A 211,120-nucleotide genomic window follows, 5' to 3' on the forward strand; every position below is an offset into this window, starting at 1 on the left:
CTCTGTATGGCTGTACCAAAACCTCACAGAGGGAAATGTATGTTATTTTATTGTAAATTACTTTCAATTATTTCTCTTTTATATTTACTGTAACATAATATTATAGTACTGAGATATTTTTAAAGTCAGCTTTATTGAGGTATAATTTACACACAGTAATAGTCACCCTTAAAAGTGTACAGTTCTGACAAATGTAATCAACATCACAACCAAGAGAACAGTTCCTTCACTCCCCTAAATTCCCTCCTATCCCTTTTTAATCAATCTCTCTATACACTTCCATCCCCTCGAAATCACTGATCCGTTTCCTGTTTCTATAGTTTTGCCTTTTTCACATGTCATATAAATGTGTGTGTATCCATATATATGTAAAAATGTGTCTCCTTTGGAGTCTGACTTCTTTCATTTAGTGTATTTGAGATTCATCCATATGGTTGTATGAGATACAAATGGAAATATGCTGATGAAAAGACATTCAACATCATTAGTCATCAGGAAAATGCAAATTAAAACCATAATGGCATACCACTACACACTTATCAGAATGGCAATAAGTAACAGTACAAAAGTTGGCAAGGATGTAAAGCAATAGACACTTGCATGCATTGCTGATGGGAATGATATACAATGGTATCTCCACTCTGGACAAAAGTTTCACAAGTTCTTATAAAGTTAACTATATACTTATCCTATGACCCAGCAATTCCACTCCTAGGTATTTATCCTAGAGAAATGAGAAATTATGTACTCGAATGTTCACAGAAACTGCATTCATAATCACCAAAAAATTAGAAACAACCCAAATGTCCATCAGTAGGTGAAAAAACACAATGTAGTATATCTGTACAATGGAATACTACTCAGCCATAAAAAGGCTGATTTATGACACCAGAGAAAGGAATGATTCATTGACACAAGTTACAACGTGGATGAATCTCAAAAGTATTGTGTTTTACCGTGTGATAATTTAAATTATGTTTGATAAAAGACTTCTTATTAGAAATTAGATTATAAATATCTATACATAATTAGATTTGTACATTAGTTATAATTTTATACTGCATATCATTATATACTATAATAATGTATATTTGTAATATAGTACACTGTAATACCATTTATTATTGTATATTCCTTATTACAATAAAAATGTTTATTTTATATGAATGTAATATGTACTGTATGATTATATATTGGAGTATGTAATTTTTTTCTATTTTGTATATCAATCTTTCACATAAAGTTTCAGTTATTTGTATTTTTACATGTTTACATTTAATGTTTATAGTGTAAAGTTATAACTATAATAAAAGAGGCCATAGGGTCTGAAGAACCTGCAGTTGTAGCTGGTCAACGTTTTTACTATCTGTCAACACGCCCATTCTGGCTGTTCTTAACATGGCTGAAGCTTGTTTCTCTTTGGGCCTTTGCCTGGCTGTGTTCTCTGAGAGTACTCTGCTTCCCCAGTGTTCATACAGTTTGCTGTCCTCTCCTGTTTGGAGAGTTCACACATACACACACCATTGTATATGAAGTAACACACTTCTTGGGGTCACTTCCTATTTTGTACTATCTTTGTGCTGCAAGTACCACCGTCTGACCTAATATTAAATGTTTCTTTTTTTTGATTTATCATTCCTCCCTCCCCACTGGACCATCACCCTCATTATGTCAGGACTTTGTCTTTCTCCTGCTGTGTCCAAGGCAGCCAGCATGGTTCCAGCACAAAGTAGAAACTCAGTACAAATTTGTTAAATGGATGAATGAATGATAACAATAGCAGTGAGGTTGACCAAGTGCTCCACACAGTGAGCTAAATTTGTGGGGAGGATGGAGGGGGTAGGAGGGTGGGTTGGTTATAGGTCCTCTAATTTGAGATTTAATTCCCCTTCTCATGCCCCGGCACAGCCACACCCTTTCTCCCCTGGCCATCCCGTCCTTCCCCTCCCCAGCGTATCTGACCTGCATCCTCCCCCAGCATCCACAAGTTAGCGCTGTGTCTCCTTACTAAGCCTCCTCCAGGTTGTGGTGGGTAGGCTATGTAGAGCAGGGAGGACAATAGTGGGGGACACACAGGCAGGGGGCCATCCTGGCAGCATCCACCCCAGCACTTTCAATCTCGTAACCCATCATTCAGTCCAGTCTGCCCTGCCTGCTCTATCAGAGGAGCCACCAGTGGATATGAAACCCAGGGGACCAGGGGAAGGTGGCAGGGCGGAGGATTCCAGGCCTAGTATGGCAGGTGTGGACCCTGTGGCTAAGGTCTGGTTAAAGCCAATGTTGTCATGGGCACTTGCCCTAATGTCAGGGTGAGCTGAGACCTGCATCCTCAGCATTCAATAGGGCTACTTGTGCTGGAGTGACTGTTATCTATATTATATCCTACCCCACCTGAGCTCACCCCACTTTCCATACCATATGCCATACCATACCATACACCATACCATACCACTTATTAACTATTTTACTTAATTCTACAATTATATTCTTATTGAAGTATAATTAATAGTTATAATTTATAACTAATATCAGAATCCTTGTCATTATTTATTGTATGCCTCTAATTATTAAGATACCATGAATAACATCAGCTCTGATACTAAGAAATCCCATGTCCCTTCTGCTTTCTGCTACCTTCTGGTTGTTGTCTGCATTATATTAACACAACAATAGCCCCACCCCTAGGGGCAATGTTTTTTCTCCTTTGTGAAATAGGCACAATTAGTTTACTCCTTTATTGATATTATTGTGCTATTTTAATATTATAATATTGGACATTGCTACTAAAACAAAAGCTGGTGTTCTCTGTTCCCATCTAAGAAAGAGGACAATGTAAGCACAACATTAATACTATCATTTGAATTATATTAAGGTTATGATTATTATTAATGCCAATTCTGAGAACCCTTGGTGGGTTCCATTGCACTCTGGAAAGTGGCACATTTATAATGCATTGCTGAGTAGGTTAGCTAACTATTTATTGCTATGTAACAAAGTACCCAAAACTTAATGGCTTAAAACAACAGTAAACATTTATTCTCTTACAGTTTCTGAGAGCCAGGAATCTGGGAACAGCTTAGCTTTTGGTGGTTCTGGCTCAGGAACTGTCCTGAGGTTGTAGTCAAGATGTTGGCCAGATGTTGCAGTAATCTGAAGGCTTACTGGGGTTTGTGGGCTCTGATTCCAAGCTAGCTTACATGACTATTGGCAGAAGGCTTTAATACCTCACCACATGGACCCCACAAGTCTTCTTGAATGTATTCACAATATGGTGGTTGGATTGGTTACATTGGTCAACCTTATTCATTGTAGAAGAGGACTACACAGAAGTTTGAATACCAGGAGGCAAGATTCATTAAGGGAAATCTTGCAGGCTGGCTACCATGCTGGCAGTGTGATTATTTGCATTTATGTTAATACTATCATAATAATTGATACCACTATTAAGAATGATGACAATCTTGTAAACCAAAGGGAGATGGTCCACACTACAAGGTCTCTGTGAGGTTTAAATGACATGGAACTCAGTACACAGTGCTAATGATGATGATGATGATGATGATGGCAGCAGATTTTACTATTTGAGTGCACTTGTCCCTGTTCCAGGCAATTTAAATCTATAAGCTCAATCCAGTCCACACAACAGTGCTTAAGATAGGCTCAATTATTATTCCTATTTCACAGATGAGGTATCCGACTCCTTAAGAGTTGAGGAGCTTGCTCAAGGTCACAAAGCTAGTAAATAGCACAGGGGGAATTCAAACCCAGGCCAGCTGGCTACAAGGTCCATTGTATTAACCCCCATGCAATGTGACTCTGAAAGGTCATTGTTAGTATGGTCACTCATAGTGTTGTATACAATTATACTCTAGTTATAATGGAGTAGTTATAGTGTGGTTGTAATACTTCTATCTGAAAAGGCTGGTTATTCCTCTACCCCTGTCCCTCACTCGCCCTATAGAAACAGTAAATTACTAACATCATTATTATAACTATGCCTATTACAAGAATGATTAACATTTCAATCTTTGTATGATTTGGCTTCATTTTAAAATTTATTTTTACCTGGGAGTCTTTTCCTACCTGAGCTTTATATCAGCATTTAGTGGTGCATGAAGCCAATAAAGAGTAGCTCCATGGAGTCCTATCTAATCCAAGTCCCACCTGTCTTAGCTTGGGCTGCCTAGATGAATACCATAGACTGGGTGGCTTACACAACAGAAATTAATTTTCTTACAGTCTGGGGCCTGGCAAGTTCAAGATCAAGGTGCCAGCCTGGGTGGGTTCTGACGAGGACTTGCTTCCTACCTGGCCACTTCTTACTGTGTTTTCACATGGCCTTTCCTAGGTGTACATGCCTGGAGAGAGCACGATCTTCCTCTGTCCTCTTCTTATAAGGCTACCAATTCTATTGGATTAGGACCCCACCCTTATGACCTCATTTAACCATAATTACTTCCTAAAAAATCCTTATGTCCAAATATAGTCACATTGAAGCATCAGAGCTTCAACTTGTGAATTTTGGGATGACACAGTTCAGTCCATAGCACCCTCCAAAGGACATTATTCTTTGAAATCTGTGGTGTTAACTACAGTCATCAAGGGATGGGCAGTGTCTCTGACTGTACAGCTTCAGCATCAGAGAGTTTGGAGTTTTCCTTTGTTCAGAGAGCCCCATGGTTCTCATGGGTGCAAGCCCCACTGGCTTTCAGAGCTAGAGGTTTTGGGACCTCATCTTTCATGTACAGGTCTTAAAAGTTGGGGTGCTAGATGTGGGGTTCAAACCCTTTGCACCTCAGGGAGAAGCTCAGGTTTGTGAGTTCCCTCCTCATTGTGGGTCACTGTGGCAGAGGTGGTCTTTATGGCAAGACTGTGTCTCAGCCTCTCCTACCTGTTTCAACGTGGGTTTTTACTCATTCACCCAATGTGTAGGAGCCAGTCAGCTAGTTATGGGGATTCTTTCATTGGAAATTGTTCTGTATGTAGCTGTAGGCTTGATGTGTCCATGGGAGGAGGTGGGTTCATGATCCTCCTAAGTGGCCATCTTGAACCCTACTACTCTAGTTATCTTTTCCTGTGATGTCTTTGTCTGACTTTGGTATCAGGGTAATGCTGGCCACATAAAATGAGTTTGGAAGTTTACCCTCCTCTTCAAATTTTGGAATAATTTGAGAATTATTGGCATTAATTCTTCTGTAAATGTTTGATAGAATTCACCAGTGGAGCCATCTGTTACTTGGCATTTTCCTTCTTGGGAGGATTCGGATTATTAATTCAAACTCCTTAGTACTTATAACTCCATTCAAACTTTCTATTTCTTGCTTCTGTCTTGGTAGGTTGTATATTTTTAGGAATTCATTCATTTCTTGTAGTTTAACCAGTTTGTTGGTATGTAATTGTTTATAGTAATCTCTTGATGAGATTACTTGATGATCCCTTTTATTTCTATGGCATCAGTTATGTCTCCTCTTTCCTTTGTAATTTTATTTAGTTTCATTATTAATCTGCCAAAAGTTTTGTCAACTTTATCTTTTGAAAAAGACAACTTTTAATTTCTTTGATTTTTCTATTTCTATTTCCAGTAAAAAATATCTCTGCTCTAATCTTTATTATATCCATCCTTCTTCTAGCTTTGGGTTTTGTTCTTCATTGTCTCGTTCCTTGAAGTATAAATCTAGGTTGGGTTTTGTGGGGTTTTTTTTGAGATATTTCCTCTTTTTTAGGCATTTATTGCTATAAACCTCCCTCTTAGTACTGCTTTCGGTATTTGGTATTTTTGTTTTGTGTTTGTCTTGAGATCGCTTCTAATTTCCATTGTGATTTCTTCTTTGAATCTCTGGTTTTTCAAAAGTGTGTTTTAAAATTTCTACATAGTGAATTTTCCATTTTCCTTCTGTTATTGATTTCTTTTAATCTATTGTCAGAAAGAAAAAACTTACCAAACCATAGTGCAAACATCATGTACAGGAAAGTAACTGAGACAACCTTTTTAACTAAACTGCAGACCTTACGGCAAATTCACCATTTTTTCACTAATGTCCTGTTCTCTGCTCCTGGATTGGCATACAAGTAGGAAGCAATATCTCCTCAGCTGCCTCCAGCCTCTAAAATTTCCTCAGTATTTCCTTGTCCTTCATGACCTAAAATTGTGTTGATTTGGTGTTAAGAAGAAAGGCTTCCTAATGAAAGAATGCCAAAATTCTATGGTATCAGTTACATCAGTTTTCCTTATCAGCATATATTTCTGAATGACTAGCCAGATGTCCCAGTTGATATTCTTACCTCATATAAAGGAACTCGGCTTCCATACCAAATCAAATGTCTATATATAAATCATGAGATGTATATGCTACACCTAAACTGTCCTTCACCTTCTACTTCATCATTTCTTTTTTTTTTTGGCTGCATCAGGTCTTAGTTGCGGCACACAGGATCTTCATTGAGGCATGTGGGATCTTTCATTGAAGGGCACAGGCTTCTCTCTAGTTGTGGTGTGCGTATTTTCTCTCTCTCGTTGTGGTGCACAGGCTCCAGGGTGCATGGGTTCTGTAGTTGTGGCGCATAGGCTTAGCTGCCCCACAGCATGTGGGATCTTAGTTCCTTGACTAGGGATCGAACCCGTGTCCCCTGCATTGTAAGGTGGATTCTTTACCACTGGACCACCAGGGAAGTGCCCTGAGTATTTCATTTGCAATTTCCTTTCCGTTCCTCAGTGGTAGAGTTACAATTCCACTTTACCTGTGTGTTCTTGTTCATGAACACTTAATCTTCTGGCTTCAGCTGATCTCACTGAGAAGTTAAAATTCATAGATCCTTGAGATGAGGTTTGCTCCTTTGAAATCACTTTTATTGCTTTTTCTCCTCACACACATCCCCTCCCCAAGCCACTCACATATTGGGTTGGCCTTCAGAGCATTTCCTCTGTGGTCCTGGTTATGGTTTTCATTCATGACAATTGTTGGGGTCTTAGGGGGATTCAAAGCATGGCTTGAGGTCATGGTTGGTCCAAGGATCCTCAAAGCTGTGTCTGAAGCACACTTTTTCCTCTCCATTGTCCATTCCTTCTAGGATCCCAGTTGGGCATGTAAGGCTTACATTTCTGTACCTCTTGCATGTATTCCTCTTCACTGTGTTCCCATTGCCCCGGTCCAAGGAGGAAGGTGCTAGAAAACTGGTGTGCCTGACCGGCAGGAAGTAATGCCCTCCATGGCCAGATCCCCCACAATCATGCCCAGGTGGTGGTAGTGGTGGGGGGTGGGGTGTGTTGGGGACAGGCGAGGAGGGGGAACTTTGAACATTCTCTTGGAAGGCATTGAGAGAGGCAGGGAACCGTCCCCTGGGGTATGGCGCTAAGTCAGGGGCCTTCTCAGCCCACAACTAGGGGAGGTACTGGTATCAGGGAAAACGGATTTTCGGTGGATACCATCACTTTCAGTGGGGACTCAGGGAACTTAATTGCCCCCATCTCACCATATTCCAGCCCTCCGCATTCCACTATCTGACAGTATTCCCACCCACCCCCACCCGAAAGTGCATCCACAGAGGTGCCTGGTGTGTCCTTGTCTAGCCACTGAGGCCAGCCGCCACCACGGTGGCTGTGGTGGTGGCAGCAGCGATTCAGATATGTGAGATCTTGGTAACCTGAGTAGAGGAAGGTGAGCACACCCTCCCTATCTACCCGCCATCCGCCGCCCCTCCCCCGCACCACTCCACCCAGCCTCCCAGAGTTGCACCCGACCCTTGAACTGCACATGTGTGAGCAAGGAGTGCTGTGAGCATCGCAATGACCACCAAGGTTACTAAGCTAGAGTCCTCCAGGCTGTGTGGGAGCAGGATTGCCCTCTGGCAGAGGCCAGGTGCAGGCGCAGGCTGTGAAAGTTTCTCCAGTGGGTGCCAGTGGCCTATGTCCTCCAGTGGGTCCAGCGAATGAATGGAGGGAAGGACAGATATATGGATGGAGGTATAGAAGGATGGATGGATATTTAGGACTCTTGAGAGCGGAGGAAGGCAAGGCCAGGTTGACCAAGGGGATCAGAGGCCTAGCAATGGTAGCGTTTCCTCATGATGGTGTTGAGGGTGTACCTGGGACTGTCTTAGAGAGGTACCGCTCTCACAGTCAATGGATTTGGGGTTGACACTACCATCACATTAGTGGGGAATCAGGGATCTTCGTTTCCCCCACCTCACCAGATTTCATCACCCCCTCCCCCATTAGACTCCATTCCCACCCACCCCAATCTGGCTTTGGCCATACCCCATTTCCATTTCTTTGGTTTGCTCCATTTTGTCTTTAACCTCATCAAAGAGACTCCATTCCCTGTCCAGACTGAGCATTTCCCTTCTGTGTCTTACCTATGATGAATGTATGTTCTTACCTCCCTGCACCTATCAATGAACTGTCTTTCATCATGATCCACATCAAATGAAAGGCACTGCTTTTCCCTTTGGTGTGTGATGAATTTTAGCAGATGTACCGGGGGGTGGTGTGCTGCCACCACCAGAACTTTGAACATGGGAGGGGATAGAGCCCAGAAAGCCTTTGAAAGAGCTGATGGTGAAAATCACTGGGGCCTGGAAGAAACTGCTTATTCCTCACTGTGGTTCCTTCAGGAACCATTAGCGGCCTTTTCTTATGATCACCATTGTGGAGGTGACGATGGCCTGACACAGAATTTCAGTCAGTGACCCAAGTACCCACCAGTGTACATGTCTGAGCCAGGATTCAGAAACAGCTGTCTTCAAAGTCTGGAGTCCTGGCACATCACCACCAAGCTCTTCTGTCCATCTTAAGACACACCTAAGACTAAGATGCCTTGCCCTGAAATAAACACAGCAGGTCAACCTCCAAACACACTTAGTTCTTACTACAGTGTTGGACTCATATCTTCCCTCCAGATACCCCTGCCCATCTCCCTTAACACTGGGCCCCCAGACACAGCCAGTTACCATGTGTGCCCACCTCTCCAAATGATGCCCAGGTCACTTCCTGACAGAAATAAGTGGCTGCAACAAGGCCCTGTTTGCCAACTCTGGTCTGGGGAGGAGGACCAAGGGTATCTCTCTGCTGGCTGGTTAAAGCCAGGTCACCCTTCTTCCTTGGCAAAACACAGCCTCACATCACAGCTTGGAGTTTTCCCTCCAGGAGGAGAAATATCCTTGCCAGGACAGAAGGCCAAGAAAGGCTTGCCCAGGGACTTCTCTGGTGGTCCAGTGGTTAAGAGTCTGGGCTCCCAATTCAGGGGGCACGGGTTCAATCCCCAGTCAGGGAACTAAGATCCCGCATGCCGCAGGGCACAGACATAAAACAAACAAACAAAAAAATTGAGAATAGTATAATAAGCCTGCCCATGTACCTATTTCTCAGCTTTAGCAATTATCAATCTTGTTTCGTCTATTCCCCCACTGACATTTTTCCTGGAATAGTTTAAAGCAAATCCCAGATAACATTTTTAAGATAAATTCTTCCATGTATCTATCTAATATGTAAAAACTTAAAAATACGTAACTAAGAAACCTTAATACACCTAATAAAATGACTTTTTAAATGTTGTATAATCCCTTCCTTTCCTCCCATTTGACACTATTCCCATTCACCATGATTCAGATTTAGGTCCACAGAGGTACCTGGCGTGACTGCGTCTGGCCACCATGTCTAGTCACTGATGCGGTAGAGATCTGGGTAACCTGAGGAGAGGAAGACTGGCGCACCCTCTCTACCTCCCACCATCTCCCTTAAGTCCTCTCTCTCCTCTCCTCCGACAACCCAGCTTGTCAGAATTGAAGCCCACCCTCCAACAGCCCATATGTGGGATGTAAGCCAGATTGCAGCTGGCTTCACAATGATAAGCACTATTGTTGCTATGCACCCAGTCCCCTGTGCTCTGGGCGTGTGCTAGGTGCAGACAAAGGCTGTGTCCTGTGCTCTATTAAGGGCCTGTGACCTGTGTCTTCCAATGGTCCAGCGGATAGATGGAAGGATAAATGATGGATAAATGGAAAGATAGATGAATCGATGGATGTCCTGGGATGTCAGTAACCTGAGGAGAAGGCCAGCACACCTTCCCTACTTCCCACCATATCTTCCTTCTGTCCTCTCTCTCCTCCCTACTGACAACCCACCTTGCCACAGTTGAACCCTCCCTCCAACTGCGCAAAAGGGACCAAGCGCCGCTGGCTTCACAATGACAATCGCCACTGCAATGCGAAGCTCCGATAAGCTCCGATGGAGCGAGAGCGCCGTTTGACGGTTGGCAGGGTTAGTGTTCCGTGCTCTTTTTTTTTTTTTCCCGTGCTCTTTTAAAGGGCCTGCGGCCTGCGTCTGCCAGTTGTCCAGTGCATAGATGGAGGGATAAATGGATGGAGTGATGGATCGTTGGGCTCCCGAGAGTGGAGGAAAGCCCTGCTTTCCAAGGCTTTCCAGGCTTACCAAGTAGGATTAAAGGGGGTGGAAGAGGTTGGGGCTGGAGAGGAAGAATGGCACTGCGAGAGGCAGGGACCCTTGCCCCGTGTGGCGCCAAGACGTGGGCCTTTTCTGTCCATGTCTAGGAGAGATGCAGCTCTTGAGGGTCAATGAATTTTCGGGCGACAAGGACCAACACTTCAAGCGGGGACTAGGGATCCTCATCGCTTTCTGCCGCAACAGATTTCATTCGCCCCACCCCCCGCGCCCCGTTCCTTCCATTTGACACCATAACCGCCCACTCCAGTCCGGATCTGGGTCCACAGAGCGTCTCACCACCAAGTCCAGCCACCACCCTACCTCCCACCACCTCCCCTCTGTCCTCTCCCTGCTACCCTCTGCAAATGAGTTGTTGAAACTCAAGGGTCTTCATCTCTGTCTGCCGATGAGATTGCATCTCCCCTTCTTTTTTCATTTGACTCCATTACCACCCACTTAGATTCAGATTTGGGTCCACAGAGCCTCTCATCACAAGGTCCAGCCGTCACCGTGGCATCGGCTTCGGAAGATGACGGCACAGACTCAGAGATCTGAGATGTCGGTAACCTAAGGAGAGGAAGGCTGGCACACCCTCCCTACTTCCCACCACGTCCCCTCTGTCCTCTCACCCTTACCCTCTGACAAACCAGCTTGCAAGTGTTGAAGCCCGTTCTCCCACTGCGCATGCGCGGGACATGAACGTGGCTGGCTTCGCAGTGACAAGCAGTTGCTATTGAACTGGTCCACTAGGCTCTGGGGGAGCGTGAGCGCCTTTTGGCTGTTGGCAGGTGCAGGGGAAGGTTGTGTCCGTGCTCTGTTAAGAGCCTGTGGCCTATGTCTTCTAATGGTCCAGCAGATAGATGGAAGGATAAATGGATGGATGGATAAATGGAAAGATGGATGGATGAATAGATGGATAGATTGTTGAGGCTCCCGCCCAGGCCAGGCTTACCAAGCAGGATGAAAGGGGGTGGGGGAGAGATGTTGAGGGGTGGGGGAGGAAGAACGGCTGGGAGGAGGGGCTTTCAACAGATTCCTGGAAGGTACTGGGAAAGGCAGGGACTCCTGCCCCGTGTGGTACAAAGGCATAGGCCTCCTCTGCGTATGTCTAGGGGAGGTACCGCTCTCAGGGTCAATAGATTTTTGGGCGACAGGGGCCATCACTTCGAGCGGGGACATGGGGATCTTTTTTTGCCGTCCTCAGTACTAGATTTCATGACAACTCCCCCCCCACACACACTTCCGCCCATCTGACAGCATTCCCACCAACCTGGATCTGGATTTGGGTCTACACAGCATCTCGCCACCAGGTGCTGCTGCCATTGTGGCGGTGGCAATGCCAGCGCAGGCAGCGTCAAAGATGGCGACATAGATATAGAGATCTGGGATGTCGGTAACGTGGGAAGAGGAAGGCTGGCATACATTCCCTACCTCCCACCAACTCCCCTAATTTCTCCTGTCTCCTCTCGCCTCAGACTACCCAGATTGCTAGAGTTGAAGACCGCCTTCCAACCGCTGGTGCCGGGGACAGAAACACAACAAGGCCGGTTGCTATGCAACAGGTTGGCTAGGCTCTGGGAGAGCGCCACCGTGGCTTCGTGGAACAGACTCAGAGATCTGGCAGGCCTAGGCGAAGGCTGTGTCTGGTGCTCTATGAAGGGCCTGTGGCCTATGTCTTCCAGTGGTCCAGGGCACGGATAGATGGATAAATGGAAAGGTGGATGGATCGACGGATGGATGAATAGATGGATGGATTGTTGGGCCTCCTGAGAGTGGAGGAAAGCCAGGTCAGGCTTATCAAGCAGGATTAAAAGAGTGGGGCAATGAAGTTGGGGGACTGGGGAAGAAGAATGGCGGGAGAAGGGGCTTTCAACAGATTCCTAGAAGGCACTGGGAGAGGCAGAGTCCCGCGCCCCATTTGGTGCTAGGGCATGGGCATCCTCTGCCCACGTCTAGTGGAGGGAACCACTCTCGAGGTCAACGGATTTTCAGGCGACACGACCATAATTTTGAGCAGGGACTTGGGGATCTTTATCGCCGCCCGCCACACCAGATTTCATCCTCCCTCTCTCCAACACCAACTGACTTCATTATCATTCATCTAGATCCGGAATTAGGTAGACTTTGCGTCTCGCCACCAGGTCCAGCAGCTACCGCGGTGGCGGCGGCGTCAAAGATGGCAGCACATACTCAGAGATCCGGGATATTGGTAACCCAAGGAGAGAAAGGCTGGCACACCCTCCCTACCTCCTATCATCTCCCTTATGTCCTCTCCCTCTTACTCTCTGACAACCCGGCTTGCCAAGGTTGAAGCCCGCCCTCCCACTGCGCATGCGCGGGACACGATGACAGCTAGCTTCGGAAGGACAGGCACAGTTGTCATTGGAAAGGTAAGCCAGGCTGTCGGGAAGCCGGCGCGCCGTTAGGCTGTTGACAGGGCCAGCTGAAGGCTGTGGCCTGTGCTTTCTCAAGGGCCTGTGGCCTGTGTCTTCTAGTGGTCCAGCGGATAGATGGAAGGATATGGATGGATAGAAAAATGGATGGATAAACGGAAAGTTGGATGGATGAATAGATTTTATGGATTGTTGAGACCCCGGAGAGCGGAGGAAAGCCCGGCCAGGCTAGGCTTACCAAGCAGGATTAAAGGGGGTGGGAGAGAGAGGTTGGGGGAGGGGCTGGGGAGGAAGAATGGCGGGGAGAAGGGGCTTTTAACAGATTCCTAGAAGGCACTGCGAAAGGCAGGACATGGGCTTCCTCTGCCCATGGGGACGTGCTGCCTTTGAGGTCGATGGATTTTCGCCTTACAAGACTTTTGCACTAATGTCTTTTTTAATTTCTGATCCAGGATCCACTTTGCATTCAGCTGTTATTTCTCCTTAGCCTTTTGCCATCTTCCACATTTCCTCAATCTCTCCTTATCTTTCATGACCTTTATGCATGTTTATTTTGTGTAAGTTGTAGAAAAAATAAAATGTAATTATAATAGAATTCTTTATTGTCATTTAAATCATTTTTTCTCACCAACATATATTTGTTTCTTCTGGGACATGCTATTGTCATATACGTCTCTGTTGACATGCTGTCTTTGTACAGAATTACTTTCTGTTTCGATGCAAAATCCTATTTCAGCTTGCTTCACATATCAATACAATGGGATGAAGCCATGAATTCATGGTTCTTCTTGGCCTTTTTATTCCTGTTGTCCAGTGATTTCATTTTCAATACGACCATTTTTCATTCTTAGATATATCCAATTGTGTTTAACTCTTTGCTTTTTCTTATTAGCACTTTATCTCATGGCTTCTACTATTTTTCATTAAGCCCATCCTAGGGAATTCCCTGGCAGTCCAGTGGTTAAGACTCGGTGCTTTCACTGCCGGGTTCAATACCTGGTAGGGGAACTAAGACGTGGCAAGGCAAAAAAAAAAAGTCCAATGCAATGGATTTGGTGCAATGTTTGCTCCTTTGAAGGCCATTCTTATTTTTCTGGAAGCTTCTAAGATCTTTTTTGCCTTCAGCAAATTTCCTTTTTACGATCCTAGTTAGGAGTTTTGTTGTTGTTAGTCCTCTTGGGGTTCTAAGTGCATCTTAAAATTGTGCCGTGGTGTCATCTGTCAATTTTAGAATCTCCAAAAGTCTGAGCTTTCTCTGTCTTGTTACCTTCTAGTATCCCAATTTCAAAAATGTGAGACTTTTACAAGGTACTGTATACCTTGTGCTTGTATTAGGTCTTAATTCTCTATCATTTTCTCCTCATACTCTATTCTGGAATTCATGTCATCTCTTCCACTTGGCTAACATTTTCCTCCCCCATGTCTAATCTCTGCTCAACCTATCTGTTGAGTCCTTTCTTTCAGTTATTTGAATGTCATAAAAATCCTCATTTGGATAATTTTTCTTCTATAACAGCTTCCTTTGCCAAAACTCAAATCGTCTATATCTTTTTATATACTAGGTGTAGTTACTTTTGTATCCAGGCTGTATGCTTTAAATTAGCTTTATTGTGGTATGACTTGCATAAAATAAAAAAAAAATACACTCATTTTAAGTATGAAGTGTGATGATTTGGGATAAACATAACTGGAAGTGGGGTATGGCCATAATGAAAACTTAAAATGTGGGAGTGGGCAGTCTTTAAGGATCTTTCTTTTTCATTTTGTTAACATACTTAATAACTATGTCAATTTAATTATTATAACCATTTTAAAGATGCAGAAACTGTGGCACAGAAAATTTAAGATGATTCCCATGTGCTCAAATAGTTTTTTAAAAAATATTTATTTATTTATTTTGGCTGCGCCGGATTTTAGTTGCAGCACACGGGGTCTTCATGCGGCATGTGGGATCTTTAGTTACGGCACGTGGGATCTTTATTTGCAGCACGCAGACTTCTTAGTTGCGGCATGCACACGGGATCTAGTTCCCTAACCAGGGATCGAACCCACGCCCACTGCATTGGGAGCGCAGAGTCTTACCCACTGGACCACGAGGGAAGTCCCTCAAATACTTTCTTATTTACTCTTTCCTGGGCCCTTGGCCATATGGATGGAACCTGAGAGTGGCCTCTAGCTGCTGAGAGTGGCTGCTGGCTGACAGCCAGCAAGGAAACAGAGATCTCTGTCCTGCAACCATAAGGACTAAATTCTGTCTACAACAAGAATGAGTTTGGAAGTGGGTTTTCCCTCAGACCCTTCAAAATGGGAACTCAGCCTGGCCACCACCTTGATTTCAGCCTTTTTTTTTGCAGTCCGTACACGGGCCTCTCACTGTTGCGGTCTCTGCTGTTGCGGAGCACAGGCTCCGGACGCGCAGGCTCAGCGGCCATGGCTCACGGGCCCAGCCGCTCCGCGGCATGTGGAATCTTCCCGGACCGGGGCACGAACCCGTGTCCCCTGCATCGGCAGGCGGACTCTCAACCACTGTGCCACCAGGGAAGCCCCTGATTTCAGCCTTTTGATACCCAGAGCAGAGAACCAAGCATGCATGCCATGCCAGACTTCTGACCTACAGAATTGTGAGCTAATATATGGATATGCTCTTGAGCTGTTAAGTTTGTGGTCGGTTATGCAGCAATAAAAAGCAAATACAGCTTTTGGTGGTGGCTTGCCTTCCAGTTAATTAATTATGCCTTGGCTCCCATTTGATCAAAGAGATGCCATTTTTCATTGGTTTGGTCCAATCAGTTATCATCTAATTGTTCCCTAAGATAATTTTGTTTCAGAATCATGTAATTTCATTTTAAAAATTTTTATTTTTTTATTTAAGTATAGTTGATTTACAATGTATCCGTTTCAGGCATACATCAATGTAATTCAGTTTTTCATATATATATATATATGTATACACACACACATACATACATATACACTCATACATATAGATAGATAGATGTTCTTTTTCAGATTCCTTTCCCATATAGGTTATTACAAGATATTGAATATATTTCCCTGTGCTATACAGTAGATCCTTGTTTATTTTATATATCGTAGTGTATATCTGTTAACCCCAAACTTCTAATTTATCCCTCCCCCTCTTCCCCTTTGGTAACCATAAGATTGTTTTCTATGTCTGTGAGTTGTTTCTGTTTTATAAATACGTTTATTTGTATCATTTTTTTAGATTCCACATATAAGTGATATCATATGATATTTGTCTTTCTCTATCTGACTTACTTCATTTAGCATTGTAATAGGGGCAGGGCGGGCGCACAGCCTAGAGTAGATGGAACTGTTTATACTGACTATTTCTGCAGGGTCTCACTCATGTGGTTCTGTTCCCTTGCATGACTGATTATCTGTGACAGCTGACTGGTCACTGTCCCTGAAAACATTATGTGTGGAGGCATAGGCGTAATATAGGTATGCCCTCCCTCAGAGTGTATTCTCATTTGCCCTGCAAGATACTACCCATCAAGCCCACCTCAAACCAAGTTCATAGTGTGAAGTTCCTGAATTGACTGATTCGGGTTGTGAGTCCATAATGTCCCATATCTGATAAACTTCACAAAGGAAAAAAAAAAGAATAAAGAAAAAAAGAAACTTACCCTAGGAAAAGCACACCAGAATTGCTGAGAGTGGATCCCAATCATTAGAATTTTAAAAATCTGGGTGAATTTAAGATGTAGCTAGAATTGACAGCCCCTGGACTTGGGAGATGCGCAGGGTAAAGGAACCAAGTCGTAAAAGAGAAACATATTTAAACTTAAATATTATGTCTAAACATGAGCTTTAGCTGTGGTCACTGGTACATGGCACTGACCATAAGCAAAAGACCAGAATCTACTGTTTTTTTCTTTTTACCTTTTAATATAGAAAAGAAAAATGAAAAGCAAACATACACAAAAATAGAGAGAAAAGATTAATCACCATGTATTCATTACTCAGATCCAACAATTATCAACATTTCCCCAATTTTGTGTTAAGAAAAATTATCAAAGGAAAATATCCTGTGTGCCTTTTCAAAGTCATGCTAGAGCATGGTCTAACAAACCCACCCAAAGTCTAACAAATCATTTTAGAGAAAAGTTCCCTAAACTCAGCACTGTTCACATTTTGGGCCAGATAACTATTTTTGTGCAAGGTTGTCCTCTGTATGGTGGAAAACATCCCTGGCCTCTATCCACCACATGACAGTAGCACCTCCCCTCCCCTTAAGTCATCTCCAGAGATTGCCTAATGTGCCCTGGGGATTAAAACTGCAACAGTTTGAGAACCACTGCTCTAGCAGAATGTAACTTTGTTTGATGGGCTTTTTACTACTAATTAGGATGCAGACTATATAGATAAATGTTAACTTGGAGACAATTGGTACATTTCATATATTTGTCTGTTATAGATGCAAACTGATTCTGTGAAGAGAAGATAACCTCAAAGGTTATGGTTTTACTGTCGTGTAGGACATTAGTTTTGTATCTAACATTGCAATCTTATTCCAAGATTCTTTACTCCACTGACTAAATACCTATTTACTTTGAACCAAATTTCCAATCCTGCTAGTTCCCTCATTAGTAAGTTAAGTGTATCTCTGAATATCTGTAAGAACTCTAATTTTCAACTTTTTGAAAATTATACTTTGAGACTTGTATCGCCAGTTACCACCAGCACCACCATCCCTGGCTCCAGACAGGACAGGATGGGGTGCAGCCTCAGCTCATGCCAGGCTACTCTCAAGATCTATCTTGATCCAGGGGACAGTCACATCCGTCACATCCTATCTAGATCCGAAACAGTCTTCACTCATGCAAGGGCAAAGCCCTATTCCTACTCAGGTCAGGGCACAGTCCTTTCTGCTCCAGAACAGGGAAGAGCTATGCCTCCTTTTAGGCCACATTTGGGGCCCGGTATCCCTTTAAATGATGACAGTGTAGAGGGCCACCACATCTGGTTCAACAGGCTGAGACCTATCAGCTGAGGGAATAAATAAGAGCTCATGGTCAGTGCAGGCTGGGTTAGCCCAGAGCCTTTAATTTGCCAAACCACAAATCCTTGGAGCCTCCCTTCTCTAATTCCTCTGCCTAGAGGGGGCACTGCCAAAAGCCATAAGTGTTCATGATGGCCTTGCCAGGGTCTCATCTTTCCACAGACTATAGTAAAGTGCTGTCAGTTCTTCTTCCATTCCTCTCTCTTTTCCCTAGACCACACGATCACTCGATACCCTGAACACTCTTTTTCTTCAAAAATTTAAGGAACAATTTACATATAATAAATGCACAAATCATTAAGTGTTTAATTTGATGAGTCTTGACAACTCTTGAAACCACCACCCAAAACAACATATAGAACACTTTCTTCACCCCAGGAAATTCTCTTCAGAGAATTCAACAGTCACTAGAATCAACTGCGTTCTGATTTATAACTCAACAGATTTGTTTTGCCTGTTCTTGACCTTCACATAAATTGAATCCTACAGTGTATACTCTTTTGTAAACACTCTTCTTTTTCCCATTTTCTCTTTCCTTGTGTACTCCGCCCCCCACCAGACCTCAACATCTTGAGTATCCTTTATTTTTATTGGAGACCTCAGTCTTCTCTTTGTTCCCTAATTCAGTGTCTTAAATATACTGAAGTAAAAAATTTAACAATAATGGTAATGATCCTTTACCTTCGTATAAAATAGACATACCTGGCTCAGAGTCCTTCTTTTTTACTTACTAGCTGAGTGATTATGGATTGGACACCTCACCTCTATAGTGCATTTTCTTTAGGATGGTGATGATAACATTGTTCTCATAGTGTTTGTGGACATCTTTAAGGTTGTTCCTTAAATATTTCTAGCTCTCCCCATTCCAAGCTTATGGTAAGATTGTATTTCTATCATGTGGTTGGGTGACTACTCAGTGAGCAGTGAGAGGAAATGATATGTGTCATTTCTGAAACAGAGCATTTAATTCCCAGCATAAGACATTCCAAGGCTCTTTTTCCTTCTGCCTTTATGACTGGTGCTAGAATGAGGGTAGCCCTTGAAGTGAAAAGGCCAGCAACAGGCCAGGCATGTAACGGGCACTCTCTAAATGGTCATTTTTGTTAATTACTATAATCACTTCAAAGCACTGTCACATAAACCACTTGTATTAATTCAAGTGAAGCAAGACTCTTAAACTCTTTGCTAAATTTTAAGTATGTAGCAGAGCCATAGGCCTTTAATTTCTCTATCATGCAGGAGAAGAGGAAATTGCTAATAATCCCCTCTGATTTGATAGAACAATCTCACAAGTTTAGGAACTTGTTTAAGGAATCCAGAGATGTCAATTATAGCATTTTTACCACAGCATCCAAGTTACCGATTGCTGCATAACAAGTTACTCCCAAACTCAGCAGCTAAAAACAAATATTTAATAGCTTACACATTATATGAAGGTCAAGGATCTGCTAGCTGGGTGGTTCTGAGTCCCTCATGTGGTTGCAGTCATCTTAAGGTTTAACTAGGGTACAGGATCTGCTTTCAAGATGACCCCTTGATACAAGAATGCATCAGTTCCTCCCTGGCTGTTGGCAGGAGATCTCAGTTCCTTGCTACATGGGCCTCTTCATAGGCTATCTCAGTGTCCTCAATGACATGGCAACTAACTTTTCCAGAGTAAGTTATTTGAGAGAAAGAGCATGAGCACCTCCAAGACAGAAGCTGAGGTGTCATTTTAATCTCAGCAGTTATAAGACATCACTTCTACTGTATACTATTAGTCTCACAAATCTGCCTTGGTACAAAGTGGAAGGGGACTACACAAGGGTGTGACTACCAGGAGGTAGGAATTGTTTTTTTTTTTGTTGTTGTTGTTTTTTGTGGGCCTCTCACTGTTGTGGCCTCTCCCGTTGCGGAGCACAGGCTCCGGATGCGCAGGCTCAGCAGCCATGGCTCACGAGCCCAGCCGCTCCGCGGCATGTGGGATCTTCCCGGACCGGGGCACGAACCCGTGTCCCCTGCATCGGCAGGCGGACTCTCAACCACTGCGCCACCAGGGAAGCCCAGGAGGTAGGAATTGTTGAGAGTTATTTTACAGGTCAGCTATTATACCACTTGGTAAGACCACCAAATAGAATTTTTTTTTTAAAGCTATTTTCATAGGACAAGGCAATCATTTCCAGAGATGTTCCAAAACAATGCCTGTGATGTGCAGAGCACTGCTTTGGATGCATTAAAAACAGGACTCTGGTGAATGCTGTCTCTACCCCACCACTTTGCCTGGGCACTCACCATGCCCATATGCTGATGGCTGGCTTCTTCCCAACTACAGACTCTGCCTCAGATCTGCCCATGAGGCAGGCTGAAAACGCTACAGCTTTAAGGCCCTTACAATAGCCCTCAACACTGAGGAACCAGAGATGACATATAACTATCTCAGCTTCATCAGCCCTTGAGTGGGACAGTTTGGAGGTGATTTCTACACAATCTCCCAGAGTTCCCCACAGGACTGAGCCACCATTGCTCACAGGGGTACTCTGGCTCATGGATGCACTCTGTGTTGGTTTCCATCCCTCCCCTGTCTCACTTACCCATCCTCTACCTGTCAAATAAACTGCTTGCACTCACACCAATATTTCAGGTCGTCTTCTGGAGCGTGAAAATAAAGGAAAACCTCACTCAAATGGAGTAGGGCGGCCTGAAAGGGGAGCTCTCAGGCAGTACCACTCCATGTCAATTACAGGAAAAACTGACCCCAACAGAAGAATCGACAGGAAAGAATCATCAATCACAGGCCTCAACAAGAAGAGATGTGCATTGCATCTCCTACAAGAAATCCACTACCCCAGCAACTCAGCCAATGAGAAACTCTCATCGCTCTGAGCTTTCACTTTTCTCCAAAGGACTTTTCTTCAAAACAATCCCTCCCAACTACCTCCTTTTCCTCTATAAAATAACTGTTCCTCTCCTTTGTTTGGTGGACTTGCCTATGATTTTTGCTGTAGCTTGCCCGTCCGGAATTGCAATTCTCTGCTATTCCAGAATAAACCCATTTTCTGGTATTTCATTTTTAATGTCAAAAAGCGTCAATCCACCTAAGATAAAGACTCGGCTTTCGACGTATTCTTTCAGTAGCCGGCTAAGAACCTCCTACTTGCCCTCTCTTGCAGCTCCGCCCCCTCCGTAAAGTATCGCGGGGGCCTCAGCCTCCCCAACAGAAGAGCCTCTCTTCTTCGCTGTTCTCCAAATCCTAGAGCTAGCCCAGAAAAAGGTGTCACCTAGCTTTACAGACGTTCCTCCTGAGAGATGGCCGCGCCCATTGCACGTAAAAAGCGGTATAAACGGACGCGGCCATCTTACCTCACTGCCTGCGCAGCTGGACACAAAGAAAACTCAATTTCCAGGTCAGGGAGCCTCTATATTGGTCTCAGGAGGTTTGGGCTTCTGAGACGCTAAAAGCAGAAGTGACGTCTGTGTTTAGGGACCCCGGAACACTTGCCTCTCCCCGCCCTAAAATAGCCTAATCGTCTAACAAATGGCCTAGTCATTCGCCGTACGGCACAGATTTAAACATGGCCGGCCCCAGCAAGAGGTTGTCAAGCAGGCGCGGCCATCATACCTGCCATTAAAATTCGGAAACCCAGAATCCTGTTCTCTGGAAGGTTGCCAGGTGGCGGCCGACAGCCTCAAAGTTGCGACTGAGTCTGCGCACGGCCACTCCGGATGGGAAATGCTCATACCGCGGAGAGGCGGCGTGGTGCGGCAGTTTCAGGTTATGGGCGCGGATGCGGGGAAAATGGGAAAGGTCAGTGTGAGAAACAGTCCAAATTCAGGACCTGTGTAGGAGGGCGACCAGACGGCTACGGTGGCCCAACTGGGTCAGTCATGGGAACCCGTAAGGCTCAGAGACTGAGGGTACTGAAGGGTTAAGTGATTGGGCGTCCGAGCCTCTTGGGGGAGGGAGTCTGGGGTGGCGGGTTTGTGTGAGTCAGTGTCAGAGTCTGTGAAGAAGATGGATTGGGAGTATATGGGAATCAATAAACGAGGGTTCTTGATTGAGAGAGTGCGTGGGGGTCAGTTTATGGTGGTCTTCAAGGGTCTGAGGCCAAGTGGGTTTCTTCGAAAACACTGATTTGAACGGCGTTAGGGCTCAGTGATCAGAAGCCTGAGGGGTCAGTGATTGGAGGTTCTAAGTTCTGTTTGGGTACCTGGAACTGGTGATTGTGGAAACTTCGGGGTTCAGTTCTGAGGGTGGTCAGTGAGGATCAGTGTTTGGAGAAATCTTTAGGCCATCAGTGATGAAGATTTCCTTTAGATCATCCATGGGGGTATCTGAGGGCATCAGTGACTGGACTTTTGTATATCAGGGAATGGGGAATAGAGGGATCACTGTGGGGGGGAGGTGTCAGTGATTGGGACTGTTAGTAATTGTGGGGGGAGGTAGGACAGTGGGAGTCCGCGATTGATCCCCAGTCTTTGGGATAGCATTGGAGATCAGTGTGGGTTCGCCATCAGGGATCTGTGTAATTCACTGTTTCACTGTTCGGCAATCAGAATGGATCAGTGAGTTTTGTAGTCACTGACTAAGTGGCCTTTGATGGTCAAGTTTGGCATTCCGGGATATCTGTGACTACAAGGACCTCTGGGAGTTAATAGATTGGAGACACCGCGTGTGTCTGTGATTAGGAGGCTTAATAAGGGTTGGTGTTGAGGCTTGCAAAATGCAGACGTTGGGGATGAGAGAGTCAAGGATTTGAGACTGCAACCCTGCACAGTGGGAACACACTTCACCCATGTGACATGCCCCAGCTGATGAGCAACCAGTTCCGTTCAGTTCGTTAGAGTGAAAGCCCACTTCAAAACTCTTTTTGAAACCTCCCTCTCTGGGAATTCCCTGACGGTCCAGTGGTTAGGACTGTGTGCTTTCACTACTGAGGGCCCAGGTTCAATCCCTGGTCGGAGAACTAAGATCCTGCAAGACACGGGGAGCAACCAAAAAAAAAAAAGAAACCTTCTCCCTTTTTTACTGTTCCCCACGTGAATGAAAGTGCTTTGAAAGGATCAAGTGTTAGAATTCTCTAAAGTAACATCTTGTTAAAAATGCATATTTCTCCTAATATTTCCTTTAAGGTTCTTTCTGGAAAATGCAATGACATGTCCATCTGTGACAGCATCCCAAGAGTCAGCCTGGTTTCTGGAAATCTATTCTGACTCCATGGCAGCTAGGATGGATGTAACTTTGCCTGTGGTTAGAAAACGAAGGGTTTACTGAGTAAGTATCTAAACTGATGTAAAAGATTTTGCTGAAGGAGCAAACCTTGAGAGCATTCGGAAAATACTTTTATCTAGGCCTAACTTAAAAATAATGTTCCCACCACACACACACACACACACACACACACAGAGACACACACACAGAGACACACACACAGACACACACACACAAAGAAAGAAAAAAAGTTATTATGTGAGATGATGGAGATGTTAACTAACCCTGTTGTGGTAATCATTTTGCAATGTATACATGTATCATATCAGGGCATTGTACACCTTAAACTTACAGAGTGTTATATGTCAATTATATCTCTATAAGGCTGGGGAAAAAAAGATGAATTATGGAAGGAAAAGAAACTGGATCTAGAAGTTACTGTGTTCTAAGAATTTTTTTGCTTCGTTCTGTGTTTTTTAGGCATGGTACGTTTGACCTCCGTGAATCTGTGCCATATAAAATCCTGGTAGAACAATTCAATAAACGTAAAACCACAATAACAAGCGCAAAAACAAAAGTTAAAGCTACTTTTAGAAACTGTTCTTCACTGAAATTAAAGTCAAACTAATGGTGATTAAGATGGACTGAGACAAAATTACAGATGAAATGCAAATATGATTTTGACCATTAGCTTAATAAAAGGGTGAAATGCTGAAACAGTATTTTAATTGTTTTTATAAATATTACGTTCAATCCTTATGTAGTCTTTAGACAAAACACAATGAGTATATCACCTTAAGGAGCAAAGGAAGTTGAGAGTAAGGCAGGTAACATCTTTCAGAAGCCATACATGTCAAGCTTTCATTTTTAGAGCAGACAGTCTGTGAGTTTTCCTTCCACAGAATCAAAGATACAGACCACATATGCAAGGGTAAGGAGTTAGGGCATTTTCTTTTTCTTGTAGCTCTTTTCCTTCATCACCTACACTGTGCTCAATGCCAGGTGTGGGAGCAAATACTTTTTCTTTTTTAAGTTTTTAACATAAATCTTTTATTGAGATATAAAATGCATAGAAAAATATACATACAGCTCAATGAATTGTCACAAAGAGAACACCCCTGGGTGTTCAGATCACAAAACAATGTTCTAGCACCCTGAAATTCCCATGATACCCCCTCCCAGTTACAACCCTGCCACGGGGAACCATTCTCCTAATTCTAACATTACAGATTAATTTTGTCTGTTCTTGAACTCTAATTAAATGGAATATCTATACCTGATGGGGTGGCAGTATGTGGCTCTATGTGAAACATTTTTTTAAGTTTGAATACAGATTGTTTCATTTTATTTATGCAAGAAACATTTTTCCAGATCGTTTCCAGATCTGGACACAGATACACAGACAGTCAAATGTTCTTATGTTAAGGCTACAGCTCAGTGAATTTTTACATTGCAGAGAACTGTGTAAACACAACGTAGATCACGATATACATCATTTCTAGCATGCCAAAGCCTTCCTTATCAGTCAATACCCACTGCTGCCCCTGAGTCTAATTCAATGGATTAATTTTGCCTGTTTTTGAACTTGACTTAAATGGAATCATAGAAATAATCTGAAGCCAAAACATTCATACAATGTGGAAGTTTTGTCTGAAATTCTGAAACCAGACACACACCAGGACAAAATTCTGTTCTATAGCCCTGGCTTGGCCATTTGAGATTGCCTGTTTTCTGTTATTCCCTCTGGAATCCAAAAACATTTAAGTGAACCCTGCAGTTTGGGGTGAATTTGGAGTCAGGATCCTATTAATGAAGTTAACAAGTTAAGGCTGATTCTTCTTTGTAGGTAATTTGGAGGGGGACCTCAGAGACCCCTGGTCAAAATCTCTTAGCCTTTGGAGACTGACCATTGGCTGCAGAGACTGAATAAGGCAGCTTGAAAAAGAGCCTGCAGGGAATTCCCTGGCGGTTCAGTGGATAGGACTCGGCACTTTCACTGCCATGGCCCGGGTTTGATCCCTGGTCAGGAAACTAAGATACTGCAAGCAGCGGGGCATGGCCAAAAAAAAAAAAAGCCTTCATGTGGTTGCCTGCCTCCATTTGACAGTAAGTTGTAGACATGATAGCCCTTTTTACCCCTAATGTGAATTTCCTGAGTACAAGAACATTTTCTTATGTGACCACAATATAATTATCAAAAGCAGGGATGTTAACATTGCAACACTATTATTATTTAAAAATTTTTTTTCACATCTTTATTGGAGTATAAATTCTTTACAATGTTGTGTTAGTTTCTGCTGTACAACAAAGTGAACCAGGTATATTTATACAAATATCCCCATATCCCCTCCCTCTCAAACCTCCCTCCCACCCTCCCTATCCCACCCCTCTAGGTGGTCACAAAGCACCAAGCTGATCTCCCTGTGCTATGCAGCAGCTTCCCACTAGCCATCCATTTTACATTTGATTGTGTATATACATCAATGCTACCCTCTTACTTCATCCCAACTTCCCCTTCCCTCTCTGTGCCCTCAAGTCTGTTCTCTACGTCTGCGTCTTTATTCCTGCCCTGCCACTAGGTTCATCAGTCCTGCTTTTTTAAATTCCATATATATGCGTTAGCATATGGTATTTGTTTCTGACTTACTTCACTCTGTATGACAGATTCTAGGTCCATCCACCTCACTCCAAATACCTTGATTTCGTTCCTTTTTATGGCTGAGTAATATTCCATTGTATATATGTACCACATCATCTTTATCCAGTCATCTGTTGACGGACATTTAGGTTGCTTCCATGTCCTGGCTATTATAAATAGTGCTGCAGTGAACATTGTGGTACATGTCTCTTTTTGAATTATGGTTTTCTCAGGGTATATGCCCAGTAGTGGGATTGCTGGGTCATATGGTCGTTCTGTTTTTAGTTTTTTAAGGAACCTCCATACTGTTCTCCATTGTGGCTGTACCAGTTTACATTCCCACCAACAGTACAGGAGGGTCCCCTTTTCTCCACACCCTCTCCAGCATTTATTGTTTGTAGATTTTTTGCTGATGGCCATTCTGATACCTTGTTGTGGTTTTGATTTGCATTTCTCTAATGATTAGTGATATTGAACATCTTTTCATGCATTTGTTGGCCATCTGTATGTCTTCTTTGGAGAAATGTCTATTTAGGTCTTCTGCCCATTTTTGGATTGGGTGGGTTGTTTTTGTGATATGGAGCTGCATGAGCTGCTTGTACATTTTGGAGATTAATCCTTTGTCAGTTGCTTCATTTGCAAATATTTTCTCCCTTTCTGAGGGTTGTCTTTTCTTCTTTTTTTTTTATATTTTTATATTTTTGTGGTACGCGGGCCTCTCACTGCTGTGGTTTCTCCTGTTGCAGAGCACAGGCTCCAGATGCGCAGGCTCAGCGGCCATGGCTCACGGGCCTAGCCGCTCTGTGGCATGTGGGATCTTCCCGGACCGGGGCATGAACCCGTGTCCCCTGCATCGGCAGGCAGACTCCCAACCACTGTGCTACCAGGGAAGCCCCCTGTCTTTTCTTCTTGTGTATGGTTTCCCTTGCTGTGCAAAAGCTTTTAAGTTTCATTAGGTCCCATTTGAAACAGTATTATTATTGTTATCATAGTAGCATCAAGTGAAAAAAAAATCAAAAACAAAACACACAACATAAGAGCTGTGAGTTGAGTTTTATTCAGTGTCTTACTGAGAACTATAGCCCAGGAGACAACCTCTCAGCTCTGAGGAATTGCTACGAAGAGGCAGGGGAGAAACCAGTATGTATATGATTTTTCTTGACTGGGAAATACATGTAGTCAAGCATAAAAAGATTATTGCTAGTCACAAAGAATAGACATCTCAAGTTAATGATTTTAGTGCTTTTCTGTGTATGAAAGAATTTGGGGTGATTGCAATTCTTCCTTAGATATGCATCTTAACTATCTAGGTGCCCTTCTATCCAAAGCACAGAGTGCCTCCTGTCTTTTCCATTCTCAATTTCCCTCAGGGCACACTGTCAGTAGGCACCCACAGTGGCTAATGACTTGATACTTGTAGAACTGGAATGGTGAGCAACATTTTTTGTTTACAGCTGTCTCATCCACAGACCTTATTTAGATTTCTTTAACTGTCCCAATAATGTCCTTTATAACAATTATGTTTTTCTGGTCCAGGAATATAATCCAGGATTACATGTTGCATTTAGTTGTCATGTCTCTTTAGAGTCCTTTAATTGGGAATATTTTCTCAGTCACTTTTTGCCTCTTTTGACCTTGATGTTTTGAGGAGTACAAGCTAGTTATTTTTATAGGATGTCCTTCAATCGAGTTTTTCTGATTTTCCTTGTGAAATATGTACATTTCTGATTGCTAGTTGGAGTTGTGGTGTGTCCTCAATGTCCCATATCAGGAGATGCATGATGTTGGTTTGTCATATTGCTGGTAATGTTAACTTTGATCATTTGGTTAAGGTTATCCACTGTAACCTTAATAGTGGGTTGTCTACCATAAAGTTATGTTAATAAGTATCTTATGGGGGCATTTTTTGAGACCATGTAAATAACCTCAAACTTTCATTCACTAGTGTTAATATTATCCTTTAATGATTGTTGCCTGAGTCAATCACTACTGTTATGGTTGCCAAACGATGATTTTCTAATTGTATCATTCCCTTATATTGATTAGTTGGAGCTTTCCCTTATCCCCCATGTATTTATCAGTATAAATATAATAGTGCATCCTAGTTACATACAAAACAGGAGCTACACATTAGAAACTTACAAGCTGTTTACACTGTTGAGTTAGATCATGAGCCAGAGCTCAAACCTTCTAAATCTCAAAGAAAGCATCTTGGGAGATTGACTAGTTTACAGAGAAAGAGTTGTCAGATCATGTGACAAATAACCCACATAGACAGGAAACCTCTAGGGTCCCACTCTGGCCAGATAGATTTCTAAAGTGCTGTCACAATGAGGGATTTGGGAGCTAGAGAAGGAAAGAAACGGACTGTCAGAAATGTAGCAGAACTGTCAAAACCTGATGAAATGATCCATACATATTGTAAAACCCAAGTCATGGTTTTGTTGATTCTGTGACAGTATATCATATTGTATTTTTAAAAACTCATGGTGGAAAAGGTCAGATGAGATTATGTGGGATAGTTTCTTCAATTGAGTTATACCAAACTGTGGGTAGTTTTCTGTGGTTTTATTTTCTGTCTTGATTAAATGTTTAATCAAAGAAGTTAGAAGATATATATGAAAAGTGGAAGGAATCATATCATCTCACACCGATCAGAATGGCCATCATCAAAAAATCTAGAAACTCCTGGGTTTGGTTTTGTTTTTTTTCTCAGTTCCCTGGCCAGGGATTGAATCCGCACCCTCAGCTGTGAAAGCCCGGAATCCTAACCACTAGGCCACCAGGGAACTCCCATGGGTTTTGTTAAAGGAGGTAACTTTTGGAAAGCCCCTAAGGATGGGCTTTTTAAAATTACCATTTATCATTACTGTTTTCACAGATGAGGAAAATGAGGCCCAGTGAAGTGAATTGTCTGGACTAGATTCCTTCAGTCAGTTAAAGGAATCACTGGCTTCAGACTTCTGTCTGAGTAACTCTCAGGCTCAAGTTCTTTCCAGAAGTTCCCCCTGCCCCAAACCCGGAGCACAGCCATCATTCAGATATGTCTACTGCCCAGTCTTCTGCAGGCTTCTTCCTCTTAGGCCTCAGAAAGTATTTGGGGAGGGTCTGTTTGATGACTCTCACCATGGGCTCTGCTTATCTTCAGGTTTCCTGAGTGCCCTGTACACCTTTGGGTCCCACCACCTCACTGGACAGCAGGGCTCTCCGTGGGGCCCACAGGACCTTGGACACGTCTACAGAAAGCCCTGTCAGCAGCTGCAGCTGAGGGTGAGTTACTGTTTTTTAAAAATATTTATTTATTATTTGCCACGCCACAGACATGCAGGATCTTAATTCCCTGGCCAGGGATTGAACCTCGCCCCCTGCATTGGAAGTATGGAGTCTTAACCACTGGAACCCCAGGGAAGTCCCAAAGGATGAGTTACTGTTGAGAAATAGAGCTGTGAGAGCCTAGCAGACCAGGTAAAAGACTCTCTGGTCCAGGAGATGGGAATTTGGGACAAAAATCCCCTTCTGAAGGAGTCACCTAGGATCCAGACCTCTTGCGAGAGCAAAGATTCCTACATAACAGGAAATATCATCATCCCTGAGCCAGAAGTTTAGCAAGACTCAAACTGTTGTCTCTCCTTCCGGGGACCCTCCATGGCTACATGGTGGGAGAAGGGTTGGCCCAAAGATTCAGAGAGACAGGCAGAAGTGAAAGGAGAGGCAGGGAAGGCCATGTTCTCTCATGTGATAGGCATGTTCTCTCAGGGGAAGGGGACATTTGTCCAGCCCAGTGCATTCTGCCATCTTGTAGTGTGGCATGTGGCCAACCCACTCCCTTATTTTTTTCTGGCCCTGTCTGGACTCTTAGCTGCATAGCCATGGAGACCAGGCTGAGGCTGAGTAGCCAAGTCCAGGCAGGTGAGGGAGGGAGCGTAGTGGCCCAAAGCTGGATTAACTGCCCCAGGCCTTTCCTGCCAGCTCAATTCCTAATGGACAGTTCAGTTCTCTCAGAGAACCCCGTCCCCTTTTCAAACCCTCCTGTGACTTCCCTCATAATGCAAAAAGGCAGTGGGAAAATGAATGAAATATGTAAACAATGAAATGCATATGTGTTACAGTTACAGATTAGAGTAAGAAACATCTGCCACCCAAATCGAGCCACTGATAATATTTTATTGTATTTCATACCAAAAGTTTTTCTACATATATATTTCTTAAATAATGGGATTGTGGGGTTTTTTTGTTTTTTAAAACTTGAGATGTAACTCACATAGAGAATAACATGTAGCTTTATGAATTTTTCCATATATGCACCTTCATGTACTCACAGCCCAGATCATGATAGAGAATATTTCCAGCTCCTCAAAGGCTTCCCCACTTCTCCCAAGCAGTGCCTGCCCAAAGCCATCACTTAGGTCAGGGTTGCCTGTTTCTGAACTTCATATAAATGAAATTGAAACAAGTTGATCATACCTTGTTTTTTAACTGCTTTTTTGACTTACAGGTATAACTTGATTAATATATTATTTAAGCAAAGAAGTATCTGTATTTAACATTCAAGAAAATCACTTTTTATTTTTTCTGTAGAAGAGACAGGAATCTAAGTAGTTCATTTTAATACCATTGAGGCAAATTTGTTATATCTTGTGAACAGGATGCTCCTTAACAAAAGACACATAAGGGAGCTTTCTGGGTGATGGAAATGTTCCATATCCTGATTGTGTGGTGATTACATGAGTGAATAATTTGTCAAAACTTATTGAACTGTACAGTTAGAATGGGTTCATTTATTATGTGTAAATTATACCTCAGTAAAGAAAAAACATTTTTTAAGACACAGTAAGCTCATTGCTCAGTCTCTTCCGCTGCTGATACGATAGTTAAATGACACTTTCACACTCACCATGCTTTATGACTTATGCTTTATGACCTGTACAGTATTTCAGTGCATTTAATGGATATTTATTGTCCATTAAATAAATGATATTTATTGTCCATGAAGAGAAAAGTAAAACATTAACTCACTTAGCACTGTAGTGTTAGGAATTTTTCCATATATGTACCCTCATGTACCCACCACCCAGATCATGATAGAGAATATTTCCTGCACTTTAAAATTACTCTCTTTTTCAAAAGATGATATGTCAGTAGTTCATGAGAAAGAACTTCTGTAAAACAAAGCAAGGAAAATGTATTCATTTGGAAACAATTTTTTCCCTTAAAACTAGTGTCTTCTGCCAATCACTAAACTAATTGGAAGCTGTTCACTTTCCTTAAAAGGAGAAACTCATAATTTTATTCACATTCTTTCAGAGGTTCAGAAGGGCTTCTAGAATTTCCTCTCAGAGAATCTTTATTTTTTCTTAGTAACAACTTGAACAGTTCCTCATCAGCACTATTGGAATATATAAGTAACACAAACAACAATTTTTACCAACATTATTAAGATATTGTATAAAATTCTTCCTAGCTTTTGAATAATTTAGTAGGTCTGGACCTTAGGTGACCTTGAGGCCTCAGTCTTCATCCTGAGGTAGTTTGACCCAATGAACCCTCTGTATTATTAACATTTGGCATGCCTAGGCTATTTTACCAAGAAAGTTTACCTTCACTTGTCCAATTAGGATGAGTATTATCTCAGTTCGAGGATGATAATATTATAGGAATTTCACCTTCAGTGCTAAGCTCACCATGTGGGCAAGCTTAATATTTAGGGACACTGAAGTCCTTTTATACTTATATGACATTTGGAATAAATCATTTTTAAATTCTCAGGCTTACTTGACACATAAAAGTATAAAATTAAATAAAGTCTGTTCTTCCAGCCGTGGCCAGTTCTTCTCAGTCTCCTCTGGTTAATTTTCTTTGATCTCAGAATTAACCAACTGTAAGACTAGGGCAGTCACTGATTAGTGTTGGAGGGATTATTCATGATTATGTAAAGAACCCTCAGGACAGTAATTTGCTAGACGTGTTTTTACAGGAGAGAACATCAGGATAGTCAAATGGTGTGAATGTCACTATACTCAGGAAAAGCTCTTCTCTGTCCTGTAGGAAAATTAGTCTCTTCTTTCTGCAAAGGAGAGATACTAGTTGCTCTGTTTTCAAGGTTGTCCTCCTAGACTGTTTCTCAGTGGGCAAAGCCTGGACCTGGGGGGAGTCAGCTGTGGGGCTGACAAAGTTGGAGTTGTCATCCATCAGGGCCACAACTCAAGAATGCCAATCAGGAGACAAACTCTTGTAGCCCCACAATGGTGGGATGGTTTTCCTGCCCTCAAAGGCGTGAATCAGTTCTGGTGGATGTAAGACTTATTTCGTCTGAGCCTTGCCTTTTGCTTTTTGCCTTTCTTTTCCTTTTCTCTTTTACTGAGGTATAAAATACATAGAGCAAAATGTACAAATCATAAATATACAACTTGATGAATTTTTAAAATACATATACACACTCATTTAACCACCACTTAGATCAACATTTCCATCACCTTAGAGCTGGGGTTGGCAAACTCTAACCCACTAGCCAAATAGGGCCTGCCATCTGTGTTTGTAATTAGTTTTATTGGAATACAGCCACACTCATTCATTTACATATTATTGTCTACGGCTGCTTTCGTGCTACAACAGCAGAATTGAGTAGTTGTGGAAAACTCCATATGACCCCCAAAGCCTAAAATATTTACTGTCTGGTCCTTTAAATGAAAAGTTTGCTGACCTACCTTAGAAGGCTCCTTTCTGCCCCATCTCAGTGACTCATTCCCTTCCCCCATTCTGACTCTGTCACCATATTATTCGTCTTACCCATTCTGGAACTTTCCAGAAATGGAATTATACAGTATATTCTCTCCTATGTTTGACATCTTTCATTTGGCATAATGCCTGTGAGATTTATCCATGTTGTTGCATGGATGTCAGCAGTTTATTCCTTTTTATTATTGAATAGTATTTCATTGTATGGATGAATCACAATTTATCTCATTCTCCTGGGCAGTTTCTAGTTTTGACTCACTATGATCAAAGCTGCTATGAACATTCTCACATTAATACAAGTCTTAGTTGAACAGTATTCATGTATTTCTCTAGTATATATCCAGGAATGGAACTGTGTTCAGCTTCAGTAGATATGGCCAAATGGTTTTCCAAAATGGGTGAACCAAATTACAGTCCCCTCAGTCATGTGTGAGAGCTCTTGTTGCTTCTGGATGTGGATTTTCAATTCCAGGCTGTAGATTATTGGCAAAGTATATTCAGGCCTATTTATAAGGTTTCTCACTACTGTGAGTGAAAAACTTAAAACATTCTTAATCAATGTTTGGTACAAATTTAGTTCCATATTTCCTAATACGGTGGATGTTTGTTCTCATCTGTTAAAAATTATTTTTTAGGAAATTCCCTGGGGTCCAGTGGTTAGGACTCAGCCCTTTCACTGCAGTGGCCCAGGTTCAATCCCTGGTCAGAGAACTAAGGTCCGGTAAGCTGCACAATGCGACCAAAAAAAAAATTATTTTTTAATGACAATACTTAATAAACTGCTGGGTGAATAACAAGGTTTAGCCTTTCAGTAATTATTTGTACCATATTTTAAGTAACCATTAGTTTTATTAATGTTACACAGTTATTTTACTTCGCTTTGAGTTTTTTTGTAATATTTTCATTACAGATATAGAAGCCCCTTTTCCAGAATATACTTGGGGCCAGTTATTTAAGTTTTAAGGATTTTGTTTTTTAATAACTTTCAGTTCTTACTTGGTAGCAACTTTCGTTTCCTGGTAAGTCTCCTCTGTGCATCCACATTCTGAATTGAATGGCAACATTTTTTTCTTCTACCCCAGTGATCTAAAGCATGGGTTTTTGTCCAAGATTTACAGGGAATTTGCAAGTTCTAAAACAAGCCTGGTCCCTCACAGCTCTGTTCTCTTTCTCCATCCTCCTCCCCACCCCCCCATCTCTGTCTTCACAGGCCGCAGATCTTTTTCCAAGAACAACAGAAAATGATCGAGTACCAGGTAAGTGTGACATTAACGAGCCAACTTTCGGGACTTCCTTGGTGGTCCAGTGGTTAAGACTCCATGCTTCCAATGCAGGGGGTGCGGGTTCGATCCCTGGTCGGGGAACTAAGATCCCACATGCCGCATGGTGTGGCCAAAAAACAAACAAAATGAACCTACTTTCCCTTCTTGGGGAAACTGTTCCAGAAAAAAATATATGCATTTCAACCACATATGCCTTGTCATAGGCTGGGTTCTCAGGAAAACAAACTTGGGGATGGAAATTTGCACACAGAAGGTTTACTAGGGAGGCTCTTGGAACACCTGTAAGTCAGTGAAGGAAGCAAGGTGGACAGAGGGAGTTGTTGAACAGAGGCATCAGCTGATCTTATAAGATGCTCTGGAGCTGGGATGGTCCTCAATGTTGTCCTGAATGGAGGCAAGGAGGCCTTTGTATTCTGAAATCAACCAGTCATTGGTTGTAGGCTGCCCCAGGGAGGGGACATAAACTTGGGTGGGGTCGCTCCCTTTGGCCAAGGGAAATTCTCTAAAGGTTTCACGTCGGCAACAGCCAGCCATCTCCTAGCAGCTGGGAGAAGTACCTCGGTACTGCAGGGAGATTTGGGTGGAATACCACAGCCTCTCTATACACTTACACACAATGGCCAGATACTTATTACACATACTACTCTACCCTTTTTTCCCAATTAAAATATCCTAGAGATTGTACCATATTAGTACTAAGAACCATGCCTTTTTTTTAAAATAATGTACACAATGCTCCATCATATGCATGGAATACTTAACCCATCCCCCATATTATGGACATTCCGGTAGTTTCCAAATTTGATATTTTAAGCAATGATGCAAGGAACATTCTTTGTTGGAATACAGATGTACAAGGGGAGAGTCCAGTGAGAGTCAACTGTGGACTTCCTGGTAGCCCAGCAAAAAGGCAAACACAGCCCATGACTTGCATTGGCCATAAGGAAGAAGTGCATTGTTATTTCCAAGAGAAAACTAGCTTTCCAGGGCACTTCTTTTTTAAGAAGTGTCTTAGACATTGATGTTCCTGTGGGTTTGAACCTTCTCTGGGGCCTCTGGGGGTGGTCTCGTCCACTCTTAGGTTGATGCTGGTGCGTCTGCAAGTGACTCCCACATCCATACCTAAGCTGAGGCCTCCTCTGAGAGCTTCAGACCCCTTTGCCCAACATCTGCACCTGGCTGCCCAGAGCGCTTCAGATTTAATGTGTACAAAGTTGAACTCTTGATTTCTGTCTCCTCTTCCCTGTTTCTCATCTCAGGAGATGGTACCATCCCACCAGTCAAGCCAAGACCCTGAGATTTTCCCTTGGCCTTTCCCCACCTTCCACCTCTCACACTCAGTCCCCAAGTCTTGCTGATTTTACAGCCTCAGTGTTTCTTCCATCTCTCTCCTCTTCATCCCTGTGTTTGGTGAAAAAGACATGGCCTTTTAGGTGCAGGATTACGTCTTTTCTGCTTTGCTCTGTTCTATTCCCTCCCATTCTGTTTCATCCTATCCTATCCCACTCCACCCCATCCCATCCCATTCCAGTTAGCTCTTTTTGGGAAATACTGCCCAGAACCTGTCGCTGAGCCAGGTCCTGTGCTCTGTGATGAAGCCTGACTGCTGCTCACGCACTATCACAGTACGTTGTTCTGGCATCAGAGAGGGAGTCTAGTTGGTACCTCCTTTGCGTGGGTCTTAGGGTCTCACGTGCCAGCTTCCATGGCCTCCACCCTGGTTTTGGTCCTGCCTTCAGATCCATCTGCCTGGGCCACTACTCAAGTGCTACTGTTGCAGGAAAAAAGAGTGGGGTACGAGAGGGTGGTCACATCCCAGGTCTCAGGTGAGTCCCTGGGACGGCCGCCAAGTGTGGGTTCTTGGCTTCGCGCAGGAAAGAATTCAAGAGCAAGCCACAGTAAAGTGAAAGGAGGTTTATTCAGGGAGAAACACACTCCACAGACAGAGTGTGGGCCATCTCAGAAGGCGAGAAACACCAGGGTATGTACGGGGACTGTTAGTTTTTATAGGGGTGAGTAATCTCATAGGCTAGTAAGTGGGCAGATTATTCCAACTATTTTAGGGGAGGGGCAGAGATTACCAGGAATTGGGCCACCACCCACTTTTTGGCCTTTTATGGTCCACCTTGGAACTGTTATGGCACCTATGGGTGTGTCATTTAGCTTGCTGATGTATTACAATAAGGTATACTGAGGCTCAAGGTCTAGTGGAAGTCAGTCATCCACCATCTTGGACCTAGTTGGTTCTAACCAGTTTATGTCGTGTCCTCAATAGCTGTCATTCTTTTAAAGGTTGTGCCCTGCCCCCTTCCTGTCTCGCCACCTTAGGACCCAGCATTCTTCAAGGAAACCTACAGCCTCCTGAGAGTGGAGAGTGGCTGCTCTCAGCCCTTTCACCTCTGTGGGGCCCTATCAATGCTTCTTCTCTCCGGCCACTCCCAGAGATAGTGGGCCAGTGCCACTGGCACTGTGCGGTGCACTAGGGCTCTCCACCCCACTGACCAGGCACAGGTCCTGGGTGCCCCTCCCCACCTTTTTTTCTGTCCTTTAGAATTGTTTTCCCATTCTTAACAGATTTTTAAATAATGATTTACAATCTTTTTCTACTTAAAATAGGTACTTTTATATTGTGCTGTCATATGCCAGGCAAAGTTTATAAAGGCTTTACACATGTTAACTCATTTAAACCTCATAATATAATAACTAAGAGACACACACTATTATTATCTCCATTTAACAGATGAGAAAACTGAGGCACAGAGAGGTTAAAGAGCTTTCCCAGGGTCGCTCATTTAGTGGCTGATCCTGTATTTGAACTCGAGCAGTCCTGCCCCAAAGTTCATACTTTTAACTGATCTGCTCCATTGCCTCTTGCGTCTGTCAGTGACTGTAAAGCAGTGGACAGCAGTCCACAAAACCACCCTCACCTCTGACAGCAACTGTAAGTTTAGAGGTTCCCAAGACCCTCGGGTTTGATAATTCGCTAGGAAGACTCACAGAATGTTATATTCACAGTTAGGGTTCATTACAGCAGACGTATATGGATTAGAATCAGCCGAGAAAAGAGACACTTGGGGCAGAGTCCAGGAGAGTTCCACACACAGGACTTCCATGTGTCCTCTCCCAGTGAGTGTGGACAGTGCAAAATTCTCTCAGCAACCATGTGTGACAATACAGAGTTTTGCCAACCAGGGAAGCTCACCTAAGCCTTGGTGTCCAGAGTTTCCTTTGGGGGTTGGTAAACTAGACATGACTGACTGCTGACTTCAGTTTCCAGCCCCTCTGGAGGTTGAGCTGATTGATGTCTGTGAGCCATAGCTTCCCCCCAAAATCATGTTGTTAGACTATCTGGTGTGGCCCAAGGCCCCCAGGTAAACAGAGACACTCTTACCTAGGAGGATGTTACAGGGGCTTAAAGATTAACTTCTAGGAACTGAGGGCAAAGGTCAGACCTCTCCTTGGGCAAGGTTAAATTCTCTACTATACAGTCACTTGAAGATAATATCTTAGGTACTAAAGAAAAAAGTGTTTACTTACAGGAGTAGAAGTTTTTTCCCCACACCAAACAATTCTCCAATTCTATGCAGACCATACAAGTTAGGGGGTCAGTCTTACAAGACTGCCTCCCACTTCAGATGCCTATTTGATAACCCAGGTGGTCACCTGAACTTCTGAGTAGCCAGCTATAAATTGGGGGTTCCCATGACCCCCTCCTCAGTTTTGGTAATTTGCTATAACTCACAGAACTCAGGGAAACACTTTACTTACTATTACAGGTTTATTATAAAGGATATTATAGAGGATACAAATGAACAACCAGAAAAAGAGGTACGTAGGGTAAGGTACAGAGGGGGCCTGAACACAGGAGCTTCGGTCCCCATGGAGTTTGGGGTGCACACCCTCCTGGCTGTGTTCACGAACCTGGAAGCTCTCCAGGGTTTTTATGGAGATTCCATTATTTAGGCAAAATTGATTAAATTATTGGCCTTTGGTGATTAGCTCAATCTCAAATCCCTCTCCCCTCCCCAGAGATTGGGCGGTGTATGGCTACAGGTTCCAACCATCTAATACCTGGGTGGTTCCTCTGGCAACCAGCCCCCATCCTCAAAGAGTTATATCATTAGTATAAACTCTGAGATGATTGACACGGGCTTGTTACTACTAATAAAAGACACTCCTATTATTCTGTCGCTCTGGAAGTTACAAAGGTTTAAGAAGCTCTGCGCCAGGAATCAGGCAAGAAGATCAAATATATATATATATATATATCTTTATTTATTTATTATTTTTGGCTGAGTTGGGTCTTCATTGCTGCGCACGGGCTTTTCTCTAGTTGCGGCCAGCGGGGGCTACTCTTCGTTGCGGTGCACAGGCTTCTCATTGTGGTGGCTTCTCTTGTGGAGCACGGGCTCTAGAGCATGGGGGCTTCAGTAGTTGTGCCACGTAGGCTCAGTTGTTGTGGCTCATGGGCTGTAGATCACAGGCGCAGTAGTTGTGGTGCATAGGCTTAGTTGCTCCGCGACATGTGGGATCTTCCCGGACCAGGGCTCAAACCTGTGTCCCCTGCATTGTTGGCAGGTGGATTCTTAACTACTGCGCCACCAGGGAAGCCCTAATATAGATATATATATATATATATATATAAATATATATATATAAAAATATATGTATTAATATATATATTTCTTAATATATCACAATATCACAGATGCCTTCTTAGGTTAGTACCTGTGGGTCTTTCAGCAGCTATCTGGTTCCGGGGCACTGGGCTCTTTGAAGAATTTGTTCTCTGTGCCCTAAACCAGAGGACTGACTGCCCAGACAGTGTAATCTGAGGCTTGCCAGGCTGTGGAGCCTCCTTTCCAAACTTCCTCCTCTGGGTCTCCAGCTGGACTCTTCTGCCATTGGCCTCTTGTGTTTTAGTGTCCCTTGGGGCTCTGGCCTGAGTACTCTGCTCATCCTGTCTCCTTGCTGAGAGAGACCACACTGTGTGACAACTTTAGCTACCACTTCTGTGCTGATGGCTCACACAGCTTTAGCTCCGTTCCTGTTCTTGTTCCTGACATGACTCATGTCCATCCTGCTGCCTGCCGAGTGTCTCCCCCTTTGTGTCCCCAACACACCATGTCCTCTTTACTTTTGCAGTTTTTCTCAGCTGCAATTGAGATTGGTGACCAGTGTCACCCAGTTGCCTTTGAGATACCACAAAGGTAAGGGTGTTACCCTTACGCCTTCTTCACACTCCACAACCAGTTAAGGTACAGGTTCTGCTCTTCTTTACGTTGGTCCTTCTCTATCTCACTGTTTCCGTCTTACTTGTGAGCATCATCTTCCACCTAGGTTAGTACAGAGTCTTTCCTTTCTTCTCGCTCCAGGTCACCCACCACATTTCTCTTTCCATCCATTCACTTTCAAACTATCTGTGAGTTCTGTATCTCTTGTAGGCAGTATTACTTTTTTTTGTTTTGCAGTACGTGGGCCTCTCACTGCTGTGGCCTCTCCCGTTGCGGAGCACAGGCTCCGGACGTGCAGGCTCAGCGGCCATGGCTCACGGGCCCAGCCGCTCCACAGTATGTGGTATCTTCCCGGACCGGGACACGAACCCGTGTCCCCTGCACTGGCAGGCGGACTCTCAACCACTGCGCCACCAGGGAAGCCCGGCAGTATTACTTTTTTATCCAGTCTAACAATCTCTGCCTTTTTGGAGTGTTTAATCATGTATTAAATAACCTTATAATTTAATATAGTTTAATGTAATTATTGGTAGGATTGGATCTATATCTTTTTAGCATTTAGTTTTCTATTTGTCCCATCTGCTTTTGCTTTGTTTCTTTTCTCTTGTGTGTGTATTTTTGTGCGGATTAACTGAATAGTTTTTAGAATTTTATTTACTGCAGTACACCTCTTTGCACTGAGTTTAGTGATTACTCTAGGGAGCAATGTCCCTCCTTAACTTTTCACAGTCTGCTTAGAGTTACCATTGTACAGCTTGACACGGAATGTAAGAAGCTCACCACATGCCTTCTAGAGTGTGCTTTCTACACACCCCACTCCCTTGATAGATTTCTCATTGTCTTAAAGTCCATCATTTCATCACTCACAGGCCTCTGTACTCTCTCCTGTAACTAGTGATTTGCCATCCTTAAAATCACTGTTTGGCCCCCGTGCCTTTGTTCGTGCTGCTCCCTCTGCAAGGAAGGCAGTTTTTCCATCTCTGCAGAGAAGATTCAGCTGTACATATCCCTTAGCTCTGAAGCCTAACTAGACCCTGATAATTTTAGTGGACCATTCACTTCTCTGTGTGCCATAGCCCAGATGTCCTGCTGTCACAGCTCTTGCCCTTTCACCCTGAGGGCCTTACATATTGCTCTCCCTGCCAGGCTGTGAGCTCCTTGAGGTCAGGTGCCACCCATGACTGTGTCCCCAGCAACCAGGACTGGGTCAGACACAGTCTTCAGTCAATATGTGTTGACCCAAATATAAATGACGGTGGCTTCCAATCCCATCATATATAGTCCAAAGCCAGGAATATAAAAGGCATCCTAGATATATGATCATAATAAGCTCTGACCTATGAACATTATAAAAAGTCAGAACCATCCACCTCTGCCTACACTTTCCCCACATGACTCAACGTCATTTCATCTTCAGCAGAGACCTGTGTCATTCAAGGATGTGGTCGTGGGCTTCACTCAAGAGGAGTGGCATAGGCTGAATCCTGCTCAGAGGGCCCTATACCGGGATGTGATGCTGGAGACCTACAGCAACCTCGTCTCAGTGGGTAAGAACAGCTCTGCCACACAATCTAGATTATGCTTGAATGACCACCTTTCCTTTTTCAGTTGCTAAAAGTAACTGAAGTACCTAGAACCTCTGAAGTACCAAATACTTTCTATGTCTCAGACACTGTTTTAGCCACTTTTAAAATATTAGCTCATGTAATCCTCATAAGAGCCTTATGAGGTAGGTACTGTTAGTACCACTATTTTACACATTTGGGAACTGAGGCAGAGAAGGTGAAGTAACTTGCCCAGTGTCACCCATGAAGTACATAGCAGAGCCAGAGCAGGATTTGAACCCCAGCAGTCTGGCTGCACAGTGTGTATTCCTAACCCTTATACTGTGTGCTTCAGTGAGCTTGGCTTGAGTTTCAGTGGTCCTGGATTACTGCTTCCTTTTGAGTTCTGGACAAAGTGTGTGTACAGTCTCCTCCCAAGTACAGTGTCTGTTGTGTAGCCTTTAATGCTGCCTGAGAAGACCAAGGAGCTCAGTCTAAGGCCTGGATCATTTCCCTGGAACAGGTTATGAAGGCACCAAACCATATGTGATCCTCAGGCTGGAGCAGGAAGAAGCACCATGGATTTGTGAGGCATCATGCTCGGGCTGCCACTGTCGGGGTAAATATGATAAATCCAGCAAAAGACATACTAAGGGAGGCTGGCACCTTTGGGATTTTGTTCAGGGTCCAGCTTTTAAAAGCCTTAGAGCTTTGAAAGCCGCTGGAGACATTTCTCTGAGAGCTTCAGCCTTCTTGGTGACCCTTCAGCCTCCATACATCCCACCTCCCTGTGTGCTTGCTCCATCTCCTTTTCTCCAGAATCCTTGGCCTCTCTCTTGAAGTTATCAGTACACTTTCTCTTTCACATTCAGGCATTCTTACAAATAAGCTTCTGTGATTCTCTTGTTCTTGCCGATTCCTTCCTATTCTCTATTCTAACAGTTTTTGGGTAAAATGCCCCAGACCTGCCTGCCATACTCAGAGTCTCACTTCCTATCCTTTCCTTAATCCCTTAAGTTATCCCTGAGTCCCTTAATTTCCTAAGTCACAGACGAGGAAGCAGTGAATTCCAGGAAGTGAACAGGGACAGTTGGGTAGTGAAGGAGACGCCTGAGTTTGGTCTGTCTTAACCACTTCTATTTAATTTTCAGAATAACTGCCCCTCTCCCGTCAGCTCTATAAAATATCTCAACAATACTCCGTGGTATCCTGAGTGTTGGTAACCTACTCTTTAGAATGCCTCTGGACTTCTGCTTCTCCAATAGAGTTATGAGTTTAGCAAGAAGAGTCAGTGCCATCTGTTTCTGGATCTCTTTATGCCATTTGTACTTAGTGTTATAATCACATGATTGAATTAAATATTATATAAACCCCAAAAACATTCAAGTCATTTCATGCTTCTCCCCAAAATAATGTCTTTGAGATTACCACCATCCAGCTTTCACTGGTTGTAGTAGTAGCAGCAATAGAATTAGAATTTCTGGCCAACACTCAGTGTGTGCTCACTTTGTGCCAGGTCTGTTCTCAGTCCTTTACATGTATCAACTCATTCAACTCTTACAATACCTGTGAGGTGTCTATTACCAGCCTTTATTCCCCCATTTACAAATGAGCAAACAATCACAGAAAGGTTAAGAAACTTGTCTAAGAACATATAACAAAGTAAGGGACCAAATGGGGATTTGAACCCAGGTGGTCAGGCTCTAGAACCAGTATTCTTTTTTTGTAATTTTTTAGCCATGCCGCGTGGCATGTGGGATCTTAGTTCCCCGACCAGGGATCGAACCCGCTCCCCCTGCAGTGGAAGTGCAGAGTCTTAACCACCGGACTGCCAGGGAAGTCCCTAGAACCAGTATTCTTAACCATCACACTCTGATGCCCTCTGAGGTGAATTTTGCTTCATGAAACTGCTTGTCAACCTTCCTGAAACCATTGTAACCTGGCTATCAACTGCTTTTCTTTTCCCTCTTTCAAGAATTTTATATAATAACTGCCAAAAAATAGTATCCAGTCAGCCCTCCTTTCTAAGTTCTCTGTATCCTCTATTTCCCTGGCTGCAGCCCAGCCTTTTCCTTCCAAGGGACTACTGCATTTTCTGTTTTCCAAACTTGATTCTCTTCTCAATGGTGTAACTCCCTAAAGAAGTCATCCGTCTGAGACCATATGATGCTCACAACCGGCCTCTTTGACATTTGGCCACCTTTTGTCCGCCTTGTACCACCTAGGATCCCCTACCCCCCATTTTACCAGTCTGGATCATCTCCACAGTTATGTCCACTTATCCCTGTTTTTTGTTGAGCAAGAACTGAAGTCATCCTCTTTTTTACTTGCTACCTCCCCTCCACCCCACATGCACACAAGTGCATGCATATATATACCTCACCTTACTTCTCATTCCAGAGTTTTGCTACCATGAGCTCATTTTGAAGCTTCTGTCTCTGTCACCCTAATTGTTCTATGCTTATGTGCTAGTTTTGTTGGTTTTCCTTTGAGAAATTACTTTAAATCTTCCTGTCTACTTTTCATTTCCCACTGACATCTCCTAAAATTGGACCCAAATTACCTCATGCCTGAATGTCTTTAAGTTAGGGGTTCTTAATCATTTTTGTGCCATGGAACTCTTAACCATTCTGGTGAAGCCTAATAGACCCCTTTTTTACGTATTAAAAAATAATAAAACCCATAAGATTACATGAGATACAAATTACTAAAATACAGTAATTACTAAAATAAAGTTAGAAAATGCAATATCAAAACACTAATGATGTTAATGACATTAATGATAATAGTAGATATACTTCCTTATTTATATATTAAATTATGAGATCTCCCATCAGGTCAAATAATTGTCATGATCTCAAAGTAGAGATGATTGTAAACATATTTTGAGAAATCTGTGACAACTATAGTGTGACATGAAGATACCTTATTCACAAACTAGGACAGTTACAGGAGCTAATACTACTGTTTTGTTGTTCACATTCATAATCAAAGGAAATGCTCAGTTGTAGTTAGAACAGATTTCTATATACCAAGTTAAGAGCTCCTGCTTTAAATTCTAGTTAGCTTCATTGATTCCTTCTTTTATCTAGTTCATCTTAGAGCCCTTGCCATTTATATTATTACTAACTAGCTCAACATAAACTCTCTGACTGCTGTAACAGTGCTTGTCAAACTCTTAATATGATAACGAAGCATCTGGGCAACTTGTTAAAATACAGATTCTGATTCTGTAGGTTTAGGGGTGGGGCCCAAGATTCTGCATATCTGCCTACATATCAGTTCCCAGATGAGGCTGATGCTGACCATTGAGAACCATGCATTGGGTAACAAGGTGCTTTATGACATTTAAACCCCTTTCCTCTGTAACAGGGATCAGCAAACTTTGGCCTATAGGTCAGCCACCTAATTTTGTGCATAAATTTTATTGGAACACAGATGCACCATCCTTACATTTACATACTGGCTGTGTTCTCACCATACAATGGGAGAGTTAAGTAATTGTGACCGAGACCATATATCCCACAAAGCCTAAACTAGTCGCTGGTCCTTTAAGAACATGTTTGCCAACCACTGCTCTATAATATCTTCTCATCTTCAAAATTATTTCCCTCTATCATCTATGACATGTTTCATTACATTTGTGCCAGTTTCTGAATCTTCTATACTTGTATTGGTGCCTTTAGTTATGATTCATGCTCTCTATTCATATACTGTGCACCCTTTAAATTTTTAGGGCATTTCTCAAATAGTTTTATTCCAGGTCATAATAACAGATTCATAAGGAAAGGTTTGCTGTACCTTCTCCAGAAAACATTTGGCAAGGTAACATCCAGAAGAAAAGACGGCAAGACATGCTTTTGAGGCAAGGTACATTCATCAGCAAGAAAACGTTGCCCAAGGAAAGAAGCCATGAATGTAATAAGTTTGGGAAAATATCACATCTGAGCACTGATCTTTTTCCTTCAATTCAAAACCCTAATAACTGGGACTCTTGTGGAAAGAGTGTGAACCATAATTTAGACTTGAATGGTTTTAAGAGAAACTATTCAAAAAAGCAAGATGAGTGCTATGGATATGGGAAATTATTACAACATACAAAGCATGATAGAAGACCTAATGGAGAAAAATTCTGGGAATGCAGTCACTGTGAGAAAGCTTTCAGCCATAACCCAGCACTTATGTATAAACCAGCAGTAACCAATTCTCTTGTGTACAAACGGAAGAGGGTTCCACCTACAGAGAAACCCCATGTCTGTACTGAGTGTGGGAAAGCCTTCTGCTACAAGTCTGAATTCATTAGGCATCAAAGAAGTCACACTGGGGAGAAGCCGTATGGATGCACTGACTGTGGAAAAGCCTTTTCACATAAGTCAACCCTCATTAAACACCAGAGAATACACACTGGGATAAGACCCTTTGAGTGTTTTTTTTGTGGGAAAGCCTTCACCCAGAAGTCACACCGCAGAGAACATCAGAGGACACATACAGGAGAGAGACCCTTTGTGTGCAATGAATGTGGGAAGTCATTTGGTGAGAAGTCATACCTCAATGTACATCAAAAAATACACACAGGAGAAAGACCCTATCGTTGCAGAGAATGTGGAAAATCCTTCAGTCAAAAGTCATGCCTCAATAAACATTGGAGAACTCATACTGGAGAAAAACCCTATGGATGCAACGAATGTGGCAAAGCTTTCTACCAGAAGCCAAACCTCAGCAGACATCAGAAAGTTCATGCTAGGAAGAATGCTTATAGGAATGAAAACCTAAAAATTGTAGAAAAACCTTGAGCAAGATATCCTATTTCATTATATGTGGAGGAATTCATCCTTAGGAGAAATCTCATTGACCTAATGACCATTTATCATAAGGCAAGTCATACTCCAATTGTGACAGAAAATTTTATACTAAAGATTATAGAAAATATTTTATAAAACATAAACCTGTTCATTCTGGCTTATGAAAGTTTAAATGATAACAGAATACAAAATATATGTGAAGAAAATTAGAGGTATATTATGGTATGTCCCACAGTGAGCCACATAATAAGCACTATTTATATTTTAGAATTATAAATGTGAACTTAATAAATTATGAATATCAAGCACATATGTAGAATGCCATTCACCAAACTTTTTCACTCTAAATATCACCATTGTCTTTTGGTGTCTAACAATGCAAAAAACAATAATGATAATAATAATATGGCCAACTGTTTTTTTAAAAAGCTTTAACATATTAAACCAGCACATTTTCTCCACCTTTTCTAGCACAACTGGCTTTTTAATCAGGAAGAAAGTAAAGTTGAACCAACAGCACAAACCATACAAAAAAAAAAAATTGGAGGCGGACTTAAGATTTAAAATTTTAAAATAACAATAAATTCTTGAAAGAAAATGAAAGGAGACTACATGTACAATCTAGGAATTGGGGGAGATTAACTTTACCAACCCAGGACACTCAAAAGCTGTTAAAAAATAAATATTTGACTGCATAAAAAGTGCAATCTTCTGCATGGCAAAAGATGCCATCAACAGTCAATAAACAACGATTTGGGGGGAAATATTTGCAGAGCCAGTCAGAGAAAGAGTGGTCTTCATACAGGAAAAAAATAACCCGATAGCAAAACATGGCAAAGAATGAATAGACAGTTGAGAGAAGAGCAGATCCAAGTGGCTGATGGGCTTATCAAAAAAATGGTTAGCCTCAGTAGTTGTTGGAGAATGCAGATTAAAGTTATAATGAGATAACAGTATGCAATCAAGCTGACGAAAAAGAGCAGGAATGCTTTTTGCTGTCAGGACAAAAGGTGTTCTTAAGACACTGCTGGTAGAAACATAAATTGTTACAGCTCTTTTGAAAAGCAATCTGACATCTATTATAACTTAAAATACTTATGCCACTTTGTGCAATCTTCTCTTAGAAGTAAAACCCCAATACATAAGGGACATGTACATTTATTGTGAATTGTTCCTAGTGGCAAAAAACACTAGAATCAAAATAGATGTCCATCAGCAGGGAAATTGGAAGAGGGAAGGAACTATAGTATATCCATTCCATAGGATGTTTATATAGCCATTAAGGTGAACAAGTTAAAACTATGCTAGTGGACCTGAATGGAATTCCACAATGTTTCCTTGAGAGAAAAAAGCAAGGTAGAAGTGTGTAAAATGACTCTGTTTTTGTAAATCAGTTACAAAATGCTTCTAGGTGCTTATGAGTGATAAACATGTATCATATATGTTTGTGTAAGATTTTATATGCATGGAGAAAAATATAGAAGGGTATACATTGGGTTCGGGGAAGGTGGGTGATGCAGGTGGATAATGGGGTAGTCAAGAGAAGGAAAATGAAAGCCCCAAAGAAAAATTATGTAAATAACTGAACCAAGTATGATATGTCAAATATGTGATTAAGAAATTTGAGGGGGAAGCTAGAACTCTACTAATTTGTGGAGATATTTGTGGTATATTGTTAAGTGAAAAGAGAAAATTTCAGAATAATGTATATGAATCTATTTTTTTAATTAAAACACGTATATGTGTATTTATGCATGTGTGTGTTTATATGAACAAAGAGAAAAGTGTGGAGGGACAGATATAAAACAAGATATTAACATTGGTTACCCTGGTGGGGAATGGAAATGTAAGTAGTTTTTAAATTTATGTATCTTTGTATTGTTTTACTTGTTAACAAACATATATTACTTTTGTAATTTGAAAAACAAAATAAAGGGGGGAAGAATGTTTTGAAATACATGGCCTTGCAAATGTTTTTATTTTCTGACAAGATGGCACTCTGGCCTGGTCTATTGCCTCTCCCCTAGCTCAGTCCTTGGGATATCACCAGAGTAAAAGAAAATGTGTAGATCTAAAGAGCAAAAGGCAATACTTTGAGAACCCCTCAAGTAGAGATTTTTTTGATTTTATTTTGAAATAATTTTTGACTTATAAAAAAGTTGCAAAACAGTTCCCAAATATTCTTCACACAGCTTCCCCGAATGTTAACATCTAATATAACCATAATATAATTATCAAAACCAGGAAATTAACATTGATATAATACTGGTAATTAAACTATAGCTCTTCCCACTGATGTCTTCATCTAGCCCAAGATCCAGTCCAGATCCCACATTGCATTTACCTGTTATTTCTCTTTAGTCTCCTCCAGACTATGATAGCTCCCCAGTCTTTTCTTGTCTTTCATGACTTAGACACTTCTGAACAATACTGGCCAGTTATTTTGTAAAATATCCCTCAATTGGGGTTTGATTAACTGGGTTATGCATTAATATTACAGAAGTGATGCATCTTCAGTGCATCATATCAGAGGGTACATGATGGTGATAAATCTTATTGGTGATGTCAACCTTGATCATTTGGTCAAGGTGCTCAATGTCAGATTTCCCCACTCTAAATCTGCCATTTCTGCCTTTGTAGTTAATAAATATCTTGGGCAAGACACTTTGCAGAGAATTTTTTTAAAAACATATTGGCCCCAGAGATTCTGTTTGATTAGCTCTGGCAGAGGGTTCAAGCATCCTCAGTAATTCTGATGGTCAGACAAGGGTGGAGCTGTGGTATGGATCACACACCTAATCATTAGCCCTGAAACAGCATCCCCCTCACAGAACAGATAGTAATGAGAAAAAATTATGACATCTGTTAACACTGGTCTCTAGCTTTGGTAACCTAAGTGTGTTCGTTACCTAGTGCTACCTAACAAATTATCACAAATTTAGTAGCTTAAGCCAACCCACATTTGTTATCTCACAGTTTCTGTCAGTCCAGACACAGCTTAGCTGGGTCCTCTGGTTCAAGTCTCACAAGGCTACAGTCATGGTGTTGCCAAGAACAGTGGTTTCATCTGATCCTCAGCAAGAGAAGGAGCTGCTTCCAAGATCACATGGTTGTTGGCAGAATTCAATTCCTTGTGAATTGTTGGACTGAGGGCCGCCATTTCATGCTGGCTGTGGGCCAGAGGCTACCCTCAGTACCTTGTCACATGGGCATCTCCAAAGTCCAGCTCACAACACAGCAGCTTCCTTCAAATAAGGAGTCTGCTACCAATACAGAAGTTACACTCTTATGTAATATTATCATGCAAGTGACATCCTGTCACGTTTGCTGTATTCTGTTGGTTAGATGCAAGTCACAGTTCCCAGCCACATTCAAGGGGGAGAAATTACACAAGGGGGATTCCTCTTTCCAGACTTCCAGGAGGTAGAAGTCATTGCAGGCCATCTTAGAACCTACCCACCTCACCAGGGAAATAGATTTGAAAAGTAGGAAGGAGTCAGGAAGGCTAGTGCTGGAGCAGAGATCTGAGTGAGCCACAGATTCTGGATGTGCTTGTTGGGAGTTCTTGAACTCTAAATAGAAGTGCATCCTTTACCCACAAGTGCATTCTAAGTGCTTACCGTGAACCAGGTCCTGTTCTTGGCATTGGGGATACATCAAACAGAAAGGGAAACTGATAACTGTCAATGAGCAAAAAGTAAATAGGGAAAGGATATATAAAATAGTAGGAGTGTTGGGACTTCCCTGGTGGTCGAGTGGTTAAGACTCCGCACTTCCACTGCACGGGGCGCAGGTTTGATACCTGGTCAGGGAACTAAGATCCCACATGCCATGTGGCACAGCCAGAAAACCCAAAAACTAACTAACTAAATTAATTAATTAAATAGTAGGAGTGTTACAGAGCCCAAGCTCACTCTGCTCACTGCAGGACAGGCCAGTAAATCAGGAGATGAATTGTTCTGGCAAGGAATAACGACTTTAATTGGAAAGCTAGCAGACCAAGAAGATGCAGACTAGAGTCTCAAAAAACCATCTTCCCTCAGTCCAAATTCGGGCTCCTTTTATACAGAGGAGGGGGAGGGAGAGAGGCCCACTGCCGTGCTGACCAGTGGCTGAGCGGAACTGCTATAGGTCGTGCCTGTGCCTCCCCTATTACAGGAGGGGAGTGAAATTTTAGATACAGTAGCTAAGAAAGGCCTCCAAAGTGACCTCTGCATAGAGACCAGAAAGAAATGAGGGACCTAATAATGCACGTGTCCAAAAATAAAAAAACTATTCCGGGCAGAGGGAACAGCAAATGCAAAGACCCTAAAATAGGCAGTGTGCCTGGAATGTTGGAGACCAGCAAGGAAGGTGTACTCTCTATTGCCGAAAAACAAACTACCCCCAAAATTTACTGACTTAAACCAACAATAAACACTGTCTCACATAGTGACTATGGGTCAGGTTGGAAGCGCCATTGGAGCTGCACTCCCCCTTACTGCGGCTTCTTTCCCCTTGCCCTGCCCTTTCCCAAACCTTTGTCCACCCAGTGCCTCTTTCCCAACCCCATCAAGCCAGAGCCCAAGTGCCTTTTGCACTTATTGGAAGGTACCCCCTTGCCATGGCCTCTTCTGTGTAGGGACCCAGAAGCAGAATGTAAGATGCCTGGCACCTCCTCCAAAATGGTGGCGCCCAGGATGCCCTACCTTAACGCTAATAAAAACTGGTTGCAGGGCGCTGCCATCTTTTTATGAGCGACAACAGGTTGATTAAGAGGAGACGCTGGCTGTTGTATTGATGCAGAAGTGGCAGCGCCAGAGCTGGAGTCCCTGAAGAAAGGATGGGAGCAGGTCGGTATCAGTCGCCTATCCTCCCTACAAGCAAAAACTGGACCAGAAAAAGATTGGGGAATTGCCAGAAATATCCTTGATAATGGTTGCCCCCAGGGAGCCAATGGGCGCAGCTACCTGCTTCACCACCATAGACCCACCTGCAAAGACTGTACACAAATGTCTATAGCAGCTTTATTTGTTATAGCCCAAAACAGGAAATAATCCAGTGTCCATCAATAGATGAATGAATAAACAAAGTATGGTATACAATGGAATGCTACTCAGCAATAAAAAGGAATAACTATTCATACAACAATATGGATGTCTCAAACTAATTATGCTGAGTGAAAGAAGCCAGATTTTTTTTTTTTCCTCCGCAGGGCGCAGCTTGCAGGATCTTAGTTCCCTGACCAGGGATCGAACCTTTGCCCCCAGCAGTGGAAGTGATGAGTCTTAACCACTGGACGGCCAGGGAAGTCCCAAAAAGCGTACATTCTGTATGATTCCGTTTATATGAAACTCTATATAGAAAGCAGATCAGTGGTTGTTTGGGGGATGGAGTTTTGCCCGGTGTGGGAGGGAGAGTTACAAAGTAGCACAGGTAACCTTTTGGGGTGATGGGTATGATCAAATATTGGTTGTGATGGTTATACGTGTGTATGTATATGTTGAAACTTATTACACTGTACACTTTAAATATGTGCAGTTTATTGTATGTCAATAACATCTCAGTAAGTAACAGGGTAAGAAATAAATCTTTAAAACAATTATTTTACAATGAAATAAACAATTGTTATTTTAATATTTTATTTTAATTTTTAATATCTATATATTTGAATATTCGAAAGTATCCATGCATTTTACATACCTTAATTTGTGTAAAAAACCTGATCTTCAAAAAAAGTCCTATCACACATGTGAAGGATTAATGTGAAAATCGTCCCCCTGAATTTATTTAAAAACCATGTCTGCTTTCAAACTCTAAGTATAACCTATTACTGGCATATTTTAATAGTCTGAGAGGCTTTTTCATCAGGAGCCATCCTGATGTGGGACTTCAGATGCACTGTGTTTTCAGATATGTCTGGTAGGTGGGAAGGAGAGAGTTGGGGCAGGACCAGTTACATAATTTGTGGACCTAGGGCAAAATGAAAACGTGGGGCTTCTTGTTCAAAAATTACCACAAATTTCAAGACAGCAACAGCAGAGTGTTAAACCAAGTGTGGGACCTTCTGAGTGTGGGGCTGTCTGCAGCTATACAGGTTGCATGCCCATGAAGCCAGCCCTGGGTAGAGGGGAGTGTCCTGGGTAATCTGTTAAGACCTGAGTGAGTTGCCTTGCCATGGCAGTCACTGTGCGTGTTGATGCTTAAAATTCCCTGGGTCTCTTAGTGCAGGAGCAATGGAAGTGGAGGTCCTCCATTGGAAGTCAGTAAAAATGTCTTACACAAGAGTCAGTTCCTCAGAAGTTACCCCAAGATCATCCCGTTTGTAACCTCCTTCACGTTCTCTTCCCCTGTTACCCCTCTAACTTTGTATTATGAAAACTTTCAAATATACAGAAAAGTTGGAAGAATTGTCGAGTGAACACTCATATACCACCATTAACATTTTACCCTATTTGCTTTTTTATCTTTCCATCTATCCATTCATCAGTCCCTCTCAATTTTTCATTCATTTCCAAGTAAGCTGAAGAAATCGGAATATTTTATAAGTGTACATTTGCTGAATTTAAACAAATGCATGCACTTGTATAACCCAAACCCTTCTGTAAAGCCCTTTTAATCTCAAGAAACTTTTACCTCCTGGTTCTTTATTCACCTTCTCTGTCCTTTCTCCTCAAAACCTTGTTTCCTCTTCTTTCTAACAGACTGCAAATCTGTTAAACACAGAACCAGAAGGAACTCAACAGCTAATCCCCCTTTCTCCCTAGGAAGTGTTAATCATCTCTGAAACAGCAGATTTAGTGCTTTAGAGCTTGGTGAAGAGCCAGACAGTATTTTCAGCTTTGCAGGCCTGGCCTTACAGTCTGTCACAACTACTCAACTCTGCCCTTGTAGTGTAAAACCAACCACAGACATTACATAAACAAATGAGCATGGCTGTGTTCTAATAACCTTATTTACAGACACTGAAATTTGTGTTTCATGTAATTTTCACATATCACAAAATATTTATTCTTTTTGATTTTATCTTAACTACTTAAAATTATGAAATCTTGGGCTTCTCTGGCTGTGCAGTGGTTAAGACTCTGCACTTCCACTGCAGGGGGCATGGGTTCAGTCTCTGGTCAGGGAACTAAGATTCCACATGCCGCCAGTGCAGCCAAAAAAGTAAATAAATAAAATAGAATTATGAAATCTATTCTTAGCCATAAAAAACAAAGGGATTTCCCTGGTGGTCCAGTGGTTAAGACCCCATGCTCCCAATGCCGGGGGCCCAGGGTTGATCCCTGGTCAGGGAACTAGATCCTGCGTGCCACAACTAAAGATCCCGTGTACCACAACTAAAGATCCCGTGTGCCACAACTAAGAACTGGCACAGCCAAGTAAATAAATAATATTAAAACAAAACAAAACCAAGCAGCAGGCTGATTTAGCCTGTGGGCTGTAATTTATTAATTCCTGCTTTAGAACCTCACTTCTCCTAAGGTGTCCTCAGACTAGCCCTATGGCAGCTTATTTGAAAGAGATTCTCTGGTCCCACCCCAGACCTCCTAAATCAGAACCTGTATTTTCACTGATTCCTGGATGATTCTTGTTCACATGAAAATTTGAGAAGCACTACCCCATAGCTTGGGTTTGGAGACCAGAATGCCAGAGGTTGAATTCATCCACTCTTACTGGATGAGTGACTGATGGTAAGTTACCATAATTGCAGGTTTAAAAATAGAATTCTACTTATTAGTAATTATGAGACAAATTAACAATTACTGATACAGATTGTGCACCTAAAAAATTGTGAAGGAAAAACCCTAGCACAATATGGGAAAATGAAAGAGTTTTGAAATGAATGTTATATCTGATTGTTCACTTTATGTGTGGAATAAACTCTTAGAAGATATAACTGGCAAAAACTCCTAAATATTTATATACTTTAAAGAGACAAACAAACCTGATCTTACTAACAATTTAAAATATTATAGTGGTACAATTTGTTTTTAATGTGATATTGAATAGAGATAAAGTATAGTGAATACTGAGGTGTGCCACCCATCTCTCTCCCTTTCAGGGCCAAAGCACCCATCCCCCTAGCTGCTGGGATTGTTGGCTGCTGACAACTCACAGCTGAGTCCCTCTTCAGCAATTGCAAAGGTACAAACAACCCACCTCCTTGCCATTTTTCGGGAAATCACTGGCAGCCATCTTAGTTTTACACCACACCTGAATATCCATTTGGTGTCAAGGAACCCAGGATCCAACACAGATCAACAGGATATAGAAAGGACATCAGCAAAAACAATACTACTGCAGTAGTGAAGACGCTCTTGTCTGAAAGCTAAAGAAACCAACTCTGGCTACCTTCAGCAGAAAAGGCATTTAACCAGAATACTAGGGTAAGGAGTGGGTTGAAGAAAACCCTGGACAACAAGAATTATCTAATAATCAGCTAGGGCTGTTTGGGGAATGCTTGAACCTTCTATATTGTGGCAGCTCCCAGGCTAGGCATGTCTCCCTTCCAGATTCCAGACTGCCAGGAGAGGGAAGGTGACTGGCTGAGCTTGGGGTGAGGGCAGCTCTGGCAGGGTCGGGAAGTAGGGGAAAGGGGAGGTGGTGGACAAGACGTAGTCAAGACTACTTATAGGGTGACCAACTGTGCTGGTTTCCCCAGGACTATCCCGGTTTTAGCACTGAAACACCTGCTTCCCGGGAAACCCCTCCTCAGGACATGCAAAGGTCCCAGTTTTTGCAATGGGTGCAAAGGTTGTGGGTAAAGTAGAAAACTGATATGGTGGCCCCCAAAATAGGAACTGCTGAAAGCAACAGATTTTAGTGTCAAATGATACAGCAGAGATTTTTTTGCCTTCCATACTGCCCCTGACTGCTGATGTTGATAACCATGATTGGTAGTTCACAATAAGGAATCATTCATTGATGCATCGCTCTGAGTAACGCAACTTAAGTGTATTGTAATTAGGAGCCGTAACTGTCTTTGCCTGTGCCTGTGGATTAACTCATGCTTTGTGTCAAGTAGTGCTAGTTTTAACTTCTGACATTGTGAATACTGTGATAATGTTTTCTAAGATTTTAGATAATGAAAAGAATGGTTACGATACCAACACCAGCATAACCCAGACCAAAAAAAGCCTAAGTGAATGTGTTCTTTTTTTTTTTTTTTTTCGGTACGTGGGTCTCTCACTGCCGTGGCCTCTCCCATTGCGGAGCACAGGCTCCGGACGCGCAGACTCAGCAGCCACGGCTCACGGGCCCAGCCGCTCTGCGGCACGCGGGATCCTCCTGGACCGGGGCACGAACCCGCGTCCCTTGCATCGGCAGGCAGACTCTCAACCACTGCGCCACCAGGGAAGCCTGAATGTGTTCTTTTAATGACAAATGGAAGGACACATGGATTAGGGAGATAAATAACCAAAACAGAGAATATTGAACAATATGGAGAAAATTCAGGATTGAGTATTCGGGAGAAAGGTATGTAAAAGTACACACGGTGGCAATCTCACAAGTCTGGGAAAAGACAGGTAAGTACTTTTAACTTTGTCAAGGTTTTTCAGCTCCCCCAAAGACACCAATAAAAATAGTGGTGGTGAATTGGCTTAGGTATACCAAACACACATCATCATCATTCCTTTGACTGCTCTGTGAAACCAGGTACAGTTCAGGTACAGTTAATTTTCCGAACTCAGAGCTTGCAGCTAAAACGTCCTGTGGGCAAGCTAAAGGGGAAATTTTGACAAGATATGTTGGTCCCTTACAGTCTAAAGCCTATTTTGTCAGATCTTGCCAGCCATCATGATCAGCTTTCTACAGTTTATCAAGTGGTGTGTGGAGTCATGGTAACAAAAATTTCCCCCTAGTTCTTAGGTATTCGAAAAATGGAGTTTCAAATCATCTTCTTGATTTCTATGAAGATTTTAATGAAACCACACCCACACAAACATAAAACGAAAGGGTGTTGATATCTTGTTCAATTAATAACTAGATTTTTTTCATCTATCTGCACATTTGGCAGACAATGTAGATGTAATTTTCGTAAATTCCATTCAGTCCCTAAACTTTTCACCGAAGAAAATAAAAAGATATTAGGGACTTCCCTGGCGGTCCAGTGGTTAAGACTTCACCTTCCAATGCAGGTGGTGTGGGTTTGATCCCTGGTCGGGGAGCTAAGATCCCACATGCCTCGTGGCCAAAAAACCAAAATGGAAAATAGAAGCAATATTGTAACAAAGTCAATAAAGGCTTTAAAAATGGTCCACATCAAAAAATCTTTATAAAAAAAGAAAATTAAAAGATTTTATCTGCAACACTGCAAAAAAAGGGGATGTGATTTGCTTATCTGAATACTGAAGCTTTCATAATGAAAGGTTTTGGTTATTTCTCGATTTCTTCAAAACATGCAGAAGCACTTGGTAAGATTTTAAGCTTTCAAGAAATGGATGGAGATGGCCTCCTTAGACATATGTGTACCAGATTGCTATTGATGCTAGCCATAGAAAAGATGTTAAAATGTCTTACTGTAAAATTATATTTTCCAAGTGTGGAACAAGCATGTCCTTCTCTAATTTGGAGAATGAGGATGAGAATGGAGAAAATGATTATAGTAAAACAAAAGTTAAATGCTGTTTCTCCAGAATTGTTTGATGATCTGGTTACATAGAACTTTCTCAATTTCTTGGCTGAAACTGTTAACTTCAACTTCACAAGTTCAAATTACCTTTCTCATTTTCCCAGAGAGGGGTTAACTTAAAGTGACATTCAAACACTGAAGTGCTTAAAAATTGTGGACATTTTAGACATGGATAGCCTCTGATGAATTTATAGATCCAAGACCCAGCAAACAGCTGCTTTACTAACATAAGCCTTTTAGATACAAAGTGGATAGACATTTTTAGAGAGCTGGAAATGAATTCATCCAAATCTAAAAACTTGCTGTTGCTAGTAGATAAAATCATTAAGTATCCCACGCTCATATGCTTTTGTTTAGAAGATATTTGGCTTGCTGTCATCAAATTGGGGTGACACTAGGAACTAGCATAACGTGGGCTTGATAGGAGCAGAGCTCCAAGTCAAAGTGAATTTTGTATGTAGTCAGTTTTACCACTACTGTTCATACAAGAAAAGAAGTATGTCTTGAAGGCCACAGGCAGTTCAGAGAAATATTGACAAAGAAAACAGAGTAAAAACATCCCACTATATCATGAGACAGAAATATTTCCTTTTTAAAATTAAATATAAGTATTATCTTTTCCATTAGGTCTATTGCATTTAAGTTCTCCTTTTAAAGCCTTAAACTTGGGGCTTCCCTGGTGGCGCAGTGGTTGAGAGTCTGCCTGCCGATGCAGGGGACATGGGTTCGTGCCCTGCTCTGCCGTGGAGGCGCTGGGCGCGTAAGCCATGGTCGCTTAGCCTGCACGTCCGGAGCCTGTGCTCCGCAACGGGATTATATACTGTAGATTATACATTAACATAGCCCACAGATTTTAAATATCCAATGGAGAGTTTTTAAAAAGTTAAACTGTTGTATCAGAGGAAAAAAAGAAACATAAAATATTGGGGTTTCTTCCTTGCATAAAGTATGTTTAATTTGTTCTACTATTAATTACTACTAATTATCACAATTAACTGATTCTATTGTTTTACTCAGACCATTGCATGATTTGCCCCTGCATCCCTCACCCTATCTCTCTCCATCCCTTTATACTGTCTTTTCATTAGAGCACTCACCTGTGTTTTAAATGTTTAACGTTGTCTATTGCTCAACTAGAACATAAGCTATTGAGACCCATCTGTCCTGTTCACTGCTGTGTGCCCCGCTTCTAGAAGTGTCCAGCACTCAGCAGGAACTCAGGCAGTATTTCCTGAATGAATTAAGTGATGTGCACAAGGCCACATTCTGAGCCACAGGAGAAGCCAAGAGTTAACAAGCTCAAGCTCTAGTCCTTTTTCTTGGTATAAATAGGTGTCATGAATCATGCACTCATTTTGTACTCAGAGGAGGTAAGATTTAGTTGTAAAGGGTAGAGTAAAATGAGATACAGTTGGGATTTAAAAAGAGCTGCTTACAAGCTCTGGGATCCCAGGGCAGGCCTCAGTTTTTTTTTTTTTTGCGGTACGCGGGCCTCTCACTGTTGTGGTCTCTCCCATTGCGGAGCACAGGCTTTGGACGCGCAGGCTCAGCAGCCATGGCTCACGGGCCCAGCCGCTCCGCGGCATGTGGGATCTTCCCGGACCGGGACACGAACCCGTGTCCCCTGCATCGGCAGGCGGACTCTCAACCACTGCGCCACCAGGGAAGCCCAGGCCTCAGTTTTATGGCATGTAAAATGGGGACAATAGACGCCTCCAGAACTGGAGCCCCAGGATGTAACATGGAAGCCTCAACCCCTGTCTTATTTATTTTTATTTTTATTTTTATTTTTTGGCTGCGTTGGGTCTTCGTTGCTGCACATGGGCTTCCTCTAGTTGCTGCGAGCGGGGACTACTCTTCATTGCGTTGCAGGGGCTTCTCATTGTGGTGGCTTTTCTTGTTGCAAAGCACAGGCTTTAGGTGCACGGGCCTCAGGAGTTGTGGCATGTGGGCTCAGTGGTTGTGGCTCGCGGGCTCCCGGGCTTAGTTGCTCTGTGGTATGTGGGATCTTCCTGGACCAGGGCTCGAACAAGTGTCCCCTGCATTGGCAGGTGGATTCTTAGCCACTGCGCCACCAGGGAAGCCCTCTTCTTTACTAATATGTATATTCAATGCTATAAATTTCCTTCTAAGATCTGCTTTCACTGTATCCCACAAATTTTGATAAGCTGTATTTTTATTTATTTTAAGATATTTTAATATTTCTGAGATTTCTTGGACTTGTGTGATATTTAGAAGTGTGTTGTTTAATCTCCAGGTATTTTGGGGTTTTTCAGCTATCTTTCTGTTGTTAATTTCTAGTTCAGTTCCACTGCAGTGTGAGAGCATACATTTTATTGTTTCTGTTTTTTTAAGTTTGTTAAGGTATGTTTTAAGGCCACAGATGCTTGCTGTGTTTATCTTGGTGAGTGTTCCTTGTAAAATTGAGAAGAATGTGTATTCTACTGTTGTTGGAAGAAGTAGTCTGTAGGTGTCAATTATATCCAGTTGATTGATGGGGCTAGAAGTCAACTGTGTCCTTACCGATTTTCCATTATTAAAAAAAGGGTGTTGAAGGAATCCAATTATAATAGTGGATTTATTTATTTCTCCTTGTAGTTCTAAAAGTTTTTCCCTCACATATTTGGATGGTCCATTGTTAGGTACATATAAAGATTACTACTGTTTTGTTACACACCTGTATCATTATGTAATGGCCCTCTTTATCCTTGATAATTTTCCCTGATCTGAAGTCAGCTTCCTCTAAAATTACTACGGCTGCTCCAGCTTTTTTTTTTTTTTTTAATAAGACATGGTCTTCTCAGTCCCTCCCCTCCCCCGACTCAATTTTGAATGAAGACGTGCATTTTGAAAGCTAACACCTTGTACTCTTACTTGGCGTCACTTTGACATTGTTTTGTTTTTGTTTATTTTGCGGTACGCAGGCCTCTCACTGCTGTGGCCTCTCCCGTTGCGGAGCACAGGCTCCGGACACGCAGGCTCAGCGGCCATGGCTCACGGGCCCAGCCACTCCGCAGCATGTGGGATCCCCCCGGACCGGGGCACGGACCTGCGTCCCCTGCATTGGCAGGTGGACTCTCAACCACTGCGCCAACAGGGAAGCCCCCAGCTTTCTTTTGATTAGTGTTAGCATGCTATACTTTTCTCTATTTTTTTTTAAAATCAGGGTTGAAACCTTGCTTCCTTCCTGTTAGGAGGTGCCATGTCATTTATTGAAACAAAACAAAAACAAAACAAGACAAACACATTTCTTAATAAGTGCAGTTTGTTAAAGTCCTGTTAAAACATATGGGTCAAGGGGAAGTAAAAATAATCAGAGGATCACTGTAGGAAAAACCTTTAGGTCTGGCACCTGGGAGACCTCTGGAGAGGAGGCAGTGAGAAACTTCATGTTCTGAAAGGAAGGAGCCCCCCAACTCCCTTCTTCCCTCTCATCCGATTAGTCCCACCAGAAACCACCAAGGTGCCCGGAATAAAAGGTTTCAAGTTCAATAGTCACACTCTTTCCAAATACAAAAGGCAGGTACAATTCAACTCAACACAGAAGGTTTTGTGCAAAGTTACGGGAAACTGAGACATTGTATAAAAAGTTAGGTTAAAGATGATTCTCTGGTTTTGTTTTGTGTGTGTTTTGTTTTGAGGGTGTGGCTCTTCCTCCATCACCTGAACTCAGCAAAGAAATGGTTATCCTGATGAAATATCAACAGCTCACCCACAGTAAAAAGGGACAAAGTCTAAAAATTAAAAAAAAAAGCATAATTACCAAAAAAATATCTGTCACTTCTTCCTCCTGCTGCATTTTGCTTTTTTAAACTTGTGTGTTTTTAAGTTTTTGATTTTTTTTTAAATCCTGAAAAGTAGACAGTAAAACAGCTCCTGGAAGAATTTACAACCAACTGCATGAGAATCTGGGAAGCTGAGGGGCTGGAGCAGGGCTGGGACCAGAGGACAGGAAGGGGCCCTCCCCACAGCCCTGTAGCCTCACTGTACGACCAAGGGAAGGGTCGTCTTTAGTCTAAAAGGAGGAAGGGAGGAAGAGGAAGAGGAGTGGGGTGGGGGGACAAACAAAATAAAAGGTCTGGGCTTCCCTGGTGGCGCAGTTGCCTGTTTGAATCCAGAGGAAAATGCCGGCCCTGTGTGGGGCAAGAGCCCCTTGGAGGGGAGGCAGCCCTGGGAGGACCCGTCCCCCAGCACCACATGACCCGGTGGGGTGGACAAGGGGAGCCAAGGTGGGCGCTGGTGGAGGAAGCCGGCAGGGGCTTCCAGGACACACTGGCTACTGTGTGCTTATGCCCCCCTGTGTGTTCCCGGAGTAGCTCCCATAGTCACAGTTACCGTAGTACGGCGGCCACTGGCCCTGGTTCTGATTGTACTGGTTCCACTCCTGGGCATACTGTTGGTACTGGTTATAGCTGGGCTGAGGGTAGGTCTGTGCGGTGGGGGGCGGCGGAGGGGTGTAAGGGGCTGGGTTGTAGCTGCTGTAGCTCCCATAGGTGTAGGCAGGTGGTGGCGGAGGTGGAGATGGTGGAGCTGTGTAGCCCTGGCTGTAAGCTCCCTGGTTGTAGGGAGGTGGCTGGCTGTAACTCGGCTGTGGAGGGCTGTGGCTGCTGACAGTAGGGGTGCTGGTATTGGCGCTCGAGCCAGGGATGTTGCTGTTCTTAGCGTAGCTGCCGGCCCCTGGGGGGTTCCGAGCAGGGCTGTAGCTGGGTGGTGGTGGAGGCTGCTGTGGCGGTGGCTGCGGTGGCGGTGGCTGCTGTGGTGGCGGCTGTTGCTGGGGAGCCCAGTTGTAGCTGCCTCGGGTGTTGGAGTTGTTGTTATCCCGGCTGTTGTTACCCCAGCGGTTCTGGTTGTAGCCACCACCTCCACTGCGGTTGAAACCTCCTCGGTAGCTGCCTCCTCCGCTGCCTCCTCCCCGATTCTGGAAGCCTCCTCGGTTGCCCCCCGGGGGAACCTCGGTTGTCACAGCGCTGGAAACCGCCGCCACCCCCACAGCCCCGGAAGCTGCCACCACCTCTGTTGTCAAAGCGCTTTTCAGGGTGTGGCCCAGCCTTGCGGCCTTCCTCATTGTATTGCCTCACCAGCTTGTCTGCTTCCTCTCGCTGCAGCTCAATGAACAGCACCTCGTCCAGGAAGTCCCCAACACCTGGCAACATGAAGTTGGCTTTCATTTCTAAGACCGCGTGATCTGGGACATCCTTCGCTTCTTCGTCGTTTCGCTTTATCGTTCGGTCTTTTAGGTCCTCATCAGTGGGACAAATAGCAATAGCTTTGCGCTGGAAGCCTTCAAATGGTCTCATTTTTCATCTCTGGGCTGACCCATAAACATTTGTCTGATCTAGGATATAGCTGCGTTTCTTTTGGGCAGTGATCTGCATGAGGCGGTTGAGGCGCTGGGTGGCCTGCTGGATCAGGACGTCCCAGCGGCTGGCGTAGTTCCTCTGACAGCGTAGGCCCATTGCTTGCATCTTATCCATGATGGCATTGGTACCCAGGATGTTGTACTTCTTGGAGGGGTTGGAGGCTGCATGTTTGATGGCCCATGTGGTCTTACTGGTGGCAGGCAGGCCCACCATCATCAGAATCTCACACTCTGCCTTGCTCTTTGGTCCGACAGTGCCCCGGATTCGCTCACTCAGGGGAAGGTGCTGGATGAAGGTGTAGCCTGGGAGGACGTAACAGTAGGGCTCTGCCCTCTGCCCGAAGTTGAACTCCACTGCACAATTCTTCACCAGGACATAAGGGTAGAGGGCCTGACCCCCTAAGGCTCTCTTCTGGATTCGGAAGGCAGTGCCCATCCACTTCCCATTTTTGGTGAAGGAAAGTTCCACATCATTTCCACATTCAAAGTCCTCAAAGCAGCCAATCACATCATTCTCTGCAAACTTGTCTCCGTAGTTTTCAAACCAGCTGTTGATGGACTTCTTCTCAGTGCCTCCATAGCCATAGGAGAAAGGCTCTTTGCCTAGCTGAGTGCTGCAGGAGTCCAGGGACCAACCAATACGGACAACGTGTGGGTCGGGCTCTGTAGATGGAAGGTGCTTCACAGAGACTTCCTCATTGATCTTTATCTCAAAGCACACACGGCCCCTTCTGACCCCATAGCTGGCACGGGCTGCTGACCACAGGTATGCAAAACCTTCAGTTGTGAGTGGGCAGCCACTACTCCGGTCTCAGGCCACCTTGAAGTGGAGGTCGCAGTTATATGTGTCGATGGCAGCAAGGGTGTTGTCAAAGTCATCTTCATCCTCTTCAGCAGGAGGCTGAGGAAAGCGGCTCCTCCTATCCTCCCAGTGCCCAAAACACCCCCGTTCCTGGTTTTCTTCATAAGGCCTCTTGCGACTCTGGAACTGCTGTCTGTCTGGTTTGGGTTGAGATGATTCGGGTGGGAGGAAGCTGGTGGGTGCTTCTTGCTTCATCTCTGTCTTCACTTCTACTGGGCGATAGGCCTGCTGCTGCTGGTCCATTTCCAGCGTTCTCCTCTCGTAGCCTGACTTGTTCTCTTTCTTGATGACCTGCATCTCATAGAATTGGTTCTACATGATAATATTGTCCATGACATCTCCTCGTTGTTGTGCCCGGGTTGCCCCAGTTCGTCGTCGGCCTCGAGCTCCCGCTCGTCGTCGGGCTCCTCAGCCTCCAGCGCCGCCTGCAGCCGCTCAGCAAGCTCGGCCTTGAGGCCACGAGTGTCCAGGCCGCGGTGCTGCAGCTCCTCGCGAAGTTCGTTCACCTTCAGTCGGCGTACATCCATGGCCCAGGCCCCCGGGGCGGCCCCCAAGCCCAGCCCGGCCTCCCAGGGCTCAGTCCCCCTTAAACCTTTCCTGTCAGGAGGCAAAGGGGGAAAGGGGAGGCCCCCACTCCACTCTCTCTATTTTTTAAATTTTATTTTTTATTTTTGGCTGTGTTGGGTCTTTGTTGCTGTGTGTGGGCTTTCTCTGGCTGTGGCGAGCGGAGGCTACTCTTCGTTGCGGTGCGCAGGTTTCTCATTGCAGTGGCTTCTCTTGTTGCGGAGCATGGGCTCTAGGCGCCTGGGCTTCAGTAGTTGTGGCACGTGGGCTCAGTAGTTGTGGCACGTGAGCTCTAGAGTGCAGGCTCAGTAGCTGTGATGCACGGGCTTAGTTACTCTGTGGCATGTGGGATCTTCCCAGGCCAGGGCTCGAACACGTGTCCTGCATTGGCAGGCAGATTCTTAACCACTGTGCCACCAGGGAAGCCCCACTTTTCTCTATTTTTGATTTTATCTTTGATATGTAAAGTGGTTATTGATATAATTGGATTAATACCTATCATATTTGTTACTGTTTTCTATTAATTGTCTCTGTTGTTGTTTTGTTTGTTTTTGTTTAAACCTAGACTTCATGTGCTGGGTAAAAGGAACACTGGTAAGACCTTTAGTGATGTGGTGATAAGGTGTAGGGGGAGGGGTTATGTTCTATAGTCCTGTGATTAAGCTTCAGTCTTGGTGAAACTGCCACTGGACTGTGAACTTTGCCAGTGCCTCTCAGTCTACCTCCCTCCCTCAGGTGGGACAGGATGGCTAGAGTGGGCTGGAGCTGAGCATTTCTTTTCCCTCAGGTTGCTTAGACACTAATGAAACCTCAGTAGGTTATAGGCTCTGGTACAATAGTTTCTCTTTGCGGCATGCCTTATTAAGAACAGAATGCTTTGAGAATATTTCAAAATAGCGACTTTCCCCCGCTCTCTGCCAGAAACACAATGGAGATTTTTCTCCAGTCTTAGTGAGGACTTGATTGAGCTCCTGGAGGTAAAGCTCATAAAAGTGCAGGGACTTCTTAAAGACTCGGACCCCCTTGGAGCATTTAACTCTCAGATTTGTCCACACTGAACCTCCTGCAATTTTTCCATTACAGTTTAGGTTTTCCATCTTCTGTACTGGTTCCCACAGAGGTTTCTGCTAATGTGCCTATGCTCTGGTAAGTTGTGATTCTCTGTATCCACCTGTCTGTGGGCAGCAGTTTACCCTGTGACCTTAATTCTCTGATGGATCTATGGAAGAGTTGATTTTCAGTTCATTCTGCTTTTTACTTGTTATAATGGATTGATGACTCCCAAGCTCATTATGGACTAGAAACTGGAAGTCTTATCTCTAGTTGATTTTTTGTAGTGACACGTTTTGATTCCCTCCTCATTTCCTTTTTTGTGTATTCTATAAATATTTTCTTTTTGGTTACCAGAGGGATTACATATAACATCCTAAAGTTACAACAATCTATTTAAAATTGATACCAACTTCAATTGCATACTAAAGCTCTATTCCTTTACAGTTGGCTCCTTCTCTGTATGTTATTGATATCACAAACTGAATCTTTATATATTGTGTATACTTTAACCTAGATTTACAATTATTTTTATGCATTTGTTTCTTAAATCTTGTTTAAAAAATCCCCAAATTTTTCAAATCAAAATTACATTAATACTGTTTTTATATTTATCCATGTATTTACCTTTATCAGCGATCTTAATACTTTTGATGGCTTACAGTTGTGTCCGGCATCCTGTAGTGCCTGATATTAGGGAGATGGAAAATACTCCATCCCCAAATTCCTAGCTTACCTGTAATGATTTCTTTAATTTCATCCTTTGATTCATGATTTTAGCCAAAAAACAAAATAAAAATCCAAACAGTTCCCAAACATATACACTTCCCAAAAATGTTACGAGCGATTAGGAGCAAATAGGATTTCATGTTCAAATTAGTTTGGATCACACTTGGATAAACCACTTAAGTGGGAGTTCTGTCTCTTTTTTTTAACTGCACAGTTAATATGCTGCTGTGCATTATAGGATGTGGGATTATAAGGCTATTGCTAAGATGCAGACATAGTATGTGGAGGTAACTCCTAAAGTCACTCATTATATCCACATTCATTTTATTATAGAATGTAACATACTGTTTTGTTTTTAACAAAATATTTTGCAAAGTGCATGGCAATGGTGAGATGCATTAAACTATAGGTGACTGGTGTTTTCTGGATCGCTAAATATTTGGAATGTGGACAGAATGGTAATGATGATAGCAGTGACATCACAGCAGATGGGGTAACAACTCATTTTGAGATCAGGTTGCATGTATGTTGACATATGTAAAATGGTGAATATATAAGAATATATTAAAAATCCAATTCTAGGGACTTCTCCGGTGGTGTGGTGGTTAAGAATCCGCCTGCCAATGAAGGGGACACGGGTTCATGCCCCGGTCCAGGAGGATCCCACATGCCGCGGAGTGGCTAGGCCCGCTATAGGCTAGGCCCAATAAAAAAAAAAAAAAATTATAGGCTTTGCAAACCACTTAGTCTGTCACAGGTACTCAACTCTGTTTTAGTGTGAATGCAGCCAAAGACAATATGTAAGTGAATACATGTGGCTCTGTATTAAAAACTTTACTTATGAACAATGAAATGAATTTCATATAATTTTACAATATATTATTTTTCTTTTCATTTTATTTCAACCACTTAAAAATGTAAAAACCATTCTTAGCTTGCGGGCCATACGAAAACAGGCAATGATCTGAATTAGTTTACTGACCCCTTAGAGTTTGATGGTAAGTTTTTTGTTTGTTTTTTGCGGTACACGGGCCTCTCACTGTTGTGGCCTCTCCCGTTGTGGAGCACAGGCTCTGGACGCACAGGCTCAGCAGCCATGGCTCACGGGCCTAGCCGCTCCGCAGCATGTGGGATCTTCCCGGACCGGGGCACGAACCTGTGTCCCCTGCATCGGCAGGCGGACTCTCAACCACTGTGCCACCAGGGAAGCCCTGATGGTAAGTTTTTATTGAAAGTATTTGATTTCTGAGTTTAGGTAATGGATTCATATTATGATGAGTATCTGTATTCTTTTAATAGACTGCTAGAATAAATTTTCATGTTCGCAGACTTAGTACTATATGACACTAAAATTATTATATTTTTACATCAGGATTATGTGAAACTCACAGAACAAGCTTTTTATCTCATTTGATTTGTAAATTCCTTGAATATTTGATAGATTTTGCCCATAAAATGATCTGGCTTGGTGATCTCTTTAAGTAGAGATTACATCAAAATATTATTTCTGCGTTATTTGGGTCTACTAAGGGTTTACATCTCTTGGAGTTAATTCTGTCATTACATTTTCCTACAAATATCACATATTTTGCTTGATTTCCAGTTATTAGTAAATATATTAATCTCTCTAAACATCATCATGTCCATATATAATTTATGTATTCATCTGTCTTCCATTTTTTCCATCAGAATTAGCAATGCTTGTATCTATATGTATTTTTTCTGACAAAGAAATAATTTTACTTTTTCCTTGAAGTATTTTTGCCTTTTATTTTTTACTGATACCTTTTCTTCTATATTTGGATTTAGTTTGCTTTTATTTTTCTAGCATTTTGTCTTGCACATTTAGTTCACTTATTAATTTTTTTTCTTTTGGCTGTTACACGGAGCTTGTGGGATCTTAGTTCCCTGACCAAGGATTGAACCCCAGCCCGCAGCCGTGAGAGCGTGGACTCCTAACCACTGGACTGCCAGAGAATTCCCTATTAATAATTTCTTCATGTTTTAATATCCACATGCCTATTAGGCTATACATTTTAATCTAAATACAGATCTGGCTGCCTGTCAACCCTCAACATTTTTCTACATAATGTGCTTATTTTCATATATACATAATTCAGGGATTGATTTCCTTCTTAACTAATATTTGGAGGGGTGTTATCAATATTCAGATATTGTTGGCTATCATATTTTTTTTCCCATTCTGGAAAAGAATGTGACCTACATGTGTTCTGCTTTGAGGGGGAAGTGATTATTGATATTTCATGTTTTGCTCTTTTTTGACAAATGTGTTTTCAACTACTATAAATAGGTTTTTTTGATGGGTATGAAATTGTGCAGCATGAAATATGAGGTGTGAATGTAGGCTTATTCACCCATTCTTTGCCTTTGAGTTTTCTTAGGATTTTAATTTTCTTTTTAAACTTCATGCTGAATAAGGAGTGTTGGTGAGATTCTTTTCTACAAACATTATACCCACTGGTCTTTTTTCATTATAAATTCTTTGATATAAATTGAGGTGTGAACATGATGAAACATGGTAAAAGTCCTTTCCACAAATAATAACAGTGAAAATATTACTGCTAACGTTGGATAACTATCAGCTAGTTACTATATATTAGTAAGAGTCCCAACCATTTTACACTTAACTCATTTATCCTTACAGCAATCCAAGACACACATCATCAGTATATATTTATACAAAAAAATTATAAAGCAGCACTTTTTCTACAAGCATTTACTTATTTGGTTGCGTGTGCATGCATGTAAAAAAGTTTTTTTAAAAGGTCTCAAAGGATAGGGCTTCCCTGGTGGCTCAGTGGTTAAGAATCCGCCTGCCAATGCAGGGGACATGGCTTTGAGCCCTGGTCCAGGAAGATCCCACATGCCGCGGAGCAACTAAGACCGTGTGCCACAACTACTGAAGCCTGTGCACCTGAAGCCCATGCTCCGCAACAAGAGAAGCCACTGCAATGAGAAGCCCGCATTCCACAATGAAGAGTAGACCCTGCTCACTGCAACCAGAGAAAAAGCCCGAATGCAGCAAAAAAGGCCCAACACAGCCAAAAATAAAATAAATTTTTAAAAAAAGTCTCAAAGGATAAAAACAAATCTGTAATAGTGATTATGAGGGAATTGGGAGTTATTGGCAATTTTTTATTGGAAGAAAATGTTCATCAGTTATTTCAGCACTGATATTTAATGTTTTTAAATTTCAAACAAAAAAAGTACTAAAGTTGCATTTAGAAGGCAACTTTTATAACTGCAAAGTTTAAACAGGCACCAAAATGTTTATTGGTAGTTATTTAGCAAAATGATAGTCAACCACAGAAAAGATTATTATGATACCATTAAAAGGAATGATACATAAACATCTATGCTTGCTGAAATAGTAGCATGATAAAAGCAGGTTATGGTACAGCATGCATGTCACAATTACACTAAATAAAGCCTGTAAGGATATGTTGTGATAATTTGAAATAGTCATCTCTGTTTGGTAGGCTTACAAATAATCTTTATTTTTTTCTTGGTGTCCTCTTTTTTTTTTTTTTTACAATAAGAAAATATTAATTTTACAAAAGGAAAAAAGAATACAGCTGCCTTCAAAAACAAAGTTATAATTCCACCATGAATTCAAAGATAGCCTATGTAACACAATTTACAGTGTAATTTGGTAGGCCACAGATACAGAAAAGACGGCCCTAAAACATAATACAAACTATATAATCAAAGCAGAGAATAATTGGGAAGGAATTATGGAATAAGTAGTTTTGGGATAGAATCTTTTTTTGGGGGAAAAGGGAGTTTAATTTAGACCTTGAATTCACATTTTAAAATATATTTGATTAACTTTATGTATAAAATTACAAATACTTTAGAAAAAATAGTGTTAACAGAGTGTAACGGGTTGAAATATGCTGAGGTCCTAACACCTGGTATCTGTGAATGTGATCTTACATGGAAATAAGGTCTTTGCACATATAATCAAGTTAAGATGAGGTCCTTAGGGTGATCCCTAATGCAATATGACCAGTGTCCATATGAGAGAAGAGACACAGAGAGAACACAGTGTGGAGATGGAGGCAGAGATTGGAGCAATGAGTCTACAAGCCAAGGTATGTCAAAAATCACTGTTACAAGAAGCTAGGAGAAGGGCATGGAACAGATTCTTCCTCAGAGCCCCAGAAGGAACCAACCTTGCCAACAACTTTGATTGTGGTTTTTAAGGCTCAAAAACTGAGAGAATAAGTTTCTGTTGTTTTAAGCCACCTAGTTTTGTGGTACTTGGTACTTTGTTATAGTAGCCCTAGAAAACTACTACAGAGAGGAACTTTGATCATGCATTATCTGGGATTTTTTGTTTATTTTTTGCATTACCTGTTTTAAAATATATTATTATAAAGGTTATCAAAAGGTCTATCATTTATCCAATATGAATTCCTTCATGGTGGATGAGGTCACAGCGACTACCAAAGGCCTTTCCACACTTACAGTCATAAGGGCCTATCATTTATCCAATATGAATTCCTTCATGGCGGATGAGGTCAGAGCGACTACCAAAGGCTTTTCCACATTCCTTGCAGTCATAAGGTTTCTCACCAGTGTGAATTCTTTGATGTCGAGTAAGGTTTGAGCCTTTATTAAAAGCCTTTCCACATTCATTACATTCATATGGTTTTTCATCTGTATGAATTCTCTGATGTTGAATAAGTTCTGAGCTCTGAATAAAGGCCTTTCCACATTCTTTACATTCATAGAGTTTCTTGCCAGCATGAATTCTGTGATGGTTAGTAAGTGTTGAGGCACTACTAAAGGCCTTCTCACATTCCTTACACTTATAAGGTTTCTCACCAGTATGCATCCTGTGGTGCTGAATAAGCCTTGAATGTTGAGTAAAGGCTTTCCCACATTCCTTACATTCATAAGGTTTCTCACCGGTATGAATTCTCAGATGTGGAAAAAGTTGTGAACTCTTAGTAAAAGCTTTTCCACATACTTTACATTCATAGGGTTTTTCACCAGTGTGAATTCTCTGATGATCATTAAGGTTTGAGCAATAATTAAAGGCTTTTCCACATTCCTTACATTCATAGGGTTTCTCACCAGTGTGAATCCTCTGATGTTGAGAAAAATATGAACTACAACTAAAAGCCTTGCCGCATTCTTTACACTCATAGGGTTTTTCACCAGTGTGAATCCTCTGATGTCGAGCAACAAGTGAGCCACGACTAAAGGATTTCCCACACTCCTTACATTCATAGTTTTTTTCAGCAGAATGAATTCTCTGATGTTGAACAAAGTGTGAGTTTTGATTAAAGGCCTTTCCACATATTTTACATTCACAGGGCTTCTCTTCATTAATAGTTTTTTGATGTGGAATAAGAAACGTGGGCTGAATAAAAGTGGGTATGTCTTCATGGGTAAACATCACTTGACTAAAATGTCTCTTCTTTAGAGAGAGTAACTTGGTCTCACACATGGATTCCAGATCTGGAAGAAAATAAAAAGGCATATGCTCATTTTTCCTATGCTGGGAAAGGTTAAACTTCTGAAAAAGAAATGCAAAGATTAAGCCGAAAATATTCGGGAAAGTAGATGCTTAGACAGTTCCCAAATATGGCTAGGCAATTTGTAAAATTGATAAGAAAAGCACAGACATTAAGGAGAAGCAACAGAGGAAGTTGAAGAGGGTTAATTAGGGAAATAGATGACTCTGTAATCCTGGTGTGGATCAGAATCACCTGCAACTTCAATGAATCCATACTATTCAGGGCCATCCTCCACATTATACAGTGATTCTAATCATATATACATTTATATAAGCATATACTCACACACAGAGTGTCATACTCTATGTTTTGTTATTTGTGGATAACTGTCATACCTATAGGACTACTGAGGAATAAATGTGTTGAAATGTATAAATGGGGGTGGGAGAGGGTCAGCAACTCTAAGCAAAGGGTATGTTGTTGGCAAATTCACGCTGGGGGACAGCCCTCAACAAGTCTAGGGTGCTGAATGAAACTGGTGAGAATGGAGGACACGTAAATTTCTTCTGTGAATAGAGCCTCATGTATGTTGGGAATTCACTGAAAATAGTTTGCCTTGGAATTCTGTGATGCTGATGCTGGGAAAGAGAAATGGAATCTTCAAGTCATGGCAGTTATTAAGAAGGGAGGAACCTTGAGTGTTAGAAAGAAGAGAATAAGAATGAAACATTCTCTGTGAGAAAATAGGAACTCCATGTCAACATTTTCTGCTGCTCTGCATATATCTGCTAATTACCATGAAAACACTACAAGTATTGATTTGGGGCTTACAAATAAATCTTAGGGAGTAAGTGAATTCATAAATAATCTGTGAGTAATGAGGGTCAACTGTATTTTTAATAAAAGGGGGGCATAATTTCTGTTAAAAATGGCAGACAGTATATGTAAATTTACCAATTCTTGTTCACGAATCCACAGAAAAATTATAATAAAAGCTTAACAAGGGGAAAGGAAAACCCCACTAGGACAAAAGATACTGGAGAAGAAACAGTAGCAATAAAACTTGGAAACTGGAAAGCCAATGGATGAGTGCTAAGTGACTGCAGACTGGAGAATATCAAATTGAGCCAACAGTGGGTAAATTCCACAGTACTGATTCATGGTGCAAATCCCTACAAATGCACAAGAACTGGAGGCATCAGGCATTTCTAATAGTGGAGTGCAGAGAACAGTAAAAGCTGAAGGATGAATTCAAAGACTGTATCTCCTCCCCATCCCACAGGACAGGATGATTATAGTTGTTCATTCTCACAGAAAACTAGAAATCTAGAAAAATGGAACCAGAGAAAATCTGGACTCAGGAACATCCAGCATAGCTGTGGGCATGGGTACTGAACTGAGAAGAAAGAATTAACAGAAAATATACATACTTGTGATACAAAAAATACATCTGGTCTTTGTTTCCAGTTCCTGGCGGAGCTTCAAAAACCACTGGAACTTCAAAAACCACTAGACTGTCTTTTGTTATTCACAAGTGCCTTTTGATCATACCTGAATTTATGATAAGGAGGTGATTCACAATGGACCCTTAGTTTCAAGGGATGGGACTCATCACCACTCCCCACATAATGACACCCCCAGTAAAAAAACTTGGCAAGGATTGGGGGAAGCTTCCTGGTTGGTGAACATATCTATGTACCAGGAGAGTACAATGTCAATAACACAAAGTGTGGGTAGTGAGAAGTAAAAGTGTTTTTGTATGTGATTGAAGTTAAATTGTTATCAACTTAAAACATACTGTTATATTTTTGAAAGCCCAATGATAACCACAAAGAAGATACCTTATAGAGATTACAGAAAAGAAAAATAAAAAGGATTCAAAGCATATCAATACAAAAAAATCAAAGAAACAAAAGGAAGGCAGCAAGAGAGGAAAAGCGGGACAAAAGAACTACAAAAAGAACAGAAAACAACGAACAAAACAGCAATAGTAAATCCTTCAATAATAACTTTAAATGTAAATGGATTAAACTCTCAAATCAAAAGAGACTGGCTGAATGGAGAAAACAACAATATCCAATTATATGATGTCCTCCAGAGACCCACTTTAGATTTAAGAACACAGATAATGGCTGAAAGTGAAGGGATGGGAAAAGATAATCCATGCAAATGGTAACCTAAAGAGAGCAAGGGTGGCTATACTTACATCAGATAAAATAGACTTTAAGCTAAAACAGACTTTAAGCTAAAGCTGTCACAGAAAACAAACAAGGATATTATACAATGATAAAACGGTCAATTCACCAGGAAGCTATAACAATTATAAACATACCTGCACCCAATATAAGAGCACTTAAGTATATTAAGCAAACATTGTCAAAACTGAAGGGAGACATAGACAAAAATACAACAGCAGGACACTTCAATAGCCTACTTTCAATAATAGATAGAACAATCAGACAGTAAATCAAGAAAAAAAAGTGACTTGAACAATACCATAGGGCAAATGAACCTAAATGACATATATAGACTATTCCATTCAACAGCAGCAGAATATATTCTTATCAAGCATACACGGAACATTCCCTAGGATAGATGACATGTTAGTTCACAAAATAAGTCTTAAGAAATTTAAGATGGAAATCATATCAAGTATCTTTTCTGACTACAATAGAACAAAACTAGAAATCAACAGCAAAAGGAAAACTGGGAAATTTACAAATATGTGGAAATTAAAAACACACTTTTGAACAACCAATGGCCCAAAGAATTAGAAAATATCTTTAGACAAACAAAAACACTTATGGGATGCAGAAAAAGCAGTATGAAAATGGAATTTTATAGTTCCTACATTGAAAAAGAAGAATTGCAAATATACAACCTAACTTTACATTTCAAGGAACAAACTAAACCCAAAGTTAGCAGAAGGAAGGAAATAATAAAGATTAGGGCAGAGATAAATGAAATAGAGAGTAGAAAAACAACAGAAAAGATCAATGGAACTAATAGTTGGTTTACTGAAAAGATAAACTGACAAACTTTTAGCTCGATTAAGAAAAAAAGAGAGGAGACTCAAATAAAATCAGAAATAAAAGAGACATTATAACTGATGTAACAGAAATAAAAACTGTCATAAAAGAATACTATGAACAATTATACACCAAGAAACTGGATAAACTGGAGGAAATGGAAAAATTCCTAGAAACATACAACCTACCAAGGCTGAATCATGAAGAAATAGAAAGTCATGAAGAAACAGAAAGTCTAAATAGAAAGTCTATAACTAGTAAGGAGACTGAATTAGTAATAAAAAGCCTAGGCTCTTCTTTGCTGGGAGGTTCCCTAGTGAATTCTGCCACACATTATGCCAATCCTTCTCAAACTCTTCCAAAAAAACTGAAGAGCAGGGAAGACTTCTAAACTCATTTTATGAAGCCAGAATTACCCTCAGACCAAACCCAGACCAGGAAGTCACAGAAAAGAAAATTACAGGCCAACATCCCTGATGAATATAAATGCAAAAATTCTCAATAGCACACTAAAAGGATCATACATCATGACCAACTACGATTTATCTGTAGGATGCAAAGATGGTTCAACATACAAAAATCAATGTGATATACCACATTAACAGAATAAAGGATAAAAATCACACAATCATCTCAATAGATAAGAAGCATTTCATAAAATTCAACATCCTTTCATGATTAAAAACTCTCAACAAACTTAGAAGTAACATTGTCCCTATTTGAAAATGACATAGAAAAAACCCTAAAGGCTCCACATAAAAACTGTCAGAATTAAACAAATTTAGTTTTCAGTTGCACGATACAAAACTACAGTGTTTCTATACACTAACAATAAACAATCTGAAAGGAAATCAGGAAAACAATTCCATTTATAATAGCATCAAAAGGAATTAAATACTTAGGAATAAACTTAACTAGGGAGATGAAAGACTTGTACAGTGAAAACTATAAAACATTGAAGAAATTAAAGATGACACTAAATTAAAGATGACACAGCGATCGCGTGCTTGTGGACTGGAAGAGTTCCTACTGTTAAAATGTAATCTACAGATTCAACGCAATCCTTATAAAAATCCCAATGGCATTTTTTACAGAAATATTAATAGAAAAAAAATTGGAAGAGCTAAAAATAATCTTTAGGAAGTGTAAGAAAGCTAATGGTATCACACTTTCTGATTTCAAAGTATACAACAAAGCTACAGCAGTTAAAACAGTATGGTACTGGCATAAAGACAATCACATAAACCAATGAAACAGAATATGCTAAGCATGTTTTAAAGATTTATTTAACTCATTAATGAGAGGGCCAGAGGAATGATCAAGCTAGTTCCAATTATCTAGGAGAGATTGAGTTCATATGGTACCCTAAAGAATGCAGGAATAACATCACTAAGTTGGATACAAAAACGAGTTACTGAGTTATAGGATAATAAAACCATACTCTTCAGCTACCTTTTCCACCAGACGAATCATTCGCAACTTATCAATCTTTTTAAATTTAACATCTAATTTTAAGAGAACCTGGTCCCTAATGAGTAGTAAATAGTAAGTGAGACAATGATACATTTCCCAAGATAATTAAATAATCCTCGAATGGACCCGATAGATGATACACTGGTATGACATTTGAAAGACATGAAGTATTTATCCTTTTGCATTATTTTCAATTTTAGATATATACCCCAAAGTGGGGCATATGTATACCTGTTTAAGTAGTACCAGATGGCTGTAGAGAAAGGCAACACCACTGTATACTTTCACCAAAAGTGCATAAGAATTTCTTTGTCCCCACCCACAGTTGTCATTACCCAGCTTTCTACTTTCCTAGCCTAATAAGTGAAGTGAAATTTCATTATTGCCTTCATTTGCATTTCTAATTATTAATAAGTATGAACATCTGGTAGGCTTATTAGCATTTTAGTCTTGTTAACCTTTATTGGTATTTTTATTGGGGTCACTAACTTCTTCCTCTTAATTAGCAAGTATCTTCTAGTCTACTGTGCATTAAATTTATCTATTGTGTCCTTCATTTAGCAGAAATCCTTAATTCTGATGTATTTCCAGTTCATGTTTTTGCTGTATGGTTTGTACTTTTGGAGTTTTATTTATTTATTTATTTTTAACAATATTTACTTAAAAGAAAAAGGAAAAAGAAAAGGTTCAAAACCAGAGTGTGATGCCCTGTTAAGTATGTCTAATATGCATTCAAAGTACTGGAAAGCAATTTTACCAAAGGGCAATGTCACTAGGACATGTGGACCGTAATTACAAAAGAAACTTTGAAACATAAATGTGCCCATGGAAAAGAATAAAGAGAGGGAACAACGGCAAGGACACAGAACAATGAGCAGGTGCTTTGAGAGTAAGGCTCTAAGAAATGACTTGGACATTGGCCCAGGGCTGAGGTGGATATCTGGCCAACAGTCTGGGTTCCGAAGGGTAAGAGTACAATTAGCAGGATTAGAGAAGGCACTGCTTCAACCTCCAAACAAGTCTCTAGTTCTCATTCCCAAGTGGATATGCTTTCCGGATTTCAACAAGGTCTCCTTGGGAGGATTAGCTCTCCGCTGTGTAGTAACGATACAGAATACCTAAGAGAACATGGCCTATGATGGGGAAGATCCAATACGACCAGCAGCTTTTGCACGTGTTGCTTTTCGGAGGGTCCTTGCTACCACTTCCACGTTTCTTTGTTTGTTTTTAAAATATTTATTTATTTTGGCTGCACCGGGTCTTAGTTGCAGCACATGGGATCTTTAGTTATGGTATGCATGAGGGCTTCTTAGTTGCAGCACATGGACTCTTAGTTGAGGCATCCATGTGGGATCTAGTTCCCCAACCAGAGATTGAACCCGGGCCCCCTGCATTGGGAGCACAGAGTCTTACCCACTGGAGCACCAGGGAAGTCCCCCACTTCCAGGTTTAATGTAATTCAGAGGCACATCACCAATATAGTACTGCTTGAGCACTTCTCTGGCCTCAGACGAGAGGCCTATATCTTCAAAGCTTTCAGTTGCATCTCCACGAGCTTGTTCCAGCAGAACCTCTTCTCCACCAGGATGCTTGTTAAGGAGGCAGGTGACATCACAGACTTGCCCGTGGATCACCAGCCATATCTCCTTCAGGGAGTTGCGCTTTGCCACCTCCTCCAATCGGTAAAAGGTAACTGAGGTCTCGACCCCCTTGCCCTTTCCCATTGCTGCTGCTTGCTTCCACAGTCGCCATTGGGCCTAAGCTCTTCTCCACCACTATCCAGGTTTCCGCTGACAACTTCCTTGAGGTAGACTTCGTGCTCCTACTTCTGGAGTTTAAGGTAAGTTATCTTTCTTTGTCTATTTTTCACAAAGATTTTCTCTTTAAAAAGTTTAAATATTAAAAAATTTCCTTTTTAAACAATAGTTTTATTTTTCACGTTATATATTTAATACTATTTAATTAATTATAAAAAAGTGGAAAAAGAATAAACAGAGATCATGTGGAAAAGTACAGGGTCAAGGAAAGATAGAGAAGGGAGTGAGTAAGCAAGTTGGTAGGGAGGAAAAGCAATAAGTGAGACACAGGGAAATAAAAACAAAAAAAGCAAAAATACTCCAGAGGCTAAGTAAACCTTTGATCTGAAAAATAAGGTGATATTAGATATTAAAAAATACAAGCCAAAGAAATAAAGACACTCGTACTGGCATTATACCATAACAAGACAATAGAGTGCTGAGAAAGACTCATATATGCGAATTTATTATCCAATAAAGATGGCACCAGAAATCAATGAAGAAAGCTCAATTCTTTTACAGATGATAGAGAGGAAAATGATTCAATTTATGGAGGAAAAAAATTCTGGATCCCTGCCTATAAAATATTTAAGGTTAGCTGAGACCTACGGGGGGCAAGGAAGGAGATTCACAAACTCTTGCCTAGGTTCCTAGAGCTTTGTTGAATCCAGAATTCTCTCTCAATGGAGGCATGGTCTAATTCTATCACTATCTCGATAGGTTACATCTACTTCCAAGGATCCAACAATTAATTTCTATTGAATCAATACCACTTCTGTATTTTTTGACTGTTTTATAACTTTTTTCTGAGCTTCCTATTTGTTCTTCTTGTTTGCTGAATTCTACTTTGTAGAAATTATTTACAGAAATGTTCTAGCTCCCACATTAAACAATGAATTTCTTAATAAGTCTACATATTTTTTAAACTATGTAACACCTAGCAGACTACTTGCACAAATTAAAAAATCAAACTTTTTTAGAAGACTGTTCCAAAATGTTAATTCTCCAGAAACTGATGTATAACTTTATTTTAACCTTAATCAAAATGTCAGCAGTTATTTTTATGTGTGTGTGAATATTAATAAGCTGATTCTAAAATTTATATAAGGACTTCCCTGGTGGCACAATGGTTAAGAATTCGCCTGCCAATGCAGGGGACATGGGTTTGAGCCCTGGTCTGGGGAGATCCCACATGCCGCAGAGATACTAAGCCCGTGTGCCACAACTACTGAGCCTGCGCTCTACAGCCCGTAAGCCACAGATACTGAAGCCCATGTACCTGGAGCCTGTGCTCTGCAACAAGAGAAGCCACCACAATGAGGAGCCCGTGCACAGCAACAAAGACACAACGCAGCCAGAAATTTAAAAATAAATTTATGAAAAATAATTATAATAAAATAAATTAAATTTATATTAAAATTATCAAGAAGAAGAAGCAGGAGAGCTTGCTCTGCCAAATAAGCCTTATTATAGACTACAGTACTATTATAGTGTGGTATTGGGACAAAGGTAGACAAGCCAATGGAACAGAATAAAGTTCAGAGACAGACTCACAGATAGGGCAACACATGATTTATGACAAAGGTAGCATTATAGAGAAAGGGAAAAAGTCTTTTCAGTAAACATTGCCTGGTCAATTAGATATTTACATGGAAAAATAATGAAATTTGACCCCTACCTCATACTATAAACAAATATCAGCTCCAGGAAATTGGAGATCTAAATGTAAAAAGTAAAACAAAAAAGCTACTAGAACATAACACAGGAAGCACCTTCATGACTTTGGGGTAGGCAATGAGTCCTACACAGAACACAAAAAGCAACAACTATAAAGGAAAAGATAGATAAGCCTGACTACTTAAAATTAATAAAATCAAAAGACAGCACTAAAAGGATAAGAAAGTGAGCTATAAGGTGGTAGATGATATTTACAAAGACTCATATACAGAATATACAAAAAACTCCTTCAAATCACTAAGAAAAATTAAGACAACCTAATGAATAGAAGCAAGAAACTTAAACGGGCAAGTCACAGAACACACACACACATATACACCTGCAGAATGTCTAAAATTAAAAGGTCTAGCAATATCAAGAACTGGCAAGGGCTTCCCTGGTGGCGCAGTGGTTAAGAATCCGCCTGCTAATGCAGGAAACACAGGTTCGAGCCCTGCTCCGGAAGGATCCCACATGCCACGGAGCAACTAAGCCCATGGGCCGCAACTACTGAGCCTGCTCTCTGGAGCCTGAGAGCCACAACTGCTGAGGTCCACACGTCTAGAGCCTGTGCTCCGCAACAAGAGAAGCCACTGCATTGAGAAGCCCATGCACTGCAACAAAGAGTAGCCGCCGCTTGCAGCAACTAGAGAAAGCCCACACACAGCAACGAAGACCCAACGCAGCCATAAATAAATAAATAAAATTAAAAAAAAAAAGAACTGGCAAGAATGCAGAGGAATAGCAACTTTCACACTACTAGTGGAAGTATAAATTGGTATAACCACTTTGGAAAACTGGCATTATCTTTTAAAATTGAACCAACACATATCCTATTACCAGTAATTCCACTCCTGGGTATACACCCAAAAGAAATGTGTACATATATGCACCAAAGGAATGTTCACATAGCTAAAAACTGGAAAACAACCCAACGGTCAATAGTAGAAAAGACTTATTTATAATAATTAGCAATATACAATACACACTATAAAATATATTCATAGAATGGAATACAGCATAGCATTGAGAATGAACATCAGCTATATGCAATAACATGGCTGATGTGTCCCATAAACAAAGTTGAGAAAAAACAAAGGCAAAAGTATAAATACTGTATGATTCCACTTATATTCAGCTCAGAAAAAGGCAAAATTATTTCACGGAGTTAGAAGTCAAGAGGAGGACAAAGAGGCTAGTGATTGGGAAAGGGCAGAAAGGATTCTAAGGTGCTAGTAATTTTCTATTACTTGTCTGAAGTGGTGGTTACATGGATGCATTCACTTGTAATTCTTCACACTATACAATCACTCATGTAGTTTCCATATGTATGTTATATCTGAATTTTTTTTAATGGAAAAAAAAATCAAATGTTTGATAAATGAAACAATGAATTACTATCCAGGACAACCTGGTTAATGAAGTTAACAAACACTTAGAAAGTCAATAAAATGAAAACCAGTATTGAAACACATACATACAACACACACACACTTCTTAGGGTGGGAATATCTACTGTTAATACAAGTCTAAATGCAGCAGATCCTATGAAGGAATGAAATCTAAAAGGTGGGTAGAATAACTCTTAGAAATGACAAAGGAAGGTACTTGCTACATTGGACTGGGAATAAAGTATAAGAGAAAAAAAGCAAGATACCTCTTTTATGGAAGAGGGCTTAGGTTTTTGAGGGGAGTTTTCTGATAACATCTTATATAGGTAATACCTCCACAGGCTCTGCTCCTGCTCTATCACCTCTCACTTACCTGAACAAAGGCCTCTCGTCAGCTCTCTGTCAACCATCCAGGGCTCTTTTCCTTGTTCCAATAAGGAGATCACAGTTGGCTTAGAACTGGAAAGTCCTGATCACAAGAAAAGACATGGGACATGGTTATGCTGTTGGTGTCCCAGAAATCAGATCCGGTCCCTTGGTGATCAAGAAACAGATGCCCCTATAGGGAAGGACCAGAGAAAGATGAAGATGAAGCTTCAGCCACAGCCCAGTGGAGCTGCCCATTTCCAACTCTTGCATTCCATTCCAACTCAACCATTCCTTGGGGAACAGAGTGCAGAAATTTTGCTGGTTACTTGAAATGTGTAATTCACAATGGAGAAAGGACACATTCCCAAGGGCAGACTCTGAATTTGGGGGGATAGTTATCCTTACCCACTGAAACCAGGTTGCTGAAATTCTCCAACATCACTTCTTTGTATAAATTCATCTGACCAGAGTCCAGGCACTCCCATTCCTCCTGAGAGAAGTTTATAGACACATCCCTGAACATCACTGACCCCTGAAACAACAAACATGCTTTCACAATGGAAAGAGAGAAGAAAAAGATGATAGTAGATGAAGTGGTAGAGGGCTCTACATAAAAGGACAGAGATTATTAATCAAATCGAAGGAGCTGGAATCGATTAAATCAATATAAGACATATCTCCTATATACGGATGGGTATGTCTAGGAATGTGCAAACAGAGTGGACTTTTCCAATGAGATGAAATAGCAAGCATGCAGTTCAGTGCCTGGCCACAGTAAAGTCTGCATAAATGAGAATTCCTTCCCATGTTCTCTTTAAGCCCCAAGAGAGGGAAAAATGTGATGGACTTAAAAAAAAAAAAAACCTTATATTTTGGAGTAAAATTTCAGAATATCAGGGAAAAACAGAACTTTCTAAAAGCTTCTGTGGATCACATAAAAAATTTCAGGAATCAGAATGGCAATGGATTTCTCAACAGCACCATTTAAAACAAGAAAATGAAGTGATTCCTTTAATATTACAAGAGACAACAAATTCTGGCTGAGAATTCCACACACAGCCAAAGCTAGTATGAAGATTATATACAAAGTAAGACTAAATACCAAAATTGGTTTGCAATAGTAAGTCATGCTTTTCCACTAAAAGGGGACGGAAGGGTGGTAATCCACAAGATAAGCTAAATTCTTAGAAGAATTCCTTGATCGGAAATTATGGCTTTGCATTTTGTTGTTCTATTTCCTGAAAATAACTTGGAGATGCTCCTGATTTGTCCACCTACTGCTTTGATTCCTTGGATAACACTCATTTTTTCACTTTAAGCACAAACAAGTAATTGTTGCAGACGTCTCTGTATTTTGCAGCTGCCCTCTTGTAAGGTGCACTTTTCCCAAATAAAACAATTTTTAAAACCCATTTAAAAAAAAAAGAAAGATTAAATACCAAGTTAGTGTGACGATTAAATCAAGACAATTCTAGGGACTTCCGTGGCGATCCAGTGGTTAAGACTCCACACTTCCAATGTAGGGGGCGTGGGCTCGATCCCCGGTTGGGGAACTAAGATCCCACAAGTCATGTGGTGCGGCAAAAAAAAAAAAAGACAATTGTAGAACCATAGAGAATGAATGTTAAATTATCTCCTGTCTAGTTTTTCTTAGGAAGCTACTGGCCTAAGTGTTCCATCAAAACTAGAGAGTAAATTAAGAAAATGAAAGGTATTATACTCTGAAACTAGAAAACTAACATGAGAATGGTGAACTAAGTCCAGTATAATTGTAAAAGGCAAGTCCCCAAACAATATCTAGACCTAGAGAGCAGACCTAGAGAGCAACACCTAGAAGAGGAGGATAGAGGACTATAGTAAAGAAACTGACTACTGAGCGAAGAGGAGTTCAGATTAAAGAAACAAAGCAGCTTAGTAGGTCCCCCTTTTCACACTGTAAGCTTCTAGCTTGGAGCAAACCTGAGCTCAGAGAAAAGGCTTTAAATGAAATTTGCACATTATTATACTCAACTAGAGGTTGTAATTAGTAAAATGAGACTGATCTTGTGACTGAAAATAACCAAAGAATACCGAAGAGTGATCAAAACAATTATAAGGACTACACAAGCTTTTATTCAGAGCAACAAAAACATTAGCCAGAGTTGAGAGTGGAAATTATAGGGGAAAGAAAATCCTTTTGCTTGCTCCCTATGGAGTCCTGCTTATTTCAAAGTGTTGGTTATAAGTTGATTTGATTTTCCAGGTACACAGTCATAGCATCTGCAGAAAGTAATAATCTTACACTCTCTTTTCTAATTTTTAACCTAATTTTTCCTCTTGTCTAAGTGCTTTGGTTAATACCTACAGAACAATGTTAAATAACATTGGTAATGCTGTATACCCTTGTCTTTTTCTGATTTTACCTGGAATGTTTCAGATATTTCCTGATTAAACATTAGGTTAGCTTCTAAGAACAAAATTCATTTTATTCCTTTTAAAATTTATTTTCCACTACAGTATACTACCTCCCTAGAATTACTCCCATTAATATTGGGCAATAATCTTCATTACAGAGATGGTGAGTGTAATTAGAGGTTGATGGGGAAGGGGAACCAGATGCTCTGTTTGGGCTTCGGCAAAGGAGAATGGATTAGGAAAGACTCAGCCCTTTTCCGAAGAAATTCAGATAGAAAGGCCTTACACTGAACAGACTTGGGGAGACTGATTCTCATCCTGGTTTTCTTTGGCTCTGTACCAAACACACATTTTTAAAATTGAGAGTTCCAAATTTAGTTTCAGCTCCCAATTTATACCTTCAGAAAACACAATCCCTATTCTGAGTCCTCTACCTTGGTACACTCTAATTTTCAGATATGAGAATCATAAAGTGAACTGAGAGCCTTATGATTTGGTGAGCTCCCCAAGATTAGAAGTGTTGAAACATAACTGAATAAAGATATTTCTTTCTACCAGTTAGAAGAAGAACCCCAAAACTCTAGCTACCTGCCATGCCCTCCACTCCTGTCCTGAAACAAGGCAAAGTTCTTTTGCCTAATATTGCTTTGATTTTAGCTACAAGTATTAACTCTAAAAACCAAAAAGAGAGTAAGAGACAAAAAAAAAAAAAGGGGGAGAAATTATAACCTATGTATAATTAGAGCCTAAAAAGAAGAGAGAGGATGAGGCAGGGCAATCTTTTAAGATGGCTGAGGATATTCCTGAATACCTATCCACAAATTAAAAAAGCTTAACAAATTCCAAGCAGATAAATAAAAAGAAATGCACATTTAGGCACATCATACTTGAGTTACAGAAAGCCAAAAACAGAGTGACAGTCTTAAAAACAGCCAGAGGAAGAAAAGTCAAATTACCTCAAATGAGGAGCTAGAATAATTAAAAATAGGTTAAGTAAATAAACGGGATTATCGCTTTAAATATAAATATAGAATATTTACATAACCTTGGGACAGGGAAGGATTTCCTAAATAAGATACAAAAAGATACCACCAAGGGAAAAAAAATTGATAAAAAATTAGGGGGACTTCCCTGGTGGTGCAGTGGTTAAAAACCCGCCTGCCAATGCAGTAGACACGGTTCGAGCCCTGGTCCAGGAAGATCCCACATGCTGCAGAGCAACTAAGCCTGTGCACCACAACTACAGAGCCTGCGCACCACAACTACCGAAGCCTGTATGCCCTAGAGCCCACGCTGTTAACTACTGAAGCCCGCGCGCCTAGAGCCCGTGCTCTGCAATGAGAGAAGCCACAGCAATGAGAAGCTGTGCACCGCAATAAAGACTCAACGCAGCCAAAAATAAAAAAATATATAATAAAAAAGTCAGATTTTATTCGTTAAACTACCTTAAGGGAAGTGATAAAACAATCCAGATAGTAGAAAAATATAATCAATAAAGGATCCATATCCAGAAAATATAAAGAATTCCCATGAATCAATAAGAGATAATCCAGGGACTTCCCTGGTGGCGTAGTGACTAAGAATCCCCCTGCCAATGCAGGGGACACAGGTTCCTGGTCTGGAAAGATCCCACATGCCACGGAGCAACTAAGCCCATGAGCCACAATTACTGAGGCCTGAGCTCTAGAGACTGCGAGCCAGAATTACTGAGCCCGCATGCCACAACTACTGAAGCCTGCCCGCCTAGAGTCTGTGCTCTGTAACAAAGAGAAGCCACCACAATGAGAAGCCCGTGCACCACAACAAAGAGTAGCTCTCCGCAACTAGAGAAAGCCTGTGCGCAGCAATGAAGACCCAACAGAGCCAAAAATAAAATAAATAAATAATTTATATATTAAAAAAAAGATAATCCAAGAGCAAAATAAAAGATTTCAACAGGTGTGTCACAAAAGAAGAAACGCTGATAACCAATAAACATATGAAGTGCTGTTCAATCTCATTATTAATCATGGAAATCGCAACTCAAACCTACATGCATCTGTGTATATGTGTGTTTGTACAAATAAATATTTTAAATAAGTGTTGAAAGATTTCATGTCTGACACAGCTCATCTGACGAATAAACCATAATTCATTCACAAAAAAAAAGTGTATCTTTGAAAAATGGTATTTACAAAGATCATTTGACAACACAGGAGAATGATACTTTTTAGTAAAAATGTAGGATATAAAATGATAAATGAAGCATAATCTGATTTCGGAAAAATAATGAAAATACACCAAAATGTTAACACTAGTTATTTGAGTGGTCTCATTTCATTTTTTCTTGGTAATCTGTGTTTTTAAAATCTCTAAAATAATCATGCTTTTATTTTAAAGTCATAATAAATATTGCATTTAAAAAGAACAAAATTTGGGACTTCCCTAGCTGTCCAGTGGTTGGGACTTCGCCTTCCAACGTAGGGGGTGCGGGTTCGACCCCTGGTGGGGAAGCTGGGATGCCACATGCCTTGCAGCCAAAAAACCAAAGCATAAAACAGAAGAATATTGTAACAAATTCAATAAAGACTTTGAAAATGGTCCACATCAAAAAAAAAATCTAAAAATATTAAAAATATAAAATATAAAAATAAAAAGAAGAAAACATGGCAAACTGAAGTGGAGCCATTTTCCAAATAAGTAAACATTAGGTATATGGGAGTTATTGTGCTTCAGTAGCAGGCTCAACTATCCTTTTCTCCAGTGGGAAAATTATAGGAACCTATAATCAAATGGCATCTTTATTAAGCATTAACTTTCAGAAGAACGAAAGAAAAGAGGAAACCCCAACATACCCTGAAAACTGCTTGTATAAGTTCAGCATGCATTGTTTCCTTCTCTTCTGCGCCTCACCTGGAGAAGGATAGAACTTGGAAAGTAGAAAGTCATCGTAAGACACCTGGTTCTTCTTGTTGCTCAAACTGGTCAGGTCACAGGTCAGCCCCATCCCCATCCCCCAGCACAAAAGCGAATGAGATCAGAGGAATGGGGCGTCCCTTCCAATCCCAGTGTCTCAGAAGAAAGCTGAGGTTACTGCTGTTGAGGTCAATAATCTAACAAAACCTCGCAGAGATTTCCTAAGGACAGAGTTCTGGAGTAACAATCGCACAGCTGACAGGAGCCTCATACCCACATACACAGTGCCACATACCTTAAGCAGTCATTCTTAAAACAAGGGAACACGCACTCGACATCCGCACACAGAGCCAAACATGGTATCACAGATACAATCGCAAATTCAACACGGAATACATACACTCGCACAGTCGCAGGTACCCCAGTGTCGCGGGGTCACAAGCACACACCACCATAGGGGGACACAGTCACAATTCCACAATGATAGGCATCCTATATCTGCACACGGGTCGCATAACCTCCCCCTTCTCACGCCGCTCCGCCCGCACAGGCCCAAGTACCGAGCTCCATATCGGCCTCCGGTCTCCTCAACTTAGGCCTTTCGGGTCCCCGGGGGTCCGAACCTGCAGAGCTGAACCAGTTCCCCCAGGGGCCCACGATCTCACCTCAAGGATCTAACGCTCCCGCCAGGCGTGATGAAAAGTTCGAGTTCCCGCGAGAAAAGCGACGGGCTGCCGGGCCCTCTGGGAAATGTGGTCCACAGCGAGCCCCACGGCCGATTCCTCTCAGCGCCCTCGCTGCGTCCACCGGAAATGACTGCTCCTGCAACTTTCAGAGTTTAGCCAGGTCTCAGAGTTGCAGTTCGCGGTAACTCGGCACGCTCGGGCTCAGCCACCAGAACAGACCTAGCCCACCCGCCTCCCTCACACAGGAAACTCCGGCTCCGTTCTGGCCGGAAGTTGAGTCGGGCCATGAGGGCTTCTGGGAGGTGTTGTGTAGTGGAACTTCCGTTGGGAGGCGGGCGCGGAGGGTTGGTGCGGCATTACCGGCACCTGGCCCGGGCCATCGTGCGTGTCACCTTCACCCAGCCTCCCAGAAACTGCGCGCTAGATGCGCACTCGGGCGTTTCCGGCAGGTGACGCTACCGCGTCCCCGGAGCGGGACTTGAAGGAGGGCCTCAAGCAATCTGGGCTGAACCGGCGCGCGCCGCTGACGGGGCGGAGCCTATAAGGAGGCCCCGAGGATCTGGAGTAGTGGCAGTGCAGAGTGCTCGGGGTGGGAGTACGCTCCTGGAGCGTGGCTGGAGTTGTTAGAACAAGAAGCTGGTGGAGAGTTAGTGTGTGTGTGATTATGATGGTCTGTGAGGTTGTGATCCTGTGTGTATGTGATTGTGATGATGCGACAGTGATGGGGGTGTGGTTGTGTTGAGTGTGGTGGAGTAATTGTGATGGGATATTTTTGTCATGGTGATGTTTGTAATTGTCTGTGATTTATGATAACGTGTGTGGTGTTGTCTCTGATTGTCAGGTAGATGTGCAGTGTGTGTGAGTGTGGAGGTGTTTGCAATTGTGATATGTGTAGTGGTTCTTGTCTTACCACATTTGACTTTTGTGTAGCCTTTGGCATAATTGGTAACCGCTTGAAAAAATTTTCTGTATTTGGTTTCACGTGGTCTTTCCTCCCCACTGGCTACTCTTTCTTAGTCCCCTTTGCTGCCCTTTTTTCCCCCCAGCAGTTCTTGGCCCGGTTCTGTTGCTCTCCAGTTTCCCTTGGTGATCTTTTCCAGTTTTATTATTTCATCTTCCTGTGTCTTCTTTTATTATATGTATTAGTTATTGTAATCATAATAATGCTGCCTAACAAACCACTCTTAAACTCAGTGGCATGAAACAGCAAACATTTATTCTCCTGTTCACAGGTTTGCAGGTTCTGTGTTCAGCTTATCTAGGCTGGGCTTGCCTGGGTGGCTGGACTGCAGAATCGATTGAAACCTGCTCCACGTGTGTTCTTTCTGCAGCTCAGGCTAAAAGGACAGTGGTTACCAGGACGTGTTCTTCTCCTGGTAGATCACCAGAGTGCAAGACTGATCATAAAAACACCCTTAAAAACCTCTGCTCCCAAGTATACTAATATTAGGTTAGCCAGAGCTATTCAGGTGCCTCAGTGTAACATTAATTACACGCAGTCAGAAGGCAAGGCAGAGTTAAATGGCAAAAAGTGTGAATATGTAATCCTCTTAGAAGGGGGTGAAACATTGGGACCAAGATTCCAATCTACGACAATAAGAAACATGCCTCTTTATCTTGGTGAATGTCTTTTGGTCCATGTTCTCTTTTGTCTGATAATATTGCTTTTCGTGTTTTGTTATTGTATTTTCCAGGAATTTCATTTTACAACCCCTTCCCTTTATGTCTTTATACTTCAGGTCTGTCTCTTGTTAAGAGCATATTGCTGGGCTTTTCCTCTTTTTATCCTGTTTGACTGTTATTTTAATAGGTGAGTTTAATTCATTTACATTTATTGTGATTGCTGATAAAAATTTGTTTTATGTTCTATTATGCCTTCTTTTTTATTGTGCAGGTTTACCTTACCCCATTTCTTTCTCCAATGCTTTGGTTTCTTATCCTTGAATTTTTAAAAAATTAATTAATTAATTAATTAATTTTTGGCTGTGTTGGGTCTTTGTTCCTGCGCGTGGACTTTCTCTAGTTGTGGTGAGCGGGGGCTACTCTTCGTTGTGTGCGCGGGCTTCTCATTGCAGTGGCTTCTCTTGTCTCAGAGAACGGGCTCTAGGGCATGCGGGCTTCAGTAGTTTTGGCTTGTGGGCTGTAGAGCGCAGGCTCAGTAGTTGTGGTGCATGGGCCTAGTTGCTCTGTGACGTGTGGGATCTTCCTGGACCAGGGCTCGAACCCGTGTCCCCTGCATTGTCAGGCGGATTCTTAACCACTGTGCCACCAGTGAAGCCCTCTTATCCTTGAATTTTTAACATGCATGTTTAACAAAACACTAACTTAAGATTTTAGAACACTTGCCAACTCCAAACTACCCACCCATTTCTATGTTATTCTTATCTGATATTTTGCTTTCTTCTAATTTCAATTACCCCAAATTAGTATTTATTCATTTGCTCAATATGTACAGCTGACCTTTGAACAACGTGGGGGTCCGATTCCCTCCTCACCCCTTGCAGTCAAAAATCTAAATAGAACTTTACAGTTGGCCCTCTGTATCCTAGGTTCTGCAGCTGCAGATTCAACCAACCTCAAATCGTGTAGTAGTACTGTAGTATGTATTTACTGAAAAAGAAATCTGCCTGTAAGTGGACCCACGCTGTTCAAACCCATGTTGTTCAAGGGTACACTCTGTGTGTGTATTTTTTTAATTGTGGTAAAATAGAGATAACATCACATGACATAAAATTTGCTGTCATAATATCTGTACCCCTATGTTCATTGCAACAATATTCACAATAGCCAAGATATGGAAACATCTATCCATTAACAGATGAGTGGGTAGAGAAAATGTGGCATGTATGTACATTGGAATATTATTCAGCCTTAAGAAAGAAGGAAATCCTGCCATTTGTGACAACATGGATGAACCTTTAGGACATTATGCTAAATGAAATAAGCCAGTTACAGGACAAATACTACGTGATTCTTTTACATGGGGTATTGAAAATAATCAGACTCAAAGAAACAGAGAGTAGAATGGTGGTTGCCAGGGGCTGGGAGAGAGGGAAATGGGGAATTGTTTTCCAATGGGTACAAAGTTTCTGTTATGTAAGATGAATAAGTTCTAGAGCCCTGTACAACATAGTACCTATATTAACAAAGTGGTATTATGCACTTTAAAATACGTTGAGAGTAGATCTCGTGTTAGCTGTTCTTACTGGAAAAAACCCACAAAACACAAGGAAGTTTTTGGAGGTGATGTATATGTTTAGTACCTTGGTTATGGTACTGGTATTAACAGATGTATGCATATATCCAAACTGATCAGGATATATACATTAGATTTGTGCAGTTTTTTGTGTATCAGATATACCTCAATAAAGGCAAAAAAAATACACAAAAATTTTACCATCTTACCAACCATTTTTAAGTGTTCAGTTCAGTGGCATTACATCCATCATGGCTGTGCCACCATCACCATCTGTTTATCCATAGAACTCTTTTTATCTTGCAAAACAGAAACTTTACCCATTAAACAATAACTCCCCATTCCTTCAGTCGCCCAGCTCCAGACAACCACCATTCTACTTTCTGTCCCTATGAATTTGACTTTACCTCATTATGTACTCCGTGTACCAGATCTTACAGTATTTGTCCTTTTGTGACTGGCTTATTTAACGTAGCATAATGTCCTCAAGGTTCATCCATGTTAAAGCATGTGTCAGAATTTTCTTCCTTGTTAAGGCTGAATAATATTTCATTGATTGTATATACCACATTTTGTTTATCCATTTATCTGTCAATGGACAATTGGATTGTTTGTTTCTTTTGACTATTGCAAATAATGCTGCTACAAATGTGTGTACAGATACCTGTTTGAGTCCTTGCTTTCAGTTCTTTTAGGTATATATCCACAAGTGGAATTTATGGATCATATAGTAATTCTATTCTTAATTTTTTGACTGCCATACTGTTTTCCCTAGTGGGTATACCAGTTTATCCACATATTTTTTGGGCACCTACTATCAGTGGCAAAGAGACAAAAATAAATCCCTGTTTTCATGTATTTTATATGAGGGGGTGGAAAGACAATAAGCATGATAAATTATATAGTTTGTTAGTGATAATTGCCATTCAAAAAAAAATAGAAACTGTGTGAGGGACAGTAGGAGTATATCCCAAGCATAACACTTCTCAAAATTTATTATAATTGAATGTTTTCTGTTTTATTATTTCTTTTCTGTCATTCAGAGTAAGGATTAGTCTACTCTCTTGTGTATCATTTTTTTCACCATAGATGATAAATTAATGTCATGTGACAATGTCACTGTGACATGAGTATAATTCTCATTTCAAATGATGAGTATGGGAGTTCTGTGTTACAACTCTCGTTTATCTCAGTTGTCAAGATAGATAGGAAATGGAATAGCTGGACTTTTCATGCACCTCTCTTTCACACTAGATCTGGGGTTGATGAAAATCTGAATGTTTTTTGACTCAGCTTTATATCTGTCACTGCATCAGGGCTACATCTTTATGCTCACAAAAGATATTTGAGGAGCAGATATGTGAACATCACTATTGTATTCACTTTGTTTCTAGACTCTTGGTGTTTCTATTGGTTCAAACTGAGTTGCTGAGTCTTTGAGTTTTCTTCCAGACTCCTGCTGTCTCAGCATCTCTGGTCAGTGACTCCAGAGACTGTGAATTACAAGGAAGGAAGCTAATTATTTGGGACTGTATTAATTATCTATTACTGTGTAATAAGGTACCTCAAAATTTAGTGGCTTAAACAACAATAAACATATATTAAACAACAATAAACATTTATTATTTCAGTTTTTGGGGAGTGGGGAGTGACTTAGCTGGGTATTCTGGCTCAGATATTTCATGAAGTTTCAGTCAATTGCTGGCAGGGCTGCAGTCATCAGAAGGCTAATGGGGACTGGAGGATTTGCTTCCAAGATGGCTGGCAAATTGGTGTTGGCTGCTGGCACAAGCCTCTTCCTAAGGCTTGTTGAGTGTCTTCGTGGCATGGTGGCTGGCTTCCTTCAAAGTGCGTGATTCAAAAATGTGCAAGACAGAAACCATATCTTTTATGATCTAACCTTGGAAGTCACACACTGTCATTTCTGCAAGATCCTATTGGTTATGCAGGTCAACTCTATTCAGTGTGGGAGGGGTGTATGAAAGACATGAATACCAGAAGACAACGATCATTGGGGGCCACCTTGGAGGCTGGTTCCCATAGGGATCCAGTGAGAAGACATCAGGTAAATTGGATTTATATCATAAGCCCACAGGTCCTGGCTCCACAAAGATAAGACAGATCTGTGATGTGAGGATAAAGAACAGTGAAGAGCAGGTATCTATCATGGAAGGAGACCTCCTGATCTGAGGCCTTCCCTGGAAGCTGGGGAGTCCTGAGATAGAGTGGACCCTGGAATTGCTAGACGTGCACCCTATCTTAACCCCTCTGTTTAGAGAGGGAAAGGCCTGAATGAGATCTCAACCTTCAGAGATCAGCAGTAGCTGTGTGACAACGGAGCATTTGACCCAGATGATGGAAGGGACAGGTGAGGTGGCTCAGAGATGGGCAGAGTTTAGGAGAGTCTGTAAAAAGAGTTAGGAAGTTCAGTACTCCTACCAAGAAAGTTCACAAGTTATTGACTGTGTTGACGTTTGTTTTTTATTTTATTCACTTGACAACAGTTTTTTAAAATAAATTTTTAATATAATTCCTATTTTTCTTATATACATTTAGATTTTTTAAAAAGTGCTGTTAAATATATAATTGTAAACAAAAGTTTCCTGTTCCATTCCTTCCCATACCCTGTTCCCACTACCCATAGGCAATTACTTGGAACATTTTTTTCTGGGTATTCTGGTATTCAGCTCTGCTTTCCTGAATAACATCCTCATACTGCTAATGTTTGATTTCAGTTTTAGATATTTCCTATTGACTTTTGACAGTAGAAATAAAGATTTATCTCTTTTTTCTATCTAACCCCTTCCTCATCACCCTCACCCCACCCCGACTCCCACCCACTCTTCTCCTTGCCCTTCTTTCTAATATGGTGTTTTGTTCGAGGTTGAAGGTTGACCAAATGTCAGCATCTGTATGCATTTTCTTTTGAGCTAGTCAGTTTTCCCAGCAAGAAGTTTGAGGAGTATAAGCCAGGATTCCTGCTTTTGGGAGGCAAAGAAAGGAAAAAAGTTGAGGGGAACACTTCATCTTTCAATCTGACAGCTTTTACTTAATTCCCTTATTTTCTCTACATTGCTTCAACCCCACCTTGTATGTAGTTCCCTGTTTTTCAGCCCCACCCCAAACTCCTGCTTGTAAAAGTACCTAATACCTCCATTCCTGAGCCTTTCAAGTGTTCTGCCATGGTTTCCCCACCCTCGCTTAAGCTTCATCTTTCTCTAAGTTAGAAACCAGTCATTTGCTCTCTATCTTTCAGAATTTTGTTGACATCTCTTTCCCGCTAAAATCTTCTGTATTCTTTGTCCTTGTGAGATTGTTTCTTTCGTTTTGGTTGTGTTTCAGAGAGAGCAGAAATAAATGCAAGTATTCAGTCTTCCATTTTTAACCTGAAGGCCCTGAATTTTTTAGGGTAAAAAATAAGTCAATTAAGTTATTTTAAAATGTCTTTAGAATTATAACTGCATTTCATTCCATCATACGAATGTTCCACAATGCCTGTAACCTGTCTCTGATTAAAGTTTTTTCCAAATTCTTTACAGTGCTTCATAAATAATTTAATCCTTAAATCTTTGTGGTATTTATTATTATGTACTTTAAAAATCTCCTATTAGGAATAAAATAGCAGGAAACTAGGGAAATAGAGTCATTGGGCACCCTAGACTTAGCCCTCCAGAAATTCCCATAGAACTCTATATGATTAAATTACAAGCCATCTATGTACATTTCAGTGTCTCTGTAGCCTGGTGGTGGTTAATATTTCTCAAAGCTCTGAGGATCATTATAGGTGATCTTACAGCTGATGCTGAAGATTTCTCTAGTCCTTTATCTGGGGCTCTGAAGTAAACAGATTTTTATTTCTCTTTCCTCAGCTTGGTGTTCTCCAGATTCTGCCCTTTTCAAGGAAGAAGAGGATATGACCAGTTCTCTTGTACGTTGTGTTTTTTTTTAAATTTATTTATTTTTGGCTGCGTTGGATCTTCGTTGCTGTGTGCAGGCTTTTTCTAGTTGCAGCGAGCAGGGGCTACTCTTCATTGTGGTGCACGGGCTTCTCATTGCAGTGGCTTCTCTTGTTGCGTAGCACAGCCTCTAGGCATGCAGGCTTCAGTAGTTGCAACACACAGGCTCAGTAGTTGTGGTGCACGGGCTTAGTTGCTCCACGGCATGTGGGATCCTCCCAGACCAGGGCTCCAACCCGTCTCCCCTGCATTGGCAGGCAGATTCTTAACCACTGTGCCACCATGGAAGTCCCTTCTTGTATGTTTTAAGCATTTATTTGTTTCCTGCATTATTTTACAATGCAGTTGCAGTTACCTTAACCTACCAGTAAGTTGGAAAAAACTAAATCAAAAATCAAGGTGAGGAAAAATACAGCTAGAAGGTCAGAACCTGGGGAAATTTGACATGTGGCTATGCAGAAACAGGTCCATACAGGATTATAAAACTTGAGTTCAAATTTGAGGGACTTCCGTGGCAGTCCAGTGGTTAAGACTTTGCCTACCAATGCAGGGGGTGAGGGTTCAATCCCTGGTCAGGGAGCTGAGATCCCACATTTCTCACGGCCAAAATACCAAAACATAAAACAGAAGTAATATTGTAACAAATTTACTAAAGACTTTAAAAATGGTCCACATAAAAAAAAAAATCTTTAAAAAAATTTTTTTTGAATACGATCTGGAGAAGCAAAAGCAAACTGAGACATAAAGTTCATCCCATAACTTGCACTACTTATGAGGAAAAAGCTTATAATTCAGGACAGAAAAAAAGCTTTTCATTGGCACTTAGGTCAAAAAGAAATCCAAAATAATTCCATAATTCTTATGATTTTAAGCTCAGTTTATTAAAAGTCCTTCTTGGCCATAGATTAAAAACTAGAATTATTGGGAAGAGTAAATCGAGTACTTCTTTCAAACGATCCTCCATATATATTTCTTTCAGTTGAGACTTTTTAAGTTGAGCTAAAATATATACTAAAATTCTGTGGCAGAATTTTTTATAGTTCTGGTATCTATAACTCTCCACGTCTTTTTTTATGGTCTCAAAATATACAGTATTCTTCATCTTCTTACAAAATGACTCATTTTCCTCTGCTGTTGATTCTTTTCATTTCCAGCACTGGAATCCCTCACACTCCTGTATTTTAAATATTTTCCACTACCTCTTTTTCCTCAGCTCATATCTTTTCCATCCTGAAACACACACACATTTCTATTGACCACATGATTGTGCGGCTTATCCAGTTATTTCTCCTTTTGGCAGAGTGGTTTTCTGGGCCTAGACAGACTTGGGTTCAAATCTTGGCTCAGTGAGAGTAAGTGCATGATTATGGGCAAGTTTCTAAATCTCTTTGTCCTTAGTTACATCATCTGTAAATGGGGATAATAATAATACTTACCCCATAGGAATATTGGGAGGGTTAAATGCACATAGTAAGTGCTCCATAAATGATAAATATTGTTAATAATTATTAGCTATATAAATCTTTCTACCTGAAAAGGTCTTTGAATGTGTTTGCTGTATTCATTGACCTACTTTTTTAGTTTAACATATGAAACTGATAAGATAAAAGAGTAGATGCCTCATTTGTGTTCACAAAATTAATCCTTCTCTTCAATGAAACTACCATAAACACTGTAATAAGGCAAAACTGGGAACAGTTTTTGTAATACATATGCAGAAATATACTAACAATTCTTAAAAACCAACAATTAAGAAAATAGAAAATTGGGTGGAGAACATGAGCAAGCAGTTGGAAAAAATGGAAGTGGCAATAAATATTTTAAAATAAAAATGTCACAAAGAAACAGACTATTCAGATTTGTAGATACATTTTTAGGTGTATTTTGAATTAGTGGGTAACGACCATCTTTTATGAGAGAATTCCAAATAATTAGTTCACATGTGAATTTTCCTTATAAAGTAAAAAGCTAGAGATAAGGAGTTGTGATCTCCAAATAGGACACTGTTAGCTTTCAAAAACTTCATTCAGTTCCTTTCAGACACCAGAGCCAGACATCTTGGTCTGGACTATCAAACAGAAATGGACTGCCTATGTTTCTGGGCATTCATTCTAGAATATGGATGTAAATATATTACATGGCAGCTTTTATTTATATTTGAATAGACTACACAGCAGCTAGAAAAATCTTCTACAGCAATAAGTATAATAGCTTTATTGAGTACCTATTACGTGCCAGGTATATTGTGCTATATAAGCTTAACGTAGCTTATTTCATGTAATCGTTATCAGAAGTTTGTAAAGTAGATATTATTTTCATTTTTATAGAGAAAGGAAGTGAAGCACAGAGATTAAGAAACTTACATAAATTCAAGCATCAAGTGTGCAGTAAAGCCAGGATTCAAACCCATACAGCCTGACTCTAGGACCACACTCTTATGATACTGTACAAATGGAAATCCACTCATGAGTGAAGAAATGCAAATTTTGCCAATTGACTGTTCATATTATTTGTCCATTTTATGCCGTTAGTCCTTCTTCTACTTGAAATTAAGGGATTTTAAGAATGCCTGCTTCAGCATTAGGATTTATGCAGATATCTTCTTCTAATTTGTCACTTATATGTTATCGTGTATCTTTTGTTGTATATAAACTTTAAATTTGGGTAGTTTCATCTAGCATATGATAAGTTTGTACATACAGTAATAATTCAATCAAAATTAATATGCAACATTAATTTTTATTGTTGTTGTTAAACTTGGGAAACATTTATTTTTACTTTCCCGTATCAGCAATCATGGATATAAGTGGTTAAATCTTGTATCTCCTCAGGAAGACATAGCACTGTTGAGTGACTATTACATCCCGTGGAGAACTTCAGTCTTTGGTCACAGCATTAAGAGCTCCTGGTTTTGGTCCCATAAGCCCTCTTTGAAATGACGTATGCAACATTAATGTTTAATAGTCTTCTTTCATGAGTTTCTAATGTTGGTATTTTATAAGATATCTTTCCAATTATTATGTTATAGTTTCTTTTCAAAGATTTGCTTTTCATATTTAGTTTTTGATCCAACTGGAATTCAATTTTGTAATTGGTCCAAGGTAGGAATTTGCTGATAATTATATCAGTAAAATTATTTTTGCATGTAGGCGACCAGTGTTCCAATACCATTTGTTAAATAGATCTTTACTTTGTGATGCCACCTTTATAATATACATGCTTAATTGTTTCTAGGCTCTTTGTTTTGTTTCTTTAATCTGTTTGTCTACATCTATACCAGTACTATGTGTGTGTGTGTGTGTGTGTGTGTGTGTGTGCGCGCGCGTGTGTGTGTGTGTATGTGTTTACATTGTCTTAACTACTTTAACTTTATAATAACCCTGTTTGCTTGGCAGGCATTTCCCCACTTCCCACTACACAAATGTTCTAGTTTTAAAAAATTTCCTCAGCTACTTTGGGACCTCTATGCTTTCATTTGAATTTTAGAATCAGTTTATCTAGCTCTAAGGAAAATACGTTGTTGGGATTTTAATTGGAATTGCAAAGAATTGTAGACTACAGACCTTCCTGACTTACATCCTGATAAAACCATCATAATTTGAAAATATCAGAAATTGAAAATACATTTAATACACCTAACCTACCAAACATCATAGCTTAGTTTAGCCTACCTTAAATATGCTCAGAACACTTACATTAGCCTTCAGTCATCTAGCACAAAGCCTATTTGATAATGAAGTGTTGAATATCTCATGTGATTTATTGACTACTGTACTGAAAGTGAAAAACAGAACAGTTGAATGAATATAGAATGGTTGTAAGGGTGTATTGGTTGTTTACCCATGACATCACATGGCTGACTGGGAGCTACGGCTTGCTGCCACTGCCTGGCATCACCAGAGAGTATCATACCACATAAAGCTAGCCTGAGAAAAGATCAAAATTTAAAATTCAAGGTATCTATGTTTTCTGTGTGTATCACTTTTGCACCATTGTAAAGTGGAAAATTCATAAGTCAAACTGCCTTAGGTTGGGGACTGTCTATAATTGGAGAAGAATTGAGTGAAACATTTTTTTCTGTCTATCAGAAAGATGTTTCAATTTAAGGAAATCCATTAATATAATTTATCATATTCAAAAAAATATATAATCAGGGCTTCCCTGGTGGCACAGTGGTTGAGAGTCCGCCTGCCGATGCAGGGGACATGGGTTCATGCCCCGGTCCGGGAAGATCCCACATGTCGCGGAGCAGCTGGGCCCATGAGCCATGGCCGCTGAGCCTGCGCGTCCGGAGCCTGTGCTCCACAACGGGAGAGGCCACAACAGTGAGAGGCCTGCATACCGCAAAAAAAAAAAAAAAAAAAAAAAAAATATATATATATATATATAATCAGCTCCACAAAGATACTAATTTTTTTAAAATCAGAATTTGAGATTTTTTAAAGAGGATCTATTTATAAAATAGAAGTAAAAGGATACTTCCTTAACATGATATTTAAAAAATTATTCTACAAAAAAAAAAATTATTCTACACACACACTAAGCTAAAGGCCAGAACCATGTTTCCTGCAGGAAATGATACATATTCCTACTAAAGTCAGGAACATGACCAGATTACTCATGGTACCACATTTATTTACTATAATTCTATATGCATATAGAAAAGAAAAAAAAGATAAACATTGGGAAGGTGCATACAAAATTATATCTAGGTGATACAATTATGTATGTGGGCAGTTGAAGAGGAAACAAGAGAATTCAATACAGTGTGGACACAAAATTAATATACAGAAATCAACAACATTTCTATATACAAACCACTAACCAGTTCAAAAGTAAAATGGAAGGTGGGAATCCCTGGTGGTCCAGTGGTTAGGACTCGGTGCTTTCACTGCCACGGCCCAGGTTCAATCCCTGATCGGGGAACTAAGGTACTGCAAACCTCACGATGCAGCCAAAAAAAATTAAAATTAAAAAATAAATAAAATGGAAGAAAAATGTTAAGAGTAGAAACAAAATCCTAAAGGAAAAAAAATTGTATCTGATGTATATGGGAGAAAGAAACCTTTAAAGCATTACTGAGACCTAAAAGAGGATTTGAATAAATTTTTAATACATACTTTTTTTGGAAAAGATCATCATTATTAAATCAATATAAATTCTCTTTAATCTTGAGATTTATTGGAATCTCACATATTCTAAGTATTATTTTTAAGGCAAGTCTATTCAAGCTGACTGTAGAAGACATTTGAAAAATGTGTGTAAAATATCCAAGAAAAAATACGAAAAATGTGTGTTATGCTCTAAGTTTTAAAAAGAATATTCGTTTAATGTTTGTGTAACTTTAAGGAAAAAAAACTTACAAAAAGTTCAGTCAGAAAGAAAAAAGTTGCCAGTCAGCATATATACCATAGAACTGACGTGTAATTATCTTTATGCCTTCACTGTAAACTTTGTTATTTTTTTAAAAAAGACTTATCATATTAAGTACCTTAAAAATAAAGGAGAGGAAACTGCTGTGATACCAGCAGGACCTCTGGAAATGTTAAGGCTTCCTTCCAGGGCCCAGGAGATACTCATCTTTTTCTTGGTTCTGTCTGACAGGAGGAGGAATAAAATTTAATGACAAGAAATGTGAATTTGTGTTTTTTAACAATCCTCTTTGTTCCTTGCTCCTAATATGGAATTCTTGACATATGTATGTAAAGAGAGTCAACATCTTAGGAAAATACACTATTTGTTCTAAAGCACTGATTCATCATTTTATATAGTTAGAAATTAACCCATATTTACTTTTGTTACTTGTTTTATAATTTTTGTCAGGAGTACAGTTTTTTTTTCTATGAAATTTATGCTAATTTACTAGTTAGTGGGAAAGATGTTTTAATGCTAATTTACTAGCACTAGTAGAAAATATATTTTCTTTGTTGTTCTTCCCTATTTTTTTTTTTTTTTTTTTTTGCGGTACGCGGGCCTCTCACTGTTGTGGCCTCTCCCGTTGCGGAGCACAGGCTCCGGATGCGCAGGCTCAGCGGCCATGGCTCACGGGCCCAGCCGCTCCACGGCATGTGGGATCCTCCCGGACCGGGGCACGAACCCGTGTCCCCTGCATCGGCAAGCGGACTCTCAACCACTGCACCACCAGGGAAGCCCCCTATTTTTTTTAGTGGTTCATATTCCATAGGGGTTATCTATTCCTGAAACATTTATTGAAAGGTTATTGGGTGCCAACCTCAGTTCTGAGTGCTTCACAGTTTTTGGCCTCATTTAGTCCTCATAACAGCCCTTGGAGGAAAATGCCACTTTACAGATAAGGCTCAAATTTGGCTATTTGTCGAGTTTAGTTTAAAAAAAAAACTTTTTTGTTTTTGGCTGGGCCGCGAGGCTTATGGGATCTTAGTTCCCAACCAGGGATTGAACCCGAGCCATGGCAGTGAAAGTGCCGAGTCCTAACCACTGGACTGGCAGGGAATTCCCACACGATTAAATTTTGAAGCCAGGATTTGAACTCATGATGTCAGACTCTACAGCCTGTTAACCAGTAAAAATATCTAAATCCACCTCCATTTTGAGAGCCTAATTCTTTGAAAAATTTTCAATCAGGTATCTCTTCAGCTTTTCTGCTTCTTTTATGAGACCTTTATTCTCATGCAGGTTGACTATGTGGGCTTTGGGCTCTGCTTTGGGCTGCAGATCACCTGGCCCTGACTCAGGCTGTGGCATGGGCTCATATCTCCTCCATGTGTGTTCATTCAGGTGAAAGAGCAGCAGCTTTCTGGGGCAGGCTCTTCACTTGCCAGATCACTGGAGTACATGAACCAAGTCAAGGGTGTGTTTAAAAACAAAATTCAACTGATTACATTTTGAAGATCTTATTGGCTTTATTCAATGATTCATGAGTCAGGGAACATCCAATCTAGCAGATACATAGGAACTCTGAGGAGCTGTACCAAGTCAAAGATTTTTATAGGCAGAAGGGAGTGGGAATAAGGAAGTTATAGTAGCAAAAATGGATTGGTTCTGGCCAGGTTACTTTCCTTTAGGGGATGATAGGGTCTATCAGGCAGATTACCTCACTAATGCTGATCAGGTGATTCCTGCTTGACTAGTTTAAGATTTTATTTCTAGGAGAGGCTGAAACTGTAGGTAAGTCTCAGTTTAGTGACATGAGGCTTAGCATAAGTGACTCCATTTTGGGCCTGTTGTCTTGTTTTTAACAGGTGTAAGTGCATTTCAGGCCTCTACTCACATCATGTTCTCTGACATTCCTTTAGCTCTAACAAATGGCTCACTCAAGGCCCACACTGGGGGATGGGACATTAGCTAGAGACACAAATGAATATTTGTGGAATAATAATCAAGTTAATCAGTAATATTTTCTGATGGAACTATTTTTATTGGAATTTTTTTAAAACTTGAAATACATTGGAACAGTCTCACAACCTAAGAAAACTTTGTTGACATATAAGTCACATACCATAAAATTGACGCATTTAAAGTATATAATGCAATGGTTTTTAGTATATTTATGAGTTGCCATTACCACAATCAATGTTAGAACATTTCATCACCCTAAAAAGGAACTCTGTACCCATGAGCTATCACTTCCCATTTCCCCCCAAGTCTCCTTTGTACTTTCTGTTTCTATGGATTTGCCTATTCTGGACATTCATATAAATGGAATCATATAATATATGGTCCTTTGTGACTGTCTTCTTTCACTCAGCATAATGTTTTCAAGGCTCATCCATTTTGTAGCTTGTATCAGTACTTTGTTTCTTTTTATTTCCAAACAGCATTCTCTTGTATGAATATGACATATTTTTAATAAATGTATTTATTTATTTCTATTTTATTTTTTTGGCTGTGTTGGTCTTCGTTATGGCAAGTGGGGGCTACTCTTTGTTGTGGTGTGTGGGCTTCCCATTGCAGTGGTTTCTGTTGTTGCGGAGCATGGGATCTAGGCACGTGGGCTTCCGTAACTGTGGCGCAGGGGCTCAGTAGTTGTCGCTCACGGGCTCTAGAGCTCAGGCTCAGTAGTTGCGGTGCATGGCTTAGTTGCTCCACAGCATGTGGGATCTTCCTGGACCAGGGCTCAAACCCATGTCCCCTGCATTGGCAGGCAGATTCTTAACCACTGCACCACTAGGAAAGTCCTGAATATGACATTTTATTTATCTTTTTATCAGTTAATGGACATTTGAATTATTTCCACTTTTTGGCTATTATGAATAATGTAGCTAAGAACATTTGTGTACAAGTTTTTATGTGGACATATATTTTTAGTTCTCATTATATGTAGTGGAATCGCTAGCTTATACGGTAACTGTACATTTAACCTTTTAAGGAACTGCCCCACTGTTTTACACAACAGTTGTACAATCTTACGTTTCCACCAGCAATGGATGAGAATTCTAGTCTCATCACATCCTCATCACACTTATTATTATCTGTCCTTTTGATTATAGCCATCTAGTGGTTGTGAAGTGATATTTCATTGTGACTTTAATTTACGTGTACCTGGTAATTAGTGATGTTGAGCATCTTTTCATGTGCTTATTGGCCATATGTATATCTTCTTTGAAGAAATGTTTATTTAGATCCTTTGCCCTTTTTTTTTTTTTTCGCGGTACGCGGGCCTCTCACTGTTGTGGCCTCTCCCGTTGCGGAGCACAGGCTCCGGACGCGCAGGCTCAGCGGCCATGGCTCACGGGCCTCAGCCACTCCGCGGCATGTGGGATCTTCCCGGACCAGGGCATGAACCCGTGTCCCCTGCATCGGCAGGCAGACTCTCAACCACTGCGCCACCAGGGAAGCCCTTTGCCCATTTTTTAATTGGTTTGTCTTTTTATTATTGAATTGTAAGAGATCTTCATATATATTCTAGATATGTTTCTTATCTGGTATATGATCTGTAAATATTTTCTCCCAGTCTATGGGTTGTCTTTTCACTTTCTTGATGATGTCCTTGAAAGCACAAGATTTTTACATTTTTCTGATGTCCATTTTTATTTAATTTTCTTTTTTTGCTTGTGCTTTTGGTGTCATATATAAAAAAACCATTGCCTATCCACAGTTACAATTTACCCTTTTTTTCCATTATTTTTTCCTTTTCACATAGTCATAATATCTCAATTTTATTTCAACTCCAAGTTGTTTTTTTTCCATTTGTGTTATTAGGTTTTCTTTTATTCTGGTTCCTTGGCAATATATATAGCTTTTAGATTAGATCTTCATTTCCATCCCTCATGCTTGTATCATCTCTCAACATTTTCATCTCTGGTGTGTGGGGCTGGGTCCTGGGCCCCCTGGTGGACAGGGTAATGTCAGGGGTGGCTGTAGGTTCAGAGAATCTTAAGGCAGCCTGCTTGCTGATGGATGGGTCTGTGTCCCTGCCTGGCTAATTGGTGGGCCTGAGGGGTCAGAGTACTTTTGCCCACAAACTGGTGGGCGGGGTGGAGCTGAGTCCCAAGGCTAATAAGCTAGAGAGAAGATTCCAAAATGGCACTTGCCAGCACCAGCATCCATGTGGTTGAACGAACTCTCCAAAGTGGCTGCTGCCAGCTTCTGTGTCCCCAGGGTGAGCTCAAGTTGCCTCCTGCCTCTCCAGAAGACTCTCCAAGGTCAGCAGCGGGGTCTGAACCAGGCTCCTTTCAAATTCCTGCTGCTCTCCTGAGTCCCAGAGCATGTGAGATTTTGTGTACGCCCTCTAAGAGTGGAGTCTCTATTTCCTACAATCCTCTGGGTCTCCTGAAAGTAAGCCCCACTGGCCTTCAAAGCCAAATGCTCTGGGGGCTTGTCTTCCCCTGTGCAGGATCCTCAGGCTCTAGAGCCCGATGTGGGGCTCAGACCCCTCGCTCCCTGTGGAAAACCTCTGCAATTGTAATTATTCTCCCCTTTGTGTGTTTCCCATCCAGGAGTATGGGTCTTGACTATACGTTGACTCTACCACTCCTACCCATCTTGTTCTGGTTCGTTCTCTTTATAGGTTCCAGTCTTTCTCATCAACAGTTGCTCCGTAAATAGTTGTAATTTTGGTGTGCCCATGAGAGGATGTGAGCTCAGCGTCTTTCTACTCCATCGTCTTGAGCAGTATTTTATTTTTTCTGATGTTATTGTAAATGGGATTGTTTTCCTTGATTTCATTTTTGGATGTTCACTGCAAATGTCTAGTTATACAATTGGTTTTTTACTATTGATCTTATATTCTGCAACCTTGCTGAAGTTGTTTATTAGTTCTAATAAAATTTTAGTGGATTTCTTATGTTTTCTGAAAATCATGTCATCTGAAAATAGAGATAGTTGTATTTTCTCCTTCCCAATCTGGATACCTTTTATTTTCTTGCCTAATTGCTCTGTTTAGAAACTTCACTGCAATGTTAATAGAAATGGTAAGAATATACATCCTTGTCTTGTTCCTGACCATAAGGGGAAAGCATCTAGTCTTTCACTTTTAGTATGATTTTAGCTGTGGGGTGTTTGTAGATGTCTTATAACACGTTGAGGAAGTTCCTCTTTTTTGCTAGTATGTTGAATGTTTTTCTCATGAAAAGGTATTGAGTTTTGTCAAGTGCTTTTTCTGCATCTGTTGAGATGATCATATGGATTTGTTCTTTATTCTTTCGGCATCGAGTATTACATTAGTTTATTTTCAGATGTTAAATCAGTATTGCATTCCTGTTATAAATCCCACTTGGTGATGGCACATAATCCTTTATATATTTGTTTGTTTGTTATTTGTTTTTTGGCAGTACGCGGGCCTCTCACCGTTGTGGCCTCTCCCGTTGCGGAGCATAGGCTCTGGACGCACAGGTTCAGTGGCCATGGCTCACGGGCCCAGCCGCTCTGCGGCATGTGGGATCTTCCTGGACCAGGGCACGAACCCGTGTCCCCTGCATTGGCAGGCGGACTCTCAACCACTGCGCTACCAGGGAAGCCCTGTTTGTTTTTAAAGAGCAATTTCAGGTTCATGGCAAAGTTGAGAGGAAAGTACAGGGATTCCCCATATACCCTTTGCCCCCACACATGCATAGCCTCCCCCATTATCAGCATCCCCCATCAGGGTGGTACATTGTTATAATTGACGGACCTATACTGACACATCATAATCACCCAAAGTCTAATAGTTTACGTTGAGGCTCACTCTTGGTGTTGTATAATCTATGGATTTGGACAAATGTATATACATGTATCTGTCATTATAGTATCATACAGAGTGTTTTCACTGACCTAAAAATCCTCTCTGCTCTGTCTAGTCATTGCTCTCCTCTCCTCCAGCCCCTGGTGTCCACTAATCTTTTTACTGTCTCTATAGTTTTGCCTTTTCCAGAATGTCATATAGTGGAATCATACTGTATATAGCCTTTTCAAGTCAGCTTTTTTTTTTTTCAAGTCAGCTTCTTTCACTTAGTTATATGCATTTAAGGTTCCTCCATGGCTTGATAGCACATTCCTTTTTAGCATTGAGTAATATTCCTTTATCTGGATGTACCACAATTTATTTATCCATTCACCTACTAAGGGACATCTTGATTGCTTCCAGGTGTTGGCAATTATGAATTAAAGCTGTTATAAACATCTGTGTTCCCTTTTTTATATATTGTTAGATTAAATTTGTTAGTATTTTGTTGAGGATTTTTACCTCTGTATTAATAAGAGATAGTGGTTGGTAGTTTTCTTTTTCTTTTCTTTTTTTTTTTTTTTGTCTTTGGTATATCAGGGTAATACTGGCCTCATAGAAGGAGCATTCACTCCTCTTCTATTTTGGGAGATTTTGTGAAGTATTGGTATTAACTGTTCTTTGGTGTTTGGTAGAATTTACCAGTGAAGCCATCTAGCCCTGAGCTTTTTTTTGTGGGTAGTTTTTTGATTACTAATTGAATCTCTTTACTTGATACAGGTTTATTCAGATTTTCTTTTTTTCTGTCCTTGAGCAGTTTCATTACTTTGTGTCTTTCTAGGAATTTGTCCATTTCATCTAAATCATCTAATTTGTTACCATACTGTTCTTCATAATATTTCACTATAATCCTTTTTAATCCTGTAATGTTAGTAGTAATGTCTCCTCTTTCATTTCTGAGTTTAATGTTTTGAGCATTCTCTCTTTTTCTTGGTCAGTCAACTTAAAGGTTTGTCAATTTTGTTGATCTTTTCAGGGAACCAATTTTTGGCCTTATCGATTCTTTCTATTATTTTTCTGTTCTCCATTTTATTGACTTCCTTTTTTAAATATTCATTTATTTATTTGGCTGTGTCAGTTCTTGGTTGCGGCACATGGGTTCTTTGTTGTGGCACACAGGCTCCAGAGCACGTGGACCCTGTTGTTGTGGCACATGGGCTGTAGTTGCAGCATGCGGGCTCACTAGTTGTGGTGTGCGGGCTCAGTAGTTGCGAGGCGCAGGCTCATTTGCCCCGCAGCATGTGGGATCTTAGCTCCCTGACCAGGGATCAAACCCATGTCCCCTGCATTGGAAGGTGGATTCTTAACCACTGGACCACCAGGGAAGTCCCCAGTTTTTGTATTAAAGTCTATTTTGTCTAATATTAGTATATTCACTCCAGTTTTTTATGGTTATTTTTTGCATGATATATTTTTTCCCATCAATTTATTTCAGTTGACTTTTATGTTTGAACCTAAAGTATGTCTCCTATAGACGGCATGTAGTTTGATCTTGTTTTTCTATCCAGTCTGACAGTCTCTGCCTTTTTGATTGTTCAATCCATTTACCACTAATGTTGACACTAAATTATGTCTGCCATTTTCCTTTCTCTTCTCCATGTCTCATGTCTTTTTTTTTACATTAAAAAAGGCACTCCTCATGTATTTAATTTAATTTAATTTATTTGTTAACATCTTTATTGGAGTATAATTGCTTTACAATGTTGTGTTAGTTTCTGCTGTATAACAAAGTGAATCAGCTATATGTATACATATATCCCCATATCCCCTGCCTCTTGCACCTCCCTCCCTCCCACCCTCCCTATCCCACCCCTCTAGGTGGTCACAAAGCACTGAGCTGATCTCCCTGTGCTATGCAGCTGCTTCCCACTAGCTGTCTGTTTTACATTTGGTAGTGTATATATGCCCATGCTACTCTCTCACTTCATCCCAGCTTACCCTTCCCCCTCCCTGTGTCCTCAAGTCCATTCTCTACGTCTGAATCTTTATTCCTGTCCTGCCCCTAGGTTCATCAGAACCTTTTTTTTTTTTTTTAGATTCCATATATATGTTAGCATACAGCATTTGTTTTTCTCTTTCTGACTTACTTCACTCTGTATGACAGACTCTAGGTCCATCCACCTCACTACAAATAACTCAGTTTCATTTCTTTTTATGGCTGAGTAATATTCCATTGTATATATATGCCACATCTTCTTTATCCGTTCATCTCTTGATGGACATTTAGGTTGCTTCCATGTCCTGGCTATTGTAAATAGTAAATTTTTTTGTTCTAATTCTTTGAAGAATGCCGTTGGTATTTTGATAGGGCTTGTATTGAATCTGTAGATTGTTTTGGGTAGTATAGTCTTTTCACAATATTGATTCTTCCAATCCAAGAACATGGTATATTTCTCCATCTGTTTATGTCATCTTTGATTTCTTTCATCAGTGTCTTATAGTTTTCTGAATACAAATCTTTCACCTCCTTAGGCAGGTTTATTCCTAGGTTTTATTCTTTTGTTGCAATCGTGAATGGGATTGTTTCCTTAATTTCTCTTTCTGATTTTTCATTGTTGGTGTATAGAAATGCCAGCGATTTCTGTGCCTTAATTTTGCATCCTGCATCCTTACCAAATTCATTGATTAGTTCTAGTAGTTTTCTGGTGGCATCTTTAGGATTTTCTATGTATAGTATCATGTCATTGGCAAACAGTGACAGTCTTACTTCTTCTTTTCCAATTTGTATTTCTTTCATTTCTTTTTCTTCTCTGATTGCTGTGGATAGGACTTCCAAAACTATATTGAATAAGAGTGGCGAGAATGGACATCCTTGTCTTCTTCCTGGTCTTAGTGGAAATGCTTTCAGTTTTTCACCATTGGGTATGATGCTTGCTGTGGGTTTGTCATATATGGGTAGGTTCCCTCTATGCCCACTCTGGAGAGTTTTTATCATAAATGGCTGTTGAATTTTGTCAAAAGCTTTTTCTGCATCTATTGAGATGATCATATGGTTTTTATTCCTTAATTTGTTAATGTGGTATATCACATTGATTGATTTACGTATATTGAAGAATCCTTGCATCCCTGGGATAAATCCCACTTGATCATGGTATATGGTCCTTTTAATGTGCTGTTGGATTCTGTTTGCTAGTATTTTGTTGAGGATTTTTGCATCTATGTTCATCAGTGATATTGGTCTATAATTTTCTTTTTTTGTGATATCTTTTTCTGGTTTTGGTATCAGGGTGATGGTGGCTTTGTAGAATGAATTTGGGAGTGTTCCTCCCTCTGCAATTTTTGGAAGAGTTTGAGAAGGATGGGTGTTAGCTCTTCTCTAAATGTTTGATAGAATTCGCCTGTGAAGCCATCTGGTCCTGGACTTTTGTTTGTTGGAAGATTTTTAATTATGGTTTCAATTTCATTACTTGTGATAGGTCTGTTTATGTTTTCTAATTCTTCCTGGCTCAGTCTTGGAAAATTGTACCTTTCCAAGAATTTGTCCATTTCTTCATGGTTGTCCATTTTATTGGCATATGGTTGTTTGTAGTCGTCTCTTATAATCCCTTGTATTTCTGCAGTTTCAATTGTGATTTCTCCTTTTTCATTTCCAATTTTATTGATTTGCGTCCTCTCCCTTTTTTTCTTGATGAGTCTGGCTAAGGGTTTATCAATTTTGTTTATCTTCTCAAAGAACCAGCTTTTAGTTTTATTGATCTTTGCTATTTTCTTCATTTCTATTTCATTTATTTCTGCTCTGATCTTTATGATTTCTTTCCTTCTACTGACTTTGGGTTTTGTTTGTTCTTCTTTCTCTAGTTATTTTAAGTGTAGGGTTAGATTGTTTATTTGAGATGTTTCTTGAGGCGAGATTATATTGCTATAAACTTCCCTCTTAGAACTGCTTTTGCGTCCCATAGGTGTTGGGTTGCTGTGTTTTCATTGTCATTTATTTCCATGTATTTTTAAAATTTTTGCTTTGATTTCTTCAGTGATCTCTTGGTTATCTAGTAGTGCACTGTTTAGCCTCCATGTATTTGTGTTTTTTACAGTTTTTTTTTTTCTGTAATTGATTTCCAATCTCATAGCGTTGTGGTCAGAAAAGATGCTTGGTACGATTTCAATTTTCTTAAATTTTCTGAGGCTTGATTTGTGACCCAAGATGTGATCTATCCTGGAGAATGTTCCATGTGCACTTGAGAAGAAAGTGTATTCTGCTACTTTTGGGTGGAGTGTTCTATAAATATCAGTTAGATCTATCTGGTCTGTTGTGTCATTTAAAGCTTGTGTTTCCTTACTTATTTTGTGTTTGGATGATCTGTCCATTGGTGTAAGTGGGGTATTAAAGTCCCCTATTATTATTGTGTTACTGTCAACTTCACCTTTCATAGTTGTTAGCATTTGCCTTATGTATTGAGGTGCTCCTGTGTTGTGCATAAACATTTATAATTGTTGTATCTTCCTCTTGGATTGATCCTTTGATCATTATGTAGTGTCCCTCCTTATCTCTTGTAACAGTCTTTATTTTAAAGTCTATTTTATCTGATACGAGTATTGCTACTCCAGCTTTCTTTTGATGTGCATTTGCATGGAGTATCTTTTTCCATCCCTTCACATGCAGTCTATATGTATCCCTAGGTCTGAAGTGGGTCTCTTGTAGACAGTATATATATGGGTCTTGTTTTTGTATCCATTCAGCCAGTCTGTGTCTTTTGGTTAGGTCATGTAGTCCATTTACATTCAAGGTTATTATCGATATGTATGTTCCTATTACTGTTTTCTTAATTGTTTTGGGTTTGTTTTTGTCAGTCTGTTTCTTCTCTTGTGTTTCCCACTTAGAGAAGTTCCTTTAGCATTTGTTGTAAACCTGGTTTGTTGGTGTTGAATTCTCTTAGCTTTTGCTTGTCTGAAAAGCTTTTGACTTCTCCCTCGAATCTGAATGAGATCCTTGCTGGGTAGAGTAATCTTGGTTGTAGGTTTTTCTCTTTCATTACGTTAAGTATATCCTGTCATCCCCTTCTGGCCTGCAGAGTTTCTGCTGAAAAATCAGCTGATAACCTTATGGGGATTCCTTTGTATGTTATTTTTTGTTTTTCCCTTGCTGCTTTTAATACTTTTTCTTTGAATTTCATTTTTGTTAGTTTGATTAAGATGTGTCTTGGTGTGTTTTTCCTAGGGTTTATCCCGTATGGGACTCTCTGTGCTTCCTATACTTGGGTGACTATTTCTTTTCCCATGTGAGGGAAGTTTTCAACTATAATCTCTTCAAATATTTTCTCAGACCCTTTCTTTTTCTCTTCTTCTTCTGGGACCCCTATAATTCGAGTGCTGGTGTGTTTATTGTTGTCCCAGAGGTCTCTGAGATTGTCTTCAATTCTTTTCATTCTTTTTTCTTTATTCTGCTCCTCGGCAGTTATTTCCACCATTTTGTCTTCCAGCTCACTTATTTGTTCTTCTGCCTTATTCTATTATTGATTCCTTCTAGTGTATTTTTCACTTCAGTTATTGTGTTGTTCATCTCTGTTTGTTCTTTAGTTCTTCTAGATCTTTGTTAAACATTTCTTGTATTTTCTCAGTCCATGCCTCCATTCTATTTCCGAGATTCTGGATCATCTTTACTCTCATTACTCTGAATTCTTTTTCATGTAGATGGCCTATTTCCTCTTCATTTATTTGGTCTTGTAGCTTGCTCCTTCATCTGTGACATATTTTTTTGCTGTCTCTTTTTTTTTTCTTTTTTATGAGTGGGATATTATTCCTGTGTTACTGGTTGTTTGGCCTGAGGCTTCCAACACTGGAGTTTGTAGGTTATTGGGTAGAGCTGGGTCTTGGTGCTGAGATGAGGAACTCTGTGAGACCTCACTGCGTTGAATATTCCCTGGGGTCTGAGGTTCTCTGTTATTCCAGTGGTTCAGACTCAGAACTCCCACTGCAGGAGCTACAGCCTGACCCCGTGCTCATGAACCAATATCCTGAAAGCCACCTGGGGTGGCAAAAAAAAAAAAAAAGAACAATAGCAAAGTAAAAAATAAAATTAGACTAGGAAACTAACAGATATGTTAGGAAGAATATAAAATTTTAAATATAGATGTATAAACAACCGGAAGGTACATCTGTACCAAAATAATAAAAAAGAGGAGGGAAAAGAAATAGATAAAAAAGGAGGGGGGGAAAGGCCTTGGCTGTGGAGGGCAGGGCCTAAGCAAGGGTGAGGTTTGGGTGGTTGGTGCGGCAAATGCTCAGGACCCACAAGGCTGGAAAAGGCCCTGGGGGCTGTGGGGGGTGAGGCTTAGGCTCAAGGAACAGAAGAGGCTCAGGTGTGCCCCCCACCCCTGGTCTCAGAGGGCAGCAGACTCTCTTGTGTTTCCAATTGTCTATCTTGAATTGGGGAATATTTTTGGGATTCTGAGACTTCCTGCTGACTTGGAGAAGTATAATATGATGGATAAAAACATGGGCTCTGCAGCTACACTGCTTGGGCTGGAATCTCTGCTCTACCACATAGTAGCTTTATGACCCTAGGAAAGTTAACTCTTAGTGCTGGTTTCCTTACCTTTCAAATGGATAATAACAGTAGCTACTTCATAACCTTATTAGGGGAATTTTGGAAGTTAATATATCTAAAGAAATTCTAACAATGCTTGGCATATAAGTACTCAATAGATGACAGTGATGATGATATTGATGGTAGTAATGATCATAGAGATAGTTTCTAAGAAACATTAATTGTGATTCAGCTTTGGGTAATTTCCATTTGTATTTCCCATTTTTCTATCTTATTTATACTGTTTCTTGAATATTCTCCCAAATATGGGATATATATTTCTTTCTTAGAGCCTTTGCAGGTAAAGATTTTTCCTTATTTGGATACTGAAGTTTTTAAATGGAGAGGAAGAGTTGGTTTTTGTGATCAAGTAACATTCTTTTCTAAAAATTTATCATTTGTTTTTTAGTTTCTGTCACACCACTCTCATAGTTTTGATTCTCATCCCACAACTGTAAATATAAGCAAGAAACAAAAACCTAAGACGCTTTCTTTGATGCTTAATGGTTGATTCTGACCTTGGCCCTTTACCTACCATGTATGTTCTTTTTTTTTGAATTTTATTATTTTTTTAATACAGCAGGTTCTTATTAGTTATCTCTTTTATGCATATTAATGTATATATGTCAATCCCAATCTCCCAATTAATCCCACCAACAACAACAACACAACTCTGCCCCCAATTTCCCCCCTTGGTGTCCATACGTTTGTTCTCTACATCTGTGTCTCTATTCCAGCTTTGCACACAGGTTCATCTGTACCATTTTTCTAGGTTCCACATATATGTGTTAATATATGATATTTGTTTTTCTCTTTCTGACTTACTTCACTCTGTATCACAGTCTCTAGATCCATCCACGTCTCAACAAATGACCCAGTTTCCTTCCTTTTTATGGCTGAGTAATATTCCATTGTATATATGTACCACTTCTTCTTTATCCATTTATCTGTCGATGGGCATTTAGGTTGCTTCCATGACCTGGCTATTGTAAATAGTGCTGCAGTGAACATTGGGGTGCATGTGTCTTTTTGAATTATGGTTTTCTCTGGGTATATGCTCAGTAGTGGGATTGCTGGATCATATGGTAATTCTATTTTTAGTTTTTTAAGGAAGCTCCATACTGTTCTCCATAGTGGCTGTATCAATTTACATTCCCACCAACAGTGCAAGAGGGTTCCCTTTTCTCCACACCCTCTCCAGCATTTGTTGTTTGTAGATTTTCTGATGATGCCCATTCTAACTGGTGTGAGGTGATACCTCATTGTAGTTTTGATTTGCATTTCTTTAATTAGTGATGTTGGCAGCTTTTCATGTGTTTTTTGGCCATCTGTGTGTCTTCTTTGGAGAAATGTCTGTTTAGGTCTTCTGCCCATTTTTGGATTGGGTTGTTTGTTTTTTTAATATTGAGCTGCATGAGCTGTTTATATATTTTGGAGATTAGTCCTGTGTCCATTGATTCATTTGCAAATATTTTCTCCCATTCTGAGGGTTGTCTTTTCATCTTGTTTACAGTTTCCTTTGCTGTGCAAAAGCTTTTAAGTTTCATTAGGCCCCATTTGTTTATTTTTGTTTTCATTTCCATTACTCTAGGAGGTGGGTCAAAAAAGATCTTGCTGTGATTTATGCCAAAGCGTGTTCTTCCTATGTTTTCCTCTGAGAGTTTTACAGTGTCCGGTTTACATTTAGGTCTTTAATCCATTTTGACTTTATTTTTGTGTATGGTTTTAGGGAGTGTTCAAATTTCATTCATTTACATGTAGCTGTCCAGTTTTCCCAGCACCACTTATTGAAAGTCTGTCTTTTCTCCATTGTATATCTTTGCCTCCTGTGTCATAGATTAGTTGACCATAGGTGCATCAGTTTATCTCTGGGCTTTCTATCCTGTTCCATTGGTCTATATTTCTGTTTTTGTGCCAGTACCATATTGTCTTGATCACTGTAGCTTTGTAGTATAGTCTGCAGTCAGGGAGTCTGATTCCTCCAGCTCTGTTTTTTTCCCTCTAGATTGCTTTGGCTATTCCGGGTCTTTTGTGTCTCCATACAAATTTTAAGATTTTTTGTTCTAGTTTTGTAAAAAATGCCATTGGTAGTTTGATAGGGATTGCATTGAATCTGTAGATTGCTTTGGGTAGTATAGTCGTTTTCACAATGTTGATTCTTCCATTCCAAGAACATGGTATATTTCTCCATCTGTGTCATCTTTGATTTCTTTCATCAGTGTCTTATGGTTTTCTGAGTACAGGTCTTTTACCTCCTTAGGTAGGTTTATTCCAGGTATTTTATCCTTTTTGTAGCAATGGTGAATGGGATTGTTTCCTTAATTTCTCTTTCTGATCATTTGTTGTTAGTATATATGAATGAAAGACATTTCTGTGCATTCATTTTGTATGCAGCAACTTTACCAGATTCATTGATTAGCTCTAGTAGTGTTCTGGTGGCATCTTTAGGATTATCTATGCGTAGTATCATGTCATCTGCAAATAGTGACAGTTTTATTTCTTTTCCAATTTGTATTCCTTTTATTTCTTTTTCTTCTCTGATTGCCATGGCTAAGACTTCCAAAACTATATTGAATAATAGTGGCAAGAGTGGACATCCTTGGCACAGGGATATTGGCTCGGTGCTTTGTGACAGCCTGGAGGGGTGGGATAGGGAGGGTGGGAGGGAGGGAGACGCAAGAGGGAAGACATATGGGAACATATGTTTATGTATGACTGATTCACTTTGTTATAAAGCAGAAACTAACACACCATTGTAAAGCAATTATACCCCAATAAAGATGTTAAAAAAAAAAAAAAAGAGTGGACATCCTTGTCTTGTTCCTGATCTTAGAGGACATACTTTCAGTTTTTCACCATTGAGAATGATGTTTGCTGTGGGTTTGTCGTATATGGCCTTTATTATGTTGAGATAGGTTCCCTCTATGCCCACTTTCTGGACAGTTTTTATCATAAATCGGTGTTGAATTTTGTCAAAAACTTTTCCTGCATCTGTTGAAATGATCATATGGTTTTTATTCTTCAATTTGTTAACATGGTGTATCACACTGATTGATTTGTGTATATTGAAGAATCCTTGCATCCCTGGGATAAAACCCACTTGATCATGGTGTATTTTCCTTTTAATGTGCTGTTGGATTCTGTTTGCTATCATTTTGTTGAGGATTTTTGCATCTATTTTCATCTGTTATATTGGTCTGTAATTTTCATTTTTGGAGTATCTTTGGTTTTGGTATCTGGGTGATGGTGGCCTCATAGAATGAGTTTGGGAGTGTTCCTCTGCAATTTTTTGGAAGAGTTTGAGAAGGATGGGTGTTAGCTCTTCTCTGAATGTTTGATAAAATTCACCTGTGAAGCCATCTGATCCTGCACTTTTGTTTGTTGGGAGATTTTTAATCACAGTTTCAATTCCATTACTTGTGATTGGTCTGTTCATATTTTCTATTTCTTCCTGGTTCAGTCTTGGAAGGTAACACCTTTCTAAGAATTTGTCCATTGATCATGTTGTCCATTTTATTGGCACAGAGTTGCTTGTCATAGTCTCTTATGATGCTTTGTATTTCTGTGGTGTCCATTGTAACATCTCCTTTTTCATTTCTAACTCTATTGATTTGAGTCTGCTCTTTCTTTTTCTTGATGAGTCTGGCTAATGGTTTATCAATTTTGTTTATCTTCTCAATGAACCAGCTTTTCGTTTTATTGAGCTTTGCTATTGTTTTGTTTCTATTTCATTTATTTCTGCTCTGATCTTTATGATTTCTTTCCTTCCTCTAAGTTTGGGTTTTGTTTGTTCTTCTTTCTCTAGTTCTTTTAGGTGTAAGGTTAGATTGAGTTTTTTTTGTTTCTTGAGGTAAGATTCTATTGCTATAAACTTCCCTCTTAGAACTACTTTTGCTGCATTCCATCAGTTTTGGATCATCGTGTATTCATTGTCATTTTGTCTCTAGGTATTTGTTGATTTCATCTTTGATTTCTTCAGTAATCTCTTGGTTACTTAGTAACGTATTGTTTACCTTTCATGTGTTGTGTTTTTTCCTTTTTTCCTTGTAATTTATTTCTAATTTCATAGTGTTGTGGTCAGAAAAGATGCTTGATGTGATATCAATTTTCTTAAATATACCGAGGCTTGATTTGTGACCTAAGATGTGATCTATCCTGTAGAATGTTCCATGTACACTTGAGAAGAAAGTGTAATCTGCAGCTTTTGAATGGAATGTCCTATAAATACGAATTAAATCTATCTGGTCTATTATGTCACTTAAAGCTTGTGTTTCCTTATGAATTTTCTGTCTGGATGATCTGTCCATTGGTGTAAGTGAGAGTTAAAGTCCCCCACTATTATTTTGTCACTGTTGATTTCCTCTTTTATGGCTGTTAGCATTTGCCTTATGTATTTAGGTGCTCCTATGTTGGGTGCATATATATTTATAATTGTTATGTCTTCTTCTTGGATTGCTCCCTTGATCATTATGTAATGTCCTTCCTTGTCTCTTGTAACATCCTTTATTTTAAAGTCTATTTATCTGATATGAGTATTGTTACTCCAGCTTTCTTTTGATTCCTATTTGCATGGAATATCTTTTTCCATCCCCTCACTTTCAGTCTCTATGTGTCCCTAGGTCTGAAGTGGGTCTCTTGTAGACAGCATATATATGGGTCTTGTTTTTGTATCCATTTAGCAAGCCCATGTCTTTTGGTTGGAGCATTTAATTCATTTACATTTAGTGTAATTATTGATATCTTTGTTCCTATTACCATTTTCTTAATTGTTATGCGTTTGTTTTTGTAGGTCTTTTTTTTTTTTTTTTTTGCCGTATGCAGGCCTCTCATTTTTGTGGCCTCTCCCATTGAGGAGCACAGGCTCCGGACATGCAGGCTCAGTGGCCATGGCTCACGGGCCTAGCCGCTCCACGGCATGTGGGATCTTCCCAGACTGGGGCACGAACCTGTGTCCCCTGCATAGGCAGGCGGACTCTCAACCACTGCGCCACCAGTGAAGCCCTGTAGGTCCTTTTCTTCTCTTGTGATTTCCACTTAGAGAAGTTCTTTTAGCATTTGTTGTAGAGCTGGTTTGGTGGTGCTGAATTCTCTTATCTTTTGCTTGTCTGTAAAGCTTTTGATTTCTCCATTGAATCTGAATGAGATCCTTGCTGGATAGAGTAATCTTGGTTGTAGATTCTTCCCTTTTATCACTTTTAATATATCATGTCACTGCCTTCTGCCTTGCAGAGTTTTGCTGAAAAATCAGCTGTTAACCTTATGGTAGTTCCCTTTTATGTTATTTGTCATTTTTCCCTTGTTGCTTTTAATAATTTTTCTTTGTCTTTAATTTTTGTCAATTTAATTACTATGTGTCTTGGTGTGTTTCTCCTTGCATTTATCCTGCCTGGGACTCTGCACTTCCTGGACTTGGGTGGCTATTTCCTTTCCCATGTTAGGGATGTTTTCACCTATAATCTCTTCAAATATATTCTTGGGTCCTTTCTCTCTTTTTTTTCCTTCTGGGACCCCTCTAATGTGAATGTTTTTGCGTTTAATGTTGTCCTAGAGGTCTCTTAGGCTGTCTTCATTTCTTTTCATTATTTTTTTCTTTTTTCTTCACATTTTTATTGGAGTATAAATGCTTTACAATGTTGTGTTAGTTTCTGCTGTATAACAAAGTGAATCAGTTATATGTATACATATATCCCCATATCCCCACCCTCTTGAGCCTCCCTTCCACCCTCCCTATCCCATCCCTCTGGGTCGTCACAAAGCACTGAGCTGATCTCCTTGTGCTATGCAGCTGCTTCCCTCTAGCCATCCGTTTTACATTTGGTAGTGTATATATGTCAATGCTACTCTCTTACTTCATCCCAGCTTTCCCTTTCTGCCATGCCCTCAAGTCCATTCTCTACGTGTGCATCTTTATTACTGACCTGCCACTAGGTTCATCAGTACTGCTCTTTAAAATTCCGTATATATGCATTAGCATACAGTATTTGTTTTTCTCTTTCTGACTTCCTTCACTCTGTATGACAGATTCTAGGTCCATCCACCTCACTACAGATAACTCAATTTTGTTCCTTTATATGGATGAGTAATAATCTATTTCATTCTTTTTTCTTTATTCTGTTCTGCGGCAGTGAATTCCACCATTCTCTCTTCCAGTTCACTTATCCATTCTTCTGCCTCCGTTATTCTGCTATTCGTTTCTTCTAGTGTATTTTTCTTTTCAGTTATTGTATTGTTCATCTCTGTTTTTTGGTTCTTTAATTCTTCTAGGTCTTTGTTAAACATTTCTTGCATCTTCTCCATTTTTGCCTCCATTCTTTTTCTGAGGTTTTGGGTCATCTTCATTATCATTATTCTGAATTCTTTTTAATGGAAGATTGCCTATCTCCACTTCATTTAGTTGTTTTTCTGGTGTTTTATCTTGTTCCTTCATCTGGTACATAGTCCTCTACCTTTTCATTTTGTCTATCTTTCCGTGAATGTGGTTTTTGTTCCACAGGCTGCAGGATTGTAGTTCTTTTTGCTTCTGCTGTCTGCCCTCTGGTGGATGAGTCTATATAAGAGGCTTGTGTAAGCTTCCTGATGGGAGAGACTGGTAGTAGGTAGACTGGTGTTGCTCTGGTGGGCAGAGCTCAGTAAAACTTTAATCCACTTGTCTGCTGATAGGTAGGGCTGAGTTCCCTCCCTGTTGGTTGTTTGGCCTGAGGTGACCCAGCACTGGAGGCTACATGTTCTTTGGTGGGGCTAATGGTGGACTCTGGGAGGGCTCCTGCCAAGGAGTACTTCCCAGAACTTCTGCTGCCAGTGTCCTTGTCCCTGTGGTGAGCCACAGCCACCCCCTGCCTCTGCAGGAGACCCTCCAACACTAGCAGGTAGGTCTGGTTCTCCTATGGGGTCACTGATCCTTCCCCCTGGGTCCTGATGTGCACACTGGTTTGTGTGTGCTCTCCAGGAGTGGAGTCTCTGTTTCCCCCAGTCCTGTCTATTTCCTGCAGTCAAATCCTGCCAGCCTTCAAAGTTTGCCTCTCTGGGAATTCCCCCTCCTGTTGCCAGACCCCCAGGTTGGCAATCATGACATGGGGCTCAGAACCCTCACTCCAGTGGGTGGTATAATTGTGAGTCACCCACCCAGTGGTTATAGGATTTGATTTTATTGTGATTGCACCCCTCCTGCCATTTCATTGCAGCTTCTCCTTTGTCTTTAGATGTGGGGCATCTTTTTTGGTGAGTTCCAGTGTCTTCCTGTCAATGATTTTCAGCAGTTAGTTGTGATTCCGGTGCTCTTGCAAGAGGGAGTGAGCACACGTCCTTCTACTCCACCATCTTGAACCAATCTACCATATATGTTCTTTACAACCACTCATATCCTTCTGCCATGGATTCAGCTCCCAATTTTCAGTTGATGGCTAACAAATTCTCATCTCCTTTCTTCATACCTCCAGCTGCATAGTGGACATTTCCATCTGGAAGTCCTAGAAATATCAAATTTTGCATGTTCAAATTTTCATACCTCTCCTCCTTCCTCCAGCTTTATTTCTCCTCCTTCCCCACTATTTCCAAGTCCTCTTTCTTACTAGATTACATAATTGCTTGGACAGGTTCTGAGCCAGTTACCTATGAATCATGTCTATGTCATCTCTGTCACAGCCTAGTATAAATCAATGACCACTATTTCCAGCTTCCTGAATAATAGATAATGAATTCATCAGTTTGCTGATTCAGTAATTAACATACTTCTATAGGATATTTCTATTACGGTATATTTTTTCCGTATAGTATAAATACAAAATTACGTAAATATGCAAGCCTGATATATGGTATCTGATCAGCTAAATGGGTTCTTAGATGTTTTGACCACAGTGTTTAGTTTTGATGACTTCAAATTGTCTTTTTACAGGGAACAGTAACATTTAAGGATGTGGCTGTGGACCTCACCCAGGAGGAATGGCAGCAAATGAAACCTGCTCAGAGGGACTTGTACCGTGATGTGATGCTGGAGAACTATAGCAACCTAGTCACAGTGGGTAAGGGTAACTTTGCAATTTTACACAGAATTCTTTTCTATCTTTGAAATCTGTGACGACTTCAACTTGCCAGATGTCTTTAACTAGCCTTCCCTTTCTTCATTTCATTGTATGTGCTTGTCTTTAGGGTAAAGGCTAATTACTTTGTCTCACTGTGGAAGTTCCTCCATCCTCATCTTTCATAGCCCCTCAAGTCCCCAGGACTCAACCCAAGGTCTGGATGGTTGTCTCCAGCATTAATATCCAAGTCCTTTGTTGTCTTTCATAATAGGCTGCCAAGTCACCAAACCAGATGTGATCTTCAAGTTGGAGCAGGAAGAGGAGCCATGGGTGATAGAAGAAGAAATGCTTGGGAGGCCCTGTCCAGGTGAATAAGTGAAAATGCAGGTCTGAATGAGAAAGACACATGACAGTTGTTCAGGGGGTTGATACCATTTCACATTTTCCAAGATTTGCTTAAGTCTTCTACAGTGACAAAAGGTATGAATGCCTTGGATTATGGTGACACTTCCAAATACTGTATTGGAGCTATCTTCCTTTTTTCAAATTTTAGATACCAAAACTTCCCTAGTTCATTTACAGTGTTACTTTCAGGATTAGTATCCCTCTCTATGATCCTTAAGCTCTCTCTTTGCTTTGTGTTCATAGGGTTTTTTCTTATGCATTCAGTATTTGGTGGATGTATAGTATTTTAAAAACACATTTGTTTCAGAGTTAGATTCCTTTTCTTTCTATTTTGAAAAGCCTCAGATTTGTTTTGTAACAATACTCACACTTTCCATTGTACTTCACAACTCTCACAATCCCACATAGGTTTAAAAGTTTCTGGCTTACAAATTGTTACCTCCTTCCTGCTTATTTACACCTTTCATTCCTTTAATTTTTTTGAAATATAATGTATGCACACTTAGTTAAAAAATATAAACAGTCCAAAAGATAACATTGAAAAGTGAGTGTCTCTTACCCTTGACACTCAGTCCCTTTCTTTTCCCAGTTGAGTACACTTTTGTTTTTAGAGTTGTGCTGGCTATTCTTTTTTTTGTTTTGTTAATTTTATTTACTTATTTGTGTCTGCATTGGGTCTTTGTTGCTGCACGTGGGCTTTCTCTAGTTGCAGCGAGCAGGGGCTACTCTTCATTATGGTGCACGGGCTTCTCATTGCGGTTGCTTCGTGTTGCAGAGCACGGGCTCTAGGTGCATGGGCTTCAGTGGTCGTGGCACACAGTCTCAGTAGTTGTGGCTCGTGGGCTCTAGAGCACAGGCTCAGTAGTTGTGGCGCATGGGCTTAGTTGCTCTGCAGCATGTGGGATCTTCCCAGACCAGGGCTCGAACCAGTGTCCCCTGCATCGGCAGGCAGATTCTTAACCACTGTGCCACCACAGAGGCCCTGTGCTGTCTATTCTTGATTGTTTATTTCACCATAAGAATTTTACATTCAACTATCTCTTTCCAGAGAAAAACGTGTTGGATTTTTTGGTGGGAATGTGTTAGAAGCATAAATTAACTTTCGGAGCGCTGACATCTTTATAACGTCGAGGTTTTCTATCCAAGAACGTGTTCTCTGTCTTTGTTCAGATCTGTCTATTTTTATGTCCTTCAGAAATGCTTTCCAAGGTTCCCTTTATACCTTTTGTAAATTTCTTACTAAGTTTATACCTAAGTAACAGACAAGAGAAAAAAATCAGTACTAGAAGAATTGGAAAGGGCCCTGTAAAACCATCTTTATTTATAGATGATAAGATTATATCCCTTAAAACACAAGAGAATCAACTGCAACAAATAGTAAGAGAATCCAGTGATACAGTAGGGTATCAAATTAACAAATAAAAATCAGTAGTTTTCATGTATACTTCAACAACCAAGTAGAAGATATAAGGAAAAGGAAACCACATTTATAGTCATAACAATATAGATAAAATACTATTCTGGGCATGGGCTCATGGAGCTTATAATTTAGTGGGAACTGGAGTCCCTGAGGTTTTGCAAACAAGCAAATATCTTTTTTTAAAAACCTTTATATTTAGTTGATAGTTGGCTGTGTATACAATTCTTGAGCCATACTGTCTTTCCTAGAGGTTTTGTAGACAGTTCCCTGAAGACTTTAGATAGTCCTCTGCTGCCTCTTGGCTTTGAATTGTTGCTTGGAGAAATCTGAAGCCTGATTGTTTTCCCTCATAGGTGACTTGATTTATTTGCCTAGATGCCCATAGGTTTGTTTTTCTTGAAAGCTTTAAAACTTTATGAGGCTTATTGATCAGTCAGTATCAGTTTTTCCTGTAAGCTTGTATATTCATGTTTTTTGATTCTTGTAGTGTGGTATAGATCTGAATACTGGTTCCTTTTATAACTACATTCCTCATCTTTTTTTTTTTTTTTTTTTTTTTTTTCTGTGGTACGCGGGCCTCTCGCTGTTGTGGCCTCTCCCATTGCGGAGCACAGGCTCCGGATGCGCAGGCTCAGCGGCCATGGCTCATGGGCCCAGCCGCTCCGCGGCATGTGGGATCTTCCCAGACTGGGGCACGAACCCGTGTACCCTGCGTCGGCAGGCAGACTCTCAACCACTGCACCACCGGGAAGCCCCATTCCTCATCTTTGAATAAGGTTATTTCCTGCTGGACCCACTATTTACAGAAGGAGAGTGCTGGAGATTGTCTAGAAAAATACTCTTGAGCTAGTAGGAAGCCTCTGTTGCTCTGTTGACTTCCTCTGTCATACAAGTTTTGGTGTTAAGAGTTGGTTTGCCCTTTACTTCTTCTGAATCAGAGATTATTAATGGCATGCTTCCTCTAGCACTCAGTATCTCTTCTACCCTCCTATGCCAGCATCCTGCTTATACAAGAATAATGGCTATTTGCATCTCCTTGTATAGCTCTGCCTTCCCTACCATTTGACAGGGCCAGAAGAAGACCATTATGTTCCTGCCACCATGCAGTCTTAACACATCTGGATTCCACTGTTGTAAAAAATGACTCATTCATTCTGTCCACAGGGTGTTCCATCTGTTTTGGAGAACTCTGTTCACCATGCTTTCTGTCTAAGATAAGAAAGAACAGCCAGTGTCTGGGTTTCTTCCCTACCTGGTTCAGTGTACCCTTATACTTTCCTTATACTCTGGAATTGGAGTTTATCTGTCTTTTAGTTTTATTGAGGATATATTTTCTTTTTTGTTGCTTCTTCGTGTTTGCAGAGAGGAGAGGACACAGAGGTGTTTAATTCCACCATATTGAAACAGGAATTCCTCTTCTATATTTGATCCTGTGGATCACCCTTCCTGGAAATGTCTTCTTTTCTCTAAAGGATTCTGATTTCTCCTCAGTTCCTGTTTATTTTTTCTTATTCCTTTATGAACTGTGTTTTACATGACTCCTTTTCTCCAGCCCTTACTGAGCATTATCCAAAATAGTTCTAAATTACATATAGACTCCTTTTTCCTTTATGTACCTTCATGATATAGATGTATTTATGCCTTCAAATCAGTATATAACTCCAGGCTTTAAATTAATCCTCTGTTTTTAAAGCCCCACTCTTATCCCTGCCTTTTAAGTACCTAAATCCTCCAATTTTTGAGCTTTTCTAGTGTTTTGTTGTCAAATCACTTTGTTGTTGGACGTTTGCATCTTCATAGCTCAAAACTTGAATTTCTTAGCTAAGCTATCAGTTGACAGTTTTCTTACCCTTTTGCCTTCCAGGATTTTGTTGAAATGTCTTGTTTACCCTTATTTTTACTCCTATTTCCTTTGTTCTAATGGGTTTAAATCTTTATTTTTTACTGTCATTTCAATGGAATTTTAAGAAGTGGGAGAAATAAACATATACATTCGATCTGTTTTGTTTAACCACAAGTGTTAATTTTATCCTCTAGTCATTTGACTTGCTATCCAGTCATTTATGTGTTTGCCCTTTCATCTTAATTATTCTATTCATTTTACTGGTATCTGCATTGTATGTTTTTTAAATCAATCAGAGCAGCTTGGGCCTATTAATGGCAGTTTTCTCTCCATAATATTATCTATAGGAGTTAACTTCTCAAATCTTAGAAACTAGGGACATTTGCACTTTGGATTTCTTTCATATTGGGAGACTAGAGCCAATATCAAAGATCAACCCCACTTTGACAAATTTCTGAAATGTTATCAATAATGCAATAGGAGAAAAATTCAGAAGTTATAATTTTTGGTCCTCCATTTTAGAAGTTTGGGAAGATGATGAACAGATCAAGGAGCAGCAGGAAACACTTGTGAGGAAAGTCACATCCATCTCCAAGAAAACTCTAATTAAAGAAAATGTCATTGAATGTAAAAAAGTTGCAAAAGTATTTCCTCTGGGCTCAGACATTGTTACTTCAAGACAAAACTTCTATGAATATGACTCATTTGATAAGGGTTTTGAACATAATTTAGACTTACTTAGTTATGAGAAAGGCTGTATAAGAGAGAAAAGTTATGAGTGTAATAAGTATGGGAAACCATTTTACCATTGCTCATCACATGTTGTATCCCCCTTTAAGTGTAATCAGTGTGGACAAGACTTTAATCATAAATTTGACCTCATCAGACATGAGAGAATTCATGCTGGAGAGAAACTGTATGAATGTAAGGAATGTGGAAAAGCTTTCAGTAGGAAGGAAAATCTTATTACACATCAAAAAATTCATACTGGGGAAAAACCATATAAGTGTAATGAATGTGGAAAAGCTTTCATTCAAATGTCAAACCTTATTAGACACCAGAGAATTCATACCGGAGAAAAACCTTATGCATGTAAGGATTGTTGGAAGGCCTTCAGTCAGAAATCAAATCTCATTGAACATGAGAGAATTCATACTGGAGAAAAACCCTATGAATGTAAGGAATGTGGAAAAGCCTTTAGCCAGAAGCAAAATCTTATTGAGCATGAGAAAATTCATACTGGCGAGAAACCTTATGCATGTAATGAATGTGGTAGAGCTTTTTCTCGAATGTCATCTGTTAATCTGCATATGAGAAGTCACACAGGGGAGAAACCCTATAAATGTAATAAATGTGGAAAAGCCTTCTCTCAATGCTCAGTATTTATTATACATATGAGGAGTCATACAGGGGAGAAACCCTATGTATGCAGTGAATGTGGGAAAGCCTTCTCTCAAAGTTCATCCCTTACTGTACATATGAGAAATCATACAGCTGAGAAACCCTATGAATGTAATGAATGTGGAAAAGCCTTCAGCCGGAAAGAAAATCTCATTACACATCAAAAAATTCATACTGGAGAGAAACCTTATGAATGTAATGAATGTGGGAAAGCTTTTATTCAGATGTCAAACCTCATCCGACACCAGAGGATTCATACTGGTGAAAAACCCTATGCATGTACAGTATGTGGGAAAGCCTTTAGTCAGAAATCAAATCTCACTGAACATGAGAAAATTCATACTGGAGAGAAACCCTATCATTGTAATCAATGTGGAAAAGCTTTCAGTCAGAGACAAAATCTCCTTGAACATGAAAAAATTCATACTGGAGAGAAACCATTTAAATGTAATGAATGTGGTAAAGCCTTCTCTCGAATCTCATCCCTTACTCTTCACGTTAGAAGTCATACAGGGGAGAAACCGTATGAATGTAATAAATGTGGAAAAGCCTTCTCTCAATGCTCATTACTTATAATACATATGAGAATTCACACCGGTGAGAAACCTTTTGAATGTAATGAATGCGGGAAAGCATTCTCTCAAAGAGCATCCCTTTCTATACATAAGAGAGGTCATACAGGTGAGAAACGCCGAGTGTACTAAATGAATAAAGGCCTTCTCTTAAATTCAATCCATGCTTTACTTAACTTTAAAATATCTTGGCATAGTCTCAAAAAATGAAAAAGATCTTTATGAAAAAATTGTAAAGTTTTGTTGAAGGGCAAAAGACTTGAGTAAATGGAGAGAAATACGATGGATGTAGATGGAAAAACCCAATATCATAAAATGTCTTTTCTCCCCAAATTAATCTATGGACCTAATATAGTTCCAAACATCTAACAAGAATTTTCTAGGGTCTTTACCAAATGATTCTAAAATCCATATGAAATAAAAGTCTATGGATTGCTGAGACAATATTGAATAAGAACAGAGAGGACATACCTTCTACCATATACTACACGTATTATGAAGTTATGGTCATATAATAGTGTGTGGTATTAGAACATTAATGGATAAGTAAAAAGGATTTACAGAATAGAATGCCTAGAAGTAAATGAATGAATATATGCAAACTTGTTATATATATATATTAGACATGACATCGTGAATCAGTAGAAGAATGACGGCCTAGTCAATAAATACAGTTGGGAGTATTTGAATCTCCATATTGGGGAAAATAAATTTACATACAACCTTACAACATATAAAGAAAAAGAATTCCAAAGGATTTGAACACTGAAATGTGAAAAGCCAAACTCTGAACTTCTTGAAATGAAATAACAGGATATTGTCTATGACTTTGAGGCAAGGAAATATTTTTTAAAAGGACCCTGCCATTTCACTTCTGGATATACATCCTAAAGAAATTCATAAATATGAATAAAATATATATATATATATCTGAATTGAAAACAACATATATATTGAAGGGATAATGGATGAATAAAATGTGACATATTCAAATAATGGAATGGTATACAGCAGTTAAAAGAAATGAGCTTGGTTTGTATTGTGTAACATGGTTGTTATCTAAAATAATGTTGAGTGAAAAAAAAATCAAGATCCAGATGAAACATACCATATAATAACCTTCATGTAAATTGGAGTGAAATCATTCACAAAGAATAGAATTGTTTTTATTATTGAAATATGTATGTAAAACTATTTTAAATGGATTAAAAAGGACACATACCAAATTATTGATAGTGTTGTCTCTGGCAGGAGATTAGGATTGAGGGTGTTGGTCAAAGGGGGCTTTTAGCTTTACTTGTAATTTTTATGCCTTAAAAAAAGATGAGTAGCATATAAAATAAATCTTAAAAGTTAATGATACACAATGGTGATATGGATGTCTTATCTTAATAGTGTTTTTGTACTTATTTCTCAGGATTTATGGGCTAGGGGAAGCCTATACCCAGAGAATAAAATGTTACAATGGATTCATATGCCCTATCAGGTGCTGAACTATTTTTTGAAAACTATTTCCAGAAAAGTAGTAATTAAAAGTGATAGTTCTGTTTACTATATAATATGAAGTTAACATGTTTTATCAATCCCATGATGCTTTTTCCCCCCACATTTTCACATTCTGAATTTAGAACTCAGTTTTCAACCAAGTATATCTTAGATTCAAGGAAGTATATAATTATTTATTAAAAATTTGAAAATCAGAGGGCAGTGTGACAAATCAAATGTGATTTTATTTACTATTTTGGGGCATCATCAAGGTCTAATGATACCTACTCTCTTAATGTGTCTTGCTGACGTCTTTTGAATTTTCTGGTCGATTTACGACCCCAGGATTTTTTTTGATGGCAGGTGTCATTTACAGGCCTGCAATTATTTTGAATATTAAGTGACCATTAGCGCTGGGTTTAAAGCTGCTGTTGTGTGAAACGGCCAGAAGGCGGCAGCATTTCTCCTTACCAAATCTGGTTACTAGGGCAACAGAGCCATAATGGAAGTTGTGCTGTAAGTTGTAAGTTAGGACGGAAAGTGCCAGGAAAAGCCCCTTAAGATTATGTCTCATTACTTCTTGTTCGTTTTTTAATTTAATTTTTTATCACAGCCAAATCTGATTACAATGTTTTGTTTGTTCTAGGTGTGCAAGATATGGTTCTTTACTATTTTAGGGCGTCATCAAGGTCTAATGATCCCTACTCTCTCAATGTGTCTTGCATTATTTGGCAACTGACTTGTTGGATTCATAGCTAATAAGTTAGTAATATGCTTAGAGTTATTGTGGAGAAAAAAGATTTTCCTGAGAAATTAACTCTACAATATTAGTCTTGCACTGTAAGTTTCCATACAACCAGCATAAGCATTAATATCATTGTTAATTATTACAATATTTTGAAACAAGAAAGCCTTTTATAGGCCATTTTAAAATATTTATTTATTTACTTGGCTGCATCGGGTCTTAGTTGCGACACACAGGATCTTCATTGAGGCATGTGGGATCTTTTGTTGCAGTGAGCAGGCTCCAGAGCACATGGGCTCTCTAGTTGTGGCACGTGGGGTCTCTAGTTGTGGCACACAGGCTCTAGAGTGCGTGCTTAGTAGTTGCGGTGCGTGCCTTGTGGGATCTTAGTTCCCCGACCAGGGATTGAACCGAACCCACGTCCCCTGCATTGGAAGGCAGATTCTTAACCACTGGACCACCAGTCCCAAGAAAGACTTCTATTTTCTTGAGGTGGCCATAAGCAATCATGTAAAATTGCTTCACTCTTCTACAACCCTTGTTTTATGTACCTATCTAGTTTTGGTTGGAAGCAGTGGTGGTCTAAGACCCTGAGCAGTAATAAGAGTTTCGCTCAAAGGATCTCATTCTCTGTAACAATACATGAATCACCCCTTCAGGTAATTTTTTTTTTTAATTATACCACCTCTACAATATTACTTGACATGCGGGAAACCATTAGTGCCTTTTTAAAAACATGATTAGGATTGGCGATGTCGTTCAAAAGGAATCTTTAGCTTTGAATGTTTGAATGTCAGCCACATTTATTTTAAAGCTGATTTCACAAAACTAAATCTTTCTCAAACTAAATTTATGAAGTACAAGCATGAGTAATGTCAACTTTACTTTTATTAGGTATTTCTGAAGACTGACAGTGACTTATAATTGTAAATAGCAGGTGCTGATTTTTATGAAACCATTAACAAAACTTAAGTATCTAAATGAGTGTTGTAATTTCATAATCTCTTCTTTCATAGATTTTGTGCTAAGTCCAATTTTGCCAGCACACTTTTTTGTAGACTTCTTTTTTTAAAAAAATAGTTTTCAAAGTTCATATGTTATATACATAACAAGATCTGTATATTTTTAGTTGCAAAACTTTTATTTTTTGGTCTAAACTGTCATTTTTCACTCTGATTTTCTTCTTTTTAAAAATAATTAATTAATTAATTTTAATTTTTGGCTGCGTTGGGTCTTTGTTGCTGCGTGCCAGCTTTCTCTAGTTGGGGCAAGCAGGGGCTACTCTTCATTGCAGTACACAGGCTTCTTATTGCGGTGGTTCTCTTGCTGCAGAGCACGGGCTCTAGGCGCACGGGCTTCAGTAGTTGTGGCACATGGGCTCAGTAGTTGTGGCTCGCAGGCTCTAGAGTACAGGCTCAGTAGTTGTGGCACACAGGCTTAGTTGCTCCACAGCATGTGGGATCTTCCCTGACCTGGGCTCGAACCTGTGTCCCCTGCATTGGCAGGTGCATTCTTAACCACTGTGCCACCAGGGAAGTCTCCTGATTTTCTCCTTCATGTTTTTTATTTTCATTTTTGTTTGTTCGTTTTTTGCTGCATCATGCAGCTTGCGAGATCTTAGTTCCGCGGCAGTGAAAGCACAGAGTCCTAACCACTGGACTGCCAGGGAATTCCCAATTCTTCATGTTTCTTTATTTGGCTCATATCTCATTTAAATCTTCTGCCCCTTTACATAGCTTTGGAGTCAACAGAAAATTTTAAAATTTCACCCGCATTCCATAAGGACTACCTTAGGGGCCTCTTTTAGCCTCTCCCACTAAGAGTGGCTGTGCTTATTGGGTGAGATAAAGTGCCTGAGAGTAAACCTGAATCTCAAGTCTAGGAAGGCTGTTCTGCTGACTATATGTCAACAAGAAAGTGATCTGGTCTCTAAGTTTTTTCCCTGTCCTAAGGAATAGAAATAAGGTCTAAGTGACTGAGATAACATCTGAAAAAAATCATTAATCAAATTATGATAAATCCCTCTCCACTTGGACACATGTGAACTGCTGCCTGGAGAATTTCCATTCTAGGTTTCAGACTTGATTTGAAGTTTGCTGATATGAAAGATGAGGAAAAGAGAGATAAAGGATAGCTCTTACATTTTTGTGGAGAGCAACAGCTGGATGGTCACCATTTGCTAAAAATGCAGCAGACTAGGGAGAAACATTTTGGGGTAAAGATTGGAGGATAGAGTCGAGTTCTATTGTGGACATTCTTTTACCTTGTATCTGCCAGAAGCAGACCTTAAGATGAGGATCCCTATGCAAGTTGTTTATTAAGGAAGTTCTCCCAGTAAGAATGGTAAGGGCATGAAGAAGCAGGACAGTAAAGTGGAAGTTAAGGGTGTGATCTCAGCTGTAGTCCTGCCATGGGTCGTTTCAGCCCGATCACTAAGGAAACTCTAGAATGTAAGTTATGCCTTAGACTTGTCAAGATTCCCCCCTCATTGTACTGCCAGCTGCTGAGGATCTTGACTGCTGACAACTCACAGCTAAATTCCTCTATAGGAGTTGCTCTTGCACAAAGAGAGCTGGGTCGTGCACGGTTAACACTGCCTCCCCAAGGGCAATTTAGAGCAAGTCCAAAGAGCCAATGCAGTCCTAGAGCTCCCCAACAGATTGCAACCCTATCACAGATCAACTTAACCTTCCACCCAATCTGCTTCCTCTCAGATTCTGTTTCCCAGGCAACCTGACTTAAGACAGGCAGACATTTTACAATAGCCAAGTCTCAAACTGAAATAAAAATTTTAAATTCATTTAAAAATGAATAAACTCATCACATGTTAATATGATAACATTTTATGAATAGTAATTATTTTCCAAAACAAAAATAATGAGAGTGGCATCATTATATAATTTTTTAGATACCTTTAATAATTTAATGGAAAACAGCTGGTTTCTCCTATCTGCATTCATTCTGTAGCAATGTCACATGTTATATAGACTGGGAGACTCTACACTCATGAGAGAATGAAAGTGAAAAAGGAAAATAAAGTCTTGGAATTACTATGGAAATATTTTGACCTAAGGGACCCCTAGGGATTCTCCAACCACTCTTTAAGAACTGCTGTTTTGGGCTTCCCTGGTGGCGCAGTGGTTGGGAGTCCGCCTGTCGGTGCAGGGGACATGGGTTCGTGCCCCGGTCCGGGAAGATCCCACATGCCGCGGAGTGGCTGGGCCCGTGAGCCATGGCCGCTGAGCCTGCGCGTCCAGAGCCTGTGCTCCGCAACGGGAGAGGCCACAACAGTGAGAGGCCCGCGTACCGCAAAAAAAAAAAAAAAAAAAGAACTGCTGTTTTGACATCTGCCCTGGTTTCTTCAAAAACTCTTTGTTAATGGACTAAAAAGTTGTGAAGGGAGGGGAACTGAGGAGAGGTGTTGGCATGCTATTTAAATATATAAGTGGTCCTAGATAGAGGATTTGAGAAACAAGAATAGTGGGCAAAGAAAATGTTAAAATGTGAATAAATAGAACAAATATTGACAGTGGAACAGAATAGCAGAATTGACTTATGGCATTAAAAACGACAGTGAAATTACTGGAAAACACTGGCATATGATTCACAGGATTGGTGTGGCTTTGATTTAAAGTATTTTAGGCCCCTTTTTTATTAAAGCTAATGTTTTGAGATACAGATTTAGAATGTAAGAGACCTCAAATAACAGTGCCTTAAAATTAAAAACTGATTTTTTTTATCCTTACTTCAGTAGTCTGAAGTTAGGTAGTACAGAACTGGTACGATTTCTCTTTCTTGTTTTCCAACACTCCTAGGGTGGTGACCTTATTCACACAGCCCAAGATGGCACACTGTCATATTCACATCCCAAGGAACCAAGTGGAAAAGGGAGCAGAGAGGCACATCAGTTTACTCTAAGGACAGGTATCTGAAGTTGGAGACATTACTTTCCTTCACATTTTACTGGCTAGCACTTAGTAACAAGAACAGAAATAGCTGCAAAGCCAGCTGGGAAATTACAAAGACATAACATCCAGCACTGATGATTATGCAAGTAAGTGAATGGTAATGATGTGAAATATATGACTCTTTTGGAAATTAAAGTTTTCATACTGATTAAAAAATTCAGGATTTCTGGTTTCAGCTCTGACATTTAAGGAGCTTGGAAGTCATTGCTCCCATCCTTACAACAAGGAAGAAAAAAACCTGAACAAACTGAAAGTCAATGACTTCCCCCCGCCTCTGAACTCTGGGAACCAACAATTATTACTATTATTTTTTTAAGATTTTTTGTGTGTGTGTGGTACGCGGGCCTCTCACTGTTGTGGCCTCTCCCGTTTTGGAGTACAGGCTCCGGATGCGCAGGCCCAGCGGCCATGGCTCACGGGCCCAGCCGCTCCGTGGCATGTGGGATCTTCCTGGACAAGGGCATGAACCCGTGTCCCCTGCATTGGCAGGTGGACTCTCAACAACTGCGCCACCAGGGAAGCCCTAAAGAGTTTTTTTAAGGGAAGTTTTCAGTTAACAGGAAAACTGAGGGGAAGGTACAGTGATTTCCCATATACTCCCTGCCCCCACACATGCCTAGCCACCCCATTACTAACATCCCCCACCAGAGTGGTACATTTGTTACAATTGATGGACCTATTTTGACACATCATAATCACCCAAAGTTCATAGTTAACATCAGGGTTCACTCTTGGTGTTGTACATTCTATGGGTTTGGACAAATGTATCCACATATATCCACCATTATAGTATCATACAGAATATTTTCACTGCCCTTAAAATCCTTTCTGCTATTCATTCCTCCCTCACCCCAACCCTTGGCAACCACTGATCTTTTTGTCTGCATAGTCTTGCCTTTATAGTTGGAATCATATAGTATGTAGCCTTTTCAGATTGGTTTCTTTTACTTAATAATATGCATTTAAAGTTCCTCCATGTCTTTTCATGGCTTAATAGCTTATTTCTTTTCAGCACTGAATTGTCTGGATATGCCACAGTTTATTCATTCACCTGCTGAAGGACATCTTGGTTGCTTCCAGGCTTAGGCATGTATGGATAAAGCTGCTGTAAACATCCGTTTGCAGGTTTTTGTGCAGACAGAAGTGTTCATCTCTTTTGGGTAAATATCAATACCAAGGAGTGTGATTGCTGGAATATTTGATTAGAGTATGTTTAGTTTTATAAGAAACTGCCAAACTCTCCTCCAAAGTGGCTGCATTGGCTTCCCTGGTGGCACAGTTAAGAATCCTCCTGCCAATTCAGGGGACACGGGTTCGATCCCTGGTCCAGGAAGATCCCACATGCCATGGAGCAACTAAGCCCGTGTGCCACAACTACTGAGCCTGCGCCCTAGAGCCTGCGAGCCACAACTACCGAAGCCCATACACCTAGAGCCCGTGCTTTGCAACAGGAGAAGCCACTGCAGTGAGAAGCCCAAGCACCACAACAAAGAGTAGCCCCTGCTCACTGCAACTAGAGAAAGCCTGTGCACAGCAACACAGCCAAAAATAAATAAATTCATTTAAAAAAAAAGTGGCTGTATCATTTTGCATCCCAACAATGAATGAGAGTTCCTGTTGCTCCACATCCTTGTCAGCATTTGGTGTTGTCAACTTTCCAAATTTTGGCCATTCAAATAGGTATGTATAGTTGGTATCTCATGGTTGTTTTAATATTAATTTCCCTGCTGACATATGATATGGAGAATTTTTTTAATTTTATTGAAGTATAGTTGATTTACAGTGTTGTGTTCATTTCTACTATACAGCAAAGTGACTCAGTTATATATATATATATATATTGCTTTTCATATTCTTTTCCATTATGGTTTGTCACAGGATGTTGAATATAGTTGCCTGTGCTATACAGTAGGACCTTGTTGTTTATCCATTCTATATATAATAGTTTGCCTCTGCTAATCCCAAACTCCCATTCCTTCCCTCCCCTACCTCTCCTCCCCCTTGGCAACCACAAGTCTGTTCTTTATATCTGTGAGTCTGTTTTTGTTTTGTAGATATGTCGATTTGAATCATATTTTAGATTCCACATATAAGTGATATCATATGGTATTTGTCTTTCTCTTTCTGACTTACTTCATGAAAACAATGACTTTTCTTAAACCCATCAGAGAATTGAGGTCACAGGGAAAACCACCACTCTGAATTGTGGAGAGATGGAAAATTATAGATAACAACCAAAATCAGCTTACCCGGGGCAAAAGCCACAGGAGCCACAAACTGTTAAGAACACTTAAATGATAGTTTTGATGAATTGCTGAAGGGTGAGTGTGGATTAGCTTGAGTGTGAGAAGCTCTGGGGGCCCAGCCTTAGGGAACCCCCACACTTTCATGTGTTTTATCTCTTGAGAACCCACCAGGTTCTCAAGGTAAAGATCTAAGAAACACCCTCCTCTCATTTTTGGGACTAGGAAAGGGCAGCCTTTTTGAAATACACTTAGAGTGTTCTACATAATAAATTCCTGCTCTCCTAGGCAAATGGTGTTACCAGAGCCCTATCTCCTGGAGGGAAGGGCAGCTAGCCAGTGCCAGCCACCTTTAACCTTCCTGTCTCACTGAAACGGAGAAGGGAAAAAAAGGCTGAAAAATACTTCCAAAATATTATAAGAGTATAGAATGCTTCCCCTCCCCCACACCTTAGCACCACATTGATAAGGCTCCTGTATAACAGTGGATTGCAATGGAAAGAGCCACAGGATACAGACTTGATTTAAGAAGGAGATCTTAGGGAAACCCAAAGACAACAGAGGAGGAAGAAACGATGACACCAGAGAAAACTGAAGCCTCTGTCACTTACAGCTGTAGCAAACATTAAACATGGTCCAGCTACTGGCCAGATTTACATAAAATCTCACACTAAGGTATATTACTTCCCTTTATATTACCCAATACATCATATCCAGTTTTCAACGAACAATTACAAGCTATGCTAAAAGGCAAGAAAAAACTGAAGTGATGATGCAAGCATTAGAACCAGGCTCAGATATGACCCAGGTTTTGTAATTATCAGGTAGGAAATTCAAAATAACTGTGATTAATATGCTAAAGGACTCTAAGGGAAAATGTAGGCACTATGCAAGACAGTTGGGTAGTGTAAGAAAAGAGATGAAAACTCTAAGAAAAGATCAAAAGAGAATGCTAGAAATCAAAAAATACCTTTGATAAGTTCATCAGTAGAATGAATATGGTCAAAGAATCGATGAGCTTGGAGCTATGTCAGTAGAAATTTGCCAAACTGAAATGTAAAGAGAAAAAACTGGTTTAAAAACAACTCCAAAACAAAAAGCCAGAACAAAATATCCAAGAACTTTGGGTAAATAACAAAAGTGTTACATACATGTAATTAAGATGCCAGAAGGAGGAGGAAAAGATAAAGGAGAAATATTTGAAATAATAATGGAGGAGAGTTTTCCAAAAATTAATAACACCAAATGACAGATCCAGGAGGCTCAGGAAACACCAAGCAGGTGAAATACCAAGAAATCTACACATATGTACAGTTGATCCTTGAACAATGCAGGGATTAGGGGTGCTGACCCTCAGAACAGTCAAAAATCCACATACTGCTATCTCTGTCTCAAAAACAAAGGAATTGATAAATGACTCACCCAAGGACAGGAGGCCGAAACAGTTTGGATAGAATCAGGACTCAAACCCTAGTTCTTTTGATCCCATGTATTGTGATTTCTAATTGAACACAAACCTTTCCCCACACATAAAGATCTGTAAAATGAAAATATACATACTGTATTTATTGAAAGTAATCCCTGTATAAGTGCACCCGCGCAGTTCAAACCCGTGTTGTTCAAGCAGCAACTGTATATCATATTGAAACTGGAGAAAACCGAAGACAAAGAGAAAAATCTTGAAAGAAGCTAGGTTTTGTGGTGGGGGGAACACCTGAAGTCTGGAGAAAAAGGATAAGAATTACATTGGGCTTCTCTCTAGAAACCATGTAAGCATGAAGAGAATGGAGTGAAATATGTAAAGTGTTGGGGAAAAAAACCCTAGCATTCTATAAAGCTATAGTAATCAAAATGGTATGGTGCTGGCACAAAAACAGACACATAGATAAATGGAACAAAATAGAGAGCCCAGAAGTAAACCCACACATATCTGGTCAATTAATCTATGACATAGGAGGCAAGAATATACAATGAAGAGACAGCCTCTTCCATAAGTGATGTTGGGAAAACTGGACAGCTACATGTAAAAGGATGAAATTAGAACATTTTCTCACACCATATACAAAAATAAACTCAAAATTAATCAAAGACCTACTGTAAGACCTGAAATCATAATACTCCTAGAAGAAAACATAGTACACTCTTTACAGGTCTTAGCAATTTTTTTTTTTGGATCTGTCTCCTTAGGCAAGGGAAATGAGCAAAAATAAATCAAACTTAAAAGCTTTTGCACAGCTAATGAAACCATCAACAAAACGAAAAAACAACTTACTGAATGGGAGAAGATATTTGCAAATGATATGTCTGATAAGAGGTTAATATCCAAAATATATTAGGAACTCATACAGCTCAGTAGCAAAAACAAACAACCTGATTTAATAATGGTCAAAGGACCTGAATAGGCATTTTTCCAAGAAGACATATGGATGACCAACAGACACATGAAAAGATGTGTAACATTACTAATCATCAAGGAAATGCAAGTCAAAACCATTGTGAGATATTACTTCACACCTGTCAGAATGGCTACTGTCAAAAAGACAAGAAATAAAAAGTGTTGGCGAGGATGTGGAGAAAAGGGAACCCTAGTACATTATTAGTGGGAGTGTAAATTGGTATAGCCACTATGGAAAACAGTATGGAGGTTCCTCAAAACATTAAAAATAGAACTACCATATGATCCAGCAATTCTACTCCTAGTTATATATCCAAAGAAAATGAAAACACTGATTCAAAGATACATGCATTCCCATATTTACTGCAGAATTATTTACAACAGAACAAGGAAAATTATCAGGGGAAAAGAGGGTATCAAATAATCATAAAGAGATCAATTGCTCAAGAAGTCATAATAATCATTAAAGTGTATAGACCTAAGAGCAGAGCATCAAAATGCATGAGGCAAAAACTGATTGAACTATATTCATAATAGCCAAAAGGTAGAAATAATGAAAATGTCCACTACCAGATGAATGGATAAACAAAATATGCAGGGGCTTCTCTGGTGGGGCAGTGGTTGAGAATCTGCCTGCCAATGCAGGAGATACGGGTTCAATCCCTGGTCTGGGAAGATCCCACATGCCCTGGAGGAACTAACCCCGTGTGCCACAACTACTAAGCCTGTGCTGTAGAGCCCATGAGCCACAACTACTGAGCCCGCATGCCACAACTACTGAAGCCTGCATGCCTAGAACCCGTGCTCCACAATGAGAGAAGCCACTGCAATGAGAAACCCACACACCACAACAAAGAATAGCCCCCACTCGCCGCAACTAGAGAAAGCCTGCGCGCAGCAACAAAGACCCAACACACCCCAAAACAAATAAAATAAATTTTTTTAAATGCTGTATCCATTTAACAGAATATTATTTGGCCGTAAAAAGGAATGAAGTACTGATACATGTTACAGTATAGATGAACCTCAAAAACATTATGCTACATGAAAGAAGCCAGAAGCAAAAGACCACATATTATATGATTATTCCATTTATGTGAATTATACAGAATAGGCAAATCCATAGAAACAGAAAGCAGATTAATGGTTTCCAGGGACACTGGGGAACGAGGGATTGGGGAGTGACTGGTTAATGGGCATGGGGTTTCCATTTGGGTTGATGAAAATTTTCTGGAATTAGTGGTGACAATTGCACACCGCTGTTAATGCACTAAATGCCACTGAATTGTACACTTTTTAAATGGATAAAATGTGAATTTTATCATCATATAAATGACTGATAAAACTGTAAGGAGACTACTACACCCCACTTTCAGTAATTGATAAGTCCATGAGGCATAAAATCAGTAAGGACATAGTTGAACTGAATAGCAGCATTGATCAGCTGAATTTAATTGATGCTTATAGACTGTTTCATCCAAAAACAGCTGAGTACACATTCTTCTCAACTCAGTTCAAACATTCACCAAAATAGATCACATTCTGGCCATAAAACACACCTAACACATTTTGAAGACTAGAAATCATATAAAGTATGGCCTCAGGCCACAATGAGAAATAAACTAGAAATCAGTAATAAAAAGCTGAAAAAAATCACAAAATGTTTGGAGATTAAACAACAGATTTATAAATAACACATGGGTTAAACAATTATCAAGAGAAATTCAAATATGTTTTCAACCAAATGAAAATACAATTTATCAAAATTGTGGAGTGCAGTGAAATGAGTACTTGGAGGGAAATTATAGCCTTGAAGTACTATATTAGAAAAGAAGAAATATCTAAAATCAATAACTTAAGCTCCCACCTTAGCAAATGAGATAAAGAGGAGCAATTTAAACCTAAATCAAGCAGAAAGAAAGCAATAATAAAAACTAGAAATCATTGAAATTGAAAACAGGAAATTAATGGAGAAAATCAGTGGAAACAAAAGCTAATTCTTTGAAAAGATCAATAAATTGATAAAACCCTAATGAGTCTAACCAAGAAAAAAGATGACAAAACTATAAATCTCTTAGAAAAAAAATTTAGGGGACAACTGACATTGGATTGGTAATGATTTCTTGGCTATGACACCAAAAGCACAGACAATGAAAGAAAAAGTAGATATATTGGACTTAATCAAAATTAAAAACTGTGCATAAAAGTATACTATCAAGAGAGCAAAAAGACAACTCACAGAATGGGAGAAAAAAATCATATTTCTAATAAGTGATTAACATCCAGAATATATGAAGAATTCCTAACAACAAATAACAATCCAGTTCAAAAATTGGCAAGTGCCTTTTATAGACATTTTTCCAGTGAAGATACACAGATGGCTAACAAGCACATGAAAAGATACTCAACTTCACTTGTCATTATGAAAATGAAAAATCAAGACCATAATGAGATATGACTCCACACCCATTAGGATGACTATTATTTTTAAAATGGAAAATAATAAGGTTTGGCAAAGATGTGAAGAAATTGGAACCCTTGTGAATTGTTGGTGGGAAAGTAAAATAGTGCAACTGCTGAGGAAAACTGTTTGGCATTTCTTCAAAAAAGTTAATCTTAAAGGGCTTCCCTGGTGGCGCAGTGGTTGAGAGTCCGCCTGCCAATGCAGGGGACACGGATTCGTGCCCCGGTCTGGGAAGATCCCACGTGCCGCGGAGCGGCTGGGCCCGTGAGCCATGGCCGCTGAGCCTGCGCGTCCGGAGCCTGTGCTCTGCAACGGGAGAGGCCACAACAGTGAGAGGCCCACGTACCGCAAAAAAAAAAAAAAAAAAAAATGTTAAACTTAGAATTACCATATGATTCTGTATTTCCACACCTATGTATATATCCAAAAGAATTGAAAGCAGTAATTCAAATTGATATTTGTAAACCAATGTTCATAACAGCATATTGACAATAGCCCCAAAATGGCCATCAGTGGATGAATGGGTAACCAAAATGTGGTATATATATATACAATAGAATATTATTCAGCCATGGAAAAGAATGAAATTCTGATATACACTACAATATAGATGTAACTTGAAGACAGTGGTGACTTTTGTCCTGAAAAACAGTTACCTTGGCTGGATTATTTTTTAATAAGAATCTTGATAGATGGAATTTTTTTGATATTTATTTTATTTATTTGGTTGCACTGGGTCTTAGTTGCAGCAGGTGGGCTTCTTAGTTGTGGCTCACTGGCTCCTTAGTTGCAGCTCACCAGCTTCTTAGTTGTGACAGTCAGGCCCCTTAGTTGTGGCTCATGGGCTCCTTAGTTGTGGCATGCAAACTCTCAGTTTGGGCATGCATGTGGGATCTAGTTCCCTGACCAGGGATCGAATCCAGGCCCCTTGCATTGGGAGCATGGAGTCTTAACCACTGCGCCACCAGGGAATCCCTTGGCTGGATTTAAAATACAATCTGTCTCCCCTGAATAAGCAGTAACTGAAATATCTGCTCCATTTTTCCAGTCTTCTAGTTGTTGATTTCCCTAGGCTCTTTGGAGTTTCCTTTTACTTGTAAGTTTCAGGCATCAGTCAAAGATTTGGGCAGAATTTGTATGTAGATCTTGAGTCTCTTTCTCTGTAGCTCCCTCCTTACTGGAATTTAACTATTCATTATTAAACCATTTCATGAAACTTCAAACGTCATCCTCCAACTTCTCAAGCCAGTATGATTGTGGCTTTCTACTTGTGTTCAGCTACCTCGTGCCACAGAGGCTGTAAAGTGCTCTTAGGTGATAATCTATATAAATGTTAATGTGTCACAGTGCACTTTTTGTTTTTCAAGGTTCAACTCCCCTTCAATTTTTGCCTACTTTTATTTGTTCCCCAATGCCTTCACATTGTGTGTGTGTGTGTGTGTGTGTGTAAAAACATAGCCCAGAGTTTATAGTTATTATCTTTGTGTGGATTAGTCTGAAATAAGCAAGTCTGCCACTACTGAAAGTGGAACTAGACAATGACATTTGAGCAAAGAACTGAAGGAGGTGTGGGAATGAGTCATGGAAAATTTTGAATAAAGAACATTTAGCTTTAGAGAACAGAAATTTCAAAGACCCTGCAGAGAGCATATGTGACATGTTCAAGGAATGGTAAGAAGCAGGACATTATGGTCAGAGAAAAGAGAGGTAAGAAGGGACTAGTAAGTGATGAAGTTTAGAAAGAGATTGAAGGCCAGATTAAGTTGTGTCTTGAAGATGAGTCTAGGAAGGGATTGGCTTTTGTTTTGTAAGGAGTGGGAAACCATTGGAAGGCCATAAGTAGAGGACTAACACAATATGACTTATGTTTTAAAGGGATTGTCTTATAGGACCTATTAATATTAGAGGGCAGAGGAGCTAATGTGGAACCGGAGATACAAATTGAGAGGCTCAAGGTAATAAGGGCTTGGATCTGGGTGATAATGGTTGATGTATTGAGAAGTAGTCAGTTTTTTGAGGTATTTTCAAGGTAGAGCTATAAAGATTGGCTGATAGATTTGGTGTGGCTCATTAGAGAAAGAGAAAAATCAAGATGATGCCCAGATTTTTGGCCTGATCAACTTAAAAGATGCAATTTCTATCTGTTGACATGGAAAAGCTACAGGACAAGCTTGTTTGAGGGTCTGGATGGACAGGTTGCTAGGGAGAGGCCTAGATTTCCAAGCACAGAAGTCTACTAGACAACTAGATATGTGGATCTGGAATCCAGGAGGGATGTCTGACTAGAGATATACTTTCATGGGTTGTTAGAATATTAATTGTGTTTAAAGCTATGAGACTGGATGACAAGAGATCTAAGGACTGATCTTTGGGGGGAACTCTATCATTTAGAGGGCAGAGAAACGAAAAGCAAGCAGCATAGGAGATAAGAAAGTGGAGCCAGAGAATTAGAACAAAAACCTAGGGAGGAAAATGTACTGGGAGCAAAGTGAAGAAAGAGTTTTTAAAAGGAGGGAATGATGAACTTTATCAAATTTTGCTAATTGGCCAAGTAAAAAGAAGACTGAGAGGGGAAAAAAAAAAAAAGAAGACTGAGGGACTTCCCTGGTGGTGCAGTGGTTAAGACTCTGCACTCCCAATGCAGGGGGCCCGGATTCGATCCCTGGTCAGGGAAATAGATCCCACACTCATGCTGCAACTAAGAGTTCGCATGCCACAACTAAGGAGCCCTCAAGCTACAACTAAAGGAGCTCGCCTGTCTCAACTAAGACCTTGTGCAACCAAATAAATAAATAAATAAATATTTTTTAAAAAGAAGAAGATGGGATACTGACCACTGAATTCTTTAGCAACAGTAAAGTTATTGGTGACCATGACAAGATTAGTTTCAGTAAAGTGGTGGTAAGTAAAACTCTGAAAGTAGATAGAATATGTAGTTAAAATGACTATAGTGATGGGAGATTTTACAGTCTCTCTAATTGACTGATCAAGCAGACAAAATGTTTTTAGGCTTATAGATAATCTAAGCAGCACACTTAACAAATTTGACCTGCTGGACGTATCTAGAGCATGCATCTGACAACTTCAGAATATACATTCTTTCCAAGCAAACATGGAACATTTATAGAAGTTGACCATAAAGAAACTATCAAGCAAATATCAGTAGATTAATATCTTAAGCTGCAATCTCATCACATTGCAGTTAAACCAGATATCAGTTACAAAAAGCCTGGAACCTTTCAGTATATCAGAAAGCAAGAAAGTTATCAGGTTACTGGGGTCATTTCAAAGGACACAGGAGCCAACTTGAAGGGACTCTCACTGGCCAAAGATGATTTTAACAAGGAAAAGATTAATGAATACAGAGGACTGAAATATAACAATTTGTGAAAATCCATAGGATCAAATTATGCTGGAAAAATAGCAAGAAATCAACACTTATTTTTCACCAGTGGCTGGTGTACCAACTCCTTATATTGAAAATGTGATAATTAAAGAGTTCTCTGTATGAACTGTATTTCATAGTACACAAATAGTCCTAATAGTGGTTGCAAATAGCTAAGTAGTTTAAAAAGAAAAGTCTGTACAGAGTAATTCTAGTTAATAAGTCTAATAAGTATGCTAGAAAAAAAGTATGCTAGAATTAGAAAAATCAACATTTTACAACCTTAAATGAAATAACTGATTCAAGCAATCATCATCAATCTATGCTAAAACCCTAAATAAATGGTTGATTGAGAAGTGGATATTTTTAGGATTCCGAAGTGTCACCCTACGTAAAAGGCAACTTAACTTTAAAGTGGAAAGATCACTGGTCAATCTCAGACTCAAAGTAGGACAACTAAATACTAGGTACTGATTGGTGTTATACAATACAAAGACAGGGTCAGTAATGTTTCATTGGAATCTAATTGAACATTTAACTTATAATTTACATTAAGAGTAGAGGAAAATTAAGTAATGCCAAAAAGAAGCAATCAGGCAAATCCCAAATGTTGCATATTCTGTTGGACAATTGATCTATTCAGTTTCAGTAAGTCAATGGCATGAAAACAAAGGAACATTCTAGATTAAAAGAGACTTGAACCTCAAAATTCAGACAATTTAAATCCAAAATTTAAAATAAATAAATAGACTTGAGAGACATAACAGCCAAACACAATGTGTAGACTCTGTTTGGATCCTTTTTTTTTTTTTTAATTTATTTTTGGCTGCATTGGGTTTTCGTTGCTGTGCGCGGGCTTTCTTGTTGCGGCGAGCAGGGGCTACTCTTTGTCGCGGTGCACGGGCTTCTCATTGCAGTGGCTTCTCTTGTTGCAGAGCATGGGTTCTAGGCACACAGGCTTCAGTAGTTGTGGCTCGCGGTCTCTAGAGCGCAGGCTCAGTAGTTGTGGCGCATGGGCTTAGTTGCTCTGCAGCATGTGGGATCTTCCTGGACCAGGGATCGAACCCGTGTCCCCCGCATTGGCAGACGGATTCTTAACCACTCTGCCACCAGGGAAGTCAATGTTTGGATCCTTTTTTGATGAAACCAGTGGCAAAAGGATATTTGTGAGTATAGTGGTATTTTATTGCAGTACCTTTTTGTATATTATTGGCCATTTAGATTTGCTAAATGCCTGTTGTAGTCTATTGCCCATATATTTATTGAATTGTCCATCTTTATTAATTTGTGGATATATATTCTGGATATGTATCCTTTGTCAGATGTACACATTATCTTCTGACAGTGGCTTGGTTTTTGACTCTCTTAATGATATCTCTTAATGAACAGAATTTCTTAAATTTGAGTGACATCAATATTTTTTCTTTTATGATTAGTGCTTTCTGTGTCCAATTTTAAAAATCTTTGCCTATAGGAGTATCATAGATATATTTCCCTTTAGTTTATTCTAGAGGCCTTAATGTTTTATCTTCCACACATAAGTGTATTATCAATTTTGAATTATTATGTATAGTTTGAATTAAGGATCAAGGTTTATTTTTTTTCCTCACATGAATATCCAATTGATCAAGCACTATGAATTGAAAAGACCATTCTTTACCCGTTGAATTTCAATGGCTTCTTTTTCATAAATCAGGTATCTAAATATGCTCAGTCTGTTTCTGGACTTTCTATTCTGTTCTATTGATCTATTTATTTATCCTTGCACCAAACCACAGTCTTATTGGCTGTGACTTTAGCACAAGTCTTGGTAGATGGTAATTAAGTCCTTCAGCTTCTTCATATTTTCTTGGTTATAATAGAGCCTTTGCATTTCCATATCATTTTAGAATTAGCCTGCCAATTTTCACAAAAATTGTGCTGAGATTTTGATTGAGACTACATTGAATTTATAGATCAATTTGAATGAAAATTGACATAGTAACAACAATCTTGCAGTCAATGAACATGGTATATCTGGGCCACCATTCAATCAGTATAGATGGAGACAGCCTATCAGGCCAGTGAGGAAAGAAGGGACAGTTGAATCAAAGGAGCAGGAAAAAATTGGTTTTTTATTTGGCAAAAGATGAAGTTCGGCCTTCAATAATACACAAGATCAACTCCATGAAGATGAAGGATTTTCATGTTAAACATAAAACTTTAAAACACTGGTTAAAAAAATATAGTTGCATGTCTTTTAGACATTGGGGTAGGGAAATATTTCTTAAATAAAACACCAAAGAGTTGATTAACAAAGAAAGAATTAATGTATTTGGCCATTTTAAGTGGTCATTCATCAAATTATATCTTAAACCAAAAAAACAAGTTATAAATTAGGAAAAGACATTTGCCATACACATAGCTGACAAAGAATTGATATCAAGAAAACCCTCTACAAATCAAGGAGAAAAGCAAAACAACCCAGTAGGAATATTGACAGGAAACATAAGCATTTCAAGAAAAAAATATATGAGATCAATAAATACATTAAGAGATGTTCAATATAATTAGGAGTAGAGGAAATGCAAGTTCAAAACCACAGCAAAATATTATTTAACACCCACTGGATCAGCAAAAGTTAGAGTCTAACAATAATGTATCAATCCAGGCCTTGCAGGAAATAGGTAGTCATTCAAATTGGGTGCATTGAGTGGAGGTAATTAAAGGAACTATTTATAAAAATGTGGATAGAGTGTAGAGAAACCACAGTATCCTGAGGCAGAGATCCATTATCACCCTAAACCTGAGAGGTGTCCGGGAAAAAGAGTACCAGAACCCCCAAATAGAGAGGGCCATGTGGAGAGGGAATGTTTGTCAAGACCTGAGAACTTTAGTTGAGGGTCACAGCCAACATCATGCTTCCGCAGGGAAGGAATGGGGAAGGGATAAATGCCTCATCCACTTTCCTTTCTCCCTCTGATCTGGTAGGGCTCCCATTGAAGGAATGCAATTAGAGAAAACAAGTTACAGCTGGTCCGAAGGTAGTGCATTATCTCAATAGATTGTTCACGGTCAGTTACAGATCGCACTCCTCATTCTACTCTTCCCCCCCCTTCTCACTACTGCACTTGAGTAGTCTTAAAAAAAAAGTTACAAATTAGGAAAATATATTTGCTATACACATAACTGACATTGATGCCAGTCAGCCTCTCCTGCACAGAATAGGGTGGAAAATGATAGAGAATTGATCAGGGGAGGCAAAAGAAAGCTATTCAGTACAAATCCCAAATGTTGGAGAGGATGTGTTTCCAAGTTCTGTCGTTCGTTGCTGGTAGTAACATAAATTAGTGAGCCAGTTGTGAAGAGTTTGGCAGTTTAGTTTTTTTTTTTTTTTTTTTTTTTTTTTTTGCCGTACACGGGCCTCTCACTGTTGTGGCCTCTCCCGTTGCGGAGCACAGGCTCCAGATGCGCAGGCTCCGGATGCGCAGGCTCAGCGGCCACGGCTCACGGGCCCAGCAGCCGCTCCGCGGCATGTGAGATCTTCCCGGACCGGAGCACGAACCCGTGTGCCCTGCATCGGCAGGCGGACTCTCAACCACTGCGCCACCAGGGAAGCCCGGCAGTTTAGTTTTTATCTTCTATGGTTGAACATTTACATGCCCAGGAACTGTACTCCTAGGAGTATACCCAAGATAAGCTGTTACACATGTACACCAGGAGACACGCACAAGAATGTTCATCACTGCACCATTCTCAATAGCCAAAACATAGAAACAACCCAGATGTCCATCAACAGGAAAAAGTGCTTTACTCTCACAGTGGACTACTTATTAGATAGCAGTCAAAATGAATGAACTGCAATGACACAACAGTACAGAAAGTCTTAGTGATATAATAATATTAGAAGAAAAAGTAAATTCCAAAGATTACATATAATGAAGTAGCTTTTATTAATCAAGTAAAAAATAATTAATAATATACTTTTTAGCAAAACATATGCAGTAAAACTGCATAAAAGCAAACGAAGGGACTGATGAACACAGGATTCAGGATGGTGATTACCGGGAGAGGAAGGGGGTTGGAGAGAGTTAACATATAGTTACATATAGGCTATTATCGAGGTTATATTTATTATGCTGGGTGGTGGGTTCATGAGTGCTTATAACATTATTTAAAATAACAAACTTCATTGATCAGTTTAGAATGAATTACCGTGTTGTAACGAGTGAGTCTGAGATCTTAGTGACAAACAGCAAAGAATTATTTCTCACTCATATTCATGTCCATTGTAAGTTGGCAGCTGGTCTGTTCCATGTTATCTTTATTCCAAGACCTAGATTGCAGAAGCAGCACTTATATAAAATGTGGCAGTCTCATGGCAGAGGGGAAAGAGAGATGGCGAAACGAAGCAACTACTCTTAAAGCTCCTGCTCTAAACTGGCACATGTCACTTTCACACATTACCAAGCCTGATATCAATGGGCAGGAAGTATAATCCTCTTCTAAGGAGGGGCCCAGAGAAAAGTGGTAAAAAGTATGGTATAATATCAAAGTCTACCACACTAGCCAACTAAAAAACCTAATGTGGGCCCTGAATGGACAAAGGCTGTTATTAATATAACTATGTGCACCTGAGGTAAAAATATCAGACAGGGACTTCCCTGGTGGCGCAGCGGTTAAGAATCTGCCTGCCAATGCAGGGAACATGGGCTTGAGCCTTAGTCCGGGAAGATCCCACATGCCGTGGAGCAACTAAGCCCGTGCACCACAACTACTGAACCTGTGCTCTAGAGCCCGTGAGCCACAACTACTGAGCCTGCAAGCCACAACTACTGAAGCCCGTGTACCTAGAGCCCATGCTCTGCAACAAGAGAAGCCACCACAAGGAGAAGCCCACGCACCTCAACGAAGAGTAGCCCCCGCTCACTGCAACTAGAGAAAGCCTGCACGCAGCAACGAAGATCCAACGCAGCCATAAATAAATAAATAAATTGAAAAATATATATATATCAGACAAAACCCAGCAAAACCAAAGACAAAGTTAGGAGACATGGATCTGGTATCTACATTTCTTCTCAGTAGAATTACATTCCTTACAATTCTGAAGTCCAAATAATGTCTTCAAAATTGACAGAAAGACTTCAAAAAGAAGCATCTCTGAAAAAAAATAAATAACCACCTACTTCCCAAGCCTGTGATTAAGATATAATGTCTGTAAAGTCGAAGTTTTCAGATGAAATTCTGATGGAAGTTAGTTGCCTTATGATTTTCAAAGGATTTGTTGGAAGTCTCTATTTCCATTGGACTGTGTCTCAAGAATTACTAGGAATGGTGTGTAAGGGTTTTGCTAAAGTAAGAAGGAGGGGTACTTGATTTATTTAATCATGTTTCATTGGCCTTTCTCTTTGGATTTAGTGCAATGGGCTTCAAACTTTGCCCAAAGGTACCCGAGATTTTGGTTCGTTTTGTTTGTGGGAAAATTGGATGGTTTTGGGTCCTATAGAGGAAATGGTTTCAAGAAGATCTCTAATAAGAGAGAATTCCATGTCCTATTGATCTGCACTGGGCCTAGTGAAAAGTCCTTTCACCAGGAGTTGAATGGGAACTGGGTGTGTTGAACCAAGTTGAAATGTAGAAGGCAGAGGCCAAGATCCTTGGGGTAGAAGAATATTTCCAACTCAGAAGTGTGGGAATAAGGGAGACAAAATACAGAGGGGAGAGAGGAAATGAAGAAAGAGTCACTGCTACTTTAAGATTGCAATAAACTTAAAGGACTTATGAAGGCTTCAGTACACTTAAAATCAAATAAATGCAGTAAAAAAAAACCCATATGTAGCCTACATTAAAATTATTTTTATGTAGCTCAATAGAATTGTGTTGAATATTAAACCTGTCAAATTGAATTTTAGAGACATTTGACTATACATGGTAATTTTTATATCGTAGGTCTCATGTTTTAAAGCCTACACATAGGTCTGAAATATTTGTAGGCCCTAGAATAGTCCACAGGGGTCAGGTGGTTTGCCCATCACTACTTCATCCTTTACTCTATCCCTGACCCATGTCTCTAAAACTTCCCCACCTACTTCCTTAATGACTAAAGGTCTTTTAATGTCTTTTTTTCACTCTTTCCCTTTTAAAAAATTGAGGTATAATTTACATATAATAAAATATAAAAATATTAAGTATGCATCATGTGCATATAACTGTGTGTCCTTCACCCAGATCAAGAAATAGAATATTTTCCATTCCCTCAGAAAGTTCCCTTGGCTCCTTCCCAGACAACAGCTACCATCCTCTTCTGAGGTAATCACTCTTCTGACCTCCATTTCCATAGATTAGTTTTGCTTGCTTTAGAACTCCATGTAAGTGGAATCATACAATGTCTTTGGTATCTGCTTCATTTGCTCAGATGTGAGATTCATCTATGTTGTTGTGTGTAGCAGTTTCTTTCTTTACATTGCTGAGTAAGGGTACCACAGTTTGTTTATCAAATCACCTGTTGGTGAATAGTTGGGTTGTTTCCAGTTTGGGACTATTACAGATAAAGCTACCATGAACATTTGTATACAAGTCTTTGTATAGATCTATGCTTCCATTTCTCTTGGATAAATACCTAGGAGTGGATTGACTGGGTTCTATAGAAGGTATATGTATGAAGATTCTTAATTTTTGATACTGTTAATTCAGTCTCAGTAGTTTCATTTTCTTAGCTTGGCAACCCATGGAAATATTAGCCAGAGTGGCAATTTCGACTGATAGTTTTGGACCAACAGATAGAGGTGAACATCAGCTGCACCAGGCTTTGGACAGAGCGCCAGTGGAAAAGCCAAGGCAAAGCTTCAGCAGCTGTTTCTGGGGCATAATTAATGACTGTTTTAGTGTTCCCAGATAACCAGCTGCTAGCTCTTCTCTAACTAAATTTGACAACCAAGAGCAACATGAACAGCCATTTTATGCAATGCTCCCGATAGAGTCTCTGTTAAATCAACTTGGCAGAGAGCTATACTATGACTGCTGCCCCATCCCAAAGTTGTTTCAAGCCACATGAATTTAAATTGGCCTCAACCTTCGTGAAATTTTACTTTCTTGTTGCATGTTGGACAATACCTTTCTAAGATCTCCTGGTGTCTAGCGTGCAGGCGTGGTTTCTGCTGTCTGGGAGTTCCTTCAAGGGACAAATACTGAAGGCACAGTATAGTAAGTCATAAGTGTTATTTAAAATATGAGGCACTCAAACTGATCTGATCTTTAAATAAAAACAGTGAAGTGAAGGTAGACATAAGAGGTGGTTGAGCTTGCAGCAGAAGACAAATAAGGTATGTCCCATGGGCTGACTGATGCCCCCAGTGTTAGAGGTAGAAGAGGGGTACCTCTGAATAAAAGAATTTATCTTTTGCACTCTCTTAATTAGGACACTAGTTTGGTCTTTAGTTATTTGGGGACATACAAATGTTACAGGAAGGAGATTACAGCTGGCCTTGAAATTTTCATTAAGGATATAAGTGAGATTTTATTTCTTTGGTCATATTGACTAGAATACAGAAAACTATTAGCTATCAGTTCGAAAAAGACTAAGTAAATATCCCATCCCATCCTTTGTCTTTTAAAGTAGTGCTTCTCAAATTGTGGTGAAAGACAAAATCTTTTTTCTTATTTAAAATTTTCAAACTGTTGTGGACCAAGACTTTTGGAAAATATAATCAACATAAATTTAATGAAAAATAAAAAAGACATACATAACACAGTCCCAATTTTTTTCATTTTTAGATTCAACAAACATAAAATTAGATTTTCATAAATATAATCAGAACAAACATAACAGGGAAAAAGAAAATAATATTAAACACTTCACATTGTTCATTAAAGTGTGCATAGGGGTGATACAAAATTACTGTTATACTCATAGCTTTTGTAGTTCCATAATCCAAACCAAAGAAAATATGAAGGAAATAGCAATTCTCCATACTGTGTCTATACACACACTTTGAATGAACACTGTGCATAACACATTTTTCAGGTTCTGTGACAAATGAGCTATTTAAATTGTTGAGTAGGAACTTACCTCTTCTGTGCTACCCAATTGCCATCTGCCTGTCACTATTACCTCTATCCACAGGCCTCAGAGTGTACACTCTTTCATCTACCCTGGTAATAAATGCTCCATCCAAAGCATCACCAGCGTCTGCCACTTCCAGGAGAGTCTCACCTTGGCCCTTCCTCATAGGTTTTACCAGGAGTTACTCTCAGGAGTGATGATTTCTGTTTCTAAGGCCATGTCCACTTATTTCCCTCCAAAGAATCTGATTTGCAGGTATCTCTAGTTCTAACTGTGATTTTTGCCCAAGTCTTAAGCTCAGAAACATTGTCTCTTTACCCAGAATCTTCACTCTGGGCCCAAGTTTGTATCTTTCCTGCAAGAAACCAGTTCTCTTCTGGTGGGTGCTTGATGTTTGACAGACATAATAGACAGTCTCAGCCCACCTTTACTTTGCTGATTTCCATTACAGATTTTGGAGGAATTCAGTATTTTATTTTCTAACCTACCTTGTGACTAAGGGCAACCATGTGCCATAAATCTGGCCAGTGATATATAAGCAGATATATTTGGGGGTCAGGGTGTCAGCATTTTCTTTCTTAATAGAAGGGGAACAGTTATCTAGCAAAATCTTTCCCCTTAATTTTTGCCAACAGCAGAGACCAACCTTGAGTCCCTGATAAGGCACCATTCCCTGTGAGGACCAGCCTGGTAGAAGGTCGATTACATTAGACATTTCCATCATGGATGAGGCAGAGATTCATCCTCACAAGTATAGACTCATATTATCTTAGATTTCCTTTCCCTCCCTTTAATGCTTCTGCCAGCATCACTAACCACAGACTCATAGAATGCTTTATCTACCATTATGGCATCCTGCACAAATTTTTGTCTGAACAAGAAACTCATTTCACAGCAAAGGAAGTGCAGCAGTGCATTAATGCCCTGGGAATTAACTGGTCTTATCACATGCTGTATCACCTGGAATCAGCTTGCCCCGTTGAAAGATGGAATGGCTTACTGAAGATTCAGTTACAGAACCAGTTGGAGACATCACCCTGAATGGTTGGAGTTCTGTTTTACAGGATGCAGTATATATTTTGAATTGGAGACCATTATGGCCTACCCTATAGGCAAAACACATGCTCTAGAAATGAAAGAGTGAAGTGGGAGTAGCTTCTCTCACTATGACACCTAATAACCCACTCATGGAATTTGAGCTTTGCTGCTGTGGAGAGAATAGTTCCCAAGAGGGCAATTCTTCCACCTGGAGACACACCAATGGCACTTGGTCTATGGAACTGGAAGATGAGACTTACCTCTTGAACATTTTGGGCTCCTTATACCACTGTACCAACGGGGGAAAAAAGTTAATCTGCTGGCTGGAATGATTGACCCTAATTACCAAGGAGAAATCAGGTTACTGTTATACAATGGAGGTAAAGAGGGACATATCTGGACATCTCTGGCATTCCTCTTAGTACTTCTACGCCTCAAAGTAAAAATTAATGGAAAATGTAGGTAATAAAAAGAAAAAAATACAGAATGATTGAGGACACTGAATCTTCAGGAATGAAGGTTTGGGTAAATCTACCAGGTAAAGAATCTAGAACATCTGAGGTTCTTGTCAAAGGCAATGGAAATACAGAATGGATTGTTGAAGAAGGAAGTCATAGACATCAACTATGACCTCATATCTAGTTAGACATGAGGACTGTAGTAGCTTTACATATTTTCTCTTTGCTTGTTGTATTAGTTTATTTGTATGTACTAACTACTTTTTCTTCTTCTCATTTTTATTTTATATACAAGAAGTTGTTGGAGGTTAACTTTACAATTTATTCTCTAGGCAACAGAATATTCAGTGGGGCTATTACTGAATCCGACTTTGGCTTGAGGAATAATTAATATAGCCAAAAATTAATTAATTAGTAATCAATATAGCTAGCTCTTGGGATAGTACATTTTCTTGTTTGGATAGTTGTACCTAGCTAGGCAGATACGTAGAGTTGTTTTGTTATTGTATGGGAGCTCAAATGTGTGTAGAAAGTTATTTAGAAACTGAGTAGCCAAAGGGGTTGACTGTGCCCAGTTACTGCCTCTCAGCTCCAAATTCACCCTTCAATACCTACTCTGTGCCTATGGACTGGATTTTTAAAAAATATTTATTTATTTATTTTAGGCTGCATTGGGTCTTAGTTGCGGTATGAGGGATTTTTCGTTGTGGTGCACGGGCTTCTCTCTAGTTGTGGCATGCGGGCTCCAGAGTGCATGGGCTCTAGTTATGGTGCACAGGCTCAGTAGTTGCAGTGCAGGGGTTAGTTGCCTCAGGGCATGTGGGAACTTAGTTCCTACCAGGGATCGAACCAGCATCCCCTGCATTGGAAAGCAGATTCTTTTTTTTTTTTTGAATTTTATTTTATTTATTTTTTTATACATCAGGTTATTATCAGTCATCAATTTTATACACATCAGTGCATACATGTCAATCCCAATCGCCTAATTCAGCACATCACCACCCTCACCACCCCGCCGCTTTCCCCCCTTGGTGGCCATATGTTTGTTCTCTACATCTGTGTCTCAATTTCTGCCCTGCAAACCAGTTCATCTGTACCATTTTTCTAGGTTCCACATATATGTGTTAATATATGATATTTGGTTTTCTCTTTCTGACTTACTTCACTCTGTATGACAGTCTCTAGATCCATCCGCGTCTCAACAAATGACCCAGTTTCCTTCCTTTTTATGGCTGAGTAATATTCCATTGTATATATGTACCACTTCTTCTTTATCCATTCGTCTGTCGATGGGCATTTAGGTTGCTTCCATGACCTGGCTATTGTAAATAGTGATGCAATGAACATTGGGGTGCATATGTCTTTTTGAATTATGGTTTTCTCTGGGTATATGCTCAGTAGTGAGATTGCTGGATCATATGGTAATTCTATTTTTAGTTTTTTAAGGAACCTCCATACTGTTCTCCATAGTGGCTGTATCAATTTACATTCCCACCAACAGTGCAAGAGGGTTCCCTTTTCTCCACACCCTCTCCAGCATTTGTTGTTTGTAGATTTTCTGATGATGCCCATTCTAACTGGTGTGAGCTGATACCTTATTGTAGTTTTGATTTGCATTTCTCCAATAATTAGTGAAGTCGAGCAGCTTTTCATCTGCTTCTTGGCCATCTGTATGTCTTCTTTGGAGAAATGTCTATTCAGGTCTTCTGCCCATTTTTGGATTGGGTTGTTTGTTTTTTTAATATTGAGCTGCATGAGCTGTTTATATATTTTGGAGATTAATCCTTTGTCCATTGATTCATTTGCAAATATTTTCTCCCATTCTGAGGGTTGTCTTTTCGTCTTGTTTATGGTTTCCTTTGCTGTGCAAAAGCTTTGAAGTTTCATTAGGTCCCATTTATTTATTTTTGTTTTTATTTCCATTACTCTAGGAGGTGGATCAAAAAAGATCTTGCTGTGATTTATGTCAAAGAGTGTTCTCCCTATGTTTTCCTCTAAGAGTTTTATAGTGTCCAGTCTTACATTTAGATCTCTAATCCATTTTGAGTTTATTTTTGTATATGGTGTTAGGGAGTGTTCTAATTTCATTCTTTTACATGTAGCTGTCTAGTTTTCCCAGCACCACTTATTGGCGAGACTGTCTTTTCTCCATTGAATATCCTTGCCTCCTTTGTCATAGATTAGTTGACCATAGGTGCATGGGTGTATCTCTGGGCTTTCTATCTTGTTCCATTGATCTATGTTTCTGTTTTTGTGCCAGTACCATATTGTCTTGATTACTGTAGCTTTACAGTATAGTCTGAAGACAGGGAGTCTGATTCCTCCAGCTCCGTTTTTTTTCCTCAAGACTGCTTTGGCTATTCAGGGTCTTTTTTGTCTCCATACAAATTTTAAGATTTTTTGTTCTAGCTCCATAAAAAATGCCATTGGAAATTTGATAGGGATTGCATTGAATCTGTAGATTGCTTCGGGTAGTATAGTCATTTTCACAATGTTGATTCCTCCAATCCAAGAACATGGTATATCTCTCCATCTGTTGGTATCATCTTTAATTTCTTTCATCAGTGTCTTATAGTTTTCTGCATACAGGTCTTTTGTCTCACTTGGTAGGTTTATTCCTAGGTATTTTATTCTTTTTGTTGTAGTGGTAAATGGGAGTCTTTCCTTAATTTCTCTTTCAGATTTTTCATCATTAGTGTATAGGAATGCACGAGATTTCTGTGCATTAATTTTGTATCCTGCAACTTTACCAAATTCATTGATTAGCTCTAGTAGTTTTCTGGTGGCATCTTTAAGATTCTCTATGTATAGTATCATGTCATCTGCAAAGAGTGAGAGTTTTACTTCTTCTTTTCCAATTTGTATTCCTTTTATTTCTTTTTCTTCTCTGATTGCCATGGCTATATTGAATAATAGTGGTGAGAGTGGACATCCTTGTCTTGTTCCTGATCTTAGAGGAAATGCTTTCAGTTTTTCACCATTGAGAATGATGTTTGCTGTGGGTTTGTCATATATGGCCTTTATTATGTTGAGATAGGTTCCCTCTATGCCCACTTTCTGGACAGTTTTTATCATAAATGAGTGTTGAATTTTGTCGAAAGCTTTTTCTGCATCTATTGAGATGATCATATGGTTTTTATTCTTCAATTTGTTAACATGGTGTATCACATTGATTGATTTGTGTATATTAAAGAATCCTTGCATCCCTGGGAAAAATCCCACTTGATCATGGTGTATGATCCTTTTAATGTGTTGTTGGATTCCGTTTGCTAGTATTTTGTTGAGGATTTTTGCATCTATATTCATCAGTGATATTGGTCTGTAACTTTCTTTTTTTGTAGTATCTTTGTCTGGTTTTGGTATCAGGGTGATGGTGGCCTCATAGAATGAGTTTGGGAGTGTTCCTTCCTCTGCAATTTTTTGGAAGAGTTTGAGAAGGATTGATGTTAGCTCTTCTCTAAATGTTTGATAGAATTCACCTGTGAAGCCATCTGGTCCTGAACTTTTGTTTGTTAGAAGATTTTTAATCACAGTTTCAATTTCATTACTTGTGATTGGTCTGTTCATATTTTTCCTATTTATTCCTGGTTCAGTCTTGGAAGTTTATACCTTTCTAAGAATTTGTCCATTTCTTCCAGGTTTTCCATTTTATTGGCATAGAGTTGCTTGTAGTAGTCTCTTAGGATACTTTGTATTTCTGCGGTGTCTGTTGTAACTTCTGTTCTTTCATTTCTAACTTTATGGATTTGAGTCCTCTCCCTCTTTTTCTTGATGAGTCTGGCTAATGGTTTATCAATTTTGTTTATCTTCTCAAAGAACCAGCTTTTAGTTTTATTGATCTTTGCTATTGTTTTCTTCGTTTCTATTTCATTTATTTCTGCTCTGATCTTTATGATTTCTTTCCTTCTGCTAATTTTGGGTTTTGTTTGTTCTTCTTTCTCTAGTTCCTTTAGGTGTAAGGTTAGATTGTTTATTTGAGATTTTTCTTGTTTCTTGAGGTAGGCTTGTATAGCTATAAACTTCCCTCTTAGAACTGCTTTTGCTGCATCCCATAGATTTTTGATTGTCATGTTTTCATTGTCATTTGTCTCTAGGTATTTTTTGATTTCCTCTGTGATTTCTTCAGTGATCTCTTGGTTGTTTAGTAACGTATTGTTTAGCCTCTATGTGTTTGTGTTTTTTACGTTTTTTCCCCTGTAATTGATTTCTAATCTCATAGTGTTGTGGTCAGAAAACATGCTTGATGTGATTTCAATTTTCTTAAATTTACTGAGGCTTGATTTGTGACCCAAGATGTGGTCTATCCTGGAGAATGTTCCCTGCACACTTTAGAAGAAAGTGTAATCTGCTGTTTTTTGATGGAATGTCCTATAAATATCAATTAAATCTATCTGGTCTATTGTGTCACTTAAAGCTTCTGTTTCCTTATTTATTTTCATTTTGGATGATCTGTCCATTGGTGTAAGTGAGGTGTTAAAGTCCCCCACTATTATAGTGTTACTGTTGATTTCCTCTTTTATAGCTGTTAGCAGTTGCCTTATGTATTCAGGTGCTCCTATGTTTGGTGCATATATATTTATAATTGTTATATTTTCTCCTTGGATTGATCCCTAGATCATTATGTAGTTTCTTTCCTTGTCTTTTGTAACATTCTTTATTTTAAAGTCTATTTTTTCTGATATGAGTATTGCTACTCCAGCTTTCTTTTGATTTCCATTTGCATGGAATATCTTTTTCCATCCCCTCACTTTCAGTCTCTATGTGTCCGTAGGTCTGAAGTGGGTCTCTTGTATACAGCATATATATGGGTCTTGCATTTGTATCCATTCAGCAAGCCGTCGTGTCATTTGGTTGGAGCATTTAATCCATTCACGTTTAAGGTAATTATCAATATGTATGTTCCAATGACCATTTTCTTAATTGTTTTGGGTTTGTTTTTGTAGGTACTTTTCTTCTCTTGTGTTTCCCACTTAGAGAAGTTCCTTTAGCATTTGTTGTAGAGCTGGTTTGGTGGTGCTGAATTCTCTTAGCTTTTGCTTCTCTGTAAAGCTTTTGAATTCTCCATCGAATCTGAATGAGATCCTTGCTGGGTAGAGTAATCTTGGTTGTAGGTTCTTCCCTTTCATCACTTTAAGTATATCATGCCACTCCCTTCTGGCTTGTAGGGTTTCTGCTAAGAAATCAGCTGTTAACCTTATGGGAGTTCCCCTGTATGTTATTTGGCATTTTTCCCTTGCTGCTTTCAATAATTTTTCTTTGTCTTTAATTTTTGCCAATTTGATTACTATGTGTCTTGGCATGTTTCTCCTTGGGTTTATCCTGTATAGGACTCTCTGCACTTCCTGGACTTGTATGGCTATTTCCTTTCCCATGTTAGGGAAGTTTTTGACTATAATCTCTTCAGATATTTTCTCGGGTCGTTTCTCTCTCTCTTCTCCTTCTGGGACCCCTATAATGCGAATTTTGTTGTGTTTAATGTTGTCCCAGAGGTCTCTTAGGCTGTCTTCATTTCTTTTCATTCTTTTTTCTTTATTCTGTTCCACAGTTGTGAATTCCACCATTCTGTCTTCCAGGTCACTTATCTGTTCTTCTGCCTCAGTCATTCTGCTATTGATTCCTCCTAGTGTATTTTTCATTTCAATTATTGTATTGTTCATCTCTGTTTGTTTGTTTTTAATTCTTCTAGGTCTTTGTTAAACATTTTTTGCATCTTCTCGATCTTTGCCTCCATTCTTTTTCTGCAGTCCTGTATCATCTTCACTATCATTAGTCTAAATTCTTTTTCTGGAAGGTTGCCTATCTCCACTTCATTTAGTTGTTTTTCTGGTGTTTTATCTTGTTCCTTCATCTGGTACATAGCCCTCTGCCTTTTCATTTTGTCTATATTTCTGTGAATGTGGTTTTTGTTCCACAGGCTGTAGGATTGTAGTTCTTGCTTCTGCTGTCTGCCCTCAGGAAGCAGATTCTTAACAACTGGACCACCAGGGAAGTCCCTGGACTGGATTCTTTAAGCATATCTTTACAGTGAATATGATGTGAAGCTTTGTCAGTAGAGGGCACTGGAGGAGGAAGGGGGCATCTCTTTCTGGTTCTGGTCACTGTATTTTGCTTTTTCTTGCTCTTGCTTCATGGTCTATGAGGTGTGTGTGTGTATGTGTGTGTGGTGTGTGTGTGTGAACCCTCAGTGATGCTCAGCACCAGCTGTGCTCCAGAGCATGCAGTCTCTTGGAGGTCTCGCAGACTTGAACTGGACTCAGTGACCACCTTGCTGAGGCTCTCCTGATGAGACACTGTGTACTCCAGACCTCATGCCCATAGTGGCACACCAACTCTCTCTGCATGCCTGCCCATCAGCTTTGGCTTGCATGTGCCTTGGAGGGCTGTTTCCTGGAACTCTCCTGATGTGGGTACCATGCATCTCAGGCCTCATACCTGTAGTGCTATTCTAACTTTCTTTGAGTACTTGGCATCCCAGCAAATTTCTTTGCCATCCAGTGGGCTGCAACCACATTTTATCAAATGAGGTCTGAAACCCAGCTTCTGGGAGGGACCTTCCTTCCAAGTTTGTCCTTCCTCAGCCATAAAGGACCCTTTCAAATTCTCTGATGTCTTTATAGTTACCCTCCTATAATTGCTTTATAATTCTTTATATTAAACTTCTGTTTAAATTCTGGTACAATTTTTGTTTTGTGAATGAACCCAAACTGATACAAACTGACTATAGGAATTGGCTACTGGTACAAAAACTTCTCATTCATTTTTGGCAAAAACCCACGATTATTCACCAAGACCTTCACACTTAAGTTCTCTATGATACACAACTATTAAAAGTCTTCGGGCTTCCCTGGTGGCACAGTGGTTGAGAATCTGCCTGCTAATGCAGGGGACACAGGTTCGTGCCCTGGTCTGGGAGGATCCCACATGCCACGGAGCAACTAGGCCCGTGAGCCAAAACTACTGAGCCTGCGTGTCTGGAGCCTGTGCTCCGCAACAAGAGAGGCCGCGATAGTGAGAGGCCCACGCACCACGATGAAGAGTGGCCCCCGCTTGCCACAACTAGAGAAAGCCCTCACACAGAAACGAAGACTCAACACAGCAAAAATAAATTAATTAATTAATAAAACTCCTATCCCCAACATCTTCTTTAAAAAAAAGAAAAAGTCTTGTAAGGCAGGATAGTTTTTGCCATCTTCCTCCTTGACAGATCATTATCTCCACAATAAAGACCCTCAACTTTCTCTTCAAGATATGTGTTTCTGCCAATCAGTGTTCTTAACAGAACACTGAGCATGATGGAGAAGCTCAACAATCTGAAAGTGAATATTTGTTTACAGTGATGTTATATTTTTATGGGGGTTAAATTCAAAAGTCAGGAACAGAATAAAAAATTGGTTATAGTCTAAATTATACTATAAAATATCTTAAATGGTTCACAAGGCATATAACATGGATTGATTACCTAACACTGAGGAATAATGTATATATATGTGTGTTAATAATACATCATTAATACACATATATAAATTCCATATACAAAATACAATTTCATGGTTCACATTTACATGAAATATTAACACATATATTAATTTATGTAACATGTACCTTATAGTAAATATGCATATGATTGTTGAGAAATAGGATATTCATGTGGTCCTAAGTTATCAGCCCTCAGGTTACTCACTAGTTAGAGAGGAAAAAATATAACTTTACAATTAAGATATCTGGCCATTACCACCTTAACCAAATGATCAAATTTAGCATCACCAATAGTGACATGACCTGACTTCATGTTTCTCCTGATGTGATACAACAAGAGGACACAACACTGTCTACGTAGTATCCTTACCAAATATGTTTAACCTGGATTTTACCATGAGGAAATAACCAGATAAACCTAGAATGTAAGACATTCTGCAGAATAACTAAGCTAGAATCTTTTTTCTTTTTTAGTTTTTTTGGTGATGCCGCGCAGCATGTGGGATCTTAGTTCCCCAACTAGGGATCGAACCCGCGCCCCTTGCATTGGAAGTGCAGAGTCTTAAAAACTGGACCTCCAGGGAAGTCCCTTTTTTAAAAAAAAAATCAATGTTTAAAGAAAACAAAAAGGTGGAGGGACTGTTCTAGATTAAAAGAGACTAAAGAGACATAACCTCAAATATAATGCATAAACTTTGTGTCCTGATTAAAGAAAAACCTGTACAAGACATTTTGGGGACATTTGGGGGAAATTGCAAGTGAATTGTGGAATTATTAATTTCCTTGGCTCTGATCATGGTGTTGTGGTTAGAGATACATGGGATGTGCTACTGTGTTTACTGATGTGAGTGTGAGCGGTTTTTGTGGTATGTTTTTTGTGGTACCAAAACAATTGAGTGTTTTTTGCGGTATGTGGTGATATATGTGTGAGACACTGTGTTTAGTGGTGTGTGGTAAGAAAATGTCCTTGTTTTTAAGATACGTGCTGACATATATAGTAGTGAAGCATCATGATACTTGAACTTATTTTCAAATGGGAAATAAAGTTTATCAAAAGTGGCAAGTTGTTAACAACTGATGAATCCAGGGGATAGGCATGTATAAGAGTACTTTGTACTATTCTTTGAGTGCTTCTGGAGATTTGAAAATTTTCAAAATAAAAAATTGAAGAAAATGTGCCTGTTGAGTGATTCCGCTCTACCGTATGAGAGAAATAAATGTGGGAGGGCACTGAGATGCTTAAGGATGTACCCAAAGACCCCACTGGAACAGGAGAACTAGGGAGCCAGTTCCCCAATTTGTTTCCATAAAAGAAGTTTCTGGAGAAGGATTGCAGAATATCCTCGTTGGGCCAAGGGGTGGGGGGAAGGTGAAGTATCTCAGGAAGTAAGGCAGAAGGACTTGGCTTTCTGATGAATTGATAGGTCATTCCATTCCTCCTCCTGCTCTGAAGGAAGATTTACTCATCCAGACAGAGGTTAGAAGACTGAAATTGATCTTATGGGCTAAAATCAAGGTGTTGGCAGAGCAACATTCCTCCTAAAGGCTCTAGGGGAGCTTTTAAAATTTATTTTATTTTATTTTATTTTTTGGCTGCAGAGCTTGCGGGATCTTAGTTCCCCAACCAGAGATCAAACCCGCGGGCCCCTACAGTGGAAGCGCAGAGTCTTAACCACTGGACCGCAAGAAAAGTCCAAAGGGGAGCATATTTTCTCTTGCCTTTTCCAGCTTCTAGAATCACCTGTACTCCTGGTTCATGGCCCCTTACTCCCTCTTCAGAGCACATCATTCTAACCTCCCCTTCTTTCCTCACTTCTCCTTTCTGACTCTGACCCTCCTGCCTTCCTCTTATAAAGAACCGTATGATTACTTTGGGGCTACTCAGATGATCCAGGATAATCTTCTTATTTCAAAAGATCCTTAATTTTTTTTTTTTTTTTGCGATATGCGGGCCTCTCACTGCTGTGGCCTCTCCCGTTGCGGAGCACAGGCTCCGGATGCACAGGCTCAGCAGCCATGGCTCACGGGCCCAGCCATTACGTGGCATGTGGGATCCTCCCGGACCGGGGGATGAACCGTGTCCCCTGCATCGGCAGATGGACTCTCAACCACTGCGCCACCAGGGAAGCCCCAAAAGATCCTTAATTTAAGCATATCTGCAAAGTCTCTTTTGCTATGTAATATAACATAGTCATTCACAGGTTCTGAAGCTTAGGACTTAGACATATTATGGGAGAAGGGGCATTATTCTGTCTACCACATTATCTTATTGATATCTCCTTTATATTGATATAAAGTCCATATACAAAATACAATTTCATGGTTCATATTTACATGAAATATTAACACATATATTAATTTATGTAACATGTACCTTATAGTAAATATGCATATGATTGTTGAGAAATAGGATATTTCTCAAATATTCACAAAATATTCACTTTCAGATTGTTGAGCTTCTCCATCATGCTCAGTGTTCTGTTAAGAACACTGATTGGCAGAAGCACATATCTTGAAGAGAAAGTTGAGTGTCTTTATTGTGGAGATAATGATCTGTCAAGGAGGAATATGGCAAATATTTTTTCTCCTTTAATTTGTTCATGCAATACGTTTTGTTGTTCTTTCAACATTAGCAAATTTTTTGACAAAATTAATTGTACAAATTTTATACTACATTATTGAAATCAGCCTTTTATTTGGAATTTTTGCATCTATAATCACAAATGTTAAAGTAATTAAAGAAGGAGGCTATTAGACTGAGGTGACTCTAATGTCTTGGTAGCTTATGTAAGCAAACCAAAACCTAACCCAGAGTTGGTGCACTCGAATCAGAGAAAATAAACCTTAGGGACAACCAATCACAAACAGCCAACTCAGCTTTCCCAAATAAAATGACTGCTTAAGGTATAGCCAATCAAATAACTTCCTTGCTTTGCTTTGGGGTCTTCCCTATAAAAACCTCTCCACTAGCAAATAGGATGTTTGTTGAGTGCTCCTAACCACTTTTGACTTGATGCTGCCTGATTCAAATTGATGTATGCACAAGTAAACTTAAAAAATTCTGTGTCTCAGTTTATCTTTTAACACAAATGAAACTGATTAATAACTTTTCTTTTGGCCTGTCGTTATCAGGTTTTATGCTAGTTAAACAAAGTTAATTAGAGAGCATTCCTTCTTTTCCTAGGATCTGAATAAAGTGAACAATCGTTATTAGTTCAAAAATTAGCTAAAACTCAATTATAACCATCTGGTACCTTTTTAATAGTACATATTTTAAGATATATTTAAATTTCATTATAGCTAGTGTTCTGTTCAGGTTTTCTACTTCTTAGTAGAAATTAGTAATTAAAATTTTACTAGAAAATCTACAGTTACCGCTACTGTGGTTATAAAGTTGCACATAGCCTCAAAATTATTTTAAACATTATGTCTATGGTTTAAACTTCCACACTTCTAATGTTTTTGTTTTGATTTAATTTTTTGTTTTGTTTTGTTATTGTTTATCGATATTGTGTTTCATTTATCTTTTAGAACCAAGTTGTGAATTTTAAAAGTCCAGCCCACTTTTTTGTTTTCTAGTTCATCATTTTCAGAATCTATACTGATAGAAGAAATTTTCATATATTGAGGTATGGGGAAATCATTCTGGTTTATACATAATATGGCCTGAACTTTATGTTCCTGGAACAGCCTTGTGTCCTGTTTATCATACATTACACATCTGCTTTAACCTTTAAAGAAAAAAATGCATGATCCAGAAGTAAAGAATGTCCACTTTGAAGATAAGGATAAATGCCTCCCTTCCTATAAGCCCATACCAGTTCTCCTTTAAAGATAATGTTCCTTTCCCAGACTCCAAGCCTATACTGACTCACTGTGTACGTGCTAATCTGTCTCTTGAAAGCTTGAAGGAAAGTACCCATGTCATGTTTGATGTATGTTGTTTGTTCTGACAAGATATAAAACTATGCTGAAAGCCATGCTTCTCTGGAGCAGTTTCTCAGAACTACTGAGAGGCTATATCCCCTACTATAGTCCTCAGCACAGCTGGAATAAAACTCTCTTCTATTCCTTATTGTAGATGGTTTATTGATTATTTGCATCCACAATAGTTATTCATTTTATATTTGACAAAATTTAATAAGTAATGTTTTATAAGAAGGACATGAAAATGGCCAAAATATAAGGTGATACTCTTTTTGTGTGTGTGTGTGTGCGTGTGTGTGTGTGTGTGGGGGGGTACGTGGGCCTCTCACTGCTGCTGCTTCTCCCGTTGCGGAGCACAGGCTCCGGACGCGCAGGCCCAGCAGCCATGGCTCACGGGCCCAGCCGCTCCGCGGCACGTGGGATCCTCCCGGACCGGGAACCCGTGTCCCCTGCATCGGCAGGCGGACTCTCAACCACTGCGCCACCAGGGAAGCCCAAGGTGATACTCTTAAAGTAAAAAGAAAAAAACTCACACATCCTAGAAATTAACTACTGTTAACAAATGTTAGTGTGACTTTCCAGCGATCTTATTACCTGTGTCTTTTAATCTATATTTATGTACTTATAAAATGTTTGAGGGGGCTTCCCTGGTGGCGCAGTGGTTGGGAGTCCGCCTGCCGATGCAGGGGACACGGGTTCGTGCCCTGGTCCGGGAAGATCCCACATGCCGCGGAGCGGCTGGGCCCCGTGAGCCATGGCCGCTGAACCTGCGCGTCCGGAGCCTGTGCTCTGCAGCGGGAGAGGCCACAGCAGTGAGAGGCCCGCGTACCGCAAAAAAAAAAAAAAAAAAAAAAATCCTCTGTTTTTAAAACAGAAACTAACACACCATTGTAAAGCAATTATACCCCAATAAAGATGTAAAAAAATAAAAAAAATAAAAAAATTAAAAAAAAAGTTTGAAAACAGTATTATATAGTTTACAGAGTTTAGTATTGGTATTCCATTCCGGACTCAGGGTTGTCCTTCCTGAACCTCCTCGGGCCCTTCTCAGACTCCCCCACCCTGAACTCTACTGCTTCCCTTCAGACTCTCCCCGCCACGTCCCCAACACGGTAGGCTGGTACTACATTTCCCAGACGCCTTCAGGGTGAGCCCAGCCCCTACCGGGCGTCCCTGGGGCCCCGCCCAAATCGTGCTGAAAAGCCGGGACTGCAGGCTGCAGCGTTCCAGCGTTCCGGAGTGAGGACTGCACTTCCCGGCGGCGCCCGGGACGTGGGAATGAATTCTCAGCGGAAACTTGAGCACCCCCTTTCCCCGCCTGTGGGCTACATTTCCCAGAAGCCTCCACGGGCCACAACCCTTTCTTACCCCTCCGCAGCCACCTATTGCTACCTCGACCTGTGAGTTCGCCCAGGTTCTTGGAGGATGTTCGCGTGCGGCTGGGCGGTCAGGACTGGGCTTCATTGAAGCTTGGAACACGACGCGACTTGGGGCGGAGAAGACTTGTGCCGGTTCAGGCTCTATTTGGATTTTTTCCCTCTCTGGACTACATTTCCCCGAGGGCTCCGCGGTGTATGCGGATTCCGGCCGAAGTTCGCTGGCCGGTGTGAGTTGCCGGGAGTTCGGACGCAAAGGATCGGGGCATTCCAGGTTGCCTCGCTCACTGGTTTGGGGCGGATTCAATCAGACTGGAGTGAGAGGACCCCGGAGAAGTGGACGGTGAGGAGGCTCGGGGCAGGGCTGGGGTCCTTCGGGAGTTTTAAATATGGGTGGCTGTCGGGCATGTCCAAGCTGCGTGCACGCTCTTGGAAAATAAAGGACGACGGGGAGGGTGGTGCTCTCCAGGCCGCTTGTCCACACTCGGGGGTGGGAGGTATGGGCCGCGCGCCATCACGGGAGGGTGTGGCTTCAGGCTGGCGCGGGGGCGGGCTGGGGATGTCTGGAGGTCAGGGGTCCCGTAGCTGTGTGGCCTCCTGCCTGGGGAAAGTCCGTGAGATACTCCCTGGTGTTGGTTTGTGCGCCAGACGACCGGTGCTCGGCAACCAGTGCCTCGCGGTGCTGTGGTGGGTACTCTATCAAAGCGGGACTCCCTGTGGCTCGGTGTGCGCGCGCCCAATGTGGCCACGTCGCAGACTCTGCCCTTTGGAGCTGGGAATGGCGCCTTCTTTGTACATTTTTGGTGGGCGCTGAGTGGGTTGCGCGGGTGGGTGTGTTCCGGGCGTCTACCTCAGGCCGGTACTGCGCTCCCATTGCACTCTCCAGCCCAAGAAGTGGCACAGCTGCAGCCGCTCGCTCTCCAGCGCAGTGAATGGCGCTTCTGGGGCTGTTTATGGTGGTGTCGGGGGGTTTCTAGAGCTTTGGGCTGGGACGCCCTCCTACTTCCGCTTCTCTGTTCTTTCACCGTGTGGCCACCAAGGCCCAGGCAGGTGCCCCCAGCCTAAAGGACAGGAATGTGGGATTCTTTAACAGGTGAATCCAATTAGGATATTTCTTGGAGCCACAGATCTGGGCTTAGTGTACGATACTGGGGTCTGAAAATACCCAAAGTCAGGTTCTTATGGAGGAAAGAGGCCACAATCTGGGAGTCTTTCCCAAGACTCCCATCAGGGCCCCTAAGGTCGCCTGCTCTTCTTTTTGAAGATGAGAGAGGGTGGTGGGGTTGCAGGCTTCTTTGGTTTTGGACTCCCTCTCAGTGCCTGGGGTGGGGTAGGGATTTGTTCTGACTCGGCCTCCTCTGGGCTCCAGGAAGGAACTGCTGTCTCTTAGTTTCTTAACCATTTTCTACCTTTTTCCTTCTCTAAGAATCCAGAAGAGGAGGAGAAAAGAGCTGCTGTTCATCAAAAGTCATGGCGAAGGTAAGTTGTATTTGCAGTTTTCTTCTTGGAAAGGGCTTCTCTGTTTTCAGGACACTATCCTGTTTCAGGATTCTAGCCAAGAGATTTACAGTAGTGATTTGGAGAAAGGGGAAGAGATGGTTTCCTCCTAAACAAGCCAGGAACCTAAACCTGGGCTGTCTGCCTTGCATACATTGTCTTATCTGATCTGGATTTTCCATTTCCCTGGATTTTGTTCAGTGCTATAACAGTCTTGACAGGATGTGCCTCCGTGATTTGGCAGGGAAGTTGAAGAACAGAATAAGTTTAGTTAAGTCTCACTAATTTCTTTGTTGTCCCCTCCAGAGTCACATGCAGTAGCCTATTTGCTTCCAGATTTCTAACAGCCTGGAATGCCTGCCTGCCCCTTTCAGATTTAGATATCCACCCCTCCAAATAGAAATAACCTAATTGCTCTCTTTCTAACGATTAAAGTTATATAGGAGTTTTGCAAAAATTTAAAAATTTGAGTAAGTTTTTAAAGTTTATGGCCTATGGTCCCACCACCTAGAGGTTAATCACTATTAATGTTTTTAAATTATTTTGTCTGCACGTATGTGTGGGTATGTAATTTTGTTCACAGAATGGGATCATATTACTAATAGAAGCAACTAACTTATTGGGTGTTTACTTTGAGCCACTTGTAGTTTGAAGCTCTTGATATGTGTTATCTTGTTGAATCCACATAACAACCCAATGAGTCAGTTATGACGGTTTTTCATTAATTCAGTGATGCTTTTTTCCCCCACATTTTAACTTCTCTGAAATCAGGATGGGTTTGTCAATTCCCTTCAAGTTATAGTTTCATTGATTGCATTTTTTTTCTTTCGTGGTATATAAAGTAATGGTGGCTTTACAGTCAGTGGCATCTCAGATTTTATGAAATATATTATTATTCTAAGTTGACAGATGAGAAAATAGATTCTGTTAAGTCACTTGGTCCAAAATTACAGTTAATAAATGGTACAGTTGGGATTTCTAAATTGCCTACTGATTTCTTTTGCCCATTTGTCAGTTTATACGTTAAGCATATTTTCTCTTTGTCATTTACAGGTTGTTTTAGAAATATTTTTTCACGGTTAATGTATCTTTTGTGTGTTTTTAAGATTCAGAGTTTTCAAAAAATGTTCTCTTTATGTCATGCCAGAAGGTCTTCTCTACAAAAATAGAAAGTCACTCATTTTTCTAAAGTACTTTTGTCTAAACAATTTAATCCTTAAGGTATCTGGTTTGAGATATAACTAGAGAATGTTGGCTGTAAAATTTCTAGTTGATTTTAAAGAATGGCATAGTATTTGTAGTATGTGAGATTCGGAGTTTTTTTTTCCTGGATGTGTCTGAGTGAAGGTCTTCCTTTATTAATTCTGTCCGCTTGCTTTTCAAGGATTCTTTTCACCCTAAAGACTAAAGAAATATTCTTTCTTTTCTGGATGAATCTGTTTCTTCCTTTCTCTTTGACTTTTCTGAATCCTGTGAGAACTTATTGAATTTGTCTTCCAATTTCCATTCTGGCCAGACCCTTCCTAAGATTCTCAGAAGAGGACTACATTCTCCCCATCAATTCTCAGCATATTTGGGTGAGGAAGAAAGTCTAGCTCCCCTTTGCCCTTCAACCTTCGACTGTCCATTTCTCCCTCTGTTTCCTCCTCTCCTCAGAGTGATCATTGTCCTTTCACTGTATTAATAAGAGGCTCTGCACTGCATAAAAGCGTAGAGTCTTACCCAATATCCACCATTTATTAGCTCTCAGACCATGGCTTCCTCATAACTTCTTCTGTATAATGTAGTCTACAGGGTTTGGGGAATATGGTGGTAATGGAAATTTACCTGAATGTGCGCTTACACCAGCAACCGGGAGGTCCCCAGCTCCTACTTCCTGATCTCCCCAACATTCAGTGTGGTGGCAGATCCCTTTGCGTCTGTCCCTTTCCTGCTCCTTTTCGGTCTCGTGCCCTGTGACCTCACTCCACTATCTCTGTGCCAGATGAGACTTTTGTGGAAGTGGGTGATACGTTGATTTAATCGTACTCCCTGGCTCTAGGTTATTCCTCAAAAATAAAATAGTCCAGTTATGTCACTTCCTTTATTCAGTGAATCCCTGTTACTTTCAGGATAAAGCTCTAGCTCTTTCACATTCATTGTTTATTTACTAAAAAGCACATTCTATATTTACTAGAGCACCAATCCTAGTATTGGAGTAAAGTGGTGAGTAAAGATGGTATGTTGAGTCCTGGCAGAGGTGACTGTCACCCAAGACCTTTCTGTTCTGATCCCTTTGGACTTCTTCAGCATCGCTTCTATCTACTCCTTGCCCAGAATCCCTCACCAGTTACCCCAGTGAACTGTCTGCTCCTCAGACACACAGGATTTAATTAGTCTCCCTCTCTACCTCCAACTTACCACGTTCACTCTGCTTGGAATGCTGCTTGGTCTGTTTTTGTTTGCTGGAGTTCTGTTCCTTTTCAGGGCCCCAGTTAATCTTCTACTTGTTACAGGAAATTCTCCACATACCTCTCAACCTAAGTAAGTCATTGTACCTCATTTCCCATAGGAAGTTTCTTCTACTTGTAATCGGAGCTCATGTATCCTGCTTAAAATCCCTGACCTGTGAGGGAATTCCCTGGTGGTCCAGTGGTTAGGACTCCACACTTTCACTGCCCAGGGCGCGGGTTCAACCCCTGCTCGGGGAACTAAGATCCCGCAACCCACGTGGCACGGCAAAAAAAAAAAAAAAAATCCCTGACCTGTGAGAATCTCTAAAGGTCTCGGGAGCTGATACTTGTTTTCAGTCTCATTGCTCTGCTCCCTCTCTGACTTGACTTTAACCTTTCTCAGAATGCCCAGTGCTATCTCTGGTCTCCATGGCACAAGAAGCACAAGAGGGGCGCTTATCCCTCACCACCACTTTCTCAGGGTTCTGTGAAGCCTACTTCACTTTTCTGATTATGCTTGCTGCCTCTGAGTGACTGCATTCCCCTGTGTTGCATCTGTTCTTATCACACTGTATTGTAACTCTCGTTAAAAACTGCTTTTATTAAATATTGAATAGTAAAAAATGTTTATGGTGTGGTGAATGAGTGAACACCCATATTTAAGAAGTAGAGCATTAACCATTGTTAAAAACCCCATGTGAGCTGTGAATCATCCCAATCCAATTCCCTTTTCTGCCCTTCAGAGGTAACTGTTATTCTGAATTTTATGTTTTTCTTTCCCTTGCTTTTTTTACAGTTTTAATCATATGTGTTTATTGTCATTTTAAAATTTGATAGAAATAAAATCAAACTGTTTGGAATCTTCTGCAACTTCATTACTTGTCTCTCAACGTATATTCATGAGATTCATTCACATTGTGAATTTATCCTACTGTATAGCCATCCACTGTATAAATATATATTTTTTCTTTCATATTACAGTCATTATTCCTGTGAACATCCTTGAATTTGTCTCTTGGTATCATGCACAAGAATTTCTCTAGTTATATAACTGGAAATGGAATTGTTGGGTCATAGGGTATGTGCATCTTTAATCTCACTAGACATTGCCCAGTTGTTCTAGTGTTTATACCCAGTAATAAATCCTGTTACTTCATATCCTCACCAAATACTTGGTACTGTCAGACTTCAATTTTTACACATTTGGTAGGCATGAGTTGCTATGTTATTCTGAATTTAAATGTGCGTATCTTGGTTTTAAATGAGGTTGAGCCCCCTTTCATGCTTTCTCTTCTCTGAAGTACCATTTCATCTCATTTTCTAATTTTTCTATTGAGTTTTATATTTCCAGTTTTTCGTTCCCTTTAATGCTTTGTAAACATTCCTTAAATATTGTGGATTGTCAGTCATATGTGCTGTACATGCTTTCTCTCATTTTTTCTCTTGACTTCTAACCTTTAGATAGTAGAAATTCTCAATTTTAATGCCATCAAATTTAACACTGTTTTCCTTTACTAATTTATGTATGTCTTGTTTAAGAAATCTCTTTTCTCCTAAGAGTAAAGATATTTTCCCATAATGTTTTCTATAAATGGTTTTGTTTGCCTTTTGTGTTTAAGCTTTTAATTCACTTGGGGTTGATTTTTACCATGGTGTATGGCAAGGGTCCAATTTTACTTCTTCCATTTGGATAAATTCTCACAACCACCCTCAGGTTCAACAGCTTATTAGAAAGACCCACAGAACTCACTGAAAGCTATTAATTCATGGTCACATTTATTACAGGGAAAGGATACATTAAAATTAGCCAAGGGATCACTATATTGTACACCTGTAACATATAATATTTTATATCAACTATACTTCGATTGAAAAAAAACTTGCAGTCTTACTGGACAGATAGAACAACAACAGCAACAAAATTAGCCAAGGGAAAAGATGCGTAGGATAGAATCTGAGAGGGTTCCAAACTTGAAGTTTACCTTCCCAATATTGATATGTGACAACATGCAGGGAAGCTCACCTGAGCTCAGTGCCTAGAGTTTTTATTGACGCTTCATTGCATAGGCAAGATTGAATCATTTTCACGTGGTTAAATGCAATCTCCAGCATCTCCCTTCCCTACTTGCCTGGAAGTCAAGCTGCTATCACATAACCCAAAGCCCCAAGGTTCTGATTACATGGTTGGTCTTTCTTGCATGGCCAGCCCCTACCCTACATCGTTTCATTAGCATACACTAACATATGTGGTCTTGGGGGCCCACCATAAATAATAAAGACACTCCTGTCACTTGGGGAATTCCAAGTGTTTAGAGGTTGTCCTATTAGCTAGACAAAGGCAAGAATCTCTCTTTGGAGGCCAAATTTCTTACTCCACAATCATCCTTTCCTCTGTAATTCAGTGGCAATTCTGTCATAAATTAAGTTCATATATATATATATATATATATATATATACACACACACACACACATACACGCTTTGCTCTATTCTGTCCTTTCTAATCCACTGGTGTGTTTGTTTTTCCCAGCTGGCCTATTTGTCTATCCCTCCACCAAAACCACATTGTCTTAATTAAGACAGCTTGGTAATAATATTTGATATTTGGTAAGTCATGTTCCTCTACCATCATAGTCTTGTCCTCGAAGAGTGACTTAGCTGTTTCTGGCCTTTGGATTCTCCATATAAATTTTAGAGTTGGCTGATCAAGTTACATAGAGATCCAGTTGGGATATCAATTCGTACAACATTGAATCTTTGATCGTTTTGTGGAATGTTGACATTTTTAGAGTATTGAGTTTTCCTCTCACTCTATGTGGTATAACTGCTGATTTCAGTCTTGTATAATGGTTTCTAATAAAGGTTTTTAATTGGAGTCTTACACGCCTTTTGTTAATTTTATTCCTAGATATTTTAATATTTTGTGTTTTTTGTGAATGGTATTAATTTTTAGACTAATTTTCTCATTGTTTCTTGTATACAGACATGAAATTGATTTTTAGATAATGATTTTATATCCATCCAACTTGCTGAACTCTCTTTTATTGTAATATCTTGTAGGTTCTTTTGGATTTGGGGTCATCTAACTTAGATAATCATATCATTGATGAATAAGGACACTTTTTGTGTGTAAATAATTGTGTTATCTGTAAATATTGATGTTTTCCATTTTTCAGTCTTTATTTGGTGCTAATTCTTGTCTTATCACACTGGCTCCATCTCCCAGAACAGTATTGACTGGTGAGAATGTGGGCACATTTTCATAGTCCCAGTTTTAGAGAGGATTCCTTTGATGTTTCACTTCTATTTATGATGCTTTCTCTTGGATTTTTGGTTTTTTTCAAGATGTCCTTTATCAGGTTAGAGACATTACTTTTTATTCCTAATTTGCTCTGAATTTTTAATCACGAATGAATATTGAATTCTTTGAAACACCTTTCTACATCTCTTGAGGTGATCTTATGGATTTTCTCTTTTAATTTGCTAATGTGCTTAGTAACTTTAATTGATTTCTAAAATCATTTATACTATGTTATACCAGGAGAAACCTAACTTGGCCATGATGTATTATGATTCTTTTTCATATTGCTTAATTTAGTTTGCTAATAATTTATTTAGAATTTTTACATCTGGGCTTCCCTGGTGGTGCAGTGGTTGGGAGTCCGCCTGCCGGTGCAGGGGACACGGGTTCGTGCCCCGGTCCGGGAAGATCCCACATGCCGCGGAGCGGCTGGGCCCGTGAGCCACGGCCGCTGAGCCTGTGCGTCCGGAGCCTGTGCTCCACAACGGGAGAGGCCGCAACAGTGAGAGGCCCGCGTACCACCAAAAAAAAAAAAAAAAAAAAAGAACTTTTACATCTGTAGCATGTGTAAGCTTGGCCTATAATTTCCATTTTTCATAAAATCATTATGCAAGTTATGTTGTCAAGGTTACTCTAGTCCAAGAGTCAGCAAACTGTGGCCCTGGCCTGTAAGCCAAGAATGTTTTCTACATTTTTAAATGGTTAGAAAAAAAATTAAAAGAAGAATAATATTTTATGACATATGAAAATGGTATAATTTAGATTTCAGTCTCCATAAGTAAGGCTTTATTGGAACATAGCTGCACTCATTCATTCATGTAACGTTTATGGCTACTTCCATGCCCCTGTGAGAGTAGAGTAGTTACAAGAGACAGTAATGACCCACAGACTTTAAAATATTTACTTGGGCTTCCCTGGTGGCGCACTGGTTAAGAATCTGTCTGCCAATGCAGGGGACATGGGTTTGAGCCCTGGTCTGGGAAGATCCCACACGCTGCGGAGCAGCTAAGCCCGTGCACCACAATCCTGTGCTCTAGAGCCCGCGAGCCACAACTACTGAAGCCCGTGCGCCTAGAGCTCGTGCTCCGCAACAAGAGAAGCCACTGCAATGAGAAGCCTGCACGCAGCATCAAAGACCCAATGCAGCAAAAATAAATAAATAAATAAGTAAAATTTTAAACATAAAATATTTACTTTCTGTCCCTTTATAGAAAAAGTTTGCTGACTTCTGGTCTAGCCTCATAAAATATGTCATAGTGTTCCCTTCTTTTCTTTTTTCTTTTTCCCTTGGTTGGATGGGGGGAGGCTTTGAGTGCAGTGTTAATCATAATCTTCACTTCATGGCACATTGTTATTGGTCTGGGCAAGGTTGTTCACTTGTTCTGATTATTTATTTACTTCTCTTCCATTCCATTTCCCACCCACCCCCCATAGGCAATCCTATTAAGGTGCATCTTTTTATTAGTATGTATTCATGAAAAATGTTTCTGTCTTGTCTTAAAGTCCAGTGTGGTCAGTTTTTCTGAATCTTCCAGATATGATTGAGATGATTATTATTTGAGTTGGGTGCATTTTTCTGTATATGGCCAATAAATCAAGCTCACTAGTTTTATTATTTAAGTGTTCTCTATTTTTACTGACTTTTTATCTGTGTTATCTATCAGTTATTTTGAGAGGTATGTTAAATCTCCCATAATGATGAGGGTTTATCTGTCATAATTCTGTTCCTTTTTGTTTTGTGTGTATGTACTATATATATTTATTATTTGTTAGGTGTGTACACGTTATCTACTAGCCTTTTACTTCCAGTCTTTCTGGATGTTTATGTTTTGGATGTGTCTCTTATAAACAGCATATAACTGGGCTTTGGTTTTTGACCAACTGTATCTTTTAATGAGAGCATATAGTCTATACAGTAGTTGTAATTACTGACATAACTGAAAGTATCTTTGTTGACTTAGTTTGTGCTTTTTATTCTACCTTTTCTGTATTTTATTATCTCATTCCCTTTTCCCTTCTGTGAGTTTGAAAGTTATGAACTGTGTTTGTTTATTTATTGGTTACCTTAGACATTTTAACATACTTTTCTTACCAGTGTCTGAAATTAAAGAACATCTTTATGCTCTTGCTGAATAGTATAAGGAAGTAGATATTCCAGCTGATCAAGCAACTTATATTGTAGTCAGGTATTTTTCTTTCATTGTTTTTTTTTAGTCCATAAAACATTTTTATTATTTTATATATTGAATGTTAGCTTAGTTTATCCACATTTTTGCCATTTTAAAGAACGGCACCATTCACCATTCTTACATCTCAAACCCTCTATCTGGGAACACTTTCCTTTAGTTGGAAGTACATACATTAATGAATTTCTGTTCTTTTGGCTTTTTGAAAATGTTTTTATTTGTCCTCCCTTGTGAGAGAGAATTTTTATTCTGTCATCTCTGATTTACATTGTTGCTGTTGAATAGACATCTGTCAATCAGACTGTTATTCTTTTGTAGACAATGTCTTTAATATCAAATTACTTTTAACATAGTCTCTGTTTTTAATGCTCTTCAGTTTTTATATAATTGCCCTGGATTTCTTTTTATTTATTGTTTGAGACTCATTTGGCTTCTGAATAATGCTTTCTTTTGCCAGTTGTGAAAATTTCTTAGACATTATGTCTTCAATTACTACCTTTTTCAGTCCTTTCTCCTTTTTTCTTCTAGAATTCTAGTTAGATATCTGTTAAACCTTCTTGCTTTATCTTCTTAACCTCTTATACTTTCCCCCATTGTCTTTGATAGCATTCTGCGTAATTTCTTTTTAAATATTTCAGCCCAGTAATTTTTCTCTTCAGAGATATTTATTCCAGCCATTGTATGATTTAATTTTAGGTATTGTGTTTTTTATTCTAGAAGTTTTAAATTTTTTTCTTTTAAATCTACCTGTTATCTTTGTGGAGTTTTGTTTCTTAATACCTTACCCCCTTTTTAAAAATCATATACCTGCATTATCTGCATAATATGTAAATTTTTGCAGGTGTGATATTTTCCCTCCAACATTTTATTATGGAAATTTTCAAATATAATGAAAGTTGAAACAGTTGATTTTCCTGCCTCTTGGATCATGGAATTATGCCTCTTTGCATGTTTCATTTTTATTTAATTTTTTATTTAGGTGAAATTCACGTAGCATACAATTAATCATTTTAAAGTGTACAGTTCAGTGGCATTTAGTTCATTCACAGTGTTGTGCTGTTTTATTATTTTTGACTCTGGTCATTTTCCTTGGAATTCTACCCATGGATTCTTGAGGTCTGGGTGAAGGTTGTTCCTCTAGGACACATCTGGGCTTGCTTCTTCCAGGAGCACCGCCAAACCAGAACCACGTTAAAGTAGATTCATAGATGGTAGGTTTTTTAGATTCATTTTAGTAATAGGAATGTGAGCTGAGACATGTGTGAGGGCTAATTTGTGGTTACAGTTCCTCAGGGGAGAATATTTTCCTTCCACCAGCAGCCAGAGTTCAAGTCAGGCAGTTTTCCTTGTAGCCCCTGAGAATGGGAGTGCTGCTTCTACTTTTTCCTTACTCTGAGGGCCTGGTCCTAGAGGTCCCAGGTCTTTGCAGTGCAGAACCAATACATTATGGACAGTTGGATTCCCTGGGGTTCAGGGAAAGCAAAGGTTTGTTATTCTCCTTCAAGTCAAGAAAGAGAAAGAGACTCTGTGCGTGTGTGTGTACACACTGGGTTGCCAAAAGCAGGAAGATAGGAACAGAGGAGGAAAGAGGAGAATTCATTTTCAGTCCTTTGGGAACTCTGAGGTCAGTCTGGTGACTCAGGGCTGCTCTTGCTTCTTCTTCCTTTGCCTTTTTAAGCTTTCTTTTCTCTTAGATGAGCCCAGAATATAAATGATCTGGTTTTGCAACCCTAAAAGCCATTGTTTATATGAACTGATGTTTCTTCTCTCCTCCTTTGAAAGCATTTTTTATTCTGGAAGATTTCAACAGTGGATTTCTTTTTCCTGAAACTGCCTGCCTCCCTGAGCCTTTCCAAGGGACTTGTTCCCCACTTCTTCCTATTCCAATGAGTGATGATACCAAAGGCTGCTGTCCCATAAGTGTCTCTCTGTTCTCCAACAAATGTTTAGCTATTTATTCAGAAAACCCTTTAGCATTCCATAAGTGCTTATCCTTCCACCAGGAGTACTGATGGAATGGGGAAATCAACCCTTGCTGAAAATTTTGTACCTCCCTTGTTTGAGCTGTGCTTTGATGAAGTGGAGGTGATTCATTAAGTGAGTGCAAACCTGAGTTTTCCAGATAAACAAGAAGGTAATTGACACTGATTTGTTGCATTCTCAGTATTTGCCCGTGTCTTTAGCTTTGAGATTTTTTTTGACTGGGAATATGATAGATTCAGTATATGAAGTTATGTGATAGTCCAAGGAGTCCGTGGGTCCATTTTGAACTTGTGTGGTGTATACTCATCTTGGGTCACATCAATGTGAGTCTGGATCTTACTTCATCAGTCCTGGTAGTTCTGGACCAAGGAGAGTATAGTTAGGGACAACTTATTGTAACAGGAACAGTTTAACCAGATGCATAAATTATTGAGAAGTAACGACTCTTGTAACCGCAAGAGAACTTGTTTAAGCTAGTGCTGCAAAATAAGAACATTGAATACATAAGATGGGGCATCGTACAGCCAATGAAAATTATGTCTATTTATAGTGACAAGTAAAACGCTAGAATTGAATATGAGCCTGAGTTTTTAAGAAATTAAATCACATAAGTTATATCCAAATCCTATGTTCAGAGAGAGAGATTTTTAAAGATATCTGTGAATTCTTCAGACTTTTTTTTTCTTTTTTCTGTTCGCGTGGCTTGTGGGATCTTAGTTCCCCTATTAGAGATTGAACCCAGGCCCTTGGCAGTGAGAGCGCTGAGTCCTAACCACTGGACAGCCAGGAAATTCCTGAATTCTTCAGACTTCTAAACAAATTTTTAAAATGAGAGAATGGAAGGAGATGGTCACAGTGTTATGTGCTGAACATAGCATGTGCTATGTACATGTACGTACAGCTTCATTTAATTGGAAGACACCAATTATCTGGACTCTATCCACCCAGGCCTGGGAATAAACAATGGAAGAGGATAATGCCGAGAGGTTATATCTGTAGTAGCAAGCATGTTTAAGAATGATTTGTACAACCCAAGGAATGTAACTAATATTTTATAATAACTATAAATGGAATATAACTTTTAAAAATTGTGGATCACTGTTATATACGTGAAACATATAATTTGTACATCAACTGTACTTCAATTAAAAAAAAAATGATGTATGCACCAAGAAAGTGTGCTGTGATCATCCTGTTTCCACACTGACCTATCCATGTTTTCTTTCTTTTTTTCCCTAATAGAAGTATAATCAATTTATTGATACAATGTTGTGTTAGTTTCAGGTGTACAGCAAAGTGATTCAGTTATACATACATTTTTTTCAGATACTTTTCCTTTATAGGTTATTATAAAATATTGAGTATAGTTCTCTGTTCTATACAGTAGATACGTATTGATTATCTATTTTATAGAGCGTAGTGTATATATGTTAATCCCAAACTCCTAATTTATCTCTCCCCCACCCACCTTTCCCCTTTGGTAACCATAAGTTTGTATTCTATATCTGTGGGTCTATTTCTGTTTTGTATATAAGTTCATTTATATCTTTTTTAAAAATCTATTTATTTATTTTTATAAATTTATTTTATTTTTGGCTGTGTTGGGTCTTTCGTGCTGTGTGCGGGCTTTTTCTACTTGCGGCGAGCGGGGGCTACTCTTTGTTGCAGTGCGCGGGCTTCTCATTGTGGTGGCTTCTCTTGTTGCAGAGCATGGGTTCTAGGCGTGCAGGCTTCAGTAGTTGCAGCATGTGGGCTCAGTAGTTGTGGCTCGCAGGCTCTAGAGTGCAGGCTCAGTAGTTGTAGCACACGGGCTTAGTTGCTCCACGGCATGTGGGATCTTCCCAGCCCAGGGTTTGAACGCGTGTCCCCTGCATTGGCAGGTGGATTCTTAACCACTGCGCCACCAGGGAAGCCTGTATCCTTTTTTTTTAGATTCCACATATAAGCAGTATCATATGATATTTGTCTTTCTCTGTCTGGCTTACTTCACTTAGTATGATAATCTCTAGGTCCATCCATGTTGCTACAAATGGCATTATTTCATTCCTTTTTTATGGCTGCATAATATTCCATTGTATAAATGTACCACATCATTTTTATCCATTTATCTGTAGATGGACATTTAGGTTGCTTCCATGTGTTGGCTATTGTCAGTAGTGCTGCAGTGAACACTGGGGTGCATGTATCTTTTCGAATTATGGTTGTCTCTGGATATATGCCCAGGAGGGGCTTGCAGGATCATATGGTAGCTCTGTTTTTAGTTTTTTAAGGAACCTCCATGCTGTTTTCCATAGTGGCTGTATCAATTTACATTCCCACCAACAGTGTAGGAGGGTTCCCTTTTCTCCACACCCTATCCAGCATTTATTCTTTGTAGACTTTTTTCTTTTTTTTGGTACACGGGCCTCTCACTGTTGTGGCCTCTCCCATTGCGGAACACAGGCTCCGGACGTGCAGGCTCAGCGGCCATCGCTCATGGGCCTAGCCACTCCACGGCATGTGGGATCTTCCTGGACCGGACCACGAACCTGTTTCCCCTGCATTGGCAGGCGGACTCTCAACCACTGCGCTACCAGGGAAGCCCTCTTTGTAGACTTTTTGATGATGGCCATTGTGACCGGTGTGAGGTGATCCCTCATTGTAATTTTGATTTGCATTTTTCTAATAATTAGCGATGTTGAGCATCTTTTCATGTACCTTTTGGCCAGCTGTATGTCTTCTTTGGAGAAATGTCTATTTAGGTCTTTGGCCCATTTTTGGATTGGGTTGCTTGTTTTTGATTATTGAGCTGTTGACTTACTCATGTTGAAAGGTCCAGCACATCCTGTTTTCCCAACGGTGTTCCCCTATTGAATTGCTTTTTCAAAATTTCTTTTATTTTATTGTAAAGATTTTGCCCGTTAATTTCTGTGTATTTTTATCTGTGGTTTCAGGACTTGAAGTTCAAAGATGTGGCCATTTACTTCACTCAAAAGGAGTGGGAGTGCTTGCACTCTGCTCAAAAGGATTTGTACCGAGATGTGATGTTGGAGAATTATAATACCCTGATCTCACTGGGTAAGTTTACCTGCCCTCCAGAATTCAGAATTGGCCTTCTGGAATTTTTATGTTTATTGTTATAAATTTCTTGTGAGTGCCTCCCAAGTGCTTGACTGAATTAATGATTCTTGCTTACCAAAGAACGCTTTTTGTGCCTTGTGAAGTTAGAAATTGGCTGCTCCATCAGACTTTATCTTCTTCATCCTTTCCTCTGACCCTTAATTTACTTACTCCTCTTTCCTGATAATCATGGACTGATTTTAATTTTGGGACACTCACAACATAACTTGGTCCTTTTTTTCTTTCTTGAACAGGATTTTCTGATTCTAAGCCAGATGTGATCTCCGTATTGGAGCAGGGGAAGGAACCTTGGATGGTTAACAGAAACGAGACAAAAGAATGGTGCCCAGGTGAGTAATGGTTACTCATATGGGAAAGGCCATGGCAGGTGGTCACCCACCTGGCCTGTGAGAAGGCAGGCAGCACTTCTGAGATGTTGGTAGGAAAGCTCCCTGAAAAGCCTGAGATCTGGAGAAGAAAGTAAGGATGTTTCGGCATGAGCCCCCAAATTTTCATTCCACTTACCACTTTCATGCTACCCTTGCTTTTATTCCTTCTGATTTCAGGAAGGAAGTGCCTTCCTCTTCCCCACGAGACAACCATTTACCCTGCACTTTGGGTCCAGTTTTGTTCTGACTTAAAAGTAGCTCTGTTGAGATATAATTGGCATATCATAGAATTCATTCATTTAAAGATACAGTTCAGTGGCTTTTAGTATATTCAGAGTTTTGCAACCATGACAACAATCTAATTTTAAAACATTTTCCTTTACCCCAAAATGAAATCCCATACCCATTAGTGGTCACTCCCCACACCCAGCCCTACACAACGACTAATCTGCTTTCTGTCTATAGAGCTGGCCGTTCTAGACATTTCTTATTAATGAAATCGCACAGTACATAGTCTTTGTGACTGGCTTCTTACAATTAGCAGAATGTTTGTTTTCAAGGTTCATACATGCTGTAGCATATACTACTACTTCATTTCTTTATATTGTCAAATAGTATTCCATGTTGTGACTATAGCACATTTTGTTTATCCATTCATCAAATGATGGACATTTGGATGGTTTTCCACTTTTAGGCTACTATGAATAATGCTTCACTTTTCCTAGTTTGTCAAATCTGTTTATCATGAAAGGGTTTTAGAATACTTTTGTTAACTGCTTTTTCTACATATATTGAGATATGTGGTCTGTATCCTTTGTTCTATTAATATGGTATATTGCATTGTTACATTTTTGGGTATTAAACCAACTTTGCATTGCCCAGGTAAATCACACTTGGTCATGATGTATTACCCTTTCTATTTGTTGGTGGATTTAGTTTGGTTTTATTTGTTGAGGATTTTTGTGTCTATATTAAGTAAGGGATATTGATCTATAGTTTTCTTGTGATGCCTTTTTCTGGTTTTGATATCAGGGTAGTAGTGGCCTGAGAATTCATTGGAAAGTATTCCCTCCTCTTCTGTTTTTTTTGAAGTGTTTGTGAGGGATTTGTATTTGAAGTGTTTGTGAACGATTTGTATTAAGTTTTCTTTAAGTGTTTAGTAGAATTCAGCAGTGAAGCCATCTGGTCCTGGGTTTTTCTTTGTGGGAAGGTTTTTTTTATTATTTTTTATTTTATTTATTTTTTTGGCTGTGTTGGGTCTTCGTTGCTGTGCGCAGGCCCCCTCTAGTTGTGGCCAGCAGGGGCCACCCCTCTCTGGGGTGTGCTGGCTTCTCCCTGCGGTGGCCTCTCCCATTGCGGAGCATGGGCTCTAGGCGCACGGGCTGGGAAGATTTTTAAATTACTGTTCAATCTCTTTGTAGGCCTATTCATATGTTCTCTTTCCTCTTGAGTTAGTTTTGGTAGTTGTCTTTCTAGGAATTTGTCCATTTCATCTAAGTGATCTAATTTGTTGCATATAGTTGTTCATAGTATTCCCTAGAAATTCTTTTAGTTTCTGTAATGTTGGTAGTAATATCCCCACTTTCATTCCTGGTATTATTATGAATCTTCTTTTTTCCTTGGTCATTCTAGCTAATGTTCGTCAGTTTGTTGTTTTCAAAGAACCAACTTATAGTTATGTTGATTTTCTCTATTTTTTTTCTATTTTATTTATCTTCTCTATTTCCTTCCTTCTGGTATCTTTGGGTTTAGTTTGCTCTTCTTTTTCTAGTTCCTTAGGTGTATACGTTAGATTATGGATTTGAGATCTTCTGTGGTTTTAATATAGGCAATTTAAGCAGTACATTTACCTTTAAGACCTGTTTTAACCATAGCCCATGAGTTTTGGTATGTTGAGTTTTCATTTCATTCATACTGAAAAGTATTTTCTAATTTCTCTTGTAATTTCTTCTTTGTTTCATTGGTTTTTTAAGAGTATGTTGTTTTCTGTTTCCTTGTTGATCTGGCAAGTCGACCTATCTATTATTGAAAATAGAGCATTAAAGTCTTCAGTTTGTTGAATTGCCACTTTTTCCCTTTAATTCTGTAGGTTTTTGCTTCCATGTATTTTCGGGCTCTATTATTAGGTGCATATATACTTATAACTGATACATAATTTCCTGATGGATTGACCTTCTTATCATTATATAGTAATTATAAAATTGTCATTATAAAATGGTCGATTATAAAATTTCCTTTGTCTCTAGTTATAATTTTTGTCTTAAAGTCTGTTTTGTCTGATAATAGTAGTTATTGAAGCTCACTTTTTTTTTTTTTTTTTTTTGCGGTACACGGGCTTCTCACTGTCGTGGCCTCTCCCGTTGCGCGGGCTTCTCACTGTCGTGGTCTCTCCCGTTGCGGAGCACAGGCTCCGGACGCGCAGGCTCAGCGGCCATGGCTCACGGGCCCAGCCGCTCCGCGGCATGTGGGATCTTCCCAGACCGGGGCAAGAACCCGCGTCCCCTGCATCGGCAGGCGGACTCTCAACCACTGCGCCACCAGGGAAGCCCAAAGCTCACTTTTTTAATTGAAGTATAGTTGATTTACAATGTTGTGTTAATTTCTACTGTACAGCAGAGTGATTCAGTTATACATATATATACATATTCTTTTTCATATTCTTTCCATTATGGTTTATCACAGGATATTGAATATAGTTCCCTGTGCTGTACAATAGGACCTTGTTGTTTATCCATTCTCTGTATAATAAGTTTGCATCTGCTAATCCCAAACTCCCAATCCATCCCTTCCCACACCCACCCCCTTTGGCAGCCACAAATCTGTTCTCTATGTCTGTGAGTCTGTTTCATATATAAGTTCATTTGTGTCATATTTTAGATTCCACATATAAGTGATACATATGATATATGTCTTTCTCTTTCTGACTTACTTCATGTAGTATGATAATGTCTAGGCCCATCCATGTTGCTGCAACAACATGGATGGACATTATTTCATTCTTTTTTTATGGCTGAGTAGTAGTCCATTGTATATGTACCACATCTTCTTTACCCATTCCTCTGTCAGTGGACATTTAGGTTGCTTCCATGTCTTGGCTATTGTAAATAGTGCTGCAGTGAACATTGGGGTGCATGCATCTTTTCAAAGTATTGTTTTCTCCAGATATATGCCCAGGAGATGATGGCCTTTTTGATGATGGCCATTCTGACCAGGATGAGGTGGCACCTCATTGTAGTTTTGATTTGCATTTCTCTAATAATTAACAGTGTTGAACATCCTTTCATGTACGTGTTGGCCATCTGTATGATCTATTTAGCTCTTCTGCCTATTTTTTGATTAGGCTGTTATTGAGTAGGATTACATAGATTTTTATTGTTGTGTAAAACTGTCAATATTCTAGGACACTGGTGTAGGCACATGAACAGATTTGCTCTAATAGCACAGGCTTGCTTCTGTGTTAACTGCCATATGCATCAGAAGTGATGTAGGGAGAGCATTTTGAAGCTGGGCAGGAATCAGGGGCAGGAAGACACCTCTATCACCTGTTAAATAATTAGAAGCATGGAGTGATAAGTGAATCTCAAGTCACTCTCCTAATCTCATTATCTTTAGCTTATTTCTCTTTATTTCCATTTAAATACGCTTAATCTACTGATTAGTTTATTTAACATTAATTGAACTGTATGCTGGGGTTGGTTATATCACGGAGCATACAATAAGTATTATGTTAGTTCTAGGCCACTTAGGGAGAAATTATACCAGTAGATAAACTGATGAACAAATATGTAATTCCAGAACTGAGAAAAAGATCGAGGGCAAAGAACAGGATACATGACAGAAAATTAAGATATTTAGAATGAGAGAAACTGGCCATGGAGAGATCCTGGAACACAAAACATTCATGGAAGATGAAACATTTCCTGAAAGGGTCTAAGATGAGAAAGTAATTGGGATGATATGGGAGTCAAATGGATGCCAGTATAGTGAACTCATGGTGAGTCAAGGTGAGAGCACCTCAAAATGAAGGTGAATAGGGAAGCAGGGACCAGATACTATAGAATTTTGCAGGTCTGGTAGGGAATTTTGTAATTTTTTTGAAGTGCACTGGGAAAGGCACTGTATTTAAACATTGAGTGCCACACTTTGAGTTGCCTCAATCAGTGAGGGAGATTAAAAAAAAAAAAGAATGGCCATTCATTCACCAAACAGTCATTGAGTATTTACTCTGTATAGGTACAGGGAAGGGTGAGCAGACAATACAGAAATAAACAAGTTAAAATATAATCTGTTGAGTTTAGAGGTGAAGTATACTAATGTCTGCAAGATAGATTGATGGATGGAGGGGTAGATAGATGTGTGAAAACGCAAATAGAGCCAAATGTTTATTGTAGAATCTAGCTAGTGGGAATATGGGGGTTCCCTGTCTGATTCTTTTCATTTTTCTTTATGTTTGAAAGTTTTCGTAATAATGTTGGAGAAATAGATTAAATGACATGTGTACTGCAGAAAAATGCAGTAAGTAGAGGGATGAGCATCCTGTTTTGTAAAGTGTGGTCTCTTGGGGAATCCCCAGGTGGCCCAGTGGTTAGGACTCGGTGCTTTCATTGCCAGGGCCCAGGTTCAATCCCTGGTTGGGGAACTGAGATGCCGTGGGGCATGGCCAAAAAAAAAAAAAAATAGTGGTCTCTTAAGTCAGCGTTTGCATAGAGGTCAGAATGAAGTAATTGAATGAGCCGTATTGATATCTAAGGGAAGATATTTGCAGGCAGAGATTCTGAAGGAGAGGTGTGCTTGGCAAGTTTGACCATCCAGTTGGTCAGGGAGCTGGAACAGAGTCAGCTGAGGGGAGGAGATAGCCAGTGAGGTTAGAATGAGGTAGTGCAGGACAAGTTCAGGGAAGGCCCTGTAGATCACAGGAGGATTTTGACTTTTACTCTGCATGAGAGGGAAATACAGTGGAGAATTTTGAGCAGAAGAATGGCATGATCTAGCTTATTTTAAGAAGAACAGTACAGCCACTGTGTTGGGTGTGGAATATAAGGAGGAAGTAGGGAGATACTCCAGGATAGTGTTTTGTTAATCTTGATGAGAGATGGCTTTGGACAACATGATCGCCACTAGAGATACTAGTAGAAGTAGTCAAAACCTGGATATGTTTGAGGCTAGAGATGAGAGGATTTGCTGTTAGATAATGTCCTACTCCTTTAGATTCTCATTTCGTTGGTTGGGTCCTGGACATTATATTTTTAACAGGTTCCCCAGCTGATTCTGATTCTTACCAGAGGCAAAGAATCACCTCCTTCACAAGCTCCCCTCATTTTCTCTGTTCTTATTCCCCCCAGCCCTTTTTTCAAGTTGCAATGCAGTGTTAAGAGTTTACATTATTCACTATTTTTAGTTTGTCATTTCTACCTTAGAACTTTCCTTTCTCCTGCAACATGAAAATACCCACTATTTTCTTTGTTATCTTACAGATTGGGAGTCTAGAAGAGAAACCAAGATGCTAAAGGAGGACAGTTATGAAGTTCAGTCATTTCAACCAGAGATAACAAAAAGACTTACAAACTCTACCCTTGAGTACACTAGGGTCAGAAGTAACAGAGAAATCAGATGCCACTTGGAGAGGCTACAGGAAGGACGTTTCAGACAAGCCACAATAACCTCTGAAAAAAGATCCACTTCCATTCAGCGCACAGATCGTAGAACACCTCAGACAACTCATACTGGAGCAAAATCCTGTGAATCCAAGGAATGTAAGACTTTCAGGTACCAATCACACCATAGTCAACATGAAGGAAGTCATAATAAGGAAAAAGAATCTAAATGTGGAGAATGTGGGAAAGCCTTTAATAGTAGGTCAGACTTGATTAAGCATCAGAGAATTCATGAAAGCAAAAAAAGTGATGAAAATAAGAAATGTGCCTTTATTCGTGACGCTCAGATTACAAAATCTCAGAGCATTAATACTGCCGAGAAACCTCATAAATGTAAGGAATGTGGGAAAGCCTTTCATTCTAACTCGCAACTTAGTAAACATCAAAGGATTCATATAGATGAGAAACCCTATAAGTGTACAGAGTGTGGAAAGCCATTTCCATCTACCTCACAACTCAATTTACATCAGAGAATTCATACTGATGAGAAATACTATGAATGTAAGGAGTGTGGGAAAGCCTTTACCCGTCCCTCACACCTTATTCGACATCAGAGAATCCATACTGGTGAGAAACCCTATAAGTGTAAGGAATGTGGGAAAGCTTTTCGTTATGACACACAACTTAGTCTTCATCAGATAATTCATACTGGTGAAAGACGCTATGAATGTAAGGAATGTGGGAAGGTCTATAGTTGTGCCTCACAACTGAATCTACATCAAAGAATTCATACTGGTGAGAAACCTCATAAATGTAAGGAATGTGGGAAAGCTTTTATCTCTGATTCACATCTTGTCCGACATCAGAGTGTTCATACTGGTGAGAAACCATATAAATGTAAGCAATGTGGGAAGTCTTTTCGTCGTGGCTCAGAACTTACCAGACATCAGAGAGCTCACACGGGTGAGAAACCTTATAAATGTCGGGAATGTGAAATGGCCTTTACTTGTAGCACAGAACTTATCCGACATCAAAAAGTTCACACTGGTGAGAGACCCCATAAATGTAAGGAATGTGGGAAGGCTTTTATTCGAAGGTCAGAACTTACTCATCACAAGAGGAGTCATAGTGGTGAAAAACCCTATGAGTGTAAAGAATGTGGGAAGGCCTTTGGTCGTGGCTCAGAACTTAGTCGACACCAGAAGATTCATACTGGTGAGAAACCCTATGAATGTAAGGAATGTGGGAAAGCCTTTATTCGTGGCTCACACCTTAGTCAACATCAAAGAATTCATACAGGACAGAGGAGTGAATGAAGGCATGTGGGAAGCGTGGAATTTAATTGACACCTGGAAATTCATACTAGTAAAACACAAACAAAACCCCCTCTAATTGTAAGGAATACGGGAAAGCATTTAAGGATAACAACTTAATATCAGAGTTCATACTGTGGATGTGAGGGAGTCCAGAATTGATATTTGTTACTGATTTAAAACCTTATAAATGTTATGAATTGCGAGGGGTGTATTTGTGTTTCAGAATTTATTAGACATCAATCAATTGGTGAAAAAGTGAAAAACTCCATGAATATAAAGAAAGTGGAAAGGCTTATTAGGAAAGCAGTGTTAGAGACATTAATCATTCTAACTTTTCTCAACATCAAGGGTCAATTAGCCCTTATGGGAAACCAGAAGTCATAATATAAATATTTATATGGAGTACCAATTTGCTTTAGCTAACTAACTATTCATCTGATAATTCATACTAGAGGAAGGCTACATTGTTAAAAATGCAGCAGATTCTTCCATTCCATTCAACTCTTGTTAAATGTTTGCAAGCTCTGAACTGAATCAGAGTGGGAAAGGATTTAACCAATATTTAGTGTTTACTTGGCTTCACCATTATTACTCATTTCTTATAGGGCTAATGACTTAACCAAATTCTATCATTTATCAATTAGTAATATTAGAACCATATTTCTTAGTAGCATTGTGTACATTGTATCCCTTAGAATAGTGTCTGGTTCATATTGAAAGTGTGTTAAATAAGAGGGGCTTTATTCTTTTTTTTTTTTTTTGCGGTACGTGGACCTTTCACTGTTGTGGCCTCTCCCGTTGCGGAGCACAGGCTCCAGATGTGCAGGCTCAGCGGCCATGGCTCACGGGCGCAGCCGCTCCGCAGCATGTGGGATCTTCCCGGACTGGGGCACGAACCCGTGTCCCCTGCATTGGCAGGTGGACTCTCAACCACTGTGCCACCAGGGAAGCCCTAGAGGGGCTTTATTCTTAATTTTGTTTTCCTAATTGTGTATTAGAGATCATATGAGAGGAAGGCCTTATGTGTGCAGTGACTATATGAAGATCTTACATCATCTTTCTTCATGGAATGTTAGATATTTCCTTCTGGAGAAAAATTTTAAAACAAGCTTTTCATAGGTTGCCCTTTTCCCCATTAGGGGGTTCATAATGTAAAAAACCCCAGTAGAATAAATGTGGGGTGCTGTGAGGTCAGAGGGAAGACTTAGATAATTTTTTTTAAGACCTTCTAAAAAACAAGAGACATATGCCATGATCTCTGGCCTCTCTTTTAGTGAATTAGAAAATAAAGCCTCAGCCAAAATCCATTTCTCCACAAGGAAATTTAAGATACTTGTATAAATAATTTTTACATTAAAAAGGAAATCAAGGCAGGGCTTCCCTCATGGCTCAGTGGTTAAGAATCCACCTGCCAATGCAAGGGACACGGGTTCCTGCCCTGCTCTGGAAAGATCCCACAAACCGCTGAGCAACTAAGCCCGTGCGCCACAACTACTGAGCCTGCGCTCTAGAGCCCGCGAACCACAAATACTGAGCCCGAGAGCACCTAGAGCCCATGCTCTTCAACAAGAGAAGCCACCCAATGAGAAGCCCGGGCACTGCAACGAAGAGTAGCCCCCGCTCACCGCTTAGCCCGCGCACAGCAACAAAGACCCAACGCAGCCAAAAATAGAAATAAATTTTTTTTTTTAGAAAAGGAAATCAAAGCAAATTATCATTAGGCAGATTGTCATTCAAATGAATGACAAAGAGACAACTTCATGTTAAAATTTGTAGGACGCAACCAAAGCTTTACTGAGGGAATTTAACTTCTTTCAGTATATGTAGAAAACAGGGAAAATTCAAAGCGAGGGTTCATTCTCACGTCCTTATACTTAGTGCACTGCCTATTCCTGGTAGGTTCCCATTAAACATCTGTTGATCAGAGGAATGAGAGAGTGAATGAATAAGCATCCAACTCTAGTATGTTGAGGTGCTCTAACAAAATAAGTGCAAAGCCCCAAAAAACACCTAAAACTTTTTGAAGTGAAAAAGATTTCACCCTAGAAAGAAAAAACTCAAGCATCATAAGTGAGAAAGGATATGTAACTACAGAAATGAAGGAGATGAAGAAATAAGCCAATATTGTTTGGCTGACACTGTTGGTTGCCTGTCCATTGGTATTAACCATTCTCCCTTTGCCAGGATTGCCTGCTGCCCACCTAAGTCTAAATGCCAGATGCTTGCCCTCCTAATTGCTTTGCAGCTGGGCATGTGTGTAACAGTCCCGGCCATAGAAGATCTAAGCAAAAAGTCTGCAGGTGAGCTTCAGTTAAATATTGTTTACTAACAAAATAGGAGGAAATGGTCTTCCTATATACAGGATGCATGTCTCTGTGTCTGTGTGATACCTGGAATTATGGCCATTTTACAACCAGGGGAGGCGAGAAACTGAGATTGGCACAGGAATAACTTGTGTGTTTGACATTATTGAGATGATGAAACAATTCAGAACTGCCCTGTGCCCGGACGGGTGTGAACTAAGAAATTCTGTGCCTATATGTTATAAGTTTATATTCAACTTTATATATCCAAGTCCTAGAAAAAAATATTTTCCTATACATACACATTTATTCCACTTTAGTAACATGAGAAAATGTTTATATTCAGCTTTTTATGGTGTATGTGAAATTATAGAAAAAGCATTATTTTCTTAAACATATATGTGTGTGTATATATATATACAACTTTGATTTGTTAAGATGTAGGAAATGTCTGTTTGCATTTAGCATCTCAGTATATGTTTATATGCAGTTTTTTTTAGTATGTCTGAAATCCAGGAAAAGTAGTAGTTTCCTGAATATAGTAAGAACCAAGAAAAAACTAATTAAAGAGCTACACCATATAATTCCTCTAGTACTAGAGTAGATAAAATCTAAGTCTTTAAGATATAAAGAGTATCAGCTATGAGGCTAACACAACCCCTATACCAAATTTGGAAAAGGACAGCATCCAGCTCAAATCAGCTATAAAAATAATCCATTGTACTCAATGGTATATGAGTATTCCAATTAAAATAGCAAGTCAAATCTAGCAGCCTATTAAAAGAAAACAGAGGGGTTGTTTTGTCTAGAATAAAATGGTTCATGACCTGATCTGTCAGATTGTAAAAAATGTGATGTATAAATGTAGTGTTTGCACATTGAAAACTAGACACTAAAACAACTTATCCACTGAAAGTAGTAAACTGTTAGCAGCATATGCATATTCAACTGCTGTGAGGTCACTGCGTTGCCCTCTTAATCACACCTCATGGGGTGTAATCAGTCACAGCATTTGGAATAATCACCATCCAGTGTATTCCACCTTTGCCCCACACTTTAGAAAAATATTACATACTAAGTTTAATGTAAACATGTATTATGTGACAGATTAAATCAGTCATAGCTAAATATCAATCAACCCATTGGAGGACAATTTATAACAAAAATTTGGGCATTTTTTTTTAAAGAGGGAAATGATTACTAAATTTTATCTATACTTTCTCTACAATTTCTAACTTTTTGAGTTATAATAAATGTTATAGTTATAATGAATGTCAAGAAATGATTCTCTGTAGACTGGAGGTTGCCAAGGGGGAGGGGGTTGGGAGAGGGTTGGATTGGAAGTTCGGGATTAGCAGATGCAAACTGGCATATATAGAATGGATAATAACAAGGTCCTACTGTATAGCACAGGGAACTATATTCAATATCCTGTGATAAACCATAATGGAAAAGAATATGAAAAAATATATGTATAACTGAGTCACTTTACAGCATTAATTAACACAACATTGTAATTGAACTATACTTCAATAAATTTTAAAAAGAAATGATTCTGATTTTTTGCACATGTATACATATTTCTATTTTCAAGATTTGAGAGTTCTAGTCCAAATTTATGTAACATATTTTGCCAAAAATCAGATATACTGCAAAGGTTTAAACAACACAGAAAAAAGAGCTATCTGTACCTATTTTCTGAAGTGCCAACATCAAAAGCCTTTCATCCTTTTCTCCGTACCCTCTCACACCCACATTGGAGCTTTATTTTCGTAATGGGGGTTATGGCTGGGAGTGGTGTAGTTTGACGGGGATTGTGCTGACACATTGAAGTATAGCCTCCTTTTCTCACTTGATAACATACCAGTGGACTTCCTTCCAATCAAAACCTACAGATGTAACTAGTTAGCTTTAAATGATTACATAGAAAAAGCACATTAATAAATGCCCAACATCGCTAATTATTAGAGAAATGCAAATCAAAACCACAAGTACCATCTCACACCATTCAGAATGGCCATCATCAGAAAGTCTACAAACAGTGCTGGAGAGGGTGTGGAGAAAAGGGAACCCTCCTACGCTGTTGGTGGGAATGTAAATTGGTACAACCATGGTGGAGTTGTATGGAGGTTCCTTAGAAAACTAAAAATAGGGGATTCCCTGGTGGCGCAGTGGTTGAGAGTCCACCTGCCGATGCAGGGGACATGGGTTCGTGCCCCAGTCCGGGAGGATCCCACATGCCGCGGAGCGGCTGGGCCCGTGAGCCATGGCCGCTGGGCCTGCGCGTCCGGAGCCTGTGCTCTGCAAGGGGAGAGGCCACAGCAGTGAGAGCCCCGCATACCGCAAAAAAAACCAAAACCAAACAAACAAAAAACACCTAAAAATAGAACTACCATATGATCCATCAAGCCCACTCCTAGGCATGTATCTGGAGAAAACCATAATTTGGAAAATTACATGCACCCCAGTATTCATTGCAGCGCTACTTATAATAGCCAGGACATGGAAACAACCTAAATGTCCATCAACAGAGGAATGGAGGAAAAAGATGTGGTATATTTATACAATGGGATAATAGCCACAGAAAAGAATGAAATTGGGCTTCCCTGGTGGCGCAGTGGTTGAGAGTCCGCCTGCCAATGCAGGGGACATGGGTTCGTGCCCCAGTCTGGGAAGATCCCACATGCCGCGGAACGGCTGGGCCCGTGAGCCATGGCCGCTGAGCCTGCGCGTCTGGAGCCTGTGCTCCGCAACGGGAGAGGCCACAGCAGTGAGAGGCCCGTGTACCGCAAAAAATAAAAAAGAATGAAATTATGCCATTTGCAGCAACATGGATGAGATCATACTAAGTGAAGTCAGAGAAAGGTAAATATATGATATCACATATGTGGAATCTAAAAAAACATGATACAAATGAACTTATTTACAAAACAGAAACAGACTCAGACTTCAAAAACAAACTTATAGTTACCAAAGGGGAAATGGGGGGGGGATAAATCAGGAGTTTGGTATTAACATATACACATTATATAAAATAAACAGCAAGGACCCACTGTATAGCACAAAGAACTATACTCAATATTCTGTAATAACCTTTATGGGAAAATGAAAAAGAATGGATATGTATATGTATAACTGAATCACTTTGCTGTACACCTGAAACTGACACATTGTTAATCAACTGTACTTCAATATAAAATTTAAAAAATTTTAAATGATTACATAATAAAGACAAACCCTATTCTACCAATGAAAGTTCAGGTTTCTTATTTTTACAAATGATTGTACAATTTTACTGCACATATATTGTTCCATGTTGCTTTTTTAATTTCTGGAAGTGGGTAGATTCCTATCAGTTGGATTCCTTGCCTGACAACATAGATATTTAAAATGTAGTTAATGCCTTATTTTTTTTAAATTTTTTTTATTTTTGGTGAAACTTGCCATTAAACTCTACAGGAATTTATATCTATTTCCAACCTAATTTCATCCAGAACTGAACCTTTTTTGTTAAATTGGATGAAGAAAAATAATGTGCCTTCAGTTTGCATTTGCTTAACTGCCAATGAGGTTGAGCATCTACCATGCCTGAGTTATTTGAATTTTATTTCTGTGAATTGTTTTTTTAATCTATTCCTTTTAATTAGACTAGCTTTTAAAGCAATTTGTAGAAATTTTGTTAAGAAGATTGTTTTGTCATATATTTTATAGTTTGTTTTCTTAGTCTAGCATGTATCTTCCTTTTTGTGACAAAAAGTCAAACTTTTGTGAAGGGCCAGCCAGTAAATATTTTAGGCTTTGTGGTCGTACAGTCTGTACTGCCTTTGTAATATGAAAACACGTAATAAACCAGCGGTTCTCAATCAGAGGTAGTTTTGCCTTCCCTTCCCCCAACCCCCAGAGACATTTGGCAATTAAAGAGACATTTTTTGGTTATTGCTATGAAGGGGAGTGCTGCTGGCATCTCGATGCGCTAATTCTACCCACCCTCCCCGCTGCCCACCCCCCCCCCAACAGAATTATCTGGTCCAGAAAGTCAGTGGTGCTGAAGCTGAGAAATCCTGACCTGTAAGCAAGTGGGCATGGCTGCGTTCCAATAAAACTGTATTCAGAAAAACAATGGGCCACATTTGGCCTACAGGTTGTCATTTGTTGACGCCTGTTTTAAATTATCTTTTTGCTATATGAGATCTCGTTTTCTGGTTTTGTTCCTGAATTGTCTTTCATCTCATTTTTTCCAAATTTTCTTCCATTTTATTTTATGCTTTTAAATCTTCTTGACTAAATAAAATACAAAACAATAGCAACTACCGCCTAATAATTAGGCCTTATTGTTTTGTTTTAAAAATGTTTTTATTTATTTTTGGCTGTGTTGGGTCTTCGCTGCACAGGCTTTCTCTAGTTGAGGCGAGTGGGGGCTACTCTTTGTTGCGGTGCACGGGCTTCTCGTTGCAGTGGCTTCTCTTGTTGCGGAGCACAGGCTGTAGGCTCACAGGCTTCAGTAGTTGCGGCACGCGGGCTCAGTTGTTGTGGCTCACGGGCTCTAGAGCACAGGCTCAGTAGTTGTGGCACACGGGCTTAGTTGCTCTGCGGCATGTGGGATCTTCCCGGACCAGGGCTCGAACCCCTCTCCCCTGCATTGGCAGGCAGATTCTTAACCACTGCGCCATCAGGGAAGTCCCCCTCATTGTTTCTGATTAAAATTTTATAAATCATCTCAGAAATAGGTCAAGTCTTTTCCCTTTGGTCCTGCTTTTCTCCCTGGGTCTGTAGAAGCAATAGCAAACCAACACTTGGTGTACACATAGAAACGCATGGTATGAGGTACCACCTAAGTAACACAAGCAGTGATACATCTGTAATTTTCTTTAACAGTATTTTAGTAGGATCTAAAACTATTGAAAAATACTGATCTAATTCTTTTACTTGCTGTTGTATTTTTATGCATTTATCAGTCTCTTTACCGATAAAATATAGAAAAACAATTGCAGATAAAAATCCATTCTATTCTAAGCAGCAATGGATTTAATAAGAGGTATTTTGTAATTTGAAGAATTTTCAGAAAGCCAAGGAATCGGGCCTTTGGAATGCACCATCCAGAAAAAAGTAGTAAGAATGAGGCCCAAATATAGCACAGATGGGCTGATAAAGGCTCAGATACACTGTTCCTTGAACAGTACTTTGATGGTACTGTGTTTAAGGAAAACTGCTGCTGCTACTTACTGCATATCACCTATTGTTCTATGGAATGGATGCTAGAAACTTCCATAGCTGCCTCAGGAGAACCAGTCACTCCTGCCACTGTGGGTCCTACCCCTGGATATGCTGCCACCACCTCATTATACTCATGTCTTCCACCTCCAGTGTTCAGGTAGTGCCTGGTAGAAGCCGGGGAGTTGCATGCCGGCTCCCAGCTACAGTGGGGTCCAGGTGAAGCCTGTGAATTGTAATGAGTAATCACAACTTGGGGGATGACAAGACAGATTCATTCTTATTTAACACTGTCCCTTTAAATTTGGTAGAACAAGTACTTTCTCCGACCCCAGATAAAATCATGGGCAGACCATGTATAGAAAGCAAAACCTTTGCTTTTAATTAATTTATTATTATTATTTTTAACAGTAGGTCCTTGTTGGTTATCTATTTGAAACATAGCAGTGTGTACATGTTAATCCCAAACTCCCAATCTATCCCTCCTCCCCACCCTTTCTCTGACAGACTTAAGCATCGTTTACAGGTGGGCTTCTCCCTTCCCTTACCTCAGGCATGTTGGAGGGTGGGTAAGATGGCAGCTGAGAAAGAGACTGGAAAGGCAGAAGCCATCCATGTCGTTTTTTTTCTCATCTCCCAGCTGTCCTAGTTTCTGATTGTTTCCTTTATGGAGCTTAAGTATTGGAGAGTCAAGTTCCTATTTGCATGATAATGGTGATCCTGCCACACTGCTCCCTGCACTTGCTGGCTTTCTGCTGGGGTGCTTTAAGTTCTTTGCAGGCCCTCAGCATATAAAACTGATGACCTATTCAATACTCTTTTTGCATTCCTTTTTTTTAAAAAAATACACCTTTATTTTATTTCTTGGCCGTGCCGTGTGGCATGCAGGATCTTAGTTCCCCTACCAGGGATCGAACCAGTGCCCCCTGTGCAGAGTCTTAACCACTGGACACCCAAGGAAGTCCTGCATTCCTTCTCTGATTTGTGTCTACTTTAGTATTCTCAAGTTTATCTTTTTCTAAATATTTTTTCTTAGCTGTTAATGTGATGGATTACTCAGTTTGAGTCTGTTGAGGGTTCCCTCAGATTAAGTTCAGAATATGCATCTTTGCTTTTATGAATTTTTGACAAACACTAATCTCTCTTCAGACATTTGTGAAGGAATACATGATGCGACTATCTTATTATTGGTGATGGTAACTTAATCACCTGATTAAGGTGATGTTTTCCAGGTTTCTCCACTGGAAAGAATATCTTTCTCTTTGTAGTTAATATGTAATATGTGGGGAGATGCTTTTAGATTATTAAAATAATTGTTTTCCATTAAAGGTTTAATATCCATTGATGATTCTTCATTGAATCATTACTATGATGGTCATATCCTATGATTCTAATCCTTTTGAGATTTGTTGAAATTTGTTTTATGGCTCAGAATATTCTCAATTTGTATAAAAGTTCTGTGCTTGCTTTAAAAAATGCCCATCCATCGAATCACTATTTATGAGCTTCTCAGGCTGCTTCTAAAAGTTTGTACCAAGAATCATCAGTTCAACAAATTAATGTGCAAGGTGTTTAGAACAGATCTTAATTGACCTGTTAACTGTTGATGAAGATAATACACATACTGTTATATAAATATTAGGTGCAATTTATTACTAACTTCAACAGTTGTAAATTTTCTATTATTTTATAGTAAATTCATATAATTTCAGCAGTGTCTTATTGTGGAATTGAGTCTTGGTTTCAGACCTGCTCTCCTAGGAGAGAAATCCAAAGTGGAAATGTGTTCTGTTGGTTAACATTTGAGAGGGAAGCTCCTTTGAGTATGGGTAGAAACCAACAATAACAGTTATCCATAGCCTTGATTGCTTTTAAAGATAACTTAGCACATTGCAGAAAACATTGTGACAATTACAGTGAAAGTGTGGCATAAAACTAGGAGGGTCCACATAGGATAACTAAACAAGGAACAGAATGACCAGAGAAGAGACAGACTTGTGATTACATACAGTGCTTATTTCTGCTTTCTCCCTTAAAATGACAGTCAAGTGTAAAATCAAAAGAACAGGGAATACCCTGGAGGTCCAGTAGTTAGGACTCAGCGCTTTCACTGCGGTAGCCTGGGTTCAATCCTTGGTCAGGGAACTAAGATCCTGCAAGCCAGGCGGCACAGCCAAAAAAAAAAAAAAAAAAAAACAGGATGGATGAAAGGGGAATTAACAGAAAAAATGACAGATTTTTAGAAGATGGAAAGCATATGAGGACTTCCCTGGTGGCACAGTGGTTAAGAATCCGCCTGCCAATGCAGGGGACACGGGTTCAAGTCCTGGTCTGGGAAGATCCCACATGCCGCAGACCAACTAAGCCTGTGCACGACAACTACTGAGCCTGTGCTCTAGAGCCTGCGAGCCACAGCTACTGAGCCCACGTGCTACAACTACTGAAGCCCGCATGCCTAGAGCCTGTGCTCCGCAACAAGAGAAGCCACCACAGTGAGAAGGCTGCGCACTGCAACGAAGACCCAATGCAGCCAAAAATAAATTTATTTTTTAAAAAAAAGAAAACATAGGAGAATATCAACTGATACCACAAGCTTGGGAGCTGAATGAAGAAGTCTTGGAGAGAAATTCGAAGTGAGATTTTGTACCACAAAATACCAGAAAGGCCTGCAGCCATCCCATGGCAGCAATAGTGGTGACAGCAGAGGCAGTTGGGACAATGCCAAAAATTTGAAGGGAGGAAAACCTTTCTCTCTGACCAGAGGAACTGTGTTTCCAAAAACATGTGGGGGATCCTGTTGCTTTCTTTATATCTGTTTACTGCATGGCCCTAGAGGTTCACAAGAAATGCATGGTAGAACAGAAAAGCAAGTTGTCTCACCTACCAGAGGACAGGGAGGAGGGAGGGGGTCTCTGGGTAAAAAATATCCAAATGAAAATTTTAGAACTGAAAAGTATAACTCATAATTCACCATATGGGCTCAATATCAGAATGAAGGTGATAGAGGAAAGATTAAGTGAAGTTGATTAACAAAACTAATCTGTTTAACAGAAAAAAAAGATCAGGAACTTCTGGTTTTGGTGCTGAGATTTAAAGTGCTTGGAATTCATCACTCCCATCTCAAAACAAGAAAAAGCTGGACAAATTAAAAAACAAAACTTCTCTTGGGCACATCAGAAAACAGGTTGCAGGCCAATCCACTATCCTGAGATCTAGAGAGACGGGCAAACTCAGACACGGTCAAGATCCGTTTATACCTGCATCAGAGCAGACTTCAGAACAAACATTATCAGGATTAAAGAGGGGCACAACATAATGATAAAGAGGCAATTTCCAAGAAGATAATCCTAAATGTATGTACTTGACAACAGAACATCAAAGTACATGAGGCAAAAACTGATAGAACTGAAAGGAGAAATAGACAAATCCACTAGTTACAGTTGTAGACTTCACTCTCCTGTCAGTAACTGATAGATCAAACAGGTAGAAAATCAGTAACGATACGGTTGACTTTAACAGCATTACTGTCAATCCAGCATGAATTGAATTCATTTTTTTAGTTTTGAGTTTTTTGTTTCATTGAGCTGACATACAGCACAAGTTTAAGGTGTACAACGTAGTGACTTGACATACTATCCTGTGCAATGATTAACCCAATAAGGTCAGTTAAATTCATCACCTCATATAGGTATCAAAATTTTTTCCTTGTGAACACTTTTAAGATTTACTCTTAGCAATTTCCAAATGTACAAGACAGCAGTGTTAACTATAATCATGTCGTACATTACATGCCCAATGTATTTATCTTATAATTGGAAGTTTGTACCTTTATAGTATACTCCATCCAACAATAGAATATACATTCCTGTGCTCCCATGGAACATTCACCAAGTTAGACTACATTACTGGCCATAAGACACACCTTAACAAATTTAAAGTAGAAATCATACAAATATATTCTCAGACCTCAATGGAATTAAACTAGGAATTGGAAAGATAGCTGGAAAAATCTCCAAATACATGGAAATTTAACACAGTTCTTTATAACAGATGGATGAAAGAAGTCCCGAGACATTTTTAATATTTTAAACTAAAAAAATAAATAAAACTGTAATAGGCTGAAAAATGTACTCCCCTCAATAATATCCACATCCTAATCCCTAAACCTGTGATTGTTACATTATTTGGGAAAAGTGTCTTTGTAGATATAATTAAGTTACAGATCTTGAAATGGAGAGATTATTCTGGTTTACCTGATTGGGCCCTAAAAAGGAGGAAGAGGGAGATTTGACACACACAGAAGAAAAGGTAATGTGAAGACACAGCCAAGGTATATTTGAAGATGTCAGTTCCGAGAGCTAAAGTGAAATCACCCAAAGGAATTACAGCAATTACCAGAAGCTTGAAAAGGCAAGGAATGGATCTTCTCCTAGAACCCCGGGAGGAAGCATGACACATGAATCCTTGATTTCAGCCCAGTTATTCTGATTTCAGACTTCTAGCCTCCAGAACTGAGAGACAATAAGTTACTGTTGTTTTAAGCCATTGAGTGCGTGGTAATAAGTGAAAACGGTGCTTAGAGGGAAATTTATAGCATCACATACATATGTTAGAGAAGAAGAAAGATATAGACTCAAGAACCTAAGCTTCTACCATAGGAAAGTAGAGAAGAGTAACTTCAGCCTAAAGCAAGTAAGAGAAAAAAAAAAAAGTTTACAGCAGAAATCATTGAAATTGAAAACAGAATAGAGGAAATCAATGAAAGCAAAATTTTAGAAAAGATTAATAAAATTGATATATCTCTAGCCAAGGTAAAAGAAAAAGAAAATGCCAATCACCAATATCAGAAATGAAAGAGGGGTCATCAGTACTGATCCCATATACATTAAAAGAATAATATGGGGGGTTTCCCTGGTGGCACAGTGATTGAGAGTCCGCCTGCCGATGCAGGGGACACGGGTTCGTGCCCCGGACTGGGAAGATCCCACATGCCGCGGAGGGGCTGGGCCCGTGAGCCATGGCCGCTGAGCCTGTGCGTCCAGAGCCTGTGCGTCCAGAGCCTGTGCTCCGCAACGGGAGAGGCCACAGCAGTGAGAGGCCTGCGTACCGCAAAAAAAAAAAAATAATAATAATAATAATAATATGGGAATATTATAAACAATTCTACAACTTTGATAATTTAGATGAAATGGACCAATTCCTTGAAGACACAAACTACCAAAACTCACACAAGGAGAAATAGATAACCAAGTAGCCCTTTATTTTGAAGAAATTGAATCAATAATTAATAACCCCCCAAGAAGAAAGACCAGGCACAGATGGTTTCAACAGTGAGTGCTATTAAACATTTAAGGAAGAAATGAAACTAGTTTCCACAATCTCTTCCAGATAATGGAAGCAAGAGAGAACACTAATAATTCATTCTATGAGGCCAGCATTATCTTAATACCAAAACCAGATAAAATTTATAAGAAAACTACAGACCAATCTCTCTCATCAATACAGATGCAAAAATTCTCACAAAAATATTAGCAAATCAAATTCAACAATATATTAAAAGAATTATACACCACGATCAAGTGGGATTTATTCCAGCTATTCAAGGCTATCAACATTAAAAAAAAAAGAAAAAAAATTAATGTAATCCACCATATCAGACAAAAGAGAGAGCATGTGATTATATCAGTGACACAAAAAGCTTTTGACAAAATCCAAAATCCATTCATGATAAAATCATTCCCAGATAATTAGGAGAAGAGAACTTCCTCATCATGATGAAGAGCATCTACAAAAAACCTACAGCTAACATCATACTTAATGGTGAAAAACTGGATGCTTTCCTCCTAAGATCAGGAACAAAGCAAGCATATCCTCTTTCACTATTCCTATTCAATATTAGACTGGAAGTCCTAACTAGTTCAGTAAGAAAATGAAATAAAATGTGTACAGATTGGAAGGAGAAAATAAAACTTTCTTTGGTCATAGATGACACAATAGTCTATGTAATCCCAAAGGATCAAGAAAAACTTCCTGGAACTAACATGCAAGTATAACAAGGTCACAGGATACCAAGTCAACTGCTTTCCTATATACCAGTAATGAACAATAGCAATGTGAAATTTAAAGATGCAGCACCATTTATATTAGCATGAAAATAAATAATTAGGTATAAATCTGTTCAGAGTTTAGGTAAGCTACCCATAGTACTGCTGTCTTGGCATCCATTTTGTTTGGCCAAGCAGCCTGCAGGGACCTTCAACTGACACTAGCCCCCTCATGCTAGCTCATGCCCTAGATAACAGTCTGCAGAGTCACTAGCAAATGTAAGTTCCTGATATGACCTCCTCAATACCTTTGTGATCAACAATCTCCCCTGCCTCCCAGCACTTTCTAGTGCACCCCTTAGTCTTCTGCAGCCCCTGTGGGGCTTGTCAAAGCTCTCTTTTGATTTGAATTGGCCAATCCAGCCTTAGCCCAGGAACCCCGAAGCCTTCCTTCATGACCCTAATAAAGGTATGTGCCCCAGGTCCTATCTCTCTGTCTGCACTCTGCCTTGACCTCCCCCAATGTCCCCTTGATGCATGCTGGGTACTTTCTCCAGGACCTGTGAGTAAACTTCCCTATTTCAATTTCTCTTGTGGTCTATTGTTGAATCATAGCTATCTGGCCCTGTGCTCCACTTAACAAGTTTAATTTGACAGACTCATAGCAAAATGTAAGTGTGTGTACATATATATATGTATTTATTTATATATAGGATCTATATGTGAAAGACTATAAAACTCTGATGAAATAAATCAAAGATCTAAATAAATGGAGAGAATCAAGTTCATAAATTTGAATACTCAAGGGGGGAAAGTGGCGGGGGGTGGTGGTGGTGTGATGAATTAGGAGATTGGGATTGACATATATACAGTAATATTTATAAAAGGGATAACTATTAAGAACCTGCTGTATAAAAAAATAAATAAAATAAAATTCAAAAAAAAAATTTTATACTCAATATTGTGAAGAAGTCAACTGTTCCAGACTTGATCTGTAGATTCACTCCAATTCTCAATCAAAATGCCAGAAATTTTGTAGATATCAAAATTATTCTAAAGTTTATGAGGAAAAGTAAAATCCTCAGAATAACCAACACAATGCTAAAGAGGAAGAACAAATTTGTATGACTCACATTACATATTTAAGACTTATTCTAGGGGCTTCCCTGGTGGTGCGATGGTTAAGACTCCACCTGCCAATGCAAGGGGCACAGGGTCGATCTCTGGTCCGGCAAGATCCCACATGCCGTGCAGCAACTAAGTCCATGTGCTACAACTACTGAACCTGTGCTCTAGAGCCCGTGAGCCACAACTACTGAGCCTGCATGCCACAACTACTGAAGTCCGCATGCCTAGAGCCCATGCTCTGCAACAAGAGAAGCCACCACAGTGAGAAGACCATGCATTGCAAGGAAGAGTAGCCCCCATTCACTGCAAGTAGAGAAAGCTCACACACAGCAATGAAGACCCAATGCAGCCAAAAATAAATAAACTAATTAATTAATTTTTAAAATTCTTAAATATTTAAGGAGTCAGTTGATCCCAAGGTGGAATGCATAATGTGATAAAATCTAAATGTGTTGTATAGTATCGTGATTAGTTTTAGCAAGTCCATTATAACAAACATTATAGTAAGATTTGTAATTATGAAATTGTTCTTATTTCAGCATTTATGTTGTTTGAACTGATTAAGGAATTTGTGGTTTTGTTGACATATAGTGTTCACAGTTCTCACATTCAAAAACATATTGGCTCTCTTGACAAATGAAATAAAACCAGAAACAAACAATCAGACCTCAAACTTAAAAGATTTGCACAACGAAGGAAACTGTAAACCAAATGAAAAGACAACCTACAGAACGGGAGAAAATATTTGCAAACGATGCAACTGACAAGGGGTTAATTTCCAATATATACAAACAGCTCATATCAAAACAACCTAACCAACAAACTGGGCAGAAGACCTAAGGAGACATTTCTCTAAAGAAGACATACAGCTGGCAAACAGGCACATGAAAAGATGCTCAACATCGTTAATTATTAGAGGAATAAAAATCAAAACCATGAGTACCACATTGCACCAGTCAGAATGGCTATGAAAAGTCTACAAATAATAAATGCTGGAGAGGGTGTGGAGAAAAGGGAATGCTCCTACACTGTCTGTGGGAATGTAAATTGGTACAGCCACTATGGAGAACAGTATGGGAGTTCCTTAAAAGACTAAAAATAGAGTTGCCATATGCTCCAGCCATCCCACTCCCAGGCATATATCTGGAAAAGACGAAAACTAACTCAAAAATTTACAGGAACCCCACATTCATATCAGCACTATTTACAATAGCCAAGACATGGAAGCAACATTTATATCCATTCAACAGATGAATGGATATAAAGATGTGGTGTATATTCACAATAGATTACTACTTAGCCATAAAAATAAAAAAAGAAATATTGCCGTTTGTAGCAACATGGATGGATGTATAGAATATCACACTAAGTCAGAGAAAGATTATTATATGATATCATTTTTATGTGGAATCTACAAGATACAAATGAATTTATCTACAAAACAGAAAAACATTCACAGACATAGAAAACAAACTTATGGTTACCAAAGAGGAAAATGGAAGGGGGGAAAGGCATAAATTAGGAGTATGGGATTAACAGATACATATATCAATACATATAAAATAGATAAGCAACAAGGATTTACTGTATAGCACAGGGAACTATACTCAGTATCTTGTAATAACCTATAATGGAAAATGTGAATATACATAACTGAATCACTTTGCTGTACACATGAAACTAACACAGTATTGTAAGAAACATATTGCATATTGTAACAAATGCAGTTGAGAGAATCCTTAATTTATCTGAAGCATTAAAATCACACTTTAAAGAAAAGGGCCTCCCAAGTTTGTTGACTTTTTTTTTTGTTTTTTTTTGTTTTCCGTACGCGGGCCTCTCACTGTTGTGGCCTCTCCCGTTGTGGAGCACAGGCTCCGGACGCGCAGGCCCAGCGGCCACAGCCCACGGGCCCAGCTGCTTCACAGCATGTGGGATCCTCCTGGACGGAGGCACGAACCCACGTCCCCTGCATTGGCAGGCGGACTCTCAACCACTGCACCACCAGGAAAGCCCTATTTTGGATATTTTAAATTTATTTTATTTATTTATTTTTGGCTGCATTGGGTCTTCGTTGCTGCATGCAGGCTTTCTCTAGTGTCGAGCAGGGGCTACTCTTCGATGTGGTGCGCAGACTTCTTATTGTGGTGGCTTCTCTTGTGGAGCATCAGCTCTAGGTACACAGGCTTCAGTACCTGTGGCACGTGGGCTCAGTAGTTGTGGCTCGTGGGCTCTAGAATGCAGGATCAGTAGCTGTGGCACATGAGTTTAGTTGTTCCGCGGCATGTAGGATCTTCCCAGACCAGGGATTGAACTGGTGTCCCCCTGCACTGGCAGGCAGATTCTTAACCACTGCACCACCAGGGAAGTCCCTGTTGACTTTTAAAATAACCTACTGAATGAAGCTTACTTGTTTATAGTTTTTAATATCTTTGTGATAGTTAATTTTGTGTGTCAATATGGCTGGACCATGGTGCCGAGATATTTTGTCAAACATTCTGGGTCTGCTGGATCATATGGTCCACGTGACAGAGCAGCTTGCATGGCAGCCTGGACCTGTTGCAGAGCCTTCTCTTGTTCTGGGCCCCACTTAAAATCACCAGATTTTCAGGTCACCTGGTAAATGGGCCAGAGTAGCACACTGTTGGGCTGCAAGCCCTGTAGTTGCCCAGCCTAGAGACCAAAGAAAGCCTGGAGACAGCAAGAGACGTCAATAGTTTTTTGGACAGGGGATCTTACAGACAGTGGGCAGGACACTGCAGCAGTCTTCACTACTCAGGGGAGAAGGAGGCTACCATTTATAGGGGGATTGATGTCAGCTTGGCTCATCAGTTACCAGAGAAACCAGCAGCTGGGGCACATCCCTCACAGCCCCTCAGATTAACAAGCATCACTAGGGCAGATGTTTCCCTTTAGTAAACTAGGAGGTGGAGCCATTCCAGCCTGAGGATTAGAACAATTCATAGCTAGGGCAAGGGGCAAAGACGTTCACGTGAGTAGGGTGCAGGTAAAGAAAGGACTGATCGAGGGCTTCCCTGGTGGTGCAGTGGTTGAGAATCTGCCTGCCAATGCAGGGGACACAGGCTTGAGCCCTGGTCCGGGTAGATCCCACATGCCACGGAGCAACGAAGCCCGTGCACCACAACTACTGAGCCTGCGTGCCTAGAGCCCGTGCACCACAACAAGAGAATCCACCGCACTGAGAAGTCCACACACCACAACGAAAAGTAGCCCCCACTTGCCACAACTAGAGAAAGCCTGCGTGCAGCAACGAAGACCCAACGCAGCCAAAAATAAATAAATTTATTTAAAAAAAAAAAAAAAGGACTGATCGAGCAGGGGATGCACAGAGCAAGAGAACAGCCACCTTGGGTGACCTGACCAAACACTCCACCCCTACATACCCTGCATGACCCTTACAATTTTGGTCCACCCCTCTTCCGAGATATCCCTGGGGTCAGGTATGTAGAGGTGCACTGCAATCGAATACCACAAATGCAATACGGACAACAGCATCTAAAGGATATCGAGAGTCCAAGAGGTGGAAAAACTTTGTAGCCAGATGCTTATCAGGTCAAGTTTTCATGGAAATCCAGAGGAGGACACCAACAGCCTCTCACTGAGACCCAGCAATCAGACTCATTTCACAGTGAGGCCTCCATTGTGGCCCAGTCCATGAACAAATTCCCTCCCCTCACACTAGGGACAAAATGTAAGATGTTTAACAGGCACAACACAGGGAAGGTCGTGACCATTAAGCAAAATACAAGCAGTAATCACATTCTGAGATAATACCACCTCTGCCTGTGGTCCTGGCCTGCAGTACCATTCCGCCAGTCTACCCTTAGCCCCACAGCTTGTGCCGAATACTGGAGAGGTGGTGTAACAACCCACCACAGGGTTAATATAATGGCGCCTTTCTCTAGTAAGGGGCCCGGAGTAATTACCTTAGTAGTCTCAGGTGGGCCGAGTAGGAGACAGGTGAAGTCTGTCAGTCCCTTTCTAATCCTGTCCCCCATGGGGCGGCAAACTCCAAACACCCGGGACTTACCTGCCAGTCCCAGGGCCATTTTATAACGTGTTCCCCGGGAGGTAGACCCTGTGGCAAGGGCCAGAGTGAGTCACTGTCCTGACCAGTAGTTGGCAACAGTCCTTCGGTGGGCAATCGTTGAACTCGCATTGTGTTGACTAGTTGTCTCTGGGTTAATATGGCTTGGTCATTGGGAAAACTGCTCCTGAGATGTTCAGTTATAGTCCTTAGGGCTGAATTAGCCTCTGGTCTGCATATCGAGAGCATGGGTTTTCAACATCAATTGTTAAGGAGTCCATTTATTCTTTCTATTAGCCCGGGAGCAGTGAGGTTGGAGGGCAGGTGGAAATGCCAGCGTATGTCATTTTTAATCAGCCCATTCCTAAACATCATGGCTGGTAAATTAGTTTCCTTGTTCACTGTTGATGTCCATGGGGGGTCCTATATGTTGCACACAGGTGTTCTAGACCCCAAATAGTAGGGTTTTCTTGCATTGTTAGATGACTCAGGTAGGTCTTTGGTAATGTCTTCCACCTTTGCAATGCACCGTAGATGCATATCGCTGTTGTTCCATCACACTAGATTGTTGCTCTGCCCTCTGCCATAGCTGGGACCAGAAGGTTACTATTATTTTGTCATTGCCACAGGCCCCAACCAAACCCTTCCGGGTAACTGGCCACGTCCAATTCACAAGCCTATCCCTGAGGTAATATCCCTAAAGCTTGTGTATGTAATTGTTTAGGGGTGAGGGGTCGGAGGGTGAGGCTTGTCTTTTGTAGATAATCCAGGTCCTTGTGTGTTTTATTCATCAGCCATCCATGTGCATTCAGATAAGCCATAAGCATTTGGCTGCTACTTTTTTAAAGTTACTTATTTATTTATTTTGCGGTATGAGGGCCTCTCACTGTTGTGGCCTCTCCCGTTGCGGAGCACAGGCTCTGGACGCGCAGGCTCAGCGGCCATGGCTCACGGGCCCAGCCGCTCCACGGCATGTGGGATCTTCCCAGACCGGGGCACGACCCCGTGTCCCCTGCATCGACAGGTGGACTCTCAAGCACTACGCCACCAGAGAAGCCCCTGGGCTGCTACTTTTAAATTGGAAAGAGACTCTGAGGTTAACAGGATATCATTGATATAATGGAAGAGAAAGACATGCCTCATGGTAGTCAGCTGCCACAGGGCCCCACATGCTAGTGGACAGCCACCTCGGGATCACCCCCGTAACTTTCTGTCCCCCATCTTTATATCCTGACCTCATGGCACTTGTGGGAGTTTCCTCAGCCTCCTGGCTGGCCAACTATTGCTCTATACCCCACAGAACTGCAAGCCTTGTTGTTGCCCAGCCTCAAGACCGAAGAAAGAGCCCAGAGATGGCAACAGAGATATCAGTGGTTTATTGGGTGAGAGGATCTTACATACCTGAAGCAAGGTCCTGGAGTAACACCCCACAGTGTGCATCAGGCAGCGAGTAGGACACAGCAGCAGTCCTTACTACTCAAGGGAGAAGGAGGCTACAATTTATAGGGGAAATGACGTCAGCTTGGCTCGTCAGTTACCAGGGAAACCAGCAGCTGGGGCACGTCCCTCACAGCCCCTCAGATTAACATGCATCATGAGGGCAGATATTTCCCTTTAATAAAGTAGCAGGTGGGGCCATTCTGGCCGGAGGATTAGAACCATCACTAGCTGGGGCAGGAGGCAAAGACATTCACGTGAGTAGGTTACAGGTGAAGGAGGAACTGGTCGAGTAGGGGATTCACAAAGAGCAAGAGAACAGCCATCTTGAATGACCTGATCATTCTGACACCTGTCAGAATGGCTATTATCGAAAAGCTGACAAACAATAAGTGTTGGCAAGAATGTCGAGAAAAGGGAACCCTGTGGGTGGGAATGTAAATTGGTACAACCATTCTGGAAAACCATATGGAGATTCCTGAAAAAGTTAAAAATAGAACTACCATATGATCCATCAATTCCACTCCTTGTTATGTATCTGAAGAAAATGAAAACACTAATTTGAAAAGATACATGCACCCCAATGTTCATTGCAGCATTATTTATAATAGCCAAGACATAGAAGCAACCTAAATACCCCTCAACAGATGAATGGATAAAGAAGATGTGGTATTTATTATAATGGAATATTACTCCACCATTAAAAAGAATGAAATAATGCCATTTGCGGCAACATGGATGGACCTAGATGGTATTATGTTAAGTGAAATAAGTCTGACAGAGAAAGACAAATACTCTATGACTTCACTTATATGTGGATCCTAAAAAACAAAACAGATGAACAAGCATAACAAAACAGAAACAGATTTATAGATACAGAGATGAAACAAGCCAGAGGGGAGGGGTTGGGGGAAGTAGAGAAGTAGGTGAGGGAGATTAAGAGGCACAAACTTCCAGTTGCACAGTAAGTGAGTCATGGATATGAAATGTACCTTGTGGGAAATACAGTCAATAACTATGTAATATCTTTGTATGGTGACATATCATAACTAGACTTATTGTGGTAATAATTTTGAAATATATAGAAATATCAGGGCTTCCCTGGTGGTGCAGTGGTTGAGAGTCAGCCTGCCGATGCAGGGGACACGAGTTCATGCCCCGGTCCAGGAAGATCCCACATGCCGCGGAGCGGCTGGGCCCGTGAGCCATGGCCGCTGAGCCTGCGCGTCTGGAGCCTATGCTCCGCAATGGGAGAGGCCACAACAGGGAGAGGCCTGCGTGCCGCAAAAAAAAAAAAAGGCTTTTTAAAAAAGAGAATGGAAATGTAATAGGACCAATTAAACAGATGTTACCTATATAAAATAAACAATAACATGTTTCTCTCCATCCCTTGGTATAGTAGAGTATTTTTACTCTTCTTTCCTTTTCCAATAATACTTCTGAACTACCTGCACCCTTTAAGACATCGTGTTATTCTTGTATACTGGTAAAATAGAATATAGGTAAACATGAAATTCACTTTGACATGCGGCTCTGCTCTTATTAAGCCCACATTACAAAGATTCTCGTCGTCAGTCTAATGTGATGACATCAAGTTAAATACAAAGCATTTGAGCATTTGTGGGATATACGTATAGAATTTTACTTACAGGCAGCATGTCCTTAGACTTGTAAGTAATCTCTAGGCCCATAGAATGTCCTGCCTGATAGGAGTGTCTTTGTTTGCTTGGGGGCTCTCGCCACCAGTCTAACAATGTGATTTATGATAGAGGTTTTGGGACACACCATATCAGTTCTGACCACTGGAAGAACTGGAGACCTGACACTTCGATGCTCATACTTGAAAGGTGTGAGCTTGAACCTTCTGAAGGAGTTGAAGGCTAAAGATCAGCCTAACCTCATGGACAGAATGTGAGCACCAACAAAAAATCTGGAGACCACAGGCTTGGGCAAGCTTTCTTGTGCATATTGTCACAACTCATGGCCAAGAGGAGGTAATATCATCCTTGTGTTCAAGGAGAAGATGACCAGAAGCTCCACATTTGGATCCCTCCCACACTTTGTCCTAGGCATCCATCTCTCCCTTTAGCTGATTCTAATTTGTATCTTTTCATTGTAATAAAACTAGTCATAACTGCACTACATTCCTGAGTTGGGTCAGTTGTTGTAGTAAACTACTCAACCTAAGAATGGTTGTAGGAACCCCTGAATTTGTCAAGAAATCTGCATAATTCATCACATCAGAAAATTAAAGGAGAAAAAACAGGTTCACACCAACAGATGATAAAATAGCTCCCAACAAAATCTAACAGGCATTAAGTAGAACAGGGACTGAATGAAACTACTTACATATAACAGACTATTTACTCTAAGTCAATAAGCATTATACTAAATGTTTAAATAGATATGTGATTTCCATTAAATTAGAAAAATGAGGGAAGTTATTCCCACTAGTATTCAACTTTATTCTGAAAACTCTGGCTACTGCAATAAGAAATAGAAATAAAATAAATAATAAAAAATATTGAGGGAACTTATTTCTATTTGCAGATGCATGGCAGAAAACATAAAATATAAAAAAGAAAAAAGAATACAATTATTTGGTATGGCTTAAAATGAAAACTGTATGCAAAACAATAAACACCATAACACAGTGAAAACACAAGCCACCTTAAGAGAAAAGAAGTCCAACATTTATAAATGTGTAATACCTGGAATTATCAATACCTGGATTATTTTAAAAATCCTAAAAAAATCAGTGAGATAACCCAGAAAGAAAGAGAGAAAATGCATGAATAAAAAAAGCACTAAGGGGGCTTCCCTCGTGGCGCAGTGGTTGAGAGTCTGCCTGCCGATGCAGGGGACACGGGTTCGTGCCCTGTCCGGGAAGATCCCACATGCCGCGGAGCGGCTGGGCACTAAGGGAAACATAATTGGCCAATAAACACATATGAAAAAATGTGCTCAATTCACTTGCAATCAGGGAAGTACAGACACTCATATTCAATAACTGAAGGGATTCAATATTGGTGCAATGATGGAGCAATAATCTAGCAATATGTGAAACACAGTATACACAGCACTTCTAGATATGCACCTTTGAGTCTCAACTCTTCAAAGAAATAAGAAAACGGCTTTCAGCGACTGTGAAGCTGGGGAGGTCCCGGCTGGGAGAAGGACATCGGATCTCATTGTCCTCCCAGCCTTTCGACCCTCCCCCAAAGCCCCTCAATAAAGTGGCTTGATTCCAAAAACTAAAAATAAGAAAAAAAAACCCGCACAAAATGGTATTCAATATAGCATTTTTATTACAATGAAAAATCATTTTGTCCTAATCACTGTTTAATAGAATATTTAAGCATGTTTAATACACACATTATCAAGCACCAGGCTGGAATCTTTTCCATTCTATAGAAAATCACTAGCCTTCCATTCAAGCAGGAAGCTGCTTTCGGAGTATAATGTGAGCTGCAAAATAAAAGTGCCCTTCCTCACCCCTTCCCAACACAATCACTCACCATGTCTGAAATGACATCCTTGAAGACATTCATTGTGGTTATGGTAGCATCTACCAAAGTGGTTCACATTCTAAAGGTGTTAAAAGGTATTTGGAGTGAGAAGTGCACAATGAAGTAAATTTGAGATACACTATGTTAAATGAAAATTTCTTTAATACATCTTTCGACAAGCTGATAATGTGTACTTGGATTTCCCCCAGAAGTAGACACTTTATCCTTTGTTTCATTTACATTTTTTCCCCAGATATATTTTTAAAAATATCATCAAGGACTAGTATTCCCTGAAGCAAACTTGTGGAGAATGTTGGTTAAACACCGGTCTTCTGGAGCTACTTTGTACTTGGGAAAGGCAAAACACTGGCCTATTAGTGAAGACTGATTTTGTAAGAAATTCTAAATATTTAGAATTATGAAGAATAGAATTTTCATAAGTGAAGTTGGTCTAGATTTTGCTCTTTATCTTCATCTAGTTTTGTATCAGATTATTTCACCTGTGTAAAATTAATTAATAAAATCTTGTTAAGGATTATCTATTCTTAAGGTTTTTACCTACACAACTATCAGATTTTTTCCTTAAACAGGAACTTCGTACACACACACACATTTATTTGTTGGTCTGTGGGTTCTAGAGCACAGTCAATTGTGATAACATACTTATAGAGAAGAAAATGTAATCCCTCTGTATTTTTACATATATTGGAATACATATAGTACATACAGTGTTACCTTATAATTAAAAGGAAAATTTATTGATAATCTGTAATCACTTTTATCATAATGCTGAATGTTTATATTTTTCTTTTCCTTGATTAGACCTGCCAAGATACAGTCATTAACATTGGAAGTCTACTAGTGTCTAATCTCTTAATTTCTACTTTCAATTGTACTTTGCTTCTCTTGTGTTGGTTTGACTTTGTTCTGTTTCTTGTTTCTTGACATAAATGCTTATTCATTCCTTTAATACATTTATCTACATGACAGGCCCAGCACTGATTGCTGCAGGTAAGTGAAGAAGATGAAGACTGGGCCCACAAATGAAGTTTCCTTAATGCATTCGGGGGCACACATTTCTCACTGAATAGAACTTTGGTTACATCTGACAAATTTAGATATGCAGGCATCTCATTAACAATCATTTCTTAAGTAGTGTATAATTTCAGCTTTGATTTTAAATATTACTTCAAATACATAAAAAGGTAAAAATGTTAAAATAATGAACCCTCCATAAACAGCTACTCTATTTCAGTAATTATCAACATTTTGCTAATCTACTTTCTAGCTCTTTGCCAATTTGCTTTCTTTTTCTTTTGCTGGAGTTATTTTAATGCAAATCTGGGTATCTTATTTCATATATATGTATCTCTAACACATAGGATGTTCTATCTTTTAATAACCACATTGACATTATCATCCCTAACAAACAAATCTAATATTTCTAAAAATCATTTAATACTCAGTGCATGTCCACATTTCCCCCAGTCTCCAAAATGTTGTTTTACATTTTGTTCAATCTGGGTCCAAATAATACCCACATACTGAATTTAGTTGATATGCCTCGTCTTTTTTAATCTGTTAACAGTGCCCTTCTTTTCTTTTTCATGCCACTCATTAGTTGAAGAAATCAGGTCATTTATTTTGTAGAATTTTACACATTCTGGATCTGCTTGGCTGCTTCCTTGCGGTGCCATTTACTTTTTCATCTATTCCCCAAATTCTTGGCTTTAAAATTTTTGATTTAAAGGTTTGATTCCTTCAGTTCATTATTCTGGCAATAAGACTTCATAGGTAGTGGTATGTACTTCCTAATTGCATTGTATCAGGAGGTGCCTATTGTCTGATAGTCCCACCTTTATAGACGTTAAAATTGAATAAAGGGCTCAGAGGTGGTCAGCTTGATAAATCCAATGTAACATTCTCACTATAAACTTTTTCCCAAATAGTTTTAATATCCAATGAAGATCATTTTCTGGACCCATTATTCCATTAGGAACTAGAAAATTTTTCTAATCCTATCAATTTTTCTGTATTTACTGGTGAGATTTCTTAAATTAAAAAAAATTAATTTGATGAGTTTTGGGTGACTCTGAAACTTGATTCACATGGGAAAAGCAAAATAAATACTTATTTTTCCATTTATTTATTGGTTTTCAGAATAATGAGTTGGTACCCAAGCATTTCCCATAGCAGCCATAACTGAGTAAATTATCAAACTGCTATTGGGATCATGTGAAAAGACCCAACTCCCACTGGCTGAAGATGGGGCAATTTGAGCATCAAAAAGTATATTGACTATAATGGAATGTTTTCTTTCTTTTATACAAGAGTATCATACACACACACACACACACACACACACAATTAAATTTCCAAGTGATTAGTTTCTTTATGCCTTTTTGATAATTTCTAATTAATTGAATGGTGG

The 211,120-nt window shown here is 39.9% G+C and overlaps 3 protein-coding genes, 1 non-coding gene and 1 pseudogene across 14 annotated transcripts; 1 reads left to right on the top strand and 4 right to left on the bottom strand.

Moving 5' to 3' along the window:
• Positions 1-21,602: 21,602 nt before the first annotated feature.
• ZNF568 (zinc finger protein 568) lies at positions 21,603-188,862 on the top strand. Of its 11 annotated transcripts, XM_060132352.1 has the most exons (9): positions 86,034-86,287; positions 87,438-87,508; positions 90,983-91,051; positions 91,171-91,262; positions 92,764-92,822; positions 118,444-118,570; positions 118,842-118,937; positions 122,761-124,329; positions 183,829-188,862. In XM_060132352.1, exons 4-9 carry the CDS (start codon positions 91,187-91,189, stop codon positions 185,007-185,009), a joined length of 3,108 nt encoding a protein of 1,035 aa, XP_059988335.1. In that variant the 5' UTR covers positions 86,034-86,287; positions 87,438-87,508; positions 90,983-91,051; positions 91,171-91,186; the 3' UTR covers positions 185,010-188,862. The 11 variants fall into 11 exon arrangements, with proteins under 11 accessions (XP_059988334.1, XP_059988328.1, XP_059988324.1 ...); XM_060132341.1 differs by lacking the exon at positions 183,829-188,862 and having other exon boundaries at positions 86,031-86,147; positions 122,761-125,557; XM_060132351.1 differs by lacking the exons at positions 86,034-86,287; positions 87,438-87,508; positions 90,983-91,051; ... (4 more) ...; positions 122,761-124,329; positions 183,829-188,862 and adding exons at positions 21,603-21,714; positions 22,967-23,108; positions 28,832-28,953; ... (2 more) ...; positions 41,003-41,098; positions 44,290-47,320.
• On the bottom strand, positions 60,131-62,746 carry LOC132510360 (heterogeneous nuclear ribonucleoprotein U-like protein 1). The gene is given in 3 exon segments (XM_060132304.1): positions 60,131-60,844; positions 60,846-62,455; positions 62,458-62,746. Coding segments are annotated over 3 exon segments (2,469 nt in total). The 5' UTR covers positions 62,645-62,746; the 3' UTR covers positions 60,131-60,172.
• Positions 68,212-85,672, bottom strand: ZNF829 (zinc finger protein 829). The gene is made up of 5 exons (XM_060132394.1): positions 85,573-85,672; positions 84,952-85,025; positions 80,129-80,255; positions 79,728-79,823; positions 68,212-69,950 (listed from the first exon to the last, which is right to left on the bottom strand). The coding sequence occupies exons 2-5, from the start codon at positions 84,982-84,984 to the stop codon at positions 68,971-68,973; spliced, it is 1,236 nt and encodes a 411-aa protein (XP_059988377.1). The 5' UTR covers positions 84,985-85,025; positions 85,573-85,672; the 3' UTR covers positions 68,212-68,970.
• Positions 75,475-76,203, bottom strand: LOC132510150 (cytochrome b5 type B-like; annotated as a pseudogene).
• Positions 95,666-95,792, bottom strand: LOC132510584 (small nucleolar RNA SNORA25). Its single transcript, XR_009537382.1, has one exon. It is a non-coding gene; the product is annotated as a small nucleolar RNA SNORA25 (small nucleolar RNA).
• Positions 188,863-211,120: the final 22,258 nt, after the last annotated feature.

The sequence above is a fragment of the Lagenorhynchus albirostris genome, chromosome 19 (assembly GCF_949774975.1).
Source record: "Lagenorhynchus albirostris chromosome 19, mLagAlb1.1, whole genome shotgun sequence".
Taxonomy (NCBI): Eukaryota; Metazoa; Chordata; class Mammalia; order Artiodactyla; family Delphinidae; genus Lagenorhynchus; species Lagenorhynchus albirostris.

Bases quoted from the DNA above. Each gene is read 5' to 3' on its own strand.
- ZNF829 (XM_060132394.1), bottom strand. From the start codon at position 84,984: ATGCATGCTGAACTTATACAAGCAGTTTTCAGG. The intron at 80,256-84,951 runs GTATGTTGGGGT...TTGTTGTTTCAG, and splicing joins TTATACAAGCAGTTTTCAGG to GGGTCAGTGATGTTCAGGGA. The intron at 69,951-79,727 runs GTAAGTGAGAGG...ATTTTCTTCCAG, and splicing joins GACGAGAGGCCTTTGTTCAG to ATCTGGAATCCATGTGTGAG.
- ZNF568 (XM_060132352.1), top strand. From the start codon at position 91,187: ATGAGATCTCAACCTTCAGAGATCAGCAGTAGCTGTGTGACAACGGAG. The intron at 118,571-118,841 runs GTAAGGGTAACT...CTTTCATAATAG, and splicing joins TAGCAACCTAGTCACAGTGG to GCTGCCAAGTCACCAAACCA. The intron at 124,330-183,828 runs GCCGAGTGTACT...CTCATACTGGAG, and splicing joins AGGTCATACAGGTGAGAAAC to CAAAATCCTGTGAATCCAAG.